Source organism: Hemiscyllium ocellatum, chromosome 26 (genome assembly GCF_020745735.1).
Source record: "Hemiscyllium ocellatum isolate sHemOce1 chromosome 26, sHemOce1.pat.X.cur, whole genome shotgun sequence".
Lineage (NCBI taxonomy): Eukaryota > Metazoa > Chordata > Chondrichthyes > Orectolobiformes > Hemiscylliidae > Hemiscyllium > Hemiscyllium ocellatum.
In genome coordinates, this window is record NC_083426.1 from 53,439,748 (window position 1) to 53,683,540 (window position 243,793).

The 243,793-nt window shown below is 46.0% G+C and overlaps 2 protein-coding genes across 10 annotated transcripts; one reads left to right on the forward strand and one right to left on the reverse strand.

The window, feature by feature from the left end:
- The first annotated feature begins 28,209 nt into the window (after positions 1-28,209).
- LOC132828474 (DENN domain-containing protein 2D-like) lies at positions 28,210-109,513 on the forward strand. 4 transcript variants are annotated; one of them, XM_060845636.1, is made up of 14 exons: positions 28,210-28,315; positions 45,404-45,465; positions 51,704-51,845; positions 72,712-72,866; positions 76,087-76,199; positions 87,139-87,208; positions 89,581-89,658; positions 91,421-91,561; positions 97,472-97,620; positions 99,186-99,363; positions 103,773-103,814; positions 104,448-104,532; positions 106,495-106,731; positions 107,300-109,513. In XM_060845636.1, the coding sequence occupies exons 3-14, from the start codon at positions 51,731-51,733 to the stop codon at positions 107,353-107,355; spliced, it is 1,419 nt and encodes a 472-aa protein (XP_060701619.1). In that variant the 5' UTR covers positions 28,210-28,315; positions 45,404-45,465; positions 51,704-51,730; the 3' UTR covers positions 107,356-109,513. The 4 variants fall into 4 exon arrangements, with proteins under 4 accessions (XP_060701619.1, XP_060701620.1, XP_060701618.1 ...); XM_060845637.1 differs by lacking the exon at positions 45,404-45,465; XM_060845635.1 differs by lacking the exons at positions 28,210-28,315; positions 45,404-45,465 and adding an exon at positions 51,292-51,480.
- A 30,105-nt stretch (positions 109,514-139,618) lies between these two features.
- LOC132828247 (DNA damage-regulated autophagy modulator protein 2-like) lies at positions 139,619-243,489 on the reverse strand. Of its 6 annotated transcripts, XM_060845215.1 has the most exons (9): positions 243,206-243,489; positions 215,661-215,848; positions 199,247-199,314; positions 187,876-188,018; positions 166,020-166,197; positions 161,532-161,614; positions 155,242-155,334; positions 150,885-150,909; positions 139,861-139,962 (listed from the first exon to the last, which is right to left on the reverse strand). In XM_060845215.1, the coding sequence occupies exons 2-9, from the start codon at positions 215,786-215,788 to the stop codon at positions 139,943-139,945; spliced, it is 738 nt and encodes a 245-aa protein (XP_060701198.1). In that variant the 5' UTR covers positions 215,789-215,848; positions 243,206-243,489; the 3' UTR covers positions 139,861-139,942. The 6 variants fall into 6 exon arrangements, with proteins under 6 accessions (XP_060701197.1, XP_060701201.1, XP_060701199.1 ...); XM_060845214.1 differs by lacking the exon at positions 150,885-150,909 and having other exon boundaries at positions 139,619-139,962; XM_060845218.1 differs by lacking the exons at positions 150,885-150,909; positions 215,661-215,848 and having other exon boundaries at positions 139,619-139,962.
- Between the last annotated feature and the right edge of the window lie 304 nt (positions 243,490-243,793).

Here is a 243,793-nt window from a genome sequence, read left to right on the forward strand (position 1 = left end):
CAGGCTCATTCCCCAAATCAAGATCCAGTACAGCCCCGTCTCTAATTGGACTATTTAAATATTATTTCAGGAATCCCTCCTGGATTTACCTCACAAATTTTGCCAAATCTGGGTTTTCTCTGGGTGCTCTGGTTTCCTCCCACAGTCCCAAGATGTGCAGGTTAGGTGGGTTGGCCAAGCCAAATTGCCCGTAGTGTCCAGGGATATGTAAGTTAGGTGGATCAGTCATGGGAAATGCAGGGTTACAGGGATAGGGTAAGGCGGTGAGTCTGGATGGGATGCTGTTCCAGTGAGTCAGTGTGGGCCAAATGGCCTGTTTCCCCACTGCAGGGATTCTATGATCTAAGCCCCTGGCACTAAGGCAGTCCCAGTCAATATTGGGGAAGTTAAAATCACCCACTACAACAAACTTGATCTGCTTATATATCTGTTCCTCTATCTGCTGCTGGCCATCAGGAGGTCTTCAGTAAAACACCAGCACAGTGAATATTTCTTATTCCTGAATTCTACCCACATGGCCTCACTGGGTGAGACCTCCAAGATGGCCTCTCTTACTACAGTTGTGACACTCTCCTTCATCTGTAATGCAATGCCCCTATTGCTTTCACATCCCTCTCTATCTTGCCTGAAACATCTAAACTGTGGAACATTGAGCTGCCAATGCTCCCTTGCTCCCAACCAAGTCTCTGTGGCAACTGCAACATTGTAGGAACATCCAACTACTGGAATCAAATGACTTTCCTGCCCCCTGCTGTTTGATTTCAGCAAGTTACTAACACAGTAATATGCTGACAGAGAGAGCCGTTGGCACACAGATTCCTCACTGAAAACCCAGGGTACAGTGGTAGTGAGTCACCTTCCCTGTAATCCCTGCAATTACCTCCCATTAGAGATTACTTAAGGTGTGGAAACAGGCCCTTCGGCCCAACAAGTCCACACCGACCCGCCGAAGCGCAACCCACCCAGACCCATTCCCCTACATTTCACTCCTTCATCTAACACTATGGGCAATTTAGCATGGCCAATTCACCTAACCTGCACATCTTTGGACTGTGGGAGGAAACCGGAGCACCCGGAGGAAACCCACGCAGACATGGGGAGAACGTGCAAACTCCTCACAGTCAGTCACCTGAGGCGGGAATTGAACCCAGGTCTCTGGCGCTGTGAGGCAGCAGTGCTAACCACTGTGCCACTGTGCCGCCCAGAGATCTTTTATTAAATAGCATTAAAATGATCAGTCAAAACCACAGAAAGCTGATGAGCTGTGACTGAACAATTGCATCATTTACCAATCGATTTCTAAACACTTCACAATTCCCTGTCACAACCACAAGCTGTGCGGATGATCAAACAAGTCCCATCATTGACACCATCATGACAGAAAAGAACAAACACAGTTTGTCACTGATCCAGACAGTAGAGAGGATCAAACATGGCCCATTTCTGTCCTGGTCAGGGTAAAAGATAAAGATTTGTCCAAAACACAGTCAAATTACAAATCCTGTCAATGTTAAAGGTCACATGTGATCTGGTCATGTACAGGAGCAACATAGTCCAAATTGATTCAGTAAGTATAAAGGATCAAACATGGTCCATACTGATCCAAGTCAGGAGTCACTTGACACCAAGTTACAGTCACCTGACAAATTACACAATGAAGCACAAAGAACAGAATAAAGAACCCCTCCAGAACTCAGTTTGACTTAAGTATGCTGTTCTGAATCCAAACAACTGTCCCAATAAGCAAACTCCCTTAGAAACCAATATAAATGAATGGAACAGATGCTTACAGGTTGGAGATAGACGGGCAGAGAGAGAGAGAGAGAGAGAGAGAGAGAGATTGTTTCCACATAGCTCACTGTTGAACTCCCAACCAGGTCTGGACTGAACTAAACTGCTCAGTTCGAGGGCTGACCATTCCCCTTTCATTGCACAGGTCACTTCAAAAACATGACCACTTTGGCCTGAAGTCTCATCAGTTTACATATATACAAAAAGCTCTATAAAGCCCTGGTTAGACCACACTTGGAATATAGTGTTCAGTTCTAGTTGCCTCATTACTGGAAGGATGTGGAAGCTTTAGCAAGGGTGCAGAGGAGATTTACCAGGATGCTGCCTGGACTGGAGAGTATGTCTTATAAGGAAAGGTGAAGGGAGCTAGAGCATTTCTCACTGGAGTGAAGAAGGATGAGGGGTGACTTGATAGAGGTGTACAAGAGATAAAGGGGATAGCCATAAAATGTCTATCATGAGGAGGCATAATTTTAAGGTAATTGGAGGTAGGTTTAGGCGAGATGTCAGAGGTAGCTCCCATACTCAGAGAGTGGAATGCACTGCCAGCAGCGATAGTAAAGTCACAAAGATTAGGGACATTAAAATAACAGTTGGACAAGCAAATAGATGAGTGTAAAACGTAAGGATATGGATTCGTCTGATCTTAGATCAGGATAAAAGGTCAACACAACATCGAGGGCTGAAGGGCCTGTACTGTGCTGTACTGTTCTATGTTCCACGTTATGTTCATTGACCCTTGGCCATTACTGGGATATTTGCTGAAGACAGTGAGTGCAGTGTTAAAGGAACGTGGATATAGTTAGAAATGGAGCCCAGGGTGAGAACAACAATTAAGGACGAATAATCCTCAAACTATAAGCCCAGTGTCACCCCAAACCCAATCCTTATATCATCGCAAACCCAGTTCCTCTGACACCCCAAACCCAGCCCCTGGGACACCCAAACCCAATCCCTCTGTCACCCCAAACCTAGTCCCTGTGTCACCCCAAACTTAGTCCCTGTGTCACCCGAACCTTAGTCCCTATGTCACCCCAAACCTAGTCCCTGTGTCACCCCAAACTCAGCCCCGTGACACCCAAACCCAATCCCTGTCACCCCAAACCTAGTACTTGTGTCACCCCAAACTCAGTCCCTGTGTCAACCCAAACCCAGTCCCTGTGTCACCCCAAACCCAGTCCCTGTGTCACCCCAAACCCAGCCCCTGTGTCACCCCAAACCCAATCCCTCTGTCACCGCAAACCTAGTCCCTGTGTCACCCCAAATGCAGTCCCTCTGTCACCGCAAACCCAATCCTTCTATCACAACAAAGCCAATCCCTGTGTCACCCCAAACCTAGTCCCTCTGTCACCCCAAACCCAATCCCTCTATCACAACAAAGCCAATCCCTGTGTCACCCCAAACCTAGTCCCTCTGTCACCCCAAACCCAATCCCTCTAACACCGCAAACCTAGTCCCTGTCTCACCCCAAACCCAATCCCTCTAGCACCCCAAACCTAGTTCCTGTCTCACCCCAAACATAGTCACAGTGTCACACCAAACCTAGTCCCTCTCTCACCCCAAACCCAGTCCCTGTGTCTCCCCAAACCCAGTCCCTGTGTCTCCCCAAACCCAGTCCCTCTGTCACCCCAAATCATGTCCCTGTGTCACCACAAACCCAAATCCCTCTGTCACTCCAAACTCAGTCCTTGTGTCACCCCAAACCCTGGCCCTCTGTCACCACAAACCCAGTCCCTCTGTCACCGCACATCTACTCTCTGTGTCACCCCAAACCCAGTCCCTGTGTCACCACAAACCCAGTCCCTCTGTCACCCCAAACCTAATCGCTCTGTCACCCCAAACCCAGTCCCTCTGTCACCCCAAACCCAGTCCCTGTGTCACCCCAAACCCAGTACCTGTGTCAACGCAAACCCAATCCCTCTATCACAACAAAGCCAATCCCTCTGTTACTCCAAACCTAGTCCCTACGTCACCCCAAACCCTGTCCCTCTGTCACCCCAAACCCAGTCCCTGTGTCACCCCAAACCCAGTCCCTGTGTCACCCCAAACCAAATCCCTCTGTCACCCCAAACCAAATCCCTCTGTCACACCAAACCCAGTCCCTCTGTCACCCCAAATCATGTCCCTGTGTCACCGCAAACCCAAATCCCTCTGTCACCCCAAACCCAGTCCCTGTGTCACCCCAAACCCAGCACCTGTATCAACCCAAATCCAATCCCTCTATCACAACAAAGCCAATCCCTTTGTTACACCAAGCCTAGTGCCTATGTCACCCCAAACCCAGTCCCTGTGTCACCCCAAATCTACTACCTGTGTCACCCCAAACCCAATCCCTGTGTCACCCCAAACCCAGTCCCTGTGTCACCCCAAACCCAGTCCCTGTGTCACCCCAAACCCAATCCCTGTGTCTCCCCAAACCCAGTCCCTCTGTCACCCCAAACCCAGTCCCTGTGTCACCGCAAACCCAGTCCCTGTGTCACCCCAAACCCAATCCCTCTGTCACACCAAAACTAGTCCCAGTGTCATCCCAAACCCAGACCCTGTGTCACCCCAAATCCAATCCCTCTGTCACCCCAAACACCAGTTCCTCTGTCACCCCAAACCTAGCAACTCTGTCACCCCAAACACAGCACCTGTTACCCCAAACCCAATCCCTCTGTCACCGCAAACCTAGTCCCTGTGTCACCCCAAACCTAGTCCCTCTGTCACCCCAAATCTACTACCTGTGTCACCCCAAATCCAGTCCCTCCGTCACCCCAAAACCAGTACCTCTGTCTCCCCAAACCTAGTCCCAGTCTCACCCCAAACCCAGTCCCTCTGCCACCCCAAACCTAGTCCCTGTGGCAACCCAAACGCAATCCATCTGTCACTCCAAACCTAGTCCTGTGTCACCCCAAACCCTGGCCCTCTGTCACCACAAACCCAGTCCCTCTGTCACCCCAAGCCCAGTCCCTCTGTCACCCCAACCGTAGTCCATGTGTTACCCCCAACCCAATCCTGTGTCACCCCTAATCCAGGCCCTGTGCCCACCCCAAACCTAGTCCTGTGTCATCCCAAACCCAATCCCACTGTCACCCCAAACCCAGTCCCTCTGTCACCCCAAACCCAGTCCCTGTATCATCCCAAACCCAGTCCCTCTGCCACCCCAAACCTAGTCACTGTGGCACCCCAAACCCAATCCCACTGTCACTCCAAACCTAGTCCTTGTGTCACCCCAAACCCTGGCCCTCTGTCACCGCACATCTACTCCCTGTGTCACCCCAAACCCAGTCCCTCTGTCACCCCAAACCCAGTCCCTGTGTCACCACAAACCCAGTCCCTCTGTCACCCCAAACCTAGTCCGTCTGTCACCCCAAACCCAGACCCTGTGTCACCACAAACCCAGTCCCTCTGTCACCCCAAACCCAGACCCTGTGTCACCACAAACCCAGTCCCTGTGTCACCGCAAACCCAGACCCTGTGTCACCACAAACCCAGTCCCTCTGTCACCCCAAACCCAGTCCCTCTGACACCCCAAACCTAGTCCCTCTGTCACCCCAAATCTACTACCAGTGTCACCCCAAACCTACTCCCTGTGTCACCCCAAACCCAGTCCCTCTGTCACCCCAAATCCAGTACCTCTGTCTCCCCAAACCTAGTCCCTGTCTCACCCCAAACCCAGTTCCTCTGTCATCCCAAACCAATCCCTCTGTCACCTCAAACCCAGTCCTTGTGTCTCCCCAAACCTAGTCCCTGTGTCACCCCAAACCCAGTCCCTGTGTCACCGCAAACCCAATCCCTCTGTCACCCCAAACCGAGTCCCTGTGTCACCCCAAACCCAGTCCCTGTGTCACCGCAAACCCAATCCCTCTGTCACCCCAAACCTAGTCCCTCTGTCACCCCAAACGTAGTCCCTCTGTCACCCCAAAACTAGTCCCTGTGTCACCCCAAACCCAGTCCCTGTGTCACCGCAAACCCAATCCCTCTGTCACCCCAAACCTAGTCCCTCTGTCACCCCAAACGTAGTCCCTCTGTCACCCCAAAACTAGTCCCTGAGTCACCCGAAACCCAGTCCCTCTGTCACCCAAACGAAGTCCCTCTGTCACCCCAAACCCAATGCCTCTGTCACCCCAAAAGTGGTCCCAGTGTCACCCCAAACCCAATCCCTCTGTCACCCCAAACCCAGCACCTGTGTCACCCCAAACCCAATCCCTCTGTCACCCCAAAACTAGTCCCTGTGTCACCCCAAACGCATTCCCTCTGTCACCCCAAACCCAATCCCTCTATCACAACAAAGCCAATCTCTGTGTCACCCCAAACCTAGTCCCTCTGTCACCCCAAACCCAGCACCTGTGTCACCCCAAACCCAATCCCTCTAACACCACAAACCTAGTCCCTGTCTCACCCCAAACCCAATCCCTCTAGCACCCCAAACCTAGTTCCTGTGTCACCCCAAACATAGTCACAGTGTCACACCAAACCTAGTCCCTCTCTCACCCCAAACCCAGTCCCTGTGTCTCCCCAAACCCAGTCCCTCTCTCACCCCAAACCCAGTCCCTGTGTCTCCCCAAACCTAGTCCCTGTATCACCCCAAACCCAATCCCTCTGTCACCCCAAACCTAGTCCCTGTGTCACCCCAAACGCATTCCCTCTGTCACCCCAAACCCAATCCCTCTATCACAACAAAGCCAATCTCTGTGTCACCCCAAGCCTAGTCCCTCTGTCACCCCAAACCCAATCCCTCTAACACCGCAAACCTAGTCCCTGTGTCTCCCCAAACCTAGTCCCTGCATCACCCCAAACCCAGTCCCTCTGTCACCCCAAAACTAGTCCCTGTGTCACCCCCAACTCAGTCCCTCTGTCACCCCAAATCCAATCCCCCTGGCACCACAAACGTAGTCCATGTGTCACCCTAAAACCAGTCCCTATGTCACCCCAAACCCAAACCCTGTGTCACCCCAAACCTAATCCCCCTGTCACCCCAAAACTAGTCCCTTTGTCATCCCAAACTGAGTCTCTGTGTCACCCCAAACCTAGTTCCTCTGTCACCCCAAACGTAGTCCCTGTGTCACCCCAAACCCAGTCCCTCTGTCACCCCAAACCTTGTGGGCGGCACGGTGGCACAGTGGTTAGCACTGCTGCCTCACAGCGCCTGAAGACCCGTGTTCAATTCCCGACTCAGGCGACTGACTGTGTGGAGTTTGCACGTTCTCCCCGTGTCTGCGTGGGTTTCCTCCGGGTGCTCCGGTTTCCTCCCACAGTCCAAAGATGTGCGGGTCAGGTGAATTGGCCATGCTAAATTGCCCGTAGTGTTAGGTAAGGGGTAATGTAGGGGTATGGGTGGGTTTCGCTTCGGCGGGTCGGTGTGGACTTGTTGGGCCGAAGGGCCTGTTTCCACACTGTAAGTCTAATCTAATCTAATCTAGTGTCTGTGTCACCCCAAACCCAGTCCATCTGTCACCCCAACCCGAATCCCCCGTCACCCCAAAACTAGTCCCTTTGACATCCCAAACTGAATCCCGGCGTCACTCCAAACCCAGTCCCTCTGTCTCCCTAAACACAGTTCCTCTGTCACCCCAATACTCTTCCCTGTGTCACCCCAAACCTGGTCCCTGTGTCACCGCAATCCTAGTCACAGTGTCACACCAAACCCAGTTCCTCTGTCACTGCAAACCCAGTTCCTCTGTCCCCCCAAACCCAGTTCCTCGGTCACTGCAAACCCAGTCCCTCTGTCACCCCAAACCCAGTCCCTGTGTCACCGCAATCCTAGTCACAGTGTCCCCCCAAACCCAGTTCCTCGGTCACTGCAAACCCAGTTCCTCTGTCACCCCAAAACCAGCACCTGTGTCAACCCAAACCCAATCCCTCTAACACCACAAACCTAGTCCCTGTCTCACCCCAAACCCAATCCCTCTAGCACCCCAAACCTAGTTCCTGTGTCACCCCAAACATAGTCACAGTGTCACACCAAACCTAGTCCCTCTGTCACCCCAAACCCAGTCCCTGTGTCTCCCCAAACCCAGTCCCTGTGTCTCCCCAAACCTAGACCCTGTGTCACCCCAAACCCAGTCCCTCTGTCACCCCAAATCCAGTCCCTCTGTCACCCCAAACCCAGTCCCTCTGTCACCCCAAACCCAGTCCCTGTGTCTCCCCAAACCTAGACCCTGTGTCACCCCAAACCCAGTCCCTCTGTCACCCCAAATCCAGTCCCTCTGTCACCCCAAACCTAGTGCCTGTGTCACCCCAAATCCAGTCCCTCTGTCACCCCAAACCTAGTGCCTGTGTCACCCCAAACCCAGTCCCTCTGTCACTCCAAACCTCGTCGCTCTGTCACCCCAAACCCAGTCCCTCTGTCACTCCAAACACAGTCCCTCTGTCACCCCAAACCTCTTCCCTTTGTCACCCCAAACCTAGTCCCTCTTTCACCCCAAACTCAATCCCTCTATCATCCCAAACCTAGTCCCTGTCTCACCCCAAACCCAGCCCCTGTGTCACCCCCAACTCAGTCCCTCTGTCACCCCAAACCCAATCCCTCTGTCACCCCAAACGTAGTTCCTGTGTCACCCCAAACCCAGTCCTTCTGTCACCCGAAACCCAGTTCCTCTGTCAACCCAAACCTAGTCCCTCTGTCACCCCAAATCCTGTCCCTCAGTCACCCCAAACCTAGTCACAGTGTCACCCCAAACCTCGTCCCTCTCTCACCCCAAACCCAGTCCCTCTGTCACTCCAAACCTAGTCCCTGTCTCATCCAAAACCTAGTCACAGTGTCACCCCAAACCCAGTTCCTCTGTCACTCCAAACCCAATACCTCTATCACAACAAAGCCAATCCCTCTGTTACTCCAAACCCAGTGCCTCTGTCACCCCAAACCTAGTCCCTGTGTCAACCCAAACCTAGTCCCTCTGTCACCCCAAACCCAGCACCTGTGTCACCCAAACCCAATCCCTCTAACACAGCAAACCTAGTCCCTGTCTCACCCCAAACCCAATCCCTCTAGCACCCCAAACCTAGTTCCTGTCTCACCCCAAACGTAGTCACAGTGTCACACCAAACCTAGTCCCTCTCTCACCCCAAACCCAGTCCCTGCGTCTCCCTAAACCTAGTCCCTGTGTCACCCCAAACCCAGTCCCTCTGTCATCCCAAACCTAATCCCCCTGTCACCCCCAAAACGAGTCCCTCTGTCACCCCAAACCTAGTCACTGTGAGACCACTAACCCAGTCCGTCTGTCACCCCAAACCCAGTTCCTCTGTTACCCCAAACCTCTTCCCTGTGTCACCCCAAACGTAGTCTCTGTGTCACCCCAAACCCAGTCCCTCTGTCACCCGAAATCCGGTCCTTCTGTCACCCCAAACGCAGTCCCTGTGTCTCTCCAAACCCAATCCCTCTGTCACCCCAAACACAGTCCCTCTGTCACCCCAAACACAGTCCTTGTGTCACCCCAAACCTCTTCCCTGTGTCACCCCAAACCTAGTCCCTCTTTCACCCCAAACCCAATCCCTCTATCTCCCCAAACCTAGTCCCTGTCTCACCCCAAACCCAGTCCCTGTGTCACCCCCAACTCAGTCCCTCTGTCACCCCAAACGTAGTCCCAGTGTCACCCCAAACCCAGTCCCTCTGTCACCCCAAATCCGGTCCTTCTGTCACCCCAAACATAGTCCCTCTTTCACCCCAAACCCAATCCCTCTATCTCCCCAAACCTAGTCCCTGTGTCACCCCAAACCCAGTCCCTGTGTCACTCCCAACTCAGTCCCTCTGTCACCCCAAACCCAGTCCCTCTGTCATCCCAAACCCAGTCCCTCTGTCACCCCAAACCTTATCACAGTGTCACCCCAAACCTCGTCCCTCTCTCACCCCAAACCCAGTCCCTCTGTCACTCTAAACCTAGTCCCTGTCTAATCCCAAACCCAGTCCCTCTGTCACCCTAAACCCAGTCCCAAGTCAACCCAAACCTAGTCCCTGCCTCACCCCAAAACGAGTCCCTCTGTCACCCCAAACCTAGTCACTGTGAGACCACTAACACAGTCCCTCTGTCACCCCAAACCCAGTTCCTCTGTTACCCCAAACCTCTTCCCTGTGTCACCACAAACGTAGTCTCTGTGTCACCCCAAACCCAGTCCCTCTGTCATCCCAAACCCAGTCCCTCTGTCATCCCAAACCTAATCACAGTGTCACCCCAAACCTTGTCCCTCTCTCACCCCAAACCCAGTCCCTCTGTCACTCCAAACCTAGTCCCTGTGTCACCCCAAACCCAGTTCTTCTGTCACCCCAAACCCAGTCCCTCTCTCACCCCAAACACAGTCTCTCCATAACCCCAAATCTAGTCCCTGTTTCACCCCAAACCCGCTCCCTCTGTCACCCCAATCCCAATCCTACTATCTGTCCACCTTTGTCCTCCAACCTCAGAACATCTATCCCTTGAACCTTAATCCTAACCCCTTGAGCCCAAGTCCAATGTCTCTCTGACCCTTCCATTCTCTCACACCAACCCCTTCATCCTTCCGGTTCCAAATTGTCCATCTCTTTAAAACCAGTCCTCCAATCCCTCCAGTCTTCGTCTCTCCACCCCTCAGCCCTCTTCCCTCTGGGCAATCAGCCCTGCACCAAGAAGGGAGCTGTGCTTAGTAGGGGGTAGATCCTCTTCCTCTGACCCCTGCCTCTGTTTGTCCCTCCTCTACTTGTCTCTCATCCACTGAGCCCTGCTCCACTTGCCCACCCCACTCCCCACCGAGTTTGTAAATCAGGCCATTCAGATCTGACCCCCAGGGCAAACACCCTTTCAGAGGAGCTGGTGAGCTCTGTCAATGATAGGAGATTGCTAACCTTGCTCTTCGGGAATGTGCAGCCAATAAAGAGATTAGCTGACTCTCTCTAAGGCACTGTGAGAGACCCATTTGATTCCCCAATGTAATTGGAGCAGCCTCAGTCTGTGTGGAGTTTGCACGTTCTCCCCGTGGCTGCGTGGGTTTCCTCCAGGTGCTCCGGTTTCCTCCCACAGTCCAAAGATGTGTAGGTTGGGTGAATTGGCCATGCTAAATTGCCTGTAGTGTTCAGAGATGTATAGGTAGGTGCATTACTCTAGAGAAATGTAGAACAATAGGGTAGGGGAAAGGGTCTGGGTAGGTTACTCTTCTCAGGGTTGGTGTAGACTTGTTGGGCCTGTTTCCACACTGTAGGGATTCTATGATTCAAACAGATTAGTGGGCGGCACGGTGGCGCAGTGGTTAGCACTGCTGCCTCACAGCGCCAGAGACCCGGGTTCGATTCCCACCTCAGGTGACTGACTGTGTGGAGTTTGCACATTCTCCCCGCGTCTGTGTGGGTTTCCTCCGGGTGCTCCGGTTTCCTCCCACAGTCACAAAGATGTGCGGGTCAGATGAATTGCCCTTAGTGTTAGGTAAGGGGTAAGTGTAGGGGTATGGGTGGGTTGCGCTTCGGCGGGTCGGTGTGGACTTGTTGGGCCGAAGGGCCAGTTTCCACACTGTAAGTAATCTAATCTAGACTCTATGATGTAGAGTTCACTCCAACCCAATGTCAAGCTGAAGAAGTGATTGTGAAACTGGGTAAGAGCTGGTCAGTCACACTGACCATTTGTGTCAATGTGAGTTACAGGAACAGCAGCTCTGAGCGCAATGAATGACCACAGTTCTTCAGTGTGACAAGCAAGGAAGCTGATTGGCCAATAGGGCAGCACCAAAGGGAAGTGTCTTCACTCGAAGAGAACGGGTTACATCACTCGCCATGGTGTAACTGGAGGCCTGTGCTCAGCTCGAGGTTGGAAAGTTGTTGATTACGACACCTCACATTCTGGGCAGGTCTTCAGAAAACGGGCACTGAGTGCTTCATAAACTCAGAACTCACCCTGTGCAGAAAAGGCCCATTGAGCCTGTACTAACATAACTGCTACTAAAGGCCTGTTAATCCCAATTTCCTTTCTTCCATATTCTTGGATGTTATAATATTTCAATATACTGGCCGTTACAGTGGACAGCAACTGACAACCAGAAGCGACAGAGACAAACCACTATAAATGCAGGAGGGATCAGCACAGAAGCGCTTCACAGGAGGCTCCCAAGCACTGAGGATGTCACCTAGACAGGGACGAAACGTTTGCAACAAAAACTCCCAGCTCGGCGAACAGAACCACAACAACGAGCACCCGAGCTACAAATCTTCTCACAAACTTTGAACACCTATGGGCGAGAGACGCTAAGACAAGCCAGGAAATGGGAATCCTGTGCCAACCGCCTAAACGCCACATACGAACAACTCCGGTTCCTGCGTGAATGCTGAAAGAATCGAATCCTTCCACCATGTGTCAGATACAGATACAGACCACCAGTCAACAATCCACAAGCCAGGGACACAGCCAGACAGAACGGATTCAGGATGATCCAGGTAACGATTACAGACGCTCACAACAGACTTCACAAATACAGACAAGAAATTGCGCGCCAAAAATCATTAATTTCAAAAACCACCAATCAGGAATGGACCCGGACCATAGAACAGGCCGTCACCATAGGACAGAACAGGACCACACACCGCAAAAAAACGGCACTGAAAGAAAAAAAATGGCCAAACTAACACACAACGAAGAGAACACCACACAGACACACACCTGGGTTAAAAACCTCTCCCACAGACAGCTCACAGACACGGAAAGAACAATACTGGCCAAGGGACTCAACTATAACCACAGGGACGCCAAGACAGCAGACTTCCTAGCAGCACTGGAATGCACATGCAGGAACATGGACTGACAGAAGAGACACAACAAACAGTGAGACAAAGTATTGTACCTCTGATAATAAGGAAAAGACATAACCTCAACACCAGGGAGAGGGAAGCACTAAAATCACTAAGAAACAATAAGAACATAATCATACTACCAGCAGACAAGGGCAGAATGATGGTCATCCTGGACAAAGCAGAGTACATCCAAAAAGCACAACAACTACTTGCAGATACCAACACCTACCAAAAGAGGGAGTTTGACCCCACCCCACAGCTCACCAATAGGATAAACAACACACTGAGCAATCTGCAAAAAAAACGGACAGATAACCGGGTCTTACCTACAAAGAATGAAACCTGAAAGCAACACCACCCCCAGATTCTATGGACTACCCAAAGTACACAAACCAGACATCCCACTCAGACCCATAGTATCACTACCAGGGACACCATCACACAAACTGACTAAAGAGCTACAGCAGAAACTGAAACACCTGATCAGCAGATCCAGACACTCTATACAGTCAACACAGGAATTCTTGGACATCATCAGAAATATACATATAGACAAGGAAGAAACCATGGTCTCATTCGATGTAACGGCACTGTTCACCTCTATCAACAAAACCCTAGCCAGAGAAACAATAGCCAACCTGCTGGACATACAGAACAGACAACAGGACATTGAACCTATTAACAAAGACGGCATACTCAAACTACTGGACCTGTGCCTCACAACACACTTCACATTCAACAACCAAATATGTGAACGGCACACCCATGGGCTCACCCATCTCTGGACTCATAGCAGAAGCAGTAATGCAAAGGTTAGAACAAACAGTCTTACTGTAAATTCAACCCAAACTCTGGGTCAGATATGTAGATGATTCCTTTGTAATCATTAAAAACACAGAAATAGAGAACACACACCGGATCATCAACACCACCCTCACATGAATCTGATTCACGAGAGAAGAAGAAAAGGACAACCAACTCCCATTCCTAGACGTGATGGTACAGAGAACACCGAATGGAGAATTCACCACAAAGGTATACAGGAAAACAACACACACAGACCAAGTCCTAAACTACGAAAGCAACCACCCCAACACACACAAAAGAAGTTGCATCAAGACACTATTCAAAAGGGCCACAACACACTGCAGCACACCAGAACTGCAAAAAGAGGAAGAAGAACACCTATACAATGTATTCGCCAAAAACAGATACCCGCGCAATTTCATCAACAGATGCCACAGGGAAAGACAACGGAACGAGGACATGCCGCGACCCAAAGGACTAGCCACACTACCATACATCAGGAGCATTTCCGAACTGACAGCCAGACTGCTGCGACCGCTAGGACTCATAACAGCACACAAACCAACAGCCACTCTCAGACAACTCACCAGAACAAAGGACCCGATACCCAGCATGAGCAAAACCAATGTAGTGTACAAAATCCCATGCAAGGACTGCACAAAACACTACATAGGACAAACAGGAAGACAGCTAACGATCCGCATCCATGAACACCAACTAGCCACGAAACGACACGACCAGCTATCCTTAGAAGTCACACGCGCAGATGACAAGCAACATGAATTCGACTGGGACAACACTACTATTATAGGGCAAGCCAAACAGAGAACAGCCAGTGAATTCCTAGAGGCATGGCACTCATCCACAGATTCTATCAACAAGCACATCGACCTAGGCCCAATATATCGGCCATTACAGCGGACAGCAACTGACAACCGGAAGTGGCAGAGGCAAACCACTATAAATGCCAGAGGAAACATCACAGAAGCGCTTCACAGGAGGCTCCCAAGCACTGAGGATGTCACCTAGACAGGGGACGAAATGTCTGCAACACAAATTCCCAGTTCGGCAAACAGAACCATGACATATTTCAAGAGTATTTTTAAAGATTGTAAAGTTGCCAGCCTCCATTAGCTTCCCAGGCCATGCATTCCGAGTTCCTGCCACCCTCTGAGTGACAGAGTTTTTTTAGCTCCTAAAGCTATGCCCTCTCATGATTAACCCTTCAACCAAGGGGAACAGCTGCTCTCTATTCATCTTGTCCATATCCCTCATAATCTTATACACTTCAAATATGTTCCCCTTCAGTCTTCTCTGCTCTAAAGAAAACTATCCAAACCTGTCTAGTCTCTCCTAAAAGCTCAATGTCACCATCCCAGGTGTTAGTGCGGATGAAATGATCTCAGTCCGAGCCCAGAGTGCGGTTCGACAATCGGTAACTTTATTGAAGTATGTAACGCCGGCAGAGACTAACTGAGGTCTGAATCTCGATCGCTCTAACGTTTCCCGCGCGATGTTACAAGTTATATACTTCCTGAGTCAGGATGTAGGAGATTGGGTGTGAATGAGTGTGAATGGTGGTACTCACGGCTGGAGTGTGTGTGAATGTCAAGCTTCCTGCTGTCCTCGGAGAGTCGGCAGCATACACAAAAGGTGTGCTGTTTGTCTTTATGTGAATGGGTCCGGGTGCTATCTGCTTGTCTCTCCGTGAGGGCTGGAGGCTGGCACCCCCCCTTTGTTATTTCCAAAGTGTCTGTTAGGTTTATCCTGTTTGTTTGGTGTTTGCCTTTTGTGTCGGACTGTTTTGCCTGATCAGGTTATGGGGGGGTGTCAGTTGGGACCTTGACGAGATTATAAGGTGGGTTTCGATCTGTGAGTCATGCCCATTGTCTGGAGTCCTGACGAGTGTCTGGTCTGGTGTGTATTTGGATCTGTCTTTGGGTCCCCTTCTCCCGATCACGTGGTCAGGCTGGCAACTGCTGGCTTAAAATGAATACTGCTTACTTTAAAATGGATACTGCTGGTTTTCCCGATGTGGGCCTTGCTCCACGGTAAACACGGGGCGGTTTATGCCCGCCTTCACAGGCAACATCCTGGAGAATGTCCCCTGTACCCCATTCAGTGCTGTCACATCCTTCCTGTAGTGAAGTGACCAGAACTGGACACAGACCCTCACTTGGGGCCTGACCAACACTCCAGGCAATTTAGCCTGGCCAGTCCACTAACCCGCACATCTTTGGACTGTGAGAGGAAACCGGAGCACCCGGAGGAAACCCACGCAGACACGGGGAGAACGTGCAAACTCCACACAGTCAGTCGCCTGAGACAGGAATTGAATCCGGATCTCTGGCGCTGTGAGGCAGCAGTGCTAACCACTGTGCTGCCCATATAAGCTACATCAAGTGAATTTCCCCCATCTATACATTTGATCGCATTTTCAAACCCGTCGAACAGATTGAAGGCATGCCCTCCCCCTGACAAAGCCATGCTGACTATCCTTAAGGAACCCAAATTCTCTGGCACCTCCCCAAGGGCTGAAGGGAATTCAGCGTTTGTATCAGAGCCCCAACAATTTCCAGCCGCACCTCCCACACCAAGCCTGGGGAGTCATTCATCTGGGCGAGGGGATTGGCCTGTTTTTAAGCATAACAGAGTCACTAATACTTCCCCATTTCTGAAGTCAAACTGCACAAGTTCCTCACAATCCCTTTTCCGGAACTCGGTAATGACGTTCTCTTTCACAGAGTGATGACCAAAGAAATGTGTTCATTCAACACCCTTCCAGTATCCTGTGGCTTCATACACACAATGCCCCCTTCTTTGTTCTTTGTTCGTTGACCTTATGTTCTCTCCTCACACTGAGATCGCCCACACACTGACGTTCTCTCCTCACACTGAGATCTCCCGCACACTCTGATTTTCTACTCACACTGTGAACCTTCACACACTGACGTTCCCTCCTCAACTGAGATCCCACACACACTGATGTTCTCTCCTCTCACTGAGATCCCTCACACACTAACGTTGTCTCCTCATACTGAGATCGCTCACGCGCTGACATTCTCTCCTCACACTGTGATCCCTCACACACTGACATTCTCTTCTCGCGTTAAGATCCTCAACACTCTGATGTTCTCTCCTCACACTGGGAACCCTCACACACTGACATTGTCTCCTCACACAGAGATCCCTCACACACTGACGTTGTCTCCTCACACTGAGATCCCTCACACATTGACGTTCTCTCCTCACACTGAGATGCCCCACACACTGACATTCTCTGCAATACTGACGTCCCTCACACACAGACGTTCCCCCCTCACACCAGGATCCCCCACACACTAAAGTTGTCTCCTCACACTGAAATCCCCCACACACTGACATTCCCTCCTCACACTGAGATCCCCAACACACTAACGTTCTCTCCTCACACAGAGATCCCTCACACACTGACATTGTCTCCTCACACTGAGATCCCTCACACACCGACGTTCTCTCCTCACACCAATATCCTCCACAAACTGACAATCTCTGCTCACACTGTGATCCCTCACACACAGAAGGTCCCCCCTCACACTGAGATCTCACATACACTGATGTTCTCTCTTCACACTGAGATCCCTCACACACTAACGTTGTCTCCTCCTACTGAGATCGCTCACGCACTGACGTTGTCTCCTCTCACTGAGATCCCCAACACACTAATGTTCTCTCCTCACACTGTGATCCCTCACACACTGACATTCGCTCCTCTCACTGGGATCCCTCACACACTGACATTCTCACCTCACACTGAGATCCCCCACACACTGACGTTCTCTCCTCACACCAATATCCTCCACACACTGACAATCTCTGCTCACACTGTGATCCATCACACACAGAAGGTCCCCCCTCACACTGAGATCTCACATACACTGACGTTCTCTCCTCACACTGAGATCCCTCACACACTGACATTGTCTCCTCACACTGGGATCCCTCACACACTGACGTTCTCTCCTCACACTGGGATTCCCCACACACTGATGTTCATTCATCACACTGAGATGCCTCACACACTGACATTCTCTGCAATACTGACGTCCCTCACACACAGACGCTCCCCCCTCACACCAGGATCCCCAACACGCTAAAGTTGTCTCCTCACACTGAGATCCCTCACACACTGACGTTCTCTCCTCACACCAATATCCTCCACACACTGACATTCTCTACTCACACTGTGATCCGTCACACACTGACGTTATCCCCTCACACTGAGATCTCTCACAAACTGACGTTCTCTACTCACACTGAGAAACACCAAACATTAACATTCTCTCATCACACTGGATCCCTCAGACACTGATGTTTTCTGTCCACTCTGAGATCCCTCATACACTGACGTTCTCTCCTAACTCTGAGATCCCTCATGAACAGCCACACTTTCCTCACACCAAGATCTCGCGCACACTCTGATTTTCAACTCACACTGCGAACCCTCACACACTGACGTTCCCTCCTCAATTGAGATCCCACACACACTGACGTTCTCTCCTCACACTGACATCCCTCTCACACTGCTGATCTCTCCTCACACTGAGATCCCCCACACACCGACGTTCTCTCCTCACACTGAGATCCCTCACACACCGACGTTCTCTCCTCACACCAATATCCTCCACAAACTGACAATCTGCTCACACTGTGATCCCTCACACACAGAAGGTCCCCCCTCACACTGAGATCTCACATACACTGATGTTCTCTCCTCACACTGAGATCCCTCACACACTAACGTTGTCTCCTCCTACTGAGATCGCTCACGCACTGACGTTGTCTCCTCTCACTGAGATCCCCAACACACTAATGTTGTCTCCTCACACTGAGATCCTTCACACACTGACGTTCGCTCCTCTCACTGGGATCCCTCACACACTGACGTTCTCACCTCACACTTAGATCCCTCACACACTGACATTGTCTCCTCACACTGGGATCCCTCACACACTGACGTTCTCTCCTCACACTGGGATTCCCCACACACTGATGTTCATTCATCACACTGAGATGCCCCACACACTGACATTCTCTGCAATACTGACGTCCCTCACACACAGACGCTCCCCCCTCACACCAGGATCCCCCACACACTAAAGTTGTCTCCTCACACTGAAATCCCTCACACACTGACATTCTCTCCTCACACTGAAATCCCTCACACACTGACGTTCGCTCCTCTCACTGGGATCCCCCACACACTGAGGTTCTCTCCTCACAGTGAGATCCCTCACACACTGATGTTCCCTGCTCACACTGTGATCCCTCACACACTGATGTTCCCTGCTCACACTGACATCCCTCTCACACTGCTGATCTCTCCTCACGCTGAGATCCCTCACACACTGACGTTCTCTCCTCACACTGAGATCCCTCACACACTGACGTTCTCTCCTCACACCAATATCCTCCACACACTGACATTCTCTACTCACACTGTGATCCGTCACACACTGACGTTATCCCCTCACACTGAGGTCTCTCACAAAATGACGTTCTCTCCTCACACTGAGAAACACCAAACATTAACATTCTCTCATCACACTAGATCCCTCACACACTGATGTTTTCTGTCCACTCTGAGATCCCTCATACACTGACGTTCTCTCCTAACTCTGAGATCCCTCATGAACAGCCACACTTTCCTCACACCAAGATCTCGCACACACTCTGATTTTCAACTCACACTGCGAACCCTCACACACTGACGTTCCCTCCTCAATTGAGATCCCACACACACTGACGTTCTCTCCTCACACTGCCATCCCTCACACACTGATGTTCTCTCCTCTCACTGAGATCCATCACGCACTGACGTTCTCTCCTCACATTGGGATCCCTCACACACTGATGTTCTCTCCTCACACTGCCATCCCTCACACACTGATGTTCTCTCCTCACACTGAGATCCTTCACACACTGACGTTCTCTCCTCACACTGAGATCCCTCACACACTGATGTTCTCTCCTCACAATGAGATCCCTCACACACCAATGTTCACGACACATTGAGACCCTCCACAAACTGAAGTTCTCTGCTCACTCTGAGATCCCCCCACACTCACGTTCTATCCTCACTCTGAGATCGATCTCAGACCAACATTCTCTCCTCACACTGAGATCCCTCACACACTGATGTTCTCTCCTCAACTGACATCCCTCACACACTGACGTTCTCTCCTCACACCAATATCCTCCACAAACTGACAATCTCTGCTCACACTGTGATCCCTCACACACAGAAGGTCCCCCCTCACACTGAGATCTCACATACACTGATGTTCTCTCCTCACACTGATATCCCTCATACATTGACCTTCTCTCCTCACACTGAGATCTCCCACACACTGACGTTCTCTCCTCACAATGGGATCCCTCACACACTGATGTTCATGACACATTGAGACCCTCCACAAACTGAAGGTCTCTGCTTACTCTGAGATCCCCCTCACACTGACGTTCTATCCTCACTCTGAGATCGATCTCAGACCAACATTCTCTCCTCACACTGAGATCCCTCACACTGACATTCCCTCTTCACACTGATTTCAAATACACACTGACGTTCTCTCCTCGCTCTGAGATCCCTCACACACTGACGTTCTCTCCTCACACCAATATCCTCCACACACTGACATTCTCTACTCACACTGTGATCCGTCACACACTGACGTTATCCCCTCACACTGAGATCTCTCACAAACTGACGTTCTCTACTCACACTGAGAAACACCAAACATTAACATTCTCTCATCACACTGGATCCCTCAGACACTGATGTTTTCTGTTCACTCTGAGATCCCTCATACACTGACATTCCCTCTTCACACTGAGATCAAATACACACTGACAGTCTCTCCTCGCTCTGAGATCCCTCACACACTGACATTCTGTCCTCACACAGAGATCCCTCGCAAACTGACTGTCTCTCCTCACACTGACATCACCCATACATGATGTTCTCTTCTCACACTGAGACCAGTCACACACTGACGTGCTCTCTGCACACTGAGATCCCACACACACTGACGTTCTCTCCTCACACTGAGATGCAGCAAACACTGAAGTTTTCTCCTCACACTGGGATTCCCCACTCACTGACGTTCTCTCTTCACACTGAGATGCCCCACACACTGACATTCTCTGCAATACTGACATCCCTCACACACTGAGGTTCCCCCCTCACACACTGAGGTTCCCCCCTCACACCACGATTCCCCCACACACTGACGTTCTCTCCTCACACTGAGATGCCGCAAACACTAAAGTTCTCTCCTCACATTGGGATCCCTCACACTGACGTTCTGTCCTCACACTGAGATCCCTCACAATCTGTCGTTCTCTCCTCATGCTGAGATCAGTCACGCATGGATGTTCTCTCCTCACACTGAGAGCCCTCACACACTGATGTCCTCTCCAGGAAGGCAGGAAACCTATTTACTTGCTGGCGCAGCCCAACCCACCCAAGCTATTGGGAAGAAAAATCTTCCAGTGTCCTTGTTAGGGACAGTCTTTGTGACTGGGTCTCCCTTCCCCTCGTCACTCTCCCACCTGTCTTGTCTCACCTTCCCACTTCTCCTTCTTTCCCCCTGTCCCAATCATCCTCCTTTGTCCTCCCAATTCTTTGTCTCGTCCCCATCCCATTCTCTCCCCACCACTCCCATCCGGCTACATTTGTCCTATCCCCTCTATTTATCAATTCTATTTTAATGCACACGATTTCCAGTTGAAGGCAAACTTGGCCAGGAACCCTCCAATCCTCAATTTCTGCACAGCTTAATTTATTGGCCGTTTACTCTGTATACAAGTCTACATGTAACCTGAGATGTGCCAGGTTCTTAGCTTCCTACAAAGAGAACTTCCTACAAAGAGCTGTCCATGCGGGTCTCTCTTCATTCCCATTTCATTCCACCCCTACTGTACAACTTACGCCCTGTCGAATGCAGCTCCATGGCTTCATCATTAGGTTACTCCAGAGTCCTGAATCGCGAACAGAGCAATCTATTCCTCCATTCCCCACTCCATGGAGGCAATTGGATTTTGATTTGTTCAATTGACTGTTGGCTTCAGGTCCATGAGGGGTCACACTGGTGTCCTTTCCACCAGCACTTTCTACTACAACAGCAGAGGGGTGTTTGGAATGAGTTGGGGTGATGGGGTTTCATTTAACAAATTCTCCCATCACCCAGGAACCATTCAAGATTCAGTTTGAGAATCTGATCCAGAGAAATAAACAATTGGAGTGAGTAATCTGGCAAGTTTTTAGTTTAAAAATCAAAAGAAACAACTGCAGAAATTACTGGAAAAGCTCAGCAGGTCTGGTGTGGAGAGAAATCAGAATTAACGTTTCAGGCCCAGTGACCCTTCCTCAGTTTTTTTAGTTTAACTCAATCCAGTTTGATTTGTATTAATCACCCATAAAGTAAGACTGGATCAATAAATTAGTACAAAAATGTGAAAACTATTTCATCGTTTTGCATGAAATGCAAATCAGTGTTCAATTAATTACCAACACTCAAACATGGAACAAAATAAGGCCACTCAGCCCTTTGTGCCTGTTTCACTGTTCAAAAGATCATAGCTGCTCTGATTTTAGCCTCATTCCACAGTTCTGCATATCCCCAATAATCTTTCATCCCCTTGGTTATCAAGAAACAGTCTACCTCTGCCTTAAAAATATTGAAAGATTGTGCATCTATTACATTTTTGAGGAAGGGAATTCTAATGGCCCACAACCTCTCAGAGAGAAAATATTTTTCCCGTCTCTGTCCTAAATGCACAGCCCATTATTATTAAACAGTGACCCTTAGTTCTGGATTCTCTGACAAGAGGAACATTCTCTCCACATCCACCAATCCTCTGTAAAACTGAAGCAGAGTCTTCCTACTTTTTGCAATCGATTCCCCTTTTCAATAAACAAAACGTTCTAATCCATCAAATCCAGTGGATAAAGTTAAAGTTCAAGATAGTAAACTAAAGGTTTTGAAATTTTGTGGCAAATAAGCATTTGAGATATCTAAAAATATTTTCAGTAACTCGCTTGAAAATGAACTAATCTCAATGCAAAGGGAACAGTTGATTGATGAGTTGCTGATGAGTCTATTTATTAAGTCTTAGGTTTATTTCTCCTGAAAGTTAAATAAATAGTGGTATGGTAGGACACTTCACAGTCAGGGAGTTTGTTTTATTTATTTGTGGGATGTGGGTGTCACTGGCTGGCCAACATTATCTGCGTAGTTACCTGTGAATTTGAGTGGCTTGCTAGGCCATTTCAGAGGGCAGTTGAGGGTCAAGTACACATAGCTGTGGGTCTGGAGTCACATGTAGGAGAGACCAGGTCAGGATGGTAGATCTCATTCCCTGAATAAGGTAAAAACAATGACTGCAGTGAGGAGGGCTGTTGGCAGCTGCAAAGGGACTTAGATATGATGCAGAGCTGGGCTGAGGAGTGGCAGATGGAATTCAACTCTGTCAAGTGTGAGGTTGTCCATTTTGGAAGGACATATAAGAATGCGGAATACAGGGTTAACGGTAGGGTTCTTAGTCAGGTGGAGGAACAGAGGGATCTTGGGGTCTATGTTCATAGTTCTTTAAAAGTTGCCACTCAGGTGGATAGAGCTTGTAAGAAGGCCTATGGTGTATTAGCGTTCATTGGCAGAGGGATTGAATTCAAGAGTCGTGAGGTGATGTTGCAGCTCTACAGGACCTTGGTAAAGCCACATTTGGAGTACTGTGTGCAGTTCTGGTCACCTCACTTTAGGAAAGATGTGGAAGCTTTGGAGAGGGTGCAGAGAAGATTTACCAGGATGTTGCCTGGAATGGAGAATAGGTCGTACGAGGATAGGTTGAGAGTGCTAGGCCTTTTCTCGTTGGAACGGCGAAGGATGAGGGGTGACTTGATAGAGGTTTATAAGATGCTCAGGGGAATAGATAGAGTAGACAGTCAGAGAATTTTTCCCCGGGTTCAACAGAGTATTACAAGGGGACATAAATTTAAGGTGAAGGGTGGAAGGTATGGGGGGATGTCAGGGGTGGGTTCTTTACCCAGAGAGTGGTGGGGGCATGGAATGCGCTGCCTGTGGGAGTGGCAGAGTCAGAATCATTGGTGACCTTTAAGAGGCAATTGGATAGGTACATGGATAGGTGCTTAAGCTAGGCCCACAACATAGTGGGCCGAAGGGCCTGTTCTGTGCTGTAATTGTTCTACGTTCTATGTATGTTTTATGAAGGGCTTTTTCCTGAAACGTCGATTTCGCTGCCCTTTGGATGCTGCCTGAACTGCTGTGCTCTTCCAGCACCACTAATACAGAAAAGGACTAGCCACACTACCATACATCAGGAGCGTTTCAGAACTGACAGCCAGACTACTGCGACCCTTAGGACTCATAACGGCACACAAACCAACAGCCACGCTCAGACAACAACTTACTAGAACAAAGGAGCCAATACCCAACATGAGCAAAACTAATGTAGTTTACAAAATACTATGCAAGGACTGCACAAAACACTATATAGGACAAACAGGAAGACAGCTAACAATCCGCATACATGAACATCAACTAGCCACGAAACGACACGACCAGCTATCCCTAGTAGCCACACACTCAGACAACAAGCAACATGAATTCGACTGGGAAAACACTACTATCATAGGGCAAGCCAGACTGAGAACAGCCAGGGAATTCCTAGAGGCATGGCATTCATCCACAAACTCCATCAACAAACACATCGACCTGGACCCAATATACCAACCACTACAGCGGACAGCTGAAACTGACACCCGGAAGCGGCAAGGACAGACCACTATAAATACCGGAAGAAACATCAAAGAAGCGCTTCGCAGGAGGCTCCAGAGCACTGATGATGTCTCCTAGCCAGGGGACAAAACGTTTGCAACAAAAACTTCCAGCTCGGCGAACAGAACCACAACAACGAGCACCCGAGCTACAAATCTTCGCACAAACCTTGAACAGAATCTCATTCCCTGAATGTCATGAGTGAACCAGCTGTGTTTTTCTGACTATCAACAATGTTTTCATGGTCATCCATAAATTCGTAATTCCATATTTTTATTGAATTCAAACTCCAACATCTGCCATGGCAGGATTTGAACCTGAGATCCCGGAACATTAGCTGAGTTCCTAGAGTAGTGGTCTAGCAATAGTACAACTAGGCCAGTGCTTTCCCCTAGCTTGCATGGCGTTCCATGTGGGAGTTTCGGGATGTTTGTTGGATGCCAGACTACCAGGTACACAGGAAGTGGCTCAACCTGGTACAATCCGGGCTCTGGGTGTGGAAGCTGGCATCGCAGCAGTGCATCCCCGAGGCTGGGTAACATCGATAGAAGTTCAGGAGGTGCTCAGCCCTCAGCCTAACAGTAGGATGGCAATGGGTGATCAGCAAGGAGCAGGTAGGTAGGGCAGGAGTCACCTGAGTGCATCTTGTTGTCCAACTGGTATTTAGCTCTGATACATACCAGTTGTCAGAGCTGGCATATGTCATATGAAACCAATGGTTTACCTGGAGACAGTGGCCAGAGCCAAGTCCTCTGCACCATAACTGGTTCAATTAGGTTGGTGGGGAATTGGAACACTAATAGTGGCAGGGAATTTGATAGTTAGGGAAACAGATGGATCTTTTTGTGGCTGTAGGAGTGATTCAGGGCTGCAAGGCTGTCTCTCTGATGACAGAGTCAGAAACGTCACTGAGTGGAGACAGAGGGTGACCAGAGGGTCATGCCTTATACCAGTAACCAACAACATAGGTACAGGGGAGGGAGGGGGAAGGTCTTGCTGGAAGTCTTTATGGATCAAGGAAAGAAACTAACAAAGATAGCAAGCTCGGAAATATTCGCAGTGGATAGGGTGGATGGAAAGCAGGGTCAAAAGGGTCAAAAACAAAAGAAAAGGTCTTGGAGGGGATTTGAAGAAAGGTTTTTCACCCAGAGGGTGGTGGGTTTCTGGAATACACTGCCTGGGAGAGTAGTCGAGGTTGTGTTGAGTTGCCCACAACCTTTAAAAAACTACTAGGATGAGCACTTGTTAGTGCAAGTGTCAGATCTCTCAGGGCTGGAAATTGGGACTAGTATGGACTTAGTGCAGTGGTACAGGGTTGATGGGCTGAAAGGCCTCTCTCTATTGCATGACTGAAATGGAGCATGACCAAAATGTGCCCCCCACCCCTCAGAACAGTTGGAAAGGTTGCCAGAACACATTGGGTCACCCTTCTCCCTCCAGCATTGACAGGCCCTCAGAATTAGAAATGGTCATGGCAGATGTAGCCACGTCGATACCTCTGCCACTAGAAGAGCAGAGTGAAATTCTACTGCAGTGCTACTGGTGCAAGAGGCAACTTCCTGTGGACTGCATGCAGGCCGTATCTGACACTGGTGCTAAAACACCCCAGGAGGCTGTCTAAGAAAAAGGATTAGCCTATGTCTTCAGACTCGGGCAGGGGCAGGGAGGGGGGAGAGGGTTGTAGTGATTGTAATGAGGTCAGCCAGGTGGACCCCCATCGACTGAGTTTTCCAACTGAGGCTGTTAATCTGGACCAATCAAGGAGCCCTGACTGACAGATTCATACAGGACTGTCAGAGATTCTGGCACTCCAGTACATGACTCTGAAGACATTGTACACAAGTCAAGGGCTGTTCATGTGTAAATAAAGGGTGTCTTGGTGATGGAATCCCAGCCTCTGTGGAGTTGTTTCAACATCCATTCCTGATGCCCAGTTTGGGAAGGGGGTCTTACATTATTAACACAGCACAGGAAAATATGCAGGAACAGGAAATGAAAATGTTGAAGGTTGTTGAAAATAAATATTGGTGGTGGATAAAGTGATTTGTCATCCCAAAGACGATGAGGAGAGGCAGTAAACCACATGAGTCATTGGCTGAGAGTCGGTGAGATTCAGTGATGACCTTTATCTGCAGAGGTCAAAGGTGAGAGTGCAGGATTTGAGCTGGCAGGGACCATGAGCAGGAGAAAGGAAGCATTTGACAAGAAACCTGTTCATGGAGACCCTAGAAAGCATAAGAGCCCATGAGAAAGCCAAGAGAGCATATTTGTGAACAAGGGAACCAGTATGTGGAAGGAGACAGGAAGCAGTAAAGGGAGATGAGATGCTGGAGGAACATTTCAATTGGAGATTAAAAGGCAGATCGCAGTGAGGGTGTAGAAGAAGGATAAGTTCTGCTGAAGAATGTGCAATCCCATGGTCAGCTAGTGAACAAAATCGGAAGTATGGGATTGAGGGTGATTTGCATCAGAAATTGGCGAGCTGAAAGAAGGCAGAGGGTGGTGGATAATGGGAAATGTTCATCCTGAAGTTCAGTTATTAATGGGGTACTGCAAGGGTCTGTTTTGGGTCCAATGTTGTTTGTTGTTTTTAGAAATGACCAGGATGAGGGCAGAGAGGCATGGGTTAGTAAATTTGCGGATGACACTAAGGTTGGTGTAGGTTACAGAGGGACATAGATAAGCTGCAGAGCTGGGCTGAGAGGTGGCAAATGGAGTTTAATGTGGAAAAATGTGAGGTGATTCACTTTGGAAGGAGTAACAGGAATGCAGAGTACTGGGCTCATGGTAAGACTCTTGGTAGTGTAGATGAGCAGCGAGATCTCAGTGTTCAGGAACATAGATCCTTAAAAGTTGCCACCCAGGTTAATAGGGTTGTTCAGAAAGCATACGGTATGTTATCTCTTATTGATGGGAGAGTGGATTTTGGAATCATGAGGTCATGCTGCAGCTGTACAAAACTCTGGTTTGGCCACACTTGGAGTATTGCGTACAGTTCTGGTCACTGCATTATAGGAAGGATGTGGAAGCTTTGGAAAGGGCTCAGAGGAGATTTATCAGGATGTTGCCTGGTATGGAGGGAAGGTCTTACGAGGAAAGGCTGAGGGACTGGAGGCTGTTTTTGTTAAAGAGAAGTAGGTTGAGAGGTGACTTAATTAGACATATAAGATAATCAGTGGGTTAGATAGGGTAGACAGTGAGAACCTTTTTCCACAGATGGCGATGGTGAGGTCTGCAGATGCTGGAGATCAGAGCTGAAAATGTGTTGCTGGAAAAGCGCAGCAGGTCAGGCAGCATCCAAGGAACAGGAGATTCGACATTTCGGGCATAAGCCCTTCTTCAGGAATGAAGAAAGGGCTTATGCCCGAAACGTCGAATCTCCTGTTCCTTGGATGCTGCCTGACCTGCTGCGCTTTTCCAGCAACACATTTTCAGCTCACCACAGATGGTGATGGCTAGCACAAGGGGCCATAGCTTTAAATTGAGGGGTGATAGATATAGGGCAATGTCAGAGGTAGTTTCTTTACTCAGAGAGTAATAGGGGAGTGGAATGGCCTGCCTGCAACAGTAGCAGACTTGCCAACTTTAAGGGCATTTAAATGGGCTTTGGATAGACATATGGATGAGAATGGAATAGTGTAGGATAGATAGGCTTCAGACTGGTTCCACAGGTCAGAGCAACATCGAGGGCCGAAGGGCCTGTACTGTGTTGTAATGTTCTATGTTCTATACATTGAGAGGATGTTGAAGAGGTTGGTTGGGATGCTAGAGAAAGGGATACTGAGAGCTGCAGAGGGATCCAGAGAAACTTGGGACCAAGTAGGACCTAACACTCAAACTGAGTCCCATCTGCTTACCGTGGCAGAGGGATAGGGTAAGACATGAAGATAAGAGGACAGCCTTGGTGAGGTGGGTGGAATCAACACTGTCACTCTGCGTTAGTCTCAGTATGACCACAAGCCAGTTCACAGAGAGGCGGAACAGGAAGAGAAACGGGCTGGATAAGAGTGAATTACACTGTGAAGGAGGGGAACCAGCCTCCTCACAGTTACAAAATACTTCAGCCGAGTCGATTGTTTTTAAGTCTATCATAGCCAGCAATCCATAGTCTAACCTGAGTCTTCAGTGAGGAGATACAATTCCCAATGAGGTAAGGATTCAATTGCATTTGATTCTTTCTCTATCTTAGTAACAACTTTGACAACAAAATCAATCCAAATTCAGCGAGTTTCTAGATTAACCATATCATCTGGCCTCAGCTGTCATAAAAAAGGAAGTCATCAGTATATAGATTGCAACCCCATATGTATCGTATTCACAGCTGATGTGTGTTTTGCCTCTCTATCTGGTACTGGTTGTCAGAATCAGGGATTACTGCTGTGAAACACGGGTCTATGCCAACTAGCTAGAAGGCCATCAAAGCAATGCTTTTGTATCATGTTAGCCCATAGCAGACTGACCAGACTTCCAAGAAGGGTTGAGTTTGAACTCAGATTCATGTGACCAATGTCCAAAACCTCACTAAGGAGTGAAATTGTCTCCTTCCCATCTCAAGAGTGGTGTGGTGGCTCAGTGGTTAGCACTGCTGCCACACGGCCAGGGACCCGGGTTTGATTCCTGCCCTGGCTGACTGTCTATGGAGTTTGCACAATCTTCCCGTGTCTATGTTGATTTCCTCCCATGGTGATGCGCAGGTTAGGGTGGATTGACCACGCTTAACTGCCCATAGTGTCCAGGGATGTGCAGGCTAAATGGATTAGCCTGGGAAATGCAAGATTTAAAGGAGAGGGTTGGTGTGGACTGGATTGGCTAAGTGCTTCCACACTGCAAGGATTCAATGATTCTGTGATTGTGTACAGTGATGCCATTGAGTGGGAATGTTGTCTTGTGGCGCAGAAGGGAGTCGGTGTACCTCTGGATTGAGTCCCACCCTAGTACTGGTCACTTGCTGCATTTGTCACTCTGGTGTAGAGACGCTGAAGAGAGAGACGCCTGTTATCATTTTGAAGGGTTAGGGCTGGCTGGGTTTCTGAACCCTGCAGCCCTTTCCCAGATACCCATTGGCACTTAAGGGGGCTGGGCATGGATAGTTGAGGCAGGAGGCACAGAACAAGCAAGTGTCGGGTATTTCTGATTGGCTTTTCCTCCTGGTGCCAATGTCATGCCAAGATAAAGGAGTCCCAGTATTTGATGAGTGACAGGAATTCACCAGCTAGTCCAGCAAGGGCAGGGCTAATGTTACCAAGACCTGGGAAATGAACTGGGGTCTTCAGTGATGGAAGATCCATCCCCTCGGCACTGCTACAAGATATCCAGGTGACAAAACATTTTAAAAAGTGCCTGATCCTTTTAGTTTGCATCAGATTTTAGTTATTGAAATATGATGTTGTGTCCAAAGCCCCTGTTTCCAGTTGAAGTAACTTTATACAATAATTCAGGGTCTGTTTGCTCTCTAATAAGTGTGAATAGATGAGAACGATAGTGCGATGTTTGGTCAATGGGAGGGGTGTATGGGGAGCTGGGCAGGGCTGGTGCCATGTTTAAACCTCCAGCAAAGTGTCTCCCCAGAGCTGTCTGATCCCAAACCCAGCCACAGTAGCCATGGTGACTGTCCCAGCAACAAGGTTCATGAGGACATCTGTGTCAAGAGTGTGGTGCTGGAAAAGCACAGCAGGTCAGGCAGTGTCCAAGGAGCAGGATAATCGACGTGTCAGGCATAAGCCCTTCATTAGGAATAAGGCTGACACAGCTTCTACAGGTCTGTTGAGGATTGACCATTAACTTTTGGATCAACCACTGACTCCCACATTCCCTGAGTGCATCAAGAAAGCATGCTAATAGATGGGTCCTCCTGTGTGGCTGAATGGGGTTATAAATACTGGTCTGTGCCATTTGTTGGAAAGCCTAAGATGGCACAGGAGGTTGGCACATCCAAGAGCAAAAATAGTGGGCTGCAGGCTGAAAATTATAGACAAACTGCAGTGTAGACCCTATGGGACAGGTGGGCATTGTGTACTGGCACTGAGGGCAGCCATTCTCATGAGGGATTCATGTCAACTTCACTTTTTCACCTCTCACTTGCAGCCAATCGCCTGCAGTGATCATTCCTTCCCACTACTGTGTGGACAAAACTGGACATAAACTGAGCGGCCAGTTGTACAGCCTCAAAATATGTTAGCATTGACCAACTCCCCTGTTCTGTTTCATGGACCCTCGGACTTACACCAATCTTGCATTTCCACCACTGCAGGTGCTTCCTAGATCTGACTGAGTTTTCATCTCTAGGTTCCTGACCAGTCCTAACCCTGTGGATATGGAAAGGATATTGCCCCTTATGAGCAAAGCTAGAACTTGGGGTCACAGTTTAAAACTCAGGGTTTGCCTATTTGATTATGTGATATGTTATTTTTCTCAGAAGAGAACTTTCTTCCTGAAAAGATGGTGAAAGCAAAGTCTTTGTACGTTTATAAGCAGAGGTAGATAGATTCTTGTTAATCGAGGGGCTGGAAAGTTTATCAGGGATAGGCAGGTATGTGAACATATAACTAGGGGAGACACCAGCTAGACTATTAATCCAGAGACCCGGATAACGTTCTGGGGACCAGGGTTCAAATCCTGCCATGGTAGAATATGAATTCAATAAAAATCTGGAATTCAGAGTCTAATGATGATTAGGAGTGAATCGTCAGAAAAATCCATCTAGTTCACTAATGCTGCCATTCTTGTTTGGTGTAGCCCACCCAAGACCCCAGATCCACAGAAATGTGCTTGACTCTTAACAGTCTTATGGGCAATAAATGTGGCCCAGCCAATGACGACCTCATCCTGTAAATGAGTTTAAAAAAGGCTTTATTGAAGGGAAAAGGGGCTGAATGGCCTGGGTCTCCTGCCAGCTTGTTTCACATGCTATTGCTGTACATAAAAATACTGGCGAATTCAGACTGTAAGATGATACAGTGTATACTTTGTCTTGTCATTATGTCATGGTGTAGCAGAACAAACCTCTGCACAAAGTTAATACTAATGTAATACCAGGATCAACAGCAACATGAAACTGGCTGAGTGACAAGAAACACAGACTAGTGGAGGGTGATCTTTTATTTTGAACTGGATAAAGGTTTGTAGAGTCATAAGAATCATATAGCCATACAGTTGTACAGCACACAGAGCAGATATCTGAAATAAATCTAGTCCCATTTGCCAGCATTTGGCCCATATCCCTCTGAACCCTACTGATGGAGTGTTCTTCCCTGACAGGGGATGAAGACTTAGGAGAGAGGCAGGATCCAGGCAAATGGAAGCGTATTGATGAGAAATCGGTCAATGCAGACAGAGGGCCCAAAGGATGCTCCCCTGAGGCCAGCCTCAGAAGGAAGATCCATGACACACTCTAACTCCACAATAAAAAGGAGTATTTTTATACATTTCTGTATTACAATGATTCCATACAACGTAACCCTCCTATTCCATACACCTAATCTGGTAAAACACCTAATCAGTGATGGGCACCAGTTTGACCTCATGGTGTTTACCAGCCATTACAATCACTGGTCCTTGGGATCTTTCTATGCATCTTATTTACTGCATTCCAAAGTCACTGGCTGTACTCTCTTAGATCTGTTTCAGGCTGGCTTGTCTCCTAAGGACAGCTTGAATTCTATTATTTATTGCATCTCACGTGCTGTCTCTAACAAATTCAGTTATTTCCTCTTATATTTCCCACTGTGCTATTTATGTATACAAAAATACAAAAGACATTTATTTTTAACTAGTTGCTATAAGATTTGTAATATTGATTTCTGTTCTGAAATTAGTTAAGTTTAGGGATTGCAATTTCTACTCGAGTACTCTGTGATTAGTGGTTATGAGCAATCTATTCTGTCCAGGGCCAATGAGGGTCTTCCTAAAGCTAATTCAGTTTCACACATAGGCCAAATGTTTTGGTTATATGTATCTATATTTATATTGGAGAATCTCTAACTAGAAACTATTTCTTAATATTGAAGAGTAATTAAGAAATAACTGTTTACGATGAAATAGCTACCTGTTGTTCTGGTAACTATTTCGGGTGTTTAGTTACTACCTTTGGTGAAAATTCTTCCATTAGTTGAGCTGAGAACACTTGCTTGTTTGTCTCAGGCATATTCTTATCATAACCACCTCAGATGGTTGCTGCTCAAGGCTCCCTCTATTGATTTTGGAGTAGGTTCATTCAAAGGTGCTGTTATTTAGTGAAGATGACACGACAGGTTGAGAGAGTTGGTAAAAAGGTATAGAGGATCTTGAGCTTTATGACTAGACCATAGCGTACAAAATTAAGAAGTTTTTCAAACTTGTAGGAGACACCATTTTAGCCGCAGTTGGAGTATAACAAGCAGGAACGATAGGGAGGCATTGAAGACAGTACAGAAAAGATTCCAAAGAACAGTTCTGGAGATGAGGAATGTCACTGATGAGGATTGATTGGAGATGTCTTCCTTGAAGAAGAGAAGGTTGAGAGGAAATTTGATGGAGGTGTTCAAAGTCATGAGAGGTCTGGCTAGAGTAGAGAGGGAGAAACTGTTCCCATTCATGGAAGGATCAGAAGGCAGGACACACAGTTTGAAAATAATCAGGGAAAGAAGCGAGAGAGACATGAGGAGAAGCTTTAAACTCAGGTCAGGTTCTGGAATGCGTTGCTCGAGAGTGTAATGAAGGTAGAGTCACTGAGGCATTTAGAGTCAATTGGATGTTACCCGAAGCAGAAGGGTTTGTTGAGCAACAGGGAAAGGCAGGGGAGTGGGTCAAGGGGAGCCGCTGATGCAGAGAGTGGTGCAAACACAAATGGCCTCCTTCTGAGCTGAAAACCACTCGGTAATCCATGATTCAATTCTAGGGCCCACAATGGCCCATATTTACAGTTATTATAGTATTGTAATTTGCTCTGCCTGAGATGCCATGTCTTTAAAAGAATGACGGTATTTTTGCCATGCTCTATTTTTACCAGCGCAAGTATGAATTGCTCTACATTTCAAAGCATTATGGTACAAATTTACATCTTAATTATCTCCATGCATTTAAAGACCCTATACCATTCTCTCAGTTTCTCCATCTCTATTACACCTTTACAAATGATCCAACCTTCCATTCAATGACAGAGGTTGTTCAGTCCCCTCTCCCACAGATGCCCCTCTAGTGCATGGGTTTTCCTAACTAACAGCATGAAGCTTATGGGGATCCCAGCAGATCAGTACAATAGACAAGGCTAATGCATTTGCAACAATCTTCAGCCCAGAGTGTGAAATGGATGATCCACCTCAGTATCCTCTGGCATCGCAGATGCCAGACTCCATCCATTTTGATTCCTTCCACAAGAAAAGGTCGGAGATATGGGATATTGCAAAAGCTACAGGTCCTGACAACATTCCAGCAATCGTTCTGAAGACTTGTGCTCTGAAACTTGCTACTCCTCTGGCCAAGCTGTTCAAATACGGCCACAACACTGACATCTACTCGATAATGTTAGAAATTGCCAGGTATGTCCTATATAATAAAAGCAGAACAAATCCAACCCAGACAATTACTGCCCTGTCAGCCTACTCTCGATCATCAGTAAAATGATGGAAGTTGTCGTAAATAGTGCTATCAAGCAGCACCTGCTCAGCAATAACCTGCTTGTGACGTCCAGTTTGGATTCTGCCAGGTCCTCTCTGCTCCTGACCTCATTACAGACTTAGTACAAACATAGACAAAAGAGTGCAGAGGTGCAGTAGAACTGACTATCCTTGACCTCAAGGCCTCATTTGACAAAGTGAGGCATCAGAGAGTGCCAGCAAAATTGGAATTAGACCAATAGCTCTACACTGGTTGATCCTATGATTCGACAGTTGGAGTCATACTTGGCACAGAGGAAGATGACTATGGTTGTTGGAGGTCAGTCATCTCAGCTCCAGGACACCTCTGCAGGCATTACTCAGGGTAGTTTCCTCGGCCCAACCATCTTTAGTTGCTTCATCAATGACCTTCCTCCATCAAAAGGCTAGTAGTGGGATTTCACAGATGATCACACCATGTTAGAACATACGATGTAGGAACAGAAGTAGGCTATTCGGCCCATCCAATCCACTCTGCCATCCAATGAGATCTGATCATCCACAACTCCAAGTTCCTGCCTTTTTCCATAACCCTTGATTCCCTTATTGATTAAAACTCTGTCTGTCTCAGCCTTGAATGTTCTTAATAACCCAGCTTTAACAGCCTTCTGTGGGAAAGAATTACCTTGATTTGTTTTGTATATAGTAGGGAGAAACCATTCTCTCACTTCCACTCCTTAATTGACACACATTTCATATTTATTTTTCTCTCTCATTTCCTTTAACAACCCTGTTATCTTTTGCACTGGGCTGCTGCCTCTGTCACAAGTATAAAAAACATTTTCCAACACCCGTCCAGTCTGAAGAAGAATCATACTGAATTTCAAACATTAACTCTGTTTCTCTCCCAAGATGCTGCCAGACCTGTTGACTTTCTCATACAGTCCATCTGTGTTCCCTATTCCCTGCTGAACGTAACTGTTATCATTCTGTAATCTGTTCACAAGGATACCCAAATTCCTCTGATCCACAGCTTTCCATAGTCTCCCTCCATTTAAATGTTGTTCTGCCCCAAAATTCTTCTTGGCAAACTGCATAACCTCACATTTCTCCACACTGCATTCTAACTGCTAAGTTTTGCCAACTCAAGTAACCTACCTACATCTCACTCTAGGCTCATTGTCGTATCCTTACCACTTGCTTTCCCACAGACTTTTGTGTCATTTGTAAAGATGATTATAATATTCAGGTTCCTCATCCAAACCAATAGAGTCATAGCCAGACAGCGCAGAAACAGACGTTTCGGTCCACTTCATCCATGCCAACCAAGTTTCCCAAACTAAGCTAATCCCATTTGCCTGCATTTGGCCAATATCCCTCTAAACATTTCCTATTCATATACTTATCCAAATGTCTTTTAAATGGTGTGACTATACTGTGGGTGGCATGGTGGCACAGTGGTTAGCATCGCTGTCTCACAGCACCAGAGACCCAGGTTCAACTCCTGCCTCAGGTGACTGTGTGGAGTTTGCACGTTCTCCCCCTGTCTGCGTGGGTTTCCTCCCACAAACCAAAAATGTGCAGGTTAGGTGAATTGGCCATGCTAAATTGCCCGTAGTGTTAGGTGTAGGGGATTGGGTCTGGGTGGGTTATGCTTTGGCAGGTCGGTGTGGACTTGTTGGGCTGAATGTCCCGTTTCCACACTGTAAGTAATCTAACCATCATAACTGCACTTAACACTTTGTCTGGCAGTTCTTTTCATTTAGGAGCCACCTTTTGTGTGAAAAGGTTGCTCTCAGGTCCCTTTTAAATCTTTCCCCTCTCATCTTAAAAATATAGTTTTGAACTCCCTCACCCTAGGGAAAATACTTTCGCTATTCCCCTTATCTGTGCACGGTCACTACTTTATAGACCTCTAAAGGTCATCCATCAAACTCCGATGTTCCACTGAAAGAAGTCCCAGCCTGTCCAGCCTCTCCTTATAACTCAAACATTCCAGTCCAGTCAACATCCTTACAAGTCTTTTCTGCACCCTCTCCAAGTTAATAGTATCCTTTCTATAGCACATCGATCAGAACTGTACACAGTCCTTCAAAAATGGCCTCACTAACATCTCGCACAGCCCCAACATGACATCCCAACTTCTATACTCAGTAGTTTGACCAATAAAAGCAAGCGTGCTAAACACCTCCTTAAACACCCTATTTATCTGTGACACAAATTTTAAAGCACTATGTACCTGAGCCCCAGGTCTCTCTGCTCAACAACACTATTGAGGGGCCTACTATTGTATAAGTGACTGGATTTGATTTGATCTATTATCGCCATATGTACCTAGGTACAGTGAAAAGCTTTGTTCTGCCTGCAGTACAGATCACAACATACAAAGAATCATAGGGTGATTGAACAGAGTGAGGAATACAGTGTACAGCTGCAGAGAAGGTGCACAAAAAGCAAGATCAATGTTAGATTTGAAATTTGAGAGGTCCATTCAGAAACCTAATAACAGCAGAGAAGAAAATGTTCTGGAACGTATTGGTTAGTGTGTTTAAGCTCTTCTCCCCAACAAAAGAGGTTGGAAGAGTTTATAACCGGGGTGGCAGTAATTGTTGATGGTGATGGCTGCCTTTCCGTGGTTCCGGGAATTATGGGTGAAGTCAATGGATGGAAGGTTGGCTTGCATGTCGGTCTCCGCTGTGTTCACAACTTTCTGTAGTTTCTTATGGCCCTGGGCTGAGCAGTTGCCAAACCAAGCTGTGGTTCACCCAGAGAGAAGGCTTCCAATGGTGCATCTGTAAAGGTTGGTGAGGGTTCTTATGGACGTGCTGTATTTCCTTACTTCCTGAGAACAAAGAAGCATTGTTGGGCCTTCTTGACCCTGGGTGGTCCAGGACGGATTGTTGGTGATCGTCACTCCTAGGAACTTGACACTTGAAACCATCCCACCCCTACCTCCATTTATGTAGATGGCACATGTCCTCCTCCTTAGCTCTTGAAGTCGATGATCAGCGCTTCAGTTTTGCTGATATTGAGGGAGAGATTGTTATCTGTGCATCAAGTTAACAAACACTCTATCTCTTTCCTGTATTCCATCTCGTCATTGCATGATGCCTGGCAAACAATGTGGTGTCATCAGCAAACATATAGATGGAGGTCAGACAAAATTTGACCGCACAGTCATGAGTGTACAGGGTATACGACCTGCCCTTGTTTATTTTGTCAAATGCAACACCCAAGCATTTATCCAAATTAAATTTCACCTGCCACTCCTCAGCCCCTTGGCCCAATTGATCATTGTCAATAATTGTGGACCGTGCATAAACCTCTGTAGCAATCCATTAGTTCCATGAAAATGTCTTCTATTTCCCAACCTTCTGGCCTTTTATTAGGCAGGATTGCACCTTTATGAAGCAATGCTGACTCTGCTTGATCAGATTATATTTGTCTAAATGCTGAGCCATTGCATCCTTTATAATTGACTCTAACACTTTCCCAACAGTGGGTGTTAACTGACCTATTGTAAACTGATTTTTGGCTCCCTCCCTTTTTAAATAAAAATGTCACTTTTGCAGTTTTCCAATACTCTGAGACTTTCGCAGAATCAACAACTTTTTCTAATGCAATCCCTACAGTGTAGGAGCAGGTAATTCAGCCCATCAAGTCCACAGCATCCCATCCAGACCCACAATATCACTGTGGCCTTGCATTTCCCATGGCTAACCCACCTAGCCTGCACATCCCTGGGCACTACGGGCAAACTAGCATTGCCCATCCATCTAACCTGCACATCTTTGGCCTGTGAATGGAAATCAGGGCACCCAGAGGAAACCCACACAGAAACAGGGACAACGTGCAAACTCCACTCAGACAGTCACCCAAAGGTAGAATCAAACCTGGGTCCCTGGTGCTGTGAGGCAGCAGAGGTTAACCACTGAGCCAGTGTACTGCCCTTCCAATGCTTGAAGGATTACTACCAATGCATTACACTATCTCTGTGGCTAATTCCTTTATTATATTAAAATGTAACCCATCAGGGCTAGGGGACTTTCTGGTTTTACACTTCTTAAGTTTCCTTTCTCTTTCGTTAATGTATTTATTTTCTCTTCTCCTTTTACCTTTGAATATTTAGTGATCTTTTAAAAAATGAGTGTCTTTAACTGTGAAGGTGGGTGCAAAATATTTATTTAACTCCTCTGCCATGTTCAATTGCTCAGATACTGACGTTATCTATGCTCCAATGCAGCATGATCGGGAGAAGGTCCAGGTATGGGCTGGCAAGTACAAGTGATATTGACCCCACCCCAGTGCCAGATGATGACTATCTCCAACACGAGAAAGTCCTAACTATCACCTCTTGACATTTCATAACAATACGATTACTAAATCCCCAACTGTCCACGACCTTGGAGTTACTGTTAACCAGAAACTCATTTGGACTCACAATATCAACATAGTAGCTACCAGAGCAAGTCTGAGGCTAGGGACTCTGCAGTGAGTAACTCACTTCCTGACTTCCCCAAGCCTGTCCATCATCTCCAAGGTACAAGACAGGAATGTGATGGAATTTTCCCACTTGCTGCTCCAACAACATTCAAGGAGCTTGACACCACCCAGAACAAAGCAGCCCACAGCATTTATTCACTCTACCACTGACACTAGTGCTGCAGCAACTATCCAGATTCCTTCAACAACACCTGCCAAACCAACTACCTCTACCATCTGGAAGAACAAGGTCAGCAGATAGATGGGAACACTACCCCCTACAAGTCCCCCTCTAAGCCATTCACCATCCTGACTTGGAAATATATCTCTATTCCTTCAGTGTCGCTGGGTCAAAATCTTGGAATTCTCTCCCTCAGGGCACTGCAGCACACAGAGGGTTAACAGACTGATATCCATATATTAATTTAGACAACAAAAGACATTCAGATAGTCACAAAGGTTTTATTGTAAATCTCCTATATAATATAAACATGAATGCAGATGTCACTGCGTTTAAACCTGCTCTTCACCTAATTTCTGATCATTGGCCCATCACCAGCTTCCTTCACACCCATACCATTACCCCTTCAGTCATTTAGTTGCTCCTCCTCGCCACACTATCCCAGAACTTTCCACTTGTTCTTTCCCCACCCCTGCTTTGCCTGCCTTTATATTTCTGTAAAAGCTGTTAGATCTGTGGTTTGGATTTGAACATAGACAGTTCTGAAGAAAGTCTAAAACATGAAATGCCCGCCCATGTAAGCTAGCTGCCTGATCTGACCATCTTACCAGTGTGCTCGATGTTTATTTATGATGCTGCAGTTTCCAATGTACTTGATGTCACACATTATAAGTATGTTGATACTATAGCTTACCAGCAGTGCTTCACTTTGATCAGTATCTTTCTCATGGCTCATGTGCCATAGTTACAATAACACGGTGACCTGGAGTGATAGAACTCACAGAAATTTCTGTGGTTTAAAAGTGTGAATATAAAAAGCAGCTTAAAAATACTCCGCCAGTGACAAGTAGGAGCAAACAAATTGCAAAGCCAAGCGCAGCCCTCGGCCTAGTGAACCCTCAGGAAGTTACCAAATTACTCGAGCAGTTCTTCAGTAAGTCACAGAAATTCTTGCAGGTTTCTTGAAATTACATCTAAAAGACAACAGAATCTTGCAACTATATAGCACCCCATCACAACCTCACCCTGAAATGCTTTACACCCAATGGTGAAGTGTAGTTGCTGTTGTAATGTAGAAAACACAGCAGGCATTTTATGCAAAACGATAGCCCACGAATAGCCATGTGGTACTATCCAGCCAATCTGCCTTAGAAAGATTGATTTAGAGATACATATTGGCCAAAACATTGAGAATTTACCACTAATGCCTCATATTGCTAGGGACTCAGGTTCGATTCTAGCCTCAGGAAACTGTTTGCATAATCTCCTTCTTTTTGTGTGGTTTTCCTCCAGGTGCTCTGGTTCCCTCCCACAGCACAAAGATGTACAGGGTAAGGTGGATTGGCCACGCTAAAATGCCCATATTATCCAGGGATGTGTTGGCTGGGTAGCTGAGCCATGGGTAATGCAGCGTTACAGAGATTGGGTGGGATGCTCTTCAGAGATTCGGTGAGAACTCAATGGGCTGAATGGCCTGCTTTCACATTGTTAGGATTCTATGATCTGGTAACCCTGGGATCTAGCACATCAACTTGAGCAGGTAGACAGAGCCTTGCTTTAGGTCTGTGGATGGAAGAGATTGAGAGGGCTGCAAGCAAATAGAACAAGTTCAAGTTTAGGAAACGTGATTGGCATGGATGATTTGGAACGAAGAGCCTGCTTCCTTGCTGAAAAACTCTGCCTTACCTGATTGCATCACTCTCCATTGCACTGGGAGTGTCAATTGACATTCGACACTCAAAAACCTCAAGAGAAAATTGAATACACAGCTTTCTAACTCAGAGGTGAAAGTACAACCACATTCCTTCCTAGTTCCCTCACTCTGTGAAGTCAGCTGGCACAGAACCTTCTTTTGCTAGAACTGTCATGCACATTTAATAATAATCATACGTAACTTGGCTGGATTCCAAATTATTTACCTATTCTACTAAACCTGCTGTTCACTCAGCTAACAGTAACTATATCGTAGGACAGAGAATAAATCAGCAGATCATGAAGCCATCTAACAAAGTTAAAAATCACACAACACCAGGTTAGAGCCCAACAGGTTAAATTAGAAGCACACTAGCTTTCGGAGTGACGCTCCTTCATCAGGTGATTGTCGCTCCAAAAGCTAGTGTGCTTCCAATTAAACCTGTTGGACTCTAACCTGGTGTTATGTGATTTTTAACTTTGTACACCCCAGTCCAACACCGGCATCTTCGAGGAGAAAGTGAGGTCTGCAGATGCTGGAGATCAGAGCTGAAAATGTGTTGCTGGAAAAGCGCAGCAGGTCAGGCAGCATCCAAGGAGCAGGAGAATTGACGTTTCGGGCATAATGCCCAAAACGTCGAATCTCCTGCACGTTGGATTCTGCCTAACTTGCTGCGCCTTTCCAGCAACACATTTTCAGCAACACCAGCATCTCCAAATCATGGCCATCTAACAAAGGCAGTGCATCAAACATGAGTGCTTCTAATCTTCATGTAATTTGGGAAGCTCAAATTTATGGGGCTAGAACTCAGAGAGCATTCGGGACTGTTTCCCAGAACAACATGCTGTAGACCCAACCAGGGATCCAGTTTATTTGGACCAGGTAAAATTTAATGATCAGATTTAATCAATGATCTCAGTGTATAAGATCCCCAAGGAAATAGTGACCATAACATGGAAGAATTCAGCATTCTATTTGAGACTGAGAAACTTAAGTCAGAAATAACTGACAAATTTAAATAAGGTAATGAAAAAGGAATGAGGCAGAGTTAGCTGGAGTGAACTGGGAAGTGAGATTACCAGAAAAGACAGTTGAGGAATAATGACAAGACGTTTAAGAAAATAAGCTCATGACTCACAGCAAAGGAATTCCACAAGTATTTTAAGAAGGGGATAAACCAGCCATAGTTCCCCAAGGAGGCTAAGGATAGTATCAGATTGAAAGGTAAAAAAAGGAATGTGACAAGATTACAGGGCATTCTGATATAATATGCATTTCATTAATGCAAACTCATTGTAACACAATTGACAAATTGGGGACACTTATTAGAGTGCAGGTTTTTAAAATGTGTGTTGGCTGTAACGTGGTGGTGAGTTGTTTCTAAAGAACCCTTTTACTATAATGCAGGATTACATCAGAGTGTAACCATTGCATTATCGAAGAATTACCTGTCACGGTAAACTAGAGGAGTGAGTACGTTTTAAAAGCTAACAAAGGAAGACCAAAAAATAGGGAGAAACTAAACAATGAGAGTAAACTAAAACTTATTATAAAATTGGATAGTAAGAGCTTCTTAAAATATATAGATAGAAAGAAATAGAGAGGTCAAAATGAACATGGGCCCTTTAGAGAATGAGGATTATACTGAGGAACCAGGAAATGGCAGAGGAGTTGAATAAATACATTGCATCAGTCTTCACATTAAAAATAAAAATAGCAATCCAGAAATACAAGCACATAAACAGATCTTTTGCATCAGTTTATAGGGTGGAGATACTTTGAATAGCAGAACAATTTTATGGTAGTAATAAAACATTTGGAAAATCACATAGCTTCATGAAAGGGAAATCATGACTAACTATTTTGTCAGAGTTCTTTGAGGAAATCTCAAACAGAGATGATAGAGGGGAACCAACAGATGTGTTGTATTTGGGCTTCAGAAGGAGCGCGACAAGGTACCGAACAAAACATTAAGTCATAAGATGAGATCCTATGGTGGAGGAGGCAATATATTGGTGTGGATAGAGAATTGGTTCATGGGCAGGAAACAATGAACGGTGATGTGTGGTTAGTTTTCAGGTTGGAAACCTATAACCAGAGGGGTTCCACAGGGATCAGTGCTGGGACCGCAAATGTTTACAATATATATTAATGACTTGGAGCAAGGGAGTAAACATACTATAGCCAAATTTTCAGGTGATACAAAAATAGTTGGAAAGGCAAGTTGTGAGAAGGGTAGAAACAGTTTACCGCGAGATATTGATAAGTAAAGAAAGTGAAAAAATAATTGATGAATGGAGTGTAATGTAGGAAAGTGTAAAATTGTTCATTTTGGAAGGGAGAACAAAAGAACAGAGTATTATTTAAATGAAGAAAAATTACAGAACGCTGCTTCACAAAGGGACTTGGATGATTTATGGAGTTCAATGTAGCTAAGTGTGAAGTCATTCACTTTGGTAGGAGTAACAAGAAGATGGATTACTGGGCTAATGGTAGGCTACTTGGTAGTGTGGATGAGCAGAGGGATCTTGGTGTCCATGTACACAGATCTCTGAAAGTTGCCACCCAGGTAAATAGTGCTGTGAAGAAGGCATATGGTGTACTGGGCTTTATTGGTAGAGGAATTGAGTTCCAGAGTCCTGAGGTCATGTTGCAGTTGTATAAGACTCTGGTGCGGCCCCATCTGGAGTATTGTGTGCAGTTTTGGTCGCCATACTATAGGAAGGATGTGGAGGCATTGGAACGAGTGCAGAGGAGGTTTACCAGGATGTTGCCTGGCATGGTAGGAAGATCGTATGAGGAAAGGCTGAGGCACTTGGGGCTGTTCTTATTGGAGAAAAGAAGGTTTAGGGGAGATTTGATAGAGGTGTACAAGATGATTAGGGGTTTAGATAGGGTAGACACTGAGAACCTTTTTCTGTTAATGGAGTCAGCTGTTACTAGGGGACACAGTTTTAAATTAAGGGGTGGTAGGTATAGGACAGATGTTAGGGGTAGATTCTTTACTCAGCGGGTTGTGAGTTCATGGAATGCCCTGCCAGTAGCAGTGGTGAACTCTCCCTCTTTATGGTCATTTAAGCGGGCATTGGATAAGCATATGGAGGTTATTGGGCTAGTGTAGGTTAGGTAGACTTTGGTCGGCGCAACATCGAGGGCCGAAGGGCCTGTACTGCGCTGTATTTTTCTATGTTCTATGTTCTATCTTGTGCATGAAACACAGAAAGCTAGCACCCAGGTGCAGCAGTTAATCAGGGAGGCCAGTGGAGGGTAGGCCCTTATTTCAATGGGGTTGGAGGATAAGAGTTGGGAAATTTTACTGCAACTGTACCTGGTGGGCAGGGAGAGAGTATGGGGAGTGAGAGTGGTGTGGGATGGAGAGTGTAGTGCGATGGGAGAGTGTATTGGGATGGAGAGTGTAGGAAACTCAAGGCTGGTGGAGGTCCAAGATCTTCTTGTCGGAGCTTGTCTCCTGTTGACCAACACAGACACCCTAAAGCCAGCGCGATGTCCTGAACAGTTGTAGGCCTCCTCCAGCTCTGAGTCCTTTCAGAGTAGTGAAAGCCTGCAGTTCAGTTGAAATCCTGTTCCCAATGATGACTCAGTACCTGGCCTCCACCATTAAAGAAGACCCTGTTACCTTCCCATGGGTGTCCCTCCTGCCTGCTCAATATATCAGGTTCAAATTTACAACTGGCAGTTTTAGAGGTGCCACGTATTCATAACCATGTCTGGGCGGCACGGTGGCACAGTGGTTAGCACTGCTGCCTCACAGCGCCGGAGACCTGGGTTCAATTCCCCCTTCGGGCAACTGTCTGTGTGGAGTTTGCATATTCTCCCTGTGTCTGCGTGGGTTTCCTCCAGGTGCTCTGGTTTCCTCCTACAGTCCAAAAATGTGCAGGTTAGGTGAATTGGCCATGCTAAATTGCCCGTAGTGTTAGGTGAAGGGGTAAATGGAGGGGAATGGGTCTGGGTGGGTTGCTCTTCGGAGGGTCGGTGTGGACTTGTTGGGCCGAAGGGCCTGTTTCCACACTGTAAGTAATTGAATCTTAATGGCTTGGGGGAGGGGCGTTGCAGTCATTTTGTTTCTAGCTCATTTGCATATCATGGGCTTTTGGGTTGTACAATACACTTGCAGCTTTCCGCTGTTTCCTACTCCAGCTGCATCAACGATGTCTCTCTCACTCACCACTTCCTCCAATTTAAAAACCCACTGTCAACACATTGACAGGTCAAATGATCTAATTCTCAACCCCAGAAAGGATGTGAATGCAGGCTGGGTCAGGTTTGGGGGTCAACCTGAACTTTCAAAACTGAGACCAATCAATTTATTTTTGTCGGCGATATTGTGCAAAAGCCTGAGTGAGGCTGTGGCTAGCTGATATCTGGCTCAAAGATAGAATCGGTGAGAGTAGGAGGAACCTGTTGGTATTCCTGTCCCTTCCTATGTTGCAAACCTGGGGATGTCGTTAACTTGCAGCCTGTCACCACTCCCACCCCATAACAGGACTCAGTTGGTAGCGCTCGGATCCCAGGCAGTGGGAAGTCTGGAATGGAAGACTCCATCCTTCTCCAGTGTCCAGTCATTTGGTGTAACCTGCAGAATGCACTGATAACCATCAGCCTGACCACAGCTATTTTTAATGTACAGATCTATATCCAGCTATAACACAGAGAGCTGATTGGATTCAAACCAGGAAATTTTTTAATCGACATCACAAACTAACCACTTGAGGGAGTTCACATCCATCACAGAGCATCTAGGTGTCAACAGATGAATCTAGTCCCTCCAAAGCCCTGAACTAATGACCAAATTCCTTTCATTTATTGTCAAATTATTGCTTGATTGGCACCACACCCTCAAACATAGCCCCTCCACCTGCGATGTTCAGTAACAGCAGTGTATACCACCTCCAAAGTACACTTCAGAAACCCGCCAAAGCTCCTCAGACAGCACTTTCCAAACCCACAACCACTTCCATATAGAAAGACAAGGGCAGTAGATACATGGAACATCATCAGTACAAGCTCCAAGCCACTCAGCATCCTCCCTTGGAAATATATCACCGTCCCTTCACTGTCACTGAATGAAATCCTGGAATTCCCTCCCTAGGGGTATTGTGGGTCAACCTACACACATAGACCACATCGGTTCAACAAGCCTCCATCTTTGTCAAGGGCAACTAGTGACAGACAACATATACTGGTCCAGCCAGTGACACCTGTATCCGTCAGGGAATAAAATAATGAGAGCATTGAGTTTCTTTCCTGGTGAGCCTTTCTCATTCACTGCTTTTTATTTGCTCCATCCAGATTTGACTTGGTCAGGTTCTGGAATTCAGAGGAAGTCCAGACTCATCCAAACCATTTCTTTGGTAAGTTGAGTCCTCTCTTCACACTGTACAGCTGAGTTACTGAGGCAAAGCAGTGACCGACAGGCTTCCAGATTCCATCAATTCTTCCCTTCAGCTAGGAGCTACAAAGCAAGTCAGACGCTGTGGAGCCCCTTAAGGACAGGGAGAACTTTCCTATCTTCACTGTTTCAGGATTGTGGGATTGGCTGCTAATCTTCAATCACCCTTGAGCTGCGTGGCTTGCTGGACCATTGCAGAAGCCAGTTCACAGTCAACACTTAATCTGTAGTCAGGCCAGACTGGGTAAGAAGGGCAGATTTCCCTTCCCAAAGGATATCAGTGAATTAGTGAAGAGTGACTCATTCATCAGCACAGGGAAAGGCCTGTTCACATATTGAGTGCAGCAGATCAGAATTTACAAAAGAGGATGCTATTGGTGAAATATTAATGGAAGCAAAGTTGATCAAGGTAATGGATGGTATCAAACATGGGAGTGTGGGTGAGTGCCCACGATCAGTATGCGTCACCGATCAGCACTGCCTCAACAGGGGTCTGGCCTGTGGAAATTGTACAGTTGTGGGCAAGGTACTTGTTTAACACTGAGGGGTCTTGCCATTCCCCTCTTCCAAGCTGCTCCCACTCCTGACTCTTTAACCTCTGCCCCAGTTCCCTCTGTGAAATGTATTTGTTTTTATTCAGTTCTGGTTCTGGTAGTTTGTACAGACACGTTGAGGCAGAGCTGAAACCAAACACCAGACCACACCTGCCTGGCAGTGCCGCAGGCTCTGGGTTGTTTGTTTTACAGCGTGGTGCCTTTGCCAGCTGTCAAGACAGGTAAAGTAACAAAGGTCAAGAGGGAGAATTCATGAAGCTCCCTACCCGCCAACCACCTCCTACAAATACACAACTGAGGTCAGCCCAGGTAACAGGGCTGCCTTCTCTAGTGGGATGAATTTCGGGAGTTTTTATCATAATGGCTCCTTGCCCAAAGGGCCACCAGGCCCCGGTTTGCATCAACCCCCTACTCCCCCCCCCATTGTCCCCGGGCTTCAATGATTTACTCCGACCTTTGACCTCCATTCTCCCAACAACCCTTGGCCCCCATCTGGCCCACACATTACACCATCTTTATATCCCAGTTAGCAACGGATTTGTGGTTACCCCCATTGATCAATTCCAGTCAAATCGCCTTTTTCCTATCGGGTCCAAGATTTCAAGAAGAACTACTGAAAACGTTCAAAGAAAATAAATAAAGCCCATCTTTTGTCAAATGTCTGTCTTTTTAATTTTTCTCCAGAGTTGCTTGCAGCAGTGTCACAGATTAGCAAGATGGCCCAGGATGACACACTGAGCTTTTTAACTTGGTTCCAATCTCCTGCCTTTTCCCTGGTGTATTGTTTCTTTTCCCTGTTTTATTGTTCCTTTTTAAATAATTATCCAATGCCTCAAGTTAACCTGTCTCCAACACACTCCACACCCTAATTACTCGCAGTGTGAACATTGTCTCCCAGGTGGCATTATGGGTAAGCCTACAGCAGGTGGACTGCAGCAGTTCAAGAAGGCAGCTTACCCCCACCTTCTCAAGGGGCAACTAGGGACTGGCAATAAATGCTGGGCCCAGCCAGCAACTCCCGCATCTCACAAATGAATTTCAAAAAATATTTTTTGTCACCTGCCCTTGTTTGCTTTGCAAAGCATTTTAAAACAATACCCTGTGGTTCTCAATTATTTATAAGTGGGAACAGTTTCTCCCTTTATACTCTCTGATAAATTTTAGTTTATCAGATTGTAGCATGATCCAGTAGGATTGGCAACTCCAGACCACAACAAATGGCTGCAAACATAAAAGATAACAAATATTTACACTTGCACAATAAACATACATGCTGTGATCTTTGGACTTGTACAGTGTAACCAAACAGATTCAGAGCTGGAAAGTGAAGGGCAGGCAGAAGATTGTGTTTTATTGGAATCGGGGAAAGTGGATTTGGACTGCATGTCTCACCCTCTCCCAACCTCCATCACCCGCCTTCCTCACACAATGAAGTTATTTTGGTCCCTTGGCAGCTCCCTCAATCCCTGACATTACTCCTGAATTTCTCCACTCTAGAGAAACATTTCCTGAACTTTGGCATCCTGGCATACATTTACGGAGATTGAGGGCACGGGTGAGAGGTGTGGGTGAGGAGGAGGAGTGAGCCGAGTTGGGAGGAGACGGGGAGGTGATGGCAGGAGACCAGAAAGGAGAGGTAGAACTGGAGGGAGTTAGCAGTGACTGCTACTAATCCTCCTGGCATTTCCAGGAATTGGAGATTAATCACAAGGATGGCGCTGAGCAACCCAAGAGAAACTTTACTGGGCCTTTAAACACATGTTCTAATTTTTTAATGCATTTGTTTATTAGCTATTAAAAGGTTAAAGGTGGTGAAAAATTTAGTGCAGAAGGTGACGTGGTGAAATCTCTGGGAATACGTTCAACGCAAGTTATTAATCCTTCCTGGAATCTGCTTGCGAGACACAGACAGCGATACAAAACAGGATTAAATAGTATGCAAGCCGTGTACCTAGAGGGAGGGAGAGGGGGGGGAGAGAGAGAGAGAGAGAGAGAGAGAGGCAGAGACAGAGACAGAGACAGAGAGAGAAAAATGTGATTTTACTTTACAAAGTCCCTGCTATAGGAATTGTTGAAAGAGATACACTGGGGAGGGGAAACAATGGAAGATTTGAAATAGGAGAGAGGGAAACCTGTTTGGGAAGGACACCAGAAAGGAATAGCCATTCTTAAAGTGGAAGGAAGGACAAAAAGAGAGACATTGGGTGAGTAATGGAGAGAGGAAAACAGTCAGGGAGAGGGTCAGAGAGTGAGAGACAAACAAAGCAACAACAGAAGGGAGAGTGACACAACAGCAAAAGATGCAGAGACAGACAGAGGAAAACGTTTGGGCTGAACATTCCCTGCATGTTGGCGATGATGTGTACGTGCTGGCGTTGGACTGGGGTGGACAAAGTCAAAAATCACACAATCTCAGGTTATAGTCCGACAGGTTTATTTGAACGTACAAGCTTTTCGAGCACTGCTTATTTGTCAGGTACATAGGACACAGACTTTATACGTAAAAGATCAAAGTGTCTTACAGCTGATACGATGTATTAGTCAAACCTAGATGGCTGTTAAGTCTTGAATCACTTAGAAAGGGGAAGCAGGTTTCAACTGATTAATATGTAAATCCCAGAATTTCTTTGAAGTCATAGCCCCGAAATAGCTTAAGATTTTATCAGTGGATTAAAAAAGATGACCTTACAAAAGGTAAAATGTCACATTGACTGACTGCCCACAGATTGTGTGCTTTTTGAGCAAAATAGAATACATCTGTAAATACAGCAAGGAGTTGGAAGGATTGGCAATAGGGTGACAGTCAGTCCAACATCTCCTGGACGCCATGCCCAATAGGCAACCGCATGACATTGCCAATCAAAGGACTCAAGTAGCCAATTCAGGACCACTTCTTGTCTCCTACATCAGGAAAGCACTACTACCCCATGGCAAAACAATGAGGAAATTCATAGGCATGACAGTAGAGAGGAGATGACCTCTGTAGCCCACAGAGGACTCTTTATCAGCCTCTTTAACAGGCTGCTTGTGCACCACAGCTTCCAGACTCCCAGTCACCAGTGCTTGCCTGGTTCCTTAAAGATTCCTATTCCTTGGATTCTGCCTGACCTGTTGTGCTTTAACCAGCAACACATTTTCAACTGTGATCTCCAGCATCTGCAGACCTCATTTTTTATCCTTAAAGATAACTACATGGCTGTTAGGATGCAGTTACTGGGATAATCTGTCACTGGTTCAGCCCCAGCAAGGCCACTGTTAGCAAGAACACTGCCAAACTCTCCAACTGATTCAGCAGATGGGGCACCAACCTCACTTGGATAATGGCACGTTAATTAGTCACCGATAACAAAATGATACCCATTGGCTGCCAGAGGGATGTCAACTGACTGTAACTCCTGGTGGCAGAAGGAAATCATTGACAGAGAAATTCAGTCCAAAGCATATTAAAGAGAGAGAGAGAGAGGGAGAACACATTGATAATAGGTGATATTGAGATTCAACAAAGAAAGAATTGCTTTAGGGAAGTGAAAATATCACAGATGGACTGTGTAGGGCAAAAGTGGGGGAAGTGAGATCCTACTGATGTGCAGATAGAGGGAGAGCCATGAGCAACAATGAACACACCCAAATTAGATGCAATAAAATCCCAAACTGAAAGCAGGAAGAAAAATTGGTGGTTTTCCAAAGGCTGTGTTTGACTGTGTTTCTTGCACAAGTTCATTCACACATTAATTTCAGTTCCCAAATTATGTTGATTCATAGAGATTTTTGGCATTTTCTGAGGCTATCCTTATTTTAAATATAAAGTTAATGGTACAAGCTGTTTGCTGACAGCGTACTGTGGACTGTCCCACAATTCAGAGATTGCTTCAGTCAGTCAGACAAGCTGTGTCACGAATACCTGATGTTCAGCTAACACTGGAATGCAGCATCCAGCCAGGCCAACACAACTCCCCAGATTCACAAGCGAAGTTCACCCCTTCCACAAACTAATTCAACAACTGCAGCAGTATACTGCAACTCAACATCAATCAAATTAACCTGTTTTCCCCTTTGCAACCAGTTCTTAAGCAAATTCCCAAATTGCTTACAACATAAAGCCATTTACCACAGCATCAGACAAACCTCTTCGTTTACTCATCATCGTAAAGCACTTGCAAATTTATTCATACAGAAATAGAGACAAGAAAAACTCATTTGGCCGCTCAAGCCGAAGATATATTTGTTTATTTATGTTCATCTCCTTCAATTCAGATCTTTTACTCAACATCACTTTAATCTTGAAATGTTAAATTGTGTTGCCCATCCCCCCAAAACAGAATTTTGGGGGAGAATATTGCACTATCCTTTCTCTGAAGACTGACTTCCTGACACCATCCCACCTCATCCAATCTCAAATCTTAAGGTAATGACATGTCTTTGTTTCGAATTACCCAACCCATTCACTTAACCATCTTGAAAAACCTGAATTGAGTCACACTTCAATGTTTTATAAAAGAGAGAATATAAATCTAATCTCCTTTAATCCTATCTGCAATTAATTCCTATCTATACACCACGCCTCTGTACTAGATCCAGAATTCTCATTATCCTTATTTCCAACATTGGACAGAAACAAGCCACCAGCTATCCCAGAGACGTAATTAATTCCCTTTCAGAAATCTGACTCCCAAAGCCTTGCAGCATCTGGTTTAAATAATATCTGCTGCACTGGGGATTCAGGTTGAGGGTTCCTGGCTTGTTTCTCCCCCTCCTCAACACTCTATCCATGGAGGTCCTGCTGGAGTGGCCCCCATCGTCAATCCAGGAGGGCTGCAAACTCCTCAACTCCCTTCCCTAGGGTTCAACCTCCCCTTAACCACCACCTCCCCCCATCACCAGGAGGTTTGCCTGCTCTCAATGTACACTCTCCCCACTTGAGTGCAGCACCCCTTCCTCAACTACCTCTCCTTACCCCCAGGAAGGTTGTCTCTCCTATACCCCCTCTTCCACCCTCTCTAATCCCTCCCCAACCTCAAAACCCCCCAACCCACTCTTCAACCCCAACACCCTCTCGTCACCCCCAACCCTTTGTACCCTTGCTCTTAGATCTCACTACCCTTTCCTCACCTCTCACCCCTTCCCCATTGCCTCTCTACCCCAACCCTGATTTCCTCTCCTCTGCCACTCCCCTCCCTCTAGTCCCTTACTCCCTCTCCTCCCCCTACTCCCTCTCCCATCTCCACCCCCTCTCCCAACTCAGTCTCCTCCCCCCACTCCTCCTCCCTTCCTTGCCTCTCCCTCTGCTCACCCCTCTCCCTCGGGTTTATTGTTGGGGAGGGAGGGGGTTGCTGTGTTGCTGAGATGCCGCTGTTCCCGGGGTGGGGCAGGCGCTCAGAAAGGAGCCGGAGCTGGGAAACCGAGAGCAGGGAGTGGACAGCCAGGTGAGAGTGACGGGGCCGGGAGTGTCCCGGTGTCCTGGGGCTGCGGTGTCTCGGGGCTGCGGTGTCTCGGCGTCCCGGGGCTGCGGTGTCTCGGTGTCCCGGGGCTGCGGTATCTCGGTGTCCCGGGGCTGCGGTGTCTCGGTGTCCCGGGGCTGCGGTATCCCGGTATCTCGGTGTCCCGGGGCTGCGGTGTCCCGGTAACGCCGCTGTGGTTGTGTTCCAGGGCGGAGCGGAGCGGAGCGGCGGGGGAATGAGTGAACTGACATCGGCTTTCCGCAGGAGCTTCAGGCGCCTGACCTGGCATGGACAGAGCCGGAACAGGAGCAGGAGCCTCGGGGCAAGGACACCCCAGAGCACCGAGAGAGGTCAGCAATAACCGGGGAGGGGGCACTGAGGGGGTGAGGGGGGGCACTGAGGGGGTGAGGGAGAGGGGGGGACTGAGGGAGAAGGAAGGGAGGGAGAGGGGGGGGACTGAGGGGGTGAGGGAGAGGGGGGGGACTGAGGGAGAGGGGGGGGGACTGAGGGAGAAGGGAGGGAGAGGGGGGGACTGAGGGGGAAGGGAGGGAGAGGGGGGTGAGGGGGAGGGCACTGACAGACAGAGGGGTGAGGGCACTGAGGGTGTGGGGTGAGGGCACTGAGGGGGAGAGGGGAGGGCACTGAGGGAGAGGAGGGTGAGGGGGAGAGGAGAGGGCACTGAGGGAGAGGAGGGTGAGGGGGAGAGGGGAGGGCACTGAGGGTGAGGGGGGGAGAGGGGAGGGGGTGAGGGGGTGAAAGGGGGGGCACTGGGGGAGAGAGGGGGAGGGGTCTGAGGGAAGGGGAGGGGGCACTGGGGGGTGGGGGGAGGGGTCTGAGGAAAGGGGAGGGAGCACAGGGGGCTGAGGGGGGAGGGGTCTGAGGAAAGGGGAGGGGGCACTGGGGGTTGGGGGGGCACTGAGGGAGGGGGTAGGCACTGAGGGGAGAAGGGGAAATGTGACTGGGGGAGAGGGGCTGATAGTGAGGGACTGAGGGATGAAGGATTGAGGGGAGAGTGGACAAGGGGAAAGGGACTGAGGGGAGAGAGGCTAACAGTGAGGGGTGAACTGGATAGAGACTGAATGGTGGTGGGAGTAGGATGTAGTGGTTTGAAGCCAGTGTAGTTGAGTTGCCAGGCCACTGCTGTAATGTATGGAGTGGGATTGTAAATCTAAGTGGTGCTGGGATGGTGTATGAGTTGGTGTGTTGATAGATCTCGAGTGTAGATTGTGAGATCAGTCACTGAGATTGAACCACACTCCACAAATGGGTTAATGTTCTGTTGAGCTGGATTGGATGCTGTGTGATTTTAATGCTCACCATCAGAAGTGATCCAGGAGTCTGGCAGGAATGGGAGGGTGGGTTGGGAAGGTTCAGTTTGGAGCACCAGTCACCTGTACCATTAGGGCAGGAAAGATCAAGGACAGTCTCCCTGCTTGGAGGCTAACTGAGATCCTAAGGGTCTTATCGAGTTGGGAAGGGGGGAGTCGCGTCATGCAGAAAACACCAGCAAAGTCCTGACAGGTATGCCTGCATTGAGGCTGGGGGGTGGGGGAAGATGTTGAATACTCCTGCTCAGCTACTCTGTCCCCAGTAGAGGGGGTACACCACTGAACAAAGGCTGTACCCTCCCTGGGAAGATAACCCCTGACCTTGAGTCCACCCTATCATCAGGAGCACCAGGGTGATCCAGCCGTACTGGAGTGTCTGAGGCGGCGCACTCCCCTGTGGAGCCACCAGGCGAGCTGGTCGGGGATTACTCCCACCAGGCGAGCTGGTCGGGGATTACGGTCGGGGATTACGGTCGGGGATTACTCCCACCAGGCGAGCTGGTCGGGGATTACGGTCGGGGGTTACTCCCACCAGGCGAGCTGGTCGGGGGTTACTCCCACCAGGCGAGCTGGTCGGGGGTTACTCCCACCAGGCGAGCTGGTCGGGGGTTACGGTCGGGGATTACTCCCACCAGGCGAGCTGGTCGGGGGTTACTCCCACCAGGCGAGCTGGTCGGGGGTTACGGTCGGGGGTTACTCCCACCAGGCGAGCTGGTCGGGGGTTACTCCCACCAGGCGAGCTGGTCGGGGATTACTCCCACCAGGCGAGCTGGTCGGGGATTACTCCCACCAGGCGAGCTGGTCGGGGATTACGGTCGGGGATTACTCCCACCAGGCGAGCTGGTCGGGGATTACGGTCGGGGATTACTCCCAAGGGAGTGCAGAATACAAGTAAAAAGTGAGGTCTGCAGATGCTGGAGATCAGAGCTGAAAATGTGTTGCTGGTTAAAGCACAGCAGGTCAGGCAGCATCCAAGGAACAGGAAATTCGACGTTTCGGGCCAGAGCCCTTCATCAGGAATGAGGAGAGTGTGCCAGGCAGGCTAAGGCTTAGCCTGATTCCTCATTCCTGATGAAGGGCTCTGGCCCGAAACTTCGAATTTCCTGCTCCTTGGATGCTGCCTGACCTGCTGTGCTTTAACCAGCGACACATTTTCAGTGCAGGATACAAGCCAGGTTTCCAGCAGCTCTCCAGCCACTGCCACAGCTGTTAAATCCCACCCTTCCAGCACAAATTGAGATTGCTCAGCCCCTCTAGTTTATGCTGTCTCTCTGTAAAACAACTCAATTCCTGTTTCTCTGCTCTCTGTAGTGGCCCTGCAAGTTTATTTGGGAGAAAGTGAGGACTGCTGATGCTGGAGATCAGAGCTGAAAATGTGTTGCTGGAAAAGCACAGCAGGTCAGGCAGCATCCAAGGAGCAGGAGAGTTGACGTTTCAGGCATGAGCAAGGGCTCATGCCTGAAACGTTGACTCTCCTGCTCCTTGGATGTTGCCTGATCTGCTGTGCTTTTCCAGCAACACATTTTCAGCTCTGCAAGTTTATTTCCCTTGGGTATTCATCCGGTTTTAATTTTGAAATTATTAGTTATCTCTGTTCACACCTTCCTCACTGTCAGCAACTTTTAAGTCATTGTCTCTTTGTATGTGAATGAGGTTCTCGCTCATATTCCTCCCCACACCCCCGCCACAGCATCTCTAACCCAAATCTTTGAATCTGTCTGCTATTTATTGTACCATCCCAGCTAATGGGATGTCTTTAGTTTGGTCTGCTTCATTTAATTTTGTCAGAATTTTGAAATTAAGAGTCATGAAACAAGAATTAATGTTTCAAAGTCTCTTCTTTGGAACTTCAGTTTAAGGATAAGGTTAGTTTAAAAATGATCCCATCCCTTTCTCCCAGACCAAACTTAACTTGTACTTTAAAAAGAATCATTTTGACATAGGGTGAGTTTATTAATTACTGAACACAAGACGAATTACTAAAGACAACACGCCGACACTCTGATCAGAATTAAGAGTCATAGAGATGTACAGCACGGAAGCAGACCCTTCGGTCCAACCTGTCCACACCAACCAGATATCCCAACCCAATCTAGTCCCACCTACCAGCACCCAACCCATATTCCTCCAAACCCTTCCTATTCATATACCCATCCAAATGCCTCTTAAATATTGCAATTGTACCAGCCTCCACCACATCCTCTGGCAGCTCATTCCATACACGTACCACCCTCTGTGTGAAAAAGTTGCCCCTTAGGTCTCTTTTATATCTTTCCCCTCTCACCCTAAACCTATGCCCTCTAGTTCTGGATCCCCCGACCCCAGGGAAAAGACTTTGCCTATTTATCCTATCCATGCCCCTCATGATTTTGTAAACCTCTATGAGGTCACCCCTCAGCCTCCGATGCTCCAGGGAAAACAACCCCAGCCTGTTCAGCCTCTCCCTATAGCTCAAATCCTCCAACCCTGGCAACATCCTCGAAAATCTTTTCTGAGCCCTTTCAAATTTCACAACATCCTTCCGATAGGAAGGAGACCAGAATTATATGCAATATTCCAGCAGTGGCCTAACCAATGTCCTGTACAGCCGCAACATGACCTCCCAACTCCTGTACTCAATACTCTGACCAATAAAGGAAAGCATACCAAACGTCTTCTTCACTATCCTATCTACCTGCGACTCCACTTTCAAGGAGCTATGAACCTGCACTCCAAGGTCCCTTTGTTTAGCAACACTCCCTAGGACCTTACCATTAAGTGTATAAGTCCTGCTAAGATTTGCTTTCCCAAAATGCAGCACCTTGCATTTATCTGAATTAAACTCCATCTGCCACTTCTCAGCCCATTGGCCCATCTGGTCCAGATCCTGTTGTAATATGAGGTAACCCTCTTCACTGTCCACTACACCTCCAATTTTGGTGTCATCTGCAAACTTACTGACTATACGTCTTATGCTCACATCCAAATCATTTATGTAAATGACAATAAGTAGAGGGCCCAGCACCGATTCTTGTGGCACTTCACTGGTCACAGGCCTCCAGTCTGAAAAACAATCCTCCACCACCACCCTCTGTCTTCTACCTTTGAACCAGAGCTGTATCCAAATGGCTAGTTCTCCTTGTATTCCATGAGATGAGTCCAAAGGGATAAAGTTATTAAAAACAGGTACATTGATCATTCTCTGCATTGTTTATGAAGAGGGAACAGTTGAAAATAGTGATTGTTGTGGTGGACATTCCTGGTAGCATTGATGTTGGTAGCTGAACAGTTGATTCTGAGATTTTTGGTTTTGTTGGCTGACTGAGATTCCTTTGTCCTAATTTTTCAGTTGGTTTGCAGCTCTGAGTGATAGACAGTCTTCCTTCGCTTGCACCAGTGAGGTAATTAGGGGATAGTTCTTTGACTGTGATGGTACAGTTGGGAGTGTTCAGTCCCACTAGTCCATTTCAGTTCAGCTGATACTGATTTCTTTAAACCTTTGGCATTGTGTATTTTTCAAAGGACAAAATATAAACGAGTCTTCAGTTTGAGACATAATCCACAGGGAAACGGGCTTGCTGTTAAGCAGAGACTTGTCCACCCCTCATTATCTTTGTAGTCACATGAGATCACAGTCCAGTCTGAAGTGTCTCTGACGTCTTTAAATATTACATCCCATCATCAGCCCCACACAAAATATTTGTTAGACACGCAATTCTTGTCTCTGTCACAGTCCTCTTTAAACAGAAAACATTTTTGGAATTAAGGGCTTAAAACAGCTTAGTATTTTGGGATTCAGACGCAGCATCATTACAAGATAAGGGACAGAGAGCAAAGCTGTCTCATTTCACTGATGCAACATGGAGACATTAAGAGCTTTGGCTAAGAGGTGCTAGGGTAGTGTGAGGGAGCATTGTTTACACCGACTGAGTGATCATGACCTGGAATCCATTGCCCATGAGGGGGATGGATTGAAGATAATGAATGATTTCAAAAAAAAAAGATTGGATGTGGATTTGAGGGAAGTAAACTCTCAGGTTTATGGAGTTGGAGCCAGCAATGGAACAGACAGGATTACTCTACAGAGAGGGGGTCTGGAAACATCCAGTAGCTTCCTCCTGTGCCTAGATAACTCTGTCAGGTTCCACCTGAAAGATAGCAGCTCTCACAGCCCCCCAGCCTACACTGCAATACACATGTATCGAAAGCATGGCATCAGCCCATGACCTGCTGGTTGAGAAGAGAGTTTACGACCCATGAGGTAACACTGACATCAGGGTGAGTTGAAAAGTGTATAGTGTAGGTATCTAAGGAATGCAGGGATTCTGTGGAACTGTACAGGGATCCTCATTCCTACAGCCTGAGTGTGTGACAATCCTCCCTCCTATAGTCTGAGAATGTAGAGACCCTCACTCCCACAGTCTGTATAGGGACCTTCACTTGCACAGTCTGAGCTGTAGAGGGCCCCTCACTCTTGGGGACCCTCACTCCCACAGCCCAAGTGGTGCTGTGAGATTCTGAGCTGCACATGTTGACAACAAGCTGAGAAGTTGGAAAGTCCCAGTGATTCCACAACTTGCAATCCCAGCACTGGGAGCCTCCTTATTTATGGATGATGCCAGAATGTGGAAACGTTGCTATAGCGATCTGATAGTTTCCAGGCATGTGATGGCGTTATTCCATGGCAATGTTTTTGACCCTTATATATTAGCTGTACGTAGTCTGCGCATATATCTAAATATAGCCAAGGAACTGTGCCTCTCAGCTGCTGCTGACCTATTGAGGATCTGTTAAAGGAAGGAGAATCTATTCTCACTGGCAGGACAGTCAGTAACCAGGGGAACGCAAATTTCTGATAAGCTGCAAAAGTTTTTTCTCCTGCAGCAAGTTGGACTAATTGGGATGTGCTGTCTTAAAGGCTGCTGATAGCAGCCAAAAAAACACCGAGCTCAAGTCTTTCATCATTTCAGGAAATTTGAAAATGCTGTTCAGTCTTTTTGAAATGCAGTCCCTGTTGTAATGGAGTAAACCTAGCACTAATCTGTCCAATCTCCCACAAACACTGATGTAATAATGATCAAGTCATCTATTTAATTATTTGGATTGAGGGATAAATATTCACTAGGGATAACTATTTTGAACAGTGCCCGCAAATCTTTTACATCGACTTGAGAGGGCAGATGGAGCCTCAGTCTCGGAACTTATCCAAAAAACCCCACGTCTGTCAGTGCAGCACTCCTGTAGTATTGCACCGGTGTCAGAGCGAGAATATGGGCTTTGGTCTTCTAAACTGAATCCATAACTTTCTTATTCAGAGATGAGTGCAACGTTGAACAATGGCAGACTCTATCAGTTTCAATTGTGTAGCCTTCCACAGGTTCCAGCATCTGTACTCAACTTGTCCCACAGTAGACTCTGAGTCCTAGAGTCCTACAGCACAGAGACAGACCGCCTGGTCCAAACTGGTCCTTGCTGACCAAAATGTCCATCCACGTTAACCCAGCTTCCCTGCTCATATCCTTCTAATCCTTTCCTATCCATGTATTTGTCCAAATGCCTTTTAAATGTTGTTAATGTACCTGCATCAACCACTTCCACTGGCAGCTCATTCCATACGTGTACCACTCTCTGTGTAAAAATGTTGCCCCTCCGGTTCCCTTTTATTCTTTACCCTCCCACCTTAAACTGATGGCCTCTCATCCTTGATTCCCCAACTCTGGGGAAATATTCACCCTATCCATGCCCCTCGTGATCTTATACACCTCTAATAGTTCCCCCCCTCAGTATCCTACACTTTAAAGGAAAATGTCCCAGCTTGTCCAACCTCTCCCTATTACTCACACCATTGAGTTCAAGCAAAATCCTTGTAAATTTCTTCTGCATTCTTTCCAGTTTAATAACATTCTTCCTATAACAAAGTGACCAAAACTGAACACAATATCCCAAGTATGGCCTAACCAATGTCCTGTATAACTGCAACATAACTTCCCAACTTTTATACTCACTGCCCTGACTGATGAAGGCCATTGTACCAACAGCCTTCTTCACTGCCCTGTCTACCTGGGACTCCACTTTCTGAGAACCGTGCACCTGAACTCCAAGGTCCCTCTGTTCCACTACACTCCTTAAGGCCTTACCATTCACCGTGAAACCCCTACCTTGGTTTGATTTTCAAAATGTAAGACGTCACACTTATCCACTTGCCATTTCTAGGCTCAGTTCCCCAGCTGATCAAGGTGCTGCTGCAGTTTCTGATAACCTTCTTCACTGTCCACAATGCTGCCTATTTTAGTGTCATCTGCAAACCTACTAATCATGCCTTGTACATTCTCATCCAAATCATTGATGTAGATTCCAAACAGCAATGGGCCCAGCTCCAATTCCTAAGGTACTCTAGCCAAGGCCTCCAGTCTGAGGAGCATCCTTCCACCATTACCCTCTGCTTCCTACCATCCAGCCAATAGTGTATCCAATTTGCCAGCTCGCCCTGGGTTCTGTGCCACCTAACCTTCCACTGCAGCCTACCATATAATGCAGCCTTATTGATGAACACCCTGTCCAGTACCCAACACATTTACTGTCTCTGTTATATATTTATAGCAGCATCAGTGTATACTATCCATGTGATGTGCTGCAACTGACTAAGGCTGCTTTAGCAGTGCCTTTTAAAGCAATTGACTCTACCATCTTGAAAATCATGGGCAGCAGATAGTGGGGGCATATGGAAACTAGAAAGATGAGTGGTTAGTGGATTTCAAAAAGGAAAATCTTACTTGACCAACTTTTGACTTTTTTTGAGAAGGCAGCACAGAGAATGGGAACATGGGGATATAGTAAGTGTAACCAGGGTTTGTGAAAGGTATTCGAGACCACTCAACAAAGTTGAGAGGGTATGGAGTCAGGGAGAGGTGCCAGAATGGATTGCTAGCTGGCTCCTGGAGAGTGGAAATAAAGGCTGTCTGTTCAGGGTGATAGTGAGTGGGAGGGGAGGTGCCACACATTGGACAGCAGTGGTCCCGGCAATCACAGTCTATATTCACGACGAGACACTAGAATCAAGCCATAACTTCTAAATCGGAGGATAATGCCAAATTGGGATGGAGGGGCTGTGAGATGAGAGTGAGATACATATTAATAAACTTACAAATGGGCTAAAATGAAGCAAGTAAAGTTTGGCGCAGATAAGTGTGAGGCAGTGAAAAGGAAGGGGTCATGTTACTGGAAAGCTCAGGGTGGAGTCAGAGAATAGGATCGTCGAAACTCTCCAGTGCAGAAAGAGTATCATTGCTAAGTCGTTAGACCAAACCTGTATCAAAACCCAATGAGAGTCGTATGCACCGGACTCCTCTGTGTATCACGTAAAGGATCTGGGAATATTGAAGAGCAGGTTTTTCAGGACGATGCTGGAACTGTGAGGAAACGGTTGGCAGGCATGCCTCATCTCTCTTTCAAATGATTAACCTTTGAAGTCTTTGAAGTCATGAAAGGTATTATTTGAGTGGATTGGAAGAGAAAGCTTCATCTTTGGGAAAGAAAAGAACTAAAGGCCATCGGTATAACATAGTCACCCAAAAAAGCACAGGGAACGTGGACCCAAGATCACTGATATTCGTTAAGAATGGAAATCTGCCGTCCTGAACTGGTCTCTTTACATGTGACTCCTGACCCATGACGATGTACTCTCTAAGAAGCCGTTCAGTTACAATGCCTACAGAAAGGAGCAAAACCAGAGGCACAATCTGTCATCGACCTCCACACCAGAAATGACAATTACAAGGTTGGAATTTGGAGGCTTGTGCCAAGATTGGGAGAGCTACCTCACCAGCTGGTCGAGCAACAGCCTGACATAGTCATACTCATGGCATCATTTGATTTGATTTATTATTGTTATGTGTACTGAGGTACAGTGAAAAGTTTTGTTTTGCATGCAGTACAGGCAGATGATACCATACAAAGTGCGTTAGGGTACTAGAACAGAGTGAGGAAAACACTGTTACAGCTGCGCAGAATCTGCACAGAATGAGGTCAACATTAAATTTAAAGTTTGAGAGGTCCATTCAGAAGTCCAGTATTAGTAAGAAAGAAGCTGTTCTTGAATCTGTTGATACGTGTCTTTAAGCTTTTATATCTTCTGCCCAACAGAAGGCATTGCAAGAGAGTATAACGGGGGGGAGGGGGAGGGGTGTTTGATGTTGGCTGCCTTCCCGAGGCAGTGAGAGGAATAGATGCAATCAATGGGTGGAAGGTTGGATTGCTTCATAGACTGGGTGGGTTCACAACTCTCTCTAATTTTCCCATGGTCCTGTGCAAAGCAGTTGCCGTACCAAACTGTGATGCATCTGGATAGGATGCTTTCTGTGGTGCATCTATAAAAATTGGTAAGAGTCTTTTCCGACATGCTGAGTTTCTTTAGCCTCCTGAGGAAGTAGAGACATTGTTGTGCCTTCTTGACCATCGCATCAACATCACACACACCTTACAGACAACATCACCATCTCTGGCTCTGTCCTGTCCTGCTCCATGAGCAGGGCAGACAGGTGGGACAGTGGTATACAGTTGAGGGGGAGTTTCCTTTGGGAGTCCAGGGCACCAGATCAAACAAGGTCAAGTAAATCTACTGATTACAACCTATTTGTCCATCCTACACATCCAGCAGATGAGTCGGTCCTGATCCATGCTGCACACCATCTGAGGAACCATTGAGGGTGTCAGGGGCACAGAATGTGTCCTGGCTTCATATTAAGAATACCACCGAGTGTGTGATAATGTGGCACTATCACCATGCTAAATGAGACAGACATTGAATAGATCCAACACCTCAAGACTAGGCATTCAGCAGCAGATTCCTACTCAAACACAATCTGCAGCCTACTCAGCTATTACCATCAAGCCAGGGGCTCAAACGAAAGCAGAGTGTTGGAGAAACTCGGCAGTTTGGACAGCATCTCTGGAGAGAAAATAGAGTTAACGTTCCAGGTCCAGTGACCCTTTATCAGAATGGAAGGTAGCTGAGGGAAGGGTGGTACTTGTAGTGATGATGGGGCTGTAGAGAAAGGGGAAGGGTGTGCAACAGGCCTGAACTGTGCCCATCCTCCATCACCCTCCTTCACCTCCCCAAGCTCATCCTCACTTTGAACAATTTCTCCTTTATATCCTCCCAATTCCTTCACATCAGAGAGGTGACCAGGCCTACCCGCATGGGCCCCAGCTCTGCCTGGCTCTTGGTGGGGTAGATTAGATTAGACTTACAGTGTGGAAACAGGCCCTTCGGCCCAACAAGTCCACACCGACCCGCCGAAGCGCAACCCACCCATACCCCTACATTTACCCCTTACCTAACACTACGGGCAATTTAGCATGGCCAATTCACCTGACCCGCACATCTTTGGACTGTGGGAGGAAACCGGAGCACCCGGAGGAAACCCACGCAGACACGGGGAGAACGTGCAAACTCCACACAGTCAGTCGCCTGAGTCGGGAATTGAACCCGGGTCTCAGGCGCTGTGAGGCAGCAGTGCTAACCACTGTGCTACCGTGCCGCCTTGTTCCAGTCCGACTCTGGTCTCCACCCACAACTCTTTCTCCGGTACATTGATGACATCGTCAGTGCTGCTTCACTCTGAATTGGAAAGATTTATCAAGTTTTGTTTCCAATTTCCACCCTGCCCTCACCTTCACATCATCCATTTTTGACTCCTCCCTCCCTTCCCTTCCTCGACATCTCTGTTTCTGTTTCTGGGGCTTGGCTGGCCACTAATAGCTACTTCAAACCCACTGACTCCCCCAGCTACTTTGACGATAAATCCTCACGCCCTGCTTCCTGTAAATACTCTACTGCATTCTTCCAGTTGTTCTATCTCTGTCACATCTGTTCTGATGATGCAGGACCTCCAAATTCGCAGAATCAACCCATCAAATCTGTACGGCCTTAAATATACCTGGCTCCACTTTCCCATAATTAGCCCATGGCCTTGAATGTTATGATACTTCAAGTTCTCATCATTGTCTCTTTGTAAACATTGTGAGGTTTCCTGCCTAAAGTACCCTCCCAGACCCCCACTTGGGAGAAACAGTTTTGTTCAAATCCCCTCTAAATCTCCTGCTTCTCAGTTAAAAAATCATGACTCCTTATTATTGATCAAACAACTGAAGGGAATAGCTGCTTTCTATCGATTCTGTCCATGCCCCACACCGTCAGTACCCCCTCAACCTTCTCTGCTCCAAACAAGCTGAGCTTATCCAGTCTGTCTGCAAAACTGAAATGCTCCATCCCAGGCAACATCCTGGTGGATCTCCCCAGCACCCCCTCCAGCGCAATAATATCTTTCCTATAGTGTGGGGACCAGAATTCGACACAGTGCTCCAATTGTGGCCTAACCAAAGTTCTGTACAGCTCCACATAACCTCCCTGCTCTTACTTCTGCCTTAACTGATTAATGCAATTGTCCCCATGTGCCTTCGTTACTATCCCATTAACCTCGCCTCCCACTTTTGGGGATCTGTTGACAAAGCTGTATTCCTCTGAGCTTCCTCATGTTCTGCCATTCACTGAATACTCCATTGCCTTGTTCACTGGCCTCGAAATATTGACTCTGTTTCTCTCCACAGATCCTGCCAGACTTGCTGAGTTTCTCCAAAACTTTCTGCTTTTGTCTCAGATTTCCAGCATCCATATTTGTTTGTTTTATGTATGTGTTCCAGGACGTGCTGCTCCCCTAGCCAAGCTGATCTAGCACAGTGACAATATTGGCACTGTGACAATAATCCCTAACAATGTGGAAAATTGTCCAGGGGTGTCCTGTACACAAAAACAGGACAAAGCTAACCTGGCTAATTACTGCCCCATCAGTAAAATGATGGAAAGAGCCATCCGTCCACAGTGCTATCAAGCAGCACTCGCTCAGCCACACCCAAGTTCCACCAGGGCCACCCAGCTCCTGACCTCATCACAGCCTTGGCTCAGACATGGACAAAGGAGCTGAATTCCAGAGGTGAAGTGAGGACTGAAAAGGATTCATTAGCCCATCACATCCACACCAGTCAAAGAGCAGCCATCGAACATTGCCCTTGATATCAAGACTGCATTTGACTGAGTCTGTCATGAGGGAGCCTTAGCAAAACTAGAGTCAGTGAAAATCTGGGGAAAGCTCTCCACTGGGTGAAGTCGTACCTAGAACATGGGAAGATGGTCGTGGTTGTTGGAGGTCAGTCATCTCAGCTCCAGGACATCTCTGTAGGAGTTCCTCAGAGTTTCGGCCTAACCATCTTCAGCTACTTCATCAATGGCCTTCCCTTCATCATCAGGTCAGAAGTGCGGACGTTCACTGATGATTACACAGTGTTTAACACCATTTGCGACACCTCTGATACTGAAGCAACAGATATTCAAATACAACAAGATCTGAACTTGTTTCGACAAGTGGCAAGAAGCGTTCGGGCCACATAAATGCCAGGCAACAAACATCTGCATTAAGACAAAATCTAACCATCATCCTGTGACATTCAATGGTATAACCATTGCTGAATCTTCCAGTAACAACAACACAGTAAGTTATCATTGACTGGAAACTGAACTGGACTCATTACATAAATACAGTGATCACAACAGCAGATCAAATGCTACAAATAACTCACCTCCTGACTCCCTTGTTCTCCATCTCGAAGACACAAGTCAGGACTGCGATGGAATACTCCCCACTTGCCTGGATTGGTGCAGCTCCAACAACACTGAAGAAGTTTGACACCATCTGGGACAAAGCAGCCCCATTGATTGGCACCTGGACCATCTCTGACACCTCCCTCCCCTTCCTGGACCTCTCCATCTCCATTAATGATGACCGACTTGACACTGACATTTTTTACAAACCCACCGACTCCCACAGCTACCTGGATTACACCTCTTCCCATCCTATCTCTTGCAAAAATGCCATCCCATCTTCCCAATTCCTCCACCTCCGCCGTATCTACTCCCAGGAGGACCAGTTCCACCACAGAACACACCAGATGGCCTCCTTCTTTAGAGACCGCAATTTCCCTTCCCACGTGGTTAAAGATGCCCTCCAATGCATCTCGTCCACATCCTGCACCTCCGCCCTCGGACCCCACCCCTCCAACTGTAACAAGGACAGAACGCCCCTGGTGCTCACCTTCCACCCTACCAACCTTCGCATAAACCAAATCATCTGCCGACATTTCCGCCACCTCCAAACAGACCCCACCACCAGGGATATATTTCCCTCCCCACCCCTTTCCGCCTTCCGCAAAGACCATTCACTCCGTGACTACCTGGTCAGGTCCACGCCCCCCTACAACCCACCCTCCCATTCTGGCACCTTCCCCTTCCACCGCAGGAACTGTAAAACCTGTGCCCACACCTCCTCCCTCACCTCTATCCAAGGCCCTAAAGGAGACTTCCACATCCATCAAAGTTTTACCTGCACATCCACCCATGTCATTTATTGTATCCATTGTTCCCGATGCAGTCTCCTCTACATTGGGGAGACTGGGCGCCTCCTAGCAGAGCACTTTAGGGAACATCTCCGGGACACCCGCACCAATCAACCACACCGCCCTGTGGCCCAACATTTCAACTCCCCCTCCCACTCTGCCGAGGACATGGAGGTCCTGAGCCTCCTTCACTGCCGCTCCATCACCACCAGACGCCTGGAGGAAGAACGCCTCATCTTCCGCCTCGGAACACTTCAACCCCAGGGCATCAATGTGGACTTCAACAGTTTCCTCATTTCCCCTTCCCCCACCTCACCCTAGTTCCAATCTTGCAGCTCAGCACTGACCCCATGACTTGCCCGGACTTGTCCTATCTCCTTTTCCACCTATCCACTCCACCCTCTCCTCCCTGACCTATCACCTTCATCCCCTCCCCCACCCACCTATTGTACTCTATGCTACTTTCTCCCCACCCCCACCCTCCTCTAGCTTATCTCTCCACGCTTCAGGCTCTCTGCCTTTATTCCTGATGAAGGGCTTTTGCCCGGAACATCGATTTCGCTGCACCCTGGATGCTGCCTGAACTGCTGTGCTGTTCCAGCACCACTAACCCAGAACCACATCTACAAACATCCACTCCCTCTACCACCAACAGTAGGAGCAGTGTGTACTATCTACAAGATGCTCCACAGAAATTCATTAAGGCTGTTTCTGTGCTATACATCTGTGATTCCTCTGATACACATTTAAAACCTGTGTCCTCTATCATATAGAAGGACAAGAACAGCAGGTACATGGGAACACCATCACCTGCAAGATCCCTTCCAAGCCATTCGCCATTCCGACTTGGAAATATATCACCCTTCCTTCACTGTCGGGTCAAAATCTTGGAATTCCATCCCTAAGAATGTTATGGGCCTAACAAAAGCACGCGGACTGCAGCAGTTCAAGAAAGTAGCTCACCCCCACCACCTCGAGGGTAACTAGGAACGAGTAATAAATGCTGGCCCAGACAGTGACCCCCACGTGCCTTGAACGAGTAAAACAAAAAACTGCCCAAATGAAGTTGGGTAAATATGTAACAAGGAAGTATCGGAATGCCGGGACTGGTTGAATCTCACTTGCCCTGAGGGTGCGAGCTGAATGACGTCCTTCTATGCTATGACATTCTCAATGTCAAGTTGTTATTTTTCTTAAACTGGCCGTTCTAAAGCGGGACTATTTGTTCAGTTTGAGAAATGGGAACGCAGCAGGAGCTCCGAGGAACTTGCGTTCCATAGTTGGAGGACTTGGATGAAGGGGACAATGCTGTAGGGAGACTGTCTCCCAGGAGGGAAGAGGGTGAAAATGCTGTGGAAGGACTAAGTGGGTTATGGGGTCAGGTCTGCAGCATTATATAGCTTTGAGGTTCTCCAGGTGTGTGACGTGTGTTTGAGACCGAGTGTCAAACTGTTGCTGTCTGCACAGGTGGATATATAAGATCCCACCACATTTATTGAAAGTTGATCAGACAACATCTCCACAGTGCTGTGGACAATTTCTCTTTCACAACAACCAATCAATTGTCTGGTCATTATCACATTGCTCTGCCCTGGATGCAGTATATAGACACTTTGAAGGTTCTTCATTGGCTGCAAAGGACTTTGACTAACCCTGACATCGTGCAAAAGGTGCTACACAAATGCAGCATTTGAGAGTTTGGAGACTGATGCCGAGTGAGTGGGTTGAGGTGGTTCCTCCACTGGACTGGATGCTATTGTCTTAACTGGAGTAACGTTTCACCCAGGGCCAGATCTGGGTGATAACACAGGAGACGAGCTCAATGACATCCTGACTTGAACATGCTGCCTCTATTTGTAAATGTCACACCCTTAGCTCCTCGTCTTGAGTGAGCGATGCGAGTGCAGCTCCTGTCGATCAATCACTGACCAAGTGTTACTCCTGCAGCTTCCACTGTATCTCTCTGGGCTGTTTTCACACAATACTTTCAAGTCAGAAATCATGGGTCCATGCCTTCCTCCCCCCAGTAAACATGTAACCTGCCACAGATGGCAGTTCCGCACTCTTGGGTAAAACCCTGAATACCATCTGTCATCTTGATCAGACAGAGTCAGACAGCATGGAAACAGTCTAACCATCCATGCTGAACATAATCCCAAATTAAACTCGTCCCAGCTGCCTGCTCCTGGCCCATATCCCTCCAAACCTTCCCTATTCTTTTAGACGTTGTAAAAAGGACACTGGAGTTCATCCTGGTGACATGGTTAAGGATATCGCTTAATCATTGTCACCCAAACAGATTTTCTGGTCATTGTGGGATCTTGCTGTGTCCAAATTTGCACCTCAATGTCCTACACTGCAGCAATGTCCATATATTGAAAGCAGTTCTTTGATGATAAAACACTTTGGGAAGCTCTGAGGTTGTGACAGGCTCGGTTCAAAAATGCAAATCCTACAGTTTCTCTCTCGGCCTGTGTGAGTCACATGAGGTGTGAGCGTTTAATCTTGCCTGCTGTTTAGGGAACTCCCAGCATTGTGGAGTTGATTTTTAAAAAAGTCTCCACCTCTGCTATAATTCCCCGAAAAGTCCCTGCAGTGAATGGCAAATCAGAAAAAAAAGTGCAAAAAGAAAATGTATGATGCACCTGCCTTTGATTCAAACAGCAACGTAAATTTATATAGTCCCTTTGACACCGAATTTCCCAAGGTATGCGTAGAAAGCTGCTTAAACAAATATTGACACAACCTACAAAGGAGGGCAGTTACTGAAGGCCGGGTTCAAATTTACCTTTTTAAATACACATGTGTATGTGCAATCCAGAAAGAAGAAACTTTAAGGAATGATTTGGAGATGCCGGTGTTGAACTGGGGTGTACAAAGTTTAAAAATCACACAACACCAGGTTATAGTCCAACAGGTTTAACTGGAAGCACTAGCTTTCGGAGCATCGCTCCTTCATCAGGGGGTTGTTAACCTGGTGTTGTGTGATGTTTAGCCTTTCGGGAAAGGAGAGAGATGGGGAAGCTTAGAGATATTGCAAGCATTATGGCACAGGAAGAGGTCATTCTGCCCTGGAGGTTTCCAGCACGGAAACAGGCCCTTCGGCCCAACTTGTTCATGCCGGCCCATTTTTATAATTAACCTTTGATCCTTTTATACCCCCCCCCCCATCCATGTACCTATCCAACTGTTTCTTAAATGACAAACTTGTACTTGCTTCCACCACTATCTATGTTCTATGTTCTGTGTTCTATCTCTGGCTCCCTGTTCCAGGCACTCACCACCCTCTGTGTGAAGTCCCTCTGTGTGAAGTCCCTCTGGACCCTTTTGTATCTCACCTCTCTCACCTTAAACCTGTGTCCCCTAGTTTTAGACTCCCCTACAATGTGGAAAGCTGATATCCTCCTCACCTATGCCCCTCATGACTTAATAGACCACTAAACGATCACACTTCAAACCTTCTTTGCTCGAGGGAATTATGTCCCAGCCTATCCAGGCTTCTCCTGAAAATCTGAACCTTCCAGTCCAGGTAGCATTTGAGTAAGTCTTTTCTGCCCATCAGCTCCTGATGACAATGAACAATAACCCATCCAGCCTCACCTCTCTGCAATAGCCACACGAGTTTGTTTCCCTCAAGTGTCCCGGAAATTTCCTTTTACAAGTGTACTTACATCGCAGCAGTGACCTCCATATCTTTTCCATTCACTGTAGAAAACAAATTTTTCACATTCTGGACTCAAAATCTTAACTCTGCTTTCTCTCTCTCTCTCCACAGATGCTGCCAGACCTGCTGAGTTTCTCCAGCAACTTCTGTTTTTGTTTCAAATTTCTCACATCCCTCCCATATCTCTTGCCCAACACCTTTAGTCTTTGCGTACCGAGTCCTTGCATGATCAGCTCATGGGAATAGTTTCAATCTGATCTTTAAATTAATCTACTTTTTAATCTTGGACACCTCTATTTAATCTCCCCTCGTTTTGCTTTGCTCCCAGGAGACCAAACCCAACCTGATCTGGGGGTGAAAATCCCCCAACCCTGAAATGACTCGACTAAACTGCCTCGGGCGACTGACTGTGTGGAGTTTGCACATCCTCCCTGTGCCTGTGTGGGTTTCCTCCGGGTGCTACGGTTTCCTCCCACAGTCCAAAGATGGGCAGGTCAGGTGATTTGGCCATGCTAAATTGTCCATAGCAATAGGTGCATTAGTCAGAGGGAAATGGGTCTGGGTGGGTTACTCTTTGGAGGGTTGGTGCAGGCTTGTTGGGCCGAAGGGCCTGTTTCCACACTGTAGGGAATCTAATCTCATCTAAATCTCCTCTGAAACGTTTCTGCAGACTGTGATGACCAGAGCTTGATCCAGTCCTCCAACTGTGAATTAACCACACCTTTATATAGATTCAGCATAATCTTTTCTGCACAGTGCCTCTACTTTTTTGAAAACCAACATCCTATATGGTTTGAAAAACAAACTTTCAAAATACCACCTTCAAAGGTTAATCAATGTGGATTCTCACTTCACTCTGTTTCCGCACTCCCTTTAAAACTATGTGCAATATTCCTCTCCCTCCTTCACCACAATGCACAGTTTCCCATTTTTCTCCCCACTGTGTGTGTCACTTGTCTCCCGTTCATCTTGTTGTGGTTTGTTGGTTGAATCTGTACTGTCAGCCACGTTTTCATTAAAAGGCGAAAGATTTGCAGATGCTGGAAACCCAAAGCAATAACAGAAATTGCTTGGAAAATCTCAGCAAGTCTGGCAGCATCTATGCAGGGAAATCAGAGTTAACCTTTCAGGTCCAGTGACCCCCTCTCAGAACTGATGGTAGCTCAGAAAAAGTGGTCTTTTACGCAAAGCAGGAGGGGTAAGGACTAAATGATAGGTGGAAATAGAGCCCAAAGAGAGAGAGAGAGAGAGAGAGAGAAAAAAAAACAATTGGACGGACAAGGAAGTGGTTAACGATCAGGCTAGGAGACTGAATAGCTGTTAATGGAGACTGTTTGTCGCTAGCAATGGGTTGTGTAGCATAGTGGACCCTGTGATAACAAGGCTCCATGGATCGATGGGGGTGCAGGGGAAGCATGGGGAAGTTATTCAGGCCCCAGATGGAGTCCAGCAGGCTGTGGATTCCCAAGCCAGATTTTCATAGAGCTCCCACATTTTCATGTCTGGCTTCATTGTCAAATTGTGAAATTTTACTCTGCTTTCCAATATCAAATGTAGTTATTTATATAAACCATGAAGTGGTTCTATCACTAGCTCCCACTGAATATCACGTTACCTTTTCCAGTCTAAAAAAACTTTCATAGTAACTCGCTGCTTTTCAATATTTTTTGACCCCAGCTGACAAAGACCCTCCTATTTCTGAGCCTTCATTCTGTTAACGAGCTTTTAACGTTATGTAGTCAGACACTTTCCGAAAATGCCATAAGCAGCGTTGACTGCATTTATTTAATCAACTTCCTCTTTTACTTGATAAAAAAAATCATTAAATTAGTCAAAATGATCAAAGTTTTTCACATCTGTATGACTCCTCTTAATTAGCTGAAACCTGTCTGAGTTCCTGTCAGTGTTTCCTGATTCTTTCTGTAATCGATGTTCAATTGCCAGGCCTCCAGTTGCTAGGGGCTGTTCTGGAGTTACTGAACATATCCCTGTATCCTTTCTTATGATGCAGCGGTAGTGTCCATGTATCTGAGTTAGGGGGCTTCGGTCAGGTCCCACCTGCTGCAGAGATGTGTCAGTAATGGTTCAGAAATAGTTAGGTTCTCTCTTGAACATTTTCCACTTCCCAATTCTCCAATACCTCCTCTGTATCTAGGGGGAAGACTAAGTTAAACCCGTAGGTCATCGTTCTCATTTCCCTTCCCAACTTGGAACATGGATGATCCGTTACTCACCAACTATTGCCCTGGACATTCTGAGCAGTAACCCTTATACCATCCATTGCCTCATCATTTCCACTTCTATCAAGAGTTTCCTTCCTTGATTAACATCTCCTGAAGCATGCAGGAAATTCTTCACCTCCAGATGCCCCTTCAGCTCAGACACTCTGCTAAAGCAGGCCGGGACACATCCAGTCCATGTGGTCCTGCAGCTTCCACAGGGCATTGCTCGAATTGTCAACCATGATCATAACAAAACAAGGCTGTGCCCCCTCATTTCAAATTGCATTAATAGCTTGTTTGAGTGATTAATTTCCCAATGAATGTCTCGTGCTAATGCTTTTATTCATAACTAGCAATTGTACTTCAGCAGCAATTGCCTTTTTTTTCACAGCTCGCAGTTGAGATAACGCCCTCATATACAGGAAAGAGAGAGTATTAACAAAAGAGATACTGATCAACACACCAGCTTTCCTGTAATGTTATTCTTTGATTTTGTTTTGAATGCAGTCTATCTGCTTCCTTGCCTGCTCTCACTCAGTTCACCCCCTTCCTGCTCTCAATCCCGCACACCTCCCCCCCCCCCCCCCCCCCCTCACCCCACTCTCACCATCAGGGGCTCTGGCTCAGTGATAGTGACACCTGTCCAGTTCCCAGAGCAACCTCTTCCTTCTCTCTTTTTTTTCTGTCTTTCTCTCCCCCTGTCTTTCTCTTTCTTTCTTTCCTTCTCTCTCTCTCTCGTGCTTGCGCTCACGCTCACTCTCTCTCTATCGCTCTGATCAAGGGTGTCGCTCTCTCACTCTCTCTCTCTCTCTCGCTCTCTCTGTCTCTCTCTCGCTCTGATCAAGGGTGCCAATTTAACTCGGAATGCTGAATGCTTGCCCTGGCATCCTGTTTTACTGAGAATCATTAATTAAAGTTAATTAATCTCATCCCACCAATCCAACGACAGAGTGACCCCTCTGTTTCACACAGGCTGGAATTAACTGTTACTTAACTGAGTGACAAGAGTTTATTCATGGAATTGAACAGATCCTCCCAACCACAGGATGTCAGAGTAGAATGTCTTCCTTCTGAGCTGGTGATCTCTGTCACTCTGTCTCTTCTTACCCTATATTTTATCCCAGAGCCTGTTGCTCAACACCATGACAGTTTGAATTAGTACGTTTGTACTAACCACAACCTGTTTATCGACGTGTACTTCCTTGTGAATGATGGGAAAACCCCAATATTTTTTTCTCTGTATGAAGAGTAACAGATGAAATCATAGATCATTGGCAGCGAGAGCAGCAGCGCAGGAGACTGTCAGATGCAGAGCAGAGCAATCACTGACATTCAGAGCAGGGAGGTTTGTTGCTCATCCCAGACATGAGCCAAGACAAGAGATTGCTGTCTGCACTAGAACAGCACAGGAACTCGTCACCGGGAGATGGGGCCAGCTTGGAGGTTACTGATCCTCAGGAGATGCAAGGGACCTTGAGATGTGGAAGACGCGGGATGTCTCTAAACAGGGTGCTGAGTTCAGCTCGAAGGAGTTTAAGACTGAAAGTCCATAGTTGTGCATCCTGTGTTTCTAAAGCAGGTATCGAGAGGAGCGTTTCAGTTGAAGAAAAGAAACTGGAGCAAGACTCGGCCCGATATCCAGTACAATTCTTCTTTGAATACCTAGTGGTTGTTTCTCTGAAGAGCTCTGGAGCAACATATGAGCCACAGATAGCCTACCAGTTTCCAAAGGTGAGTGAAAAGACACCTCAGTCCTTCGTTGTTTGTGAGTCTGCCTGCATTATGTTTGTGGGAGGAAGTGCAACGTTTTATTGAGTAATCCACTTGGTGAAAATCAACGGAAAGCTTCCTCGTGGCTGTGAACCCTGACTTCATTCATTTAGTTGTGGGAAATAGTGGAACCAAATATAGATTCATACAAGGCAGAAACGGACCCTTCAGTCCAACTCGTCTATGCTGACCAGGTCTCCTCAGCTAAACTAGCTCCATTTGACCCATAGCCCTCTAAACCTTGCCTATTCATGGTCATTTTAACGTTGTAACAGTACCACTTCCTCAGGCACAAGCACACCACCCTCAGTGTGAAAACGTTGCCCCCACCGCCAGGTCTCTTTTAAATGTTTTCACCAATGCCAACTCTCCCTTTGATCACACTGTGTTCTGGACTGGCTGAGTGTTTTGGCTGGTCTATAGTTTAGGCTGCCCAGCGAAGGAGGAGTACCGTGAAGGACCAAGTGTTTGGGGGTGGTGCGTAATGGAGTTAGGTATAAGTGGGCAGGGAAAGTTGTAATGTCCCTAACTCTTTGCCAGGAGGCCTGGGTTCATATCTCACAGCTCCAGCAATAACGGCTCAAAATGGGATTGAGTATCCAGAGAGAGGTTTCTTCTTTAACTCTTGCGTGGGATGTGAGAGTCGCTGGTGAGGCCAGCATTTATTACCCAGCCCTATTTGCCCTGGGACCGTATGGCCTATAGGCTGTTTCAGAGGGCAGTTAAGAATTGGAGTACAAAAGTAGGGAGGCTTAGCTAAAATAAGGCTGTAAAACGAGTCAAAGAGTGTGGTGCTGGAAAAGCACAGCCGGTCAGGCAGCATCCGAGGAGCAGGGAAGTCATCATTCTGATGAAGAACTTATGCTCAAAGTGTCGATTCTCCTGCTCTTCGGATGCTGCCTGTGCTTTTCCAGCACCTTCCACTCTGGTCCCCAGCACCTACAGGCCTCACTTGCTCTAGTAAGACCACAGCTGGAAATTACGGTGAAGAGTTTTGATCCCCTTATCTCAGGGAAGATAACCAGTCCAGAGAAGGTTGACTCGGCTGGTATTGGGTTTGGAAGGGTGAGGAGACGTTGATTAGCCTGGGCCTGTACTCATTGAAATTCTGAAGAGTGAGAGACAACCTTATTGAATGACACAGGATTCTTTGGGGACTTGTCAGGGTCAATGTGAAAAGGATGGATCCTCTTCTGGGAGAGCCTAGGGCCAGAGGGCATCAGCTCAGAATAAGGAGTCACACATTTAAGGCAGTGATGCAGAGGAATTTCTCCCCTCAGAGGGGAGTGAATCTGTGAATTTTACCACAGAGGGTTGTTCAGACTGGGTCCATACATATATTCAAGGCTGAGACAGACTCCTTTTTAATTAGGAGGGAGTGAGGACTGCAGATAGAGTCATAGAGGTGTACAGCACGGAAACAGACCCTTCGGTCCAACCCGTCCATGCTGTCCAGATATCCCAACCCAATCTAGTCCCATTTGCCAGCACCTTGCCTGTATCACCCCAAACCCTTCCTATTCATATACCTACCCAAATGCCTCTTAAATGTTGCAATTGTACGAGCCACCACCACATCCTCTGGCAGCTCATTCCATACACATACCAGTTGTCCCTTAGGTCTCTTTTGTATCTTTCCCCTCTCACCCTAAACCTATGCCCTCTAGTTCTGAACTCCCCGACCCCAGGGAAAAGACTTTGCCTATTTACTCTATCCATGCCCCTCATAATTTTGTAAACCTCTATAAGGTCACCCCTCAGCCTCTAACGCTCCAGGGAAAACAGTCCCAGCCTGTTCAGCCTCTTCCCATAGATCAAACCCTCCAACCCTGGCAACATCCTTGTAAATCTTTTCTGAACCTTTTCGAGCTTCACAACATCTCTCCGATAGGAAGGAGACCAGAATTGCACGCAGTATTCCAATAGTGGCCTAACCAATGTCCTGTACAGCTGCAACATGACCTCCCAACTCCTGTACTCAATACTCTGACCAATAAAGGAAAGCATTCCAAACACCACCTTCACTATCCTATCGACCTGTGACTCCACTTTCAAGGAGCTGTGAACGTGCACTCCAAAATCTTTGTTCAGCAACACTCCCTAGGACCTTACCATTAACTGTACGATGCTGGAGATCAGAGTCGAAAAATGTGATGCTGGAAAACCAGCATCTAAGGAGCAGGAGAATTGATGTTTCGGGCATAAGTCCTTCATCAGGAATGTAGGGGGAGAGGAAAGGAGGGTAAGCGATAAATAGGAGGATGGGGTGGGGGAGGTGGAGAGAAGGTAGTTGGGAAGGTGATAGGTAGATGCTAGTGGTGGGGGGAGGGTAGTGATATGTCAGAGGCAATGGTGGAGCAGATAGATGGGAAGGAAGATGGACAGGTGGGACTATTCAAGAGGGCAATGTCGAGTTGGAGGGTTGGAGCTGGGGGGAGGGGAGATGAGGAAACTGGTGAAGTCGCTATTGATGACGTGTGGTTGAAGGGTCCCAAGGCGGAGGATGAAGCCAGTTGTCTGGTGGCTTGGATTTGGTGGTGGAGGAGGCCGAGGACTTGCGCGTCCTTGGCAGATTGGGAGGGGGAATTGAAGTGGCCGGTGGTGGGGTCGTTTGGGCGTGTATCCCAGAGATGATGTTTAGTCAATAAGGGAATCAAGGGTCATGGGGAAAAGGCAGGAAAGTGGAGTGGAGAATTACCAGTTTAGTTGTGATCTCATTGAAAAGCAGAGCAGACTCAATGGGCTGAATGGCCTCCTTGTGGTCTGATTAAGTGTTATTGGTCTGGAGTCACGTGCAGACCAGACCAGGTAAGGATAGCAGGTTTCCTCCCCTGCAAGGCATCGGTAGGTTTGTTTATTACAACTGACGATAGTTATCAGGATCAAAGGCTAGCTTTCACTTCCAGATTTCTGAATTTAATTTACGTGTCACCAATTGCCCCCGGTGAGATTTGATCCCGTGTCCCTACAGCATGAGCCTAGGTCCTTTGATTACTATTCCAGTGTCACTATCCTCCTGTGTCCAGGCAGTAGGGGTCACGTCAGGGGAGTGTAGCCCAGTGGCTGGGCTGGTCCTGGGAGTGTGGGGGGTCCCCAGTGTGTGTGTTGGTTTGGGGGAGGGGGGGGAGAGGGTGCGGGGGGGTGCATGTGTCAGATCTCTGAAGGTTTCCTTTTGTTTCAGAGGGAGAATCTGATTCGTTCACAGAGGGAGGAGGAGGAAAGCTTACTGAAGGCGATTCCACTGTTTTGTTTTCCAGATGGCAACACCTGGGCGCCACTCACTGAATACGAGAGGTTTGTGTCCTTTTCATTTCCTGTCACGTTTGGAAAGCTTCTATTTCTTGAATCCACGTGTGAGGGAAAGAAGGAGCCTTATGGCCTCAATGTCCCAACATATCACAATTGTTGAAATACTTTGAAGAGTAGACATTGTTGTCGGAAAAGGAGCTGCCGATTCTGCAATGTGATAATGACCGTGTAATCTTTATTGAATAAATAACATTGCTCTGGGGCAGGAGAGCGAGCTCCCTGCTCTTCATCCATGAGGTAATGAGTGTCAACTGGACAGTGTACGCGGGGTGTTGGTTTAACCCCTCGGTAACAGTCCTATAATAGCTTCACCTACATTGTCACCCACAAGCACCTCGAAGCTCTGGAGTAGAGAGTTGCCAGGTCCTGTGCTGGGAAATTCCAGTCTGTGTCCAGATGTTTCACATCTCCGGTCCTGATTGTGGTGAAGAACCCAAGGTCTGTGTCAGGAAGTTGTCAATTCTCTCCTCGGGCGCTGATTCCAATCCTTTCAAGTGGTCATCAATGACACCTCCTCAATAACCTGCCCTCTCCTCAGTCACCCTCAAACAGCACACCTCCCTCCAAATAACTCATTCACTCCTCAAAGAACACACTCGCATGTTCAAAACCCAACTTTGACTCCTCTGTGTTTATAAACCGACTCCATTTCCAACCTTACTGTCATCCCCAAACTCTTGCATTTAACTGTCTGCAGGCAGCAACCAGGGCTTCAAGTGAGTCTCTAGAAACAGACAGGGAGTGAACCTGTGGTGTCTGGGTTAGATGGTGCTTGCAAGTTGAAACACTAAATAAATGTGTGCCAGTGCAGAGAATGGCACATGTTCTCTCCTTCCCCGACTGGATTTCTGAGATATAGCACAGGATAATGACCTGGAAGCCACAAAACAGATTCAGTCAGAAAATGAGATCCCATAGCCCTTGTTAAAAGTGGCTGAATGCAAATGTTTACTGGAAACTGAAATAACCCAGAGAGTGGTGGCTGTGTGGTCTTCACCCAGAGAGTGGTGGCTGTGTGGTCTTCACCCAGAGAGTGGTGGCTGTGTGGAATGCTCTGCCCCAGAGGGTAGTGGAGGCCCAGTCTCTGGATTCATTTAAGAAAGAGTTGGATAGAGCTCTCAAGGAGAGTGGAATCAAGGGTTATGGAGATAAGGCAGGAACAGGAAACTGATTAAGAATGATCAGCCATGATCATATTAAATGGTGGTGCAGGCTGGAAGGGCAGAATGGCCTACTCCTGCACCTATTGTCTAACTGCGGGTGCAGTAAATCAGAAACAAAAACAAATTGCTGGGAAAACTCAGCAGGTCCAGCAGCATTTGTGGAGAGAAATCAGTGTTATCACTTTGGGTCAAGTGACCTTTCCTCAGAATAGAGGAAGTATTTATTGTCAGGATGTGGTTAACCTTAGAGTCGAAACGAAACAACCAGGTCAAAGAGAGTCTGATACGTGTTACGTACCTGCCAAAGGCAGAACACGTTATGGTCTTGATATTATTGCTTCCTAAAATAAGCAGAATTGGATGTGTTGTATTAAGTGGGTGCCCATCAGTTGAATACTATTGGAGCTTTGGGGCACCTATTAAATTAGTTGAATGGTGACCTGTTCGATGCCTAGTAGATATCATTAAACTGTTGTGGGGAACGACACCTGCCTCAGAGTCAGAGTCAGGGTTCACCGACAGAGTTTACTGCACAAGGAAATACCAGAGCTCCAGGGAGAGAGAGAGAGAGAGAGACGCCAACAGCACAGTGGGCAGCTGCCAGTCTTCTCTCGACCCGGAGCACATGTCAAGAAACATTGACACCTCTTGTGATACAGTAGGTCAGTGATGAGATTATTGTCTTTGTAACAAGGTTAGTTTATGGCAATCATTGCAAAATCGCTGATAGTTTCGATACAGCCTTTGTCAGTCCCAGCGCAGCCTTTGTTAATTTCCGTGTGGTCATTGTCAATTTCAGTGTAGGTGTTATCAGTTTCGATGTCTGCGCCAAAGTCCGTTGCTGTAGTGATAGGCGCTAATCGCACTTCCTGAGAAGGGCGATTACTGCAGCCCTGGCTATTAGCATCTCGTATTGGGTCTGTATCAAACTGTTAGCATTTCTATAAGAGGTGTTGGCTGGACCCAGACACTTTAGCGCACAGTGTTCATTACTCAAGTATATTCTCTCCCCCACCTGCCTTAAACTAATCAATTAGGCTGAGTGCATTGTGCTGCCATTCTGGTGGCAGTGTTTGTATCTGCTCTGCTATTTCTCTCCATATTGTGATCTGGCGGCCATCTTATGTGTCAGGTTGGCCTGTTGATGACTCAGTGGCCATCTTGTGTGTCCATGTGCCTATTGTCACCCTGCCCTGTGCCATCTCCCTCTTCACTCCCCCCTTTTGTGGTCAAGGAGGTGACTTTGGAGATCTCCTGCAGACCACCCAATTTACATGTAGAGGTAGGTCATCTCTAGGAGCTCCCCCTCCCAAGGGGTATCATGGAGGGCCATTTTCACTGGAGGGCTTTTCTGTGGTGACACTTACTGCTGATACAGCAGCGCCTTACAGCAGAGCTTTAAACAGCCAAGGCGCTCTCAGAGTACCAGCATGAGTGCAATGAGAACTATCCTGTATCAAATAGGGTCCCCAAGATTTATCCAGCAACCAGTTTAGCCAGCTGTCTGTAATTGTGGTTCCCTGTCGGAAACTGTCCAGCTGCTCTTGGATATTCTTAATGGCATCAATACCATGGGTACTTTAATTGTTACCAATAACTGTACACACTCCCCCTTGCTGTGCTCACTGATCATCTCCCATGTAACGTGTCTGCTGTGTGCAGGGTCGGAGTTCAGCCAGCTCTGTATTAATTGCTTCCAGAGCTTTCGTGGTACTGTTGCCAAGGAGACTCGGGTCACAAGATGATTTTGGTTTTTAGTGCTGACCACTCCTGCTGTGCCCCCACCCCCCGCCCAGAGATAGAGATCCCAGAAATCCATATCCCAGTGATGGCCCCAAAGTGATGGGGGCCTGCCAGTCAGCACAGAACTCCTGACTGATGGAGCGGGTCACTATCCTTCTCTGAATATGTCCCCTGCTAGGGCATGGTGCAGTTAGGGGTGCAGTGTCCCTACTGCAAACAGGTCTGGGGTGTCTGTTGCACATTTTGTGCTCATTGCCACTGAGTAACAGACATTGTCCTGTCCTTGTGTTCCTGTCCCCCCATGTCTCCCCCGATCCCCCTGAGCTGGTAATTATTGAATGGGTGCGTCCATGTGGCCGAGCTGACATGGGTGTCATTGCAGTGACCACATAAACATTCCAGCACGCCTGCTCTCTGCAGGTACAGGTAAACTGTCCCCTGGTGACCGTGCAGCACGCAGTGCACTGTCGGGCGCATAAGGCATTTTTGGGAACTAGAGCATAAACTCATCCCCATCCCTGTCCTGTGAAACAGAGTGGGTAGTTACTGGGTTTGAAATGGGTCTTCCTTTCCCTAGGCTGGCCCCATGGGCTGGTGGTCCTGCCCAGTTTCACACCCCAACCCTGGCGTCCCCGCTTGTATTTCCCTATCTGCCCCTAACACGGTGCTGCCGAGGTGTCCTACTGTATACAGGTCACTAAGGGCCCACACCAGGGTGGCCACAAATAGGGCTCCCACTGACCGGATGCTCCGTTCCCATGCTGGCTTCGGTGGGTCTTATAGAAGAGATTACCCTCCAACCCGAACATGTTCCTGCCAGCCGGGACACCTAAATACAATGAAATACAGATAGGTATGTACATGTTACCGTTAAAATCAGGTAAAGTCTTTGTTCCCGTTGGGAGGTGCAGTCATGCCGTGTTCTGTTTTCGGTATTCCCCTGGGATGACCGTCTTGTCCATCTTTGCTGCTTGCCCCTGGGGAGTGGTCAATGACATTAGTTTGGTCGCAGGAGTCTTTAAACAGTTTTAGTCGGGCCCAATGCTTCCATGTGCCTGTTCCTTTAACATCCAGGTGTGCCCACTTATTACCTCGTCGCATGGTCCATTCCATTTTGGAGCAGAGCCTGGGTTGTTGGGCAGTGCTCTCACCAGGACACAGCTTCCTGCTGCTGGGACCTCAGGGAAGATTCTGAGTTCCCCGGCCTTGTCCTTTGTTTGGTTTCTGTTAAATTACTGCATCCCTTTCAATTGGGTGTTTAATCCTTAGACAATATTTGGCAGCATGTCGTTTAGTGGACCCACATCGGTGCCACCTGTGATTATTGTCTCTGACAATTACATTGCTCGCCCAGGGGTCATTAATTCAGATGGTGTTAGCCTGATTCGTGACGGCTCTTTAATCTCATTAGTATAGCTGCCAGCACCTCAGCCCATGTTCTGCCTGAAGCCTGCATTGCCTTAGCTGAAGTATTTCTGAGCGTTCTAATCTTTCCCTCCCTCCATCCCTGAGCTCTGGAGGTGATTGGGGATGTGGAATGTTTGTTCAATGCCGAGCAATTGGCGGAGAGCCTTCGTGACCTTGCCTGTAAAATGTGTCCCTCGGCCTGAGTCAATCTGGAGAGATATCTCCCTTCCCCCCCCCCCCCCCCCCCCCACCCACCCACCGAGGGATTACCTCCTGCTAATATTCTGGCTGCAGTGGCCTCATTGGTTTATGATGACCAGGGGAAGGTGGTCGTGGGTCTGTAAAATCCATCTGAAGGTGTTCCCAGGGTCCCCTCGGTCTGGGCTGGTGTCCCATCCTAACTTTTTTATGGGTCTCCCTGGGTTATGTTGTACACAAACCATGCATCTGCAGCAGTACGTGGCCATTTCTCTTCCTGTTCCTTCCACCACCCCTCCCTCCCTCAGCTTGCGATCATGGCCTCTCTACCTGGATGGGAGAGCCCATGGTGTAGTTTGAGCAATGTGTTCTGTGTACAGACTGGTGCTACCATCCTGTCTGCTCACCTCCAGACACCGTCCTACCCTTTGCTTCCTGCAGTTTCCACTGTTTGTTCTCTTCCTGCTGGGTGTCCTCCAGCAGCTGCTGAATTTGGATAGCGTCTTTCACTAATTCAATAGTTGCCATTGCAGTCTTGTTAATGGTTTCTTGTTCTAGAGCTTTCTGAGCAGCTCGGCCTGCTGCCTGGTTTCCTTTGAATTGTCACCAACCTGGACGGTCTCTTGCTGGCTCGTTTTGATGGGCCTTTATTTTTATTCCTGCAGCCTCTTGGCTGTTCACAGACACGCAATAGTGCGGGAATTCTTAATTGGTGCCTGATAGGGGCCCCTCCTGCGGTGGGGAACCCTTTTACCCCGTGCCACCATGAAGTCGTGGACTACACTGAAGGCATATGGAATGTCTGTGTAATATATTCAGTTTTTTCCTTTTGCTAGTTCATGTTTTGGTGAGTACAGTTCAGCTGCCTGTGGGACTGACTTCCATCAATCCTTCTAGACAGAAGTTAGCCAGTTATCATTTGCCACAGTCCTGTCCGGGGTGACCCTGCTACATATTTTCATGACCCATCCACCAAGAGGGTCTCTGACTGTCTACGGGGGGTATCTTTTTACTTGACCCCTATCCTCATCCCCATCTACATCCCCACAGCTGTGTGGTTTCCTGTGTCTAGAATTCCCTAAGCTGGGTTTTCTCCCGTATCCCTGACTATTACCACGGACTGACTGGGGGTAAAAGAACTGCCTCCCACTTTGTCTTTCTCATATTGGAGCTGGCCCTCAGTTTCCCTGTGTTTAGCGTCTCTACCAGGGTGTGTTTAGTGTGGAGGCTGACATTCCCTGTCATTACTATGGGCTCACTAACCCTAACTGCCCAAGCAGCACAGTCTAAGGCTGCTACACACCTGGGCAACCCAGTGACACTGGCCCTTCTGTCGTTTAATACCCCATAGGCCTTCTCCTGCTACCATGGTTTGGGTGATCACTGCGGAGTAAAACCCCTCCCTCATTATTACAGTGGATGTGGAAATCCTTGCTGGGATCCGGCAGCCCTAGCCCAGGGACCAATAGGAGTTGAGTTTTAAGCTGACTGTCCCTCCTCCTGTTCTGGCCCCAGGCTTGCCTCCTTTAGTCGCTGGATTGGTTCAGCCAATTTTGCGAACTCTGGTATAAAGTTTCTGCTGTCGTTGAATAACCCCGTGACCTTTCTGACCCCCCCTGACAGTGGCAGGTCGTGGCATCAGTTGGGTTGCTGCCTTGTGGTCGTTGGGCATTTCCCTGGGATATACGGTGTCCCAGGTAGAAGTCTCGTGTTTTGCCAAATTGTACCTTTTGTAGGGCTGACCTTTAACCCTGTGGTTGCCGATGCTTGAAATACTAGCCCTAAAGCTTCCTGGTGTCCTGACCTGGACTCTGAGGCAATCAGGATATCACCTACATACTGCAGGGCAGTGCTACCCTCTGGTAAATCTACTCTCTTTTGGATGTTGCTCCTCGCCCTGTTGGGAAAAAATGGGGCTGTTGTGGAAGGCGAGTCCATGTGTACTGTCTACCCCTTACTGTGAAAGTGAATTTCTGTGACTCGGGATGTAACGGAATAGACCAGAAGGCATTGGCTATGTCTAAAACAGTCCAAACCTTGTACTCAGGGGCCATGCCATTTAAAATGGTGGCTACAATGGGATGCAATTTGGGGTAATTTAGTCCTGTATAATCAATGGTGAGCCTGTAGCTCCCATCAGGCTTTATTACTGGCCAGGTTGGGGAATTAAGTTGTACTTGTGGTTTCTCTCAGGATTCCCTGTTTCACTCGTCCTTTCACTATCTTGTTCTGCTTGGGGTTTTGTTGGGTATTGCTGGTGGGGCTTGCGCTCCAGTCTGGGAACCCTTATGGGGTCTATGTTAACTAGATCTGAATCTAACATTGTTTCTGCCCATGTTCAGGGGACGGAGACGCAGATAGCTTCAAATCTCTCCCCCCATCGCCCCCCCCACCCACTTTTTAGAGTTTCCAATTCCGACTAGGGACAGTTGCCACTTTAATAGTTTCAACGTGTCTTGTCTGGGCCTTTTGCACAATCGATTAGAGCATTATATTCTTTCTTGAGGTCGTTGCCCAATATGGTGCCCTCGTTATTTTTGGCGTACATAGAATCTCATGGGGATGTGTATGTTGTTTATTTCTACGAGGCTAGTTTTGCTGAGATAAGCTGGTGTCTTATCCTCTCCTACCCCAGTTAAATGCATCACTTAGTTTGTGTGGGGTCAGGGTAGCTTTAGTTTGTGTGGGGTCAGGGTAGCTTTAGTTTGTGTGGGGTCAGGGTAGGTTTGGTTTGTGTGGGGTAAGGGTACGTTTGGATGGATACAGCAGGTGCTGTGTCCACTGGTATCTCTCATTTCCTCTCTCCAATTACTGCGGGTATGTAAATTCTCCCCTCTCCTTTACCCTCATGAATGGGGACAGCTGGTTGTCAGCCTCTGCTGACCTCTGGACTCCCGCGGTTCCTCGGTATTCCGGGTAGTGTTTAGGGGTACCCCAGGCTTTTCCCAGCATGCTGCTTCTGTGTCCTGTTCTTTTGCAGTGGCTGCGTTATTTTACACTGTTCTCTGGTCTATCTCCTGCTCGTGGGACCTGACACTGTGTCCCTGCCGGCCACAGCTGTGGTAGGATTGCTTTATTCTACTCTCACCTCCATTCCAATAGGTCTTCTCTTTACTGCGGGAGCTTCTGCACCCCACACCCCACTAGCCCCCTTGACTCGGTCGTCAAATCCTGGGACACTATTCCTCCCATTTTCAGGATGGCTTGGTGGGTGCTAGAGAGCCCGTCTTTAAAAGCTTGGATGGATGCCTGATCCCCCGATCTGGGTTTGCTTGCCCTGAGCATTCCTGATGGAATCCTAAATAATCATTCCCCATATTCCGAGGCTCCTTCCCCTTTAAGCTGCTTCCTGGTTGTGATCCTACTCCAGTCTGTGGGAGTATTTCCTAGCACCCTCTGGATTCCCTCTGAAGTCAGTGAAGGGGACCTGCTGGGCATCTATCTGCTGTGACAGTGACGGCAAGTTTCCACCATCCTCCCCTAAAGCCTTCAGCTGCTGTGGCATTGGGTCTGCCAACTACCTGCCCGCACTTGTCCACTGGGCAAGCTGCCTGGACCAGCTGGTGTATGTCCCTCTGGTGTAGCTGATGTCCTACCCATACACTATCCAGCTCTTCCCAGAACCTGGTGTTTGCACTCCAGGACTGTAGTTTACCCAGGGAGGCCATAATCTGCTGCCTGTCCCCTGGGGTGAAGGGTTTATAATTCTCTTTAGGCTGCGACCCTGTGCCTCCTCTGGTAACAGGCACTAAGTGATACTCTGCACAGTTTGTCCAACAGAGAGAGCAGTTGGCTCCTGCTGGACAGTTTCCGAGGAGGGGGGATGGTCCATTTCTCTCTCTCTCCTCTTGTATAATTTCTGAGGTAAATTTGAAATTTTTTATTCTGCCCTCCAGTTCTCTAACCTGCTCCTGGTCCTTTCTCCACCTACTGGAGGCACTCGCTTGTTCAGTTAGGCCGGCTAATTGGTGTACTAACATTACCCCATCTCTTTTTATTTTTATTCCATTTTCTGCTTATATATCCATTTTATTTTGCTAATGTCTGGGATGGGTCCCAACCCCCCCCCCCCACTCTTTTTTTTTGCTCTGTCAGCCTTGTGCTTCTCAATAAGGGAACCTGCAGTATCCCCCTTTGAACTCTGACCTGCCATTTAAGATTGTGTACTCCAGGTACCACCACCAGTACAGTGTTCCTAATCCAATGGGGACTTCTCTACCCCATGGGCAATAATACTGTCCCAGCACCGTCCGTACGGCCATAGCAGCCTCCTAGAAAGGCACGCTGTCTGCCGGTGGGACCCCTCTACCCGCCCGGCCACCTCTACTAGTTGGTACCTACTGGTCAGCTGGGAATGTTGGCTCGATGGGGTGTGCTCTCTACAGGGACTCCTCTACCCTCCTGCCCACCAGTACTGACCCAATGATAGGCCCAGAATCCTACCTCTAGCCCGGCATGCTCTCTACCGGTGGGACTCTGTACACTCCTGGCCCCCACCAATATTCAAGCTCTGTCGTATTACTATGGGCTGCCAGGGTATCATGGTTACTCAGCCTCCACCCTCCCCATCTTGGTAACGTGTGCTCCACTGAGGTTTAGCTCTTGGTCAGTGATCAGCTCCTCCTCTTCACCACATTGGAAGTTACAAGTACAGATAGCACCCAACATTTAACCTAAACTCTAACCAAACTCTGCCTTGTTCACCCTTCGAGTCCAATGTTACCTGACCTTGTCACTTGTGCTTCACAGCTCCTAGTGCCTTTGGCACCTTAATTCCCACTTAAACTCCCAATCTGCACATGGGGGGCTACCCATCTGAATAACCGGTCTATGGCAGGGCTTTTGAGACGGGCAGTACCTTTGTCCTCTGGCTGTTTCAGCACAAGCAGCAGATTCTACCGTGGTTAATACAGTTAAACGTTTTCTCCACAGACATGCACTTATAAAAGATTTAACGCTGTACTGTAGCAAATCAGACTTTACAATCAATATAGCTTTTAAACTGTATCCTTGGCCTGGTCTGACTCTGGACTTGGCCTGGTACAACTCAGTTCTTAACCCGGCTCCCTGGTCATGGTCTTCAACCAGGGCACCTGTAATAAGAACCCTGCGCACTGCGCCAACTGTTGTGGGGAAACTCACCAGCCTCTGAGTCAGAATCGGGGTTCAATGACAGTTTATTGTAGAAGGAAATACCGGAGCTCCGGGGAGAGAAAGACATGAACAGCACAGTGGACAGCTGCAAGTCTTCTCTCAACCCCGAGCACGTGTCAAACTTTTGCACCTCTAGGTCAGTGATGGGATTCTTGTCTTTGTAATATGGTTCGTTTATGGCAATCATTGCAGAATCGTTGACAGTTTCGATACAGTCTTTGTCAGTTCCAATGAAGCCTTTGTTAATTTCCACTTGGTCATTGTCAGTTTCAGTGCAGACGTTGTCAGTTTCAATGTCTGCATGGAAGTCCATTACTGAAGTAATAGGTGCTAAATGCTCTTCCTGAGAAGGACAATTACTGCAGCCCTGGCTGTTATCACTTTGTTTTGAGTCTGTATCAAGCTGTTAACATTTCTATTAAAAGTGTTGGCTGGACCCAGACACTTCAGCGAGCAGAGTTCATTACTCAAATATATTCTCTTCCCCATCCACCTTAAACTAATCAGGTAGGTTGTGGGTGCATTGTGCTGCCATTCTGGTGGCCCCAGGCAGTGTCTGTATCTGCTCTGCTCTTTCTCTCCATATCGTGATCCGGCGGCCATCTTATATGTCAAGTTGGCCTGTTGTTGGCTCAGCGGCCATCTTGTGTGTCTGTGTGCCTAGTGTCACCCTGCCCTGTGCCATCTCCCTCTTCAAAACTTTGTTTTTGAAGAATATAGCCACTCAATGAAGGAATGTATTAATGATTTTAACAGATTATATAAACCATTGATGAAATTTAATTTGGGAACTCCAGGGTTGGTATTTATATTATTGGATCATAAGATTATAAGACATAGGAAGTTGGCTGTTCAGCACATTGAACCCACTTTACCATTCAGTGAGATCATGGCTGGTCTGATAATCCACAACTCCATGTTCCTGACTTTTACCCATATCTTTGTAAGCCCCTCCTGCCTCCTTGGAGATAGCTGTTCCCATCTCATAAAACCATCTCGCTTTTATTCATTTCTCTATTGGCTCTCGTGATCTCATCTGACTGGGATCTAAGCTCTGGAATTCTCTTCCTAAACTGCTCCATTGTTCGCCTTAGAACCTACCTCTTTGACCAAGCATGTACTCATCCAAGCTAATGTCCACTTCTGTGATCAAACATCATATTTTGTTAGAATTATCATGTGACACTCTCTGTACATTAATGCACATCATTGTGAGTCCATCCTCATTCCTGGACAAAATGTTCTTCCTTTTTTTCCAGTGAAACCTTCTCCTTTGTCCTGACTAACGTTCATGGCAGCAGGAAGTTTGGATATTGCCGACGCCTCTTGGTAAGGTCCAGTTCAGGTTTGCTCCATTCTCTCTCCACCTCCCAGCTCCCTCTCCTCGGCCAAAGCTGATGGTATTTACAATGTTTCTCATTGGGCTTCAAAAGGCAGGGTGTTTGAAGCATCTTGGGATACCTTCATCAATATCCTTCCATAGATAAGGTTCTGTCTAAACTAGTTAAATGATGACTATGTCAATTGTCAGAATAACTCATTAACAAATGGTTTTTTTGGGAAGCAAACTGCCAACCTTACCTAGTCTGGCCTACATGTGACTCCAGACCCACAGCTACGTGGTTGACTCTTAATTACCCAATGAGCAATAAATACTGCCCTGGCCACTGACACCCTCATCCCATGAATGAATGAGTTTTTAAACTACAAAGCCATGGTCTGAATGTTGGGAATGTCGACTCCAATCCAGGATTTTCCCAACTCCAGACTATTCCAGACCAGGCTGGCTGCATGGGACGGTTGGTCATGTGGTCATGAAGGTCTAGACCCTCTCCAAAGGGGCCTGTTGGTTGGAGATTGGTCAAAAGAATCCCTAGAGGCATGGTCTGTTTAGATTAGATTACTTACAGTGTGGAAACAGGCCCTTCGGCCCAACAAGTCCACACCGACCCGCCGAAGCGAAACCCACCCATACCCCTACATATACCCCTTACCTAACACTACGGGCAATTTAGCATGGCCAATTCACCTGACCCGCACATCTTTGGACTGTGGGAGGAAACCGGAGCACCCGGAGGAAACCCACGCAGACACGGGGAGAACGTGCAAACTCCACACAGTCAGTCGCCTGAGGCGGGAATTGAACCCAGGTCCCTGGCGCTGTGAGGCAGCAGTGCTAACCACTGTGCCACCGTGCCGCCCAAAGCAAGGTTACCAGTTTAATAAATGAAGGCAGCCTGGCGCAGATTTGTCCAGCAACACGGAGGTTAAAGGTTTCTGTGTTCCATGAGAAATGGTGCAATGACATTCAAAAATTACACATTATTTATATGTTTTTTTAAAAGATAGTACAGCCTTAATTACAAGAAAGGACCATTTACATATAATAAGGTGTCATGACTTACAGCAGGTTAATCCAATGATATTCCCTGGGAAAGGGTTCTTAATTTACCTAGATCACCATCCCATGTGAGTATTCAAGGTTAGTTTGAATATCAAATCACTGTCATATAATGAAAAATCCATTGTTCTCTCTTATCTCTAAATACAACCAACTTAACAAAGCATCGGTTCAAATTCACAGAGTCAAGTCTTTACTTGCAGCCATTTTGTTGTGTTATTTTAAATTGAAAAGCCATTTTATGGGTAATAAAAATGTGCAGATGCTTGTTGCTTCTGACAACAGCCTAAATTCAAATTTTAGATCCTCAGTCTCATCCAGGGCATTGGTTTATCCAACTCTTAAAGGAACCCAGCTCTTAAAACAATGGCGCTTCTTACACACACAGCAGCACTCACGAGCTGACAGCTGAAACGTGACGTGCTTGCAGTGGGCTTCCTGGTGCAGGCTGGAGGAAACTCATCCATCCTATAAAGAAATTATACCAGACTGTGTGGATAATCATCCTCCCATATATTTAACATGTAGTTCTTCAGGTGGATTGTAAAATTGTATCCAAATTTAAAATAAATTGTCATGTTACAGCTAACGTTAATTATCATACATTCTATGATATCTTTCTCATTACTATAATATAATCAGGAGTTAAATCATACAGTAAATATTCATAATTAAGAATGAAAAATGTTGTGGTCTCAGATTTAATCCTCAAGAGCCTTTAAAAGCGTTGCAGAATTCTTAGATTAAATGTGATGATATGTGCTAGCCTGTGGGTAAAATTTACCCTGAAATAATTCTGCAAGTTTTTAGACATCAAAGGGAGAGGGCATTTCATTATTAGGACGCAGTTAATCGCTGGTTATCCTGACTGACCTCTCTGTGATTTGAAACTTCTCTGATTGGACAGGTAAGGCTGACAGTAGGTTTAACCGGAGAGGTTTACACTGCTGTGGGGTGAAGGATGTAAGGTTACTGGAATCATTAACACCGCCCCTCTGACAGTGCGGCGCTCCCTCGGCACTGCCCCTCTGACAGTGCAGCGGTGTTCCATCAAGAATAACCAGGGAGAGGAGAACCAGCTTGAGATGACCCTATCCCTAATGATTCTGGAAGTCCAGGGTGATTGTTGTTCTGGGGGGAGACCATGGTGTTAGTTGACTTGGCCCAGCTGATCAGTTTGTGTTGGTGCTGGTTACTGTGTATGAGGGACCAGAGGTCAGGCAAGGTTCACCTGGGCAGATGACCAGACCACGCTGAAGGTTGTGACCCTGGTTAACTGAATGTTTCTCCCTGTTTACAGCCACGTGGAGGTGGGCCAAGACTCCCAGAGGTTTTCTGCATCATCAGCTGCCTGGGCTGTTTCGGTCTGTTCTCAAAGGTATGCAACTTCTACCTGCTTGGCACTAACCCACTCTGGGCCAGGATTCTGTGGAGTCTGGGTGGCTCTATAAAAGGGCAAGTGGAGTCTGGAAGTGAAGGTCCCATCCCCATTGTTAGTGGATCCCACTCTCTCCTACAGGAAACTGGAGAGAACACAGATCTGGCGGGGGTTTGGGGATCTGGCGGGGGTTTGGGGATCTGGCGGGGGTTTGGGGATCTGGCGGGGGTTTGGGGATCTGGTGGGGATTTGAACTTGGTGTATGGTTTTAACAGATCCCAAATTCACTGCTCCTCAAGTTTAAGCTGCAGTGTTGAAGCCACAGATTCATAGTGATGCGTGTTTTCTCTGGGGGCTTGTTAGAAAATTTGTGCCCCTTTATAAAATTAACATTTTAAACCCTGAAGCTGTCCTTCCAATATAGTGGTGGCAATTTGCACAGGAGAGGGAGTGAATATTGGCTGTTATCGAGGAAGGGAGGGTTTGTTGACAGCTGAGAATGTGTTGCTGGAAAAGCGCAGCAGGTCAAGTCAGGCCAGGCAGGAGAATCGACATTTCGGGCATGAGCCCCCCTTCAGGAAACATGCCTGAAACGTTGACTCTCCTGCTCCTTGGATGCTGCCTGAACCTGCTGCGCTTTTCCAGCAACACATTTTCAGCATGCTAGATAGCTCATTGTGTTCAGCGATGTACCAGATAAATGAATTAGCCTTGGGAAATACAGGGATAGGGTAGAGAGCTGGGTCTGGGTGGGCTGCTCGTCAGAGGGTCAGTGCAGACTCAGTGGGTGAAATGGCCTCCTTCCACAGTGTCAGGACTCTCGGATTGATTTTAGTACCCGATATCTCCTTCAAAGAAAAGACACTGGTGAAAAAAATCACCTGACCATCAACAAACAAGAACCAGTCTGAACTAAAATTAATATTTTCATCAAAAACCTGAAACCAGTCAGGGATGGAGAAATGCAGATCTCCAGTTTGATTGATATCTTTTTGCTAAGTTAAATGTTAGAAATGAAAGGTATTACCCTAAGCCCACAGGAGCATATGAATGAAGTGTGCTTCAAGGAACTAATGTCAAAGCAGCAAGGAAGGTGGATCTATAACTAGAATAAAGAGGATTCTCTCTGCTCTCTATCTCTCAATTCCTCTGCTTCTCTTTCTTTCTGTGTCTCTATTTTTCTTGCTTGTTGTTTCTTTCACTCGTCCTCCCTGTTTGTCTTTCTCCTCCTCTGTTTTTTTCTCTCTCTATCTATCTCTCTCTCTCTCTCTCTCTCTATCCGTTTCTCTCTCTCTCTCCCCTTCCTGTTTCTCTCTCTCCCTCCCTATTTCCCTCTGTATCTCTCTCTCTCTCTCTCTCTCTCTCTCCCCCTCCCTCCCCCTTCCCTGTTTCTCTCCCTCTCCTCCTCACTATTTTTCTCTCTCGCAGTCTCCCTGTTTCTTTATCTCTCTCTCTCTCCCCGCTCCTCACTTTGCATTTAACTCTTCCTCCCTGCCTTCCTCTTTCTCTGTCCCCTTCTCTGCCCTCTCCATCGCCCTCCCCTCCCTCTCCATCGTGAGGGGGAGGTGCTGGGAAGCTATGGAAGACCATATTGAAACCATTCTCCAGACTCTGGTTGTCAGTATCAGCCGCAGAAACGTGGGTGAACATGTTTGTTTTTGGGGACTGGGGGTTGCTGTTGGGAGCGGCCTCAGCCCTGGTGCCGTGGTTTGTTAGCCGGTTTGTTAGCCAGCTTGCTCACTGTGCCTGGCTTTTCTCATAGATCCTGGACGAGGTTGAGAAGAGGAGGCAGATCTCCATGGCGATGATTTACCCCTTCATGCAGGGGCTGCGGGAAGCAGCATTTCCAGCTCCAGGCAAAACTGTCTCCATCAAAAGCTTCATCCCTGAATCAGGAACAGAGGTAGGTGTTTGATGTGACCCAGAGCATGGGCGACACTGGCTGGGCCAGCTTTCATTGCCCATCCCTAGTTGCCCCTTGAGATGCTGGTGGTGAGCTGCCTTCTCAAACCATGTGCTGCGGGTTGACCCACAATGCCATTAGGGAGGGAATTCCAGGATTTTGACCCAACAACATTTAAGGAACACGATATATTTCCAAGTCAGGGTGAGGAGTGGTTTGGAGGGAAACTTGCAGGCAGTGCTGTTTCCATGTACCTGCTGCCTTGGCCATCCAGGTTGAGATGGTCATGGGTTTGGACGGTGCTGTGGAAGGGATCTTGGGCATCTTTTAGATAGTAGCAACAGTGTCTACTGAGCATCGATGGTGGAGGGAGTGGATGCTCATAAATGTGGTACCAATCGAGTGGCTGCTTTTGTCCTGAATGATGTCAAGTTTCTTGAGCGTTGTTGGAGCTGCCCCCATCCAGGGCAGGTGGGGAGTATTCCATCACACTCCTGACTCGTGCCTTGTAGATGGTGGATAGACTTTGGGGACCAACACCATTGAATGTCAAGGAGGTGATGGTTATTGCTTATGGGAGATGATTTGCGTGATGTGTTGGCTGGATGTTGTCCAGGTCTTGCTGCATTTAACTGCTTCAGTATCTGAGGAGTCACAAACAGAACTGAACACTTGGACCAGAAAGGCAACACTGCAAATGTTAGTTATACATGGAGGCTGAAAGTTATACAGCACAGAAAGAGATCCTTGGGTCCAACCCATCCACACTGACCAGATATCCGAAACTGATCTGATCCCATTATTTGGTCCCGATCCCTCTAACCCCTCCCCTTTCCTATCGCCTTGTTGTGGAGATGCTGGTAATGACAAGAAACCTGCTGGACCATAACCTGGTGATACCTGGGAAGGATGAGGGAAAACCCAACGGCATTTTCTACCCTCACGTGAGCAATAAGAGAATGATCAGAGTGAGGGTAGGGCCGATCAGGGATAGTGGAGGGAACTTTTGCCTGGAGTCTGAGGAAATAGGGAGTTTTTTGCTTCAGTATTCAGGAGAGAGAGGGACCTTGTTGATAGTGAGGACACAGTGGATTAGATTAATAGGCTTGAACAGACGATATGAAGAAAGTGGATGGGCTGGAAATTCTGGGAAGTATCGAGGTAGACAAGTCCCCAGGGCCAGACCAGATATATTCAAGGTTACTACAGGAAGTGAGGAATGAGACTGCTGTTCCTCTGGTGATGATCTTTGCATCCTCATGGGAGTAGAACTGGCTGATTGGAGGGAGGTGAATGTTGTTCCACTGTTCAGGAAAGGAATAGGGAAATCCCTGGGAATTACAGTCTTATGTCTGTGGTCAGCAAAGTACTGGAAAGGATTCTGAGAGATATGATTTATGACTATTTGGAAAAACATAGTTTGATTAAAGATAGTCAACATGGCTTTGTGAGGGACAGGGTCATGCCTCACAAGCCTTAGAGAGTTCTTTGAGGATGTGACAAGACACAGTGATGAAGGCTGAGCAGTGGAAGTGGTGTATATGGATTCAGTACGGCATTTGATAAGGTTCCCCACGGTAGGCTCATTCAGAAAGGTAGGAGGTATGGGATACAAGGGAATTCGGCTGTCTGGATACAGAATTGGCTGGCTGAAAGAGGACAGTGAGTGGTAGTGGATGGAAAGTTTTCCACCTGGACATCGGTGACCATGGTGTCCCGCAGGGATCTGTACTTAAGTCTCTGCTGTTTGTAGTTTTTATAAATGACTTGGATGAAGAAGTGGAAGGGTGGGTTAGTAGATTTGCCGATGACACAAAGGTCGGTGGTGTTGTAGATAGTGTCGAGGGCTGTTGCAGGCTACATCAAGACATTGACAGGATACAGAGGTGGGCTGGGAAGTGGCAGATTGAGTTCAACCCTGGATAAATGTGATGTGATTCATTTTGGAAGGTTGAATTTGAATGTTGAATACAGGGTTAAAGCCAGGATTCTTGGCAGTGTGGAGGAACAGTGGGATCTTGGGGTCCATGTACATTGATCCCTCAAAGCTACCACCCAAGTTGGTGGGATTGTTAAGGCGTATTGTGCTTTGGCTTTCATTAACTGGGATTGAGTTTAAGAGCTGCAGCTCTATAAAACCCTGGTGAGACTACACTTGGAATAGTGTGTCCAGTTCTGGTCACCTCAGTATAGGAAGGCTGTAGATGCTTTCGAGAGGGTGCAGAGGAGGTTTACCAGGATGCTGCCTGGACTGGAGGGCTTGTCTTATGAAGAGAGGTTGAGTGAGCTCGGGCTTTTCACACTGGAGCGAAGGTGGTGTACAAGGTAATGAGAGGCCTAGATAGAGTAGATCGCCAGAGACTTTTCCCCAGGGCAGAAGTGCCTGTAAGCAGGGGTTATAATTTTAAGGTGATTGGAGGAAGGTTTAGGGAGATGTCAGAGGTAGGTTCTTTATACAGAGAGTGGTGGGTGCGTGGAATGCACTGCCAGCGATGGGAATAAAGTCAGAGACATTAGGGGCATTTAAGCGACTGCTGGATTAGCACATGGATGGCAGTAAACTGAGGGGCATGTAGATTAGGTCAAGATAAATGTTCGGCACAACATCTTGGGCCAAAGGGCCTGTACTGTGCTGTACTGATCTATATTCTACCCATTAAATGTTGTATTTGTACCAGTCTCCACCATCCCCTCTGCCAGCTTGTTCCATACACGTCTGCATGAAAACATTGCCCCTTAATTCCCTTTTAAATCTTTTCCCCTTTCCCCTTTCACCTTAAACCTATGCCCTCTAGTCTTGGACTTGACTATTCACCCTATCCATGCCCCTCATGATTTCATAAACCTCAATAAGGTCACCCCTCAACCTCCAACATATTCCAGCATATTTGGCCTCTCCCAAAAGCTCAGACCTTCCAACTTGACCACATCCTTGTAAATCATTTCTGAACCCTTTTTGAACAGGCTCTTTCCTTTAGCATGGAGACCAGAATCTAGCACAGTATTCTAAAAGTGGCTTAACCAATGTCCCATACAGCCACACCATGACCTCCCAACTCCTAAACGTAATATTCTGACCAGTGAGGGAAGTGTGCCGAATGCTGCCTTCATTATCCTTTCTACCTACTTCCAAGGAATAGGCTCCTGCACCCTCCGATCTCTTTGCTCAGCAACACCCCCCAGGACCCAACCATTAACTGTGTAAGTCCTGTCTTGCTTTCTTAACAAAATGCAGCACTTTACATTTAGAGTCATAGAATCATAGGGATGTACAGCAGGGAAACCAGCCCTTCGGTCCAATTCGTCCACATCGGCCAGATATCCCAACCTAATCTAGTCCCATTTGCCAGCACTTGGCACATATCCCTCCAACCCCTTCCTATTCATACACCCAGCCAAATGCCTTTTAAATGCTGTAGTTGTACCAGCCTCCACCACTTCCTTCCACAGCTCAATCCATACACACACCACCCTTTGGGTGACAAATTGTCCTTTTTAAATCTTTCTCCTCTCACCTTGAACCTATGCTCTCTTGCTTTGGATTCCCTCACCCTAAAGAAAAAACTTTGTCTTTTTATCATATCCATGCCCCTCATGATTTTATAAACCTCTATAAGGTTTCCCCCCAGCCTCCAATGCTCCAGGGAAAACAGCCCCGGCCTATTCCACCTCTCTGTATAGCTCAAACCCTCCAACCCTGGGGGTTGTAAATAAGTTTCACAGCATCCGTCCCATTAAGTGTATAAGTCCTGCTCTGATTTGCTTTTCCAAAATGCAGCACCTTGCATTTATCTAAATTAAACTCCATCTGTAGCTCTTTGGCCCGTCGGCCTGTCTGATCAAGGTTCTGTTGTAATCTGAGGTAACCTTCTTCAGTGTCCACTACATCTCCAATTTTGGTGTCATCTGCAGACTACTAACAACCTCTTACATGCACCTTCTATAATTGATGAACTACATTGGACCCAGCACCAATAGGTGCACGCCTCTGATCACAGGCCTTCAGTCTGATAACTCACCCTCTGTCTGCCCTCCAAGTCAATTTTCTAACCAGTCAGCTTCCCTGGATTCCATGTGATCTCGCTGAGGTGATGGCCTGATGTTATTAAACTGGGCTATCGAACCAGAGACCCAGCTAATGTTCTGAGATCCGGGTTCAAATCCTGCCACAACATAGAACATAGAACATAGAAAAATACAGTGCAGTACAGGCCCTTTGGCCCTCGATGCTGCGCCGATCCAAGCCCACCTAACCTACACTAGCCCACTTTCCTCCATATGCCTATCCAATGCCCGTTTAAATGCCCATAAAGAGGGAGAGTCCACCACTGCTACCGGCAAACAGTGGCACTGTTCCAGATGGTGGAATTTGAAGTCAATAAAAATCTGGAATCAAGGATCTAATGATGACCATGAATCTATTCTCAATTGTCAGGTTCAACCCATTTTGTTCACTAATGCCCTTTAGGGAAGGAAACTGCCACCCTTACCTGGTCTGGCCGATATGTGACTCCAGACCCACAGCAATGTGATTAATTCTTAACTGCTCTGTGGGCAATTAGGGATGGGCAATAAATGCTGACCCAGCCAGCAATACCCCCATCCCATGAATGAATTAAAACAAGATGGATTTGAAATTAAAACAAAATGCAGAACCTTTGAAAATGCCTTCCTGGGGCCCAATAGACAACATCTACTGCTCTGCCCTCAGCAATCCTCTTTGTCACTTCTTCAAAAAAAAATTCAGGTTAGTGAGACATGATTTCCCCCACACAAAGCCACGTTGACTATCTCTAATCAGTCCTTGCCTTTCCAAATACATGTGCATCCTGTCCCTCAGAACCTCTGCACCAACTTGCCCATCGCCGATGTCAGGCTCTTCAGTCTATAATTCCCTGGCTTTTCCTTACCATCTTCCTTAAATAGTGGCACCCCGTTAGCCAACCTCCAATCTTCTGGCACCTCACCCAGAGCTCTTGATAATACCAATATCTCCGAGTGAGGCCCATCAATCACTTCCCTCGCTTCCCACCAAGTTCTGGGATCCACCTGATCACCTTCTGGGGATTTATCCACGTTGTCCAGCATCACCATTCTGTGACATAGACACTTTTCAAGGCACCCACGATTATTTCCCCAAGTTCCCTGGCTTCCATGTCCTTCTCCAAGGTAAATACTGACGTGAAATATTTGGTTAGTATCACTCCCATCTCCTATAATTCCACACATAGACACACACAGATCTTCATAGAGTCATGAATCTCTATGGTGTGGAAGCAAGCCATTCGGTCCATCCCCCTACCCTATCCCTTAACCCTGCATTTCCCATGGCCAGCTCACCTAACCTGCAAGTGTTGGACTGTGGGAGGAAACTGGTGTACCTGGAGGAAACCCACTGGAGGAGAACATTCAAACCCAACAACAGACAGTCGCCCGAGGCTGGAATCGAACCTGGGTCCCTTTAATCTTGTAATTCAAATTCAAATCCTCTGACTTTCTGTTGAATTAGACCTTGGTTTTTCACACAGTCAGTCTCCCAGGCAGAGGACACCCACCGTCCAATTCCAGCCCATTTCCCAAACCTAACCTAGACACTCAATCGTGACTCCCTCATGGAGACCAGTAAGTTCTTGCTTTGCTTCATAAGTGGGTCTGCTGCAGACTGGAATAGACTTATGCTGGTGTTTAATGCTTTCCCAAAACCTGCTTTGTCAGCATTGCAAATGTTAGGGAAAATTTCGCACACAGTGCAACAACAAACATGTCATTTGTGGTTAAAATTCAGCCCAGTTTGTTAATGAAGCTGGTTTGAAGGGGTGCTGAGGGTGTGACCGATGAGGCTGTGCTGACTGGTGAACCAGTAACTGAGGACAAGAGACTGAGAGTCATTCCGGTTTCTGTTCCCCGCAGATCATCAACCTGACCCGCCCCTCGGACTCCCGCCTTGAACATGTCAACTTCTCCTCACTCTTCAATAACTTATCGGAAGAAAATGTCATTGCAGTTTTTGCCTCGTTGTTGCTGGAGAGACGAGTGATATTCCTGGCCGAGGAGCTCAGGTAGGTGATAGGGACATCCTGTAACAAAGACAGTCGGGGGTGTTGGGGTGTGGGGGGGGGGGTTGGTGAGGGATGTAAATGCACTGAGGGGAGAAGGAGATGAAATGTTTGCTTCCTCAGGGCTGCCTTGTATGGGGTATTTGTTACACAATGTTGTATTTACAAGACCCTGGTCTTGGTACTGATTTCGCCCACCCCCACCCACCAGCTCTGAGCTTCATCCCCACCCCCCAGCTTTGAGCTTCTCACACACCCCCAAGCTCTGGGCTTCACCCCCGCAGCTCTGGCTTCACCCCCCCCCCCCCCCCCCCCCCCCCCCCCCCGGTCCCTGAACAGGTTGGCTCTCAGTCGCTGGAGCTGCCTCCAAGTAAGTCCTGGTGCGGCTGCCTTCAAAGGCAAACAGTGAATAGGAACAGCACAATCCCTGGACAGCCAACAGCACTTCCCAAATTCACGGCCCCTGCTATATCCTGTCCAGTTTGGAGCAGAGCCACATAGACACAGATTGCCCTCAGGACCCAGATGCCAGAATGCTGCTGGACACTATCCAGCATCAACATGAACACCTCTACCCCGATACGTTGTGTGGAGGAAGCGTTACTCTGTATCTAACCTCATGCAGCACCTCGTATGGGTTTGTTTGGGGACAGTGTGGAGAGAACTTTCCTTTCGGTTTGAAAGAGTCGAGAGAGAGTTTTACTCTGTATCTCGCCCTGTGTTGTCCATCCCCTGAGTGTGTTTGATGGGGACAGTATCGAGGCAGGTTTACTCTGTTTAAAAGAATAGAGGAATCCTTACTTGGTATCTAGCCCAGTGCTGGCTCTGTCCTAGGAGTATTTGATGGGGACAGTTTTACTCTGTATCTACCTCTGAGCTGTAGCTGTCCTGAGTGTTCAGTGGGTACAATCTAGAGAGAGTTTGACTCTGTACCGAGCCCTGTGCTGTCCCTGTCCTGAGAATGTCAAGGGAACTTTACTTTCAGTATAAAGGTTAGAGGGGGATTTAATCTGAATCTAATGCCATGCTGTACATCCCCTCAGAGTGTTTGATGGGGACAGTATTGAGTGGGCTTTACTTTTCGGTTTAAACGAGTAGAGGCAGCTTTATTCTGTATTAGACACCATGCTGCCTGGGTCCACGGTGTGCTTCATACAGACAGTGTTATCCAAGCTTTCACTTAAAAGAGTAAAAGGAGCTTTAGTCTGTATCTACCCCCTGTGCTGTCCCTGTCCTGGGAGTGTTTGATAGGGGACACTGTAGAGGGAGCTTTACTCTGTATCTAACCTCATGCTATCCCTGTCTTGGAAGTGTTTGATGGGGACAGTGTAGAGGGAGCTTTACTCTGTATTTAACTCAATACTGTATGTGCACTGGTCCCTTTTGTGACCTATTTCTTATGTGTTGATCTATTTAAAGCTGCTTTCTATTGCTGTAGTGAGTTTAAAAGTTTGCTTTCACAAACAGTCCACTCAATCGGTTTTATCATCTGCCCGTGGAGAGCTGTTGGTTTACTGTTTGCTTTGATGACTCTAACGATGGGATATTGCTACCTCCTTCCCTTCCAGCACCCTGTCTCAGTGTATCCATGCTGTAGCTGCCCTTCTGTACCCATTCACTTGGCAGCACACCTACATCCCAGTGCTGCCCAAGGTCATGCTCGACACAGTGTGCTCTCCAACCCCCTTCGTCGTGGGAGTACAGAGACAGTTTCGGGAAGAGCTGAACGAACTGCCAATTGAAGAGGTAAGAGCAAGCTATGGGTCCCCACTCTGCCTCTCCCAAACGTAGAAAATAATATCTCTATAAAACACCCCAAAAAGGTATTCAGCTCTGCCCCTGGGTAAACTTGCCCAGCCCCAGTACTCTCCTCTGCTGTCCCCCCTTCTCAGGAAGTATCTAATTCTGTTTTGAACACCTTGACTGAATCTGCCTCTCTCACTCTCAGATCCTTCTGCCAATGAGAGCAGTTTTTTGCCACCTGTTCTGTCCAGATTCCTCATGATTCCGAACATCGTGATCAAATCTCTCTGACCTCCTCTTCTCGAGGGTCAGCAGGTCCAGATTTTCCAAGCTGAACCACACACCAGGAGTTCCTGATTTGAGGAACTGTTCGCCAATTATTTCCACTCGCACGCTCTTCTCTCACTCACTCTTTCTGTTTCTCTCTCTCTATTTCGTTCTGTCTCTCTTTGTTCTCTCTCTCGTTCTCTCTCTCGTTCGCTCTCTCGCTCTCTCTCTCGTTCGCTCTCTCGCTCTCTCTCTCTCTCCCTGTTTAAATCCTTTGCATCCTTCCTTCAGTGCAGTGATGCTCAGAATTGGACACAAAATTCGTGTGAACTCCCAACCGGTGTTTATGAGGGATGTTGGTCAGAGTGTATTTTCCTTTATACAGTGTCCTTGTGAGTATAAAGCCCAGGGTTCCCTACACCTTTCTGATCTTATTAAACAGTATTGCTCCTTTCAGTGATGGGTGTATGTCTAGCCCAGATCTCCCCACTGCCATTACCCCAGCTAGAGACATGGTGAAAGGTAGGGGGACAGCTTATGCCTCCTGTGTGATATGGTTTGTAATGGGGAACACACGCAACCAGCCCTGAGGGGACACTGAGCCACCTTCCCAGCCTCCTGCCCCTGTCACGATGGAGCGGGGAGCAGGGAGTGGGAAGTGCTGGGAGTATCCTTCCCTCCCTGAATTCCTCACCATTGCACAGCTGATATTAACCCGGGGGCTCTAGGCAATGCAGCTCTGTCTGGGCTGAATGGAAGGTGTGGGACACTCAGACCCTGATCATGGGGGCCATCACTGAAAATGGGGAGCCCCCGAGAGGGACTGTGGAAAAGGATATGGAAGATATAGACTGTAGGGAAATAGATGGTGACATCTTACAAAATGTCCGGATTATAGAGGAGGAAGTGCTGGATGTCTTGAAACGGTTAAAGGTGGATAAATCCCCAGGACTTGATCAGCTGTACCCCAGAACTCTGTGGGAAGCTAGGGAAGTGATTGCTGGGCCTCTTGCTGAGATATTTGTATCATTGATAGTCACAGGTGAGGTGCCGGAAGACTGGATGTTGGCAAACGTGGTGCCACTGTTTAAGAGGAATGGTAAGGACAAGCCAGGGAACTATAGACCGGTGAGCCTGACCTCGGTGGTGGGCAAGTTGTTGGAGGGAATCCTGAGGGACAGGATATACATGTATTTGGAAAGGCAAGGACTGATTAGGGATTGTCAACATGGCTTTGTGCGTGAGAAATCATGTCTCACAAACTTGATTGAGTTTTTTGAAGAAGTAACAAAGAAGATTGATGAGGGCAGAGCAGTAGATGTGATCTATATGAACTCCAGTAACGCATTCGACAAGGTTCCCCATGGGAGACTGATTAGCAAGGTTAGATCTCATGGAATACAGGGAGAACTAGCCATTTGGATACAGAACTGGCTCAAAGGTAGAAGACAGAGGGTGGTGGTGGAGGGTTGTTTTTCAGACTGGAGGCCTGTGACCAGTGGAGTGCCACAAGGATCGGTGCTGGGTCCTCTACCTTTTGTCATTTACATAAATGATTTGGATGCGAGCACAAGAGTTACAGTTAGTAAGTTTGCAGATGACACCAAAATTGGAGGTGTAGTGGACAGCGAAGAGGGTTACCTCAGATTACAACAGGATCTGGACCAGATGGGCCAATGGACTGAGAAGTGGCAGATGGAGTTTAATTCAGATAAATGCGAGGTGCTGCATTTTGGGAAAGCAAATCTTAGCAGAACTTATACACTTAATGGCAAGGTTCTAGGGAGTGTTGCTGAACAAAGAGACCTTGGAGTGCAGGTTTGTAGCTCCTTGAAAGTGGAGTCGCAGGTAGATAGGATAGTGAAGAAGGCGTTTGGTATGCTTTCCTTTATTGGTCAGAGTATTGTGTACAGGAGTTGGGAGGTCATATTGCGGCTGTACAGGACATTGGTTAGGCCACTGTTGAATATTGCGTGCAATTCTGGTCTCTTTCCTATCGGAAAGATGTTGTGAAACTTGAAAGAGTTCGGAAAAGATTTACAATAATGTTGCCAGGGTTGGAGGATCTGAGCTACAGGGAGAGGCTGAACAAGCTGGGGCTGTTTTCCCTGGAGTGTCAGAGGCTGAGGGGTGACCTTATAGAGGTTTACAAAATTATGAGGGGCATGGATAGGATAAATAGACAAAGTCTTTTCCCTGGGGTGGGGGAGTCCAGAACTAGAGGGCATAGGTTTAGGGTGAGAGGGGAAAGATATAAAAGAGACCTAAGGGGCAATCTTTTCACAGAGGGTGGTACGGGTATGGAATGAGCTGCAAGAGACAGTGGTGGAGGCTGGTACAATTGCAACATTTAAGAGGCATTTGGATGGGTATGTGAATAGGAAGGGTTTGGAGGGATATGGGCGGGGTGCTGGCAGGTGGGAGTAGATTGGGTTGGACCGAAGGATCTGTTTCTGTGCTGTACATCTCTATGACTCTCCCCTGTCCCTTGTTCTGCTCTGCTATGTACACCCAGTCTGTGAGACTGCCCCCATCAGCACCTCCCTCTGGAGACAGTTCAATCCTGAACACCCAGTGGCTGCCATTCCACAGCAACCACTACTGACCTGTGATTGGTCAGTATCCTGGGTGGGGGCAGAGCATAGATGCCAGGGAATGCTGAGTTCCCAGGGGAAGGAGCATGGCTGTCTCGCCTGCTGTCCAGTGGCAGGGCAGCCCTTTAACAGCAGCCCCTCTCCTGCTCTTGTATCCCCCTGGGATGCCTCAGGGTCTTATTCCTGTGATACTGGAAGTCTGGGGTTTCACTACAGCCATCAGGCAGGATTATAATAACGGGGTTACCAGGGGTCAGTGGTCAGACTTTGCTAGGCTTTCACTCTCAGCAGCTGTCCCACTGTCCAATTCCATCTGTTTTCAGTTCCGAAGAGCCTGAGGCACCCAGCAATTTCTCCCCTCACTGACAGACTGACCCTACCCCTCCTTATCCTCACCACAGCACCAACTTTACCTTGTCTATCCTTCCAAGATATTGAATCTCCTCTAATCTTCAGTTCCCAATCATGATCAGTCCCACCTTCAAAATGGCAATTAAATAATGCATTCCAGTTTAGATTAGATTCCCGAAAGTGTGGAAACAGGCCCTTAGACCCAACCAGTCCACACCGACCCTCCGAAAAGTAACCCACCCAGAGCCATCTCCCTCTGACTAATGCACCTAACACTACGGGCAATTTAGCATGGCCAATTCACCTGACCCGCACATCTTTGGACTGTGGGAGGAAACCGGAGCACCCGGAGGAAACCCACGCAGACACGGGGAGAATGTACAAACTCCACACAGACTGTCACCCGAGGTTGGAATCGAACCTGAGACCCTGGTGCTGTGAGGCAGCAGTGCTACCCACTGAGCCACCGTGCCGCCTCATGCCTCCATTTACCGATTGTTGCCAATTGTTAACACAGGTAGTAACAGGAAAATATAAATGTTTACCATTCGAAATAACCCAGAGTACATACAAATCAAGGTGAAGAGGGAAAAAGGATTTCCCTTTGCAACGATTCACTTTGATTCATGCTTTTAGTCAATAATGGTTAGTTCACAGAGGAAGAAAGGATAAGGAATCGATGGATATCAGTTTGGGTGCCTGATGCACACACCGACAAGTCCCTGGGCATGTCCAGATGGCTCTGGGGCCTTCGGAGTAAACAGGTGCAGGAAAACACTGGATCAAGACGTCTTCCAGCTGTTCTTCAAGAGAATGATTGGATTCCCATTGGACTGTCAGGAAGAGTATTCAGAAAGGCAGAGGGATGAGCAGGGCAGACTTTCCCCAGACTGACATCTGAAGCAAAATCCAAACAGAGCAGCAATAAAACTCCATCAGGGCGTAGCTCTGAAGTGAGTCGGAGCAAGGGGTTAAATTCATGTGATTTCCAACAAGTGCATTTTACTAAGAAGCTCTAATACATTCTTTCATTGACCTTTTCAAAAGAAAATATTCTAGTATCTCCATGAAACGTATAGGTAACTTAGACAGAAGATATAAAATAACATTGAAAATATATAAAATGTATGACACTTGGGTGGTTGAGTTGCTGCTTCCTATGTTTTATAACTGTTCCTATTTTGTACCTTTCGGTTTCAGTGTTTAATGGTGGACTTACAGCCGGGAGTGTTCTTGCAAAAAGTAAGTGAATGCTTTCTCCCAGTGGATTTCTCGATGAGTGTGTTGCAGATTTTTGATTGGTTGGAGCTGGGTTTTAGAAAGAGCTTGCAGGCCTGTAACACAGTTTCAGACACTATCCTCACAACCCCTCAGCCCTTTTTTTAATGAGGACCCACAGTTATGATATTTTTTAAAGAATATTGGGAATGCTGCACAGATTTGGCAGCATCAGTCAAGATATTGAGTTAATGTTTCAGTTTCTGACCATTCAGCAGAATATCATTGCCCCTCGAAGTTCTTTAGTGGTCATGTAAAGGTGAATGTAACCAGGAAGAAGGTCTTCATTGGAAGAAGAATAGGTCTGATTGAAGGGAGGTGTCAAACTGCTGAAGAATGCTGTGGGATTTCCGGAACAAATGGGTGTTGCTGCATCATCAGTAAATGTCTTGGTTCTGTGTAACCCTTCTCGAGCTGGATCTTTCAAAGATGCAGTTTATGGACCAACTTAATTTGTTCTTCACCACCTGTTTTAATGGATTGCTGACTGATCACCAGACAGCTCTACTGTGGGAGCACTGAGCCCTGCGATGTACCAACTGGAGGCACTGACTATGAGGCTTGTCACATTTCACTCTCTTTGTTTTAACCCTGCAGGTTGGTGATGAGCATGATATTCTGCCCCACAAGTTGTACAAGGAGCTTCTGAACTCTCTGCAAAGCCAGAGAAAGACTTGTCAGTGTAAGAAGCCTCAGAGCTTGTTTATCCCTTGCTTACTAGAGCTGTCTTCTTTATAACTGCCTTCCTCTCACTTTGTGTCTGGCAAAATCCATTTCTTTAAGCAAAACTAGCATTTCAATGATTCTAATTTATTCTTGAATGGTTCCCTGGTTTGATTTCAAAGTACACTGTGCTTTAACTAATAACTCATGGTCTGATTTTCTCTCTCTTGTTTCCATGTCCATCTTCCATATCAGTGATCTCCTGTACAGACCATCTATATCTTGAACCTATCTGATGATTGAGAGTCATCATCTTTCTTCAACTCCTGTCTTACTCCCCACCTCCTCCCCTCCCCCTCTTCCCCCTCCAGATCTGGCAACCTCTCTTGTCTTTGAATTACAGTGAATGTTTGTCCCATTGCTCTCTGTGAGCCAGGGAAACCTATTCTTTCAGATATTCAACCACACAGTTACTTCTTCAAATCTGTCAGAGATGCAGGAGCAGCGAATTCCTGGTAACTTTCTAGATCTCGCCACCTCCACCATTCTCCATGTAAGTCTCTCTCCTCCATCACTCGGGTTTCTCTCAGTGGCATCTACTCTTTTCCAGTCCTTGCCGCATACCTGTGGGTGTGTTTTTCACATCCCTGTTGCACACGGGCAGGGAAAGAGGAGGATTCAATCCACTGGTCTCTATTCACGCCGTCACCTGAATTTTACTCTTTAAAGTTTTTAGTGAACATTCTCTTCATCTTCTCCGAATTGGGGTAAAACCTGACTTCATTGCCCCCTGCCTGAACTCCACATTCCCCGGATTACTGAACTCGGCACCACTCCCTTTCCCATCGTCATCGACTGCAATGGCTGGTTGACTTTGTCTTATTTTGATCTTGCAGTGGTGGTTAAGGAAACCCAGTTGATCAGTTCAAAGGGAGATTGTTTTGTTGTCAAGTTTTGGAGTTTGTCTCCTTTGGAGTAACGTTTCCAAAGGAAGACCTATCGATTGAGACAAAGCAGTTGCCTTGCTGGGTGCAGTGCTGAGCAGGAGGGCAGTTTGATGTTTAAAAAGGTCCCACTAATCTGGCTACAGAATTCTCACCACAATCATGAAGCCAGCAGATGGAGATTCTTACTGGTTTGCAAGAGCAGGCAGTTTAACCTGCACCCAAACCATATGCCTACCCCTAACCTGAATCCAAATGCTAGCCCTAACTCTAATGTATCCCCAACTCATCCCTTGCAGAATAGTTTGCAATCATGTGATAATTTGCAGGCTGAATGAGGGTCCTGACAGCTGGACTGTGAACATTCCTCCCATCCTTATCCCAACCCTTAGTCAAGGTGAGCATTCTATTCTTTCCTGGATGAAGGAGTTCTGGGATCTCAAGTTCCATACCGTGAGATGGGAACGCCAAACCCATTGGGCACCAGTCTGGGGCTGGAGATCAGTCTGGAGTTCCCATCCAGAGATCTGGTCTCCACTTGCAGTGACTACCAGGAGTGGAGTTTGAACCTTCTTCCCCAGCAGTATCCATGTCAGCACTGAGCCAATGGCTCACTCTGTGGATTACCAGTATAGCAGATGACAGATCCACAGAGTTGCCATCCACTCACTTGGAACAGGCACCACCACGGAGAACCTTACAGCTGGAGATGTCATTCCATCCATTGTGCTCATCCTGACTCTGAAAGAACGACTGAGTTGATTCCTTCCCCCATGGCTCCGATCTTCTCTTTTCCCATTCAAATATTAATCCAATTCCTTTCTGAAAGTTATTTTCTATGTCTGCTACTGCTGCCCACTCCAGATGACAACCGCTCACTCTGATTCTTTTCACTTTAACTCTGTCTAGTTGTTGGTCTGCAGCTGCATTGACGGCACTATATAAATGCAAGTTGTTTGGGTGGCATTTGAAGAGCTGGGAAGCAAAGCCTGCCACTGTGATATTCATGTCTCTGTCTGTCTTGGGTTTGTTCGCAGCCAGCCAGGAGCTAAATGACATGGTGACAAACGCCTTTGTGCTGTTCTTTGTTAAAGTCGCCGGACATTACTCTGATCACCTGAAGCGAAGCCGGAATGAAACTACATTTCAAGAGCGGCCATTCCGCAAGTCTGTCCCCTCCAAATCTATCCGCAGGTTCCTCAAGAGCTTCATGGCGACGCAGATGTTCTCACTGTTTGTCCAGGAGTTAGAGGGTCCTTTTTGCTCTCAGGAAGGTAAGGTGACAGCAGAGGGGCCAAGCCATCAGCCTGAACATGCGAGCAGCTCTCTCTGGTTCTACACTCTCTGTCCCAGATAAATGCAAATTACCGTGGAGCCAGATCTGAAAAAACAAACAAAGTGCTGGAGGAACTTGGCAGATCTGGCAGTATCTGTGGAGAGAGAAACAGTGTCAGTGTTTCAGGTCAAATATCCTCCTGCTGGACACTGTGTCCACACAGTAACTGCCGGAACTTCCTGCAGCTCTCTCTGTCCAGTTCCTTTTCATCCTGGGCACATCCCCTGCCCAACTCGTGCCCAACCTGACACCGCAATAAAGCATGTGTATTACCAGGGAGCACCAAATAAACTCACTGAAGCAGATCTGAAAATATACTTAAACCGTTGCGTGAGGATGGATACAGCGCGTACAAATGTTTCCCCACCCACGTGTACCTTCCCCGTCCCACAGGCATTTGGTCCACTTTGTGCTATTCTATCACGTGATCCGGAGCAGTTACCTCATCAAAGCCCACGGCCTGTATACACATTGTCTCTGCCTGACCTCTCTCCCTTTCTCTCCAGGGTTTTTTGAAAAGAAGATAAAAGAATACCGTGAGAACAAAACTAAAGTAAAGTAGGCTACGTTCTAGTAAAGGGAGGAGCTGACGTCAGGAGAACAGTGTAATACCAACCTGCCACTTCTCACCAAGAAAGACCTATCAGCACCAGGAGAACACCTCACTTCTTCTTCAGGGTCAAAGGAGGAGGTGGCTACCTCAGCAGCTTGTTTTCATTGCGAACAACTTATAAATTTTGAATGCTTATATTTAAAAGGACTCATTTCAGAAAGGACTGTTTGGAAAAGGGGAAGTGATACTCTTTGGTTTGATTGAAATGTGTGTTTTCCCTCTTAAACTTTTTTTTTGTGTGTGTGAATGTGGATTCAATGCCAGGCAAAGTTTTCAAAGCTGAGGTAAGGATGAAGGAAGCTGGAACTGCTCGGCCAGTCAGAGCAGTGCTGGTGGAGAATGGACCCGGGGTTTACTGTTTCTGATCTGTCAGAACTCCGGAAAGATTGAAAAGCAATACCTTTCACTGCAGTGAAAGGGGGATGCAGCAAGTTCAAAGGTGAGGGTGTCTGATTGGGTGAAAGCCAGGGGGATTAAGAGGAAAAGATTGTATGATGCAGTCGCTGAAGACAGTAGTGAAGGATGTAGAATCCAACTGGTGAGTGAATTGCTGCTGCATGTTGCAGCTAACCTCCCCGGCCTCCAGCTTATCACAGCTTCGAATTTGTTGTTCCTGACCCTTTTCTGCTGACTTCATGATTCTTGCATTTTTATCTTCAATATTACTGAGAAACTATATCTGGTCAAACCTCTTCATTTGCACTCACCAGGACAATTCATAAAAAAAAAAGGAAAAATTAAGGAAAAAAGCAGAAATTAAGCGAAAAGCAATCTCTAATTTGAAAAAAGCTTGGCAGTTAACTATCAGAAATTATTAACTGCTGCATCCTCCATGGTAACTTTTCTCTCCCAGTCAGAGTCAACTTATAAAATCTGTCTTTTTTTCCCTAGCAGTAATCAAGTCCTATATGACTAAACAACAAACTATCTATCTTCAGTTGAAATGGAAGGACATCGACCTGAAATGTTAACTCTGTCTTTCTCCACCGATGCTGCCTGACTTGCTGAGTACTAGTGTTTATCTTCTGTGATTGGGTGGGTCACAGTGTATCTGTCCCCGACCCCTGTCCGTTTCATTCCAAGCTATAGGTTGAAGATCTGGCTGGAGCTTTTGAGTGGGGAATCAGCTCTGACTCTGAAACCAGGACAGAAGTTGCTGGAAAAGCTCAGCAAGTCTGGCAGCATCTGTGGAGAGAAATCAGAGTTAACGTTTCAGGTCTACTGACCCTTCCTGAGAATTGTTGTAAGGGTCACTGGACCCAAAATGTGAACGGATTTCTCTCCACAGATGCTGCCAGACCGGCTGAGTTTTTCCAGCAATTTCTGTTTTTGTTTCTGATTCCCAGTCTGCCACTGTAACAATCCGAATCCACTTGTCAACCAATCACCTGTCACTGAAAAGATCTCAGAAGCACTGGTTGGCTGGAAGTGGGTCTGTCAACTCCCCTCTACTGCCCCCACGCTGACCTCTCCCCACATCTATGCCCCCCTCCCACACTCCAGTCCTGGCTCCTCCACACTGCCTGTATCTCCGACTGCCCCCTCTTGATGAGCGAGTGCTGCATGCCGGAGATACTGCCTTTTAGCTGAAACTTTAAACCAGAACTTCACCTGCTCCCTACGGAAGCTTCGATGGACCTAGTTGAAGATATGAATTTCGCACTAATGTCCTGACCAAGAACGATCCCAAAGTCAGCATCCTAAAAAACAGGATAATCTGCTGATTGTTACATTGCTGTGAAATGCTTTGGGGATAGTTAGGAAGGTTACTATATAAATGCACTCCCATTCCAGGCGGAGAATGGGGGACAAGTTGGAATTTCTCAGCCCTGAGTATGTTTTGTCCAGTTGAAACTTGCCAAAATTATACTGGGCCTCGTGAAACCTTTGTTGCTATGTCTTTTCCATTGATGGTTGTGTAATTAAAGCAGTGCACTGTAATGTGACAGAGATAATCTTTAATTATACACTCACTGGGTTAAGTTGCTGTTTCTGATCCTACTGTGAAGTATCAACCAGTGTAGAAAATCATGTGACAACATTGGCTGTACATAATCTGTTTTGCATTGGAAATGGAGATTTTAAATAAAATAATTTTAAGTCAAAATCTGGATTCAGATCATCTCACTGTAATATAAACAAAAAGGCTCTTGACAAGCCAGGAAGTGTTTGGCTTTGATCCCTGCTTCACCTCATATTTAGAATCCCCACAGTGCAGAAAGAGGCCATTTGGCCCATCACGTCTGCACCAAATCATCAAAGCATTCCCCCCCGCCCTATAAAATCCCACATGGAGGTTTTACCATGGCCTAGCCTACCCTGGACAATATGAGCGGGTTAGTATGGACAGGTCACCTGACCTGTACATCTTTGGACTCTGGGAAGAAACCAGAGCACCCAGAGGAAACCCACACAGACATTCACCCAAGGCTGGATTTGAACTTGGGTCTCTTAGCACTGCTGTCTCACAGTGCCACCACTGTGCTGACCTTTTCAATAAGGTTACCTGCATGAAACTTAATGTAAGACCATTTTGTATTCTTTCATGGGATATGACCAATGTTGACACAGCCTGCATTTATTGCCCATCCCCTAGTTGCTCCTTGAACTGGGTGTCCATTGCTCAGCCATTTCAGAGAGCTGAGCACTGCCACCCACTTTGCTGTAGGTCTGATGTCATGTAGAGCAGACCGGGTACGGATGGTAGAAATCCTTCCCTGAGAGACCGGATGGATTTCTATGACAACAGAAACCATACGTCACCATAACTGAGGCTAGCTTTTAATTCTATATTTATTAGCTGAATTTAAAGAGCATTGATTGCCGTTGTGGGATTTGAATCCATCTGCATATGGATTGGGCAATTCAAATTAGTAACAATATCATAGAGGAGAAATTCCTGGAGTGTGAATGGGATGGTATTCTGGATTAATATGTTTAGGAGCTGAAAATGGAAAACCGCAGCAGGTCAGGCAGCATCCAAGGAGAAGAAGGACTCCTGCCCGAAAGGTCGATTCTCCTGCTCCTTGGGTGCTGCCTGACCTGCTGCGCTTTCCCAGCAACACATTTTCAGCTCTGATCTCCAGCATCTGCAGTCCTCACTTTCTCCTCCAATACATTTAGGAACCAAGCAAAAAAAAAACTTGAGACTGGATATTGTGTTATCAGGAAGGGATAACAAACCGATTTCATATATAATTTGGTGGTTCTTTCTTCAGAAAGGAGAACAAAAATAACATCTCAAAAATATTGGGGAATTTAGTGAGAGGGAGATACTGAAGGAAATCTATTAGTTAAAAAAATGGTGTTTGAAAATTGATAGGGTTAAAGGTTGATAAATCCCTGGGCCCCAACAATCTACATTCCAGAGTAATTAAGAAAGTGACCCTGTAAATAGTGTCTGTATTGATGGTCATCTCTCAAGATAAATTGAGAGACTCTGGAACAGTTCTTTTGGATTGAAAAGTAGCTAATGTAATCCAATTTAAAAAGTCAGGTTGCAAAGAAACAAAATTTCAGGTCAGTTTGCCTGACATCAGTGATAGAGCTATATGTTAGAGTCCATTATAAAATGATTTAATGGCAGAGCCCTTGGAAAATGGGGGTGAAGAGCCCCAAATCAGCCATGATCGAATGGCAGCGTAGACTTGATGGGCTGAATGGCCTAATTTTGCTCCTATTATCATATGGAGTTGTGAAAACAGTGACAGGATTAGGCAGAGTCAGCATGGATTCATGAAAAGAAAGATCATGGTTGACAGATCTACAGAAGTGTTTTGAGAATGGAACAAGGAGGAGCCAGTGGATGTGGTTAACTTGGACTTTCAGAAGACTTTCGATAAGGTCCCACATAAGAGATTGGTGTGTAATACTAAAGTGCGTGGGATTGGGGATAGTGTATTGACGTGGGTAGAGAACTGGGGAGGGGTCACTCAATCTGAAATGTGAACACTGATTTCTCTCCACAGGTGCTACCAGACCTGCTGCGCTTTTCCAGCAATTCTGTTTTTGTTTCTGATTTATAAGCATCCGCAGTTCTTTTGGTTTTTATTAATTTGTTTAGAGAACTGGTTGACTGACAGGAAGAAAAGAGGTAAGAAGAAGTGAATCTTCTACCAATTGGCAGCCCATGACCAGTGAGGTAACTGGGGGCAGTGCTTGGACCCCAGCTATTCACAATATATACTAATGGTTTAGATGAGGGAACTAAATGTAATATCTCTAAGTTTGCAGATGACACAAAGCTGGGTGAAAGGGTGAGCTGTGAGGAAGATGCAAAAATGTTTCAGTGAGATTTGAACAAGTTAATAGCCAAACGCATGGCAGATGAAGTATAATGTGGAAAAATTTGAGATTCACTTTGGTAAGAAAACAGGAAGGTGGATTTTTATCAAAATAATAATAGATTGGAAAGATGAGACGTGCAACAAGACCTGTGTGTCCGAATACACAAGTCACTGAAAGTAGGTATGCAGGTGCTGAAGAACAGAAATGTTATATTGGTTCTCATAGAAAGAGGATTTGAGTTCAGGAGCCAGGATATTTTACTGCAATTGAATAGGGTCTTAGTGAGACTACACCTGGAGAGTTATGTGCAGCACGATGGCTCAGTGGTTAGCAGCGCCAGGGAACTGGGTTCAATTCCAGCCTTGGGTGACTGTGTAGAGTTTGCACGTTCTCCCCGTGTCTGCGTGGGTTTCCTCTGGGTGCTCCAGTTTCCTCCCACAGTCCAAAGATGTACAGATTAGGTGAATTGGCCATGCTAACTTGCCCATAGTACCCACAGATGTGTGGGTTAGGTACATTAGTCAGGGTGAATGAGTCTGGAAGGGTTACTCTTCAGTGGGTCAATGTGGACTTGTTGGGCCAAATGGCCTGTGTCCACACTGTAGGGATTCTATGGTTATCTGAGGGAGAATCTCCCTGCTGTAGAGGGAGTGCAACAAAGATTAGCAGACTGATTCCTGGGTTGGCAGCACTGACATATGAAAACACTGGATTGGTTAGGACTATGTTCAGTGGTGTTTAGATGGGAATTTCATAGAGACCTACAGAATCCTAACAGAACTAGACAGGTGTTAAAACCATCGAGGAGAAAGTGAGGACTGCAGATGCTGGAGATCTGAGCTGAAAATGTGTTGCTGGTTAAAGCGCAGCAGGTCAGGCAGCATCCAAGGAACAGGAAATTCGACGTTTCGGGCATAAGCCCTTCATCAGGAATCCTGATGAAGGGCTTATGCCCGAAACGTCGAATTTCCTGTTCCTTGGATGCTGCCTGACCTGCTGCGCTTTAACCAGCAACACATTTTCAGCTCAGGTGTTAAAACCATCACTATTTTCCTTTTAGTTTTGTCATTTTTGGTTGTTGAAGTTGAGAATTGAATTTTGAACAGCAGCTGGTTTTAAAGACAGAGCAAAAGACTGATGTTTGGTGTTGGGTCTGGAAAGATAGCACAGTAGCGCCTCGACATATGAACGACCCCGTTCACAAACAAATCAGTTTACGAACAGGATTGTACGTAAAATTTTGCTTCAACAAACGTATGAAATTCAAGGTGCGAATGAAGGGACAAACGCAACAAGCCCGTGTGCGACTACGTGGTTTAATTGTTCTGCTTCGCTACACGCTTGTTGAACACAAAAGCTCTCAGGCCCCGTGTGATCTCATTCAGTTCGTCTTTGGCACATGTGCTGTGAACAGCCGTCCAAGCATTCTTATGCTATCCGAACAACAGGAAAAATGTTTCAGTTCGCGAACTTTTCGGTTCGTGAACCGGGTCCCGGAACGGATTAAGTTCGTAAGTCGAGGGGCTACTGTACATGTTAATTACTCCTTTAAAGACACTGTAGAGACTAAGAAACTGCAGATGTTGGAATCCAAGGTAGACCAGCAGGAGGCTGGAGGAACACAGCAAGCCAGGCAGCATCAGGAGGGTGGAGACGTCAACGTTTCAGGTGTAACCCTTTTTTTAATTTCAAAAATATACTTTACTCATAAAAAGCATTTTGATGATCTGTTCAACTGGTGGTGCCATTCATAGGTGCCCCTTGCATTTCTTTACATACAGAGATTGGAATTAATCACTCGTATACACAGGTCTATACCTTTACCATCCATATATGTAGCTGAGGCTTCAGCGGAACCCACTTACTGAGTGGGCCCCCTTGTTCTTCTTTGGCAGGCAGATGTTACACGGTGGTCTTTCCCCACCGCGCCTTGGTGGCAGCTGCCCCAAGCATCAGCGCGTCCCTCAACATGTAGTCCTGGACCTTGGAATGTGCCAGTCTGCAACACTCAGTCGGGGTCAACTCCTTCAGTTGGAAGATCAACAGGTTTCGGACCACCCAGAGAGCGTCCTTCACCGAGTTGATGATCCTCCAGGCACAGTTGATGTTCGTCTCAGTGTGCGCCCCAGGGAACAGACCATAGAGCACGGAGTCCCGCATCACGGTGTTGCTCAGGACGAACCTCGACAAACACCACTGCATTCCTCTCCAGACTTCCTCTGCATAGGCACATTCCAGAAGGAGGTGTGTGACAGTCTCATCCCCTCTGCAGCCACTTCGAGGGCAGCGTGCGGTGCGGCTGAGAGTCCAGGCGTGCATAAAGGATCTCACAGGCAGAGCCCTTCTCACCACCAGCCAAGCCATGTCTTGGTGCTTGTTGGAAAGTTCTGACGATGAGGCATTCTGCCAAATGACTTTGACAGTTTGCTCAGGGAACCGCTCGATAGGATTCGCCCTCTCCTTTTCCCGAAGGGTCTCAAGGACACTAGGTGCTGACCACTTCCTGATGGACTTGTGGTCAAAGGTGTTTTTCTTCATAAACTTCTCCACGAAGGACAGGTGATACGGAACGGTCCAATTACTGGCAGCGTTCCGCGGCAGCGAGGCCAGGCCCATCCTTCGCAACACCGGGGACAGGTAGAACCTCAGTACGTAGTGACACTTGGTGTTTGCGTACCGGGGATCCACGCACAGCTTGATTCAGCCACACACAAAGGTGGCCATCAGGGTGAGGGTGGCATTGGGTGTATTTTTTTCCCCGTTGTCCAGATCTTTGTACAGCAAGTCCCTTCGGACCCGGTCCATCTTTGACCTCCATATAAACTGGAAGATGGCCCGGGTGACTGCAGCGGCGCAGATTCTGGGAATAGGCCAGACCTGTGCCACGTATAGCAACAGTGACAGTGCCTCACACCTGATGACCAGGTTTTTTCCCGCGTTGGAGAGCGACCGTAGCTTCCATCTGCCCAGTTTCTGCCTCACTTTTCTGATACGCTCCCCCCAGACTTGGCGCACGCCCCAGCCCCCCCGAACCAAATACCCAGCATCTTCAGGTGGTCGGTCCTGACGGTGAAGGGGATCGAGGATTGGTCGGCCCAGTTCCCGAAGAGCTCTTGCCTCGGTTTACCTTGGCCCCTGAGGCCTGTTCGAACTGGTCACATATTCACATGAGTCTGCGCACGGACAGCGGATCCGAGCAGAAAACGGCGACGTCATCCATGTACAGGGAGGCCTTAACCTGCAGGCCCCTGCTGCCAGGAAGTCACCCCTCTCAGGCTCGCATCCTTCCTGATGGACTCGGCAAATGGCTCTACACAGCACACAAACAAGACAGGAGAGAGAGGGCAGCCCTGCCTGACTCCAGATCTGACTGGGAAACTATCTGATTCCCACCCATTGATTGAGACTGCACTGACAATGTTGGTGTAGAGCAGTCTGATCCAATTGCAGATTCCCTCCCCAAACCCATTTTGGAGAGAACATCTCTCATATACGTATGTGATATCCTGTCAAAGGCTTTCTCCTGGTCCAGGCTGATAAGGCAGGTGTCCCACCCTCTGTCCTGCACGGAGGCGATCGTATCCCTGAGGAGTGCGAGACTCTCGGCGATCTTCCTGCTCAGTACAGCACAGGTTTGGTCGGGGTGGATCACCAGTCCCAGATCAGACCTGACCCAGCTGGCGATGACCTTTGACAAGATTTTGTAATCTGCATTCAACAGTGTGATTCGTCTCCAATTTCTGAGTTCCTCCCTTTTCCCCTTCCGCTTGTAGATGAGGGCAATGATGCCTTTCCTCATGGATTCACTTATAGGACCTTCTAGAAACATACTGACATACACCTCCAGCAGGTCCTGGCCAATCAAGTCACACAGAGCAGAACAGAGCTCGACCGGTAAGCTGTCGCTTCCAGGAGTTTTATTCTTTTCATAGGACTTGAGGGCCTTGGTCAGCTCGTCCAGAGATAGCGGCTGGTCCAGCCTCTCGCGTGTTCTGTCGTCTAAGACCTCCTTGATAGAGGACAGAAACGACTGGGAGGCCGCGCTGTCGGTCGGCTTTGCGTCATACAGACTGACATAGAAGGATTTACTGATCATGACGTCAGCCTGAGATGACATTATCGAGCCGTCTTCTTCCTTCAGGCTTTTGAGCACAGAGCTCTCTTTGTGCATCTTCTGGAAGAAGAAATGTGAGCATGTCTCGTCCTGCTCCACCAAGCGGACCCTGGACCGAAAGACTATCTTGGAGGCCTCCGAGGCAAAGAGCGAGGCTTGCTGGCCCTTCACCTCCTTGAGGTCCTCCGTGACATCGACGTTTTCCCTGCCTCTCTCTCGCCTCCTGAACAGCTTTGAGGATGAAGAACCTCTTGATGTTCCCTTTAACTGTTTCCCACCAGTCCGCTGGGGACTCAAAGAGGGGCTTCACGGTTCTCCAACCTGGGTAATCCCTCTTGAGCTCCTCAATGTTTCCCGGGGTCAACAGCTTGGAGTTCAGCTTCCACGTTCCCTTACCCACCCGCTGCTCATCCTGTAGGTGACAGTTGGCCAGCAGGAGGCAGTGGTCAGAGAAGAACACCGGCTTGACATCGGTGGATCTGACCCAGAACGTTCGGGACACAAACAGGTAATCGATCCTTGAGCGGATAGACCCGTCTGCCCGTGACCAGGTGTATCTACGCTGCGCTCCATCTGCAGGGGTGCTGAAGACGTCGTGCAGCTTGGCATCTTTGACCGTTTCCATCAGGGCTCTGGACGTGGCGTCCAGTTTACTGTCCCCCCCGCCGGATCGTCCATCTGCATCAATAGAACATAGAACATAGAGCATAGAACAATACAGCACAGAATAGGCCCTTCGGCCCACGATGTTGTGCCGAACATCTATCCTAGATTAAGCACCCATCCATGTACCTATCCAATTGCCGCTTAAAGGTCACCAATGATTCTGACTCTACCACTCCCACGGGCAGCGCATTCCATGCCCCCACCACTCTCTGGGTAAAGAACCCACCCCTGACATCTCCCCTATACCTTCCACCCTTCACCTTAAATTTATGTCCCCTTGTAACACTCTGTTGTACCCGGGGAAAAAGTTTCTGACTGTCTACTCTATCTATTCCTCTGATCATCTTATAAACCTCTATCAAGTCACCCCTCATCCTTCGCCGTTCCAACGAGAAAAGGCCGAGAACTCTCAACCTATCCTCGTATGACCTATTCTCCATTCCAGGCAACATCCTGGTAAATCTTCTCTGCACCCTCTCCAAAGCTTCCATATCTTTCCTAAAGTGAGGTGACCAGAACTGCACACAGTACTCCAAATGTGGCCTAACCAAAGTCCTGTACAGCTGCAACATCATTTCACGACTCTTGAATTCAATCCCTCTGCTAATGAACGCTAATACACCATAGGCCTTCTTACAAGCTCTATCCACCTGAGTTGCAACTTTCAAAGATCTATGTACATAGACCCCAAGATCCCTCTGTTCCTCCACCTGACTAAGAACCCTACCGTTAACCCTGTATTCCCGCATTCTTATTTGTTCTTCCAAAATGGACAACCTCACACTTGGCAGGGTTGAACTCCATCTGCCACTCCTCAGCCCAGCTCTGCATCATATCTAAGTCCCTTTGCAGCCGACAACAGCCCTCCTCACTGTCCACAACTCCACCAATCTTCGTATCATCTGCAAATTTACTGACCCACCCTTCGACTCCCTCATCCAAGTCATTAATAAAAATTATAAACAGCAGAGGACCCAGAACTGATCCCTGAGGAACTCCACTTGTAACTGGGCTCCAGGCTGAATATTTACCATCTACCACCACTCTCTGACTTCGACCGGTTAGCCAGTTTTCTATCCAATTGGCCAAATGTCCCTCTATCCCATGCCTCCTGACTTTCCGCATAAGCCTACCATGGGGAACCTTATCAAATACCTTACTGAAATCCATGTACACTACATCCACTGCTCTACCCTCATCCACATGCTTGGTCACCTCCTCAAAGAATTCAATAAGACTTGTAAGGCAAGACCTACCCCTCACAAATCCGTGCTGGCTGTCCCTAATCAAGCAGTGTCTTTCCAGATACTCATAAATCCTATCCCTCAGTACCCTTTCCATTACTTTGCCTACCACAGAAGTAAGACTAACTGGCCTGTATCAATGATACAGTTAAAGTCTCCGGCCAGAATGACCGGCCTGGACGTAGCCAGCAACAGTGGAAGCTGCTGCAGGACGGCCAACCGTTCACTCTTACCCACTGCGGCGTACACATTAATCAGTCTCAGGGGAGCATTCCTGTACATGACGTCGGCGATGAGGAGGTGCCTGTCCACCACCCTTCTTCAGGAATGGAGAAGGACTACACCCGAAACCTCTCCACCTCCTGATGCTGGCTGACTTGCTGTGTTCTTCCAGCCTCCTGCTGGTCTACCTTAAAGACACATAGACTCTAAGATGCTCAAGGACTGGCTGCTGGTTGGCTGTTAAATTGGTCAATCAAGGGTGGAACAGTACCGGCCAGCCAATCACAGAGAATGATGAAAAAAGGAGGCGAAAGCACAGGGTGAACTAGCTCTGACTGGGGTTTTGGACAGGAAGCAGGCTTGTTTTTGAAGCTGTTGCACTGGGAAGCTGTATGTACCATTTTGCTCTCTCAAGTTATTCTCCAGTTCTTAACTTGTTGAAAGTTGTTAGAAAAGAAGCCCAGTCTTTCTGAAATAAGGGAGTTTCCAGAAATCTGCATTGCCTGATGACTTTAGAATTCAAGAAGGATATATGGTCCTCTGTACCTTTAATACAACCCATTGTCCAAGCAGTTCATGAAAGCCTGCTATTTCATCATTTAAAAGTTATAATACTGGCAAATTATGTTTCTTTTATTACACTAGATTCCCTGCAGTGTGGAAACTTTGGCTGTCCAAAGAGCAACCCACCCAGACCCATCTCCCTCTAACTAATGTACCTAACATTATGGCCCTTTAGCATGGTCAATCCACCTTACCTCAACATCTTTGGACTATGGGAGGAAATCCACGCAGACACTGGGAGTTCACGCAAACTCCACACTGACAGTCACCCAAGGCTGGGATTGAACCCAGGTCCCTGGTGCTGTGAGGCTGTAGTGCTAATCACTGAGTCATTGTTTCTGTGAGTCTGTGTCTGAGGCATTTATGATCGAAGAAGATTGGTCTTAGATGGCAGATATTAAATAAGGTTGCATTGTAGTTAATCTATGTCCTATAAAGTTACATTACTAATTGTATTAATTGCTCTTTTTTGTTTAAGTTAGAAATTTGGTGCCCAAGAACTGTTATTTATAAAGTCTGGTCAGGAACAATTGAACCATTTTGGGGATTATTGAATGTTTTAATTTCACAGTGTTGCAAATCAATTGCTCGGGAGGCTGATTTTGTTTAGATACAATCCTTGTGTTGTAACACAGGAAGGATATTCTCAATGACCAGGATCCAGGACCAGGGTCACCCGCTAAGACTATAGAGCAGACCATTTCGGACTGAGATGAGGAGAAATCTCTTCACCCTGTAAGCCTTTGGAATTCTCTGCCATAGAAAGATGTTTGGGACAAAACATTGAAAGTTTTCAAAAAGGAGTTAGATGTAGTTCTTGAGGCGAAAGAGATCAAAGGGTATGTTTGGGGAGAAAGCAAGAACAGGGGACTGAGTTGGATGCTCAGCCATGATCATATTGAGTGGTTTTGTAGACTTGAAGGGCAAAATGGCCTATTCTGCTGCTATTTTCTATACTTATAATTATCCTTGAAAGGTAAAGTATCTGAAAAACCTGTTCAGAAAGCTATTTCATTTGGGTGCAGTTCCCAGTGACCCTGATGTGAGTTTGTGGTATGGAATGGGTTGTTTTTTTGTTGGATGTGTCACATCATTATCACTGGGACATTACAACAACAATGAAAGATACGAAGACAGTGCAAGAAGAATGTTCTCCCCATGATTTCCTCAACCTCTATACCAAGCGATATCTCATCTTGTTCTGAGGAACGGTCATCCAACTCAAAATATTAGCTCTGATTTCTCTCCACAGATGCAGCCAGACCTGCTGAGCTTTTCCAGCAATTTCTGTTTTTGTTTCTAATTTTCAGCATCTGTAGTTCTTTCAACTTCTCATCTTCACTGATTTTGACCGTCATTTCAACTTACTATGTCCTCTCTGCTCTTAGTTCACTACCTTCTTCTCCTCCCTAGATCTTTTGCTGCATATAAACTCCTCAATCCCTATTGTAAACTTCCTCTAAATCTTTCCCACAGTCTGGATATTCCCATTAGACCAATCATGCACTTCCTCACAACACCCTCTCCCACAAGTCCTTTCCCATTCCAATTCTGGCACTTGCTATACATCTCAGAATGGTGGCTAAGTGGTTAGCACTGCTGCCTCACAGTGCCAGGGTCCTAGGTTCGATTCCAGCCTTGGGTTACTGTGTGTGGAGTTTGCACATTCTCCCAGTGTCTGTGCGGGTTTCCTCGCGGTGTTCCGGTTTCCTCCCACAGTTCCAAGATATGCAGGCCAGGTGGATTAGGCATGGGAAACACAATGGCATACTCTTCAGAGACTCAATGGGCTGAATGGCCTACTTCACCCCTATAAGGATTCAATAATCTCAAATACACTGAAACAAGGGTATAAATATGTAACAGGCAGTTCACAAGATTAATTCTTGGAATGAGTAAGTTATCTCATGCTGAAAGGTCGGATAGACTGGAATTGTTTCCCCTTGAGTTTCGAGGATGATTTGAATGAAAGAACCAGAATGGTCTCAGCAAAGTGGATATGGAAAAGGTGATTTTTCAGGTGGATTAGTCCAGAATTTGGAAACATGGTTCTAACATTAGGTATCATCCTTTTGGAAGAGATATGGGGATTTCTTTTTCTTATGCAGCTTTTGGGTGAGGTGAAAGGTTATCTGGCCTAGGCAGGAATGTGAATTTGAGTTACAATCAGATCAGCCTAGATCTGGGTGCAGCAAGTTCAAGAGGTTGGGTGGCCTGCTGCTGCTTCTGTTGAATATTCATGCGTTCACTCAAATTTTCTTTTTTTTTGTCACACATCATGGTTACTGTCAGAGGGCCCGAGGATAACTTCCACTTCTTTCCGCTGATATTTTCTATCTCTATCCAAACTGATTCCACAGCCCTGGTTACTTGAACCAAAGTCATCTCTATTGCCTCAGTGCCATCCTTGATTAACAGTGCTACACCCACACCTTTAGCTAGTTTCTATTTTTCTTGAATGTCACATGCCCCTCAATGTTTAGGACTCAATCCTTGTCAGCTTATATTTATGTCCTCTAATGAGTATCAAATGTATTCGTCTTTGCTTAGAAATTTACTATGAATGTTACAATCAGATTCAGAGCCTTTAGTTTTGTTTCCTCTGTAATATCTAGACTTGAATATTTGCAGTTTCCTACCTCATAGAATCATTTAGTCCTAGACAGGCCCTTCGGCCCAAGGTGATCCTTGCTGAGTAAAATCCACTCTAACCCCATTGCCCTGCACTTGGCCTATATCCTTCTAAACTTTTCCTATCCATGTTGTGGTTCTGTTCGCTGAGCTGGGAATTTGTGTTGCAGATGTTTCGTCCCCTGTCTAGGTGACATCCTCAGTGTTTGGGAGCCTCCTGTGAAGCGCTTCTGTGATGTTTCCTCCGGCATTTACAGTGATTTGTCTCTGCCACTTCTGGTTGTCAGTTCCAGCTGTCCGCTGCAGCGGCCGGTATATTGGGTCCAGGTCGATGTGTTTGCTGATAGAATCTGTGGATGAGTGCCATGCCTCTAGGAATTCCCTGGCTGTTCTCTGTTTGACTTGTCCTATAATAGTTGTATAATAATAATAGACAAACAGGAAGACAGCTAACGATCCGCATCCAACTAGCCACGAAACGATACGACCGGCTATCCTTAGTAGCCACACACGCAGATGACAAGCAACATGAGTTCGACTGGGACAACACTACTATTATAGGGCAAGCCAAACAGAGAACAGCCAGGGAATTCCTAGAGGCATGGCACTCATCCACAGATTCAATCAACAAACACATCGACTTGGACCCAATATACCGGCCACTGTAGCAGACAGCTGGAACTGACAACCGGAAGCAGCAGAGACAAACCACTATAAATGCCGGAGGAAACATCACAGAAGCGCTTCACAGGAGGCTCCCAAGCACTGAGGATGTCACCTAGACAGGGGACGAAACGTCTGCAACACAAATTCCCAGCTCGGCGAACAGAACCACAACAACAAGCACCCGAGCTACAAATCTTCTCACAAACTTTTCCTATCCATGTTTCTTTCAACCACTCCTTACCATTTTCTGACACACATTTCCCATATTACTAAACTGGAAAGGATGCCAAAAAGGTTTACAAGCATTTTCCTGAGACTGGAAAGTCTGAGTTATAAAGAGAGGCTGGATAGGTTGGAACTCAGAGTAGTTGGTGCCTGCAGAGTAGGAGGCTGAGGAGTGACCTTAAAGAAGTTTATAAAATAATGAGGGGTGTAGATAAGGTGAAGAGCCAAGGTATTTTCCCCAGGGTAGGTGAGTCCAAAACTAGAGGGCGTAGGTTTAAGGTGAGAAGGGAAAGATTTAAAAGGGACCAGAGGGGCAACTTTTTCACACAGAGGGTGGTGTGTAAATGGAATGAGCTGCCAGAGGAAGTGGTAGATGTGGGTACAATTACAACATTTAAAAGACATTTAGACAGGTACATGGATAGGAGAGGTTTACAGAGATATGGGCCAAACACAGGCAAATGGGACGAGTTCAGTTTAGGAAATCTGGCCGGTATGAATGAGGTGGATCGAAGGGCCTGTTTCCGTGCTGCGTGACCCTCCAACTCAGTGACTGTACTCTTTTCCTCTCTCACCGTGTCTCTTTGCTGTCAGTATTTAGTTTAAAGCTGACTCTCCTTTCCCAGTTATGTCATCTGTAAGAACACTGGCCCAGAACAGTTCAAGCATAGACTGGACATCTCCCACTTTCCCCGGTTCCAGTAGCAGTGCCCACGAACAGGAATTCAATCATCTTTGCCTGGGAAGGGATATGGAACAAAGAATGAGGAATATACATGCTTCAAAGTAGCTTGTGTGCTACAGGGCTGCTCCTGCCTGTGAGTAATCTGTGGTTAAACACCACATCATAACCTGTACGCTGACTTTGTGTGAAATATTGCTGGAACCACATGTTGAAAAGATGCAAGTGATATTTTGCAACATTGGTGTGAAAATGGTCACTGTTAGTTCTCTGGTGCTGGTGAACTCATAAGGTCAACATGCAATGTCAGACCTCACACTCTGACAAAACAAATGTCCATTCGCTAATACTCTCTTGAAAGTATGATAAGGTCCAAACCTTATTTCAATGGGTTAATTAAAAGGCAGTTAAACCAACAGTCATGGTTTGGAGATGCCAGTGTTGGACTGGGGTGTACACAGTTAAAAATCACAAAACACCAGGTTATAATCCAACAGGTTTATTTGGAAGCACCAGCTTTCGGAGCAACGCTCCTTCATCAGGGGGTTGTCAGTACTCCGAAAGCTAGTGCTTCCGAATAAACCTGTCGGACTATAACCTGGTGATTTGTAACTTTAAAAACCAACAGTATAAGTTGCCAGCCACATCAGAATATCCACAGCATGATGACAAGATACTTGTAATATCATACTTTAACAGAACAGATCTGGTGTTTTCCTCTGTCCGGAGCTGGCTGGAAGCAGTCAGCTCACCTGCAAGTCCTTTGTCTGGATTAGAGTGTTGCTGGAAAAGCACAGCAGGTCAGGCAGCATCCAAGGAGCAGGGAAAGTGATGTTTCAGGCAAAAGCCCTTCATCAGGAATCCCTCGGATGCTGCCTGACCTGCTGTGCTTTTCCAGCACCACTCTAATCCAGACTCAGGCTTCCAGCATCTGCAGTCCTCGTTTTGACCTGCAAGTACTTTGTGTCAGCTTTAGCTGGAATGCATGGGGTTCACAAGCTTCTGGAAATATGATCATGTGATCAGACACGGCCATCTTATAAATCCAGCAAGGGGTGTCCATTTTAAAAATAAGTTAAACACAGAGATGTGGGATATAGGTAAAGTAGTGTTACTTCTGCAATTATAATTACTTATGCAATTACACTCCCACCAGTGTATAATTGTTTCAACCAAGAGCTGAGTCAACAAGAATGAAAACTATGTGGAGGAAATATACAATTGTTTTTGTATAAGCTAAAATGTGAATGTAAGAATGAAATGTGCCTGCTAACAATGGTAGACAAACAGATAAGGTGCTGTGAGGGTGTAGGTTAAGCCGGATATGCCTGTACAGGCAGGAGTTAGTTATAAGCATCTGTTCCCCACTTTTGCAAAAACACAAAATCAAACCCCAATTAAAAGGCCATAAGGATCAATCTGGTTGGGGAAAGGGAGGAGACGGCACAGGTGGGGAAAGTGGATACTAGTGAAGAAGGATATACCTAACAATGGGGCCACAGCAGGATGTGGTGAAATGGCCGAGTAAAACTTGTACTTTGTTATGCACAAGGCCGGATAAGGCAAGAGAGAAACAATAGTAATGGGCACCGGGTTGGGAGTAGTGAATCCTATATAAGATATGCACTTGCTAAACTCTGGGTGTCTGGGTGTCTATTCCAGGCCCCACGCTTGCAAGCGTTTAATAAACATACTGACTGCTTCAGATCTTGTCTCGGACTGAAATTATTGAAGTGAGTGAGCTTGGTTTCTCACAATGGGGGGCTGTCCGGGATATTCTTCCATCGTCGGGGGGAGTGGCTGGCCCTGGACACTGGGAAGACGCGTCCCATTCCCCATTGAGGAGCGGTCTCGTGTCCCGGTTTGGTCCGCTCCCTTGGGCGACTGGTACGAATCCCACAAGAGAGACATCTGAATCAGACAGTGACAGGAGGTCGATAGAAAATACGGCGACAAGGGGCCAGGCAACTCTGTGCACAGACCAAGGCAGGAAAAATGACTTTTAAGTATTGCCTTGGTGGCCGGGAAAAGGGGGATTTAATCGCTGAGGGACTGACAAGGACCCCGAGAAATGGGGGGGGGGGGGTAGGCAGAGTAACTGACATGGAGTAAAGGGAAAAAAGTCCCTGGTAACATTCCTCCTGAAAGTCCGTTGGGGAGGATGTTGCGGGAATGGACAAGTAATACTTGTACAAGGGTAAAAGATAACAAGAAAATGATTAAATATTGTTGTTTAGTATGGACCAAAGAACCAATCCTTCGCCCCCCCAGCTGTCTTCTGGCCAAAGTATGGTTTGGACGAGGATTGGGTATGTCAGTATTTAGGTACGTATGTGAACGCCAACAACCTTTTAGTCAAGAAGAGGCGGACTATGCGTCCTGTTGGAAGAGCAGTTTGGGAATGATGGGAGTAACGACAAGGGATCCCCCCTCTGCCCCACCCAGTCCCTGGGATCCTCTTAGCTGCTTGCCCCTCCCCCTCCTCCCCCAATACCATAAAAACAGATTAGGTGAAGATGGGGGAGGAGAGGAGACAGACAGACAGGGACAGGGAACAGATGACCCACAAGAGGAGGACAAAGGGGCGGTGGACTGGGATGTTGTTGTCCCTGCCCCTCAATCCTCAACAAAAGAAAAGGAAGATAAAGTAGATGTAGAGGAGGCCTCTGGAGTATCTAAACCAAAGCCTAAGGGGGAGAAACAAAAACAAACAATGTAATGACTTGTCCCCTTTGGGAGGGACAAATAGGGAACAAAGAGATTGGGTTTGTAAGTGCCGCCCTCACCAGTGGGGAGGTCAGAACATTTAAAAAGGAGATGAAGGTCCTGGTTGAGGATCCAGTAGGGTTGTCTGAACAAATTGATCAATTTTTGGGGCCCAGTCTGTATACATAGAACATAGAACATAGAAGGATACAGCGCAGTACAGGCCCTTCGGCCCTCGATGTTGCGCCGACCGAATCCTACCTAACCTATACTAGCCCAATAACTTCCAAATGCCTATCCAATGCCCGCTTAAATGACCATAAAGAAGGAGAGTTCACCACTGATACGGGCAGGGCATTCCATGAACTCACAACCCGCTGTGTGAAGAATCTACCCCTAACATCTGTCCTATACCTACCACCCCTTAATTTAAAGCTATGTCCCCTAGTAACACCTGACTCCATTAGCGGTAAAAGATTCTTAGTATCTACCCTATCTAAACCCCTAATCATCTTATACACTTCTATCAGATCTCCCCTAAACCTTCTCTTCTCCAATGAGAACAGCCCCAAGTGCCTCAGCCTTTCCTCATAAGATTTTCCTACCATTCCAGGCAACATCCTGGTAAACCTCCTCTGCACTCGTTCTAAAGCTTCCACATCCTTCCTATAGTATGGCGACCAAAACTGCACACAATACTCCAGATGAGGCCACACCAGAGTCTTATACAACTGCAACATGACCTCAGGACTCCGGAACTCAATTCCTCTGCCAATAAAGCCCAGTACACCATATGCCTTCCTCACAGCACTATTTACCTGGGTGGCAACTTTCAGAGATCTGTGTACATAGACACCAAGATCCCTCTGCTCATCCACACTACCAAGTAGCCTACCATTAGCCCAGTAATCCATCATCTTGTTATTCCTACCAAAGTGAACAACTTCGCACTTAGCTACATTGAATTCCATTTGCCACATTTCCGCCCAGCTCTGCAACTTATCTATATCCCACTGTAACCTACCACTTCCTTCCTCACTATCCACAACTCCACCAACTTTTGTGTCATCCGCAAACTTGCTTACCCAGCTTTCAAGTCCTTCCTCTAGATCATTTATAAAGATAACAAAAAGCAATGGTCCCAAAACAGATCCTTGTGGTACACCGCTAGTAACTGCGCTCCAAGATGAACATAATCCATCAACTACTACCCTCTGTCTCCTTCCAGCCAGCCAATTCCTAATCCAAACCTCTAATGTATCCTCAATGCCATACCTCCGAAGTTTTAGCATTAGCCTACCATGGGGAACCTTATCGAACGCCTTACTAAAATCCATATACACAACATCTACTGCTTTACCCTCATCCACTTCCTTAGTCACCTTCTCAAAGAACTAAGTCACCTTCTCAAAGAACATGGACTGAGTTAATGTCTATTTTGAATATACTATTTACTGGGGAAAGAAAGGGGATTTATACGAGGAGCAGCCATTAAAATATGGGACAGGGAACATCCCATTGGGGATGGGGATGCTGGACAAGGAGAGACGAAATTTCCCCTCAGAGACCCCCAGTGGGAAAATCAAAACCCGGAGCATAGAGAAGAAATGAGGGAATTGAAAGACCTGATTCTAAAAGGAATAAGAGAGGCAGTTCCGAAGTCGCAGAATCTGACTAAAGCCTTTGAAGTTAGACAGGAGAAAGATGAGACTCCTCCAGCTTTCTTGCAGAGATTAAGAGACTCAATGCGGAAATATTCTGGAATGAACCCTGAGGACCCAGTGGTACAGGGTCTTTTGAAAGTACATTTTGTGACAAAGGCATGGCCAGACATACAGAGAAAGATACAGAAGATAGAAGGGTGGAGCATAAAACCATTAGTTGAATTGTTAAGAGAGGCACAGAAAGTGTTTGTAAAGAGAGAGGATGAGAGACAAAAACAGAAGCAAAAATGATGGTAGCTGCGGTTGATGAGGTAGTTAAGAAAAGAATGGGACCAATATTGAGCAACCGGAGCGGCGGGTGGCAGCATGTAGGGCAGGGAGGGAGAGGACAAGGGGGAGCAATTGATTGAGGGTTCGAGCGACGGGGGCAGAGATGGAGGTCTCCAAAGGAAGGATGCTATTATCGTGGAAAGATAGGGCATTTTAAGTGGGAGTGTCCTGATCTACAAAGGGAAGAAAGGGCAATTCCGCTTATGAATTTTGATGAAGAATAGGGGTGTCAGGGGTTCCTGACCCCGGGGATCCACCAGGAACCCTTGATAAACTTGAAGGTGGGGCCCTGTAGGGAAGAGGTAGTCATCCTAGTAGATACGGGGACAGCACGGTCATCGCTGAATTTTAAACCAAAGAAAGTAGGAATGTCGACACGGCCAATTACTGTTTCTGGGGTAAAAGGGGAGGGATTTACTGTTCCAGTATTTGAACCTATGATGATAGAAGGTCCTAAGGATACAGTCACCGGGGAACTGTTGTATATCCCTGACATAGGAAGTAACTTACTAGGGAGAGATTTAATTATCCTCTTAGGACTGGAGATTGGAATTCAGGAAAAGGAATTAGTTGTACAAATAGCAATGTTGACAGAGGATGTGGAGAGAGAGAGATAGACCCTATTGTATGGGCTAGAGAAAGGAATCAGATCCCATTTCCCTAGAAATAAGTTTATTAAGGAAAGGGGACGTTGTCTGTGAGCGACAATATCCCATTCCCATGGAGAGTAAATGAGGACTGCAGCCAGTAATTGAGGCGCTGATTAGAGATGGACTGTTGGAGCCATGTATGTCTCCTTATAATACCCCAACCCTACCTGTGCGGAAACCTGATGGAACTTATCGATTGGGGCAGGATTTGAGAACATTGAATCAAATAGTACAGATCAGACACCCAGTGGTGCCAAACCCCTATACGTTATTGAGTAAGATTGCTCATGACCACAAATGGTTTAGTGTGATAGATTTAAAGGATGCCTTTTGGGCTTGTCCCTTGGTGGAGGAAAGTAGGAATTTGTTTGCCTTTGAATGGGAAGATCCCAAGACAGGACGGAAACAGCAATACCGGTGGACCGTGCTCCCCCAGGGGTTTACGGAATCCCTGAATTTATTTGGACAGATGCTAGAACAAATATTGGAGAAATTTAGCAGCCCCAAGGGGACTACCCTGTTGCAGTATGTAGACGACCTCTTAGTAACAGGAAACATAAGAGAAAGAGTAGTAGAAGCCACTAACAAATGATTGAATCTTCTGGGTCAGCAGGGACTGTGAGTATCTAAAAGCAAACTACAATATGAGGAGCGAGAAGTGAAATACTTGGGACATTTAGTTAGGGAGGGAAAGCGAAAGATAAGCCCGGAACGGATAGTGGGAATAGTGGGGATGCCGCTGCCCAGGACTAAATGGGAGTTACATAAATTTTTGGGTCTAATGGGATATTGCAGATTGTGGATTGATTCTTATGCTCAAAAGACTAAGAAATTATATCTCAAACTATTAGAGGAGGAACCAAAGTGTCTAAGTTGGGATGATGAGGAAAAAGAACTAGTTGAGGAGCTCAAAAGAGATCTGATCCATGCCCCCGTGTTAGCCTTACCTTCTCTAGATAAACCTTTCCACCTCTTTGCTACCGTGGATAAGGGAGCGGCTTTGGGAGTATTAACCCAGAGGTGGGGAGGAATGAAACAGCCAGTAGCATACCTTTCGAAGCTATTGGCTCCAGTATCCCGGGGGTGGCCTGAGTGTATGCAGGCTGTGGCTGCCACTGCACTGTTGGTGGAGGAAAGCAGAAAGCTTACATTTGGTGGAGCCCTAATAGTAAGCACCCCACACCAAGTGAGAACGATCCTAAACCAAAAAGCTGGGCGATGGTTGACAGACTCGCGGATTCTGAAATATGAGGCAATATTAATAGAAAAACATGATCTAGTGTTGGTCACGGACAATTGTTTAAATCCAGCTGCCTTTCTTTGGAAAGGGGAAGGAGAATCTCCTCAGAATCCAGGGCACGACTGCCTTGACATTATAGAATACCAAACTAAGGTCCGTATGGACCTGAGAGATGTTCCACTTCATGCAGGGGCTAGATTTTTTATAGACGGATCATCCCGGGTGACTGAAGGGAAAAGACATAATGGGTATGCAGTCGTAGACGGGATGGAAGGTAGTGTGGTAGAGGCAGGAAAGTTGCCAAATGTGTGGTCAGCTCAGACCTGCGAACTCTATGCATTGGAAAGAGCCCTTAGGGCATTAGAAAATAAAGAGGGAACAGTATACACTGACTCTAAATATGCATTTGATGTCGCGCACACTTTCGGAAAGATATGGCAGGAAAGAGGACTGATCAATAGCCGGGGGAAGGAATTAACACATGAGGAGTTGATTAAACGGGTCTTGGAGTCCCTGTTACTCCCCCGAGAAATAGCAGTAGTGGATGTAAATTGTCATCAGAAAGGAAATGAACCCGAAGTTAGGGGGAATAGATTAGCCGGTGAAGTGGCTAAGGAAGCAGCCCTGAACCCACAAGTAGTAGTGATCCATTCCCTAATACCGACTGTCCCAGCTCCTCGGGAAGCTCCTATACTGACTGAAAGAAGAAAAAGAATTGCAGGATTTAGGGGCTGCAAAAACAGCAGAAGGGCATTGGGTGTTACCTGATGGAAGGGAAATGTTAAACAAAACAATGATGCGAGAGATTATGGCTGTCCTACACCAAGGCAGCCATTGGGCAGTACAAGCAATGTGTGATTTAGTTCTTAGGGAATATGGATGTAAAGGAATATATACAATTGCTAAACAAATATGTGAGGGATGTATAATATGCAGAAAGGTCAATAAGAAAGTCTTGAGAAAACAGACCCCGGGAGGAAGAGACCCAGGATTGAGCCCCTTCCAGAGTATACAAGTAGATTATACTGAACTACCCAGAGTAGGGAGACTAAAATATATGCTGGTCATAGTAGATCATCTATCTGGTTGGGTTGAGGCATACCCCCTAGCTACTGCTACTGCGAGTGGGGTGTCTAAAACAATATTAGAGCACATAATTCCCCGATATGGGCTAGTGAACCGTATAGATTCCGACCAAGGAACTAATTTTACCTCTAAAGTGTTACAGGGATAATGAAAGGGTTGGGAATTTCCTGAGAGTTCTATACTCCATGGCACCCGCCATCATCAGGAAGGGTTGAGAGAATGAACCAAACACTCAAACGACAGCTCTCTAAATTGATAATAGAAACCATACTCCTCTGGACCAAATGTTTACCTATAGCTCTCTTACGAGTACGAACAGCCCCAAGGAAAGATTTAGGACTATCCCCCTATGAAATCTTATTTGGATTACCTTATCTGGGAATGAATGGAAAATTACCAACCAACTCACCGCCCCGTGGCTGAACACTTTAACTTCCCCCTCCCACTCCGCCAAGGACATGCAGGTCCTTGGCCTCCTCCATCGCCAGACGCTGGCAACACGACGTTTTTATAATGAGACCGACAGGAAACAAAGATAAATAAGGCATTTTCTAATTAACAAGATCATTTAGACTGAGATCAGGAGAGGTTTCCTCACAATGGATTATGAATCTTCGGAATTCTCTACCCCAAAGGGGTGCAGATGCTCCATTGCTGAATATATTTAAGGTTGAGACAGATGGAAGTTTTCAATCTCTTAAGGAATTGAAGATCTGGGGAACATCCACAAGGGGGAGGTGTAGCTGAAGGTCAGACATGATGGTACGAATGGTGGAGGGGGCTTAGGGGCTATTTACTTTCGGAGACTGACCAAACCCCAACACCGAACCCTGTGAGATTTTTAAATTAGCAAAAGAATCAAGGGTTATAGAGACTGGGCAGAATAAGGGGAAAGTGAGGTCTGTAGATGCTGGAGACCAGAGTTGAAAAGTGTGGTGCTGGAAAAGCACAGCAGGCCAGGCAGCATCTGAGGAGCAGGAGAATTGATGTTTCAGGCATTAGCCCTTCTTCATGAATGAGGCTGGTGTGCCAAGTGGGCAGACATAAAAGGTAGGGAGGGTGGGGGGGGGGAATTTGGGGGAGGGGTGCTGGGAATACGATAGGTAGAAGGAGGTGAAGATGAGGGTGATAGGCCGGAGAGGGGGTGGGGCGGAGAGGTGGGGAAGAAGATTGCAGATCAAGAGGGTGGTGCTGAATCCGGGGGTTGGGACTGAGATAAGGTGGGGGGGGGGAAGGGAAATGAGGAAGCTGGAGAAATTTAAATTCATCCCTTGTGGTTGGAGGGTTCCTGGGCGGAAGATGAGGTCCTCTTCCTCCAAGCGTCGTGTTGCCATGGTCTGATGATGGAGGAGGCCAAGGACCTGCATGTCCTTGGAGGAGTGGGAGCTGGGGGCTAAAGTGTTGAGCCATGGGGTGATTGGGTTGGTTGGTCCGGGTGTCCTAGAGGCGTTCCCTGAAACATTCCGCAAGTAAGCAGCCTGTCTCCCCAATATAGAGGAGATCACATCGGGTGCAGCGGATGCAGTAAATGATGTGTGTGGAGGTGCAGGTGAATTTGCGACGGATATGGAAGGATCCCTTGGGGAGTTGAGGAGTATCAGATCAGTCATGAGGTCACTAAATGTACAGCAGACTCGATGGGGTGAAATGGCCTATTCTCATGAACTTACAAACCCTGACTGAACCCTTAGAGTGACCCAACCAGAGAGAGTGACCAAACCCAGAGACTGACTGAACCTGGAGAGTGAGTGATCCTGGAGACCGATTGAATCTGATGACAGATCCCTAATTCAACATAGCCAGATGGCTGCTAAAGGACAGATGAAAGAGTGAAGGTTTGATTGACCACTCTTTGTCTATTCTATCAAGAATCACCTTTTGGGAATAAAGGTCAGGGTCTCACAGTGACTCACACCATCGTTACAAAGTATTCAACAAGTGCTGTGCCTCCAAGTTGTAGCTTGTCTTCCTGATGGGTAAATACTGGGCTTCCTCATTGGGCAATGAAAGCTCTTGGTCAAATGGGAAGAATATACTAATAATGTGAGATTATTGGTGACACAGTTGGAAATATGCAATATCTCAGTGCTCAGCTCCATATTAGAGGAGCACAGCTAATCACATGGTAAGCTAGACAGGAAATAGAGGTCCCTGGTGTTACCTGAGGGTCAAAGGTCAGGGACCCATGTTCAAAATGTACCAAAAGAATAAACATTTTTTTTTGCCAGCCAAGACATCATTCCCCTTGTTGGTGAGGGATTTGTAAACTGTTGCTATTCCCTGTCCACCTGGATCCTTGTAATGGCTATCACTCAATGCAAACGCACCAAAATTCCAAGTGTAACCATTCCGTCATGCCACCCTTCAGGTTCTCTCCCAGTCTGTATAGGAATGGTGACATGTCCTATTTCCCAGGGATAACTGCAGGAGGCCCTCCCTCCTATCCTGAATAGTTTCCTCAGTGGTGAGCCCAATACCTAGCACTGGCCACACTTACTGCACAGCAGCCAAACCATCCCTGAGGCTTTGAGAACCCTTGCTGCAGCCATGCTAGTGCCGGTAACCCTGAAAGTGGAAGCCATCATCTTGAACACTTCCTCAATCACCTCTTTCATCCTTGCTCTTCTGTGATCTTTGACCTATCCCATCATGTCTGTGGGAGATTTGTTAGATCTGAGGCAGCCATTTGTCACATATTAAAAGCCTGGAAACCATTTTGATTCTCATATTAGTGTCTGCTTGCTAAGCTTGTACTTTCCCAGGCTCAGTGAGGTGGATGGCCTTGCAGCTGTACTAATGTCTGATAAATGAATTCTTTCCCAGCATGGGAAAGCTCTTCTTTTACAAGAACCTATTGTATATTTTTTATTTTTCTTAGAGTGAACAGAACCTCTGACACTCCTGTTTATTTTTCTTCTTTAACCCCCGCACTACCACCTAACTGTGGTAGTGCTTATTTTCCCCCAGCACCCATGGTGTGTGCCTGCAGGTGTGAGAAGAACCTATTATATTTTTTTTTCTTTTTTTTTGAATCTCTTGGTTATTTTTTTTTATTTTTTAAAAACATTCCTGTTTTTTTCCCTTACAACTCCTGGTTATTTTTCTTCTTTAACCCCCGCACTACCGCCTAACTGTGATAGTGCTTATTTTCCCCAGCACCCATGGTGTGTGCGTGCAGGTGTGAGAAGAACCTATTATATAGCGACACTTGCTTATCAGCTACTAACTAGCACTATCCAGACCCTATATGACTTAGGCTAGTGACTGGGCAAAGTGCCTAACCTGCTCATTATTCTGCAATTAACAGTTTGTTAATTGTTAAATAATTGTAACCTATGTAACCACGTAACTCTCTGTATCTCGTCAGAGTGACTTGTGACCATCAGGGTCGACTTGTCTGTCCCCATGAGCTCACGAATAAACTATCAATAACTCAAGGTTTGTGTGGCGCGATTACTTATCTAAACTGGACGCTATGAGTGAGTCACCCACTGCATAATTCGTTTTATCCCCAACAATGCCCTTCAGCTTCCCCATGGTGCATTGGAGTTACTGCCTCCATTACATCCTTCACCTGCATCCATCATCCTCGTCCCTTCATCTAGCCTTGCCCTTCCCTCTGCTCTCAGGACCTTACCACTCACCTCTCCATTAGCTCCTCTGATCTCCCAACAATCAAACGGAGCTCGCAGCCACAGCCACAGCCCTCCCCTTGGAGCTGAGCAGCCGCCTTCTGTTCCTCACAATACATTGTTGGGATTCCTCCCTTGACCACACTCTCATTTGTTTGGCTGAACTGGTCCTCACTCTTAACAATTTCTCCTTCGAATCCTCCCACTTCCTCCAGACCAGAGGGGTAGCCATGGGCACATGTATGGGCCCCAGCTATGCCTGTCTCTTTGTTGGCTACGTAGATCTTCCATAATTACACCGACACCACTCCCCACCTCTTCCTCCGCTACATTGATGACTGCATTGGCGCCACCTCGTGCTCCCGCGAGGAGGTTGAGCAATTTATCAACTTCACCAACGCATTCCACCCTGACCTTAAATTTACCTGGACCATCTCTGACACCTCCCTCCCCTTCCTGGACCTCTCCATCTCCATTAATGACGACCGACTTGACGCTGACATTTTTTAAAAACCCACCGACTCCCACAGCTACCTGGATTACACCTCTTCCCACCCTACCTCTTGCAAAAATGCCATCCCATATTCCCAATTCCTCCGCCTCCGCTGTATTTGCTCCCAGGAGGACCAGTTCCACCACAGAACACACCAGATGGCCTCCTTCTTTAGAGACCGCAATTTCCCTTCCCACGTAGTTAAAGATGCCCTCCAATGCATCTCGTCCACATCCCGCACCTCCGCCCTCAGACCCCACCCCTCCAATCATAACAAGGACAGAACGCCCCTGGTGCTCACCTTCCACCCTACCAACCTTCGCATAAACCAAATCATCCGCTGACATTTCCGCCACCTCCAAAAAGACCCCACCACCAGAGATATATTTCCCTCCCCACCCCTTTCCACCTTCCGCAAAGACCGTTCCCTCCGTGAATACCTGGTCAGGTCCACGCCCCCCTACAACCCACACTCCCATCCTGGCACCTTCCCCTGCCACAGCAGGAACTGTAAAACCTGTGCCCACACCTCCTCCCTCACCTCTATCCAAGGCCCTAAAGAAGCCTTCCACATCCATTAAAGTTTTACCTGCACATCCACCAATGTCATTTATTGTATCCGTTGCTCCCGATGTGGTCTCCTCTACATTGGGGAGACTGGGCGCCTCCTAGCAGAGTGCTTTAGGGAACATCTCCGGGACACCCGCACCAATCAGCCACACCACCCCGTGGCCCAACATTTCAACTCCCCCTCCCACTCTGCCGAGGACATGGAGGTCCTGGGCCTCCTTCACCGCCGCTCCCTCACCACCAGACGCCTGGAGGATGAATGCCTCATCTTCCGCCTCGGAACACTTCAACCCCAGGGCATCAATGTGGACTTCACCAGTTTCCTCATTTCCCCTTCCCCCACCTCATCCTAGTTCCAAACTTCCAGCTCAGCACTGTCCCCATGACTTGTCCGGACTTGTCCTAGCTGCCTAGCTCCTTTTCCACCTATCCACTCCACCCTCTCCTCCCTGACCTATCACCTTCATCCCCTCCCCCACTCACCTATTGTACTCTATGCTACTTTCTCCCCACCCCCACCCTCCTCTAACTCATCTCTCCGCGCTTCAGGCTCACTGCCTTTATTCCTGATGAAGGGCTTTTGCCTGAAACGTTGATTTCGCTGCACTTTGGATGTTGCCTGAACTGCTGTGCTCTTCCAGCACCACTAATCCAGAATCCTCCCTTGACCAGTCATACCTCATACCCTCTGGACTGCTGCTGCCCGATTTCAATCAATCATTGATATGTCTCTCCAAAAGGTCCCTACTCACTGCATTGCCCATGATATACCTCAGCTGTAGCAGGGTTTTTTTAAAAATTGAACCTTTTTTCTAATCAATCCATTTGGAGATACTATTACACTCTTCAGCAGCAGATGGGACTTGAACCTGGGTCCCTCAGTCCAGTGGTAGGGTCATTACCACTGCAACAATAGAGACCCCCTCGCAGGCTGTGAAAGCAGCTGTGAATCTGAAGACTTATGTTTCTCACTCACTGATTATTTTGTTGTAATGGCAGCCTTAATTCTAAGGAGTTTTCCTTTTAACAAGCAAACATGACATGTAAATGTATGAAAATCAGGTTGCTTGTTGACAGGAAGCTCAAACAATCCCCATTGTTGGGAGGCTGACCTTTGGCATCCTGCTTAGTGCTTTGCTTGCCTAAATTCCCACTCCTGGGAACTTCACAAGACTCCACCCACAATATCAGAACATCTCCTAATGACTTACAGCTAGCTTCAAAATGAAAACTTCCAGATGAGAACTTCCACTCCTTTAATTGTCAACATCCACTCCCTCCGCCACTGACGCTCAGTAGCAGCAGTGTGTCCCACGCTCCAAAACGCACTGCAGAAATTCACTAAAGATCCCCAGACAGCACCTTCCAAACCCACAACCACTTCCGTCTAGAAGGACAAAGACAGCAGTTATATGGGAAACTCTGCAAAATCCTCTCCAAGCCACTTACAATGCTGACTTGGAAAAATTCCTTCACTGTCACTGGGTCAAAATCCATCCCGAAGGAATTGGGATTAGATGGGCATGTCGACTACAGCGGTTCAAGAATCCAACCCACCATCTGAGAATTAATTTAGAAATAGTTCCTATCCGTTAGAAGTCATGATTAGGTCGATATCTGAATTCAGTTTGTTCGATGTAAAAATGGTCTATTTGCGAACTCAGGAAGTCTCCTGAGGGGGTGGCACGGTGGCACAGTGGTTAGCACTGCTGCCTTACAGCGCCAGAGACCTGGGTTCAATTCCTGCCTCAGGTGACTGACTGTGTGGAGTTTGCACATTCTCCCCGTGTCTGCGTGGGTTTCCTCCGGATGCTCCGGTTTCCTCCCACAGTCCAAAGATGTGCGGGTCAGGTGAATTGGCCATGCTAAATTGCCCGTAGTATTAGATAAGGGGTAAATGTAGGGGTATGGGTGAGTTTCGGGTCGGTGTGGACTTGTTGGGCTGAAGGGCCTGTTTCCACACTGTAAGTAATCTAATCTCATTCAATTAAAAAGCATATCCTGGTTTCACCCTGACTAATACAAAAGCAGTTTGAAAGATCTTCGGCTCCACACTCATCTCATCACCATGGTAACACAGCCCCAGGAAAGGTAGCCCTGAGTTTATACAGAGAGAATTTCCACAGAGCCCTGTAATTGGCCTCGCTGTTGTTTCTATGGTAACACTCTTTCCTCTGATTGCTGGTCACATGGCTCAACAACATCGTCACAAACACTTACGCTGACACTCAGTACAGAGGAAGGTGGCATTTTCTGAGGTGCTGTCTTCTGAAATGAGATGTTAGACGGAGACCCAATCTGTCCTTTCAGGTGGATAGGAAAGCTTCCATAGAACCACTGAAGGACAGTCTCCCTATTAGCTTGGTCAGTTGTTTGGTTATGCGGCCAGTATTGCTTTCTGGGATCTTGCTTTGCACCAATGGGCCACTGTTTTCTGCATTAGAGTTTTGGCGAATACTCTTAAGGTAGAGAAACCTGTTATAGTAATGCAAATGCTATCTCTCAAGTACAAACCAGGTACAGACAGCAATCACACAGCAGAGACTGCAAGCGTTTCCTGTGAATTATCACCTGCACCACAGATAGCAACTTTCCTCTCTGTTGGCAGGTTCCTCCTCACTAACTCTTCACTTTTACTGCTCCCTGTGAGCCACATTTCAAAACAGAACACAAAATCCATCCAGCCCATGTGCACTTACCCCCTCCCCCCCAACCCCCTGACTAAACCCAACTACCTCCAATTAAATCTCCGTCTCCCCCATCCCACACAGCGTCTCCATCTCACTTCACTTCTCATTCTCTTTTTTTTCCCTCTATCACTCTCGGTGTCTGGTTTGTCTTCCCACTCACCACGCACATGTTGATTCCACAGCAGCTCCTGTTTTTGAAAAAGTAAAAGGATAAAGTATAAAAAGAGAAGAATACAGCTCATTTTGGTTTGAGATCTCAAGAGTAAGACAGGCAGAGCATGGATAATAAGAGAGAGATTGGGAGTGAGATTGAACAGGTGTGAGGTACAGAGAGAGACTATGAGAGAACTATTGATCAAATGAGCAAGATAAGAGTGCATCAGAGATAAATTGCAAATGAGATTGAACGTCAGAGATTGAGAGCAAGTTTGCAAAACTGCGGTAAGGTTTGTTGAAAGAGACTGTAAATTTAGGGAGAGGTTCATGATCCATCTCGACTTTGAGCAGTGTATTAACCATTAATCTGTATTAAGGTCAGACACCTCGGTTTGTAGTTTGTTCTCTGCACATAGGCAAGTCACAATTTGCATGTTTTAAACATTGGACAGTTCCCAAGAAAAACTGGTTTCCCCGTAACAGCTCATTAATCTTTACCAGCTAAAACACTAACCTCAACTTCCAGTAAACAGAGCAGTGAGATAGCTAATCTCAGTGAGATAACATGGGGGGGGGATCAAAGATAGAGAGGAAAGATTTCTCTACTCTTTCCAACTGGTAATAAAGCTTCCTTTGCACTGTGCCCCTCAAACACTCCCTGTGCAGGGACAGGACAAAGTTAAGTTCTCCCTGCTCTTTAAAAGATTTGGGCAGCTTTATTATAGTTTAAAACAAAAAGTAAAGTTCACTCAAGAATGTCCCCAACAAACACCGTCGCCAACAAACACTCCCAGGAGAGGGTCAGCATGGGCTTAGATACAGAGTAAGGCTGCCTGTAGACTGTCCCACCTATATTTACTCTGATTCTTCCCCAAGAACACGTGTCCTAGAAAAACCACCCAAGCCTTCTCCTGCTGAATCAATACATTTTGTACCACCTGGAAAAGCAATTTTGTGCTATTTTTCTGTGGGTAGAAATGGTAATCAAGTGCATTTGTGAGTTAATGTCAGCAAGACAGGAGAATTTCATATTGTAGACTGAATTTGAACGTTACACCCAAGGGCTATGTGCTCATCTTAATTCGCAAATTAATTCTGAATACACAATGTGCATCATTAAGCCCTCATTATTAGATTATCCAGGCAGATAGAATTCTTCCTGGCTGTTGGAATGTGTCTCCCTGGTTATTGACTGGACCTGCATGTCTGCAGCCAATTGAGATCAGTTTGGGACTGGTGTTTTAAAATGTTATTCCTCTTTTACCCTGTCAATCAGGGTCACATACTCAGAAGCAGCTGCTGACACATCAAAGCTGAGGCTATATACCTAGTCCATAGACCTATCACCATGGGCAATCAGGCAGAGGCTCCCTACAGATGTTTTTACCAAACATCTCAGAATTTGTCTCTTTAAATCTACCTTGGTCTTTGATGTTGTTCCTTAATTCTCGCCAATCAGCATTGCTGAGGCCACTGTGTTTCACCCAACTGAGCTCTCTACCGCAAAGCATCATGGTCTGTGGCCTTGTTAGTTGAGACAGCCTGGTACCTTCAGTAGGTGTCACCAAGTTAGAAATATTAGCAAGTAAAAAATGAGGTCTGCAGATGCTGGAGATCACAGCTGCAAATGTGTTGCTGGTCAAAGCACAGCAGGTTAGGCAGCATCTCAGGAATAGAAATATTAGCAAGTCTAATAATTGTTACATCTGGTTTATAATTAATCTGTAAATGGTCTCAAATTAATATCTTAAAAAAATAGATGTAAAGATTCATTCAAAGGATCAGTCCACCTGTGACATACAAATAGTTTTAGAAAAAAATCAAGTTAAAATATGCCAGCTGTTGAGAGGCAGGAGCAGGGCACTGGAGGCTGATTTGAAGAATTAGTTTGTGGTCTCAGTCAGGGCTGTGTCCAAAGTCTCTTAGGTCACAGGCTTCCTGCAAGGAGCGGGCTGTGCTCACCAACGTGCATGTGTCCCGGGAGTCTGTCATACAGAGTGTCACTGTGTAAATCCACTTCAGCGTGTAAGGTGATCTTCTGTTCAAGGTGAGAAAAGAAGAGAGAGGATCAAAAGGGCGTAACCATGGAAACATGCAACAGATTTCAAACCAAACAGCTATAAGTTTGATTGTTTTAACCCATTACCTGCCCAGTGTAGTGCTGCCTATTGAAAAGGCTGTGGATTTGATGTTACCGAACTGGCATTGCAGGGTTGGCCAGGGAGAAGTGCTAAATTGTCAGACATGCCGCAGTTTGAAATGTGGCATCGCCCCTCCTGACAGGTTAAAAGTCCATGGCACCATTGCAGGAGAATTCCCTACAGTCTCCCACACAACCCAAATCCCAAAAAGCACATTAATGGGTCATTCCTTAAATGAAATGAGAATCAGCACAGAAGGTGGCCATTCAGCCTATCAGACCCATGATAGCTCTTTGAAACAGTCATCCAATTAGTCCCACCCCAGCCCTTGAAATTTTTTCCCCCGGAGAATTCATCCAATTCCTTTTGAAACCACAAAACCAGAGAAATATTACAGCTCAGAAGCAGACATTAGACCCAACTTGTCCATGCCGACCCAGAGACACCCAGGCGCTCTTTCTAATCCCATCTTCCTACACATGGCCCATAGCCCTGCAGCTGACAGCATTGAAGATGCAGATCCAAGAACTTTTTAAAAAGAGTTTACAGTCTCTGCCTCCACCATCAATTCAGGCAGCAAATCCCAGATATCCATCACCATCTGCGTAAAAAATATTTTCCTCACGTCCCCCTAACTTCTCTGCCACTTGAATCTATGATCCCTGCCAAGGGAAAGAGGTCCTCTCTATCTACTCTATCTTTAGCCCTCACAATTCTGTATACCTCAATCATGTCACCCTTCAGCCTTCTCCATTCCAATGAAAACAACCCAACCTCTTCAATCTCTCCTCGTAGTTATAATTCTCCAGCCCTCGCAGAAGTCTAGTAAATCTTCTCTGCACTCTGTCCAGAGCAATTACATCCTTTCTAGAATGTGGTGACCAGAAATGCACACAATACCCCAGATGAGGCCTCACCAGTGTCCTATCAAGTCTCATCATTATGTATATCCTTTTATACTCTGTATCAAAGCCAATGAAGGAGAGCATTCCGTGTGCCTGTCTACCCGCACTGCTATCTTTAGAGACCTGTGCACTTGCACACGAAGATCTCCTTCATCTACACTCTCGGTATATTCCTGCTTATTGTGCACTCCCTTTTACTGTTTGACCTTGCTAAATGCATTACTTCACATATCAGAGTTCAACTCCATCTGCCACTTTCCCGCATGTTCCACAAATCCATTATTTCATTTTGTTGCTACAGCTATCCTTTAATTGGCCAATTTTTATCTCATCTGTAAATTTTCCAGTTGTGACCACCACTTTCAAGTCCAAATCGTTAATGTATAAGCCCATTATATAAAACATTGTAAACATGCCCCAACAAACAATAAAGCAACTACTATACTACTCTACAAAAGAAATCAAAACTACACTTATTACAAATAAATAAATAACACCGCTCAGCGCAACAAGACCATAGCTCTCCAAAAGGCATACATCATGCCAACGTCTTACTGTAAGAAACACAGCCAGCAAAACCCCACAAACAGCACTGAGATAAATGAACATACAGTCATATAGCATGGAAACACATCCTTCGGCCCAACTTGTCCATGCTGACCACGCATCCTAAACTGATCTAGTGCATTTTTAAAAAAAATCATTCACCAGATGAAGGCATCGCTGGCTACACCAGCATTTATTCCCCATCCCTCATAAACGGGCAGATTCAAATCAACCACATTGCTGTGGGTCTGGAGTCACAGAAAGGCCAGACCAGATACAGACAGCAGTTTCCTTCTCTAAAGGGCATTACTGGCCCAGATGGGTTTTTCCCAACAATGGGTTAATGGTTATCATTAGACTCTTAATTCCAGATATTTACTGAATTCAAATTCCACCATCTGCTGCAGCAGGATTTGAACCTAGTTCCCCAGAACTTTGTCTAGATCTCTGGAATAACAGTCCAGCAAAGTACCACTAGACCATTGCCCCCCAGCACCACCACCACCACACCCCCCCCATCACTCGCCTTTCTTAGTTTTTGTCTTTTGTAGGCCTGAATTATCACCTTTACAACATTCACAACTAATGTGGCAGGTTGGCAGAGCTTAGAATCAATTTGTTGATTGTGGAATTGCTTAGCTCTGTCTATCACTTGTTACTTATACTGTCTGGCATGCAAGTAGTCTTGTTGGGTAACTTCACCAGGGTTGACACCTCATCTTCAGATATGTCTGGTGCTGCTCCTGGCATGCCATAAGACCATAAGACATAGGAGTGGAAGTAAGGCCATTCGGCCCATCGAGTCCACTTTGCCATTCAATCATGGCTGATGAGCATTTCAACTCCACTTACCCGCATTCTCCCTGTAGCCCTTAATTCCTCGAGACATCAAGAATCTATCAATCTCTGCCTTGAAGACATTTAGCGTCCCGGCCTCCACTGCACTCTGCGGCAACGAATTCCACAGGCCCACCACTCTCTGGCTCAAGAAATGTCTCCGCATTTCTGTTCTGAATTGACCCCCTCTAATTTTAAGGCTGTGTCCATGGGTCCTAGTCTCCTCGCCTAACGGAAAAAATTTCCTAGTGTCCACACTTTCCAAGCCCCCTGCATTCTCCATTGAACCAGGGTTAATCCCCTGGATGATGGTAGTGATTGAGTGGAGGAAATGCTGGACTATGAGATTACAGATTGCACTGGAGCACAATTCTGCTGCTGTTGATGGTCCATAGTGCCTGATGGATGCGGTGTGGAGTTGCTCGATCAGTTTGCAGTCTGTCCCATTTAGCACGATGATTGTGCCACACAAACATGATGGAGGGCATTCTCAACGTGAAGGCAGGACTCCTTCTCTATAAAGACTGTGTGGTGGTCACGCTTACTGATGCAGTCGTGAATAGATGCATCTGCAGATGGCAGATTGGTGAAGAGTTTGGGTTCCTTCACTATCTGCCACACACTCAGTCTAGCAGCAATGTCTTTTAGCACTCAGCCACCTCAGTCAGTAATAGTAACGCAGAGTCACTCTTTGTGATGGACTTTGAAGCCCTTAAAGGTATGATTTGGACATAGATACCACTATTACGTGTGGGAACACCTCCCACTTTGTACATGGCAGGTACTCATGTGACTCAGCCAACGTTGTCTATTTATATGTTGCAGGCAAGGATGCCCGGAGGCATGGTACATTGGGAAAACTGAGCAAAGGCTAAGTTGCAATGGCCACTGCACAACAATCAACAGACAGGAGGGTTCCCTCCCAGTTGGGGAACACTTCAGTAGTCCAGGACATTCAGCCTTGGACCTTCGGGTGACCATCCTCCAAGGTGGACTTCGGGACAGGCAGCAGCGAAAAGTGACCGAGCAGAGGCTGATAGCTAAATTCGGTACCCATAGGGAGGGCCTCAACCGGGACCTTGGGTTCATGTCACATTACAGGTGACCACCATTGCACCACACACACACATGTACACACAGACGTGCACACAGACACCCACACACACTCATACATGCACCCCCACACAGACTTAAGACACTCTGCACTCACTACATACACACACACACACATACACACACTTTCTCACACTCACAACCCCCACCCCTGACAGACACACACACACAGACAGACAAAGACCCACATGCACTCATATATTGTGTGTGGTGAATTTGTACTTGCAGAGTTACATTGCACTTTGCTCAAAACCTGCATACATTCATGTAGAACTCTGAGCTCAAAAACTGCAGGAATTTGTGTAAAACTCTGTTATCTCACTTTTTACATTAGAATCAATCTAAGCATCAGGTCATAGACAGCGAACACAGGGAGCTAACACTTTCAACATATTATCTAGCTATCACCATTGTTAACAGCTAACCTGAGAATGCAACTTTAAAAAGAAGATTTTGTGATTTACACATGAAAGAAGTGAAACTATCACTGTATTCTAACAGATGAAAGGCTGAACAATCAGTTTTTCAATGTATAATTTCAGTTACATCACACTGTAAATTTTTGCTATAAATTCTGTGTTACGATTGAGCCCTCCACAATCACCTGATGAAGGAGCATTGCTCCGAAAGCTAGTGTGCTTCCAATTAAACCTGTTGGACTATAACCTGGTGTTGTGTGATTTTTAACCCTTAAAAAGGTAGACAGCCACTGAAACATGGCCTTCGCTGCTAAAATTCATCTTATTAATGGAAATGAAGTAACATTTCTGGGGTAGACACTCCTGCACCCCTATCACATGTGAAGCAATTAACATTAAACCTTCAATAGGGCAGAATTTGAGGGGGCAGATATCACACAGGGCTGTGGAGCTGGAGGAGGTGACAGAGATACAGAGGGGCTAAACCATAGAGGAGTAACAGATAAAGAGGGTCTAAACCATGGAGGGATTTGAAAAGAAAGAACAGAACTTTAAATTAAGTGGCATGACTGGGGGGGGGGGGAGGGGGGGGGTAAGGGAAGGATCTTGCTGTGAGTTAACATACAGGTACACATTTTAGATGATTACAAGTTTATATTGGGGAACACAGGCAGGAGTTGTTGGACTAGTCGTCAACAACGTCATGAAAGGCATGGGTGAGAGTTTCAGGAACACAGAAGTCAAGTCTGAAAATGAACTGGAGTCAAAGTGGTAGGAGGGTTGTGTGGAGAGGCTAATGTGCAATGATAATTATCTCCACTATAAAGTATTGGCTGTTGCCCTGATTATGTCAATATACATTTATATAACATTGAGTGCTGTGTTCAGTTCTGGTCTCCCTGTTATAGGCAAGATATTATTAAGTTAGAGAAGGTTCAGAAAAGATTTACAAGGATGTTGCCTGGGGAATGGAGGATTTGAGTTATGAGGAGAGGCTGGAACATTTTTTCACTGGAGCGTAGGAGGTTGAGGGTTGACCTTATGGAGGTTTATAAGGTCATGAACGACATAAATAAGGTGAATGGCAGATGTCTTTTCCCTAGGTTGGAAGATTTCAAGGCTAGGGGCATACTAATGAGAAAGATTAAAAGAAGACATGGGGGCAATTATTTCTTATACATAGGGTGGTTCATGTGTGGAATGAACTTCCAGACGAAGTGGGTACAGTTCCAACATTTAAAAGACATTTGGATAAGTACATAAAGAAGAAATGTTTGGAGGGATACAGGCTAAGTGCAGACTGATTTAGTTTGGGATTATGGTCAGTATAGAAGGGTCTGTTTCCATGCTGTATGACTTTATGACTGTCACACCTTTAATGTGATGAAAATCCATAAATACCACAGCAGTGTTAGCTAAACAAATATGATATTGAGCCAAATGAGGATACATTTGAAGTGGTAAAAAAAATCTTCTAAAAGACCTGGACAGGTGTTAGACTTGGAAGTAGGTGAGCACTTTGCTGATAGCGATCACAATGTTTACTTTAGTGATAGAAAGGGATAGATGGATACCACTGGACAAGAGTTACAGCTGGGGGAAAGGCAATTATGATACAACTAGGCAAGATTTAGGAAGCATAGGATGGGGAAGGAAACTACAAAAGGTGGGCACATTAGAAATGTGGAGCTTATTCAAGGAAAAGTTAGTGTGTGTCCTAGATAAGTGTGTACCTGTCAGGCAGAGAGAAAGTTGTAGAGCGCGGGAGCCATGGTTTACAAAGGAGAATACTGAGATATAGGCTATTAGACTAGGTGTGATTGAGGTTCACAAGGAAGAGGTATTAGAAATCCTGCAGAGTGTGAAAATAGATAAGTCCCCTGGGCCAGGTGGGATTTATCCTAGAATCCTCTGGGAAGCCAGGGAGGAGATTGCCGAGCCTTTGGCATTGATCTTTAAATCGTCATTGTCTACAGGAATAGTGCCAGAAGACAGGAGGATAGCAAATGTAGTTCCCTTGTTCAAGAAGGGGAGTAGAGACAATCCTGTAATTATAGACCAGTGAGCCTTACTTCAGTTGTTGAAGTATTGGAAAAGGTTACAAGAGATAGGATTTATAGTCATCTAGAAAAGAATAATTTGATTCGGGATAGTTAGGACGGTTTTGTGAAGGGTAGGTCGTGCCTCACAAACCTTAGTGAGTTCTTTGAGAAGGTGACCAAACAGGTAGATGAGAGTAAACCGGTTGATGTGGTGTATACGGATTTCAGCAAGGCGTTCAGTAAGGTTCCCCACAGTAGGCTATTGTACAGAATGTGGAAGAGTGGGATTTAGGAGATTTGGCAGTTTGGATCAGTAATTGGCTTGCTGAAAGAAGACAGAGGGTGGTGGTTGATGGGAAATGTTCATCCTGGAGTCCAGTTACAAGTGGTGTACCACAAGCGTTGGTTCATCATTTTTATAAATGAGCTGGATGAGGGCGTAGAGGACGGGTTAGTAAATTTGCAGACGACACTAAGGTCAGTGGAGTTGTGGATGGTGACAAAGGATGTTGTAGGTTACAGAGGGACATAGATAAGCTGCAGAACTGGGCTGAGAGGTGGCAAATGGAGTTTAATGCAGACAAGTGTGAGGTGATTCACTTTGGTCAGAGTAACCGGAATGCAAAGTACTGGGCTTTGGTAGTGTAGATTCTTGGTAGTGTAGATGAGCAGAGAGATCTCGGTGATCCTTGAAAGTTGCCACCCAGGTTGACAGGGTTGTTAAGAAGGCATACAGTGTTTTAGCTTATATTAATAGAGGGATCGAGTTCTGGAACCATGAGGCTATGCTACAGCTGTACAAAACTCTGGTGTGGCCGCACTTGGAGTATTGTGTACAGTTCTGGTCACCACATTATAAGAAGGATGTGGAAGCTTTGGAAAGGGTGCAGAGGAAATTTACTAGGATGTTGCCTGGTACGGAGGGGAAGGTCTTACGAGGAAAGGCTGAGGGATTTGAGGCTGTTTTCATTGGAGAGAAGAAGGTTGAGAGGTGACTTAATAGAGACATATAAGATAATCAGAGGGTTAGATAGGGTGGACAGGGAGAGCCTTTTTCCAAGTATGGGGACGGTGAGCATGAGGGGGCAGTGCTTTAAATTGAGGGGTGATAGATATAGGACAGATGTCAGAGGTAGTTTCTTTACTCAGAGAGTAGGAAGGGTATGGAATGCTTTGCCTGCAACGGTAGTAGATTTGCCAACTTTAAGTACATTTAAGTCGTCATTGGACAAGCATATGGACGTACATGGAATAGTATAGGTGAGATGGGCTTCAGATTGGTATGACAGGTCAGTGCAACATCGAGGGCCGAAGGGCCTGTACTGCGCTGTAATGTTCTATGTTCTATGTATGTCTTCAGCACGGCTTGATGGTAAGAATAAATCTAGAATGTTCAGAAAGCACTCAGCAGGTCTTGCACCATCTGGAGAGAGAGAGAAAAATAGGGCTAACAAGTCGAATCTGATAAGGCTCTTCCTCAGAACAAAGACTCTATTCCACCATTAAACCATTAACTGTCTTTCTCTCTCCAGGTGCTGCCAGATGTGCTGACTAATAACAAGATCTTAGAAGGTTATAACAAAGGGATTTGTAGCTGAGGATTTGTAACTAAATAGGAAGAGAATGGCAACTTGGGAAGGGAGGGGATTTGAGTTGACTTGAGCCAAGTTGATTCAGGGACAGGCTTTCTGTGCAATAGAGGTTGAAGTTATGGGAAACAGCAAACATGAGTATTACAGCACCACCACTGGTGGGAAGCCTCAATTACATGGGTGTGAGAGGCGCTTGCAAATGTTGATGTTTCTGTAAAAATCACAAGGCAAATCATGAGGGGGGTGCATGTTAAGGTAGATATGCTTGTACAAACAACTACATGTAGCTGTAACGTACTTCTGCAGAAATCGCAAGGGGGAATCATGAGGGTGTATACCAAGAAATAACTAACCGAAAAGGGAGATGGTCAACTAGTAGAAACAGATGTATTAACATGACAGTTGCAATTGTCACGCACATAGTGAATTAGTATGAACAAGATAACCAAATAGGGCATAAAATAAATATGGGGGAGGGGGGGGAAAACAGGCTTAGAGTAGTGGGAGATGTAAACAGAGGCGGCGCAAAGCTAGAGCTTGTGATAGACTACACGCAACAGCAAAAGCAACTAACAGGGTAAAAGGGGAGTACCGAGAGACTCAACTGAACTGTTTAAATTGTAATGTAACCTTCTGATCGGGCTGCCTACTGGTTAGACACCTCTTGCAAGAACGTTTCAATAAAATTCGCTGCTTCAGAATTTGACTCGGACTGAAATTTATTGATAAGTGAGCTTTGTTTCTCACATGGGGATATTCCCAACAGAAATGTGCTTGGTTAATTTTATAAATGGGTAAAATGCTGACATATGTACAGCGACAGGTATTAAGGTTTTGCAGGAAATTTTTGCAGAAAGATTTTCAAAAATATATAGACTGAGAGAGACATCTAACAGAATCAGGAAAAAGAAGTGAAATTCTGACTCAATGTGGCCTACTAAAGTACAGGTAGTTCTGCTATAACATGCATTTATTAATGACAACTTGTCTGTAATGTGATTTGTGAACTGGCAACTTTTTAAAAAATAACATGAACACCCATTCACTGTTACACGATTCCCATTCCCAGCACTAGATGTCGCAGTGTGTGTGTGTGAAGGACTGGACTCTGCGTCAGCATCATGCTACTCGTTGGCTCGTGTGCATTCTTGTGAAGAGCTTTCTGAAAGTTATTGTGAAATGTTTGTGCTAGTGGACTTGGAAAAGTATCATGAATGTGTCTCTACAATCTGAGAACAAGAAGCTGGGAGTAATCCATTAATTTAAAAACCTAGAGAGTTAAATGAAATTTGGAATTGACTAACAGGAAAAGGACAGTGTTGAGGAGCAGTTTCAAACTTGGCTTTGTTGCTTGTATTAAGAGCTTTCTTCTTTTTATTTAAAAAATATGTTTAGAGTTAAAGAATATTTGCAGTTTCATGTGAATCTGTTTCAGTGACTAATCACGATAGTACTGAACTGTAAAACAAAATACCAGTACAGGGCCTCAGACATGATCAGTCAGCTGCTCAGAGTGGTCAGACCCAGGAAACTGCACATAGTGGATAAAGGAGAGAAAGGTGGGTGTCACAGCATTACTTTTGGTGCATGTGTGGAGATGTCCTGAGGGGGTGAGTAGGCTATGCAGAAGAAATTCAGTGTTAGTCAGGGTGAGATATTAGCGAGGATGAGAGTGAGTGGGAAGGTGATGCAGGAAGTGGTGGGTACACTAACAGAGATAGGGTGAGTGTGAGATATCAATGAGAAGATGGCGGCACTCCCCTGGCAGAATGGAGGAGGTCTTTGACCTTCTTCTGAAATTCTGCACATTCAACAGGTAGTTGAGACTGAACTGGCCTGGATGGTAACCCTGATCCAGGTTGGTGTGGTTCCAGTAGAATGGCGTTCTCTGTTGGTCTGGGAGAAAAGGCCATCCTGCCTCTGCATCATCCCATCCCCATCAGCAGCACCTCATGTCCCAACCCACAAAGAGAGGTACCAATTTTCCATTGTCTGCCACATCCACGGGCAATGGCAGGAACGATCTGGGCAGCTCTGGACTGATGACTCTTGTCTGGGTGCACAATATCTTTTTAAAAATGGTGCTGCACACCACGTACGTTGGTCAATTCTGGTTTATCCAGGAAGTGGAGTGGCACTTGGTATTGGGAAATGGCACACGGTTTGATGATGCTAGAATGTGTGAGGGAGCAAAGGATGGAATAGATAATAAGTCAGGCGGGTTTTGTAAAATAAGGTGATAGACATCCCCAAGCATCTCGATGTGAAATCCTCTGAAAAACTTGACAAAACTGACACAGTGAAAGAAATTAAGATTCAGCCCTTAATCTATCAAGGAAGGTTTCATTCTGGGATCTGACTAGTGCAGTGTTACCATTGGATGGGGTTAGAAGACTGGCTGGAACGTAGTGCAGGCAGCAGGTACCAAATGAGAGTTTTCAGTTGAAGAGTCTGATAAATTGCACTATACAGTACCATACATCAGGTCAGTTAGAACAGGTCAAAATTTACTTCGATTGTGCTATTATTTGTGTGAGTTTACTATTTTTGTTTCAATTTTTCCTGGTATTTTTGGTTGTTCGCTCCAACCCTGTTTTTCCCCATAGGCCCCATTACTTCTATTGCACAGTTTTCTGTAACACGCTGTCACACGGGAATGCAACTATGGCCGTCTAGGAGAACTACCTGGAGCAAAATTATATCTGGTCATCCTGTGGGCAACAGGAGGATTGTTCCTGGGCTCTACCTGGCCAAAGTGGGTCTGGTTCAGTTCAGCTCAGCTCAAAGGTTTTGTTTACCCTATCTAAACAATTCCAAATGCAGTCAGGTGCTGCCCTCACACACAAACCCTCCTCACTACCTTCAAGATCTATAAAGTAGTCTCAGCAGTAGGAAAGATTACAAGGTTTAAGTCTTGAGTTAGTCCAAGTTCCTGCAATGTACACCTACATACTTATAGTCTACGTGAAGAACTATGCAGAGATATTGAAATGTTTGGACACTGCTCTTAATTGGTGGAATCCCTGCCTCGATATGGATGATTGCCTAGCAACCCTAACTTCTGCTTCTGGCGAGGGAGACGCAGCAGGAAGGATCAGAAGGCTCCAGGTTTTCCCTCCTTTCCCCTGGGGGGATCCTGGGCACCTGATACAGTCAGCACCACCATATTTCTTTACTCCCTGGCAAGCCTGGTGAAGCTGTCCTTCGTCCACCTTTCTGCCTCATTGCTGATCAGCCTGATGCTTTGTTGCAAAAACGTTTATTAATTAATAGTGATCAGCTTTTTGATTTTGCCAATTAGAAACTCAGTGGACTGTGAGGGAGTCATCAACCTCTATTTTCTTTGGTCAATAAAGATATTTTACCTTTCGTTGCAGAGCTGTTGTTGTCCTGTGTTGGGATGAAAATGGGTATAATTCAAAATGTGTATTTTCGTTTAGGTATTAACTGGATTTTTCACATTTAAAGATTAAATTGTGTTATAAAAACAGAATATTTTATCAAAGAAGCCTGGTGAACGTCTCCTTTACATCCGTACCAAAGAGAATCATTTTGGTGATTAACCCTAAACATTTACATTAATGATGCAACTACATTTTTGCCGAGAGGTGCGAGGGAGGACTGAAGGACTTCTGGGAAGGTTTTAAGTGGGTGAGATCTAAACCCGAGACCCTCCACCGTAGGGCTTCCCTCCCCTCCCTCCCACCCACCTCCTCTAACCTTACAAAGAGTCTGTAAATTACATAGGTTTTCAGGTTTCTCTTTTTTCCTTCTTCTCTTCCTTTGTTTAGTCCTGTGTGGGCTTTCAGCGTAGTGGGATATGGCTGATAGGGCAGTTGCATGATCCTCCTGCAGAACGTGGCAGGTGAGAGACACTTCACATGTCTCTGCCGACTACATCTGCGGGAAGTGCACCCAACTCCAGCTCCTCGAAAACTGAGTTAGGGAACAGGACCCGGACCTGGACGAACTACGGATCATCTGGGAGGTTGAGGGGGAAATTGAGAGGCTGAACAGGGAGGTGGTCATTCCTCAGACACAGGATAAGGACAACTGGGTTACAGTCAGGGGGGAGGAAAGGGAACCAAGAGATAGGGCAGGGATCCCCTCTGGCCGTTCGCCTCAGCGATAGGTATACCGTTTTGGATACTGCGGGTGGCCTACCAGGGAAAGCCATAGTTGTCAGGTCTCTGGCACTGAGGTTCAGAAGGGAAAGGAGGAGAATAGAAAAGTGCTAGTGGTAGGGGACTCAATAATTAGACAGATTGACAGGAGATTTTGTGGTCAGGAACGGGACTCCCGGAAGATATGTTACCTCCCCGGTACCAGGGTCCGGGATGTCGCCGATCATGTTTACAGGATTCTGAAGGGGGAGGATGAGCAGCCAGAAATCGTGGTACATATTGGCACCAATGACATAGCCAGGATAGGGACTGAGGGTCTGAAATGTGACTGCAGAGAGTTAGGTTGGAAGCTGAAGAGCAGGACGAGTAGAGTAGTGATCTCAGGTTTGCTATCGATGCCCCGAGATAGTGAGATGAGGAACAGTCAGCGAGTGCAGCTTAACACGTGGCTGTGAGGCTGGTGCAGGAGGGAGGGCTTCAGATACCTAGACCATTGGGATACCTTCTGTGGAAGGTGGGACCTGTACATGAAGGACGGGTTGTACCTGAACTGGAGGGGCACAAATGTCCTGGGTGGGAGATTTGCTCATGTGATTCGGGAGGGTTTAAACTAGTTTGGCAGGGGGGGTGGGATCCAGAGCTACATATCTGAGAGGTGGCCAGTTGTAGATGGGGCAGTGACGAATGTATTAAATCTAACAGAAAGGTTTCTCACGTGATGAAACAAAGGGATCAGTTAAAGTGTGTCTACTTTAAAGCAAGGAGTGTCCGAAATAGGAGTGACGAACTTAGAGCATGGATCAGTACTTGGGACTATGATGTTGTGGCCAAAATGGAGACATGGATTTCACAGGGGCAGGAATGGTTGTTAGATGTTCCAGGGTTTAGAATGTTTAAAAAGGACAGGGTGGGTGGAAAAAGGTGTAGCTTTGCTAATCAGAGAGTGCACCACAGCTACAGAAACGAAGGTTATTAGGGAAGGTTTGTCGACTGAGTCAGTATGGGTGGAAGTTAGGAACAGCAAGGGAACTGCCACCACATTGGGGGTTTTCTACAGACCACCTAATAGCAGTGGAGAGATTGAAGATCTCATAGGCGGGCAGATTCTGGAAAAATGCAGAAGTGGCAGGGTTGTTGTGATGGGCGATTTCAACTTGCCCAATATCCTAAGAGCAGATACTTTGGATGGAGCCATTTTTGTCAGGTGTGTTCAGGAGGGTTTCCTTACTCAGTATGTAGACAGACCGGCAGACGAGGGGAGAGGCCATTTTGGATTTGGTGCTCGGCAACAAGCCAGGACAGGTGTCAGATCTCACGGTGGGAGAACACGTTGGTGACAGTGATCACAACTGCCTCACATTTATCACAACCTGGAGAGGGAAAGGAGCAGTTACCAAGGGATTTTATTTAATTGGGGAAAAGGAAATTATGACGCTATCAGACAGGAGTTGGGAAGTATAGACTGGGAGCAATTGTTCCACAGAAAGGGCACAGCAGACATGTGGAGACTGTTTAAGGAGCAGTTGTTGCAAGTGATGCACAAATTTGTTCCTCTGAGACAGGTAAGAAGGGGTAAGATTACGGAATCTTGAATGATGAGAACAGAGGAGCTTCTCGTCAAAAGGAAGAAGGCAGCTTATGTAAGGTGGAGGAAGCCAGGATCTAGCACAGCTTTAGAGGATTACAGGCTTAGTAGAAAGGAGCTCAGCAATGGACTGAGGAGAGCCAGGAGGGAGCACGAGAAAGGTTTGGCAGGAAGGATTAGGGAAAACACAAAGGCGTTTTACTCATACGTGAGGAATAAGAGAATGATCAGGGAGAAGATACAGCCGATCAGGGATAGCGGAGGGAACTTGTGCATGGAGTCTGAGCAGATAGGGGAAGTTCTAAATGAGTTTTTTGCTTCGGTTTTCACCAAGGAATGGGAACTTGATGTAAATGAAAACTTACAGTCTTGACCAGACCAAGATTGATAAAGGTGATGTGCTAGAAACTTTGGAAAACATTAAGATTGATAAGTGCCCAGAGCCAGACCAGATTTATCCTAGGCTGCTCCGGGAAGTGAGAAAGGAGGTTGCTAAGCCGCTGGTGAGGATATTTGCCTCCTCACTCTCCATGGGAGTCGTACCGGAGGATTGGAAGGAGGCGAATGTTGTTCCTCTTCTCAAGAAGAGTAATAGGGAAATCCCTGGCAATTTCAGACCAGTCAGTCTCACGTCTGTGGTCAGCAAAGTTTTGGAAAGTATTCTGAGGATAAGATTGATGACTATTTGACAAAGCATAGTGTGATCAAAGGCAGTCAGCATGGCTTTGTGAGGGGCAAGTCATGCCTCACAAATCTTATTGAGTTCTTTGAGGAGGTGTCAAAACAGGTCGATGACAGTAGAGCAGTGGATGTGGTGTATATGGACTTCAGCAAGGCATTTGATAGGGTTCCCCATGGTAGGCTCATTCATAAAGTCAGTGAGTATGGGATGCAGGGAGATTTGGCTATCTGGATTCAGGATTGGCTGGCTGACAGAAGGCAGAGAGTGGTTGCAGATGGAAAGTATTCTGCCTGGAAGACAGTGTTGAGTGGGGTCCCACAGGGCTCTGTTCTTGGGCCTCTGCTCTTTCTAGTTTTTATAAATGACTTGGATGAGAAGGTCGAGGGGTAGGTTAGTAAATTGACAGATGACACAAAGGTTGGAGGTGTCATCGATAGTATTGAGGGCTACTGCAGGCTGCAGCGCGACATAGACAGGATGCAGAGCTGGGTTGAGAAATGGCAGATGGAGTTCAACCTGGATAAATGTGAAGTGATGCATTTTGGAAGGTTGAACTCGAATGCTGAATATAGGATTAAAGACAGGATTCTTGGAAGTGTGGAGGAACAGAGGAATCTGGGTGTGCAAGTGCATAGGTCCCTCAAAGTTGCCACCCAAGTGGGTAGGGTTGTTAAGAAAGCATATGGCGTTTTGGCTTTCATTAACAGGGGTTCGATTTTAAGAGCTGTGAGATTTTGCTGCAGCTCTATACGACCCTGGTGAGACCATACTTGGAATATTGTGTCCAGTTCTGGTCGCCCTACTATAGGAAAGATACAGAGGCTTTGGAGAGGATGCAAAGAAGGTTTACCAGGATGCTGCCTGGACTGAAGGGCTTGCCTTATGAAGAGAGGTTGAATAAGCTCAGACTTTTCTCTCTGGAGAGGAGGAGGATAGCCAGAGACTTTTCCCCAGGGCAGGATTGCCTGATACAAGGTGTCATAGTTTGAAGATATTAGGAGGAAGGTATAAAGGAAACGTTAGAGGTAGGTTCTTTATGCAGAGAGTTGTGAATGCATGGAATGCATTGCCAGTGGTGGTGGTGGAAGCAGAGTCATTGTGAACATTTAAGCCACTGCTGGACATGCACATGGACAGCAGTGAGTTGAGGGGTGCGTGGGTTAAGTTACTATATTTTACGTTAGGATTAAGTCTTGGCACAACATTGTGGGCCAAAGGGCCTGTTCTGTGCTGTACTTTTCTATGTTCTATGTACTGGAGCCTGATTATCAGCGCAGTCCTCTAGTCACAGCCATATCACGAGAACTCAAACCTCGTTCAGTGTTACCCACCTGGAAATCTCGGATGTAAGTCAGGAAGAAGCTGAGGAAGGAGAAGGCAAGAGACCATTCGGAGATTGTACTGACCAGGTGCAATTTGTAACCCTGCCAAAAACATACAAACCAATGGCCAACAGTGAGCATTTAATCTGAAGTACACCCTGTACCTGTGCAAACTCACTAAGCAACTCATTGGTTCTGTTCTGAAGAGTCACTGGACCTGAAATGTTAACTCTACTTTCTCCTCACAAATGCTGCCAGACCTGTTGAGTTTCTCCAGCAGTTTCTGATATTGCACATCATTGGAGGGAGAACCCAGAGCAAGAATATAACCTTTAAATCAGAGCCAGGCCATTCACAGAGTGCAGATGCATAGTTCCTGGAGAGTGGAGTCACAGGTAGGCAGGGTGGTGAAGATGATGTTTGGCACGCTTGCCTTCATTGGTCAGTGCATTCAGTATAGGAGTTGGGTTGTCACATTACAGCTGTCCAGGACTTTGATGAGGCCACTTTTGGAATACTGTGAATATTTCTGGTCCCCATTCCAAAGGAAGGATGTTGTTAAATTTGAGAGGGTGCAGAAAAGAATTTCAAGGATGTTGCCAGGGTTGCAGGGTTTGCATTACAGGAAGAGGCTGAATAGGCTGGGGCTTTTTTGCCTGGAGTATTAGAGGCTGAGGAGTGACCTTATAGAGGTTTATATAATCATGAGGGGCATGGGTAGGGTGAGTAGCCAAGGTCTTTCTTTCCTCAGGTAGGGGAGTCCAAAACCAGAGGGCATAGGTTTAAGGTAAGAGGGGAAAGATTTAAGAGACCTAAGAGGCAGCTTTTTCACGCAGAGGATGGTATGTACATGGAATGAGCTACTGGAGGAGGTGGTGGATGTTGGTACAGTTACAACATTTAAAAGGCATTTGGATGGAGAGATGAATAGGAAGGGTTTAGAGGGGTATGAGCTAACTGCTGGCAAATGGGATTGGGTCAGAGTGGGATGTCTGGTTGACATAGATGAGTTGGACCAAAGGATCTGTTTCCATGCTGTATGACTCTATGATGCAAGGAGAAAGTGCTTCACGCACGGGGTAGTAGCCATCTGGACCTCTCGCTCAAAACGCTGAGGACACTGTGAAGGATACAGTGCTTTATTTCCCCCTCTGACTTCAACTGGATTTAGTTCCTTCCCCATCTCCCCCTCACTTTGATGGTTTACATTGCCCATAATGGGTGGCACGGTGGCTCAGTGGTTAAGAGTCATAGAGATGTACAGCACGGAAACAAACACTTCGGTCCAACTCGCCCATGCCAACCAGATATCCCAACCCAATCTAGTCCCACCTGCCAGCACCCGGCCCATATCCCTCTAAACTCTTCCTTTCATATACCCATCCAAATGCCTTTTAATTGTTGCAATTGTACCAGCCTCCACCACTTCCTCTGGCAGCTCATTCCATACACGTACCACCCTCTGTGTGAAAAAGTTACCCGTTACATCTCTTTTATATCTTTCCCCTCTCACCCTAAACCCCTATGCCCTCTAGTTTTGGAATCCCCCACCCCGGGGAAATGACCTTGTCTAGTTACCCTATCCATGCCCCTCATGATTTTATAAACCTCTATAAGTTCACCCCTCAGCCTCCGGCGCTCCAGGGAAAACAGTTCCATCCTGTTCAACTTGCTGCCTCACAGCGCCAGGGACCCAGGCTCAAATCCAGCCTCAGGCGACTGTCTGCGTGGAGTTTGCACATTCTCCCTGCGTCTCAGTGGGTTTCCTCAGATGCTCTGGTTTCCTCCCACAATCCAAAGATGTGCAGGTTACATGTATTAATTAGGGGTAAAACGTAGAGTAATAAGGGAATGGGTCTGGGTGGGTTACTCTTTGGTGGGTTGGTATGGATTTGTTGAGCAGAATGGCCTGTTTCTACACTGTACGGATGCTTCTACAATGATAATGGACTTTATTGTCAACATTGAATAGGCTCCACTGCGCTTACTGGGGGTGGGTAGTACAAACAGAAACAAAAGGCATGGTGATTCAGTATAGGAGGTGGGAAATGTGTGACAGCATTTCTGGATATACATAAAAGCAAACCCAGAGGAGCCCTTGTGGTGCAATGGTAGTGATCCTGCCTCCTATCCAGCAGGCCCAGGGTCAAGTGTCACCTGATCCACTTTTCTGATTGATTAAAAAGAAATAAAGCCCCTTACCCAGATAGCATTTCCGAGCTTGGAAAAAAAATAAAGCTGACCCAAGAGCTCTTGTGGTACAGTGATAATGTCCCTATCTCTGAATCAGGAGGCCCCAGTTTCAAGTCCCATCTGCTTCAGAAAGTGTGTGATAGTTTAGAGGAGAAAAAAACCCAAGAGACCTGTCTGTCCTGGGACTAGCTGAGTTGTGGCTCTGTTTTGGTGTTCAACAATAAATAATGGTATTTTCCAGTCCATCTTCCTGAGTCATTACAAATACAATTAATAGATTTGAAAAACATGCCATTCTCAGTGATGATTGGAATCTTCTATTGGGTTTTGAGATTGAGCATGTAAAAGGAGGAGAGAATTCTGTTCAGAGGGTGCAGTGGAGCCTATTCAATGTTTACTACTGTTTCATCTTATTCATTACATAGCTTTTGGTGAAGATGTCAAATTTTATAAAGAGTCAGGCAGGAAGCTCTGTCCCTCAGCAGGATTTCCTGGGCCCCAGTAAATGGGCACCATGTTTCAAGGCAGCTGGGCAGCACTCCACACTTTACAGCCCAGGAACAACACCGACTCTCTGCTCAGTGCACCCAAGCACCCCTGGGAGATTATCAAAAGCATGGCTCTGCTTTTGTATCGTCTCCCTTCACATTCTCCTCAAGACAGTCTACAAGAGAAAGGACGTTCTTTTCCCTCTGGTTGGCAACAAGCGGACAACAGCCTCAGCAGAGGAGGCTGCAGAGGTCAGTCTCCATGTGGAGCTCAAGAGAATCCAGCTCCATCGCCCCATGAGAATCAACATTTTGCTGTGCTCTGTCAGGTACATGTCACTATCCACTCATGCTCCTGTGAGAGAGAGCTCGCAGTGCAGAGGACTGTCCTACAAGAAGCTGAAACCAGAAATTGGCATCAGATCCTCCTACACAAGCAAGGTTTGTATGTACCAATGTGGCACTACTGGCACCACAGCGGTGCTACCTCTCTCACATCTGCTAGAGCTCACACTTAAAACAGAGAAGGGGTTATAACACTCAGCAGCTCACACTATCAGTCTGCTGATCTTTCTTCTGGACTATTATAATTTACACACCGGATAGCTATACATCAAAACGGACAAGAACAGCACCACAAAGGATGGCCTTTTGAGCCGAGTCTCTCTTGTCTGCACTGGTCAGCTTTGTTGGCACATGCAAATGTGACTGTCTCCCTGGGGTAGGCTTGTTGTCCCAGACAGGCCTTACTCTTTCTTTACACTAAGTGTTTAGCATCACAGTGTTTATGACTGAAGCCTCTCATGAGCTTATTAACTTGGAGGGGCTTCGCCCCCAAACATGGAAGAGTTTGTTCCTAGTTATGAAGGAACCAAGTTCAGGCAGAACTTTGTACTCAGTGGAGGTTGGAGGGACACAGCCACTCCCACAAGGGACACACTTCCTACAGAGGCAGGTTTGTGAACATATTAATGGGGACAATCATGTTGGGAAAACCAGGCAATGTCATCCCAGCAGAGCTGGTGTCTTCACGAGTACCCATGACACGATCCAAGATAAAACCATGTCCCAACATGCCTGAAAAGGTCTGGAGAACTAAATACTAAAATCTTCACCTATTGTCATGAATCGGAATTTATTTTGCCTCCTGGCCAATTGAGTTTGCCCACCCACCCTTCTAAAAGCTCTGGGTATTTCCAGAAAATTCTGTCCAATTAAACCACTGATTATTGTAAAAACCCATCTGGTTCACTCATACATACTATTAATAAATCTGGAATTAAAGATATTATAATGGAGACCATGTAACCATTGTTGATTGCCATGAAGGGGAGGCAATGGTTTAGTGGTATCATCGTTGGACTGTTAATCCAGAGACCCAGGTAATTTTTATTTAATAGTTTTTTTTTAATAGAAATGCTACAGTGTGGAAAAAGGCCCTTCAGCCCAACAAGTCCACACTGACCCTCCAAAGAGTATCCCACTCAAACTCATTCCCCATTACTCTACATTTACCCCTGACTAATGCACCTAACCTACATATCCCTGAACACTATGGGTCAATTTAAGCATGGCCAATTCACGCTAACCTGCACATGTTTGGATGGTGGGAGGGGACCTGGGTTCAAATCCTGCCACCGCAGATGGCGGAATTTGAATTCAGTACAACATTTGGAATGAAGGGTCTAATGATGACCATAAATCTATTGAAGATTGCCAGAAAAAGCCATCTGGTTCACTAAAGCTCTTTAGGGAAGGGAACTGCCATCTTTATCTGGTCTGGCCTACATGTGACTCCAGACCCACAGCAATGTGGTTGATTCTTAACTGCCCTCTGGGCAATTAGGGATGGGCAATAAATGTTGGCCCGGCCAGCGAAGGCCTCATGAATGAATTTTTAAAAAAAGACCCACATAGCCCTCTAATGTCCTTCAGGGAAGGAAATCTGCCGCACTTACCTGGTCTGACCTACATGTCTCTCCAGACCTACAGGAATGAAGATCACTCCTAACTAACCTCTGAATTTACTCTGGCAAGCCATTCAGTTCAAGGCTATGTAGAGACAGGTAAAAAAAAATGTTGGCTTTGCCAGCAATACTCATGTCCCATTAAAGATTACAGAAAGAAAAGCATTTAGTGTACAAGCAACATCCAATTTCATCGTTCTGCCCCAATAACATGCATTACAGTCAATGTTAGACAACAGCCTTCCTGAGTCATGAGTAATGTTCCAGTCTCAGACATGGTTCCTTCCGTTAAGTCAGTACCAATGTAAACCATAACCTCCTATTTGAAATCAAGCTCTGTGGAGAACTAGCTTGACTTTGTTTTTACAACTTGGGATCTGACCTTCTCACAAGTCACTGAATGGAAAACATGAGAGTAGAGCTACCACCTGTCTGATAACAAATACATATCTTACGAACCTCAGCCCGAGACTGTAAACCAGTGTTCATTCTGATGTGCAGCACCAATTTGAGCAGGATGTGTTTCCAGTGATAACCTCAGAGCACAAATGTTTAATTCCCTCACCTAATTGGGAAATGAGGTCCTGTTCTACCCATGTTCATGTGACTGTCAAGAAAGTGCAACAACTCCTCAGGAGGCTAAAGAAATTTGGCAGGTACATAAGGTCTTTTACCAATTTTTATACATGCCCCATAGAAAGCATTCTATCCAGATGCATCGTGGCTTGGTATGGCAACTGTTCTGCCCAAGACCATACCAAACTAACTGGGAGGTGTAAACACAGCCCAGTCCATCACGCAAGCCAACCTGCCACCCATTGACTCTATCTATACTTTGCGCTGCCTCAGAAATGCAGCCAACATAATCATAATCAAAGCTCCCTCCTACCCTGATCTCTGCGATCAGGCAAAAGATGCAAAGGCTTATTCACATGTACTGTCAGGTTCAAGAACAGCTTCTTCCCTGCTATTAGTAGACTTCTGATTGGACCTCTCAAGTTTTAAATTTAATGTTGACCTCTCTCTTTGTGCACCTTCCCTGCAGCGTAACATTGTATCCCTCGCTCTGTCCTATTACCCTAATGTACTTTGTATGGTATGACCTGTCTGGACTGTAAGCAAAACAAAAGTATTCACTGTACCTATGTACATGTGACACTAATAAATCACTTCAATTTCAGTTTTGTCTAAGTACCAAAGAGCTTGTGGTGTGAAGGAGGAATTATAGAATCCCTATAGTCTGCAAAGAGGCCATTTAGCCCAAAAAGTCCACACCGACCCACCGAAGAGTATCCCACCCAGGCTCAATCCCCTATCCTATTACTTTACATTTCCCCCGACTAATGCATCTAACCCACACATCCCTATAGAGTAGGAGCAATTTAGCATGACCAATATTACTGTACCGGCACATCTTTGGACTGTGGGAGGAAACCGGAGCACCTGGAGGAAACCCACGCAGACGCGGGGAGGTTGTAATCGAAGCCGAGTCCCTAGTGCTGTGAGGCAGCAGTGCCAACCACTGGGCGACTGTGCCGCCCCAAGGAGGGAGAATAACAAATAAAACTATGCAAACTGTGCCCTTCCAACATAGTCTGTAGGGGCTGGAAGCAACTGTCTGCAGTAAGATTTTCACTTATTCAAACCTCACCTTCTCTGCCGGGTTCCAGTGCAGTTTCTTTGCCATATCAGTGGTTGGGATCATCGAGTAGAGTGTGACAGAGGAAATAAACACTGAAAATCCAAGAGTAAAGGAAATGACACACAGAATCAGGCAAATTTTGAAAACTTGAGTACATCAATGAACTGGCACTGCCTGAACTCCATAAAGATCAATCAGTGCATTTAAACTGAAAAATACCCTTGGGATGAATCGATCACAAGGATTGGGAGGTGCGTCCTGATAGGAATCACAATGCCACCCGGCAGCAATTGTTGTCCAATTGGTGTGACTCTAAAACACTGATGATCAAGGCAGAAGTAGACCACTCGAGCTCAATTCTACTTACCTACCGCAAGCCCATCTCCCTTAACTCCCACCCCTCCAGGCATTGTGGGTCTACCTACAGAACATGAACTGTAGGTGGTTCATGAAGGCAGCTCATCACCACGTTCTCAAGGGCAACTAGGGATAGACAATGAATGCTGGTCTAGCCAGTTATACATACAGTTATCAAGTGAATTTTAAAACTTGTTAATGTTTATCTATCTCAGCTGTAAACTCATTCACTAATTTAATGTCCACAACCATCTGGAATATAGCATTCCAAAGTGAACAAAATTCCTCCTCATCCCAATCCTATAAAGCCAATCCTTTATCCTGAGACTGCACCCTCGTGTTCCATATTCCTGAGCAAGGGGGGGGGGAACAACTTCTGAGTGTCTACCCTCCCAAACCTTCAAAGGAATCAAACTTTCAACAAGATCACCACTTACCTTTTGAAATAATAGATTTGGTGGACAATAGGAACAGCCAGGTCTGACCGGGCAAATATCAGATCCTGGTCTCTGCTGTTCGACTAATCACTCTTCGTGATCATGACCTTAACCATAATCCTGGATTCTCACTCATGGCAAAGTCTTATTAAACCTCTCCTCCCTGGACCCTCCACTCTCTACAACAAGAAATACAAGGAGCTCATAAACTTCTTTCTCCGTAATATTGAGACAGTCTAACCAGCTCTGTCTGTCATATCTCTCCCTTCACCTCACCAACCTGGAACAAGTGACCATCTAAATTCTCCAGCTAGTTCTCCTGTTGCCGATACTGTGAACAGTTCTTATCTTCAAGTTCTATCCTTCTCTCCTTGACTTCACTGTCATTGTCTCAGCTCCACGCTTCCATCAGTCATCTCATCCAAAAAGACAACGTTATCACACCACCACCACCATCTCTAACGTATCAAACGGTTTACTGACATCCAGTATCAAATAAACAGAAATTCCCTCCAAATCTATATCGGCAATAAGTCTTCTCTTTGCTCTTTTATACTCTCAAATGCAAGCTGAGTGTTTCTTACCCACCTCTAAATGTCCTGGAGAAGTGTGTGGTGAAAACTGCCTTCTTGAACCAACACTATTTAAGGTGGACAGACATCCACAGTGCTTTCAGGGAGGGAGATCCAAGATTTTGACCCAGCAATTATGATATATTTCCAAGTAGAATGGCTCGGAGGAGAACTCACAAGTGATGGTGTTCCCATGTATGGAGTGGTTATGGGTTTGGAAGGCGTTGTCAAAGGAGCTTTGGTGAGTTGCTGCATTCACCTTGTAAATGGTGCACTCTGCTGCTACCATGCAGCAGTGATGAAGAGTGAATGTTGACAGTGGTAGATGTGGTACCCATTAAGCAGACTGCTGCATCCTGGATAGTGTCAAGCCTCTTGAATGTTCTCCGAATTGCACCCATCCAGCCAACTGGGACGTATTCCTGCCCACTCCTGACTTGTACCTTGTAGGTAGTAGACAGGTTTTGGAGAGTCAGGAGAGGTTTACTAAAATTGCAAAAGAAACTTAATCAAATGGATCAATGGGCTGGAAAATGGTAGATGGATAAATGTGAGATATTGCATTTTGGTACAATAAAAAATGGCAAGGCTTATACAATTAACGGTAGGGCATTGGGTACAGTTGTAAGACAGACGGACCTAAGAGTTTAGGTACATAATTCTTTGAAGTTTGCGTCATAAGTCGGGAAGATGTGTTGGTGGGATAGAGATTAAGGTGGACAAATCCCCAGGTCCAGATGGGATCTATCCCAGGTTGCTGAGGGAGGTGAGAGGGGAAACAGCTGGAGCTCTGACAGATATCTTGGTGGTATCCTTAAATACAGGTGAGGTGCCGGAGGACTGGAAGGTTGCTCATGTTGTCCCCCTGTACAAGAAGGGTAGTAGGGATATTCCAGGTAACTACAGACCAGTAAGCCTGACGTCGGTGGTGGGGAAGTTGCTGGAGAGGGTATTGAGAGATAGGATCTATTTATATTTGGAAAGGAATGAGCTTATCGCAGATAGGCAACATGGTTTTTGCGGGGGAAGATTGTGCCATACCAACTTAATAGAGTTCTTAGAAGAAGTGACCAAGTTGATAGATGAAGGAAGGGGTGTTGATGTCATATACATGGACTTTAGTAAGGCATTTGATAAGGTTCCCCATGGTAGACTAATGGAGAAAGTGAAGTTACATGGGGTGTGCAGGGTGTTTTAGCTCGGTGGATGAACTGGTTGAGCAACAGGAGATAGAGAGTAGTAGCTGGAGGGAGTTTCTCAAAATGGAGAAAGGTGACCAGTCGTGTTCCACAGGGGTCAGTGTTGGGGCCACTGTTGTTCGTAATATACATAAATAATCATACCAACGGTGCCCTCTTCTTTTGTATGATCCGCAAGTTTGCAGATGACATGATTGGCAGAGTAGCAGAAAGCATAAGGGCCTGTCAAAGAATACAGGATATAGATAGACTGCAGAGTTGGGTGGAAGAGTAGCAGTCAGATTTCAATCCAGAAAAATGTGAGGTGATGCATTTAGGCAAGTCTAATTCGAGAGTCAATTATACAATGAACGGAAGAGCCTTAGGAAAAGTTGATGGGCAGAGAGATCTGGGAGTGCAGGTCCATTGTACCCTGAAGGTTGCTGCACAGGTGGATAGAGTGGTCAAGAAGGCATATAGTATGCTTGCCTTCATTGAACAGGGTATCGAGTATAAGAACTGGCAAGTCATGTTAAAATTGTACAAGACATTGGTTCGGCCGCATTTAGAATACCGTGTACAGTTCTGGTCGCCACATTACCAAAAGGATGTGGACGCTTTGGAGAGGGTGCAGAGAAGGTTTACGAGGACGTTGCCTGGTATGGAAGGTGCTAGCTATAAAGAGAGGTTGAGTAGGTTAGGTTTATTTTCATTAGAAAAAAGGAGATTGAGGGGGGACCTGATTGAGGTTTACAAAATCGTGAAGGGTATAGACAGGGTGGATAGAGACAAGCTTTTCCCCGGGGTGAAGGATTCAATAACGAGAAGTCACGCTTTCAAGGTGAGAGGTGGAAAGTTTAAGGGGGATACACGCGGCAAGTACTTCACACAGAGGGTGGTAGGTGCCTGGAACGCGTTGCCAGCAGAGGTGGTAGAGGCAGGCACGGTAGCTTCATTTAAGATGCGTCTAGACAGATGCATGAGTAGGTGGGGAGCAGAGGGATACAGATGCTTAGAAACTGACCGACAGGTTTAGACAGTGGATTTGGATCGGCTCAGGCTTGGAGGGCCGAAGGGCCTGTTCCTGGGCTGTAAATTGGTTTTGTTCTTTGTTCTTTGTCACATGTACACAAGGCATTTGCCTTGCACGCTTGCCTTCATTGCTCAGTTCTTTAAATATATGAGTTGGGAAGTCATGTTGAGGTTGTACAGGACATTGGTGAAGCTTCTTCTGGAATACTGTGTCCAGTTCTGGTCACCCAGTTATAGGAAGGATATTATTAAACTGTAGAGGGTTCAGAAGAGCTTTATCAGGGTTTTGCCAGGTATGGAAGGTTTGAGTAATAAGGAAAGGCTGGGACTTTTTCCACTAGAGCATAGGAGGATGAGAATGGTCCTGATAGAAGTTTATAAAATAATGAGAGGTATAGATAGAGTTAGTGGTAGTTGTTCTTTTCCTAGGATGGGGAATTTCAAGACTTGGGGGCACATATTTAAAGATGAGAGGAGAGAGATTTAAAGAAAGATGAGATGAGAAAAGACATGAGGTACATTTTTTTTTACACAAAGGTAGTTAGCGCATGGAATGAACTTCTTCAGAAAGTGATGGCTGTGGGTACAATTGCAACATTAAAACACATTTGGATAAGTACTTGAATAGGAAAAGTTTGGAGGCATATGGGTCAGGAGCAGACAGGTGGAATTATGTTCAGCATGGACTGGTGACACTGGAGGGTCTGTTTCTGTGCTGTATGTCTCTATGATTTTAAAAGTTAGTAGCTTCCCAGCCTCTGAATTGCTTTTGCAGTCACTATGTTTATACGGCTGGTCGTGTTCAGTTTCAGGTCAATGGTAACCCCTGGATGATGATTGTGTACATTACCAAAGCACACAATCTCCCCGGTCACATAGTCCTTGTGCACAATTTCCCACATCGACAGTTCTGAAGGATACTGCTGATGCTGCTCGCTGCACACCAGATTAATAGGGCACACCGAATCCAGAAGATTTTGATTCCGTGGATGAGTGGCTGCATCATGTAGGAAATAATAGTCTGCAGCAACAGGTAAATAATCCCGATTCCAAATGTCAGCACAGCACCAAGAATATGGACATGAATTAATGTTGTCTTCTAATGGAAAAAGAAACAAAATAACATAACGATAGTGAGTCACCTGAGGCTTTATAGAAATAGCAAACTCATGGAGTGACCAGCATTGTCAAGAAATTGTTTTAGTTGTTGCCATCTGTGGTCATGCTTCATGTGATCAGTATTTAAGGTTCACGACTTCTCCAATTCACGGACAATAACCTCAGTCTATCAGTCTTGACCTTATATTGTTAAAGCATTTCAGTTATTTGAAATGTCTGTCCACGGTGAGCATTACAGATATTTCTAGTTTCTCAGTGCGGTTATCGAACATCTCTGTCCTAATCCTCCCATGGTGTTCCAGTGAAGCTCAAACTAAGCTGGAGAAAGTTTTCACTTTATAACCTTCAGCGCTCAACACTTCAACAACTTCAGCACATGAACACAATCAGATCACAATTTCAATTACAATTCCTTCCCCAACATCTGTTTACATAGAATTGCTGTCAACAGGTTTGGCCTACTTTCACCTCCCATTAATACCTATCCTTCATCTATATAACTCCTCTATTTCTATTAGAATTCCCTTTGCATTTTTCTCTAGGCAGACACCTTTACCAACTGTTCCAAACACTTCTCCTGATTCATTAACAACATTAAACAAAGCATCCTTTTACAGCCCCCTTCAGTTCTGAAGGGGAGCCATATCACACTTGAAAAGTTAATTTTGTTTCTCTCTCCACAGATGCTGCCTCATCTGTTGCGTTTCTCCAGAATTTTCTGTTTTTATTTCAGTTTTGAAACTGGCCCGATTTCAATGGGATAGCTGAATATTGCTAAAAGGTGCCAAGAGTTGATGCTTTCATCTTGCACTCGCAACCCACTTCCCCAGCTGATCAAGGACCTGCTGTAATTTCTGAGAACCTTCCTCATTGTCCACGATACCGCCAATTTTAGTCTCATCTGCAAACTTATTTATCATGCCTTGTACATTCTCATCCTCATTGATGTAGTGTTATGAAGATGTGGGTATATTGTAACTTAAAGAGTTAAAAGCTAGCAGAACTACCTGACAGCACCAAGTGTTCTGAACAAGATATAACGTAACATTTGATTGAGGAACTCTATTAGTTGGTTGCCTGGAGACGACAAAAAAAAGTTGAATTCGGCCAATCAGTTCAAATTATACCCCCCAAAATCCCAAACTCCAATCAAGTTTGAATTTAGTACAATATTAAGAGCCAATGACACAATCCGATGCTTTGGGAGTATAAAAATGGGGAAAATTGAGCAGTTGGGAGGAGAACTGCCAAGCCACCAGCATTTGCAGACTACCCAGAGAAAAACTCTGAAAGGTACCTTTATCAATTAGTAACCTGCGAAACAGAAATCCCTAAGAAGAAGAAAAGAAGATAAGGAAGATATAAAGAGAAGATTCGACATCTGGCTAGTTTTGAAAATTTTAATTTTGGTAAATCTTAATTGGGGGTTTTATCAGACTAATATTACAGAAGGGAAAGTAAAAGATAGATTAGAGGAAGGAATTGTAAATAGTTGTTAGTTAAAGTATAAAATAATTAATTAAGAAATAAAATTGTTAATTTTTACTTTAAGTAATTCTTGGCCTCTCGAATTTTCACAGATTACTGCACGGGATAAATCTTTTCTGTGTTGCAGTTTAAATTAAGCAGGAGGGGGTTAACCCCATGTTGTAACAATAGATAACAGCAATGGGCCCAGCACCAACTCCTGGGGCACTCCACTAGTCACAGGCCTCCAGTTCAACAAGCATTCTTCCATTATCACCTTCTGCTTCCTACCATCAAGCCAATGGTGTATGCAATTAGCCAGCTCTGCCTGGATTCCATGCGAACTAATCTTCCAGAGACAAAAAAAACTGCAGATGCTGGAATCCAAGGTAGACCAGCAGAAGGCTGGAAGAACACAGCAAGTAGGCAGCATCAGGAAGATTAGTGAAGATTAGACTTACAGTGTGGAAACAGGCCCTTCGGCCCAACAAGTCCACACCGACCCGCCGAAGCGCAACCCACCCATACCCCTACATTTACCCCTTACCTAACACTATGGGCAATTTAGCTTGGCCAATTCACCTGACCCGCACATCTTTGTGACTGTGGGAGGAAACCGGAGCACCCGGAGGAAACCCACGCAGACACGGGGAGAACGTGCAAACTCCACACAGTCAGTCGCCTGAGTCGGGAATTGAACCCGGGTCTACAGGCGCTGTGAGGCAGCAGTGCTAACCACTGTGCCACCGTGCCGCCCACTTCAGGATCCGAAACGTTGACTTCTCCAACTCCTGATGTTCCTGGCTTGCTGTGTTCTTCCAGCCTCCTGCTTGTCTGTCATCTAAACTTCCAGAGCAGCCTACTTTGTGAAACCTTATCAAAGACTTCTAGAAACCCATATGATTAGGGATAGTCAACATGGTTTTGTGAAAGGTAGGTTATGCCTCACAAACCTTCTTGAGTTCTTTGAGAAAAGTGACCAAACAGGTAGATGAGGGTAAAGCAGTTGATGTGGTGTATATGGACTTCAGTAAAGCATCTGATAAGGTTCCCCATGGTAGGCTACTGCAAAAAATATAAAGGCATGAGATTGAGGGTGATTTAGCAGTTTGGATCAGAAATTGGCAAGCTGAAAGAAGACATAGGCTGGTGGTTGATGGGAAATGTTCATCCTGGCATTCAGTTACAAGTGGTGTAACGCAAGGATCTGTTTTGGTGCCACCGCTGTTTGTCATTTTTATTAATGACCTGGATGAGGGTGTAGAAGGATGGGTTAGTAAATTTGTGGATGACTCTAAGGTTGATGGAGTTGTGGACAGTGTGGAAGGATGTTGCAGGTTACAAAGGGACATAGATAAGCTGTAGAGTTGGCTGAGAGGTGGCAAATGGAGTTTAACATGGAAAAGTGTGTGATGATTCACTTTGAAAGGAGTAATATAAATAGAGAGTAGTGGGCTAATGGTAAGATTCTTGGTAGCGTGGATGAACAGAGAAATCTCAGTGTTCAAGTGTATAGATTCATGAAAGTTGCCACCCAATAGAGTTGTTAACAAGGCATGTGGGGTGTCAGCTTTCACTGGTAGATAGATTGAGTTTCAGAGCCATGAGGTCATGCTGCAGCTGTACAAAACTCTCATGTGTGCAGTTCTGGTCACCGCATTATAGGAAAGATGTGGAAGCTTTGGAAAGGGTGCAGAGGAGATTTACCAGGAAGTTGCCTGGTATGGAGGGAAGGACTTATGAGGGAAGGCTGAGGGACTTGAGGCTGTTTTCATTAGCGAGAAGGTGGTTAAGAGGTAACTTAATAGAGGCATGCAAGAGGATCAGAGGATTTGGTAGGGTGGACAGTGAGAGCTTTATTCCTCAGATGGTGATGGCTAACATTGCTTTAAACTGAGGGGTGATAGATATAGGACAGATATCAGTGGTAGTTTCTTTACTCAGAGTAGTAAGGACGTGGAATGCCTGCCTGCAACAGCAATAGACTCACCAATTTTAAGGGCTGTTAAATGGTCATTGGATAATTAGAGATAATAATGGAAGAGTGTGGGTTAGATGGGCTTCAGATCAGTTTCACAGGTTGGCGCAACATAGAGGGCCGAAGGGCCTGTACTGCGCTATATTGTTCTATGTTCTATATAGACTACATCCCCCTCGTCAACCTTCCTGATCACTTCATCAAAGAACTCTAACAAATTTGAGAGGTATGATCTCCCACTCACAAAGCCATGTTGACTATTCCTAATCAAACCCTGTCTTTCCAAATGCATGTATATCTTATCATTCAGAATCTTCAGATTCTCAGGCGACTGTCTCTGTGGAGTTTGCACATTCTCCCTGCGTCTGCGTGCATTTCCTCCGGGTGCTCCAGTTTCTACCACAGTCCAAAGATGTGCTGGTTAGATGAATTGGCCTTGCTAAATTGCCTATAGTGTTCAGAGATGCGTGGGTTAGGTGCATTAGTCAGGAGTAAATGTAAAGTAATAGGGTAGGGGAATGGGTCTGGGTGGGTTACTCTTGGAGGGTCGGTGTGGACCTATTGAGACAACGGCCTGTTTCCACACTGGAGGGATTCTATGAATGAAATGTGACATGTCTCTGCTGACTGAACATGTGGCATGGAATAGGTGAATCTATTCTTTGCCTTTTTAAAAGCAGTTATTAAAAGTAATTGTTGACTAATAATATGCACATCATTTCAAATCAAAATCTCAAGTCTGAAAACCTCAGTTAGCTACGTTGTTGTGTACAAAGTTAAAAAACACACAGAGCGCTGCTCCTTCATCACTACCACCTGATGGAGCGGCGCTCTGAAAGCTAGCGTGCTTCCAATTAAACCTGTTGGACTATAACCTGGTGTTGTGTGATTTTTAACTTTGCACACCCCAGTCCAACACCAGCATCTCCAAATCATGACTACTTTTTTGTGGTTATTCTTGTCCCTGGATTTTTTGCAATATTTGTAATGCAAGTCATTCTTAATGGACCAATATTGAACAAGGCTGCAGCCATCCCTCGTACAATCTTCACTCAAAGAACTAGAATGTCAATGAGAATTTCACCAAAATTCCAAAGGCAAGTTGGCAAGCTTTCACTGAGGTAAACGGTGCTCAAGTTGAGGAGGACGTTGATAGAGTAAATAAAGAGAAGCTGTTTCCACTGGTAGGATTATTAAGAATCAGGAGGATGCAGGGTTAGAATAAAAAGCTGTCTGCTTACAGCCCTTGGATTGGTCCATCTGCAGTCAGCTGCACACTTGTGAGGGCAATGCAGACAAAGACAAGACCCAGCAACAGAAAATATCTCTTGGTGAGTGAAAAGAGAAAAACACCAAGAAGTGTGAAAGAATTCTAATAAAAGAAAAAAAAAACTAGTTCTGCCATTCAACTCTCAAACTGATGAGCAATAACTTTCTACAGAAATCATTGCCAAAAATCAAAAGAACAAAGAGATCTTGGAGTGTAGGTTCATGTTTCCTTGAAAGTGGAGTTGCAGGTAGATAGGATAATGAAGGCGGCATTTGGTAGACTTTCTTTATTGGACAGAGCATTAGAGTATAGGATTTGGGAGGTCATGTTGCAGCTGTACAAGACATTAGTTAGGCCACTTTTGGAATAGTGTGTGCAATTCCGGTCTCCCTCCTATCAGAACTTGAAAGGGTTCAGAAAAGATTTACAAGGATGTTGCCAGGGTTGGAGGATTTGAGCTATAGGGAGAGGCTGAACAGGCTGGGGCTGTTTTCCCTGGAGTGTCGGAGGCTGAGGGGTGACCTTATAGAGGTTTATAAAGGCATAGAACATAGAACATAGAAAAATACAGCGCAGTACAGGCCCTTCGGCCCTCGATGTGCGCCGACCGAAGCCTACCTAACCTACGCTAGCCCAATAACCTCCATATGCCTATCCAATGCCCGCTTAAATGACCATAAAGAGGGAGAGTCCACCACTGCTACTGGCAGGGCATTCCATGAACTCACAACCCGCTGAGTAAAGAATCTACCCCTAACATCTGTCCTATACCTACCACCCCTTAATTTAAAGCTGTGTCCCCTAGTAACAGCTGACTCCATTAGCGGAAAAAGGTTCTCACTGTCAACCCTATCTAAACCCCTAATCATCTTGTACACCTCTATCAAATCTCCCCTAAACCTTCTTTTCTCCAATGAGAACAGCCCCAAGTGCCTCAGCCTTTCCTCATACAATCTTCCTACCATGCCAGGCAACATCCTGGTAAACCTCCTCTGCACTCGTTCCAATGCCTCCACATCCTTCCTATAGTATGGTGACCAAAACTGCACACAATACTCCAGATGAGGCCACACCAGAGTCTTATACAACTGCAACATGACCTCAGGACTCCGGAACTCAATTCCTCGACCAATAAATCCCAGTACACCATATGCCTTCTTCACAGCATTATTTACCTGGGTGGCAACTCTCCATCTGTGTACATGGACACCAAGATCCCTCTGCTCATCCACACTACCAAGTAGCCTACCATTAGCCCAGTAATCCATCTTCTTGTTACTCCTACCAAAGTGAATGACTTCACACTTAGCTACATTGAACTCCATTTGCCACCTTTCTGCCCAGCTCTGCAACTTATCTATATCCCGCTGTAACCTGCCACATCCTTCTTCGCTGTCCACAACTCCACCGACTTTCGTATCATCCGCAAACTTGCTCACCCAGCTTTCAAGCCCCTCCTCTAGGTCATTTATAAAAATGACAAACAGACAGGCTGGAAGATTGAAAAGCATTGAAAGATCAACACAGGGTTACTGAACAAATAATAAAAAGAGTAAGGTAAATTATGAAGGAAAATGAGCACAAAAAGATAGCAAAAGCTACCATAAGTTTATAAAAAAGGAAGTAGCTAAAGTGAATGTTAGTCACTTGGAGATTGAGAGTGGGGCGTTAATAGTGGAGAACACTGAAATGGCAGAGTCACTAGATTAATATTTTGCTTCAGTTTTTCACAGTGGAGGACACTCGTACCATTGCAACAGTAACAGGTAATGCAGGTTATAGACAGGGAGGAACTTAGATCAATCATCATAACCAGAGAAAAAGCATCAACGAGTCCCGACAGAGTGGAAGCAAGCCACCAACCCTCCAAAGAGTATCCCATCCAGACCCACCTATTTGTGTAACTCTGTATTTCCTAGGCTAATCCAGCGAGCTTGCACATCCCTGGACACCACGGGCAATTTAGCATAGTCAATCCAACTAACCTGCACATAGAGTCATACAGCATAAAACAGACCCCTGCAGTCCAACCAGTCCGTGCCGAACGTAATCTCAAACTAAACTAGTCCCACCTGTTTGGGGGGGATATGACCCATGAGCAGACCTTTCCTATGCACCGAAGTATCCAAGTATCTTTTAAATGTTGTAATTATACTAGCATCCATGTCCTCAGGAAGTGCATTCCACATGCGAACCATCCTGGTGTAAAAAGTCTGCCTCTCTTTGGACAGTGGAAGGAAAGCTGACCACCCAGTGTAAACTCACTCAGACAGAGGAGAACGTGCAAACTCTGCACAGACAATCGCCCAAGGGTAGAACTGAACCCAGGTCCCTGGCGTTGTGAGGTAGCAGGGCCAACCGCTGAGCCACCATGCTACCTTACTTCACCACCTGCCAAATACTTAGCAAACTATTGAGACTGGAGGCAGACAAGTCCCTGGGGCCTGATAGTCTATATCCTGGGACTTAAAGGAAGCAGCAGCAGCAGAGGTAATGGATCCATTGGTTATAACATTCCAAAACTCTCTGGATATGGGAAAGATTCCAGTGGATTGGAAAACTGCTAATATAACACCTTTATTCAGAAAAGACAAGGAGGCAGAAGGAGAGAAATTACACTCCAGTTAGTTTAGCATGTGTGGTTGAGAAATTGTTAGAATCCATTATTAGGGAAGTAATAATAGAATATTTGGAAAGTCAAAACCCAATCCAGCAGAGTCAGCATGGTTTTATGAAGAATAAATCATGTTTGATTAATTTGCTAGAGTTCTTCAAAATGTAACATGCAAAGTGGATAATGGGGATCCTGTTGATGTAATATATCTGCCCTTTCTGAAGACATTTGAGAAGATGCCACCCAAATGGTTAACATACATGGCTATATCACACGGCTATATCACACGGCAATATCACACGGCAATATCACACGGCAATATCACACGGCAATATCACACGGCAATATCACACGGCAATATCACACGGCGTCAAGGTTAGTTTATTAGCTGGATAAAAAATTGAGTCACCAACAGAAATCCGAAACGTCGACTCCCCTTCTCCTCTGATGCTGCTTGACCTGCTGTGCTTTTCCCAGCCCTATCTATCTACACTTGCTCTGGTTGGCAAGGTGTGACTAATGGGGTACCACAAGCTTTGGGCCTCAGACCCCAAATCTTTACAACCTATATTAATGACTTGGATGCAGGGATAGAAAGTAATATAACCAAATTTTCAGGTGACACTAAAACAGATGGGAAATTAAGTTGTAAGACCATAAGACATAGGAGCAGAAATTAGGCCATTTGGCCCATCGAATCTGCTCCAACATTCAATCATGACTGATTGGGTTGAAAAGCCTATCTTCCCACTTTCTCCCTGTAACCTCTGACCCCCTTAGCAACCAAGAGCTTACCTAGCTCTGTTCTAAATATACTCAATGACCTAACCTCCACACACTTCTGTGGCAATGAATTCCATAGATTCACCACTCTCTGGCTAATCCTTATCCTTATCTCTGTTCTAAGCAGCCTTCCTTTTAATCTAAGGCTGTACCCTTGAGTCCTCAACTCTCCTGCCAATGGAAACATTTTCCCAACGTTCACTCTGTCCAGGTCATTCAGTTTCAATTTGATCCCCCCTCATGCCTCTAAACTCCATCCAGTACAGTCTCAGACTCCTCAAACATTCCTCAGCGTTCAGCCTTTCATTCCTGGTATAATTCTCGTGAACCTGCTTTGGACCCTCTCCGGGGGGATACACCCTTCTTGCGGAATGGGGCCCAAAATTGCTCACAATACTGTAAATGTGGTCTCACCAGAGCCTTCTAAAGCCTCAGAATCACATCCCTGCTTTTATATTCTAGGCCTCTTGAGATGTAGTGATATTTACAAAATTGATACGGATTATAGAGTCATAGAGACGTACAGCACGGAAACAGACCCTTCAGTCCAACCCGTCCATGCCGACCAGATATCCCATCCCAATCTAGTTCCACCTGCCAGCACCCAGCCCATATCCCTCCAAACCCTTCCTATTCATATACCCATCCAAATGCCTCTTAAATGTTGCAATTGTACCAGCCTCCACCACTTCCTCTGGCAGTTCATTCCATACATACCACTCTCCGCATGAAAATGTTGCCCCTGAGGTCTCTTTTATATCTTTCCCCTCTCACCCTAAACCTATGCCCTCTAGTTCTGGACTCTCCCATCCTATCCATGCCCCTCATGATTTTATAAACCTCTATGAGGTCACCCCTCAGCCTCCGATACTCCAGGGAAAACAGCCCCAGCCTGTTCAACCTCTCCCTGTAGCTCAAATCCTCCAACCCTGGCAACATCCTTGTAAATCTTTTCTGAACCCTTTCAAGTTTCACAACATCTCTCCGATAGGAAGGAGACCAGAATTGCACGCAATATTCCAACAGTTAGGGGAATGGGGTAAGTTTTGGCAAATGAAGCTTAATGTTGCTAAATGAGTATCTGTTTTGATTAGAATAGTAAGGCAATTTATCTAAATGGGGAGAAACCTTAGTGCAGAGGGATCTGGGTGTTCTCGTGTGTGAATCACAAGAAACTAGTTTTCGGGGACAGCAGGTAATAAGGAAGGCAAATGGAATTTTGGTATTTATTGCTGAAGGAATAGAGATTAAAAGTTGGGAAGGGTTGCTACAACTGTACAAGACATTAGTAAGTTCACATCTGGAGCACTGCATACAGATTTGGTCCCCTGGTGGGATGTAGGTGTTTTGGAGGCAGTTCAGAGGAGATTCACTAGAGTGATTCCAGAGAGGAGAGGTTTGTCTTATGGTGAAAGATTCAGCAGTGTAAACCTTAACTCTCTGGAGTTTAGAATAACAAGTGATCTAATGGAGGTATATAAGATTCCAAAAGGGGTTAAACACAGTAGATGTAGAGAGGTGTTTTCCTCATGTGAGGCAATCTAGAAAGAGAGGGCATCGTTTTAGGATAATGAGTAGCAGGTTCAAAAGAGATGAGCAGAAATTGCTTAAAATCAGAGATATACAGCACAGAAACAGACCTTCAGTCCAACTTGTCCATGCCATCTAAACATCCTATGTAAATTTAGTCCCATTTGCCAGCACCCGGCCCATATCCCTCCAAACCCTTCCTATTCATATACCCACCCAGATTCCCTTTAAAATGTTGTAATTGTACCAGCCTCCACCACTTCCTCTGGCAGCTCATTCCATACATCCTCTACATGAAAAAGCTGCCCATTTGGTCCTTTTTAAACCTTTCCCATCTCACCTTAAACCTATGCCATCAGTTTTGGACTCCCCCTCCCATGAAAAAGACTTGTTTATTTACCCCATTCATGCCCCTCTAACTTTATAAACTTCAAGATCACTACTCTGTCTCCAGGGAAAACAGCCCCATCCTGTTCAGCCTCTCCCTACAACTCAAACCCCCCAACTCCGGCAACATCCCTGTAAATCTTTTCTGAACCCTTTCAAGTTTCACAACATCCTTCCAATACGAAGGAGACCAGAATTGCACACAATATTCCAAAAGTGGCAGAACCAATGTCCTGTACAGACACAACATGACCTTCCAACTCCTCTACTCAATGCACTGACCAATAAAAGAAAGCATACCAAATGCCTTCTTCACCATCCTATCTACCAGAGAGTCCACTTTCAAGGAACTATGAACCTGCACCCCAAGCTCTCTTTGTTCAGCAACACTCCCCAGCACCTTACCATTAAGGTATATCAGTCCTGCCCTGATTTGCCTTTCCAAAATGCAGTATCTCCCATTCTCTCAAAGGGTCGTGAATCTGTGAATTGCACCATCTCAGAGTGCGCTGAACGCTGGGACATTGAGTAAATTTAAGGAGATAGACAGATTTTAAATTAGTAATGGGCTTGAAGGGTTATGGAGAGAGGTGGGAAAGTGAAGTTGAGGATGAGGCAAGATCAGCCCTGATTGTATTAAATGGTAGAGCAGGGTTGAGGGACTGAATTGCCTATTCCTGCTCCTAAGCCATCAAGCTTAGTCTGTTTTATTTGTGAATGAGCCTCTATGTATTTTATTCACGAATTTGGTGTTTATAGGCATATAACTTAGGCTACATCGCAGTTGATTAGTAAACATTTCTTTAATAAGTTTAACACCGTGCTGGACAGCACAGTAGCTCAATAGTTAGCACTGATGCCTCAGCGCCGGGAGACCCAGGTTCGATTCCTTACCTCAGGTCTGTGTGGAGTTTGCACATTATCTCAGTGCCTGCGTGGGTTTCGTCCGGGTGCTCCAGCTTCCTCCCACAGTCCAAAGATGTGCAGGCCAGGCGAATTGGTCATACTAAATTGCCCATATAGTGTTAGGTGCATGAGTTAGTGTAAAGATAGGGTAGGGGAATGGGTCTGGGTGGGTTACTCTTCAAAGGGTCGGTGTGGACTTGTTGGGCCAAATGGCCTGTTTCCATACTGTAGGGAATCTAACCTAAATAGAGAAATCTGTGCTTTTTCTCAACAAAGACAATTATTTTTCAATTTTTCATGACATCTGATGTGAACTGCTTTTATCCTGAATAGCAGTCAGTTCAACAAATTGATTATCTTGGTGGTTGAAATGGGCAGTTACAGATTTTGTGAAAAAAATAGGGCTCGATTATTGGTGAACTCTTCCCAATTGGGTCCTAACACTGGATGCCACAAGGTTGTTTTAACTCTGTTCCCACGCCAGAGCTCGATTCGTCTGATAGCGGCTGGAGGGTCAAATCCACAAACAGTCAGCACCACCTGACCCTCACCCTCCAACCACCCCTGACCTTCTCACGGAGGAGTTAGCTCGCACAGCATTCATAAATTAGAAGAATATAGGACAGGAGGAGGCCGTTCAGGCATTCAGACTGGGCTAGCTCTTTCAAAGAACAATCCAGTCAGTCCCAATCCCAGTGTTCTCCCCACTTACCCTCCAAACATTCCGCTTTCACCCACAGACCCAATACCCTCTGAATGCTGTTATTGCATCAGTACCCACTGCTTTATCATGCAGCATATTCTAAACCCAAACTACTCCTGTGGAGTAAAGATTTTCCCTCATGTTGTCTGTGGTTGTTATACCAATCAGCTTAAAATCTATGTTCTTGAAGCAATATTTATCTCCCAACCAACACCCCTCGCAAGTTATCTGGCCACAATCTCACTGCCCAAACAACAGCTTGTTATGCATCAAACCACATTTGTCACATTACAAACAATGACTACATTCCAAAATTATATGTTAGGCTTAAAGACATTCCGGGCATTCAGAGGTCATGAGAAATACTCTTGAAGTTCTCCTTATTATTTTCTTCAAAGAAAGAGGAAAGTACATCTACCCTTTGGTCAAAAGGCAGACCATGTAATGTAATCTCTAAATCTTGTATCACTTTCAGCTTGAAGTAGCAAACATGAAACTTTTTATGGTTGAACGCAAAGAACGGGTTTGGGCAGATCACCCATGAAGATGATTTGGGTCCCTTGGTTTGAAAGCTAGCAGATCATGTCTGCCCTTTGGCATCTCTCAAATTCCTGAAAAAATTCTAAAACATTTTCACTTCAACAGGAAGGGAATTGGCTTGTGGTGATTGGCATCATCTTCACGCTGGGTTAGAACGGATCCTGTCAGAGAAACAAATGGATACTTCACCGTGGACAGGAGCATTCGGGCAGAGAGACAAAGACAGAGACAGGGACACAGCAGACAGACCGGGAGAGAAACCGATGGGGGAGGGAAGGAGGGAGGGAGATATTATGCTCCCCCACTGAAACTTCCACCACTTGCTCAACTTTGTTTCATAAAATTAAGTACAGTACTTAACTTTTACTACAGTATGCTCCCTCTAATGTAGGGGTTTCTATGTACTGTCTTAAAAAGCTGTCCTGGATGTACAAAGTTAAAAATCACACAACACCAGATTATAGTCCAACAGGTTTATTTGGAAGCACTAGCTTTCAGAGTGCTGCTCCTTCACAACCACCTGATGTACATCCCAGTCCAACACTGGCATGTCTAAGTCCTGGATGTATTCTAAGAAATCCTCTCCCTCTAATGTCGGGGAGGTTGAAATCCCCTGCCTTGCAGCCTTATTACTTTTAGACTTTCCTGAAATTTGCTTTTCTATTTCCATCAGATCATCAGGGGCCTACAGTACACTCCCAATGTGATTGTTCTTATTTGGCTTTTATCCATTAGTTCTATCCATATTGCTTCATTTGAGGAGCCTTCCAAGATGCCACCCCTCCTAACTGCTGTAAGAGATTCCCTGATCAAAAAAGTGTGACACCTGCTGTTTATTTCCTTCCCCGTGTCATTTGAAGACCCTATATCCTGGAATATTGAGCTGCAAAACTTCTTAACCATATCTCGGTGCCAGCAATGACATCATACATTTTAATTTGTGCTCTCAACTCATCTGTCTTCTTCATCAGACTCTTACATTAAATACCACCCAATCCTGCCAAACTCCCATGGGTCTTAACTGGCCTGGAATGTTGATGCCTCCTTGACTCACTTGCTGCCACTCATCTCCCTCGCTGAACATTCGCTCTGGATCCCACCCCCTAGCAAGTAAGTTTAAACCCTCCCGAAAAGCACCAGCAAATCTCCCTACAATGTTGGTTCAATTGGAACCCAGAGCTGAAAATGTGTTGCTGGAAAAGCGCAGCAGGTCAGGCAGCATCCAAGGAACAGGAAATTCGACGTTTCGGGCATAAGCCCTTCATCAGGAATGCCCAAAACGTCGATTCTCCTGCTCCTTGAATGCTGCCTGACCTGCTGCGCTTTTCCAGCAACACATTTTCAGCTCTGATACTCCAGCATCTGCAGATCTCACTTTCTCCTCAGTTGGAACCCATCTGACTTGTAAAGGTCCCACAACCTCCAAATACATTCCAAATTTCCCAGAAATCTAAAGTTCTCCCTCCTGCATAATCTCTTCAGGCACACATTTATCTGAACTAACCTCCTTTTCTGATACTCACTCACACATAGCAGAAGTAACCCAGAAATAACTACCCTTTGGCTTCTGTTCTTTAATCTACTTCCTAGCTCCTTAAGTTCTGTTTCAGGACCTCATCAATTTCTCTAACTGTGTCATTAGTACCAATATGTACCATGATCTTAGTCTGTTTGCCCTCCCCTTTCAGATTGTCCTGCGGCCATTCAGTGACATCCATGACCCTAGCACTGGGGAGGCACAGTGAGACTCTGTGGCTGCAGAAACACCCGCCTGTTTCCCTTCAATTGAAGTTCCTACCACTATAGCCTGCTGCTGTTCTTCCTCCCCTCTCGTGCAGCAGACCCACCCATAGTGCCACAAAGATGTCTCCCACCGTTTTCCTCCTGTATAGACATCCCCCCAGCAGTTTATATATTGAAAAGGGGAGCAGTCACAGGGGACACCTGCACTACCTGCCTGCCTCTACTCTGCCTGGTGGTCACCCATGCCAGTTCTATCTGCACCTCACTGAATCAGCTCAGCATAGTGGATGGTCCACAGTGAATGTACTCTCAGTGCCAGCTACAAAATCTGGTTTACTGGGAGCTACAGATGGACTCACTTCCTGCACAACTTAATGTTCAACAGGTCTGGCAGCATCTATGAAGGGAGATACGACAATGGCTGAGTGACAGGACTAGTGGTTCATGGATATTTTCCTCTCTGGAGAAAGGTTTAGATCGCCAGTGGTTGGTGTGACGACTCCCAGTTTTTGTACAGAGACCTCAGTGTACAGGGCATAAATTCAAAATCTGTAGATGATACAAAATTCGTTAATGTTGTGAAATGTGTGTAGGTTAAAGCAGGACTTCAAAAGAACATAGGTTAAGGGAATGGACAGGCAAATGGCAGATGAAGTTCAACGTGGAGAAAGGGGATTCATTTTGGTAAGAAGCATGTGGAAAGACGGTGTGAAGTAATGGGTACTCCTCCAAGAGAGCACAGCAACCTGGGTCTGTATGTATATGGGTCATTAAAAGTGGCAGGACAAAGCATACAGTAGCATAGTCTTTACCAATTATAGAATCATACATACTGAAGAGGGTCTTAACCCATCGAATCTGTACTGCCAAAAATACACTCCTACTTAAACAAGTCCTACTTACCCCACTACGCTTGGACTGCTATGGCAATTCAAGTGCTCATCCAAGCACTTTTTAAAGGTTAGGAAGCTTCCCACCTCAACTAACCCCTGCCACGCTATGGAAGAAAAACATTTTCCCTAAGTCCTCTCTACTGAAAGGAGCACAGAGTACAAGACCAAGATGATCATGTTGAACTTGTAGAAGACATTAGAGAAAGTGCAGAAAAGATTCACTGAATAATTCCAGGGATGTGGACAGATTGAAGATGCCGGGACTATTTGCCAAAAAATTTGGGAAGATGTTTGATCGACATGTTGAAGATCATGATCATCTGAGAAGTGTTCCGTTGGTGGAAGGATCAAAAATGAGAGCCAACAGAATTAAAGTAATTGGTAAACAAAGCAAAAATAATATAAGAAAATAACCATTATATCTGAGTGGAGAGCGTCTGGAATGTGTTGCCCGAGACTGTGGTGGAGACAGGTTCAACTGAAGCATTCAAAAGGGAGTGAGATGAATATTTGAAAATGAAGAGTGTGCAGGTTTGCAAAGAGAAGGCACAGAAATGGCAGTTTCACTTGTACCTCTTTCAATTTGGTCTATTGCATTCGTTGCTCCCAATGTGGTCTCCTCTATATCGGAGAGACAAAACGCCGACTGGGTGGCTTGCCACTTCACCACCCAATCCTGCTCCCATGCCCACATGTCTGTCCATGGCCTGCTGCAATGTTCCAGTGAAGCTCAACGCAAACTGGAGGAACAGCATCTCATCTTCCGACTTGGCACATTACAGCCGGCTGGTCTCAACGCTGAAGTCAACAACTTCAGATGATTATCCCATCTCGACCCCTCTGTTTTCATTCTGCTCCGTAATTTTATTTCATTTATTTTATTTATCCTTTTTAAGTTTTTTTTCCCACTGTTCTGTACCTCTTATTTCTTGATTGTCTCTCTATCTCTCGCTCCCCACTCTCTTAACACCTTTTTCCTCTCCTCTTCCCCCTTTTGGTACCCTTCTCCCCTGTTTTCCATTTTGCGTCTGCTTCATTCATTTCTCCCCCCCCCCCCCCAACCACAATCCCCCACATATTTTGTCACATAGCACTGGCTTCAGCCTTGGTCATTCACAGCTCCCTATAATCTCTCTCTGCGCTGTCATTATCACCTCTTTATTACTACCTTTGCTTCTCTCAGCCTTGTATAAATACCTCCCTATCTCTCCCTTTTTTTAAGCTTTGACAAAAGGTCTGTTAGACTCGAAATGTCATCTCTTTTCTCTCCTTACAGATGCTGCCAGATCTGCTGAGATTTTCCAGCATTTTCTCTTTTGGTTGCAGTGATCTGTTCAATGGGAGAACCTACCATAATAGGCCAAAATGCCTTCCTTCTGCATGCTGGCAATGCTGTGATTCTGAGTTCATGGACAGCATTCAATGGAAGTGACTGGGCAAGAGCTAATGCAGATTTTGCCACGAACCCAGACACCGGTGAGTGATGGCAGAGGGTCAGGGGGAAGGAAAAAAAAAAGAAGTCAGTACTGAGAGGTGGGGGTAGCTCCCATTGGCAGCCTCCTTCTCAATGCTACTGAGTACCTGACAAAAAGATCCCCATCCCCACTGTAGGCTCCTCCATCTTCCAAATCTCTGCCTCCCAAATCTAGGGCTCACAAGCAAACATGCCCACAGCATCTCACACAAAAACCCACAAGCTACCTCTCTCCCAATTCAAGTAAAAATGTCTCTGAAATTCATCAGGATCTGTAAAGATACCAAAGGCAAAAGCACAGTATTTTACATTCCAAATGCTTCTCAATAGAAAGAGTGAATAGATAGGAAGTGGAGAATATACAAGAGATTTTTAAAAGGATGAAACCAGAATGAATATATCAGGAAAGCTGGGGCCCTTGGGAAGAATTATGGATGACCTAACACGGTCTTTAAAGTGAGGAGATTGGTTTGGGTGGATTTTGAGATGTTTCCACTTGTGGGGGTTCAATTAGAAAACAGAGTCATTAATCAATTCAACCAGACATTGAGAAAGAGGTTCTTTCTCATCAACCTGAAATTCTGAGTGGAACTTAATACCCTCTCTATGGGGAGCTTGATTTTGGGAGAGGTATTTAATCAGGCCAAAAGTGACAGGTAGATACCCTGCTTCACTTGCTGTTGGGATGTTTGAATATTCATTAAATGGTTTGTCAGATGTGTAGGCAGTGTCTGATCATTGGAGAGACTAGAGGTTTATATGGTGCTCCCACACTCTCCCCTGCTGATCAGGAAGGATATTGCAGGTCACATACCCAATCCATTCTCACAGCTCTCCAACTTGTGATCACATTCAAATCAGCCTGCCTTGTAACTCAGAAATGAGAGGTTAGGGGTGGTGTAAGAGGTGGGGGTAAAGAGGAAGCAAAGAGAGGTGTGGCTGCATTCTTGTATCCATACCCTCAACCTGATTGAATTTAGGGAGGGCACACCACCCCCTCCCCGACTCACCAGCCCCAGAAAGATGCAGACTGATTGATACTGATTGCTGCGACAGTTCTAAGAATGAACATTAAGAGACTCCACATGGCACCAAATGAGTGGAGAAGAACTGTCTCCCTGGGCTTCGAGTGGAGACCCTATCTCGGCCTCCTAGAAATGCCCTTATAGTGTATAACCTATCCACTCTCTTTCCCCCACACCAGCTCCCAAGCCCTTCTGGCTCTGACCTCAGAGCAGGTCCCACGTGGCCAACTGATTGAGAAGGTTAAAGCACATGGACTTGAAGGAAACTTGGGGAGATGGATCAGATACTGGCTTCATAATAGGACACAAGGGATAGTGGTAGAGGGCTGTTTGAGTGACTGAAGGCTAGTGTTCAGCAGTGTACCACAAAAAAATTATATACATAAATGATGAAAATGTGAGGGGAATGTTAAGCAAATTTGTATACAACGCCAAGATTGATAAGGTGGTTAATAGCAAAGAAGATGGTTGCAGGTTACAGGAAGATATAGATGGATTGGGCAGATAGGTAGATCAGTGGCAGATGGTATTTAACACTGATAAGTTTGAAGTGATGCACTTTGAAAGAAGAAACAAGATCAGGGAATATGTAATGAATGGCAGGACACCGAGTAGCTTAGAGAAACAGGGATCTTGAAGTAATTATTCACATATCCCTGAAGTCAGCAGAGCATATGTTTAGGATAGTTAAGGCAGCACATGGGATACTTGTTTTCATCAGTCAAGGTACAGACTATAAGACAAGAAGGTAATGTTGGAGCTGTACAGAGCATTGGTCAGGGTATAACTGAAGTACTGCAGGGCGGCACTGTGGCTCAGTGGTTAGCACTGCTGCCTCTCAGCACCAGGGACCTGGGTTTGATTCCAGCCTCGGGTGACTGTGTGGAGTTTGCACATTCTCCCCGTGTCTGCATGGGTTTCCTCCGGGTGCTTTGGTTTCCTCCCACAGTCCAAAGATGTGCAGGTTGGGTGAATTGGCCATGCTAAATTGCCCATAGGGATGTGTAGGTTAGGTGCATTAGTCTGGGGTAAATATCAGGTAGGGGAATAGGTCTGGGTGGGTTACTCTGAGGGTTGGTGCAGACTTGTTGGGCTAAAGGGCCTGTTTGCACACTGTAGGGATTCTAATTCTAATACGGTGTGCGATTCTGCTCACCTCACTACAGGAAGGATGGGATAGCACTGGTGGGGGGTACAGAGGAGGTTGTGTCTGGGATGATGAAATTGAGCTTTGAAGAGAGACTAGGATAGGCTGGGATTGTTTTCTTTGGAGCAGAGAAGGTTGAGGGGACACGACTGAGGTTATATGGGGTACGGACAAGTGATAAGAGAGCAACTATTCTCCTTGGTTGAAGGGTCAGTAACAAGTGGGCATAGTTTTAGGGTAAGGGGCAGGAGTTTCAGAGGGACTTTGAGAAAATGGCTTTTTCACTCAGCCTATGGTAGGAATCTAGAATGTACTGTCTGGGAAAGATGGTGGAGGTTGAAAACCTTCACAAACTTTAAAAAATATTTAGATAAGCATTTCAAATCTCATAACGTTCAAGGATATGGGACAAGTGCAGGAAATGAGGATTAGTACACTTTTAATGGCAGTTATGTCAGTGAAGATTCAAATGGGCCCCAAGGGCCTTTTCTGTGCTCTATTAATTCAACTCCCACTCCTGTGTACTGGCAGTGACATCATTCCCATTGGCATTAGGTTGCAGACAGTTCAAAAGGAGGTCAGGGAGTTAAAATGGCCCGGACTTGTACAGGAACTATCAATCTCACCTTCCCAACCCCCAACTCAGAACCACACGACAGATCAAACTGCCCAACCTCCAGGATTGGCTAGGAATCTCCTGGAATTAAAAGATTAATCTTGGGATACTGCTGCAAACAAGGCATAAATATCATTGGGTCATTTAAAACCAATCCCAAACGGCTTCAAACATGGTGGCTCAGTGGTTAGCACTGTTGCCTCACAGCACCGGGGATCCAGGTTCAATTTCAGCCTCGGGCGACTGTCTGTGTGGAATTTGCACATTGTTCCCATGTCTGCGTGGATTTGCTCTGGTTTCCTCCCACAGTCCAAAGATGTGCACATTAGGTGACACGGCCATGCTAAATTACCCATAGTGTTCAGGGATGTGTAGGTTCAGTGCATTAGTCATGGGAAATGTGGAGTTGTTGGGGAGGGAATACTCTTTGGAGGGTCAGTGTGGACTTGTTGGGCCAAATGGCCTGTTTCCACATTGTAGGGATTCAATGATTTATTGTCTATTGTAGTAATCGGCATGAGGGCCAGGTGGAATTGATTGACTATTTATTTCAGCTATGTAGAATTTCTTACCTGGGAATGATCATGAAGAATCTTGCATTTAGGCTGCAAACATTTTACTTGGTGTTGATAGGCAGGGCGTTATAAAGATGGCAATATTACTTGGCCAAGGGCAGGGTACTGGAGGCATTTGAGAAAATTTCCAGCAATAGACAGTTCTGAGGAAAGGTCACTGGACCCGAAACATTAACTCTGCTTTTTCTCCAAATATGCTGCAAGACCTGCTGAGTTTTTCCAGCAATTTCCAGCATCCATAGTTCTGTTGGTTTTTAACCAGGCCTATTTAGTCCTTCGAGCCTTCTCTGCCATTCAATATGACCACAACTGATCAACCGGTTCCTGCTTTCTCCCACAACGCTTTAAGAACGATATCAAACTCCTTCTTGAAAACATTTAGTGTTTTAGTCTTAACTGATTTCTGTGACTGAGAATTCCACAGGCTCCTCTCTCTCTCTCTGTCACAATTTCCAGCCCAAGTTGGTAGGTCAGTGTGGTTGGGAAGCCACAATCTGTAATGATAGGTGTCACTGGCTCAGTCAGCCCAGCAGGGATGGGAGAGAGTTCCACATCTCTGCACAAATTGCAGGGCAATTGCTAATACTGACAATGTACAATATTTTACATAGCCTTGCAATAGTGCAAGAATTTCAATCAAGCTGTTAGATCGGTTGTTAACTTGGAGAGCATATTGGTCGATTGCAGCTCTGGTCAATACTGTGGGCCAAGAGCAATGATTACTGAGAGGTGTAGCACTAGGTAAGCTAATACTGATGTACAATTGTCTGTGCAACCTGGTAATGATTCAATCCCCTGGCTGATTGTTTCATCGCTTTAATCCTGTCCTATCATTTGCATTATCAGGTGAAGAATTCACTCCTCTGTCTCAAAGCTTTATTAGAAAGAACTGGCATTTATACAGAACCTTTCAGAACCTCCGTCTACCTTACACATCACTAAGTGGTTTGGCCAGGCTAAACAGAACAAACTCTACCAAAGGCTGAAGGATGAGCACTCAATGAATAGTCAATGTGATCAGCAGGAATAATTGAGCAGTATTAAATCATAGGAAGCATTCCTCGGGGATATCTAATGAAAAAGAAGATAAGGATTTACCTGTTTACACCAATACATGAATGACTGCCAATTAAAAGCAAAGAGCTAAAGGTTAAAGGCCGTGGATGAGTGAAGTGAATGTGCCTGATACCACTGTGATACGTTAATGCTTTCAACACAGTGACTGGGCCATCACGAACATAACACCAGAGATTTGTTAGCTATGACAGGAACCAGTAGTCCCCCCAATGCAGCAAGTATTCTTTGCAAGCTGAAACAACCTGCTGTCCCTGTCCTGGGAGTGTTTAATGGCAGCTTTACTCTGTGTCTAACTCTGCACTGTCCCTGTCCTGAGAGGGTTTGATGGGGACAGTTTTGAGAAAGATTTACTTTCAGTTTAAAAAGGAAAGAAAATAGAGGCAGCTTTTACTCTGTACCTAACACTGCACAGTACTTTTCCCGGCAGTGTTTGATGAGGACAGCATAGAGAAAGGTATACTTCCAACTTTAAAGAGTAGAGAAAGCTTTACTCTGGGCCTAACACCATACTGTACCTGCTCTGGGAGCATTTGATGGGGACAGTTTTGAGTGAGCTTTACTTTCAGTTTAGAAGAATACAGAAAGTTTTACTTTCAGGGTAAAACAAATAGAGTGAGCTTTACTTTCAGATTAAAATAGTCAGAGGTACCTTTACTTTCTGGTTAAATTAGTAGACAATGCTTTACACTGTATCTAACTCCATACTGTCCCTGTCCTAGGAGTGTTTGATGTAGACAGTGCAGAAAGTCTGGAATTTATTGCCCTTGTGGGAGAAATCCCAGAGAGGTCTCTCCAGTTAAAAACTGGAGTTTTTAAACTGGACTAACTCCACTTAGTTAAAAACTGAAGGAGATTAACCAATCACGCCACTCCTTCATTTCCCTTTCTCTTGGTCATCACTCTGCTCAGAAACCACACAGAAACCTTTACCTGGAAGTTTGCTACGATGCACAGCCCCAGGCAGCTGATGAGACCCAGTGACAGGCCTATCCTATTCAGTCGGACGATGATGCGTTCCTCCTCCTGGGTTAGAGCCTCTACCTGTTTGTATCGTACATACATCGTCACCAAACCTGCGAAAGGAAGAGAACAAGAGATATCCAAGGGCAAACTGCAAAATTCAAGTTCTTTGACTGCAATTCAAGAGGCAAGGTGCATTCAAGTACAGTGATGAGGTGGTCAGGCTGCCGAGTTAGTCATCCAGAAACCTGAATTAAGCCACAAAACATTAGTTTAAATCCCCTTATTGGTACTTAAAAATAGATAGCAATGAGGAAACCTTTTTTTGTCCTCTGAGGTTGATGAATATTTGGAAATGCCTTCCTCAAAAGGCAGAGGATGCAAAATCTTTAACTATTTTTAAGGCAGAGGTAGTGATGACCAAGGGGATGAAACCGTAATTGGGGATATGCAGGAATATGGAGCAGAGGTTAAGATCAGGTCAGCCATGATCTTATTGAATGATAGACCTGGGGGTTCAGATACATTGACGTTTGTGTCACTATAGATAGGGTGGTTCAGGCAGCATTTAGCACACTTGCCTTCATTGCTCAGTTCTTTGAATCGGAGTTGGGACGTTATGTTGAGGTTGTACAGGATATTGGGGAGGCCTCTTCTGGAGTACACCGTTTGTTTATGATCGGCTCGTGATAGGAAGGGTATTATTAAGTTCAGACAGGTTAGAAGAGATCTACTAGGATATTGCCTGGAATGGATGTTTGAGTTATAAGGAGAGGGCTGGATAGGCTTGGACTTAGAGTCATAGAGAGTCAGAGTCCGACAGCACGGAGGTAGCCCTTCAGTCCAAACTAGTCCATGCCGACCAAACTGTCCGTAACCCATTTCCCTGTAAGTGGCCCACATCCTTCTAAACCTTTCCGATCCATGTTTTTGACCAAATGGCTTTCAATTGTTAATGTACCCACCTCAACTTGGTCATTTACACATGCAAACCACTCTCCGTGCAAACAAGTTGCCCTCTAGTTTCCTTTTTATTCTTTCCCCTCTAACCTTAACCTGAGGCCCTCTAGTCCTCAATTCTCCAACCCTGGGAAAAAGACTGTGTGCATTCACCCTCTCCATGTCTCTCATGATCTTATACACTTCAATAAGATCTCCCCTCAGTCTCCTACACTCTAAAGTGTCCCAGTTTGTCCAACCTCTCCCTATGACTCAGACCATTGAGTCCTGGCAATATCCTTGTAAATTTCTTCTGCATTCTTTCCAGTTTAGTAACATCCTTCCTATAACAAGGTGATCAAAACTGAACACAGTACCCCAAGTGTGGCCTCACGAACATCCTGTAAAACTACATTACTTCCCAACTTCTATACTCAATGCCCTGACTGATGAAGGCCAGTGTGCCAACAGCCTTCTTCACTGCCCTGTCTACTTGGGACTCCACTTTCACTTGAGCTCCAAGGTCCCTCTGTTCCAGGATACTCTAAGGCCCTACCATTCACCATGAAACTCCTACCTTGATTTGACTTTCCAAAATGCAAGACCTCACACTTATCTATATTAAACTCTATTTGTCATTTCGTGGCCCACTTCCCCAGCTGATCAAGATCCTGCTGCAGTTTCTGAGAACCTTCCTCACTGTCCCCGATACCACTTCTTTTAGTGTCATCTGCAAACTTACTAATCATATCTTGTACATTCTCATCCAAATCATTGATATAGAGATCAAACAGCAATGGGCCCAGCACCGTCTCCTGAGGCACTCCACAAGTCACAGGCCTCCAGTCTGACAAACATCCTTCCTTCATTACCCTCTGCTTCCTACCATCAAGCCTATTGTGTATCCAATTTGCCAGCTTACCCTGGATGCCATGTGGCCTAACCTTCCAGAGCAGCCTACAGTATGGACTCTTACCAAAAGGCCTTACTGAAATCCATATAGACCATGTCTACTGCCTTACCCTCATCAACTTTCATGGTCACTTCAAAGAATTCTAACAAATTTTGTGAGGTAAGATCTCCAATGCACAAAGCCATGTTGACTATTCCTAATCAAACCCTGTCTTTCCAAATGCATGTATATCTTATCTGACAGAATCTTCTCAACTAACTCACCTACCACAGAGACTTACTGGTCACAAGTTCCCAGGATTTTGTTTGCAGCCCTTCTTGAATAAGGGCACAACATTCACTACCCTTCAGTCTTCCAGGACCTCAATGGTGGCTAACGATAATACAAAAATATCAGACAGTGCCCCCACAATTTCTTCTGTCACCTCCTGCAGGGCTCTTGGATATATCTGGTCAGGACCAGGAGATTTATCCACCTTCATACATTCCAATACATCCAACACCTCCTCTACTGTGTTATGGACTGTCCCCAAGAAATCACCACTAACTTCCCCAAGTCTTTTTCCACAGTAAACACCAAGAAGAAATACTCATTGAGGAACTCGCCCATCTCCTACAGTTCTACACATACATGTCCACTTTGGTCCTTGAGGAGCAGCAAATAAACCTGTTGGACTATAACCTGGTGTTGTGTGATGTTTAACTTTGTACACCCCAAACCAACACTGGCACCTCCAAATCATTTTCAAAGGCCTGCCTCTTATCAGAGGTCCCTTTGCCTGCAAACAAATTATTCCAATCAACACCTGAAAGTTCCTGTCTAACGCCATCAAAATTCACCTTGCCCCAGTTTAGAATTTGAACCTGTGAAGTTTTATCCCTCTCCATAGCTATTTTGAAACCAATAGAACGATGGTCACTGGCCCCAAAGTGCTCCCCCACTCTCATGGAGTTCAGTCCAGGCAAATGTGAGATGATGCATTTTGGGAAGTCTATTTCCAGAGTGAACTACACTGTAAACGGAAGAGCCTTGGGAAAAGTCAATTATCAGAGAGATCTGGGAGTTCAGGTCCATTGTACCCTGAAGGTGGCTGTACAGGTGGATAGAATGGTCAAGAAGGCATATAGTATACTTGCCTTCATTGGATGGGGTATTGAGTATAAGAGCTGGCAAGTCATGTTAAAATTGTACAAGACATTGGTTTGGCCGCATTTAGAATACTGTGTACAGTTCTGGTCGCCACATTCCCAAAAGGATATGGACACTTTGGAGAGGGTGCAGAGAAGGTTTACGAGGATGTTGCCTGGTATGGAAGGTGCTAGCTATGAAGAGAGGTTGAGTAGGTTAGGTTTGTTTTCATTAGATAAAAGGAGATTGAGGGGGGACCTGATTGAGTTTTACAAAATCATGAAGGGTATAGACAGGGTGGATAGAGATAAGCTTTTCCCCGGGGTGAGGGATTCAATAACAAGAGGTCACACGTTCAAGGTGAGAGGTGAGAGGTGAAAAGTTTAAGGGGGATACACACGGCAAGTACTTCACACAGAGGGTGGTAGGTGCCTGGAACGTGTTGCCAGCAGAGGTGGTAGAGGAAGGCACGGTAGATTCATTTAACGTGCGTCTGGACAGATGCATGAGTAGGTGGGGAGCAGAGGGATACAGATGCTTAGGACTAAGACGATAGGTTTAGACAGTGGATTTGGATCAGCTCAGGCTTGGAGGGCCGAAGGGTCTGTTCCTGGGCTGTAAATTTTCTTCATTCTTTGTTGTCACTGCGGTCACCCATCCTGCCCTATTTCGCAAGAGGTCAGGTTTTGCCCCCTTCCCAAGGAGGGCCTTCTACATACTGCTTGACAAAACTTTCATGAACACACTTAACAAATTCCACTCCATCTAAGCCTTTAACACTCCGGCAGACCCCAGTTTATGTTACGAAAATTAAAATCACCTATGACCACCCTATTGCTCCTGCAAGTCTCCCCAGTCTCCCTGCATATTTTTCCTCTAACTCCCTTTGATTATTTGGGGGCCTATGGTCCAATCCCAATAACGTCACCATCCCCTTATTTCTTAGCTGCACCCACAAAGTCTCACTGGATGATCCTTCAGTTACTTCATTTGACTACTACTGTGATACACATCTTAATCAAAAATGTAACTCCTCCTCCCCTCTTTCCACCACCTTTGTCCCACCTAAAGCACCTGTACTGTGGCATATTAAGCTGCCAGTCCCGTCCCTCCCTTAGCCGTGTTTCTGTCATGGCTATAATATCCCAGTCCCACGTACCTATCCACGCCCGGAGTTCCATCGGTCTTACCGGTCAGCTGTCTTGCATTAAGATAGATACAATTTAATCCAACAGACATTTGTTGCTCTCTCATGTTCCAGCCTGACCTGCCTGACCTCTTTCACAGGAGCGTAGGAGGTGGAGAGGTGAGAGGTTTATAAAATCATGAAGGGTACAGGTAGGTTTTGCAGTACTGTCTTCTCTCTGGAATAGAGAATTTCAAGACTTTGGAGCATATTTTTAAGATGAAAGGAGAGAGATTTAAAGACATGAGAGGCTTTTGTTTAAAAAAACAAAAGCAGAGGGTGATTCATATGTGGAATGAACTTCCTGAGGATGTGGTGAACATAGGCACAGTTACAACATTTAAAAGACATTTAGGTAAGTACATGAAGAGGAAAGGTTTGGAGGGACATGGGCCAGGAGCAGGCAGGTGCGAATAGTTTAGTTTGGGATTATGGTCAGCATGGACTGGCTGGACTAAAAGGTCTGTTTCAATACTGTATGACCATGACTGTATGGAGCAGGCTCAAAGGGCCCAGTGCCCTTCTCTTGTTCTGGGTTCATGTGTTAGTTAACAATCTGCTAATTAAAAGCCCTTTCCCCATATTCACACCAGCATGAAATCATCTATTTTTACCTCGGAAACACTGCCCAACATTACGGCTGCATCATTTCATCTGCAACTGAAATCTTCATCAATCCTCATAAGTAACAGGTGCAGAAGGAGGCTGTTCAGCCCATCAGGCCGGCTCTGTTATTCAGAGCTGTGTAACTGTGACCTCAACTCCAATTTCTGGCCTAAGTCCCATAGATGATGATCAACTTCCTTGATGATGAAAAGGATGTTGAACTCAGCTTTCAATTACCCAGCCTTTCTGAGCAGAGAATTTCAAAGCCGACCTCAGTGGAAAAAAAATTCTGTTTTAACTCTTAATTTGATTCTGTACTTAGTTTTAGATCCCCCTACGCACAACCATCGTCTCATCATTCAACCTATTAAGTCCCATCAGAATCTTACTGAAGAAACTCAGCAGGTATGGTAGATTTGTGGAGAGAAAGCGCAGTTAACATTCCGAGTCCAGTGACCCTTCCCCAGAATCTTCTTCAGGGTCACTAGTCTCAAAACATTAACTGTGCTTTCTCTCCTTCAATACCTGCTGAGTTTCATCAGCAATTTCTGCTTTTGTGTCAGATTTCCAGCATCCCCAGTTCTTTGTTTTATTCTGGAGAATATTCCCGAGGAATGCTCATTCCTCTAGACTCCAAACGAATAAAAGCCTGACCTGCTCAGCCTTTCCTCACATGCTTCCCAGGTAACAGCTGACTGAACCTTCACTAAATTGGTTCCAATACCAGCCTTTCCCTCCTTAAAATAAAAGAGAACAATATTCCGGGTGCAGCGTTACCACTGGCCTACACAGTTGAAGGAAATTTTCCTACTTTTATACTCCACCCATTTCCAAGAAAAGCCAAAATTCCATTTGTCTCCGAAGCTGCTCCTGCATAGCGACTTTTGTAGAATTCACACATGGGCCCCTGATCCCTCCGTACAGCATTCTGAAAACTCTTCATTTAAAACGTATTGCTTTTCATTTTCTTTATATCAAAGTGGACTTCACATTTTCTCACATTATACTCTATCCGGTAAGTTTTGCCCACTCATTCCCATCAGCCTCCAGTCCTTTCTGCCAGAGGTTTCCGGAGCCTACAAGAAGGGGAGGTATTTTTTAGATTAGATTAGATTAGATTACTTACAGTGTGGAAACAGGCCCTTCGGCCCAACAAGTCCACACCGACCCGCCGAAGCGCAACCCACCCATACCCCTACATTACCTAATGGTACGGGCAATTTAGCATGGCCAATTCACCTGACCCGCACATCTTTGGACTGTGGGAGGAAACCGGAGCACCCGGAGGAAACCCACGCAGACACGGGGAGAACGTGCAAACTCCACACAGTCAGTCGCCTGAGGCGGGAATTGAACCCAGGTCTCTGGCGCTGTGAGGCAGCAGTGCTAACCACTGTGCCACCGTGCCGCCCACGGTGTGAGGTGCAGGTGCCTGAAACGGGTGGAGGGTGACATTTCCACTTCCTGACCGCAGTGATTAAGGCAGCAACATGTCAGTGATGGGTCAGACATCACACTGGCCTGGGGATAGGAGTCTGTTGGTAGGTGGAAGTGGGAAGGTCAAGCAGGGATTGAAAAATGGTTGAAGGGTCTAAAAGGCAAGGTCAGCATTAATAATGTTTGGGACCTGGAGGTTGAATTGTGGATTAAGGGGACACCCTAATGATTAGTTAAGAGACAAATGGATGAGTTAGCTCTCACATGTCCGCCTGTCCCAGCCAGCAGCATTGGGCCCCTTCACCCTTTTACCTTCAACTTCAGGGGCAGGATAAAAAAGGTGGTGCAGAGCTCTCTTTCTTCAGAAACAGAGGCAGCTTGACCAATAGCACTCTCAAACAGCTCTGAACTAGAAACTGAACTGGACCAATCCACGTAAATGCTGTGCTTACAAGGGCAGGTCAGTGAGTAGTTTAACTTCTGATCTCCCCAAAGCCTGCCCACCACCTACAAGGCACATTTCAGGAGTATGATGGAATACTCCCCACTTGCCTGGATGAACGCAGATCCAACTACACTCAAGAAGCTTAAGGCCATCCTGGACAAAGCAGCCCATTTGATTGGAACCCCATCCAACACCTTCAGCATTCACTCCCTTAATTATTGACATGGAGTAGCAGGTAATGTGTACCATATACAAGATTCATAGTAATAACTTAGTAAGATGTTTTTTTCAGAATTGAAAGGGGCTGGAAAATGATAGTTTTATGCACTTACTTTAACCCTTTTGAAAAGAAGGATAAAGGGAGAGAGCATAGTCCCCTTAAACAAAAATCAGCAAGGCAGCTTACATATGAAACCACATGAGATGGGGGAGATATTATGCATCGGTGTTTACTATAGAGAAGGATATGGAAGATACAGAATGTGGGGAAATAAATACTGACCTCTTGAAAATTGTCCATATTGCAGGGAAGGTGCTGCTGGATATCTTAAATGCATAAAAGGTTGATCAATCATAGGGGACCTGATCAGGTGTACTCTAGAACTCTGTGGGAAATTATGGAAATGATTGCTCAGCCCCCTCGCTGAGATATTTGTATCATTGATAGTCATAGGCGAGGTACGGGAGGTTGGCTAATGTGGTGCTACTTTGCAAGGTGCTAAGGAAAGGCCAGGAAACTACAAACGTGTGACCTTGACATCAGTGCTGGACAAGCTGTTGGGCAGAATGCTGAGGGACAGGATTCACATTTATTTGGAAAGGCATAAGACCATTTAGGGATAGTCAACATGACTTTGTGCATGGGAAATCGTGTCTCATGAACTTGATTGAGTTTTTCTGAAGAAGTAACAAAAAGGATGAATGAGGGCAGAGCAGTGGATGTGATAATATATGGACCTCAGTAAGACAAGCGACAAGGTTCCTCACGGTAGACTGGTTAGCAACGTTAGATTACATGGAATACAGGGAGAACTAGCCATTTGGATACAGAATACACGGATTTGTGAAGGGTAGGTCTTGCCTTACAAGTCTTATTGAATTCTTTGAGGAGGTGACCAAGCATGTGGATGAGAGTAGAGCAGTGGATGTCGTGTACATGGATTTTAGTAAGGCATTTGATAAGGTTCCCCATGGTAGGCTTATGCGGAAAGTCAGGAGGCATGGGATAGAGGGAAATTTGGCCAATTGGATAGAAAACTGGCTAACCGGTCGAAGTCAGAGAGTGGTGGTAGATGGTAAATATTCAGCCTGGAGCCCAGTTACAAGTGGAGTTCCGCAGGGATCAGTTCTGGGTCCTCTGCTCTTTGTAATTTTTATTAATGACTTGGATGAGGGAGTCGAAGGGTGGGTCAGTAAATTTGCATATGATACGAAGATTGGTGGAGTTGTGGACAGTGAGGAGGGCTGTTGTCGGCTGCAAAGGGACTTAGATATGATGCAGAGCTGGGTTGAGGAGTGGCAGATGGAGTTCAACCCTGCCAAATGTGAGGTTGTCCATTTTGGAAGAACAAATAAGAATGCGGAATGCAGGGTTAACGGTAGGGTTCTTAGTCAGGTGGAGGAACAGAGGGATCTTGGGGTCTATGTACATAGATCTTTGAAAGCTGCCACTCAGGTGGATAGAGCTTGTAAGAAGGCCTATGGTGTATTAGCGTTCATTAGCAGAGGGATTGAATTCAAGAGTCGTGAAGTGATGTTGTTGATGTACAGGACTTTGGTTAGGCCACATTTGGAGTACTGTGTGCAGTTCTGGTCGCCTCACTTTAGGAAAGATGTGGAAGCTTTGGAGAGGGTGCAGAGAAGATTTACCAGAATGTTGCCTGGAATGGAGAATAGGTCGTACGAGGATAGGTTGAGAGTTCTCGGCCTCTTCTCGTTGGAACGGCGAAGGATGAGGGGTGACTTGATAGAGGTTTATAAGATGATCAGAGGAATAGATAGAGTAGACAGTCAGAAACTTTTTCCCCGGGTACAACAGAGTGTTACAAGGGGACATAAATTTAAGGTGAATGGTGGAAGGTATAGGGGAGATGTCAGGGGTGGGTTCTTTACCCAGAGAGTGGTGGGGACATGGAATGCGCTGCCCGTGGGAGTGGTAGAGTCAGAATCATTGGCGACCTTTAAGCGGCATTTGGATAGGTACATGGATGGGTGCTTAATCTAGGATAGATGTTCGGCACAACATCGTGGGCCGAAGGGCCTATTCTGTGCTGTATTGTTCTATGTTCTATGTCCTAGAACTGAATTGAAGGTAGAAGACAGAGGGTGATGGTGGAGGGATGTCTTTTAGACTGGAGGCCTGTGACCAGTGTGTCACAAGGTAGCTGCTGGGTCCACTGCTTTTCATCATTTATATAAATGATTTGGATGTGAACATAGGAGGTATAGCTAGTTAAGTTTTCAGATGACACCAAAATTGGTGGTGTAATGGACAGGAAAGAAGGTTACCTCAGAGTACAAAGGGATCTTGATCAGATGGGTAAATGGGCCAAGGAGTAACAGATGGAGTTTAATTTAGATAAATGTGAGGTGCTGCATTTTGGAAAGAGAAATCAGTGCAGAACTTACCATGAAGCATAGAAGGTCCTGGGGAGTGTTGCTGAACAAGAGACCCTGGAGTGCAGGTTCAATGTTTCTTGAAAGTGGAATCATGGGTAGATAGGATAGTGAAGGCAATGTTTGATATGCTTGTCTTTATTGATCAGAATATTGAGTATTGGAGTTGGGAGGTCATGTTGCAGCTGTACAAGACATTGGTAAGGCAACTTTTGGAATACTTCATGCAATTCTGGTCTCCTTACTATAGGAAGGATGTTGTAAAATTTGAAAGGGTTCAGAAAAGATGTACAAGGATGTTGCCAGAGTCAGAGGGTTTGAGCTATAGAGAGCCTGAATAGACTGGGGCTATTTTGTCTGGAGTGTGGGAGGCAGAGGAGTGACCTTACAGAGGTTCACAAAATCTTGAAGGGCATGGATACGGTAAATAGATAAAGGTCTTTTCCCTGGGGTAGGGGAGTCCAAAACTAGAGGGCATAAGTTGAAGGAGAGAGGGGAGAGATTTAAAAGGGACCAAATGGCAATTTTTTCATGAGGGTGGTGCATGTATGGAATGAGCTACCAGAGGAAGTGGAGGAGGCTGCTACAATTTAAAAGGCATCTGGAATGAGTATTAGAATAGAAAGGATTGAGAGATATGCGCCAAAGGCTGGCAAATGGGACTAGATTAATGTAGAATATCTGGTTTGCATGAACTAGTTGGACCCAAGGATCGGTTTCCATGCTGTAGGTTTCGATGACGCTACTGCTGGATCTCAGTTGAGGTCATCAACCTGAAACATTAACTCTGTTTTTATCACAAATGCTGAGTATTCCAGCATGTTCTGTCCTTATTTCAGCATGTGCAGTATTTTGCTCATGTATGAATTACCAAATCCTGCATATTTTCCAAAAACATCTGTCCCTCTTTTACATCACTTTTTAAACTTCAAAGATCTGAGCTGATCACCCGCAATGAGCAGTTTATCAGGTGCATAATCAAAACGTTGTAATAAGATGGTCATATATGATATGATAATAATTCTGGCCTTACTATGAAGACTCCATTCTGGAAGTCCTTCCATGATCCCTCGCCTAGAATTTTGGTTCCCCAAAGTAGTCACGAATCTGAACTTCCTCCTGCAGGACAAAGGGACCCAACATGCTCAGTAGAGGGCAGACAGAATGGGCAGTTCCTCACTGCTATTGAGGAGGCCAGGACGCAGTTTGTTTCCTGGTGATGAGGAGCACAAAGTAAGGGGGGGACCAGAGTGGAGGCAATGGCCTAGTAGTATTATCACTGGATTGTTAATTCAGACACCCAGGAAATATTCTGGGGACCCAGGTTCAAATCTTGCTACAGCAGAGGGTGAATTTGAATTCAATATAAATTCGGAATTATGGGTCTAACGATGAACATTAAATAATTGTCAATTGTTGGAAAAATCTATCTGGTTCACTTATATCCTTTAGGGAAGGAAACGACCACCCTTACCTGGTCTGGCCTCCATCTGACTCCAGACCCACAGCAATGTGATTGACTCTTAACTGCCCTCTGGGCAATTAGGGATGGGCAATAAACGTTGGCCTAGCCAGTGATACCCTCATCCCACGAACGCATAAAAAGTTAGCAGCGAGGAAAAAGGGCAAACAATCCTGTGGGTATTACCATGAAATCTGAAGCCCACAAACTGGACGATTCTGAATTAATTCTGTTTATCCTTCACACGTGGTCACACATGGATCATCACACCTTATCCTCAAGGGAATATCATCAGTCATAGTGAACAGATTTAAACATTGCAGCCATAATCCCATTCCTTTCTGACAGGATCAGTGCCCCCAAAGCATCAGAGCAGCACAGTGAGGGGACTAAAAAAAACACAAACAATCAACAAATGTGGTGAAATCTCCCTTCATTACAAGGTAGATAAAAGTAAATTGACCTTTCATTAGTAAGGGAGTATTTAGAAGGATTCAACACATCCCACCTCCATTATCATTCGAAGTTCCAATTAAAATATGCAGAATGACAGCACCTGAGAACTCTTTAAACGAGTGAATTTTAATGAAGAAAACACTCAGTCCTTACCCAGGAAGGCAGAGATACTCAACATGATCCCAAACACACATCGCTCAGGTGGAGTTGTGCCAGTGTCACTGTGAGGGATAAACATAAGGTGGTAAGAACTTAGCTCCAACTGAAACTGCTGCTAGACAGAGACACAAAACTCTTTTGATGGGATAATTGTTAGTGCAACACTAAACAAAAACCATCCCTTCAAATGCATCTTATAGGGACCACCAATGTAGGGGAGCAGTATGTTGTCCAGCCAAACTAACAGGACCAGAATAATTAGCAAATTATATAATCATAGAGGTTTACAGCATTCAAACAGGCCCTTCTGCCCAACTTGTCCATGCTATCCAGTTTTCACAATCAATCTAGTCCCATTTGCCCACATTTGATCCATATCCATCCATCTACCTGTCCAAAAAGTTTCTTAAAATTATAAAATTGTACTCACTCATTACCTTTTGTGAAAAAAATTGCCCCACTGAATCCTTTTGTATCTCTCCCCTCTCACCTTGAACCTATGCCCTCTAGTTTTACATTCCCAGACCATGGGGAAAAGTTGTTGACTATCTACCTTATCTATGTCACTCATGATTTCATAAATGTGTAGGAGGTCACCCCTCAGTCTCTTATGGTCCAGGGAAAAAAGTCCCAGCCTGTCCAGCCTCTCCTTATAACTCAAACCTTCCAGTCTCATTAAGAGTGTGGTCTGATTAAACATTTTGCCCTAAAACACTAACTCTGTCTCCTCAGGCCTGCTGAGCATTCTCAGCTTGGTTTGGGTTTCAGATTTCCAGCATCTGCCATGTTTTATTGTTGTTGCCTTTAACAGACTGTGCACACAGTGTACAACATTTGAGCCTAAGACCGCATTATAACAGCCCAGTTCTTCCAACAGCCAGTGACCCAGTGTGCATTCCAACACCAGCTATGAGGAGTTTATTACACTGGGTAATTATAGCATCGTACTGTGCCAGCAGAAAGGGTCTCATCAATCTGCATCATTGAGAAGAGAGAATTTGTGTGTACTGAAAAGTTTTCGTTAGTCACATGCCTCAGGATTATTTTAAGCACCGACAGATGTTGAAGTTTCACATCTTGTTAGATCCAGGTGGTGTGAAGTTTGAAGCTCAGAGGCTGATAGTGTGGTGTTTAAAACCAGTTCAGACTCGCTGCTCTAGGGGGATCACAGTAACAGTGACTGGTCAATAGAATCTCCACCATCTCACCCAGTGGTCATCATCAATTTTGCCCACTATGTCAATTCAAACCCGCTGTTCAAGGCTTCCACACATCTCGCTTGTTTTAAACAGACTTCAACTTTCACTCCCCCCTTCAAAGATTTGTAGGTGGACAGCCCCAGATGTCCCAGTTGTATGCCCTATAAAGCTAGTCCATTTATCCACATCTTTTGAGATTAAATTGTCCCACTTCGTAGACATGGTGTTAAATTACTTCTGCCACATCTGCCCATTTCTCTCGGTCTGTCCGTAACCTCCTGAACTCTTACTACCCTCCTCATCATTTACAACATTTCTAAGTTTTGTGCCACATGTAAACTCGGAAATTACACTGTTTATACCCACGTCCAGGCCTTTGATTGGTACCAGAAATAGCAGCAATTTCATGCTCAATCCCTGGGAACTCTCATTCTACACTACCCATCTGTCTGAAATAGCCTTGCACCATGATTCTGCCTTCTACACCAGAGCTAATTTCACCAAGACTAGAGAAGCCGCTGCCCTTTAAATCAGTTTTAATTCTGATCACTGCTATTATACAGTATTTTATTGTATGTTCTTTCAAAGTTCATAGAGAAATTCAACCTTCATCAATCCTTTCTGTTTCAAACTTGACAAGCTACTTGCATGACCAACTGCACGCTACCACTGAGTCAAATCATAGCATCGCAAATCCTAACATTTAAATTTCAATTAATTAATAGAATTCAATCAATAACTGGAATGAAAAGCTTGTTTCAATAATGATGATAACAAACTCTCATTCAAAAATGCTCTTTCACTGTGGAAACATAGATCATACAGTACAGAAGAGGCCCTTCAGCCCATTGAATGGGAATCACTGGCAAGGCTGATATTTGTTGTCCATCCCCAGTAACCCTTGAATGGATTGTCCTCTGGAGTCACCTAGAAAGCCGGTTAAGAGTCAACCACATTGCTGTGGGTCTGGAGTCACACACAGACCTGACCAGGTCATGACACAAGTTTCCTTCCCTAAAGGAACCAAAACAATGACTGCAGTTACAAAATAACCATTAGGCTAGCTTCGAATTCCAAATGTTAATCAAATGCAGATTTCACCATTTGCCATGGTAAAACTTGAATCCATATCCACAAAACATTAAATAGTCTCTGGACTATTCACCCAGTGACATTATCACTATCTCCTCTTATCTTTACCAGAAAGGTCTGGTGACTCCTCTCCCACAGTAAGGTGGTTGACTTTAACTCTCCCCTTAATTAGCCTCGCCAACTTCAGCATTTTTGAACTTAATTCATGGGATGTGGACTTTGCTGGCTAGACCAGCATTTATTGCATGTTCCTAGTTGCCCTTAAGGTAGCAGTGATTTGACCGTTTGAACCACTGCAGGTTGATCCCCAATGTCGTGAGGGAGAGAATTCCAGGATTTTTGACCCAGCAACAGTGATATACTTCCAAGTCAGGATGGAGAGTTGCTTGGAGGTGAACTTGCAGGGGCTGGTGTTCCATTGCATCTGCTGCCCTTGTCCTTCTAGGTGGAAGTGGTTGTGGATTTGGAAGGCGCTGTCTAAGGATCTTTGGTGAATTTCTACAGTGTATCTTGGAGAGAGTACACAGCTACTGAGTGTCAGTGGGAGAGGGAGTGAATGCTTATGGATGTGGTGCCAATCAATAGGGCTGCTTTGTCCTGGATGGTGTCAAGCTTCTGGTGTTGTTGGAGCTGCACCCATCCAGGCAAGCAGAGATTATTTCATCACACTCCTGACTTGTGCCTTATTAATGATGGACAGGCTTTGTGAAGTTAGGAGGTGAGTTACTCCCTGCTGTGTTCCTACCTTCTGACCTGTTCTTGTAGCCACTGTGTTTATGTGGAGAATCCAGTTGAGTTTCTGGTCAATAGCAACTCCCAGACAGTTGATAGCATGAGAATCAGTGATTATAATATCACTGACTGCCAACAGACTATAGTTAGATTGTCTCCTGTTGGAGATAATTATTGTTCAGCGTTTCTGTGGCAAAAACATTACTTGTCACTTAAAATCGTACAGCATGGAAACAGCCCCTCGGGTCCAACTTGTCTCGGTTGACCACATTTCCTAAACTTAACTATTCCCATTTGACTGCATTTGCCCCATATCGCTCTAAACATTTCCTATCCACGCATCTGTCCAAATGTCTTTTAAATGTTCTAATTGTATCTGCCTTTACAACTTCCTTTTGGCAGCTAATGCCACATACACACCACCCTCTGCATGAAAATGCTGCCCTCAGGTCCCTTTTAAATCCTTTCCCTCTCACCTTAAACCTCATATTGGACACATTTACCATGGGGGGAAAGCCTTGGCTATTCACCTTGTTGATGCCTCTCAGGATAATATTGTTGCAAATATTTCTTGGTTTAATAACATCCTTTCAATAGCAGGGCAACCAGAATTGTACACAGTACTCCAAGAGTGGCCTCACCAATGTCTTGTGCAGCCACAAAGAGTCATACAGCATGGAAACGGACTCTTGAAGTCCAACCAGTATGTGCCAATCATAATCCCAAACTAAACTAGTTCCACCTGCCTGAGCTTGGCCCATATCCCTCCAAACACGTCTTATTCATGTACTTATCCAAATGTCTTTTAAACATTGTAACTGTTCTCACATCCACCATTACTTCAGCAAGTTCATTCCACACTGTGGCTCAGTGGTTAGCACTGCTGCATCACAGTGCCAGGGACCTGGGTTCGATCCCTACCTCAGGTGACAATCTGTGTGGAGTTTGCACATTCTCCCCGTGTCTGCGTGGGTTCCCTCCAGGTGCTCCAGTTTCCTCCCACAGTCCAAAGATGTGCAGGTCAGGTGAATAGGCCATGCTAAACTGACCATAGTGTTAGGTGCATTAGGAGTAAGCATAAGGTAGGGGAATGGGTTTGGGTGGGTAACTCTTCAGAGGGTCAGTGTGGACTTGTTAGACTGAAGGGCCAGTTTCCATACTGTAGGGAATCGAATCTAATCACACACAAACCACTCATCACAACATGACATCCCAACTCTGACCCTCAATGTTGGTAAAGTGTGGCAGGTCAGGCAGCAGAGGAGTACGAGAGTCAATGTTTTTTCCAGGAGGGTTCTGCCCAAAACGCCGACTCTCGTGCTTCTCAGAGGTTGCCTGTCCTGTTGTGCTTTTTCCAGCGCCACGCTTTATCAACTCTGCCTCTCTAACATCCGCAATCCTCACTTTCTCCTTTATTCAATGCTCTGACCGATGATGTCAAGCAGACCAAACACCTTCTTTACCACCCTGTCTACCTGTGACACCACTTTCAACTAAGTATGTACCTGTACACCGAGGTCTCTCGGTTAATGGTAGGGCCCCGGGGATTGTAGGTCCTGCCCAGGTTTATCTCACCAAAATGCAACATGTTGCATTTAGCCAAATTAAACTCCACCTGCCTCTCCTTGGTCCATTGGCCCATCTGATCAAGCTCTCATGTACTCTTAGAAACCGTTCTTCACTAACCACTCCACCACCAATTTTGATATCATCTGCAAACTTACTTACCAAGCCAACTATATTCTCATTAAATACATAGAATATTGAACACAGTACAGCACAGTACAGGCCTTTCGGCCCTTGATGTTGTGTCGAGCTGTAATCCTACTCTAAGATCAAACTAACCTACATACCCTACATTTTACTATCACCCATGTGCTATTCAAGTGTCGTTTAAATGTCCCTAATGTCTCTGACTCTACTACACTGCTGGCAGTGCATTCCACACACCCACCACTCTCTGTGTAAAGAACCTATCTTCTCTAAAACTTCCAATCATCTTAAAATTAAGCCCCCTCACGACAGCCATCTCCACCCTGGGAAAAAGTCTCTGGCTATCCACTTTAAGCCTCTCATCATCTTGTACACCTCTACCAAGTCATCTCTCATCCTTCTTCACTCCAATGAGAAAAGCTCTAACTCCCAACCTCTCTTCATAAGACACACCCTCCAGTCCAGGCAGCATCCAGGTAAATCTTCTCTGCCCCCTCCCTAAAGCTTCCAAATCCTTCCTATAATAAGACGACCAGAACTGAACACAATATGTCAAGTGTGGTCTAACCAAGGCTTTACAGAGCTGCAGCGTAACCTTGCGGCTCTTGAACTCAATCCCCCTGCTAATGAAAACCAACACACCATACACTTTAACAACTCAATCAATTTGGGTGGCAACTTTGATGGATCTGTGAGGTTAGACCCCAAGATCCCTCTGTTCCTCTACACTGCCAAAAATCCAGACTTTAACTCTGTATTCTGCATTCAAATTCAACCTTCCAAAATAAATCACTTCCCACTTTTCCAGGTTGAACTCCATCTGCCACTTCTCAGCCCAGCTCCGCATCCTCTCACTGTCCTGTTGCAACCTACAACAGCCCTCCATGCTATCCACAACTCCATCAACCTTCGTTGTCATTGGCATACTTACTAACCACCTCTGCGCCCCCACCCCCCCCGCTTCCACTTTCTTATCCAAGTCGGTTATAAAAATCACAAACAGTAGAGGTCCCAGAACTGATCCCTGCAGAACACTACTGGTCACTGATTTCCAAATTGAATACTCTCCATCTACTATCACCCTCTGTCTTCTATGGGCCAGCCAATTCTGTATCCAGACAGCCAGATTTCCCTGCATCCCATGCCTCTTTACTTTCTGAATAAGCCTACCATGGGGAACTTTATCAAATGCCAACTAAAATCCATGTACACCACATCCACTGCTCAACCTTCAATGTATTTTGTCACATCCTCAAAGAATTCAATAAGGTTTCTCAAAGCCATGCTGACTATCCCTAATCAAGCTACGCTTTTCCAAATAATCATAAATCCTGTCTCTCAGAATCCTCTCCAATAATTTGCCCACCATCAACATAAGACTGACAGGTCTGTAATTCCCAGGATTATCCCTATTCCCTTTCCTGAACAAGGAATAATATTTGCCACCCTCCAATCATTTGATACTACTCCAATGGACAGTGAGTACGCAAAGATCATCACCAAAGACACAGCAATCTCTTCTTTAGCTTCCTGTAGTAACCGAGGATATATCCCTTCTGGCCAAGAGGGCTTTCTATCCTCGAGTGTTTCAAAATTTCCAGCACATCCTCCTTCTTAACATCAACCTGTTTGAGTACATCAGCCGGTTTCACACTGTCCTCACAAACAACAAGGTCCCTCTCAATAGTAAATATTGAAGCAAAGTATTTGTTTAAAGGACCTTACCTACCTCTTTCAACTCCAAACACAAGTTCGCTCCACTATCCTTGATTGGCCCTACCCTCACTAACCATCTTCTTGTTCCTCACATAAGTGTAGAACACCTTGGGGTTTTCCTTAATCCTAACCCCAAAGGCTTTTTCATGCCCTCTTCTAGCTCTCCTACGTCTATCCTTCAGTTCCTTCCAGGCTATCTTGTAACTCTCTAGAGCCCTGTCTGATCCTTGCTTCCTCCTTCTTCTTGACTAGATGTTCCACATCCCTTGTCATCCAAGGTTCCTTCACCCTACCATCCCTTCCTTGCCTTAGGGGGACAAACCTATCCAGCACTCGCAGCAGGTGCTTCCTGAACAACCGCCACATTTCTGTTGTGCATTTCCCTGAGAATATCTGCTCCCAATGTACGTTCCACAGTTCCTGCCTAATTGCATTGTAATTCCACTCCCACAATTAAATAATTTCCCATACCATCTGCTTCTATCCCTCTCTATGACTATAATAAAGGTCATGGAGTTGTGATCACTATCACTGAAATGCTCTCCCACCGATAGATCTGACACCGGCATGGTTCGTTGCCAAGCACCAAATCCAACATGGCTTCCCCTCTAATCGGTAAACCCTTCTCAATGACCTTCTTTTTTGTAATGTTATGCTATCCCCAATTTGCAATGCCACTCCCCCCACCTCTTTTACCTCCCTCCCTATTCCTTTTGAAACATCTATATCCCAGAACATCCAACAATCATTCCTGCCTCTGAGATATCCAAGTCTCTGCAATGGCCACAATGTCATAGCTCCAAGTACTGATCCATGCTCTAAGTTCATTACCTTTATTCCTGACACTTATGTTAAAATAAACACACTTCAACCCATCATACCGACTGCAACTTTGGCCTATTAACTGTCTATCCTTCCTCACGCTGTATGTCTGCCTGTTCACCAGCTACCCCATCCTCTGATCCATAGCTCCAGTTCCCATCCCCCTGCCAATCTAGTTTAAACCATCCCGAAGTGTTCAAGCAAACCTCCCTCCCAGGATACTGGTAACCCTCCAGTTCAGGTGCAACCCGTTCTCCTTGTACAGGTCCCACCTTCCCCAGAAGGTATCCCAATAATCTACATATCTGAAGCCCTCCCTCCTACACCAGCTCTGCAGCCACGTGTTCAGCTGCACTCGCTCGCTGTTCCTGGTCTCACTAGCCTATGGTACCGGTAGCAATCTTGAGACTACTACTCTGACCGTCCCGTCTGTTAGCTTCCAACCTAACACCCTTTTCAGGTCCTCATCCCTTTTCCTAGCTATGTCATTGGTACCGATGTACCACCACTTCTGGCTGCTCACCCTCTCCCTTAAGAATCCTGTCAACTCAGACATCCCTGACCCTGGCACCCAGGAGGCAACATACCATCCAGGAGTCTTGTTCATGATCACAGAATCTCCTGTCTGTTCCTCTAACTATTGAATCTTCTATCATTATTGTTGTCCTACTCTTCCCCCTTCCCTTCTGAACCACAGAGCCAGGCTCAGTGCCAGAGACTGGCAGCTATGGTTCTCCCCTGGTAGGTTATCCACCCCCTCTCCCCCCTCCCCAAACAGTATCCAAAGCTGTATACTTATTATCGAGGGGAATGGTCATAGGAGATCCCTGCATGGACTGCCAATTCCCTTTCCCACTCCTGATGGTTAGCTACCATCCTGTAACTTAAGTTTGCCTACCTCCCTATAACCCCTTTCGATCACCCCTCAGCCTCCCCAATGATCCGAAGTTCATGCAGCTCCAGTTCCAGTCCCCTAGCACACAGTCTGTGAGGAGCTGGAATTGGGTGCAGTTCTCACAGGTGAGGTCAGCAGGGACACCAGTAGTGACCCGTACCTCCCACACCCTGCAAGACAACATGCAACTGCCCAGCCTCCATCCCCTCTGCTCTAGATTGCCAAAAGATAAAGATAATACAGCCTTACCTTATCGATCTTCCAGACAGTCTTTTGTTTTTGGTTAGAGGAAGAGGGTAGGTGGGAGACACTACACGTGTAAATGTTTCAGGTTTAGCCACTGCCCACTGGGTTAGTTCATTCACTCACCCATAGTCCCAGTATTCGTTTCTCTTCTGTTTAGCCTTCACTCTGTTGATTCATGAGGTAAGTATTTTAGATTCAACCTTACCTTGAGGCAGGCCCCTGGCTCCTGCTTTCTTGACTCCCGCTGCTGAAACTGTTTATGTAAATGACAAAAGAGTAGACCCAAGCTTGGATATTGTCAACATATTGCTGCTCTTGACTTGGACTGCTTCAATATGAGAAGTTGTGAAAGATGCTAAACATTCTGACTTTAAATGATGGATGGAAGGTCATTGATGAAGCAGCTGAAGATGACTGGGCCTAGGACACGATCCTGACAAACCCCTGAGGGATATCCTGGAGTTGAGCTCAGAACCATCTTCCCATGTACCAGGAATGATTCCACCCAGCAGACAGCTTTGTCTCGATTCTCATTGAGTACACAAATATGATTACATCCTCAACGAGTGGGGAGCCTAGACATCAATGCAAAAGATGCGGCTGAAGCATTTGCAGCAATCTTCAACTAGAAATGCCATCTCAGCCTCCTCCAGAACTCCCCAACATGACAGATGCCCGACTTAACTAACTTGCTTGATTCCACTCAAGAAGCAGCTGAAGGCACTGGATACTGCAAAGGCTATCACAATGTTCTGGTGATGGTATTGAAGACTGGTGCTCTAGCATTTGTCATGCCCATAATCCAGCTGTTCCAATAAAGTTACAACACTTTCATGGGATGTGGATGTCACCAACTTTAGTGACCATTACCAATTTGTCCTTGAACAGAGAGGCTTATTAGGCCATTTCAGAGGACAGTTAAGAGTCAATCACTTTGCTGTGGGTCTGCAGCAAATGGATTTTTATATCATTAAATGATGGTCGTCGTGGTCGCTACTACTGATATTAGCTTTAGACTGCAGATTTAGTTTAAAACTGAACTTAAGTTCTACCAGTTGCTGTGGTGAGGTTTAAACCAAAAGTGCCCAGAGCATTAGCCTGGCCTTGCAGGTTACTCCAGATCCAGTGACAAAACTATACAGCACTGACTCTCTTTAATCTCAGTGCCCATAAGAAGCAGGACCAATCCAATCAGTTATTGTCAGTTAAGTGACCATGAATAAAGTGATAGAAGGTGTTGGTGACAATGCTTACAAACAATTACACAGCAATAAACCTGCTCACTGTGCTCATTTTGGGTTCTATCAGGGCCACTCAGCTCCTGACCTCATTATAGCCTTCGGTGAAACACAGATAAAAGGTCAGAACTGCAGAGGAGAGAGGAGGTGCGAACGTCTGCCTTTGACATCAAGAAGGCCCAGCACAATTGGAGTCAGTGGGAATCAGGGGGAGAACTCTGATGGTTGGAGTCACCATAAAGTGCAGTGACCTCACCACATTTTTCATCTTTTTTCATCTTTGGATGCTTCAAAGGATCTTCAGATTAGGTCAGAAATGAAGATGTTCACCAATGATTACAAAACATTCAGTATCATTCACGACTCCTCAGATAACAACAAAGCCCAAATCCAACTGCCACAGGACTTGGATAATATCAAGCGTTGGGCTGAGAACTGGCATATGACATTTATGCCACATAAATGCTAGGCAATGAATATCTCTATCAACACAAAATCTAACCATCATCCCTTGACGTGCAATGCCACAGACATCACTTAATCTCCCAATATTAACATCTGACATGTTGATGGAATACAACGCTCAAGGTCAACATCATACTGAGTAAAATCATCTCGCTTGATCAGTGTCCTAATTCCTACCACTGGCACAGTGCAGCAGTGTGTACCATCTATTATACTGCAATAACTCATCAAGATTTTCCTGACAACACCTTCCAAATCCATAATCTTTTATAGTCATAGGGTCATAGAGATGTACAGCACGGAAACAGACCCTTCGGGCCAACCCGTCCATACCAACCAGATATCCCAACCCAATCTAGTCCTACCTGCTAGCACCCGTCCCATATCCTTCCAAACCCTTCTTATTCATATACCCATCCAGATGCCTTTTAAATGTTATAATTATACCAGCCTCCACCACTTCCTCTGGCAGCCCATTCCACATACGCACTACCCTTTGTGTGAAAATGTTGCCCCTTAGGTCTCTTCTATATCTTTCCCCTCTCACCCTAAACCTATGCCCTCTAGTTCTGGACTCTCCCATCCCAGGGGAAAGACCTTGTCTATTTACCCTATCCATGCCCCTCATAATTTTGTAAACCTCTATAAGGTCAACCCTCAGTCTCTGACACTCCAGGAAAACAGCCCCAGCCTGTTCAGCCTTCCCTATCGCTCAAAACCTCCAACCCTGGTAACATCATTGGAAATCTTTTCTGAACCCTTTGAAGTGTCACAACATCTTTCCGATAGGAAGGAGACCAGAATTGCACGCAATATTCCAAAAGTGGCCTCACCAATGTCCTGTACAGCCGCAGCATGACTTCCCAACTCTTGTACTCAATACTCTGACCAATAAAGGAAAGCATACCAAACGCGTTCTTCACTATCCTATCTACCTGCAACTCCACTTTCAAGGAGCTTTGTACCTGCACTCCAAGGTCTCTTTGTTCAGCAACACTCCCTAGGACCTTACCATTAAATGTATAGGTCCTGCAAAGATTTGCTTTTCCAAAATGCAGCATCTCACATTTATCTAAATTAAACTCCATCTGCCACTTCTCAGCCCATTGGCTCATCTGATCAAGATCCTGTTGTAATCTGAGGACAACAACCTTCTTTGTTGTCCACTACACCTCCAATTTTGGTGACATCTGCAAACTTACTAACTGAATCTCTTATGCTCGCATCCAAATCATTTATGTAAATGACAAAAAGTAGTGGACCCAGCACCGATCCTTATGACACTCCACTGGTCACAGGCCTCCAGTCTGAAAAACAACCCTCCATCACCACCCTCTGTCTTCTACCTTCAGCTAGTTCTGTATCCAAATGGCTAGTTCTCCCTGTATTCCATGAGATCTAACCTTGCTAATCAGTCTCCCATGGGGAACCTTGTCGAACGCCTTACTGAAGTCCATATAGATCACATCTACCGCTCAGCCCTCATCAATCCTCTTTGTTACTTCTTCAAAAAACTCAAATCAAGTTTGAGAGACGGGTAACAGATAATTGAGAACACCAACCCCTGTATGTTCCCCTCCAAGCCATTCACCATCCTGATTTGGAAATATAATTGCCTTTTCTTCAGTGTCATTGGGTCAAAATATCTTTCCTTAACAGAATGGTAGATCAAACTATATCACATGGACTGCAGCGGTTCAAGAAACTGTCTCACCACCATCTTCAAAGATAATTAGGGACAGGTCAGTGACGGCAACATTTCACGAAAGAGCAGATCATTGTTCAATTACTGTTTCATCAACAATTTTTGATCTCAATCCACCTGGGCAAGAAGCCATGCATTGCATTGTACACTGCATGTAACTGCATAAGATGGACTAAAAATGAGGAGAACACACAAACATGTGGAAAAGATGAGACAGCAAGATGAACTCAAAAAAATTATAGAAACATGTGACAGAGGGAACATAATGGAAAGGCAGCTATATTTATGAGGAATAGAGAGAGATCTCTGTCCTCAGTAGTCTAACAGGAATGAAACTGTTTAAAAGTTTCTGGTTTTGTTGCGCTTCCTGTTTGAGCCGGACCAATTAACCCTTCCCTCAACCTTTTGTATTAATGTTTTTGACGAACATTTACGGTCATCACAAAACAACCTCATGCAAGAACAGAAGAGATGTTTAGGAACATTCCCAGTGCTTCATGGAACTTCCCGCTGGAAAGAGTTCCAGACTGTTGCTTGGTTACAGCTGAGCAACTTCTGATGAAATCCTTTACAATCGGAATTCCTTCCTGAACATTTCTTCCCCACTCCCACTCACTGTGGGTGCGAGTGAGGTAGACTTTAACTGTTTAGGACACTAATTCACCGCCACACATTCTCAAAAAGGCAATTAAAGAAGGGCATCAAATCTTGGCAAAACACACGTCCCATGAAAGATTTTTTTTAAAATGCTTTAAGCACAAGGTGTGTAAAGTTTCCTTTAAAAATAACTGATTGAAATCAACGCACAGTGATTAAACCCCACTTTAGAGTTCTTTATATTGAATAAACAATGAAGAATCTAACTCCAAATCCCTTAATCAATTGGTTTAATGCATCAGAATCAGGCAAGGAGTCTTAGTCCTTGAGAAAATCCAAAAGATCAATTCCTGGTCAGTACAGAAAGGTCGGCTTCCATTGTGATGGTGATGCACTACAATTGACTTCAGTACATCTAAACATAGTAGTGGGGGGGAAAAACAAAAAAAGAGTCCCAGTCTTCTCACACAAGAGAGTGGAAATGTAAACTATTCTCCCTTCAAAAGACTTCTGGAGGTCAATTTAAGTTTTCAAGACTGAATTCAGTAAATTTCTATTGGATGGGGATACCTTAAGTAGGTGAGATAGGGGTCAGTTGTGGCATCGCTGTTGGAATAACCTAACTTTTGGTTTACTAATGCTCTTCAGGGAAGGAAATTTGCCATCCTCACCTGATCTGGCCTACATGTAACTCCAGAACAACAGCAATGTCATTAATTCTCAACTGCCCTCTGAAATCGCCTAGTCAGCCTTCAGTTGTACCAGTCACCACAAAGTCTCAAAGAAATGAAACTGGACGGATCATCTGGCATCAACCTAGACACCGGAAAAGACAACAGAAACAGCCCTGCAAATTCCTCCTGAGTAACATCAGAGGGGGGGCTAGTGTCAAAATTGGGGAACTATCTCACAGAATAGTCAAGCAGCAACTGAACAGTCATACTCACAGAATTACCCCTTACAGACACCACCATCACCATCCCTGGATATGTCCTGTCCCACTGGCAGGAAAGACTCAGGAGGTAGAAGCACAGTGGTATACAGTCAAGAGGAAGTTGCCCTGGGGAATTCTCAACAGTAACTCTGGAGTCCATGAAGTCTCATGTCTTCAGGTTAAACATGGGCAAAAAGAAAACTCCTCCTGATTATCGTGTACCGTACTCCCTCGACAGATGAATCTTTACTCAGGTTGAGCAAAACTTGGAGGAAGCAGAGGATGGCAAGGGCACGAAACGTACTCTGGGTGGGAGATGTCAGCACCCACCAGTAAGAGTCGCTCAGTAGCAGTACCACTGTTTGAACTGGTTGGGTCCTAAAGGACACAGCTGCTAGACTGGGCCTGCAGCAGGGAACCAACACAAAGGAAAAACATACTGGACCTCATCCTTACCAACCTGCCAGTTGCAGATGCATGCGTCCATGGCAGTATTGGTAAGAGTGACCTTGGTACAGTCCTTAGATTAGATTACTTACAGTGTGGAAACAGGCCCAACAAGTCCACACTGACCCGCCGAAGCACAACCCACCCAGACCCATTCCCCTACATTTACCCCTTCACCTAACACTATGGGGAATTTAGCATGGCCAACTCACCTGACCCGCACATCTTTGGACTGTGGGAGGAAACCGGAGCACCCGGAGGAAACCCGCGCAGACACGGGGAGAACGTGCAAACTCCACACAGTCAGTCGCCTGAGGCGGGAATTGAACCCGGGTCTCAGGCGCTGTGAGGCAGCAGTGCTAGCCACTGTGCCACTATGCCGCCCACTTGAGCTCCAGAACTCATTGCTGTTCTAGCCAAGCTATTCCAGTACAGTTACAACACTGGCATCTACCCAACAAGTGTGGAAAATTGTTCAGTTATGTCCTGTACATAAAAAGGAGGACAAATCCAACCCAGCAATTACAACCCAGTCTACTCTCAAATCATCAGTAAGCTAATGGAAGGTATTATCAACAGTGCTTGATAGCACCTGCTCAGTGATGCCCAGTTTGGCTTCTACCATGGCAATTCAGCTCCTGACCTCATTACAGACTAGAGTCGATGTGGACATAAGAGCCAAATTCCAGAGATGAAACAAGAGTGACAGACTTTGGCAGCAAGGCTGAATTTGATGGAGTGTGGCATCAGGGGGCCCTAGCAAAACTGGAATCAATGGATAATCAGGGGACAGCTCAACAACACTCAAGAAGCTGGACACCATCCAGGACAAAGCAGCCCCCCTGATTAGCAGCACATCCACAAGCATCCACTCCATCCACCACTGACACTCACTCAGTAGCAGCAGTGTGTATTATCGACTAGACGCACTGCAGAAATTCAAAGATCCCCCGATAACACCTTCCAAACCCACAACCACTTCCATCTCGAAGGATAAGGGCAGCAGATACACAGGAACACCACCCCCTCCTGCAAGAGCCCCTCTGAGGCACTCACCATTCTGCCTTGGAAATATATCACTTTCCACTGTCGCTGGGTCAAAATCCTGGAACTCCCTCTCTAATGGTTTGTGGTCAACCCACAAGTGGACTACGGAAAGTTCAACAAGAAGCTCGCCACCACCTTAAGGGGCAACTAGGGATGGGCAATAAATGCTGGCCCACATCCCACAAGTGAATAAAAAAACCTCAAGGTGTCAAATGAATGGCCTCCACATTCTCTCCCTCAGATATTGCAGCCATTACTGAGAGCCGCAAGACTTCATCCAAACGTACAGATTGGGGCTGTCCGGTCACAACTTAGACACTTACACTCAGCATTACACTTGGGTAAACTGGGCCTGGTGCATTCACTAAAGTCAAATACTTCGGCAACAATGACTCAAGCAGTTCTATTGCCACTGGAAAACTATTGCCTGAAATCTCTTCAACTCTTGGGCAACCTTATTTTCTAGTGATTTCTGCTATCAATTGATACAGGAACATCCAATCAACAGCAACAACACATACGTGCTTTATCAGCTGAATGTGTTTCAAAAAAGTAACATCTCCAGAGACTCTAGACTGGAATAATATCAATTTAAATTAAATATTAAGTTGCTTAACATATCAGATCAAAGGTTTCGTGAAAGAAGGAGGTTTTGCGAAGTACCTTAAAGGTGGAGAACAAGTTAGGGAGACAGAGGGGCTAGGGAGGAATTCCAGAGGTTAAGGTTCATGAAGGCATGGCCAGCAATGGTGAGATGATTATAAAATCAAAATTGTTCACAAGGATAGTATTGGAGCAGCGCATACACCAGAGGGTTGTGGTAGGTAGGAGGCCAGGGGCTGTTGACACATTGATGACACTTTTTAAAAATTGATATTCAATTCCACCCTTGGGCAACTGTGTAAACTCCACACAGCTTTCTTCCAGAGTCTGCGTGGATTTCCTTCGGGTGCTCCGGTTTCCTCCCACAGTCCAAAAATGTGGGGGTTGGGTGGATTGGCTGTGCTAAATTACTCCCATTGTGTCCAAAGATATGTAGGTTAAGTGGATTAGCCATGGGGGATGCAGGATTACAAGGACAGAGTTGGGCAGGATGCTCATTGGAAGATTGGTGCAGACTCAATGGGCCGAATGGCTTCTTTCCAGACTGTAGGGATTGTGTTGTAGGAAGCAAAGTTTAGGCTGGGTAATTCTGCAAACACTCAGCAATTAAACAGACTTCATGTTTCAGATCAATACCCTTTGGTCAGATGTTCACTGACATGGGACAGTCAGCAGACAGAGAGGTCTAGGGTGTGAGTGAGAGGGAGGGTGTGAACGAGGAAAAACAGAATTGAAGATAGGAAACAAAAACCGAAGTTACTGTAGACACCCATCAGGGGAATCACGGGACTTGAAACGTTCACTCTGTATTCTCTCTTCATACTCGCCACCAGAACCGCTCAGTTTCTCCAGCACTTTGTCCACACTCTTTAAAAACAACAGCAAAAGCAGCTGTTCACACAAAGGGCATTGCTGTTTTCAGTTCGAGGACTGCAGTGTGGCGTCGCTCTTACTAACCTGATGTAAGGCACCAAGGGGTCGACGTGCCGGAGCAGGGCGGCTGTAATGAAGGAGAAGATGAATGCAGCCGCTGACCAGACGACCAGAGCAGCTGGAAAGAAGCTCATTCCCTGCTGGAACCACATGTCTGCACACCCTCAGGGAAAAGGCCTGCCGCCTGCTTTCCAATTCCCCAGTCACACAATCTGTAAGGATTAAAAATAAAGACAGGTACAGCACAGGCTGTCAGACTATCCAGTCAAAACAGCAACATGAATACTGGGAGCCGGGCTCTGTCTGCAGCAGCTTACTGCAGGCACAACTTCAGTTTCACTTCCTCATCCTTCCCCTCCCACACACACACTCACTCACAGGAAACAGACCTTCATCCTTCCAATACTAACCCTGTCAACAGCTTCACACTGAAAGCAGCAGTGTGCCTCTCATCATACTCAGTCCCCTGACCCTCCATCAGCCAAAAAGTGAACTGGCGTTATGAAGCCTGAAGCAGCATGGGCCCCTTTAATAGAATGCAAACAAAGTTCATGTCACTTTTATAGATCAACTTAGTCAGCTCTCAGCTGAACCTATGCTATGTTCGGTTCTGAGCACCTTAAGGCTGGCAATGAAGATGTCGAGGAGATTTGCGGTATTAGAGGTAAAACATAAGCAGAACCCAGAACAGTACAGCACCTGCCCTTTGGCCCACAATGCTGTACCAAACATACTGCCTGCCCTTGGTCCATATCCCTCCACTCCTTATTCATGTGCTTATCTAAACACCCATATCATATCCACCTCCATCACCACTCAGTGGTTAGCACTGCTGCCTCACAGCCCCAGGGTCCCAGGTTCGATTCCAGCCTCAGGAAACCATCAGTGTGGAGTTTACACATTCTCCAAGTGTCTGCGTGGGTTTCCTCCCACAACCCAAAGGATGTGCAGGTTAGGTGAATTGGCCATGGTAAATTGTCCACAGTGTTCTGGGATGTGTACGTTAGGTGCCTTAGCCAGGGGTAAATATAGGATAATAATGTAAAGGAATGGGTCTGGGTGGGTTACCCTTCAGAGGGTTGGTGTGAGCTGGTTGAATCACATGGCCTGTTTCCACACTGTGAGGATTCTATGATTCTGAGTCCAAAGGATTCTATGACCTACCATTATTAAAAAAAAACTTGCCCTTCACATCTCCTTTGAATTGTCCCCCTCTCACTTTAAATGCATGCCTCCTAGTATTAGGCATTTCAACTCAGAAAAAAAAAGATTCTGACCGTCAACCCTATCTATGTCTCAATTTTATAAACTACCAAGTCTCCCCTCAGCCTCTGCCACTCCAAAGAAAACAACCCTAATCTATCTGGCCTCTCCTTCTCGCTCCCACTCTCCAATTCGGGCAGCATCAAGGACGTTCAGCCTCTGACCTTCGGGTAAGCGTCCTCCAAAGTGGCTTTTGAGATAGGAAATTCGACGTTTCGGGCATAAGCCCTGATGAAGGGCTTATGCCCGAAACGTCAAATTTCCTGTTCCTTGGATGCTGCCTAACCTGCTGTGCTTTAACCAGCAACACATTTTCAACTGTGATCTCCAGCATCTGCAGACCTCACTTTTTACCCTTTTGAGATACACAACAACGCAGAATCACTGAGAAGAAACTGATAGCCAAGTTCCATACCCATGAGGATGGCCTCAACCGTGATCTTAGGTTCATATTGCACTACATATTGTTCTGTGCTTGTAAAATCTTCCTTACTGTTCTGTTTTGACACCTGCACCTTGATTACTTGTTATTACCTCTCTACCATAACCAGATTGCAGGTTTTTTAAAAATCACTTGCTACTCCGATACCTACTGCTATTATTCCAGCTGCTTAATTTATCCCTAGCACCATCTTATTTGTAATTATCTCTGCTTTAATTAATCGGTTCATAAGTGAAGGGTTGGCCTGTTATTCAGCTGTTGACACCATTTGATACTTGTAAAGACTTGTTATTCAGCCTGTCAGCACTCCACTCACACGTGATCTCAAATGCTAATCTCACTATCCTCCATCTCCTTCTCCTGGGTGAATATTGATGTAAAGTACTCATTTGGGATCTCGCCCACATCCTCTGCCTCCAAGCACAAGTTCCCTCCTTTATCCTTGAATGGTCCTACCTTCTCTCTAGCTGTGCTCTTGCTTTTAATGCGGATATAAAATGCCTTGGGATTCTCTTTACCCCTCCTTGCCAAGGTCATTTCATGGCCTCTCCTTGCTCTCAATTTCCTGGAGAAAGTGAGGTCTGCAGATCAGAGCTGAAAATGTGTTGCTGGAAAAGCGCAGCAGGTCAGGCAGCATCCAAGGAACAGCATTACGCCTAACCCTAACCTAATCAGGCGTGATGCTGTTCCTTGGATGCTGCCTGATCTGCTGCGCTTTTCCAGCAACACATTTTCAGCTCTTAATTTCCTGCTCTAGTTCTTTCCTAATTGGGGTGGTCCGGTGGCTCAGTGGTTAGCACTGCTACCTCACAGCACCAGGGACTCAGGTTCGATGAGGTTGGTAGGTGTCGTCTAAGGAGCCTTGGTGAATTTCTGCTACTGAGCATCAGTGACGGAGGGTGTGAATATTTGTCAATGTGGTACCAATCAAGCAGCTGCTTTGTTCTGGATGGGGTCAAGCTTCTGGAGTGTTGTTGGAGCTGGGCTCATCCAGCTGCAGTGGTCAGTGTTCCATCACATTCCTGACTGGTACTTTGTAGACAGGCTGAGGGGAGATGGGAGGGGAGTTATTCACCTCAGAATTCGTAGCAGCTAACCTGCTCTTGTAGCCAGTGTTTACATAGCCAGACAATTTTAGTTTCTGGTGTGGTGGCTAGGTTGGCTCATATTGACATTAGTTATTACTGGGTGTTTGTGTGACCCAAGCAACACTTTGATTAGATTAGATTCGATTCGATTACTTAGGTTAGTTACAGTGTGGAAAGAGGCCCTTCGGCCCAACAAGTCCACACCGACCCATTCCCTTACATTTACCTCTTCACCTAACACTACGGGCAATTTAGCATGGCCAATTCACCTAAACCGCACATCTTTGGACTGTGGGAGGAAACCGGAGCACCCGGAGGAAACCCACGCAGACACGGGGAGAACGTGCAAACTCCACACAGTCAGTCGCCTGAGTCGGGAATTGAACCCGGGTCTCTGGTGCTGTGAGGCAGTAGTGCTCACCACTGTGCCACCATGCCACTTTTCAACCTGAAACTGGATGTTGTCTACCTTTTATATTAGAACAAAGCTTACTTGTCCTTGGCCAAATAGCAACATAAATTTGATAATCTGCTCCAAGATTGTAACAGGAGCAATTAAGCACTCCAGCCCTGTCTGAATCATTGGACCGGAAACGTTAACTCTGATTTCTCTTCAAAAAAAATACTGCCAGACCCACGAAGCTTTTCTGAAATTTTTGTTTTAGTTTCTGACTTACACAACATCCTCTATTCTTTCGGTTTTTAAATTGGTCATCGTAGAATCATAGATTTCATAAAATCCCTACAATGTGAAAGCAGGCTATTCGGCCCATCGAGTCCACGTTGACTCTCCGAAAAGCTTCCCACCCACCTACCCTATCCCTGTAACCCTGCATTTCCCACGGCTAATCCACCTAGTCTGCACATTCTTGGGCACTACGGACATTTTAGCATGGCTAATCCACCTAACCTGCACATCTTTGAACTGTGGGGGGAAACCCGCAGACACGAGGAGAACGTGAAAGCTCCAAACAGACAGGCGGCTGAGGCTGGAATCAAACCTGCTGTGAGGCAGAAGTGCTAACCACTTAGCCACTGTGTCACTCATCAACTCAATTAATCATGTTGGTGGTTTAATTAGAGGAAGGCTTGTGGCTCAACTGTCAACACATTCTTCTCATTATATCATCACAGAAAGGTATTAGCTATTAAATAGAAGCACTGATAAGAGAAACCCACACTGATATATCACACTGCTACGTTTCAGGCCGACAGAGACTGCGGTGACCACAGGTGCTGGAGGGCTTAATCACTCCTATTACAATCCTGGAGCACCAAACTGATGGCCAAATAGCAACAAATTTGGTAAAGGAGCAGGACAGTTTTCTTTAAAACGGGAGACAAAGTATGAAATCTAGTGGACCTAAGAATAGATTAAAACCATAAGACTCCACGGGTTTGAGCAAACAACAAATCAGTCAGAACAGGATAATCCACATTACATATAGAACTTATTTCTAAGACCCAGAATTAATACGTAATAAATGTATAATAGATCAAAAAGCCCATACGACCGTGGACTTCCCCGAAACCTCTCCCAGATGATAGCAACACTGGTTTATCAAATCTCATTAAACTTCACAAGAGATTATGATACTTCACTTCTGTTATCTCGACTTGAAACTCTCTCTCAAGACAGCCCAGCTAAAAACTAGCACTTCAAACATGGAATTTGCTCTCTATCTCTCGGACGGACTTTCTAACCTCCAGGGGCGACATAGTGGCTCAGTGGTTAGCACTGCTGCCTTACAGCGCCAGGGACCTTGGTTCGATTCCAACCTTGGGCGACTGTGTGTGTGGAGTTTGCATATTTTTCCCATGTCTGCATGGAGGGTTTCATCCGGGTGCGCCAGTTTTCTCCCACAATCCAAAGATGTGCAGGTTAGGTGAATTGGCCGTGCTAAAATGCCTGTAGTGTTCAGGGATGTATAGGTTAGGTGCATTAGGGTAAATGCAGAGTATATGGGTTTGGGTGGGATACTCTAAGGGTCGGTGTGGACTTGTTGGGTCGAAGGGCCTGTTTCTACATTGTAGGGAGTCTGCTTTGGACTCCTTTCAATAGCTTATCAACTACCATGAGTAAGTTATTGTAAATATTGCAAGAGCCACATCCCTATCACTGGACAGGACTGAGTGTTGCTCACTAAGAAACCTTGGAATAGAATGTGCTGTAAATGTTACATTCTCAGACAATTCTTCCCTGCATTGGAAAGGACAGGAGTTTCAATACACTATCCAAGACCAAATTCTCTAACTTTTAAAATTACCATTTTACTTTTTTGTTACAGCACCCCCACATGAGCAGTCACTCTTTAATTTCATTTGGTTTAGTCAAAATAGTAGAGAAACAACTGGGACACGGGGTCAGTTGGTATACACCAGAGATACGCATTCTGTAAATAAACAACCCACCAAGAAAATTATGTTCATATAGCTTCAGACTTCACTATGGACCTTGGAATCCGATTAATATGGTGAGGGAATTGTTGCCAAAAAGTGTGGGTGAGAAACTGGGAATTGTGCTTCAGGCAGAAGATTATAATTGGAGTTAACTTTGAGAAGAATAGTTGAAACCAAGTGTAAAATGCAAGGGTATGATTTCTATAGATGTTCTCTAAATCTGAGCATGAAAACCTATGGAAAGAGGAAGTAGATATCCGGATATAAGTTACATCTTTACTTAAGTGAAAGCAAAGTACAGCCTTGAAATGGTCACTTCCCAACAAAGTCATGATCAGCTGCAAAGTATTTGGTGAGCTGGAGGATTGTCAGCTAGATGTTAACAAAGTTTTGGAGATTTTTTATTAGATTAGACTTACAGTGTGGAAACAGGCCCTTCGGCCCAACAAGTCCACACCGACCCGCCGAAGCGAAACCCACCCATACCCCTGCATTACCCCTTACCTAACACTACGGGCAATTTAGCATGGCCAATTCACCTGACCCGCACATCTTTGGACTGTGGGAGGAAACCGGAGCACCCGGAGGAAACCCACGCAGACACGGGGAGAACGTGCAAACTCCACACAGTCAGTCGCCTGAGTCGGGAATTGAACCCGGGTCTCTGGCGCTGTGAGGCAGCAGTGCTAACCACTGTGCCACCGTGCTGCCCACTAATTGAATTTCACAGAAAGAAATTTTAAAAAATGATTTTATAAATGCATTGAAAATGGATGATAATTCAATAGGGGGAAACTAACTTTTATATAACTTTAACAGGTTATATAAAAGACTCCAGGAGTTCCATTTGGGTGACACGGTAGTTAGCACTGCTGCCTCACAGCAGCAGGGACCTGGTGGAAGTTTGCACATTCTCCAAATGTCTGGGTGGGTTTTTTCCCCCATGGTCCAAAGATATGTAGGTGGGTGGCCTGGCCATGCTAAATTGCCTGTAGTATCCAGGGATATGCCAGTTAGGTGGATTAGCCATGGTAAAAACTCCCACGTGGAGTTATGGGAATAAGATGAAATACTCTTTGGAGGGTGGGTGCAGACCCGATGGGCTGAATCTCCCTGCACTGTAGCGATTCTACAATTCTATGAAATTTCATCTTCAGTGCTCACTTTCAGATAGCTGAACTTTGCTAAAGTATTGCATGTGGTGGCTTCCTGACCTTAAGCAGAATTGGATTCTCAGAAAGAGACATGCTTTTGGATCAGATGTCTGAGGCTTTCAAGTTATCCCAGACAGACATATTCCCAGCAGCCTTCTTGGGACTTCCAGTAATACCACGGAATGGTCACAGCCTTCGAGATTGTTCAGATGTGTGGAATCACACAGACAGTTCTCTTGCTGGAGAACCACCAAGCAGAGTAGTGCACGATACACCAAGAATACAGTGCACAAGGCTATTTATTGCTTGCTACCAATCTTGTATCTCCCCTCTCAACAACCCTCTGAGCACTGACTGACTCTTCTTTATGTACAGATCTCGGAGGAAAGTCAAATCAAACAAATAAAAAGAAAATAAGTCAGTCCATTAGGGGCACTGTAACTTCAAATCAAAATTTCAAAACCTTAAGGAATTAAAAAGTCATGAGTAGGGTAAGAATACCCCCAAGCCCTTGCAGTACACAAAAGTATACACCAACTAATAACTATGTGGATGCTGGCAAAAGAAATAGCAGATCTGGACGATGATGGTGGATCACGTGTGGAGGAAGTGGTGGATGAGAGTACAATTCCAACGTTTAAAGATATTGGATAAGTGCATGAAAAGGAAAGGTTTGGAGGGATGATGGGCCAAGAGCAGGCAGGTGGGACTAGTTTAGTTTGGGATTATGTTCAGCAGATCAGAAGGGTCTGTTTTGATACTGTATGATAAGGTTGGAGGAAAAAAAAACAAATTAATGAGGGGCAACAATGTACAGAGAACTGTTAATAGGTGTTACAAATGTGATAGAAATAACATTTCATGTGGTAAATTGTCCAATTTAAGGTAACACACTACATTGAAATGTCAGCAGCAAATGATTAATTGATTAGTATGAGAGAACGATACTGGTCAGTTTGGTTATGAGTGTATTAGTCACAGATTTATTCAATTGCAACACATTGGCCAGAGGTAGCATATCGACAATAATTAGAATGGGTCAGTCTGTAGTAAGGGTCACAGGTCAATGACTATGGAAGTTCCAGTTCCCTCACAGGTGCAGATTGCCACTCATTAAGGTCACTGAAAGAGTGAGGCTTCCTGGCGGAGCAGATGGGTATTAGTACAGACGTGTTCAGCAATATGCCACGAAAAATATACAAAGTTGGATATGGAAGATGGAAAGGAATTTTCTTTGGAAAATCAGTATAATTTATCATTCTTGGATTATTAGATCAGGGCTGAGGATTGGTCAGATCTAGACAAGCAGGAGGCTGGAAGAACACAGCAGGGCGGGCAGCATCAGGAGATGGAGAAGTCAATGTTTCAGGTGTAACCCTTCTTCAGAACTGGGGGTGGGTGTGGGGGGAGCTGCAGATAAATGGGGTGGGGAGGGGTGGAAGTTGGTGATGGACGGATGGATCAGAGGAACGGAAGGCAGGGCAAGGGGCTGGGAAGGGAGTTGGGGGGGCTACGAACCCATCAGGCCAAAATCACTCACATCGTGTGACCTCATTGCCTCTGGTGATCTCCCCTCCATCCTTCCAGTCCCCCAGCCTTGCACTGCCCCTGGTTCTACCTGCTCCCCAAGATCCACAAGCCCCACTATCCCAGCTGACCCATCGGCTCAGTGTGCTCCTGCCCCACCGACCTCATCTCATCCTGTCTCGATTCCATCCTCTCCACTTTATCTTCAATGGATGTGCAGTCCTTATACATGGCCATGCCCTACAAGGATGGCTTTCGGGCTCTCAGCTTCTTCCCCTCCAACAGTCCCATCCAGCCCCTTCCACCAATACCCTCCTCCTCACCAAACTAAACCTTTAACTCTTCTCATTTCCTCCAAAACCAGGGGGTGGAACTCGGATGGGTCCTAGCTATGCATGTCTTTTTGTTGGCTATGTCAAACAGTCCCTCTTCGGTACCTACTCAAGCATTATGCCCCAACTCTTCTGCCTTTACATCGATGACTGCATCGTGCAGCGTCCTGCACTCAGGCTAAACTGGAGTGTTTGCTGACTTCACCCATAACTGCCACTTCACCATCAATTTCACTTAGAATCCATAGAATCCCTACAGTGTGGAAAAAGGCCCTTCGGCCCAACAAGTCCACACTGACCATCCAAAGAGAATCCCACCCAGACCCATTCCACTACATTCCCCCTGACTAACGCACCTAACCTGCACATCTTTGGACTGGAGGAGGAAAGCCACACAGACACGGGGAGAATGTGCAAACTCCACAGAGACAGTCGCCCAAGGCTGGAATCAAACCCGGGTCCCAGGCACTGTGATGCAGCAGTGCTAACCACTGAGTCACCGTGCCGCCTTGGTTAGTCTTGGACAACTCCCTCTCCTTTCTTGACCTCTCCGTTTCCATCTCCAGTGACAGTCTCCAGACAGACGTTTGCTACAAGTCCAGACTCCCATAACTACCTAGACTACACTTCCTTCCACCCAGTATTCTGCGAGAACTCCATCCCGATCTCACAATTCCTCCGCAGCTGCTCAGGAGAGGAGCCATTCCACTCTGAGGCATCTCAGATGTCCACCTATTTTGAAAAATGTGCTTTCTTCCCACTGTCATCCACTACATCTCCATTTCCCGCTCCTCTGCTCTAAAACCTGCGGGTGCACCACCCCCCTTCACCTCCATTCAGAGCCCCAAACAATCCTTCTGACTCTCCTTCAACCTACTTTACTGTATCCAGTTCTCCAGATGTGGTCTTACCTACTACAGGGGGGCCAAATGTAAAGTTAGGAAATGGTTTGCTGAGCATCTCAGCCTGGCTCATAGGGGCCAACCTGACATCTCAGTTACTGTCCCTTTTAAATCCCCTTTCTGACATGACTGTCCTTGGTCTCCTCCATCGCCAGAGCGAATCAGGCCGCAAATAGGAGGAACACCACCTCCACTACTGCCTGGGCAACGGAGTCCAGAGGACTCAACATGGAGTTCTCCAAACTGAAATAACCTCCCTTCCCATCCCCCAACTCCCTTCCAAGCCCGTCCCCTCCCCGTCCTCTAACCGACCCTTCCTTCCAGCTCCCAACTGGATTCATTCTTCCCATCAACCAACCAGGACATACCCTCCATCTGTAGTCACCTATCCCTACCTCAGCACCCTCCCACCCCTTACACCTACCCCCTAGTCCTGAAGAAGGGTTACACCTGAAACATTGACTTCTCCACTTCCTGATGCTACCTGGTTTTGTGTTCTTCCAGCCTCCGGCTTGTCTACCTCGGATTCCAGCATCTGCAGTTATTTCATCTCTAACCAGGTTGGTCTCATCTCCTGACTCATCAAAGCCTGTCCACCAACTACAAGGCACAAGTCAGGAAGGTGATAGTATAAACCCCACTTGCCTAGACGGTGCAGCTCCAATACTCAAAAAGCTTGACACTATCCAGGATAAAGCAGCCCGCTTATTGGCAGCCCATCCACAAGCATCGACTCCCTCCACCACTGACACTCAGTAGCAGCAGTGTGTACTATCTACAAGATGCACTGCAGAAAGTCACCAAGGCTCCTTAGACAGTACCTTCCAAACCCACAACCACTCCATCTGGAAGGGAAAGGACAGCAGATACATGGGAACACCATCATCTGCAGGTTCCCCTCCAAGCCACCCGCCATCCTGACTTGGAAATAGATCACCATTCTTTCACTGTCACTGGGTGAAAATCCGAGAATTCCCTCCATAAGGGCATTGAGAGTCAACCCACAGCACAGGGGCTGCAATGGTTTGAGAAGGCCACCATCTTCTCAAATGTTGGCCTAGCCAGAGACACCAACACCATGAATGGATTTTTTTAAAAAGCCAATATTGTTGGGAGGTTTTGATGATCGTAAATGAATAATCAGACAATTTAATAAGAAAAGCCAAACAAGGAGTTGGAGGGCAGCTGAGAGTCATCATAGTGGAATTCTGGGAGACATTGCCACAGTCATTACAACTGTACAGGAGGCCTCTGCAGGACTCCATCCTTCATCAAATCACAGCGCAGCAGAGATGTCACAAAGGCATTCTGGGAGATGGCACTGCAGTCACCACGATTGGTCTAAACACTGCAGAGGGACTGGTGTCAGGGAGTGGTTGAGCCTGTCCCCTCCCACCTCCTCTAACCAAAATAAAAAAGTACACTTCAAGGAGGACAGGAAGGATTTTCATCTCAGGAGTTGCCATGTTGAGGGGAGGTATTGTATTGGGAGCTATGGTGAAGCTCAGCAAAGGTTTTTTAAAAAAAAAGCAGTGAGGGATGTGGGAGGTCAGGGTCACTAACAGTGTCCCTGATGACTTTACTTGTGAGAAACGCACCCAGCTTCAGCTCCTTACAGACCAGTTTAGGTCTCTAGATGATTCAGGATGCTGAAGGGTTGATCAAGAGGAATTACAGAAAGGTAGTCACACCCAAGTTACAAGATGAAGGTAGCTAGATGATCATCAGGAGAGGGAAAGAGAATAAGCAGTCAGTGCAGGGATACCTTGTGGCCATTTCCCTCAATAACTAGTATACTGTTGTGGGCGGGGAGTTGGGGGGGGTGGGGGGGAGGAGAAACTTGAATGGTATATTGCCTCCCGGGTGCCGGGTCAATCATACAATAGGAGAAAGTGAGGACTACAGATGCTGGAGATCAGAGCTGAAAATGTGTTGCTGGAAAAGCGCAGCAGGTCAGGCTGGCTGAAGAGTTTCTGTGCAGAGGAGATGACCTGGGGTGTGCAGTGAGATTTCTCCAGTTTCCTCATTTCCCCACCCCCCACCTTGTCTCAGTCGAATCCCTCGAACCCAGCACCACCTTCCTAACCTGCAATCTTCTTCCTGACCTCTCCGCCCCCACCCCCACTCCGGCCTATCACCCTCACCTTGACCTCCTTCCACCTATCGCATTTCCAACGCCCTCCCCCAAGTCCCTCCTCCCTACCTTTTATCTTAGCCTGCTGGGCACACTCTCCTCATTCCTGAACAAGGGCTTATGCCCGAAACGTCGAATCTCCTGTTCCTTGGATGCTGCCTGACCTGCTGCGCTTTTCCAGCAACACATTTTCAGCTCAATCATACAATAGAATCCCTACAGTGTGGCAACAGGCGATTTGGCCCAACAAATCCACACCGACCCTCTGAACAGTATCCCACCCAGACCCATTCCCCCACCCTATTTTTCTACATTTACCCCTGACTAATGCACCTAACCTACACTTCCCTGAATACTATGGGCAATTGAGCATGGCTAATTCACCTGACCTGCACATCTTTGGACAGTGGGAGGAAACCAGACCACCCACAAGAAACCCACACAGACACAGGGAGAATATACAGTCAGTTGCCCGAGGCAGGAATCGAACCCGGGTCCCTGGCGCTGTGAGGCACTGTGCTACTGTGCTGCCAGTTTGGGGGCGTCAGGGATGTCTTGAATAGAGTCTAGTGCATTCTTAAAGGGGAGAATGAGCAGCCAGAAGCCATGGTACACGTTGGTACCAATGACAGTTCAGAAAAAATGGATAGGGTCACAAAAAGTGAATTTAGGGAGTTAGGAAGGAAGCTAAAATAACAACCTCAAGGGCAGTAAACGCTGGGTTGCTGGCTGTGCCACACGCTCGTGAGGGCAAGGGTAGGAAGATATGGCAGACAAACGCATGGCTGAAGAGTTGGTGCAAGGGACAGGATATCAGATTTGTGGATCATCGGGTTCTCTTCTGGGGAAGGTATGACCTGTACAAAAGGGACGGGTTCTACCTGAACTCAAGGGGGACCAATATTCTTGCGGACAGGTTTACTAGAGTTGTTGGGGCAGCTTTAAACTGGATTGGCAGGAGGGTGGGAACCAAAGCGTCAGGTCAGAAGCTACAGCAGTTGGTGTAAAGGGAGATGCAGTGAGCAGAAAGACTGTGAGGAAGGGCAGACTAAAACGACAAGAGGATGGGAGTCCAGGCACAAGGAAGCAATGCAGAGACCAGAGCAAAAGTTGGAAAAGAAAAAAAAAGTTAAATTTTGCAAAAGAATCATATGCAAAAAAACAGAGATATTGCTAGATTCTAAAGGGACATTCAGATAAAGTACATTTATACTCAATGCCCACAGCACTCAAAGCAAAACAAATGACCTTGTTGCACAAATCAGTCCAATGGGGTATGATGTAGTTGCCATGACAGAAATGTGGTTGCAGGGTGGAGATGACTGGGAATTAAATATCCAAGGGTTTCAGGTAATTAGGGAGGATAGGCAAGAAGGTAACGGAGATGTGTTCACACTTTTAATTAAGGATGAGATTAGGGCAATAGGGAGAGATTCTCTCCCTATAATAAAAGATATAAAGAGTAAAATGTTGAATCCATTTGGGTGGAGATCATGAATAGTAAGGGGAAGACGTCACTGGTGGGAGTGGTCTATAGGCCACACTGTAATAATGCTACAGTGGCACAAGCAATCAATCAAGAAATATTTGACGTATGTTAGAATGGAACAGCAGTAATCATGGGGGACATTAACATGCACATTGACTGGTCGAATCAAATTGGTCAAGGCAGTCTTGAAGAGGGATGCATAGGGCTCCTCTATGATCACTTTCTTGAACAGCATGTTACCGAACCTACAAGGGAGCATGCAATCTTAAATCCGGACCGGTGTAATGAGACTGGTAAAATTAGTGATCTTGTAGTTAAGGATCTTCTCAGAAAGAAAGAGTGATCACATTACGATTGAATTTTGGATACAAATAGATGGTGAAATAGCATCATCTAAACCCAGGGTGTAATGCTTAAACAAGGGAGACTATAATGGGACGAGGAAGGAGTTGGCTAAATTAGACTAGGAACACAAGTTATATAGCAGATCAGTTGAAAAACCATGGAAGACTTTTCAGAGATTTTTCATAGTGCTTCCAGTCAAAGACAAGGATAGCAAGGTTAGGAAGAGCCAGCCTTGGATAACCAAAGAAATACAGGAAGGCATCCAATTAAAAGCTCAGGCTTACAAAGTTGTCAAGAATCGTGGGAAACAAAGATTGGGAAAACTTTAAAAAGCAGCAAAGAACCACAAAGCAAGCAATAAAGAAAGGAAAGGTAGATTATTAACGCAAACAAGCACTGAACATAAATACAGGCAGGAAAAGATTTTATAAATACATAAAACAGAAAAGGGTTGCTAAAGGGGACGGAGGTCCTTGCAGGATGAGAAAGGTGAATTAATATGCTAAAATGGGCGAGGCCTTGAATAACTAATGTGTGTCAGTCTGCACAGTGGAAAATGTGTCTAACATGCCAAAACAATGATGGTAAGGATACAATGGGAGGTGAGAATTACAATGCAATTATTATCACTATAGGGGTAGTGTTGAGCAAACTTGAAGGTCTAAAGGTGGATAAGTCTCCTGGTCCTGATGGAATGCATCCCAGGGTGCTGAAAGAAATAGCAGAAGTTATAGCAGATGTATTAGTGGTAATTTACCAAAATTCACTGGACTCCGGGCAAGTCCTGGCAGACTGGAAGACAGTAAATGTCACACTGCTGTTTAAAAAAGGTAAAAGGCGGCTAACTGGCTTTGGAGGTGGTGAGGGGGAGATTCACCAGGTTGATTCTGGAGATGAGGAGAGATTGAGCCGCCTGGGACTGTACTCACTAGAGTTTAGAAGAATGAGAGAGGAGCTTATAGAAAGGGATATATAAGATCGAGGCAGCCAAGTTGTTTCCACTGGTGGATGAGACTAGGACTAGGGGACATTACCTCAAGATTTGGGGGACTAGATTTAGGAATGAGATGAGGAGGAACTGCTTTTCCCAGAGAGTAGTGAATTTACTGATAACTCTGCCCAAGGGAGCAGTAGAAGCAGCTTCACTAAATATATTGAAGACACAGTTAGATAGGTTTATGCATGGTAGGGGAATTAAGGGTTATGGGGATAACACAAGTAGGAGGAGCTGAGACGATGGATAGATCAGCCATGGTCTTAAATGAATGGCGGAGCAGGCTGGTTGGGTCAAATGGCCTACTCCTGTTTCTATTACTATCAAAAGGTCTGATTAGCTGATCTCTAACTGGCAGAGGTTGAGCAGCAACTCCCACACACCTCCTCTGATCTTCCTCGAACCATGATGCCACCATTGAACATCAGGCTGTAGCTTCCAAAGCTGACACTGACCTCATCTCCTCTGGAGATTTCCCCCTCCACTGCTTCCTATCTTATAGTCCACCAACCTCTCTCAGCTCACTTCTACCTCTTTCCCAAAATATACAACAGGAATGTCCTGGCAGACTCATCATTTCAGCCCATTCCTGCCCAAGTGAACCTCTCTCTTCCTATCTCGATTCAATCTTTTGTCCCCTGGTTCAGTGTTTTTCTGCTTCACAATTTCCAGACCTGCGGCTGCAGCCGTTTCCTCTTCACCCATGGACGGGAAACGCTCAGTACTGCCATCTCCATCAGGATGGTCTTGAGGCCGCTCTGCTTTTTCCTTGAAAAGTGGCCTGAACAGTTCACATCCACCACCAAACTTCACCAAGGAGCTTGATCTTATTTCAAATAACTTCTGCTTTAACTCCTCTCATTCTCCCCAAGTCAAAGGGGTAATTGCTTGGTTCCCTGTTGTGCCTGTCTTTTTATGGGGTAGCTCCAGTCCTACCCAGACCCCGACTCCCAACTCTTTCTGCGATAGATCAAACAAAGTTTTCAGTGCTGCTTCCTGTTCTCATCCAGAATTGGAAAAAAAATTCATCAGTTTGCTTCCAATTTTCCTGAAGTTGGGGAAGAAGATGGTCCATCTGACTTTTTCCTTCCCCAACTTCACTTTTCTTCCTCCTGGGAATACACTGCCTGCCAGTATTCACTGCTGAAAATGTGTTGCTGGAAAAGCGCAGCAGGTCAGGCTTCATCCAAGGAGCAGGAGAGTCGACGTTTCGGGCATGAGCCCTTCTTCAGGAATCTGTGCAAGAGGGTTTGCAGTAAGGTTAAAATCAGATTTTCCTGCTCCTTAGATGCTGCCTGACCGGATGTGCTTTTCCAGCACCACACTAATCTATGTGGACTTTAGTAAAGCCTTTGACGAAGGTTCTCCATGGTAGACTGGTTAGTAAAGTAAGATCACATGGTGTTCAGGAAGAGCTTGCCAATTGGATAGTAGTAAACAGAGGGTGGTGGTAGGGAATTGTTTTTCAGACTGCAGGGCTATAACCAGCTGTTTTTCCAAAGGGATCAGTACTGGGTCCACTGTGTGTCACTGCGAGAAGTGGTTTAGATGATGAATGCAGGAAGCATGGCTGGTAAAAGTTTGGGGGGAGTGACACCAACATTTGTGGTATAGTGGACAGTGATGAAGTTATCCAAGGTTACAAAAGGATCTTGATCAATTAGGCTGATAAGCTAAGGACTGCAGATAGAGTTTAATTTAGATAACTGTGTGGTATTGCATTTTAGTAAGATGAGAAAGGGCAGGACTTACAGTTAATGGTAGGGCCCTAGGGAGGGTTGCAGAACAGAGAGACCTAGAGGTTCAGATATATTCTTTATTGCAAGTTGCATCACAGGTAGAGAGTGCAGTAAAATATCAATCAATCAGACCACTGAGTGTAAGAGTTGGGACATCATCTTGCGGTTGTACAGGAAGTTAGTGAGGCCACTTTTGAAATGCTGTATACAGTTCCAGTTGCCCTGATATAGGAAGAATGTTATTAAACCAAGAGTTTGAGTGATAAGAAGAGGCCTGATAGGCTGGGACTGTATAGAGATTTATAAAATCACGGGGGGGATGAGATAAGGTGAATAGCAAAGGCCTTTTCCCTAAGGCTGGAGAGTTCAAAGCTCTGAGGCATAATTTTAAGGAGAGAGGAGAAATATTTGAAAAAGGGACCCAAGGGGCAAGATTTTCACACAGAGAATGGTTCAGGTGAACTGCCAAAAGTAGTAGATGGAGGTACAATTAGAATATGTAAACGATATTTAGGTAAGTACATGAATAGCAACACTTTAAAGGCACATAGGGCATATAAATGGGATGAGTTTAGTTTGGGGAATTTGGTTGGCATGAAGGGTCTGTTTCCATGTTGCAGGATTCTATGATCACTCAAAGAAACATTTTCCTATTTTATGCAGCAGTGTGGATAAACATTTTCTATGGGGTAGTGTACGTTTGACAAGGAGTGAGACTGAAGAAACGTTAAGGATCAATTTTGCAAATATAAAATAGATGGTACAGAGGAAAAAGATCTCTAAAATGACTTAATGCTGTTCAACAATTGTTTGACTGTTTTATGAAAAGGACTGCTTGTTCAAAGGACTCCTTCTTCCTTTGAAATATGGAAACATTCGCTTAAGATCTTGTTTTGTAGTTATTTGAGTGTTATAAAGCTTTTCTTTAAAGAAAGAAGAATGTTAATATTATGGAAATCATATTGTCCAGATACACAGGTGATTAAGTACTTAATAGTTATAGCATCATTACGTACTTAAAGCACTTGCAAAGAGACTTTTAGGTAAGTCGGAAGGAGACAGACATATGTAATGCTACATTCTGTAAATAATGACTTATTAAGAAAAGGATTTATGTCAAGTTCCATGCCTCTCCATCTGGCTTGGGATCAATGTATCAATCCAAATCAATACTACGATAGAAACAATATTTCCCTATTTCACCCAGTCAATTTCCATTCAAACTAAAACATCCTCGCAAGAATACAGAGTTTTAAAAATCCAATTTCTGCATAAGTGCTCGTTATTGGACTAGGCTGAAAAATGTTCTGAATGTTTACTCCAGCAGTTTCATTCTTCGGAACAAGATGTTTGCCATGTTCCACTGCATCAATGTATTTGTTCAAAATGTAACTGCTGATTTTCCCTGAACAATACAGTCAGTGTACTATTTCTATCTTTCACAAGGGACAAGGGAATGGGAGAAGCAGCCCAAATGGGTTTCTGATGCTGAGTAGTGTAAGCAATGCTTAAATCAGACAGCATATTATCCTGTACATTCAGATACACAACATAGTTTAAAGATCTGTCTATATGCAAAGTGCCTCTTGTAACAAACACATAAGGTGAGAGATCTTCATCCTCATTCTTTATGAATTACCAAAACAGCCATCACACATCTCAGGATCAATCGTTGGTGATTTACACGATTTTCATCCTCCAATTTAACAAGGGAGGAATTAACTCTAGGCCTGTAGGGTATCTTTCACAACCTCAAAGTTTTCTACAGCCAGTTAGGCAATTCGGGCATATAGTCACTTATAAAAGAGGGAATACTGCAGCCACTTTGCCCCATTTTATGACAGCTGGCTGGTTTTATCAATTGTGGGTGGGCTGAGGCAAAGATACTGGTGCAATGGTAATATCACTGGACTAATGCTCCTGAAGATGTGGTCATTGGTTCAAATTCTACCCTGGCAGCTGCAGGAATTTACATACCAGATTTATTCATATTTAAAGTTGGTATCAATAAATGGCAACTATACAACCATTGTTGATTGCAATAAAAACACAAATCAATCATTCGTAAGTTTACCTGGCCTGGCCCTGATAGGACTCCCAACCATACAGCAATGTGGTTAACTCTTATTGCCCATTGAAATAGCCTAGCAAGCCACACAGTGGAAGGGCAGTTAGGAATGGCCAATAAATGCTGATCTTGCATTAATTTACCAAACCCGCCTTATTAACTACTCTGACAGAGCCCGTCTGGTCTGATTCTAGCCCTATCTTACTCTGCACCATTCCCAGAACAACGCACCAAAATTGGGATATCTCAGTATGAACTGGCACTAACTGGTGCTGGTGCCATCTTTAAAAGGCCATTGTGCCTGTCAGTCCAGAGGCATTGGCATTTTCCCCATCTATGGCAGAGGAGGGAAATGTGTTGCCATACATTGTGGCCATTAACCAGAGGCCCTGCCACATGGCATGTCCTGTGCTCCAATATTGCTAACCAGTCTCAATCTCTCTGGAGAAATGCGGAACACTGTCAAACAGCTTCTCCACAATGTCAGCTTAAGGCCAACCACCTTCTCTCAGATATCACAACCCCATCTTTGTTACTGTAGACAGTATGCACCAAAGCTCTACCACCTTCACTAATGCCTACAAGATCATCACTCACTGTCAGCTACTCCAACCTCCACACGCTCTCTATGCTGCTTACTAACTCACTCTCTCCTCCTCACTGCACCAACAGTAAAAGTTGTTCGACCCACATTTGACAATCAGGAGTGCCCTTAACTCTGTGTTAACTCGGCACTCAATATTTAAAGATCTGTCACACTATTAATTAGCCTTCTGGAAATGTACATAAATAGGTATGAAAATAGAGGAGAGCTCAGAAGAATCTTCAAGGTCTTCACTCTCAGTGATCCACCAGGTGCTTCCGCTCTCCATTGTCAAATCTAAAATAAGGAGGTTTTGGTTTCTACACAGTCATAGAATCGTACAACATGTAGACAGGCCCTTTGGCCCAAATGGGTCCATGCCAACCAAAATGTCCGCCCATGCTAACCCCATTTCCCTGCATTTGGCCCATATCCTTCTAAATCTTTCCTATCCATGTTTTGTCCAAATGCCTTTTAAATGTTGTTAATGTACCCGCACTAACCACTTCCACTGACAGCTCATTCCATCTGCGTAAAAAAAAAGGTGCCCCTGAGGCTCCCTTTTATTCTTTCTGCTCTAACCTGAAGCTGCTGCCATCTAGTCCGCGATTCCCCAACCCTAGAAAAAAAGACTGAGTACATTCAACCTATCCATGCCTCTCATGATTTTATACACTTGAGATACCCCTTAGTCTCCTATGCTCTAAAAAAACAAGTCCTAGCTTGTCCTCCCTATAACTCAGACCCTCAAGTCCTGGCAGCATCCTTGTAAATTTCTTCTGCACTCTTTCCAGAAAGACTGAAAACTAATGTTCAGATGTTGTCAGGTGACCATTGTTCAGTTACCTGTCATCATGAGTAGCAGTCCCATGGCCATTGCTAAGATAAGTAATGTCAGTCAACTGCCTGACCTATTATAGGGATTGGCCATCAATGCAGACAGGGAGGAGTCTGGAAGAACACAGCAAGCCAGGCAGCAACAGGAAGTGATGCTACCTGGCTAGCAGTGTTCTTCCAGCCTCTGCAGTTTGTTTGTCTCTCACCCCTATAATAAGGCAAGTAACAAGAGCGAGAGAGGAGGACGGGACAAGAAGGTCCACACCATCAGACTGGGGGATGACCAAGGGTTGTTCCCACCTCAACATGGGGGAAGAACTAAGTTTATTGGTACCAAGATCACCAAAAACTACCAAAGTGCTTGGGACCACTGGGACATGGGAGTGCATGACCTCTACTCCTCTATTCTAGAATGGCTCGGGGATCAGGAAAGTGTTCTCATCTCACTGGTTGTCATAGCAATAGAGTTATACAGCACGGAAACAGACTTGTCAGGTATAACGTGTCCATGCTGACCAGATAACCCAAACAGATCTAGTCTAATTTGCCAGCATTTAGCCCAAATCCTTCTAAACCCTTCCTTTTCATGTATCCATCCAGATGCCTTCTAAAATGTTGTAATCGTACTGATCTCCACTCCCTTTGGCAGCTCGTTCCACACACACACACCACCCTTTGCATGAAAGTTGTGCTTTAGGTCAATTTTAAATCTTACCCCTCTCACCTATGCCCACTAGTTTTGGACTCCCCTACCCTGAGGGAAAGACCTTGGCTTTATGTATACCCTCATGATTTTATAAAAAGGTCCCCCTCAGCCTCCAACCTCAAGGGAAAAAAAAACCCAACTAATACAGCCTCTCCTTATAGGTCAAATCCTCTAACCTTGGCAACATCTTTGTAAATCTTTCCTGAACCCTTTCAAGTTTCATACCATCCTTCCTATAGCAGGGATATCAGAACTGAACATGGTATTCCAAAAGTGGCCAAATCAACGTCCTGTACATCCACAACTTGATCTCCCAATTTGTATGCTCACTGCACTGACCAATAAAGGAAAACATACCAAACATCTCATTCATTATGCTATCTACCTCCCACTCCACTTTCAAGGAACGATGGACCCTGCACCCCAAGGTCTCTTTGTTCAGCAACACTCTACAGGACCTTATTATGAAGTGTATAAATCCTGTCCTAATTTGCCTTTCCAAAATGCAGCAAAGAACAAAGAAAATTTACAGCCCAGGAAAAGGCCCTCCAAGCCTGAGCCGATCCAAACCTATCACCCAATTCCTAAGCATCTGTATCTCTCTGCTCCCCACCTACTCATGCATCTGTCCAGACGCACCTTAACTGAATCTATTGTGCCTGCCTCTACCACCTCTGCTGGCAAGGCATTCCAGGCACCCACCACCCTGTGTAAAGTGCATTCCATGCATATCTCCCTTAAACTTTTCACCTCTCACCTTGAACGCCTGACCTCTCGTTATTGAATCCCTCACCCTGGGAAAAAGCTTCTCTCTATCCACCCTGTCTATACCCTTCATGATTTTGTAGACGCCAATCAGGTCCCCCCCAACCACCTTTTTCTAGTGAAAACAATCCTAACCTACTCAACCTCTCTGCATAGCTAGCACCTTCCATACCAGGCAACATCCTCGTAAACCTTCTCTGCACCCTCTCCAAAGCATCTATGTCCTTTTGGTAATGTGGCGCCCAGAACTGTACACAGTATTCTAAAAGCGGTCGAACCAACATAGTGTACAGTTTTAACATGACCTGCCAACTCATACTCAAAACCCCGTCCAATGAAGGCAAGCATACCATATGCCTTCTTGACCACTCTATCCATCTGTGCAGCCACCTTCAGGGTACAACGGACCTGTACTCCCAGATCTCACAGCTCATCACATTTATTTATATTAAACTCCATCTGAGGTCTGCTGACAATCAATGACAAGCTTCGTGGCTTTGTATCTGCACAAAACATCCTGGCAAGACAACAGGAATATGAGCCTGGTTTTTCTGGCTGAGGGGGCAAACTGCAAAATGGCAATGCAAGGCAGAGATGCTGTGAGCATCCAGGTCAGCTCAGAGTGACTGCACGCTATGATTGTGAGCAAAGAACGGGAGATGGCTGTGTGACCGGACAGGACACGCAAAGTAACGAACTTATGATGGGAAATAATGACCTTATCATGGAGCTACAAAAGATGGACAGTGATTAAAGCATGCCGGGAAACGGAAACCAACCTTGACAAAGTAACTACAGAATCCACAAGCTACCAACAAGCAGAAAGTGAGGAGAATGGTTCCTAATGAAGGGCTCCTGCCCAAAACGTCGACTCTCCTGCTCCTTGGATGCTGCCTGACCTGCTGTGCTTTTCCAGCACCACACTCGACTCTGCAGTTAACCCCATGCCATCAGTGTGCCAACACCTGATTGGGACCAACTGATCAGGGTGATAGAACCTGATCGATCTATTGAAAGATACTCAAGACACTCCTAAAAGGGCGCAGAGACTTTGGAATACAAGAATTGCTGCAAAACCACGTTCAGAGTTTAACTTGAGTGATAATCACGGAATAACTACGGAAACAGAAGACACCCCTGAAACCATCAGAGGAAGACCAGGCAACATCATGACGTGGTGCCCAGCCAAGGTCTAGTGTGGTGGCATATGGTCAAAGCATTAGTTAGATTTGTAGTGTTCATCATTAGTTCAGTGTATTTATTGTTCTAATATTAATTGTGTCAAATAAATGAATAATGTTGTTTTACTATTATTGACTTAACTCTCAGTTCTTTTGCTAATTATGAGTGTTCAAACACACTGTGGCAGGCACAACTGCTGTGTGTCCCTGAGAGCACAGCATTAGAATGAGTGTTACTGGGGCAGCAGTGAAGTACAGAAGGGTTCTGAGAGAGGTTTAGAGATGTGGCATGAGGGTTCCTTGACACTGGCACATGTCAGATGTCAACGTCCATGGGGTACATATGATCAGCTTGCTGAGATATCAGTGCCTGGTGTCCAACATGGAGGTTCTTCGGAGCCAGTGCCAAGCTGAACTGGCCAGGTACCCATTTGGATTTCCATGTGACCTCTTGATGGTGAGCTTTTGATAAGATAGGAAGGTGAATACAACAGAGGTGAGATGGGCCATTATTAACGCATTTAAGAAGTAAGAACAGCCTCTTAATTAGCAAGTCTCACCATGCCATGTACAGTTTTGGTCATCCTACTATAGAAAGGATGTTATTAAAGGGTGTAGAAAGGACTTTCAAGGATTTTAGGACATAGAACAGTACAGTACAGCACAGCACAGTACAGTACAGGCCCTACAGCCCACGATGTTGTGTCAAACATTTATCTTAATCAGGATCAACCTAACCTACACACCCCATCCAAGTGCTTGTCCAGCGGTGGCTTAAATGTCCCTAATGTCTCTGACTTTACTACCATCACTGGCAGTGCATTCCACACACTCACCACTCTCTGTGTAAAGAATCTACCTCTGACATCTCCCCTTTAATATTCCTCCAATCATCTTAAAACTATGACCCTGCCTGACAGCCATTTCTGTCCTGGGAAAATGTCTCTGGCTATCTCCTCTATCTATGCCTCTCATTACCTTGTACACCTCTATCAGGTCACCTCTCTTCCTCCTTCTCTCTAGTGTGAAAAGCCCGAGCTCACTCAGCCTTTCTTCATAAGACATGCCCTCCAATCCAGGCAGCATCCTGGTAAATCTCCTCTGCACCTTCTCTAAAGCATCTCCATCCTTCCTATAATGAGGCGACCAGAATTGGACACAATATTCCAAGTGTGGTCGAACCGGAGTTTTATAGAGCTGCAACAAAACCTCACGACTCTTAAAGTCAATCCCCCGTTAAGGAAAGCCAAAACATCATACAACTTCTTAACAACCCTATCAACTTGGGTGGCAACTTTGAGGGATCTATGTACATGAACCTCAAAATCTCACTGTTCCTCCACACTGCCAAGAATCCTGGCTTTAACCCTGTATTCAGCATTTAAATTCAACCTTCCAAAATGAATCACTTCACATTTGTCCAGTTTGAACTACATCTGCCACTTCTCAGCCCACCTCTGTATCCTGTCAATGTCTTGTTGCAGCCTGCAACAGCCCTCAACACTATCTACAACATCACTGACCTTTGTGTCGTCAGCAAACCACCCTTCCACTTCTTCATCCAAGTCATTTATAAAAACTACAAAGAGCAGAGACTCAAGAACACATCCCAGCGGGACACCAAAGTTCACCAACCTCCAGGCGGAATACTTTCCATCCACTACCAGTTGCTGTCTTCTTTCGGCCAGCCAATTGTGTATCCAGACAGCCACATTTCCCTGTATCCCATACCTCCTAACTTTCTGAATGAGGCTACCATGGGGAACTGTATCAAATGCCTTACCGGAATCTATATACACCCACTTCCACTGCTCGACCTTCATCAACCTCTCTTGTCACATCCTCAAAGAACTCAATAAGGCTTGTGAGGCATGACCCTGTCCCTCACAAAGCTATGCTGACTATCTTTAATCAAACTATGTTTTTCCAAATAGTCAATAAATCCTATCTCTCAGAATCCTTTTCAGTACCTTGCTGACCACAGACGTAAGACTGACTGGTCTGTAATTCCCAGGGATTTCCCTATTCCCTTTCTCGAACAGAGGAACAACATTCGCCTCCCTCTGATCAGCCGGTACGACTCCCATGGAGAGTGATGATGCAAAGATCATCGCCAGAGGTGCAGCAATTTCATTCCTCGCTCCCGTAGTAACCTTAGAAATATCTGGTCTGGCCCTGGGGACTTATCTATCCTGATGCTTCCCAGAATTTCCAGCACATCCCCTTCCTTAATATCAATCTGTTCAAACCTATTAACTTGGTCCATGGTGTTCTCATTATCAACAAGAACCCTCTGTCTAGTGAATACTGAAGCAAAAAATTCATTTAGGGCCTCCCCTAACTCTTCAGACTTCAGGCACAAATTCCCTCCACTATCCCTGATCAGCCCTCTCCTCTCTGATCAGTCTCTTATTCCTCACATATGTTTAGAATGTCTTTGGGTTTTCCCTAATCCTTCCCGCCAAGGCTTTTTCGTGCCCCCTCCTTGCTCTCCTCAGTCCATTTTTGAGTTCTTTCCTAGCTACCCTGCAATCCTCTAAACCTGAGCCAGATCCTTGCTTCCTCAGCCTTAATTAAGCTTCCTTCCTCCTTTGACAGGAAGCTCCTCTGCTCTTGTCATCCAAGGCTCCTTCACCGTGCCATTCCTTGCCTGTCTCCGTGGGATAAAGTTTCCAACACTCACAACAAGTGCTCCTTAAACAACCTCCACTTTTCTGTTGTGCATTTCCCACAAGACAATTGTTCCCAATTTATACTCCACGGCTCCTGTCTAATAGCGGTAATATTTCCCCTCCCTAATTAAATACCTTCCCATACTGTCTGTTCCTATCCCTCTCCATGGCTATGGTGAAGGTGAGGCACTTATGGTCACAGTCATCGAAATGCTCTCCCAGAGAGAGATCTGACACCTGGCCTGGCTCGTTGCCTAGCTCCAAATCCAATATGGCCTCCCCCCCCAAGTCGGCCTATCTACATAGTGAGTTTTGAGACTTGTAGCTCAGGTTGGGTTTTGGATGTAGGTTTGCTCGCTGAGCTGGAAGGTTCATTTCCAGATGTTTCGTTACACTCCAGGTAACATCTCCAGTGGGCCTCAGGTGAAGCAATGCTGAAAATTCCTGCTTTCTATTTATGTTTGGTTTCTTTGGAGGGTTACCCTAACAAAACATCTGGAAATGAACCTTCCAGCTCAGTCAGCAAACCTACATCCAAAGGCCTATCTACATATGGAGTCAGGATTCCTTCCTGGGCACACCTGACAAAAAGTGGCTCCATCCAGATCATCTGCATTATGGAGGTTCCAATCAAGACTGGGCAAGTTGAAATCACCCGTAACAACAACTCTGTTACATCTGCACCTTTCCATGATCCGCTGTCCAATCTGTTCTTCCATCTCTCTGCTGCTACTGGGAGAGGGGTCTGTAGAAAACACCCAATAAAGTAACTGCTCATTTACTGTCACTGACTTGCACCCAGACTGACTCCTCAACACCCTCCTTTTCTGTAGCTGTGATGCACTCTAATTAACAATGCTGCTCCCCCTTCTTTATTACCCACACCCCCTTCTTTAAAAAGATTTATCAGGGATATTATCAGGATTGGAAGGTTTGAATTCTAAGGAGAGGCTGGGTAAGCTGGGATGTTTTTCACTGGAACATTGGAGGTTGAGGGGTGACCTTATAAAGGTTTGCCCAAAGTGTTAGGTGAAGGGGTAAACGTAGGGGAATGGGTCTGGGTGGGTTGCTCTTCGGAGAGTCGGTGTGGACTTGTTGGGCCGAAGGGCCTTTTCCAGATTGTAAGTAATCTAATCTAATCTAACCTAAACATAGACAGGTGAATAGCAAAGGTCTTTGCCCCAGGTAGGCGAGTTCAAAACTACAGGGTATAATTTCAAGTATGTAAGTTAGCTCTCTGAGCTGGAAAATTTGTGTTCAGACATTTCGTCACCATGACTCAGTAACATCATCAATGAGAGTCTCCAGTGAAGTGTTGGTGGCATGTCCCACCTCTCTATTTACAGGTCTTGGTTTATTAAGGTGGGTGATGTCATTTCTGTTTTTTTGAGAGAAGGTAGATGGGATCTATATTGATATGTTTATGGAGTTCTGGTTAGAATGCCAGGCCTCTAAGAATTCTCATGCGTGTAATTTTAATTGTATTTTAAAGGTGAGAAGAGAAAGATTTAAAATGGGTCTGAAGGGCAACTTTTTCCACAGAGGGTGATGCGTATATGGAATGAACTGCTTGAGGAAGTGGTAGATGCAGATACAGTTATAACTGTTAGAAGACATTGGACCAGTACATGCACAGGGAAAGGTTTAGAGGGAAACAAGCTAAGTGCAGGCAAATGGGACTAACTTAGTTTGGGAAACTTGGTCAGCGTGGAGAAGTTGGACTAAAAGGTCTGTTTCTGTGCTGTATGACTCTGAATGGCTCACAATGTCAAGATAGGCCTCACTGGACTTCACACATGATTCTACTATAAATCTCAGTATAGCCCACACCATTCAGGTCTTTGTAAGGTCTGCCCTGTGAGCCAGAACCTGGTAATATGTGATTACCACGTATAGCGGTATTTAGTACGATAGTATAACAGAGTATTACATTGAAGACAATTATTGACTTTCTCTTCTCCTTAGTCTGTCTCTGTAGGGATTGTGTGGCACCAAGCCACATGGAGGGGGAGATCTCAGTTGTCCGTCTGAATCGCTATGTTTGGGAATGCAATACCAAGTCAGTCATCATTCTCATTTGCTGATTTTGACGCAATAGCTGTCAATCTTGAAATATTCACCACCTGCCTTAAATTTTATCATTCAAATTATGAGATTCTCTTCCTCAAAGTTTGAATCCAGGCATTTGTGAATCCCAGTTCCATTCCAGATGCTGTCTCCAATGAGAGGGTGCTGCACTGTCAGAGGAGATGATTTTTAAGTGAGATAGTTATCTTTAACTAAATCTCATTCACCCTGCTATAATAGATCCCATAGCCACTCCAGACTAGAGCAGGATAGTTCTCCTCAGTGTCCTAGCAGATAATGTGGTTATCACAATGCTGTGTGTGGGATCTTGCTGTATACCAACTGCTTGCCAGATTTTCTCCATTACAATGATGATCATACTTCAAAAGGTGCCCCATTGGTTGTAAAGCAGTTTGCAACCATGAAAATTATTACATAAATCCAGTTTTTCTCCCATTTCAGAGTAGACTATCATTATAGCATGCATATACATGGTTGCTTTACACAATATTTTCTTGCAAGATCAATGGTGTTAAAGAATCATAGAAACTCTACAGTGCGGGAGGCCATTCAGCCCATCGAGTCTACATCAACCTCTGATGAGCACCCCACCCAGACATAGCCCTAACCATAACCCTTAACCACATATTTACAACGGCTAACCCATCTAGCCTACTCTGGACATGATGGACAAATTAGCATGGCCAATCCAGCTGACCCACACAGACAGGAGGAGAACGCGCACAACTCTACACAGCCTCCCCAGGTTGGAATTGAACCCGGCTACTGTGAGGCAGGAGTGCTAACACCGTGCCACAGAGTGTCAGCGTCAAAGTCAAGTGCACAGGTAAGTCTAACCCTTACTTAATGCACTTTCTTACCGTCCAGAGCCCACAGTCGCTGGGAGCTCCCTGTGATGGTCCAGGGGACAGTAGCAGCCTCCCTATGGTCAACCTCCTGACACTGTCAGCCCTTGTGTCCAGTTTGATGACAATCTCCACCTGGTCCCACTCAGTGTGTCAGCTCTCTGTAACACCAGGGGTGCTCAAAAACAAAAACAAAAACAAAACTGACCACCCCCCTCTCTGCTTTCAAACTCTTTCTGTGTCAACAGGCTCTGCTGTAAATTGCCTGCATTTATCTCCCTCCCACTTCAGCCTTTACACTGTCAGTGGCTTTAGCAGAACAGCAACAAGCTTCAACAAGGAAACAAGAGATGTCTGAAAATGTGGAAGGATATACTCCAATAGACAGCCCCATCTACAGGATAGGGAGACTCCCAACTGTGAAAACACTCAGATCCTCAACAGTTCCCTGCTCCTGAGGGTTTTGAAGGTGAGGGGAGAGGGGCCATTGAATATTTCTCTCTTATTTTAGACAGAAGTAAACTGGTTCCTGATAGATGAGGGAATCAATGGTTCTCAGGGATAGATGAGAGTGTGCAATTCAGAACACAAACAGATCAGCCA

Excerpts from the sequence above, each read along its gene's own strand:
- LOC132828474 (XM_060845636.1), top strand. The coding sequence starts at position 51,731 with ATGAGTGAACTGACATCGGCTTTCCGCAGGAGCTTCAGGCGCCTGACC. Across the intron at positions 89,659-91,420 it reads GTTTCGGTCTGTTCTCAAAG|ATCCTGGACGAGGTTGAGAA; the intron begins GTATGCAACTTC and ends CTTTTCTCATAG. Across the intron at positions 104,533-106,494 it reads CCAGAGAAAGACTTGTCAGT|CCAGCCAGGAGCTAAATGAC; the intron begins GTAAGAAGCCTC and ends GTTTGTTCGCAG.
- LOC132828247 (XM_060845214.1), bottom strand. The coding sequence starts at position 215,788 with ATGTGGTTCCAGCAGGGAATGAGCTTCTTTCCAGCTGCTCTGGTCGTC. Across the intron at positions 188,019-199,246 it reads GAGTATCTCTGCCTTCCTGG|GTTTGGTGACGATGTATGTA; the intron begins GTAAGGACTGAG and ends TTCCTTTCGCAG. Across the intron at positions 155,335-161,531 it reads ACTGGAACCCGGCAGAGAAG|GGTTACAAATTGCACCTGGT; the intron begins GTGAGGTTTGAA and ends TGTTTTTGGCAG.